At 38.8% G+C, this 263,701-nt stretch overlaps 10 protein-coding genes and 1 long non-coding RNA gene across 21 annotated transcripts in view; 6 read left to right on the plus strand and 5 right to left on the minus strand.

The window, feature by feature from the left end:
- Positions 1 to 2,133, plus strand: part of chst1 (carbohydrate (keratan sulfate Gal-6) sulfotransferase 1) — a 3,073-nt gene extending 940 nt beyond the window's left edge. For all 3 annotated transcript variants that reach the window (XM_077210512.1, XM_077210513.1, XM_077210514.1), the window contains exon 2: positions 402 to 2,133. In XM_077210512.1, the coding sequence (XP_077066627.1) occupies positions 461 to 1,723 (1,263 nt within the window). In that variant the 5' untranslated portion in view covers positions 402 to 460 and the 3' untranslated portion in view covers positions 1,724 to 2,133. The remainder of the gene's footprint in view (positions 1 to 401) is intronic.
- A 23,883-nt stretch (positions 2,134 to 26,016) lies between these two features.
- LOC143720748 (transmembrane protein 263-B) lies at positions 26,017 to 56,481 on the minus strand. Its single transcript, XM_077210515.1, has 3 exons — positions 56,301 to 56,481; positions 55,374 to 55,467; positions 26,017 to 27,905 (listed from the first exon to the last, which is right to left on the minus strand). Exons 1-3 carry the CDS (start codon positions 56,304 to 56,306, stop codon positions 27,625 to 27,627), a joined length of 381 nt encoding a protein of 126 aa, XP_077066630.1. The 5' UTR covers positions 56,307 to 56,481; the 3' UTR covers positions 26,017 to 27,624.
- Positions 56,482 to 58,212: 1,731 nt separating this feature from the next.
- Positions 58,213 to 62,978, plus strand: guca1g (guanylate cyclase activator 1g). Its single transcript, XM_077209902.1, has 4 exons — positions 58,213 to 58,530; positions 58,712 to 58,861; positions 58,939 to 59,029; positions 60,750 to 62,978. The coding sequence occupies exons 1-4, from the start codon at positions 58,333 to 58,335 to the stop codon at positions 60,869 to 60,871; spliced, it is 561 nt and encodes a 186-aa protein (XP_077066017.1). The 5' UTR covers positions 58,213 to 58,332; the 3' UTR covers positions 60,872 to 62,978.
- A 4,472-nt stretch (positions 62,979 to 67,450) lies between these two features.
- On the plus strand, positions 67,451 to 75,834 carry acte1 (actin, epsilon 1). The gene is made up of 9 exons (XM_077210517.1): positions 67,451 to 67,949; positions 69,192 to 69,334; positions 69,627 to 69,755; positions 71,078 to 71,188; positions 71,275 to 71,359; positions 71,441 to 71,602; positions 71,894 to 72,085; positions 73,713 to 73,894; positions 75,521 to 75,834. Exons 2-9 carry the CDS (start codon positions 69,206 to 69,208, stop codon positions 75,662 to 75,664), a joined length of 1,134 nt encoding a protein of 377 aa, XP_077066632.1. The 5' UTR covers positions 67,451 to 67,949; positions 69,192 to 69,205; the 3' UTR covers positions 75,665 to 75,834.
- Positions 75,835 to 77,578: 1,744 nt separating this feature from the next.
- On the plus strand, positions 77,579 to 205,097 carry shank2b (SH3 and multiple ankyrin repeat domains 2b). Of its 6 annotated transcripts, XM_077210527.1 has the most exons (25): positions 77,579 to 77,703; positions 94,084 to 94,277; positions 96,969 to 97,172; positions 103,935 to 104,006; positions 106,518 to 106,626; positions 112,222 to 112,373; positions 114,155 to 114,322; positions 114,882 to 114,998; positions 128,129 to 128,206; positions 133,627 to 133,693; positions 152,269 to 152,605; positions 159,533 to 159,690; positions 160,200 to 160,313; positions 167,831 to 167,912; positions 171,914 to 171,996; positions 174,273 to 174,397; positions 192,700 to 192,835; positions 193,183 to 193,263; positions 193,533 to 193,541; positions 194,163 to 194,183; positions 196,092 to 196,151; positions 196,447 to 196,571; positions 196,895 to 197,006; positions 197,274 to 199,626; positions 201,626 to 204,333. In XM_077210527.1, the coding sequence occupies exons 2-25, from the start codon at positions 94,092 to 94,094 to the stop codon at positions 202,161 to 202,163; spliced, it is 5,487 nt and encodes a 1,828-aa protein (XP_077066642.1). In that variant the 5' UTR covers positions 77,579 to 77,703; positions 94,084 to 94,091; the 3' UTR covers positions 202,164 to 204,333. The 6 variants fall into 6 exon arrangements, with proteins under 6 accessions (XP_077066642.1, XP_077066637.1, XP_077066638.1 ...); XM_077210522.1 differs by lacking the exons at positions 193,533 to 193,541; positions 196,092 to 196,151 and having other exon boundaries at positions 193,183 to 193,272; positions 201,626 to 205,097; XM_077210523.1 differs by lacking the exons at positions 193,533 to 193,541; positions 194,163 to 194,183; positions 196,092 to 196,151 and having other exon boundaries at positions 201,626 to 205,097.
- Positions 205,098 to 205,259: 162 nt separating this feature from the next.
- On the minus strand, positions 205,260 to 209,159 carry polr2c (RNA polymerase II subunit C). The gene is made up of 9 exons (XM_077210569.1): positions 208,915 to 209,159; positions 208,064 to 208,113; positions 207,836 to 207,904; positions 207,689 to 207,741; positions 207,465 to 207,593; positions 207,337 to 207,388; positions 207,089 to 207,257; positions 205,942 to 206,016; positions 205,260 to 205,532 (listed from the first exon to the last, which is right to left on the minus strand). The coding sequence occupies exons 1-9, from the start codon at positions 208,998 to 209,000 to the stop codon at positions 205,388 to 205,390; spliced, it is 828 nt and encodes a 275-aa protein (XP_077066684.1). The 5' UTR covers positions 209,001 to 209,159; the 3' UTR covers positions 205,260 to 205,387.
- A 269-nt stretch (positions 209,160 to 209,428) lies between these two features.
- Positions 209,429 to 213,125, minus strand: coq9 (coenzyme Q9 homolog (S. cerevisiae)). The gene is made up of 9 exons (XM_077210563.1): positions 212,963 to 213,125; positions 212,202 to 212,394; positions 211,983 to 212,118; positions 211,755 to 211,897; positions 210,919 to 211,003; positions 210,687 to 210,791; positions 210,449 to 210,604; positions 210,295 to 210,348; positions 209,429 to 209,869 (listed from the first exon to the last, which is right to left on the minus strand). Exons 1-9 carry the CDS (start codon positions 213,042 to 213,044, stop codon positions 209,834 to 209,836), a joined length of 990 nt encoding a protein of 329 aa, XP_077066678.1. The 5' UTR covers positions 213,045 to 213,125; the 3' UTR covers positions 209,429 to 209,833.
- A 462-nt stretch (positions 213,126 to 213,587) lies between these two features.
- ciapin1 (cytokine induced apoptosis inhibitor 1) lies at positions 213,588 to 216,899 on the plus strand. Of its 2 annotated transcripts, none has more exons than XM_077210565.1 (9): positions 213,588 to 213,687; positions 214,419 to 214,584; positions 214,696 to 214,839; positions 214,927 to 215,006; positions 215,363 to 215,531; positions 215,901 to 215,974; positions 216,056 to 216,174; positions 216,254 to 216,335; positions 216,413 to 216,899. In XM_077210565.1, the coding sequence occupies exons 2-9, from the start codon at positions 214,428 to 214,430 to the stop codon at positions 216,521 to 216,523; spliced, it is 936 nt and encodes a 311-aa protein (XP_077066680.1). In that variant the 5' UTR covers positions 213,588 to 213,687; positions 214,419 to 214,427; the 3' UTR covers positions 216,524 to 216,899. The 2 variants fall into 2 exon arrangements, with proteins under 2 accessions (XP_077066680.1, XP_077066681.1); XM_077210566.1 differs by having other exon boundaries at positions 213,600 to 213,687; positions 214,425 to 214,584.
- A 928-nt stretch (positions 216,900 to 217,827) lies between these two features.
- On the minus strand, positions 217,828 to 226,172 carry prmt7 (protein arginine methyltransferase 7). Of its 2 annotated transcripts, none has more exons than XM_077210545.1 (17): positions 225,935 to 226,172; positions 225,608 to 225,644; positions 225,195 to 225,344; positions 225,006 to 225,114; positions 223,660 to 223,772; positions 223,347 to 223,576; positions 223,082 to 223,262; positions 222,730 to 222,854; positions 222,487 to 222,622; positions 222,301 to 222,384; positions 221,619 to 221,666; positions 221,447 to 221,536; positions 220,805 to 220,966; positions 220,633 to 220,707; positions 220,008 to 220,168; positions 219,115 to 219,211; positions 217,828 to 218,950 (listed from the first exon to the last, which is right to left on the minus strand). In XM_077210545.1, exons 1-17 carry the CDS (start codon positions 226,033 to 226,035, stop codon positions 218,792 to 218,794), a joined length of 2,058 nt encoding a protein of 685 aa, XP_077066660.1. In that variant the 5' UTR covers positions 226,036 to 226,172; the 3' UTR covers positions 217,828 to 218,791. The 2 variants fall into 2 exon arrangements, with proteins under 2 accessions (XP_077066660.1, XP_077066659.1); XM_077210544.1 differs by having other exon boundaries at positions 222,487 to 222,634; positions 225,935 to 226,170.
- Positions 226,173 to 226,174: 2 nt separating this feature from the next.
- Positions 226,175 to 232,875, plus strand: LOC143720770 (uncharacterized). Its single transcript, XR_013196634.1, has 5 exons — positions 226,175 to 226,299; positions 227,698 to 227,750; positions 227,904 to 227,973; positions 230,388 to 231,587; positions 231,772 to 232,875. It is a non-coding gene; the product is annotated as an uncharacterized LOC143720770 (long non-coding RNA).
- Positions 226,709 to 233,754, minus strand: exoc3l1 (exocyst complex component 3-like 1). 2 transcript variants are annotated; one of them, XM_077210541.1, is made up of 13 exons: positions 233,457 to 233,754; positions 231,712 to 231,887; positions 231,386 to 231,605; positions 230,412 to 230,824; positions 229,980 to 230,269; positions 229,782 to 229,899; positions 229,569 to 229,694; positions 229,254 to 229,354; positions 229,054 to 229,170; positions 228,637 to 228,907; positions 228,381 to 228,536; positions 227,468 to 227,601; positions 226,709 to 227,353 (listed from the first exon to the last, which is right to left on the minus strand). In XM_077210541.1, the coding sequence occupies exons 1-13, from the start codon at positions 233,494 to 233,496 to the stop codon at positions 227,167 to 227,169; spliced, it is 2,349 nt and encodes a 782-aa protein (XP_077066656.1). In that variant the 5' UTR covers positions 233,497 to 233,754; the 3' UTR covers positions 226,709 to 227,166. The 2 variants fall into 2 exon arrangements, with proteins under 2 accessions (XP_077066656.1, XP_077066657.1); XM_077210542.1 differs by having other exon boundaries at positions 231,712 to 231,872; positions 233,457 to 233,674.
- Positions 233,755 to 263,701: the final 29,947 nt, after the last annotated feature.

Consider the following 263,701-nt stretch of genomic DNA (forward strand, 5'->3'; position numbering starts at 1 on the left):
CCTGTAGGAAGCAGTTTAGTTGTAGGAGTTTGGCTGCATTAAAAAGTAGCCTACTTGATCAAAGTGTCATATTGCAATAAAAGACTGCTTAAGGCTTGCATTGTGAAGCATAGTGTAGAATTTAATATAATATATTTTGAAGGCACATTTGTCTTTGAATGCTTGAAATTAAGGCTTAGCACGGAGCCTCTCAAGTTCTTTCACATCTATATTTTAAGTTGTTTTTTGCTTTTGATATTGACTTATAAATAATAATTTCTGAAGTTAAATATTCATAGATTTGATTTCTTTGTTATTTCAGACCTGGTTAGATGTTTGAATTAAATGTTATATATCTGCCTTACTTGGCATACAAAAACGTGAGTTTTCGAACTCACAGAGATATCTTTTTTCCCCCCCAGCTGCATCTTTGTTGATAGGATCAAATCGGACTGCATCATCTAAATGAAGTTACCCAGCCATGCAATGTTCCTGGAAGGCTGTGATTCTGCTTGCATTGGTGTCCATAGCGATCCAATACACAGCAATCAGGACTTTCACAGCTAAGCCTTTTCATTTGTGCCCTGTTCCTAACCCTCTGAACTGTGGTTTGGGACAGGATGTGGAGTCCTTCGATCGGATGTGTGATGAGTACCCGTATTTTAATTACAATTCCTCCAGGAAGACTCACATCCTCATCTTGGCAACCACCCGTAGCGGCTCCTCATTCGTTGGACAGTTGTTTAACCAGCACTCAGATGTGTTCTATCTTTTTGAGCCACTCTATCATGTCCAAACAACCTTAATCCCTCACCTTTCTCCCAGCAGATATACTGTTGAGCGCAGAGTGATGCTGGGAGCCAGTCGTGACCTTCTTAGAAGCTTGTACAACTGCGACTTGTATTTCTTAGAGAGTTACATCAAACCGCAGCCGGCAAACCATACCACGGATAAAATCTTTCGCCGAGGAGCCAGCAAAGCCCTTTGCTCTATGCCGGTCTGTGATGCCTTCAGCCCTAATGATGGCAATATAGAAGAGGGGGATTGTGTTCGAAAGTGTGCCTCCCTTAACTTGACCCTAGCAACCGAATCATGTCGTGAAAGACGCCACGTGGCCATTAAAACAGTGCGTATTCCAGAGGTCAATGATCTTAAGGCACTGATTGAGGACCCTCGGCTTAATCTGAAAGTTATCCAGCTGGTGAGGGACCCGCGTGGAATATTATCTTCGAGGATTGAAACCTTCCGGGACACATACCGCCTATGGCGGATCTGGAGAGCCACCGGCCGTAAACCCTACAACCTGGATTTGACTCAGCTAACAACAGTGTGTGACGACTTTCTGAACTCAGTGTCCACGGGCTTAAGCCGGCCGCCATGGCTTCGAGGACGGTACATGCTAGTGAGATACGAGGACCTAGCCAGGAATCCGCTCCAAAAAACCAAGGAGGTTTATGAATTCCTTGGTCTATCTTTGGAAAAAAGTGTGGTGGACTGGATACATAACAACACAAGAGGCAATAACGATGTGTCAGCAAAGCATAAGTACGGCACGTTGAGGGACTCGGCGGCCAACGCAGAGAGCTGGAGGTTGAAATTGTCTCATGACATAGTTGATTACACACAAACAGTTTGTCAGCACATTTTAGATGAGCTCGGCTACAAAGCTGTCAACTCCCCCGAGGAGCTGAAAAACATGTCTCTCTCTCTCATCGAGGACAAAACCTTCATACCTTTTTTGTAACAAAGGTAAACGTGCACGCACAACTATTTTTCTAGATTTATATTCTTGCCTTAATGTGATTGACATTTGCACTATGAACTTTTTTTACTTCGGAGACTCCCTTGCAGTCCCAGAATTTTCTGAACAGCACAAGAACCAAAACACTTTAGCTGTAAAGAGATCTGAACTTCACCTTGATCGCAGCCATTGCATTGAGATAGTTATGTTCATTATTTATATATTAGAGCAGAGCACCACACTACTGATAAAGAAATTCTTTATGCTGGTCATTGCTTTGAAAACAGTGAATGTGAATATTTTGTATGTCATAGAACCCAGACTATTCTCAAGAAAAACATTCTTTAATGTGAGACTGAAATGCTGTCTTGTATAATAACAGCCGTGCAATAAAATTGTGAATGTCACAGTCAGGCTATTTCTCAGGTGTGTCTCAGTGTAAAGTCTTGTCTGCCACAGAGTTTTGGGGGTTTATTTTGGTTTGCTTTATAAATTGATGCTGCATCCAGGTAAAAATAAAATAATCTAAATTAAAATAATACACTTCAGTCTGCTTGCTTTAGGTGGTCATTTTACAAATACATTGTAAAAATCAATTATTGCTGTTAATTCACAATGAAATAAGGTTTTTGTTATATTTTGCTAAATGCCATGATACTACTTCAGAAAAATCCAATGCGGTCCAAGTTTTTAGAGTGGACAGTTCGGTAGTTTAATGTAATTTAGAGATTTTCATATGAAATGATTCATTCTTTAGTGGCTATCCTCTTCATCATACCACAAATTTTCATTGATTCACTGCATATAGATTTGTATTTAGTGTCCATGGGGAAAAAAATGTTTGGCTCATTGTATGTGAAAGAGACTTTTGCTATTTTTGAAATCTTAATTAACTGTCACGATCCCGTATACGGGATATCTAACTTTACTTTGCTATATTACTATTAAATCCTAATCTAATTATGACAAACTATATATCGTTGGAAAGGTCTAAGACTCCTAAATAGATATTTTAGCGCTGTTGTTTTCTTACAAATTATGTTATAACAGTAATATATGAATTTATGAAAAGAGTGCGCCTCAAAAAATCAACGTCATTACAGGAGTTTCGGACCTTTGTCACAAAAAGTCGACGCACACACTTTTAATAATTGAAACTTGGGTTTTTAATGCTAAAAGTTCATAATAAAACATAATCTAGTATTTGTCAATAAAAAAAGATAAAAATATATTTTTAAAAGTAAAGTAAGAAGTCCTCTAAAAGTATAATATATATTATATATATATATAAATATTTTTTTTATTATTATTATATCACATATTTAGTAGTTATCATAAATTAGGTATCATTTGAAAGCTTTCGAACTCAGAATTCATCCTGTGAAAACCGTTTTGAAATTGGATGTTGCGTTACCATAGAAACGGTATTTTTTTATTAGGCCCCTCCCCTTTTGGGCATCATCTTTCATAATTTATTATCAAAACCTTTTCTAATATTGACAAAACACATATTGTCAGAAAGGTCTGAGTCTCAAGGTTCCATATTTAGTGACATAAATGATATTTGGATAGAAATTTATGAATTTGTTACAGCAGAATGCATACAATTAAATTCAATGGAATGCAATGGCACCTGGTGGCTATTTTTGGTACTACGCCTAAACAAAATCTCATGGGAACTTAAATTTTTGTGCTATCAACTTGAAATTTGGAACACAACTTGGTTAGATATATAGCTTTCATTTTATAGTAATTTAATAGTAAAAAATATTTTGTAAAATATTTGTTTTATATTAAAAAATATATTAATAAAGTATATTTGATTTACTGTAAATTATAACTTCCATTACTTTTTCATACTTTAATTTATTGAAGTGCTTTCACTTCAGTAATAATCTGCTGATTGTTTTCTTTAAAACATGACCAAACTTAGGTCTGTATTGCAAAGCATTCTTGAATTACAACCATTTAAGTTTGTATAGTGCATTTTAATGTCAATTATCAAAAAGACAGCTAAGGGGTTAATAAATGTAGAGAAGCATAAATGTTATCACTGGTGGAACCACTTTTTTCCATTTATAGATGCTTTTTTGTTGTTGCACAGCTTAAAGGACAGTTGTGTACATGTCTCCTGCTTGGTTGTCACAATGGCCTTAATTTGTTTTAATCCTTCATGGATTTTACATAATCTAGATAATCTTGATTCACGTTCAGGTTATTAAACCAGATATATCAATTTCATGATTGTCTCAGTTGCTAACCCTCATTCAGTTTTAAATGAGGAATATTAATGGTCAATCTTCAATTTTAGATTTGTGTCAGCAGCATTAGAGAGCGTGAAGAGTGGGCGAGGACGAATTCTCTTTCATTCCAAGAGATTGTCATCAGATATACATGCTTCACAGTCATGTACCATAAATTAATGTCATACAAGATACCATTGTTTAGTTTTTCCTTGTTTGATCTTTCAAGACATCCAGAAGAAATGGCCCCCCCTTGTGGTCTGAAGAAATAGCTAATCATGTCTAATTGGGCTGCATTGTCAAGTCAAGCCACTTTTTTCATTTTGAAAATGTGTTTCTCTGCTGCTAGTATACATAAGACTGATGAAGACTACAGTAAACACATCACATTGCAGGACAAAACAGCATGTCATGGAATTTCTATGCATAAGCTTAGCTATGCTGCACAGTTGCTCCCAAGCCAGTAATATCTAGTAATGGCAGAAATATAGCCATAATAGCTATATTTCACATTAAGTTGAAGCCACAACCTTGTAGCTATGAGTTCCAATCTGGGTTGTCAATTGCCAGTCCCATTTTCCCCTAATCATTTCCAGTTATCCCTGTCAATAAAAAAAAAAAAGTCCCATTAAAATAGTTTCAGTGTGGCATTTGTAATTCAGTAAAATGTGAGAATTTAAGGCACTTACACATGCACACTCTTTCTTGGCAGGTGGCTTATTTTGTGACCTGAGGTGTGTATGTATCACAATTTACTATCCACATTTAAGCCATTTGTTTGATGAACTTTTAACTTTTTTCCCCATCAACCCTACAGAAGTGCACAATTAATTGGCTTTCTGAGCCATCTCGCATTATCCTTTGCCATAAAAGCCACCAATAATTTGGCAGCACCAGTGGAAAGATCAGCTAAAAAAAATGCCAGCTATAAACTAAAGTAAAAAAAAAGGTGTTAGTGCTCCTTAAAAGCAGATATTCTTGTGTAAATTACCCACTTAAATTGGTCTGTATGCTGAGGAAGCTATTTTTTCCTCAACCCATACAGTGAAGAGAGCGAATCTGTGAAAGAATGGGAGGGATCAAAAAGGCCACAGAGATGTCCAATGGTACAAATTTCAGCCCACAACAGAGGTCTCCTGTCCTCAAATGTCAAGAAGCAGTTTCTGCTGTTCTTAGATTATATACATGAACTGTAGCAGATGGCGAGTTTTGCTTCGTTGAACTTAAAGCGCTCTTCAGAGGATAACAATTTATCATGCTCCTCACTGAAGATCTCAAACTGCTTGAGATAGCAGTCATTCATTTAATCCACTTATTGTGATTAAGAGACTCCATGATGCAAACATGTATAGAATCAAAGTAATTGCTTTTCTATAGCTGTCGTATGTGCAGGATTTAGTTGCATTGTGCAGTTTGGAAATACCTATCAGAACATTCAACTATTTAATATAGAGTTTATTATATATTAATGTAATTAATATATTTTAGATTTGATTCTTTTTAAAAAGGAAATTAAGCCTTTGTTAGGACCAATAATATTTTTTGCATCATAACAATGATTTCATTATTTTTAATTAAATAAAGAATATTTATTGTGATGAACGAAATATATTTTAATTGTAAGATAGCTTATGCAGGTTTTTATTTATTGACAGTATTTAACTGTATATACATTTTGTTGTTTATATTCAGTTGTTTTGATTCAATAATAATGATAAAATATAGCTGCAAGCAGCCATTACCGGGGCCAAGCGCAAGAAGCGGAAACAGATGCCATCATGGGTGGGATTGGCAGACCAACTGCAGCAAGGAGCAATTAAAGACATTTTAAGAGAATTTTTGCAAAATGGCTGAAAAATCATATATACAGTAACTTTTAAGATGATTTAATGGATTATCACTTTCAACCAATAGGTGGCGCAGTTACAAAATCGATGTGATGTGGTCAGAGTGAGGTGACAATGACACATACAAAGTTTGGTGTCAAAATATCAAGGCATTGCAGAGATAAAGACTTAATAGTCATTTTGGCAGCATGTCTCAACTTTGCTGCTGCGGTATACGAAAACGGTTTCGTCTATCGTCACGAAATCCATAACTTTTAGTCGGCACGGTATGGAGATGACACGATTCGATTTTGGTGAAAATCGGACGAATGGTCTAGGAGAAGTTCGAAAAAGAAGGTTTTGAAAGTAAATAAAGATGGCGGACAGGAAGTTCGTCCAAATACGTCAAACTTGGTATCTATGTTCTCGGCATGACCCAAGGAATCTATTAAGACCAGTGTCATTACAATAAGCACATTTTAAAAAAAGTTATTAGCATTTTTGGAAATGTAATTTTAACTTTTGACCAACAGGTGGCGCTGTCTTGAAATCTTTTGAGTACCTTCAAGGCAAGGTGCTGGTAACAAATTCTGAGTTTCATAATGTTACAGCAATGTGTTCATTAAGTATAGCATTTCACATCACAAAACTGCATTGAAATCAATGGGATTTTCATGTTTTGTTCTATTATAGCGCCACCAAGAGGCAAAATCTCACATTTTTTTTTCATGTGTCCTTGGAATGAGCCCATACATGTGTGTGCCAAATTTGGTGAAAATATCTCAATTCGCTTCGGAGTTTTAGACATTTATATGAAAAAAAGCATCAAAAATGACTGACACGTGACTTTGATTTGATTTTACTACCCCTTACCATCAATATTTTGGCATTTGGGCTATCACATATAGTTAACAAGCTATGGTTCCAAACTTCTGACGGTGGTTTCGTCTCGATCGGACTAGCGGTTTCGAAGATATCGGCAAATGTTTTTTAAGCGCTAAATCACAACGCTACACAAACCGTAAGTCGAAACCTAGCATGTTTGGTATCTGTGGACTCGGCAAGGATTCAGGACCTCAACGAGATGACTCCCGTGAAAATAAGTCAACCACAGCCAGAGTTATAAGCATTTGAAAAATAAATGTTACCACTAGGTGGCGCTGTTTCGAAACTTCTCAGGCTCCTTCAGGGCATCGTACCGATGACCCATACCGAGTTTCGTAACAATTCGTTCATGCGTTCAAAAAATACAGCATTTTAGCACATAATTCAAAATGGCCGACAGCCAAAATGGCCGATCTGGGAAAATTTGATATCAGTCGACTCGGCATGACGCCCTGAATCTACAGAGACCACTTTTATGATTTTTGGACAAACCGTTCAGAAGTTATGAGCAAAAATAGCCGTTTTTCATATCTCCCGACCAGTAGGTGGCGCTGCGCCGAAACGCAGCATGTAGCCTCAGGTCATGCTTGTGATGACATGTACCAAGTTTGGTCTGAATACGATTAAGCGTTGCGGAGATACAGTCTTACGTCTGTTTTCGCAAGCGCTACGTAAAATTTGTTTGCGCGTTTATCGAAAGCGGTTTGACGAATCGACTTGAATTCCATAACTTTTTGTCGCCAATGCCTGGAGATGATCTGGTGCGATTTTGGTGAGAATCGGACAAACCGTCTAGGACGAGTTCGCAAAAGTAGGTTTTTTGGACAATTCAAAATGGCGGCCATATTTTTATGACGGAAAATGACGTCATAGGGTGCGATCGAATCGTCATGAGCTCAGGAATCAGAGGAAAAAAGAATTTTGTTGATAGGCCAAACGGTTCAAAAGTTATTAGCATAATAAAAGTGAAACTTTGGACAGGTGGTGGCGCTAGAGGCAATGAGTTAGAGACACCAAAATTGGTGCAATTACTGTTGGGACTGTCCTCTATCAGAATGTCAAACCGGAACAACTTTCCCGGACACGGTTCTAGGGGCTGCCATAGACGCCCAGTCGGAAGAAGAAGAAGAAGAAGAAGAAGAATAATAATAATAAATATAGCTGCAAGCAGCCATTACCGGGGCCAAGCGCAAGAAGCGGCAACAGATGCCATCATGGGTGGGAGTGGCAGACCAACTACAGTAAGGAGCAATTAAAGACATTTAAAGATGAATTTAGGCAAATGGCTAAAAAATCATATATACAGTAACTTTTTAGATGATTTAATGGATTATCACTTTCGACAAATAGGTGGCGCAGTTACGAAATCGATGTGATGTGGTCAAAGTGAGGTGACAATGACACATACAAAGTTTGGTGTCAAAATATCAAGGCATTGCAGAGATAAAGACTTAATAGTCATTTTGGCAGCATGTCTCAACTTTGCTGCTGCGGTATACGAAAACGGTTTCGTCTATCGTCACGAAATCCATAACTTTTAGTCGGCACGGTATGGAGATGACACGATTCGATTTTGGTGAAAATCGGACGAATGGTCTAGGAGAAGTTCGAAAAAGAAGGTTTTGAAAGTAAATAAAGATGGCGGACAGGAAGTTCGTCCAAATACGTCAAACTTGGTATCTATGTTCTCGGCATGACCCAAGGAATCTATTAAGACCAGTGTCATTACAATAAGCACATTTAAAAAAAAGTTATTAGCATTTTTGGAAATGTAATTTTAACTTTTGACCAACAGGTGGCGCTGTCTTGAAATCTTTTGAGTACCTTCAAGGCAAGGTGCTGGTAACAAATTCTGAGTTTCATAATGTTACAGCAATGTGTTCATTAAGTATAGCATTTCACATCACAAAACTGCATTGAAATCAATGGGATTTTCATGTTTTGTTCTATTATAGCGCCACCAAGAGGCAAAATCCCACAATTTTTTTCTTGTGTCCTTGGAATGAGCCCATACATGTGTGTGCCAAATTTGGTGAAAATATCTCAATTCGCTTCGGAGTTTTAGACATTTATATGAAAAAAAGCATCAAAAATGACTGACACGTGACTTTGATTTGATTTTACTACCCCTTACCATCAATATTTTGGCATTTGGGCTCTCACATATAGTTAACAAGCTATGGTTTCAAACTTCTGACGGTGGTTTCGTCTCGATCGGACTAGCGGTTTCGAAGATATCGGCAAATGTTTTTTAAGCGCTAAATCACAACGCTACACAAACCGTAAGTTGAAACCTAGCATGTTTGGTATCTGTGGACTCGGCAAGGATTCAGGACCTCAACGAGATGACTCCCGTGAAAATAAGTCAACCACAGCCAGAGTTATAAGCATTTGAAAAATAAATTTTACCACTAGGTGGCGCTGTTTCGAAACTTCTCAGGCTCCTTCAGGGCATCGTACCGATGACCCATACCGAGTTTCGTAACAATTCGTTCATGCGTTCAAAAAATACAGCATTTTAGCACATAATTCAAAATGGCCGACAGCCAAAATGGCCGATCTGGGAAAATTCGATATCAGTCGACTCGGCATGACGCCCTGAATCTACAGAGACCACTTTTATGATTTTCGGACAAACCGTTCAGAAGTTATGAGCGAAAATAGCCGTTTTTCATATCTCCGGACCAGTAGGTGGCGCTGCGCCGAAACGCAGCATGTAGCCTCAGGTCATGCTTGTGATGACATGTACCAAGTTTGGTCTGAATACGATTAAGCGTTGCGGAGATACAGCCTTACGTCTGTTTTCGCAAGCGCTACGTAAAATTTGTTTGCGCGTTTATCGAAAGCGGTTTGACGAATCGACTTGAATTCCATAACTTTTTGTCAGCACTGCCTGGAGATGATCTGGTGCAATTTTGGTGAGAATCGGACAAACCGTCTAGGACGAGTTCGCAAAAGTAGGTTTTTTGGACAATTCAAAATGGCGGCCATAATTTTATGACGGAAAATGACGTCATAGGGTGCGATCAAATCGTCATGAGCTCAGGAATCAGAGGAAAAAATAATTTTGTTAATAGGCCTAACGGTTCAAACGTTATTAGCATAATAAAAGTGAAACTTTGGACAGGTGGTGGCGCTAGAGGCAATGAGTTAGAGACACCAAAATTGGTGCAATTACTGTTGGGACTGTCCTCTATCAGAATGTCAAACCGGAACAACTTTCCCGGACACGGTTCTAGGGGCTGCCATAGACGCCCAGTCGGAAGAAGAAGAAGAAGAAGAATAATAATAATAAATATAGCTGCAAGCAGCCATTCCGGGGCCAAGCGCAAACGCAGACGAAAAGACATGCCAACATGGCTGGAAGTTTCAGACAGACAGCAGCAAGGAGCAATTAAAGACATTTAAAGATGAATTTAGGCAAATGGCTAAAAAATCATATATACAGTAACTTTTAAGATGATTTAATGGATTATGACTTTCGACCAATAGGTGGTGCAGTTACGAAATCGATGTGATGTGGTCAGAGTGAGGTGACAATGACACATACAAAGTTTGGTGTCAAAATATCAAGGCATTGCAGAGTTAAAGACTTAATAGTCATTTTGGCAGCATGTCTCAACTTTGCTGCTGCGGTATACGAAAACGGTTTCGTCTATCGTCACGAAATCCATAACTTTTAGTCGGCACGGTATGGAGATGACACGATTCGATTTTGGTGAAAATCGGACGAATGGTCTAGGAGAAGTTCGAAAAAGAAGGTTTTGAAAGTAAATAAAGATGGCGGACAGGAAGTTCGTCCAAATACGTCAAACTTGGTATCTATGTTCTCGGCATGACCCAAGGAATCTATTAAGACCAGTGTCATTACAATAAGCACATTTAAAAAAAAGTTATTAGCATTTTTGGAAATGTAATTTTAACTTTTGACCAACAGGTGGCGCTGTCTTGAAATCTTTTGAGTACCTTCAAGGCAAGGTGCTGGTAACAAATTCTGAGTTTCATAATGTTACATCAATGTGTTCATTAAGTATAGCATTTCACATCACAAAACTGCATTGAAATCAATGGGATTTTCATGTTTTGTTCTATTATAGCGCCACCAAGAGGCAAAATCCCACAATTTTTTTCTTGTGTCCTTGGAATGAGCCCATACATGTGTGTGCCAAATTTGGTGAAAATATCTCAATTCGCTTCGGAGTTTTAGACATTTATATGAAAAAAAGCATCAAAAATGACTGACACGTGACTTTGATTTGATTTTACTACCCCTTACCATCAATATTTTGGCATTTGGGCTCTTACATATAGTTAACAAGCTATGGTTCCAAACTTCTGACGGTGGTTTCGTCTCGATCGGACTAGCGGTTTCGAAGATATCGGCAAATGTTTTTTAAGCGCTAAATCACAACGCTACACAAACCGTATGTCGAAACCTAGCATGTTTGGTATCTGTGGACTTGGCAAGGATTCAGGACCTCAACGAGATGACTCCCGTGAAAATAAGTCAACCACAGCCAGAGTTATAAATATTTGAAAAATAAATTTTACCACTAGGTGGCGCTGTTTCGAAACTTCTCATGCTCCTTCAGGGCATCGTACCGATGACCCATACCGAGTTTCGTAACAATTCGTTCATGCGTTCAAAAAATACAGCATTTTAGCACATAATTCAAAATGGCCGACAGCCAAAATGGCCGATCTGGGAAAATTTGATATCAGTCGACTCGGCATGACGCCCTGAATCTACAGAGACCACTTTTATGATTTTTGGACAAACCGTTCAGAAGTTATGAGCGAAAATAGCCGTTTTTCATATCTCCGGACCAGTAGGTGGCGCTGCGCCGAAACGCAGCATGTAGCCTCAGGTCATGCTTGTGATGACATGTACCAAGTTTGGTCTGAATACGATTAAGCGTTGCGGAGATACAGCCTTACGTCTGTTTTCGCAAGCGCTACGTAAAATTTGTTTGCGTGTTTATCGAAAGTGGTTTGACGAATCGACTTGAATTCCATAACTTTTTGTCGGCACTGCCTGGAGATGATCTGGTGCAATTTTGGTGAGAATCGGACAAACCGTCTAGGACGAGTTCGCAAAAGTAGGTTTTTTGGACAATTCAAAATGGCGGCCATATTTTTATGACGGAAAATGACGTCATAGGGTGCGATCGAATCGTCATGAGCTCAGGAATCAGAGGAAAAAAGAATTTTGTTGATAGGCCTAACGGTTCAAAAGTTATTAGCATAATAAAAGTGAAACTTTGGACAGGTGGTGGCGCTAGAGGCAATGAGTTAGAGACACCAAAATTGGTGCAATTACTGTTGGGACTGTCCTCTATCAGAATGTCAAACCGGAACAACTTTCCCGGACACGGTTCTAGGGGCTGCCATAGACGCCCAGTCGGAAGAAGAAGAAGAAGAAGAATAATAATAAATATAGCTGCAAGCAGCCATTACCGGGGCCAAGCGCAAGAAGCGGCAACAGATGCCATCATGGGTGGGAGTGGCAGACCAACTGCAGCAAAGAGCAATTAAAGACATTTAAAGATGAATTTAGGCAAATGGCTAAAAAATCATATATACAGTAACTTTTAAGATGATTTAATGGATTATACCTTTCGACAAATAGGTGGCGCAGTTACGAAATCGATATGATGTGGTCAGAGTGAGGTGACAATGACACATACAAAGTTTGGTGTCAAAATATCAAGGAATTGCAGAGATAAAGACTTAATAGTCATTTTGGCAGCATGTCTCAACTTTGCTGCTGCGGTATACGAAAAAAAGGGTTCGTCTATCGTCACGAAATCCATAACTTTTAGTCGGCACGGTATGGAGATGACACGATTCGATTTTGGTGAAAATCGGACGAATGGTCTAGGAGAAGTTCGAAAAAGAAGGTTTTGAAAGTAAATAAAGATGGCGGACAGGAAGTTCGTCCAAATACGTCAAACTTGGTATCTATGTTCTCGGCATGACCCAAGGAATCTATTAAGACCAGTGTCATTACAATAAGCACATTTTAAAAAGAGTTATTAGCATTTTTGAAAATTTAATTTTAACTTTTGACCAACAGGTGGCGCTGTCTTGAAATCTTTTGAGTACCTTCAAGGCAAGGTGCTGGTAACAAATTCTGAGTTTCATAATGTTACAGCAATGTGTTCATTAAGTATAGCATTTCACATCACAAAACTGCATTGAAATCAATGGGATTTTCATGTTTTGTTCTATTATAGCGCCACCAAGAGGCAAAATCTCACAATTTTTTTTCATGTGTCCTTGGAATGAGCCCATACATGTGTGTGCCAAATTTGGTGAAAATATCTCAATTCGCTTCGGAGTTTTAGACATTTATATGAAAAAAAGCATCAAAAATGACTGACACGTGACTTTGATTTGATTTTACTACCCCTTACCATCAATATTTTGGCATTTGGGCTCTCACATATAGTTAACAAGCTATGGTTCCAAACTTCTGACGGTGGTTTCGTCTCGATCGGACTAGCGGTTTCGAAGATATCGGCAAATGTTTTTTAAGCGCTAAATCACAACGCTACACAAACCGTAAGTTGAAACCTAGCATGTTTGGTATCTGTGGACTCGGCAAGGATTCAGGACCTCAACGAGATGACTCCCGTGAAAATAAGTCAACCACAGCCAGAGTTATAAGCATTTGAAAAATAAATTTTACCACTAGGTGGCGCTGTTTCGAAACTTCTCAGGCTCCTTTAGGGCATCGTACCGATGACCCATACCGAGTTTCGTAACAATTCGTTCATGCGTTCAAAAAATACAGCATTTTAGCACATATTTCAAAATGGCCGACAGCCAAAATGGCCGATCTGGGAAAATTCGATATCAGTCGACTCGGCATGACGCCCTGAATCTACAGAGACCACTTTTATGATTTTTGGACAAACCGTTCAGAAGTTATGAGCGAAAATAGCCGTTTTTCATATCTCCGGACCAGTAGGTGGCGCTGCGCCGAAACGCAGCATGTAGCCTCAGGTCATGCTTGTGATGACATGTACCAAGTTTGGTCTGAATACGATTAAGCGTTGCGGAGATACAGCCTTACGTCTGTTTTCGCAAGCGCTACGTAAAATTTGTTTGCGCGTTTATCGAAAGTGGTTTGACGAATCAACTTGAATTCCATAACTTTTTGTTGGCACTGCCTGGAGATGATCTGGTGAAATTTTGGTGAGAATCGGACAAACCGTCTAGGACGAGTTCGCAAAAGTAGGTTTTTTGGACAATTCAAAATGGCGGCCATATTTTTATGACGGAAAATGACGTCATAGGGTGCGATCGAATCGTCATGAGCTCTGGAATCAGAGGAAAAAAGAATTTTGTTGATAGGCCTAACGGTTCAAAAGTTATTAGCATAATAAAAGTGAAACTTTGGACAGGTGGTGGCGCTAGAGGCAATGAGTTAGAGACACCAAAATTGGTGCAATTGATGTTGGGACTGTCCTCTATCAGAATGTCAAACCAAAACAACTTTCCCGGACACGGTTCTATGGGCTGCCATAGACGCCCAGTCGGAAGAAGAAGAAGAAGAAGAAGAAGAAGAATAATAATAATAATAATAAGAACCGGAACAGATACAATAGGTGCCTCCGCACCTTCGGTGCTTGGCCCCTAATAAATATAGCTGCAAGCAGCCATTACCGGGGCCAAGCGCAAGAAGCGGAAACAGATGCCTTCATGGGTGGGATTGGCAGACCAACTGCAGCAAGGAGCAATTAAAGACATTTTAAGAGAATTTTTGCAAAATGGCTGAAAAATCATATATACAGTAACTTTTAAGATGATTTAATGGATTATCACTTTCAACCAATAGGTGGCGCAGTTACAAAATCGATGTGATGTGGTCAGAGTGAGGTGACAATGACACATACAAAGTTTGGTGTCAAAATATCAAGGCATTGCAGAGATAAAGACTTAATAGTCATTTTGGCAGCATGTCTCAACTTTGCTGCTGCGGTATACGAAAACGGTTTCGTCTATCGTCACGAAATCCATAACTTTTAGTCGGCACGGTATGGAGATGACACGATTCGATTTTGGTGAAAATCGGACGAATGGTCTAGGAGAAGTTCGAAAAAGAAGGTTTTGAAAGTAAATAAAGATGGCGGACAGGAAGTTCGTCCAAATACGTCAAACTTGGTATCTATGTTCTCGGCATGACCCAAGGAATCTATTAAGACCAGTGTCATTACAATAAGTACATTTAAAAAAAAGTTATTAGCATTTTTGGAAATGTAATTTTAACTTTTGACCAACAGGTGGCGCTGTCTTGAAATCTTTTGAGTACCTTCAAGGCAAGGTGCTGGTAACAAATTCTGAGTTTCATAATGTTACAGCAATGTGTTCATTAAGTATAGCATTTCACATCACAAAACTGCATTGAAATCAATGGGATTTTCATGTTTTGTTCTATTATAGCACCACCAAGAGGCAAAATCTCACAATGTTTTTTCATGTGTCCTTGGAATGAGCCCATACATGTGTGTGCCAAATTTGGTGAAAATATCTCAATTCGCTTCGGAGTTTTAGACATTTATATGAAAAAAAGCATCAAAAATGACTGACACGTGACTTTGATTTGATTTTACTACCCCTTACCATCAATATTTTGGCATTTGGGCTCTCACATTTAGTTAACAAGCTATGGTTCCAAACTTCTGACGATGGTTTCGTCTCGATCGGACTAGCGGTTTCGAAGATATCGGCAAATGTTTTTTAAGCGCTAAATCACAACGCTACACAAACCGTAAGTCGAAACCTAGCATGTTTGGTATCTGTGGACTCGGCAAGGATTCAGGACCTCAACGAGATGACTCCCGTGAAAATAAGTCAACCACAGCCAGAGTTATAAGCATTTGAAAAATAAATTTTACCACTAGGTGGCGCTGTTTCGAAACTTCTCAGGCTCCTTCAGGGCATCGTACCGATGACCCATACCGAGTTTCGTAACAATTCGTTCATGCGTTCAAAAAATACAGCATTTTAGCACATAATTCAAAATGGCCGACAGCCAAAATGGCCGATCTGGGAAAATTCGATATCAGTCGACTCGGCATGACGCCCTGAATCTACAGAGACCACTTTTATGATTTTTGGACAAACCGTTCAGAAGTTATGAGCGAAAATAGCCGTTTTTCATATCTCCGGACCAGTAGGTGGCGCTGCGCCGAAACGCAGCATGTAGCCTCAGGTCATGCTTGTGATGACATGTACCAAGTTTGGTCTGAATACGATTAAGCGTTGCGGAGATACAGCCTTACGTCTGTTTTCGCAAGCGCTACGTAAAATTTGTTTGCGCGTTTATCGAAAGTGGTTTGACGAATCAACTTGAATTCCATAACTTTTTGTCGGCACTGCCTGGAGATGATCTGGTGCAAATTTGGTAAGAATCGGACAAACCGTCTAGGACGAGTTCGCAAAAGTAGGTTTTTTGGACAATTCAAAATGGCGGCCATATTTTTATGACGGAAAATGACGTCATAGGGTGCGATCGAATCGTCATGAGCTCAGGAATCAGAGGGAAAAAGAATTTTGTTGATAGGCCTAACGGTTCAAAAGTTATTAGCATAATAAAAGTGAAACTTTGGACAGGTGGTGGCGCTAGAGGCAATGAGTTAGAGACACCAAAATTGGTGCAATTACTGTTGGGACTGTCCTCTATCAGAATGTCAAACCGGAACAACTTTCCCGGACACGGTTCTAGGGGCTGCCATAGACGCCCAGTCGGAAGAAGAAGAAGAAGAATAATAATAAATATAGCTGCAAGCAGCCATTCCGGGGCCAAGCGCAAACGCAGACGACAAGACATGCCAACATGGCTGGAAGTTTCAGACCGACAGCAGCAAGGAGCAATTAAAGACATTTAAAGATGAATTTAGGCAAATGGCTAAAAAATCATATATACAGTAACTTTTAAGATGATTTAATGGATTATGACTTTCGACCAATAGGTGGCGCAGTTACGAAATCGATGTGATGTGGTCAGAGTGAGGTGACAATGACACATACAAAGTTTGGTGTCAAAATATCAAGGCATTGCAGAGATAAAGACTTAATAGTCATTTTGGCAGCATGTCTCAACTTTGCTGCTGCGGTATACGAAAACGGTTTCGTCTATCGTCACAAAATCCATAACTTTTAGTCGGCACGGTATGGAGATGACACGATTCGATTTTGGTGAAAATCGGACGAATGGTCTAGGAGAAGTTCGAAAAAGAAGGTTTTGAAAGTAAATAAAGATGGCGGACAGGAAGTTCGTCCAAATACGTCAAACTTGGTATCTATGTTCTCGGCATGACCCAAGGAATCTATTAAGACCAGTGTCATTACAATAAGCACATTTAAAAAAAAGTTATTAGCATTTTTGGAAATGTAATTTTAACTTTTGACCAACAGGTGGCGCTGTCTTGAAATCTTTTGAGTACCTTCAAGGCAAGGTGCTGGTAACTAATTCTGAGTTTCATAATGTTACAGCAATGTGTTCATTAAGTATAGCATTTCACATCACAAAAATGCATTGAAATCAATGGGATTTTCATGTTTTGTTCTATCATAGCGCCACCAAGAGGCAAAATCTCACAATTTTTTTTCATGTGTCCTTGGAATGAGCCCATACATGTGTGTGCCAAATTTGGTGAAAATATCTCAATTCGCTTCGGAGTTTTAGACATTTATATGAAAAAAAGCATCAAAAATGACTGACACGTGACTTTGATTTGATTTTACTACCCCTTACCATCAATATTTTGGCATTTGGGCTCTCACATATAGTTAACAAGCTATGGTTCCAAACTTCTGACGGTGGTTTCGTCTCGATCGGACTAGCGGTTTCGAAGATATCGGCAAATGTTTTTTAAGCGCTAAATCACAACGTTACACAAACCGTAAGTTGAAACCTAGCATGTTTGGTATCTGTGGACTCGGCAAGGATTCAGGACCTCAACGAGATGACTCCCGTGAAAATAAGTCAACCACAGCCAGAGTTATAAGCATTTGAAAAATAAATTTTACCACTAGGTGGCGCTGTTTCGAAACTTCTCAGGCTCCTTCAGGGCATCGTACCGATGACCCATACCGAGTTTCGTAACAATTCGTTCATGCGTTCAAAAAATACAGCATTTTAGCACATAATTCAAAATGGCCGACAGCCAAAATGGCCGATCTGGGAAAATTTGATATCAGTCGACTCGGCATGACGCCCTGAATCTACAGAGACCACTTTTATGATTTTTGGACAAACCGTTCAGAAGTTATGAGCGAAAATAGCCGTTTTTCATATCTCCGGACCAGTAGGTGGCGCTGCGCCGAAACGCAGCATGTAGCCTCAGGTCATGCTTGTGATGACATGTACCAAGTTTGGTCTGAATACGATTAAGCGTTGCGGAGATACAGCCTTACGTCTGTTTTCGCAAGCGCTACGTAAAATTTGTTTGCGTGTTTATCGAAAGTGGTTTGACGAATCGACTTGAATTCCATAACTTTTTGTCGGCACTGCCTGGAGATGATCTGGTGCGATTTTGGTGAGAATCGGACAAACCGTCTAGGACGAGTTCGCAAAAGTAGGTTTTTTGGACAATTCAAAATGGCGGCCATATTTTTATGACGGAAAATGACGTCATAGGGTGCGATCGAATCTTCATGAGCTCAGGAATCAGAGGAAAAAAGAATTTTGTTGATAGGCCTAAGGGTTCAAAAGTTATTAGCATAATAAAAGTGAAACTTTGGACAGGTGGTGGCGCTAGAGGCAATGAGTTAGAGACACCAAAATTGGTGCAATTACTGTTGGGACTGTCCTCTATCAGAATGTCAAACCGGAACAACTTTCCCGGGCACGGTTCTAGGGGCTGCCATAGACGCCCAGTCGGAAGAAGAAGAAGAATAATAATAATAAATATAGCTGCAAGCAGCCATTACCGGGGCCAAGCTCAAGAAGCAGCAACAGATGCCCTCATGGGTGGGAGTGGCAGACCAATTGCAGCAAGGAGCAATTAAAGACATTTTAAGAGAATGTTGGGCAAATGGCTGAAAAATCATATATACAGTAACTTTTAAGATGATTTAATGGATAATCACTTTCGACCAATAGGTGGCGCAGTTACAAAATCGATGTGATGTGGTCAGAGTGAGGTGACAATGACACATACAAAGTTTGGTGTCAAAATATCAAGGCATTGCAGAGATAAAGACTTAATAGTCATTTTGGCAGCATGTCTCAACTTTGCTGCTGCGGTATACGAAAACGGTTTCGTCTATCGTCACGAAATCCATAACTTTTAGTCGGCACGGTATGGAGATGACACGATTCGATTTTGGTGAAAATCGGACGAATGGTCTAGGAGAAGTTCGAAAAAGAAGGTTTTGTAAGTAAATAAAGATGGCGGACAGGAAGTTCGTCCAAATACGTCAAACTTGGTATCTATGTTCTCGGCATGACCCAAGGAATCTATTAAGACCAGTGTCATTACAATAAGCACATTTAAAAAAAAAAAGTTATTAGCATTTTTGGAAATGTAATTTTAACTTTTGACCAACAGGTGGCGCTGTCTTGAAATCTTTTGAGTACCTTCAAGGCAAGGTGCTGGTAACAAATTCTGAGTTTCATAATGTTACAGCAATGTGTTCATTAAGTATAGCATTTCACATCACAAAACTGCATTGAAATCAATGGGATTTTCATGTTTTGTTCTATTATAGCGCCACCAAGAGGCAAAATCTCACAATTTTTTTTCATGTGTCCTTGGAATGAGCCCATACATGTGTGTGCCAAATTTGGTGAAAATATCTCAATTCGCTTCGGAGTTTTAGACATTTATATGAAAAAAAGCATCAAAAATGACTGACACGTGACTTTGATTTGATTTTACTACCCCTTACCATCAATATTTTGGCATTTGGGCTCTCACATATAGTTAACAAGCTATGGTTCCAAACTTCTGACGGTGGTTTCGTCTCGATCGGACTAGCGGTTTCGAAGATATCGGCAAATGTTTTTTAAGCGCTAAATCACAACGCTACACAAACCGTAAGTTGAAACCTAGCATGTTTGGTATCTGTGGACTCGGCAAGGATTCAGGACCTCAACGAGATGACTCCCGTGAAAATAAGTCAACCACAGCCAGAGTTATAAGTATTTGAAAAATAAATTTTACCACTAGGTGGCGCTGTTTCGAAACTTCTCAGGCTCCTTCAGGGCATCGTACCGATGACCCATACCAAGTTTCGTAACAATTCGTTCATGCGTTCAAAAAATACAGCATTTTAGCACATAATTCAAAATGGCCGACAGCCAAAATGGCTGATCTGGGAAAATTCGATATCAGTCGACTCGGCATGACGCCCTGAATCTACAGAGACCACTTTTATGATTTTTGGACAAACCGTTCAGAAGTTATGAGCGAAAATAGCCGTTTTTCATATCTCCGGACCAGTAGGTGGCGCTGCGCCGAAACGAGGCATGTAGCCTCAGGTCATGCTTGTAATGACATGTACCAAGTTTGGTCTGAATACGATTAAGCGTTGCGGAGATACAGCCTTACGTCTGTTTTCGCAAGCGCTACGTAAAATTTGTTTGCCTGTTTATCGAAAGCGGTTTGACGAATCGACTTGAATTCCATAACTTTTTGTCGGCACTGCCTGGAGATGATCTGGTGCAATTTTGGTGAGAATCGGACAAACCGTCTAGGACGAGTTCGCAAAAGTAGGGTTTTTGGCCAATTCAAAATGGCGGCCATATTTTTATGACGGAAAATGACGTCATAGAGTGCGATCGAATTGTCATGAGCTCAGGAATCAGAGGAAAAAAGAATTTTGTTGATAGGCCTAACGGTTCAAAAGTTATTAGCATAATAAAAGTAAACTTTGGACAGGTGGTGGCGCTAGAGGCAATGAGTTAGAGACACCAAAATTGGTGCAATTACTGTTGGGACTGTGCTCTATCAGAATGTCAAACCGGAACAACTTTCCCGGACACGGTTCTAGGGGCTGCCATAGACGCCCAGTCGGAAGAAGAAGAAGAAGAAGAAGAATAATAATAATAAATATAGCTGCAAGCAGCCATTCCGGGGCCAAGCGCAAACGCAGACGACAAGACATGCCAACATGGCTGGAAGTTTCAGACCGACAGCAGCAAGGAGCAATTAAAGACATTTAAAGATGAATTTAGGCAAATGGCTAAAAAATCATATATACAGTAACTTTTAAGATGATTTAATGGATTATGACTTTCGACCAATAGGTGGCGCAGTTACGAAATCGATGTGATGTGGTCAGAGTGAGGTGACAATGACACATACAAAGTTTGGTGTCAAAATATCAAGGCATTGCAGAGATAAAGACTTAATAGTCATTTTGGCAGCATGTCTCAACTTTGCTGCTGCGGTATACGAAAACGGTTTCGTCTATCGTCACAAAATCCATAACTTTTAGTCGGCGCGGTATGGAGATGACACGATTCGATTTTGGTGAAAATCGGACGAATGGTCTAGGAGAAGTTCGAAAAAGAAGGTTTTGAAAGTAAATAAAGATGGCGGACAGGAAGTTCGTCCAAATACGTCAAACTTGGTATCTATGTTCTCGGCATGACCCAAGGAATCTATTAAGACCAGTGTCATTACAATATGCACATTTTAAAAAAAGTTATTAGCATTTTTGGAAATGTTATTTTAACTTTTGACCAACAGGTGGCGCTGTCTTGAAATCTTTTGAGTACCTTCAAGGCAAGGTGCTGGTAACAAATTCTGAGTTTCATAATGTTACAGCAATGTGTTCATTAAGTATAGCATTTCACATCACAAAACTGCATAGAAATCAATGGGATTTTCATGTTTTGTTCTATTATAGCGCCACCAAGAGGCAAAATCTCACATTTTTTTTCATGTGTCCTTGGAATGAGCCCATACATGTGTGTGCCAAATTTGGTGAAAATATCTCAATTCGCTTCGGAGTTTTAGACATTTATATGAAAAAAAGCATCAAAAATGACTGACACGTGACTTTGATTTGATTTTACTACCCCTTACCATCAATATTTTGGCATTTGGGCTCTCACATGTAGTTAACAAGCTATGGTTCCAAACTTCTGACGGTGGTTTCGTCTCGATCGGACTAGCGGTTTCGAAGATATCGGCAAATGTTTTTTAAGCGCTAAATCACAACGCTACACAAACCGTAAGTCGAAACCTAGCATGTTTGGTATCTGTGGACTCGGCAAGGATTCAGGACCTCAACGAGATGACTCCCGTGAAAATAAGTCAACCACAGCCAGAGTTATAAGCATTTGAAAAATAAATGTTACCACTAGGTGGCGCTGTTTCGAAACTTCTCAGGCTCCTTCAGGGCATCGTACCGATGACCCATACCGAGTTTCGTAACAATTCGTTCATGCGTTCAAAAAATACAGCATTTTAGCACATAATTCAAAATGGCCGACAGCCAAAATGGCCGATCTGGGAAAATTGGATATCAGTCGACTCGGCATGACGCCCTGAATCTACAGAGACCACTTTTATGATTTTTGGACAAACCGTTCAGAAGTTATGAGCGAAAATAGCCGTTTTTCATATCTCCGGACCAGTAGGTGGCGCTGCGCCGAAACGCAGCATGTAGCCTCAGGTCATGCTTGTGATGACATGTACCAAGTTTGGTCTGAATACGATTAAGCGTTGCGGAGATACAGCCTTACGTCTGTTTTCGCAAGCGCTACGTAAAATTTGTTTGCGCGTTTATCGAAAGCGGTTTGACGAATCAACTTGAATTCCATAACTTTTTGTCGGCACTGCCTGGAGATGATCTGGTGCAATTTTGGTGAGAATCGGACAAACCGTCTAGGACGAGTTCGCAAAAGTAGGTTTTTTGGACAATTCAAAATGGCGGCCATATTTTTATGACGGAAAATGACGTCATAGGGTGCGATCGAATCGTCATGAGCTCAGGAATCAGAGGAAAAAAGAATTTTGTTGATAGGCCTAACGGTTCAAAAGTTATTAGCATAATAAAAGTGAAACTTTGGACAGGTGGTGGCGCTAGAGGCAATGAGTTAGAGACACCAAAATTGGTGCAATTACTGTTGGGACTGTCCTCTATCAGAATGTCAAACCGGAACAACTTTCCCGGACACGGTTCTAGGGGCTGTCATAGACGCCCAGTCGGAAGAAGAAGAAGAATAATAATAATAATAATAAGAACCGGAACAGATACAATAGGTGCCTCCGCACCTTCGGTGCTTGGCCCCTAATAAGAACCGGAACAGATACAATAGGTGCCTCCGCACCTTCGGTGCTTGGCCCCTAATAATAATAAGAACCGGAACAGATACAATAGGTGCCTCCGCACCTTCGGTGCTTGGCCCCTAATAATAAGAACCGGAACAGATACAATAGGTGCCTCCGCACCTTCGGTGCTTGGCCCCTAATAAGAACCGGAACAGATACAATAGGTGCCTCCGCACCTTCGGTGCTTGGCCCCTAATAATAAGAACCGGAACAGATACAATAGGTGCCTCCGCACCTTCGGTGCTTGGCCCCTAAAAATGATAATTTAATTGATCAGAAACCAGACTAATGAGATTTCACTGTGAGCGGTGCTATAGCTCGGCAGGGCAGAGATAGGCTTAACCTATGTTTTAGGAACATACATAGGCCTGCGTCCAATTTACCGGTAATAGCATACTACAAATGCAGCGGCCTTATAAATGAGACAATAGGAGAGGGGTAGAGTTATTAGATTCCACTGTTCTCTATCTTCATAATTCACAGTTCTGAATTCAAATTAGGCCTAGGCTGGTTAATTTGTCTGAATAGCCGGAATGTTACTCTTTAACGCCAGGTAATCTACATCTAAAATGTTATCAAGACATACTTTCAGATGTTATTTTCAAACTTTTATTAGCTATTGATATCACGAGAAAAAAAAAGTCTTACCTCAGAAATTCAGTTTAAGGTTGTTTTTTTCCTCATGAGTGAGAAATGTAGCCTATGACTCGTGCACCCATTCATTTTTCATTCACAAAGTTGAAATTATATGAATAAACATATCCGTAAGAACCAATGAGGTTCATTCTCGTGTTACGCAGTACGTTTGAGCTTCCGCAAGAACCAATGAGGTTCATTCTCGTGTTACGCAGCACATTTGAGCTTCCGCAAGAACCAATGAGGTTCATTCTTGTGTTACGCAGAACCAATGAGGTTAATTCTCGTGTTTTTGTCCTGATTGTCCTGTTGACTAAACCACTCTAAACAATTCATATGGATTAATTTTACAATCTCTTTATGAACTTTTTGAAGTGTCAAAGTAGTAGTTGCGCAGCTGTCAATGGAGGGACAGCAATCTCTCAGATTTCATCAAAAAGATCTTCATTTGTGTTCCAAAGATGAACGAAAGTCATACGAAAGTCACACGAGTGGGAGAAATTAATGACATCATTTTCATTTTTTGGTGAACTATCCCTTTAACACACCTGATTTAGATCATCAGCTGGTTAGCAGAGAAGTTTTTGTTTTTGTTTTTATTGAACATATAAAGATTACAGGGGATACATATATCATAAAGATAAAAGAACAGGATAAGAAACTTCAAGTGAAGCAAGACAATAGAATACATTTTCAAGCAAGAAACAACAAACAGGGATAGTCTATAGATAAAGTGATTAACAGAAACATCTAAAGCAATAAATAGCCTAATTGGCCACTTTGAGCACGACATTTTTTTCAAGGCAACGGTCGTAGGCTATACATGACGTCAAACTCTTCGTCTTTTTTTAAAAACATTCAGCGTATAATACATCCAAAATATAAAAATAGGCAGTCTACTCAACTTTACTGCAATCCTGCAGACTTGTGCAATAACTTGGATGGATTAAATGCAGAGGACAAATTCCGAGTCAAGTCAAGTCACCTTTATTTATATAGCGCTTTTACAATACAAATTGTTTCAAAGCAGCTTTACAGAGATAACAGGAAAGTAAAGTTGTAATAGTATTGTTAAATTCAAAATTAAATGTTAAATGTCCCCAACTAAGCAAGCCAGAAGCCAATGGCGAATGAAGGCGAAAAAAAAGGCGACAGTGGCAAGGAACCAAAACTCCATCAGGTGACAGAATGGAGAAAAAAACCTTGGGAGAAACCAGGCTCAGTCGGGGGGCCAGTCCTCCTTTGGCCAACAAACGAACAGTGTATGATTATGATTTAGGCGGCATAATAGGTCAGAAGTCAGATTGGATCAGAGTATTGGTTACCATACTTGGCTGTCATGTCACTTTCACTTTTTTAAAGTTTGCGTTCTTTTAATTCAGCTAAGAGGTCATGTCGTGATGCATCAATCTTCTAATTGTCACATGTCTTCATGTGAAACAAGTGCAGGGCAGAGTTCACCAAACTTACATTTTGGAATGTGGCGAAATTGGCATGAGCTTGAATTTCCTGTCTTCTGCATTTGCATGAGTGTGAATGGAAGGCAATGGAATGAAGAGTGTAGTGTGTCTGGCCCCTTAAGTGTCCAGCAGTGGTGTGGGCTGGGGGGCCCAAAGCAATATACAGTACAAGGGGCCCAAAAGCCAGACGCCACTGGCTGTGGGTTAGGACAAAAACGATTGGATTTCGTCCTTCACAGCTAGCTTTTATCGCTTTATTGCGTTTCGCCTGGTTACGACATGGTGTGAGGTTAAAAAGCCACAAAACAACTTTCCCTTTTATGGAGCATTTACTACTTGATACTAAAATCACTAATGTCCTTGGTTAATATTGTGGAACAATGATGTTGTTGAGCCATGCAATTGTTTTTGAAGATAAAACCCCTGACTGGCTCAATAAATTTTTGTGCTGATTCAGTATGCCATGAAAAGACAAAGGTTTATGCACCTGGCTCTGCCTTTACCGGACACCTGACATCTAATCTAAAGATGCTATTTATCCCCCCTTTCTGATAGAAACAAAACATGTAACCCATTTTATGATGAAAAACCCTATCATCTTATGAATACAAGTGGATGCCGTTTAAAAGTTTACCTCTCAGTCTTAATAAAACAGGGATTTTATCTTGTGATTTGAATTATGGGGTCACTTACTTTTATAAACTGCTTATGTAATCCAGATCTGGACTGTCAGTGCATATTAGTGCATTCAGTGTTACATAAATGATTAAAGCTAAAATGAATAATAGATCAATGGTATTAAAATATCTCCACCTATTCCAGCAGGGGATCATTGCAGGATAGTAATTCTTCTCTTTGCTCATATTCTTTTGATGGTAAATAAGTGAAATGCATCAAATAAAAAACAACAGCAGCAGCAACAACAACAAAATACAAAGAACTCATGCATTTCTAAAATACAGAATGCTTTATTTGTAGAATACAGCATCAATTTAGCAAAAATAGTTCTATTATAGACAAAATCTACTTGGTCTTAAAAGTCCAGTTTATAGTAACAGCATCTTCAAGACATGGGTACCTAACAGAAAGTGTTTAGATAGCAAAAACTGAAAGAAACATGAAAAAAAGTGAAATACATACACACAATTAACAGCATGTTGTACAAAGAACTAGAGCTTCAAGCATGCATTGCAGCAATATAATAATAATATGCCATATGTTGTTTTTACATAAATAAAAAAGGAGACAAACATTTAAGCAGTAGGGGAGAAAAAAGACAGAAACATGAACAAATACTCAATTTGCACATTTTCCATTGTGCTGGTTCTATGATGTAAACGGCTGTAAAACGGTCACAGGAAATACATCTGTGGTTATTTTGTATTGTTCTGAAACACTAAACACTCCACAGTGAGCTTTTAGAACTCCCAAGACATTCAGGCACATGTACAGCCATTAAAACATCATCTCAAGCGAACCACACTTGATGCTTCCCAAAGAGAAAACGAAGCGGACTTGCTAAAAAGCCTTTTTAAATGGACAGAAGACAATGTGGTGTAGTTTCCCTGCATCCTTTTTAGATGCGAATCATTTCTTTTCTTAACTCCAGGCACTGGTTTCCCGGAGACAGATTGAATTTCAACGGCTTGAACATCGTCTTACAAAATGGAGTGTTTACACTGGAGACTCACCATTAATGTAATTTACGCCAATGATGTGCGAACTGCCGTTGAGAGGATCTCTACACTTACCAGGACTGACATAAATGAGAATGTGATGATAATCAAACAGCTCACTGTGAAAACAGCAGATGTTTATATGACTCTGAAATCGGTATCAAAGAAAAGACACGATTTCTGACACTAAATCGAAGAACATTTGAGAGTATGTAGTCTAAACCCCTCATTATTGGATGTTCAGGGTCATTTAGTGTCACATTTATTCATTTAATTAAATAATACTTTCCCTGTTTTCACAAGTTCTCACATTATTTTTTCAAAGATGGCCTCGAAACAATATTCAAGGAATAATTCTGCCAAGTGTGCTTGAACTTTTTAAGGGAATTTTTAGAGAGAAATACCTCGTTAGGGCTAATTATGTGCACACAAGGACTGATATTACAAAAAATAGATTTACACCAAGTTTTCATTTTAAGTAAAACTGCTGGCATATTAGAGTTCCTTTTATGATGGAGCTATGATATTACCATTTGATCCCGACGCGAGTCTTCCCAGCATTTATAATACCGACCAACATTTCAAACAATAGTCAAAATACACAAACAAATTAGCAAACAAGAGGCATAAGATACCAATTATCTCATGTCCCTTGTAGCTCATGTAGCTTTCTAATGTTGGTAGAAGTTGTTTATATAGCGTATTGTGGTTCTTTATGTTAACTTAGGTAGGATTGTATTTGGTGAAGGTGAAACAGTAATTTTCCCATGGGCTAAATGAACAGGCCAACTGTTTTCCAACCCCATGAAAGCGAGAACACACCACCCAGACATCCACAGACACACCGAATCGAACAAAGGCTGGGAGCGAGTCAGCCAGTCTAATCTGACTTGTCTTTTTTCTTTGGTGTAACTTTACCGGCCACTGCAGACCCCACTGCCCCGACCCCTCCCGTTACCACGGAGACACCGCCTTTGACCAATCCCACTCCAGCTGCAGGAACACTCGTCACAGCCGTCTTGGTCAGCTCGAAGCTCTTGCTGCCTACCCAGGCCACCCCCCCGAGGGTGGCACCCACCGCTCCTTTGGTGAAGTTGAACAGCCCGCCGGTCACTCTCCACACCACGCCTGCTTCATTCTTAGGGTGGTCTTTCTCCAAGTCTGAAAAACAGATTTAATAAACAGAAGTGTAAACATTCAGGGACAGATTTACTTAAGAAGCCAAACTAATGTGAGCGCAATCACATAAAAGATGGGTTCTGCGCGCAAATGAAAAAACATGGATGATTTCCATAATGACCAACGCAATCTACCAAGAGCTGCGCAAATTAACATCTGTTTAAGACATGCTTTTTTTGGGCGTTAAATAATGGTACACATACCAGTAAATTATACTAGCCCAAACCTTAGTAAATCACCTTGCGTAATTAATTTAAATACTCTCCTCCCCTAAATGTTGCATCTAAAAAGGGAAACTCCCACAAATCCATAATAAGGTCAGCCGCAAAAATGTCCAAATCCTGACAGTTGTTGTTTAACGCCAGGGTTTGCACTGGCACAAGCTGTTAATAAATCCGGCCCTAAGAGTGTTAAAATTATTTGGCATTTTATGACCAATGCAGACTATTTTGATTTTTTAAATTTCATCATGAAATCACAATTGACAATTCTTCTCTGATGATGCGTTTACTGGCGCAAGATCGACCAACAGCAAACAACAACCATCCAATCAATTCTCTAAAAATAAGTCCCGCCCTACATTTTTTCTTGTTCGAGAAGCCAATTTCACTTATACGTCACAATAGGAAAGAAAAGACTAGCGCAACTTCTGTTTCATGCTAAATTTAAGTGTCCAATGATTGATTTGCAAAAACACAAGTAGTGTTAAATTATTAAACAACAACAATAAAACATAATATTCACTTTGTTAAATTATTATCATTTATACAATTCATTATGGTCACACTTTACTTTAGGGTCCAATTCTCACTATTAACTATAGCTTTTGTCTCAATTAACTACTAATTACAGCTTATTAATAGTTAGTAAGGTAGTTGTTAGGTTTAGGTATTGGGTAGGATTAAGGATGTAGAATATGGTCATGTAGTCTAAGGCATTAATAAGTGCTTATAAGTACTGATAAACAGCCAATATCCTAATATGCATGCTAATACGCAACTAATTAAAGGTGCTCTAAGCGATGTCGGGTGACATCACTTCTTGTTGACGTTTAAAGTATAGTCAAACAAAACGAAGACTAGCTAGACCCTCCCTCCTCCTCATCCGCGCACTAACCCCCCAAACCGCACCCCCAAACCCTTATTATCGGTTTTTGGCTGGAACAGTTTGTTATGTTTCGTGGTGCGGGTAAGCCCAGTTTGTTTTTGTTGCCGTTTGTGGAGCCTGGGGTGTCTGCAGAGACCGTGTTTTTTTTTTTACAGTGTGTTCAGGGGACAGGCAGCTAGCGGATAGTGAGGATATGTTTGTTGTATGTGACAAAAAATGTTTTGGCCTAAAAAACACGTGACATCGCTTTGAGCACCTTTAGTGGTGAGAATTGGACCCTAAACTAAACTGTTACCTTAATTATTATTATTATTAATAATATGGGGAAAAACTCCAGTGACTTGCATTGAAGGAGTATCCTGAGCCATACAAAGGGACCTTAACTTGGGTTTTGCTTTTTTTTACTTGAAAGACTATTATATTCAAATCCAGCTCCATTTTGCCATTCCCGGTTCATTCTTTTGCCAACAAAACACATTTTATGAATCATCAAACCATGGCAAATATAATTATTATCTACATAAAACTTTTCAGTAAAGATCACTTGATTCCTAAAGCCATGATTTCTAAATCGTGTCAGGACAATCGCCAAAAAAATAATAGTATTTATGCAAGTCTTGCTTATTTTCCTCTTTGTGATGGTTATGTGAGACTTAAAGCTTCAGGGCAGCATTGTAAAATCACCTCACATCTACAGACCTGAGTAATACACTGAGCAGATGTGGTCAAACACACACACACAGACACACCGACACACACAGACACCGACACACACAGACACAGACACACACACAGACAGACACACACACACACAGTCCAAATAGCATAATATTTACTCTTTGTTCCTTTAGCAGAATACAAGAAAAAAAGAGACTCGAGACTCTTTTCCTTCCACTGGACAACTAGCATTTACACACCCCACAATACTCTGTGGACTGTGAACAGAAATTATATCTTTTACATTCAATCAATACTGTCAAGGACCGCATGTCTGGGCTGCACGATGAGCTCCCCGGTGAATCGATGAGCCACAGAGAAAGCCGAGTGAATGACAAGCAGCGCATCTTCAGATGAGTCTCGTGGGACGGCGGAGGGAAAACTTCATGGAGCAAGGTCGGCCCATGTGTAGTTCATATACGTACGCAGATGTGCACGTGCATAAACAACAACAGACACGCTGAGATAAAACAGAACAAGTCTTGATATGAAACATTTTAAGATGCAACTAGAGAGAAGATTTAGCTTAAGCCTGCTTTCCTCGCTTAACAGCCTCTTGCGAATATCGAAATTCATTAATATGTATGAAACATGCCTACAAACCTCTTGCTTCTTTTAGCACTACTGTGAGTCTCATGTTCAGTTTAGACTAGCGATCGACTGTTGTTTATGAAAAATTTTGAGTATCCCATAACTGATATGCAGAACCAGAATTTTTATTTGATTTATTTCTGATTTTAACAAAACAACCAAATTATTAGACAAGACGGTAACCAATTAAGGAGGTCAACGATAATGGTGGTAAAACGGCGGTTAGTGACAATGTTGGTGGATACGAAACTCGTTCCTCTAGAGATTCCCATTCGCACATGCAATATAGACAAACTCGAGTCATCTGGGCCTGTGGAGATGTAATTACACTTTCCACGCTCCCAAACCTCAAAGCATTGCGGCACTTTCAGAAATCTTCCATTTTCACATGAAGCCTGAATGAGCAAAGTAGTGAGGCATGTATCAAAAAAGGAATGAGATTATTTCTGAATTTACATTTTTATACATTATTTCCAATGATAGACCAAAGATGATGGGTCGTGTTTCTCTTACAGAATCTGCATATCTGTGCCTCATGAAACTCAAACAAAATTTGTGTGAATCATTAATACATTTTTCTTGCAAAAATACATTCACATGACAAGCTATTTTAATGTAAATTGTTCATAAATCCATTCTTACGTAAACAGTTATGAATTCGATGACAAGCAATTTTAGAATAAATTGTTTGTAAAGCACTTCTAACATAAAATGCATTATTTGTATGACAAACAATTTCCATATAAATTGTTCATAACTCCATTCTTATATAAACCATCACATTCATATGACAAGCAATTTTCATGTAAATTGTTTGCAAATCCATTCTTAAGTTCAAATTTATATGAATAGCAAAAATTTTATAATTCTAAACTAAAATGTGTAGGGCTGCAACTAACGATTATTTTGATAATCGATTAATCGGACGATTATTTTTTCGATTAATCGATTAATCGGATAGAAATTAAATTAGATTTTTTTTTATTATAACTAAATAAAACCGTAAATCAGGGTATTTATGTGTAAAAGTGTACTTTAAAAAGTGCAAAAGCCACACATTGAGTTTTACTAATATCAATATTTGCATTGTTTTTAATGATAATTGCTGATGGCAAGTTGACAAACATGATTATTGTTAAAAAAATGATATCCAACATATTATGTTTTAACACAATTTTTGTTAAAACAAATTTACACAGACATGTTGTTCAGATGTGAATATCTGAACTAAAAACAAACTAAAAACATCTAAAATATATAATTCATTTAATTTTTATTTAAAATTAATTATATATAAGGAAAAAGAATATAATATATATTATATATATAATATATAAAAGAATATAATATAAGGATAAATTGATTAAATAAATATAGAAAGACTGAAAACAATTGTGTGAATGTACAGCCGCAGTAGATCGCGTTTGAAAAACAATTAAAACTTAGTAGACAAATGCTATAAAAAGAGAACGGAATGGAGGTAACGTTACCCAGCAAGCTAACAGGCTTGAGTAAAGGACAGGAGAAATTATGCATTAGTGCACAAGCATTCGCTGAAAACCATTGAGTACAGTGACTAAAAAACAATATTTTACTGCTGCTGTTATTATTTGCCTTTGTATTTAATGCTTCACTTTGTAAACACCGTTTTAATTTAACCTATTTCTGCGGTAGCGCTATTTTAATCCATCACTTACGTTGCGAGCGAACTGATTGCACAACCTGATGCTCGAGACAAAATACAGACATCCCGGAAGTCCCGGGAGTCTCCCGCATATTGATTGCGGCTTCCTGATGCCCGCGAATTAGTTCAAACTCCCGAAATCTAGAGCGCGCAAGCAAGAGCGCGCATTCGAGACAGAAGAGACTGCTCCAAACCGTGTAGCGCGCGCGCTCGGTAGAGCGCCTGAGGGAGAGAGACCTTGCGTGTGTGTGCGTACCAGTAAACGCTCCCCGTGACGTAAGCAGACCAACTAATCGATAATGACATTCGTTGACAACGATTTTCATAATCGATTATAATCGATTTTATCGATTAGTTGTTGCAGCCCTAAAAATGTGACATTCGATTTCATACAAATTGTTTCTAAATTCATTCTAAACTCATAATCATACAAATTGTTTCTAAATTCATTCTAAACTCATAATCATATGATCAAATTTAATTTTTCAAGTGCAAATTTTCTTGAACTAACTATAAATGTAAATATGCTTTTGGCTGTGGCTTAATGTGTACTTGGGTAATAAATGTGAAACAAATATTCTCCTTTGGACACTACATGCAAATAACAGTGATCAACAGCATAGCGTGACAATGTGTTGTTTGCAATTTAATTACATTTCTTTAAATGTCAATCTAACACGGCAGGGGAATAGAATATGGCAGCCAAATAATACTGCTATGATGCAAAGTCACCCACGACATGCAAACCTCTGTTATGTATTAAAAATTATATGTTGTAAATTAATCACACCGACAACAAATGAACATCATGAATGATTTCTGTTGAACACAGTGAGGAAAGACCTTGCCTCATTCATAAAACTCAAGCAAAATTCATTTTTTACGTAAATTCTTACATTTAATTTTCATATAAATTGTTTGTAAAGCCATTCCAATGGAAACTTGCATTCATATAACAAGCAATTTTCATATAAATTGTTTGCAAATCCATTCATGTAAATGGTCAAATTTCATGACAACCAATTTTTGTATAAATTGTTCGTAAAGCCATTCTAACATAAAATGTGACAACACGGCAAACAATTTTCGTAGAAACTGTTTGTTATTGTATTCTACTGTAAACTCATGTTCATACGATGTCGATGAGTATGTAAAATGAGTATGATATCATGTAAATTGTTCATAAATCCATTCTTACGTAAACGGTCACATTCATATAAGCAATTTTCATGTAAATTGCTTGTAAATTCATTCTAAACATAAACAGTCACATTCAAATGACAAGCAAAATCCATTCAAATTTTCTTAAATCCATTCAAATGCAAACTTTCTGTAAAGCTGTTTTGAAACGATATGTATCGTGAAAAGCACAATACAAATAAATGTGAATCGAATAGAACATTCGATATGACAAGCGATTTTTATGTAAATTGTTCGTAAATATTGTAACGTACAGTGTTGCATTTTACAAGCAATTATAATGTAAATTCTAAAATTGAAACGTAAATTGTTGCATTCATGACAATCAATGTGGTGTAAATTGTTCATAAAACTGTTCTTATGCATAATGCTGCACAATTTGTTTAACAAACATACTTAAAAAAAAAAGTAAGTACATGATTAATGAGTGAGGCCACAGTTTGTGAGCTTCAAGCAGGCATCTGAAAAAACCTTATTGACAGCCATTGTCATTCAGTTGAATTAAGTGCAAGAATTGCAGATAACCAATTCAAAAAACAATGCTACCATGTCATGAATTAGAAGTCCCACTGAACTAACAGGATATAAATATGGTTTTGGCTATGTGCCCATACTTGGGTAACAAATGTGAAATAAATATTAACCTACAATTTGGACACCGCATGCAAGTAACAAATAAATATTAACCTAGAATTTGGACACTGCCTGCAAATAACAGAATCATCAAATAGCATAGTGTGACAACAACACGTTATTTGCAATATAATGAATTTCTGGAAACATCAATCCAACACAGAATAAAATATATGGCAGCCAAATAATAGTGGAACTGAGTCACTCACAATATGCAAATAACGTGCAAACAATACATGTTTCAAACCTCCGTTCTGTATCGTTAAACATTATATGCACCATATTAATCACACAGACAACAACAAACACATGTGCACATCATGAATGATTTCTGTTGAGCACAGGGAGGGAAAGACCTCATCCTAATCTGGCTTAACTGACTACTGACCTAAAAGAATAGGATAATGCAGCTGGTGGGATGTGATTGAAGGGGGTGAGAGAGAGTGTTTGTGGTATTTGTATGTGCAGAGCTGTGCAGGAAGGAATAATTGATAACAATTTACAGTAAGATTCATTAGTTACCTAAATTAACATGAACTAAGAATAAACAATACTTCAGCATTTATTAATCTTAGTTAATATGAATTTCAACATTTAATAATACGTTATTAAAATCAAAGGTTGAATTGGTTAACATTAATGCACTGTGAACTAACATGATCAAACAATGAACAGCTGTATTTATTTACTAACATAATCAAAGATTAATAAATACTGTAACAAATGTATTGCTCTTTGTTGGTTCATGTTAGGAAAATAATGTTAACTAATGAACCTTTTTGTTAAGTGTTACCGAATAATTATTTATCCCTGATGTGCAGTTCGAAAAGTGCTTATAATCTTTAATATAAACGCGTTATTTGAAATGTAAAGTTTTCTGAATAGTGTTTTAAATGAGGGGTGACTAAACTAATGAATAAACTTCTAGGTATTAGAGGAGGATTACAATGGTTTAAAATCACATAATTTAAACATTCAACAAAATATTTAATATATGAATAATCTCTAAACTCTAGAAAAGTCTTGTGCAAACTTAAAAATAGTTAAAAAATAGTACAACAAACCGCATCGGAAAATGTGATCCTTCTAGCTTTTCTTTAGCGCAAGAACATGTCTGATCGGGGTCAAAGGAACACAAAAAATAATAATTTTACAGAACTTCCTTAAGACTGTAGTCTACTAGTTGTTCAGGCCACAAACCGACTAATCAATTTGGAAAATATGCAGTTTTGCATGGTTTTACACACTGTAAAACTGGTATTTTGACAAAATCATGTAACCTTTCACATAGACTGAACCGTAATCTTTTTTCCTCATCATAATCAAACATTCGCTAGAATTTGCTGAGTAAATATCCTTGAGTTATCAAATACACGGATCTTTCTAATTGTTTACCCCTTGTTTGATCAATAGAAAAAAAATGTATCACCACATCATCAAAGCATGCTGCTATAACTGCAAAACTCGAAACAGCTTTCCTTCTTTGGAAAGAATGACCAAGTTATTCTTTTTTAGACAGGAACCTTCGAGATCAGTCAAATTCTATAGCAAATAGAAAATGTCAATTTGTGTTCAGATGCAGGAAAGAGAACAGTGACATTTGAAGGCTTAGATGGAAAGGTTAAGATATTCTGAGGCGTGTTACTCTTTCGAGAGACGACCCGAGTTCTGTGGAGGGTGAGCATCAGTAGCTAAAAACCCACTCAACAAGCCCCGTACAAAGGTTACCGTGTTGGTCTCGACAGTTAAATAAACATTCACAAAGAAACTGGATGGAGTATTTCACATGTCCTTCTAAGCGCTAAAGCTTTCAAAAGAACGTAGTCTCGTTGTCCCTAACTGACAGAAAACCGAAGAAGAACACTGAATCTTGGAGAGTAGGTTGTAGAACTGAACAAGGAATCATTGACTCATATTGCTCGGATGCCTCTAAGGAAATCTAAACATCAATTGGAACAAGAAGCCTGCAGCAATCATGAATAAAGTTTTAGGTTGTGACAGAATCCAAAAGCCCCAGATAAAGCAAGATAAGTGGTCTCCTTGGTACCCAGAATGAGCTGAGAAAATGATCTGGGCACACTTGAACATTCTGGTGCCTGAACCCTGGCCTCAACTCTATAATATGTTCCTGTCGAGGAGAGCCACAAGTAAGACCTTTAGATAACACCAACAATGCTGCATTCACAAACCGAATGGAGGAGAACGGAGATAAAGTCTGAGAAAGAACAGAAGAAACAGATACAAAGCATTTTCCTCCAGGAACCCACTTGGACGGGAACATTTTGAAAAGAGAAGATGAACAAATAAGGCTAACTAAGGATGAAGGGGCCATCGGTGTCATATATAATAAGTAAAACAATCGTGGAGGAAACACTAAGTCCACATCTACTGGAAAAGATCTTGTCCAATGGTATACAAAAACAAAAGGCAACAAAAGGATCTATTTCCCATGATGCATCTTAATAATCAATTCATACATTACTACTATTCAATGATTAGCATGTTCATTTGTGAATTAAAAAGGAATTTATATTATAATTTATACATAAATATTATATATTTGTACTTGTATCAATACATAAAAAAAGTATTGAAAAAAAGTTTGGCATAGTTTCTATTATTATATTTTACAAAAAAAAATTATGAAAAAGAATAAACACATTATCCACCAAATGGATACAAGTAGAAAAATATTAAACATAGTTTTTACCTCATTTAATGACGAGACAAAGGTTCAGGTAGTAAAATGTCATAACTCCCCCCAAATGTATGATATTTATGAATTCATTTCAATTTCATTTGTTAAAAAAAATATACCTTAAAAAAAGGTGTAAGAAAAATATGTTACATTTTACTTGGCGACATGACATTTTAGAGTAATAAATTAGAAATTTGAAACATTTAAACTTAAAACAGTAGAACAGGGAGTACTAAGCAGTGAAAAGCAAAAAACAAAAATACAAATTAAGTAATTTTGTGAAGTTTGTTGTAAAAGAGGTTATGCAGAAGGACGCACATCCCAGAAGAGGAGACATACGACTATAGTATTGAGCTTACTGTATATACCAAACTGCCATCTCTATAAAAACCAGTGATATAGTCCTCTTGATTTAGACCTGCCTGACCTAAGCGGAATTAGCCAAGAATCCATTCCCAACCAATCAAAGCCGAACATGTTCCCGAACGAGAGGTAGGCTGCCAGCCTCCGGCGTAAATCTGTCGCCTCTGTAAATTTATGAGTCTATATCAATACCCACATCATCTCTCTGTAGTGCAGAGAAATAATGGTGAAAATATTGTTCTCCTCACTTGGCACTGAGATTTACAGTGTGTGAGAGAGCGAGAGAGAAATAAGAAAAGGAGTAGTAAGAGCAGGGAGGGGGTAATCGGACCTTCCCCAGTGATAAAAACCCCCAGCGGGATTCAGCTCTCCGCCGCTCCATTCTCACCAACAAGAACCATGTCAACTCCGTCCCTGCTGAGGTCTCTATTTTTAATCCCTGTGCCCGAGTTGCCTGAGGCATAACACAATAAAGGGTCAAGTTAAAATGAGGTTTCGAGAAAACGGCCTGAAAGGGAATGTACTGAATTATCGTTGGACCTTGCTGGACATGGTGTTAGTACAAGAGAAGCTAGGGGGAAAAAAAGTCTAAACAAGGACAAACTTAAAGATAAATCTTACAAACATGGACACACCTGTACGTTAGGCATTTTGAGACACAAATACGCATTTAAAAAGAATAAAAAGCCGGTAGCCAGTTTTGCAGACCATACACTTGCAAGGACATCAACACTGCTATGATTAGAAGCTCCATTCGATGACGAGGACTGGCAATTATGGGACTGACAAGAACTCTGCTGGAATAGAGTCTGAATGTGGCCTTTTTCCCCGCTGGCCTGATACAGCTGCATTAAATAAATAAATAACTACTGGTGAACCACTTATGGAAAAGGTCAATGTTTCCACTGGGTGCGCAAGCTTGCTAGCGTCTGACCTATCGGGAGAGACACGTATGACACTTGAACCTTTGTGCTTACTCATCCCAGTCCTCCCAATGTAGGTTTGTTGACTTCAATAAATAAGCAGAAAAAGACCTTTTCCCGCCAATCCCGCGGCGCCAGGATCTGATAATGTGTGCAAATGAGTCACTCGTGCCATTCGCCTTCAATATTTATATCGATGACAGGGCCCATTGTGTGATTTTAAATGCCAGCGTAGTTGCTTCACAAGCTTTCAATGGAAGCGCATGGCTACCGCCTTGAAAATCCTAACAAAGCTTTTGAAAGATGCACAAGCATGTCCTTTTCGGAAAAAACAAAAGCTGAGTTATGAAAACATGTCTTAGACATGTTCTACGATATTCACAGCCTCACTATTAGCTTATATCTTGAGTCTAAATGATTTTGTGCTGTCAAAGATAACACACACTAGAGCTGCACAATTAATCTCTATTCAAACACCCATGCGATCATATTCCTAAATGACAACGATTCGGAATTGTCGAAGCTCAATTGTCCATTATTAGCCTATAACTTGCTACTAGGGTTGTAACGATATTCGAACCGAACCGAAGAACCGCGATACAGAACCCACGAATCGAATCGCGATACACTCTCATGGCGTAGCGAACACGCCACGCCCCGCCCCCTGCTATCAAGGCCCCGCCCAGCCTGGCTCATTGGACCTGGAATGTGTACACAACGAATTCAGTTTTGTAGTCTAACCACCATTAACACCAAATAGCAAGCTCCGTGTTTTGTTACTTTCGATAATAAGCAAGGTGTAATCTTCAAATTCTGACTATTTGATCACAAAAATCAAACAATAAATGCCGTTTTGGCGATCTTTGATGTGGCGTGACAGATCAGTGTACTAGCTCCTCATTTCAGCGCGGAGCCCGAGTAAACGCGATCATCTCCTCCTCAGTTACAGAATAAACATGAATGGACACTTGAAGGCATGTTGAAAAATACAGTATACTTACTGAAAGGCATCATAACTCATGTAATTGCTCAATCAGTGTTTCAGTGTTCGTCACTAGCATTATATTTACCTCAGCAGGCAAGTGATTCAGTGTCCACAACTTGTTGGTTCCTAGAGAAATGAACTCTTGCACTAAATAAATGCTATATATTTTCCTATTAAATTTTAGCACTGAAAACATTGGGTGCTTCTCAAGCACTGAAAAATTGAAACCCACTGAAACATTGGGTGCTTCTCAATACTCAAATTGATGCTTCCTCGCTCCTCCGTCCTCCAGCCTGTGACCTGGAAACCAATCAAAGTTAGGCATCTTGAAGGACATCCAAATTCTCTAATTGCACCGCGAGGAGATGAGAAACGAGGAAGCTTTCAGAGGAGTCATGAGCGAGGATGCACAGGTGTGTCCTGTGCGGAAGTTTTTTTTGTCAAAAACCTGATGCAAGTATAAATTCTCCTCCCCCTTCACCTCTGTCACAATCATTTTAATTTATAATTTATCCTTGTAGTTTAAATAAACCATACATCTCTCATATTTCAACAGGGCATCTTGCTTTTATTATTATTTATTATGAATTTCTAAAATAACTGAACTTCAGCAACATAAGGGTAGATCCCTTGAGCGCGGCTGATGATGCTTTTAAGTGATGCTCGAGTGATCAAGAATATTCCAATATACAAATAAGCTGAGACACAAGGAAAGGAAGCGAGGATGCACACATTCAGAAATGAGAAGCACCTACAGACTTCCTAAGAAGTCCCACTACGCATTGGAGCATTGATGCTTACTATGTTCCCTTAAACGGAAGTTCTGAAGTGTGAAACAAATCGCGCAACTGAGCGAGCCAACTGACTACACATAATGACACGTGATAGGTGTTTTTTAAAATACATACCCATTATTCAATTTTATGTCAGCATAAACATACATCACTAGACAGGTAATGAACAAATTCAAGATATACTGGTTTAAGACCTAGGAAGCTAGGGAGCTGATTGAGACGCAGCCTATATCTCACATCATTTTCATTACTGTATAAACATATAGCCTACTTCATATTCATTAGCCTAGCTCACAATATATTCTATAACCTATGGCAATATCTTCAGTAGCTTATCGCAATATCTTCAATAGCTTAATAGACTTCCTTATATCGTATAGCCTATTAGCCTTACTTATATCGTATAGCCTATTAGCATTTACTGTAACTGACATCTTTAAACTTCATTAGCCTAGCTCATGTCATGTTCTATAACTTATCGCTCACAATAACTTCAACAGCTAAATTGCCTTTTTTATATCTTCCTTAGCCTATTAGCATACAGGTCCTTCTCAAAAAATTAGCATATTGTGATAAAGTTCATTATTTTCCATAATGTAATGATACAAATTAAACTTTCATATATTTTAGATTCATTGCACACCAACTGAAATATTTCAGGTCTTTTATTGTTTTAATACTGATGATTTTGGCATACAGCTCATGAAAACCCCAAATTCCTGTCTCAAAAAATTAGCATATTTCATCCGACCAATAAAAGAAGTGTTTTTAATACAAAAAAAAAAGTCAACCTTCAAATAATTATGTTCAGTTATGCACTCAAGAGTCGATACTTGGTCGGGAATCCTTTTGCAGAAATGACTGCTTCAATGCGGCGTGGCATGGAGGCAATCAGCCTGTGGCACTGCTGAGGTGTTATGGAGGCCCAGGATGCTTCGATAGCGGCCTTAAGCTCATCCAGAGTGTTGGGTCTTGCGTCTCTCAACTTTCTCTTCTCAATATCCCACAGATTCTCTATGGGGTTCAGGTCAGGAGAGTTGGCAGGCCAATTGAGGACAGTAATACCATGGCCAGTAAACCATTTACCAGTGGTTTTGGCACTGTGAGCAGGTGCCAGGTCGTGCTGAAAAATGAAATCTTCATCTCCATAAAGCTTTTCAGCAGATGGAAGCATGAAGAGCTCCAAAATCTCCTGATAGCTAGCTGCATTGACCCTGCCCTTGATAAAACACAGTGGACCAACACCAGCAGCTGACATGGCACCCCAGACCATCACTGACTGTGGGTACTTGACACTGGACTACAGGCATTTTGGCATTTCCTTCTCCCCAGTCTTCCTCCAGACTCTGGCACCTTGATTTCCGAATGACATGCAAAACTGAGCAACAGTCCAGTGCTGCTTCTCTGTAGCCCAGGTCAGGCGCTTCTGCCGCTGTTTCTGGTTCAAAAGTGGCTTGACCTGGGGAATGCGGCACCTGTAGCCCATTTCCTGCACACGCCTGTGCACGGTGGCTCTGGATGTTTCTACTCCAGACTCAGTCCACTGCTTCCGCAGGTCCCCCAAGGTCTGGAATCGGTCCTTCTCCACAATCTTCCTCAGGGTCTGGTCATCTCTTCTCGTTGTGCAGCGTTTTTTTGCCACACTTTTTCCTTCCCACAGACTTCCCACTGAGGTGCCTTGATACAGCACTCTGGGAACAGCCTATTTGTTCAGAAATTTCTTTCTGTGTCTTACCCTCTTGCTTGAGGGTGTCAATGATGGCCTTCTGGACAGCAGTCAGGTCGGCAGTCTTACCCATGATTGCGGTTTTGAGTAATGAAACAGGCTGGGAGTTTTTAAAAGCCTCAGGAATCTTTTGCAGGTGTTTAGAGTTAATTAGTTGATTCAAATGATTAGGTTAATAGCTCGTTTAGAGAACCTTTTCATGATATGCTACTAATTTTTTGAGACAGGAATTTTGGGTTTTCATGAGCTGTATGCCAAAATCATCAGTATTAAAACAATAAAAGACCTGAAATATTTCAGTTGGTGTGCAATGAATCTAAAATATATGAAAGTTTAATTTTTATCATTACATTATGGAAAATAATTAACTTTATCACAATATGCTAATTTTTTGAGAAGGACCTGTATATCCCACAACATCTTCATAATATTAACCGATAGCTAACGCCTTCTCTATAAGCCCACAGCTCACACAATCTTCATTTACATATTAGCATAGAGCTAACAAAATTGTCACTGGATATAATTCTGTTTTGTAGAATATGAAAAGTTCTGTGAAATGTCGAATTGGCCGCTGCGGATTTGGTAAAAAAAAAGAAAGAAAAAAATTCCATCTCTGTGAATGCGAGTCATAAACTCAGCTAGGAGAGGCTGTTTTGTAAATATGTTCCATCAAAGTCATTCACGACTATGACTTTTGGGACTTCCTAATGGTGCAAGAGATCCAAGTGTTTCTATAGGGAGTACGGAGGAATGCGCTTTTACTGCAACCATGAAAACTGAACCTAGAAATACATCAAATCAGTTGTAACAGAGACTAAATAAATTGCTTCAATGAGACAGGCGAAAAAGTATTAGCAAATAAACACACCAAAAATGACAAGTGAATGCAAGGACTGTCTTCAAGGATAAGCTGCTAATTCAAAAATCCAGCGAAGCTTAAGAAAGCAAATGTTATTCTTTTCCGAACAGACTGCAAGTCATTCAGCTCTAAATTACTTTCAATTCAAAACATTTAAATGTGCCAAAATCAATAAGACGTCTGAGAACATACTGTACTTCAAATCTAGAGGAACACATGGGCTGCTATTAGAAATGCCAGTAGCAGAAAAAATATTCTACATATAGATACGACACAGATATATAATAATTTAAATCAGAGAGAGAATATATATATGTACACATATACATACATAATCTAGCAAAATACTATAAATAATAAAATAATGGATTAATAAATGTAAATAAATAAATACATTACAAATAATCAGACAAATCTTCAACGTTAAACCTAGCATAACGTGTTGCTATTTCAATGCAAAAACAGAGGGGAGATTAATATTAACTTTTATTTTTTGTTCCTCAGACAAAACTATTGTATGCGTTACAACTTGAAGGAATTATTTTCGGATACTTTGTGGGGTTTTTTGTCCCTTTTGAAGTGTGACAGTATCATTTACCATAGTTGTAAAGAGCAGCTCTGACATTCTTCCAAATACCTCCTTTCGTATCCCACGAAAGAAAGAAACAATATGAATTTGGAATGACATGAGGGTGAGTAATGATGACAACCTCTTTAATGTCATCAATCCATTTTCTAAAACAGCGTTGAAAACAATCCATCTTACAGTACAACAACCTTAACTTCAGATTCCCCCTGAGAGGTTTCAATTCACAGCCTACAACAGCAGATCGAAACGAAGCAGATTCTTACTCCTAAGACAAAACCATTCGATCTTGGTTATATAACAAAAAGCCACCACAAGGCTGAAATTGTAATTCTATGATTCTCAAACCAAGGCCCACATTTTTGTCTTAGATTTGTGACACTGATCTCGAAGCAGATGTCCCTTTATCATAAGAAATTAGTGTCAGATGATTGCAAAAACAGTACTGCTCTAGATTCAGCACTCCAACACTAATAATTCAAACAGTCTCTATTTTCCCCAGATGGATTTCTCTGCTATACAGTGCGTGATTGACAGGCGGATGACACACGCTTGCACTTCAGTAGCTACAGATGGAGGGGGAAAAAAACTTGCCTGTTCCTGCTGAGCTTACTGAAGGAGAACCTGGCTTGCGGTCCCTGCCCTGTCCTGCTTTTCATGTCAGACTCAGTTGCTTTGGGGATTTAGAAAGACACGTCAATCCGCAGAAAAAGTCTCAGAGTGTGCCAAAAAAAGCAATGTAGATTGGACCTTGCTATCCTTAGATGAAACGGCAAGTGTAACTGGAATTTGCGGTACAGACTCTGAATATATACATCAAAGAGTGAAGCTTTTAAAAGTGGAGATCTCTCATATCACCCACATCAAAGAATTTAGGCTACATAATGTTTGGACCCGCAACACTGTGACCATTCAATGCAGAGCGCTTCATTCAAGGCATTCCCACCCTAAGCATGTCTCTTGAATTATACATCAAGCAGATGGTGTGCAGAATCGTCAAGGTAAAATCTTAAATAATTCAATGCAGGCAAACCCCCCAGATCACCCCCGCCGCATTTTTGTTTACTGTTGGTTTTGCCAAGCAGGGATTTGAAATGATAGCAGTGTGCAGCAATACGCCAATGAGAGATTCTGCTGACCAGGGAAGAGACGTGCACAACATAACTTTATTATACTTTCATATTTGAGGGGACAGATGTTCCGCCGCATTTTTCCTTGTGTGGCTTATGCCAGGAGTCTCAATATCAAAAGCAGCTTAGATTGAAGCGCCGACATGATTGCATGGAAATAAAGGAATTGCATTGACACAAATCTAACTCATCCTTTGCTGAATGTACATTTCGATCAATAAAGTAAAACAAATAAAATATATAATTATAAAAAATAATAAATGTATATCATATGTTTATACATAAGTGCAGTTTATTAGTTTACATTTATACATAACAAGTATTTATACATATAGCATGAGTTTAAAAAATATAATAAATTTACACTAGTAAAAAATTAAAAATAATACATGAAAAAATTATTATAAATTGATAAATGTGTGTGTGTGTGTGTGTATATATATATATATATACACACACAGTGTATATATATATATATATATATATATATATATATATATATATATATATATATACACACACAGTATATATATATATATATATATATATATATATATATATATATATATATATACACAAATAAATAAATAATTCATGGCAAGAACAGAAAAGTTGGACCTGGTGGACAATTAAATTGACCAAAAAAAAAAAAAAATATATATATATATATATATACGTAAAAACTGGGAGATACCGGGACCAGGATATCAGAGACTTGTGGATAGGCTCCTTTGGCTTAGGATGGCAACTAACAACCTAGCAATTGACACTGAACTGTACGAAACACATATTAATGAACGTGTTCTTGTCAGAAAATGGGCGCTGAATTGACCCATGAGCTTTGTGGAGTCCCAATTTACCACAAGCAACACAGGGCTGAGGATAGGTGTCAGAGAGGGACTGAGAGAGCGAAACTAGAGAGAATGAGTAAAAAACACAAAGACAGAGAGGTAGTTAGTGAGGAAAAGAACAGAGAAAGTGAGAAAGAGAAATAGAGAGAGAGAGAGGAAGAGGAAGCTGTAATGAAGTGTCATAATTTACCAGTCATACTACAGATGGCAAGTCGGCTCCTTGCTGCTTTTCATTGTTCTATGCCAAAGAGTTGGTGGAGAGCAACTGTCAGTCCTTTGAAAACAGCCATGGAGAGAGATGCATTCACTCAACCTGTCATTTCACCCACCATTATGTTCCCTTTCTAAAAAAAATTATTTCTGCTTGTCATGGCAGAGGAAATAATTGGATGTGAAAAGCATGGTCACATTCAGGTCAAAGACAGCCTTTGCCTTTCTTAAATTAAATTCAAACTGTTTGAATGTGATAAAGTTCTGCCTTTCCCTTTCTCGTTCCTTCTCTATTGTTAGATATTCACATTATTTCTCTAAACATTTTTATGATTATTATGATTTTCATAAAAGGTCTGTTCCTTCCAGCCACAATTTCAAAGGACAATATCTCAACATATCACCACTGAGAAATATACATGTATTGTATATATACACACACACACACACACTGCTGGTCAACGTTTGTTTTTGCAGTTGCTATAAATGGGCTGGTTGGACGGTGTAAATATGTTTACATAGTACTAGACTGAACTTCTATTTCAAAATAGGAAACAAAATCCTGTTTTCTCAGATTGCACTGTAAAAAAAAGAAAAAAAGAAAGAAAGAAAAGGTTTTCCTTGGAGCAGTCATAAATCCTTCAAGGCTATGGGGCAAAAAGTTCCGAGGAAAGCTCCAGGTTGGCCTGTGACAGATTTGACTGTGTCCGAAATCGTCCCCTATAACCGCATTCATGATTCTCTACATTATAGTTCACTTGAAGGAGTGAATGAATGAAAACAAGAGAGAGCAAATTTGGACACCGAGTGTACCGGAAGTATGTGCTTGAGGTTTATTAATCATTTGAAATTTATCAAACTGGCTGCTCCAGTAGTAAGATGAAAATATTTATCTTGAAATCTGTAATGGAAACTACATATAAACCTTAATTAAACAATTTAACATTCAATCAAAAAGGTATTTATACTGTATGATATTACGCTGTAGCCGTCATATCAACTGCCGTGAACGTCATTTCAATCTTCTGGCGAGACGAGGGAATTCATTCGGGCAAGTGACTCTCACAGTGCATTATGGGTATTCTAAAGCCGCTGAGCGTACATTGGTTGTACAATCGTTTTTGCGGTGCATTATGGGATTGAATGAGTATATTCGATAACGTGGTTCACTATGGTTTTGGACACTACTACAAATGGCTATCGCCTCAAATAATGCCGTGTATAAGGGTTTAGGGGGCGATTTCAGGCACAGCCAATGAAATGGACTGTAAAGCCAGCTGATGTGCATCAGTCCTGATAGCTTTTGAGTTTCGCTCTTGAGTGTGCGAGATGGCCCAGCATGAGTGTGCATTTAATGAGCAGAAAGCTTCCCTTTTGCTTTGGTTTGTGACAAAGCATTCAAGTGACAAATGTCTCTCTGTGATCAGACAAGCATGGAGAGCCGACATTCACAGATGCTGTCCACAGCCATGGTCCAAAAGTAAATTGACAATATCTATTTGCTTGTGTTGTTACCTAGTTGGTATGCATTTCTGGTTTGTTATACTGGACAGGTTCCATTCATCTCTGGCCATGGAGCTCAGAGGCTAAAGGGGAAGGAGCGTAGAGCGCATGGCAAAAAAAAGCAAAAAGCTATATAAAAACAACTAATAAGGCCACATATCTTTAAAAGTGTGTGTAATTTGACAGAATTGTTATTTTTTTGGGTAAACTATCCCTTTGATACACAAAAACAACTAAGTAAGCCATTAAGGGGTAGAGTTATGATACTGTGGTTAAAACTAAAACTAAATTTCCATTCACTAAAATAAAAACATAACTAAGGAATTTTTTAAAACTAAAATATAGATGTTCATAACCTAAACTAAAACAAAATAAAAATGATACCAAGACAAGCTAAAAATAAAATGGAAATAAATACTACATTTACATTTTTTTTAAATGATAATAAATGCCCATTCACTCAAGGACCTTAACTATGACGATAAAGACATATTGTTAACACTTTACAATAAGGTTTCATTTATCAACATTGGTTAATTACATTAGTTAACGAACAAAACATCTAGCATTTATTAATATTAGTTAATGTTATTATTATCAACATTTACAAATACATTATTAGAATCAAAAGTTGTATTTGTTAACATTAGTTAATGCACAAACATTAAACAAACACTGAACAGTTATATTTTTATAAACTAATGTTAACAAACGCATTGCTCATTGAGCACGAATGAGACCTTATTGTAGTAATACAGACAGTTTTAAAAATTATTCTAAATCTAAAACAGTTGCAAACAACTTTAACGATAACGGCACAGAGGAACGATATCATAGGAATTACTTTCTTCCCACCTCATAAACAATAAAAAACATGCCAATCAGAATCCATTCTGCATCAGAGAGCTAAAGCATTTAAAGCGGCAGACGTCAAAACTGCAGCACATGCTTAAAATAAACAGAGCGCTATAGTTATCTTTTATAGTTATCGCTCCTGTGTGAACACCAAGTTCACAGGTTTATTTCCCTGAAAACTGAGTGTGATGCTATAAAAACTTTGCCCAACATGGTAACATGGTAACAACAACACTACCTGTTGGCCAACCAGGAAGAAAACCTTACTGAAATGTCATTTCATTGAATGATAACGCTACTGGCACACAAACCACCGAGTCTAGCTTTCACCCTTTGATGGATAGCAGGTTCTCTTCCATAAATGGTCGATAGAATAAAACTTATTCAATAGAATCTGCTTTAACAATAACTAGACAGATTATACAATCTACACCCAATTACAAAGAATTTAATTTATCTTCAAAGCTAGGCTGTAATTCTTTTGCGCCATATCATCTGATAATTCTAGAGTAATCCATCTACACCACACTATTTTTAATTAAACACATTACTTAAAATGAAAAACAAGTCGTAAGAGCGAACACGAAACCACAGGCTTCTTTTCTGCACTCGAACCGATCCATCATCCCATTCAGGGCTCTTTGATCAGCGCATGTTGATCTGTGTTTTCGGCTACGGGGACCTAATGAAAACGGCGAGGCAGAACCGCAGGTGGACGATACACCGGGAGCCTCGTGCGGCTGATGGTCCATCCATCATCCTTTTACACAACATCAGATTGAGCCCCTCATGCGCACTGGATCTGTCAGGATGATGGAACAGCAGCGCAGTTCCAAGCAAACAGGACAGAAGTGCACAAACTCAATAAAACATCATTTTTAGCCATTATTAACTTGATTCTGTCTTGTCGACGTAAAGGCTCGATTGATTTAATTTCGGCTGCTCGAGTAGGTAAATGCACACCTTGAGCTGTAATTGCACAAAATGGTTTGAAAGATTGCTGGTGTGTGGTTGTGAGTTCACGGCTGATTTGAGGCGCATAGCATTAAGGCTATGTGTGGCTACACACAGCAGCAAAATACAGGTTGTCGGTTCTGGAGTGCTAAATACTGGTATGTTCTTAGACAGTTTGGTGACAACTGTGATCCATTTTCAAAGTGAGGAATCAAACCAAATTTTGAGAGCAAGCTTGGTTGATGTGTGCTGTACGAACAGAACTTCAGTCCACTAGTTGTCAGTTACATCTGTGAAATATAAGCACAGACTTTGCACATTATTATTTTCTGCTAATCCCAAACAGAAGGTCTACACAAGCACGGTGACTAATAAAAATATGTTATTCAAACTCATATTTCTCGCCACAGACAACAACAAAATGAGCTGCTAAATTGATATACAGTTTGTACTTTTTTTCTTTGTTTTAAAGGGCCTTCTTATTTGTCTGATCTGTTAAACTTGAATAAGCCAGTCAGATGTTTGCGATCCACAGATAACACTCTGTCCCATGCATTCAAGATCAAGACTGAAGTTGAGAGGTGACCGTCTTCGTAGATCTGTACCCTCTGTATATGAGTTTAAATCAAAGTTAACGTCATATCTTTTTACCCTAGCATTCAAGTCATCATAAATGTAATTATTTTATATATATATATATATATATATATATATATGATTAATCTCAACAAGGTAATGGAAATTATTGTAATTGTAAGAGAAAACAAAACAAGACTGAATTGGACCAAACTGGCCTAATGCCTCTGAGGATGAAATACAAATTAAATCCTTAAAGAAGCAATTCACGGTGTTTAGGGACATCTAATACAGTTACTGGTTGCTATGGTTACAGGTATTACAAGACAATTTGAGACTCACAATAAAAATCACTAATAAATGCAGTTGTCAATCCTCAACAGTGAACCTAACCAATAATATGCTAAAAACAGGCTATGAAAGTCCAGGTAGTGCTGTAATTACTTTGTCAAAAATGTAATTTAGCTGATATTTTACGCATTTGGGTAAACCACAGAACCAATGACATACATAAACATCACTTAGACAGGGTATTGATGTCTAAATGAATGCCTCAGCAAGTATGTGCTTCAGATATACAGTAGTAACACAAGCTCAAATTAGCTGACAGACTGAATTTCTGGCATATTGTGTTTCTCAGGTTTACGTCAGTTCCAGCCTGTTCACTCAGAAAATAAAGAGCAATCACATCGATAGGGCTTGACAATCTAACCTTGATTGAATTTCGCCGCCGCTTGCTCGCACTAAAACACACAAAGGACATAATTGTGAAACAACTACGTTTGCCAATCGTAATTTGCTCAAAACTACCATCCTGCCTTTCATTCTATCCTCACATGTGACATTTACAGACGAGGTAACAGTACAAGCTTGAGAAGAAAAATCAGGTGCAAATGTTGCATCAACAGAAGAAACGGCCTGTAAACTGTACACTGTCTGCAGCAGCGCGAGCGAACGCCTCAGGGAGGCGAGCTCCATTTTGCCTGTATTTTTCCACATGAATATTAGCATGTGGGCTAGTCTGTCTGGTTCCGCTCCAAATCCTCTGTGACTATGTCTGACCTCAGACGACCATACGCCTGAAGGTACTCAATCTGTATGTCTACAACATCAGGGACATTTCAGGAAATAAAACTTACTGGCTTGATACGACATATACCTGGTTCAGGCAGGTTTTGATATGATATCATGATGACTAGCGTGCAAGAAATGGGTTTTGACGCTTCCCACTGTCGGACTCTTTTCAAGTACTTTTGGGTCGAACCATGTTGGCAAAGAAGTCAAAAAACAGCACATTGCTTTGTCTGCTTTCATAAAACATGAATATATTGCTATGTTTCGACCAAACAAGATCTTCATCAGGCAAGCAATTATCAAGGGATTTTATTTTATATTCACAAAGTAAACACTCACACTTGAGAAAAGACATGGACAATCAACAAAATAAACAATTATCCAATAAGCAATAAGAAGAAAAACAATTGAACCACATTATCAACATGAGTATCAATGCCAGTACTAGTGGCTGTTTACCACAGCTTCACAGTTTTATTTATGTTTTATTAAAACACTGGACTTGCCACCAAAACTCTACATTCACATTAATTCATTTAGCTGACGCTTTCATCCAAAGCGACTTACAATTGCTATATATGTCAGAGGTCGCACGCCTCTGGAGCAACTAGGGGTTAAGCGTCTTGCTCAGGGACACAATGGTGTCTCACAGTGGATTCGAACCCGAGTCTCTCACACCAAAGGCATGTGTCTTATCCATTGCGCCATCACCACCATTTAGGGCGGGTCCGAATACCATATTTTGAGCTTCGAAGCTTCGGTAGGTAATGAACATCGAATATTCGAAGCTTCGGAATCTCTATAGCCTATGTCTGTCTGTCCGTTGCATTTTGATTATTTCGAGAACCGTTCATCCAAACGACTTCACAAGGGAGTGCAGTGTCGTATTTGGTGCAATATAGATAGACAGGCGAGACGCGACACGTTCAGAATTATAAACTTTTAATAAACTACAGAACAGCGCGAGCCGGATGCCTCACGCGAGCAGAGCTTATATGCTCCGAGAATGGACACTGCACTAGTGATATAAAACACACACAGGTATGTTAACTTAAGCAATATTTTTAATAAGGTAGTCTAATATTTTTCTCATTAACAAATTACTGACAAAGTAGGGTAGATTTAAATAAAGAAGGGCGCGCCTCATGCAGGGCATACAGGTATATGCTCCGAGAACGGACACTGCGCTAGTGATATAAAACACACACACACACACACACACACACACACACACACACACACACACACACACACACACACACACACACACACACACACACACACACACACGTCTTTTAACTTAAGAAATATTTTTAATAAGGTAGTCTTATAATATTTTTCTCACTGACAAAGTAGGGTAGATTTAAATAAAGAAAAACGAAATTTAAATAAAGAAAAACGAAAAAAAACGTGACGTCCCAGTAAAATCTTAAAGTCTCCTATATTTAGCTGTAGATTAATTTAGATTGATAAGGGTAAAAAGGATAATACATTTTGTTTCTATTATTCTATGTTCCACAATGTCAAAGCAACGCAGCTAACCCAAAATACAAGCTCATGCATGCACTTCTGTCCATACAAACTCCGCTGTTCTGCGCTCTAGTCAGAGAATACTCCCGTTGCAGGAACACATTTAGTGACTTAAAGCAACAGCTGCTGATGGAACGGCAACGGCAGCCGGAAGTAAACGGTTAACTGCCGTAGTTAAAGAACGCAACAATCACTAAGCAACAGTGAAGAGTACGGCGTAGGGGATAATTTAATCATTTGACAAAATACATGTAAAGAAAGTGATTTTAAAAAGCAGGAGAGGGTTGCTTTGGCCATTTAATGATATACATAAACAATTACAATGCCACATACCATAAAACATAACATTGACTTACTTAATCTTTCACGTAGTAGCGACTACGGCAAATCAGCTGTTCTCCCGTAGTAGACGGTTACAGTAGAACGTCGTGAAGTAGCAGTTAAGTCGCGCATGCGCAATAGATCGCCAGAACGTCGTTGCCGTTCCACCAGACGCCGTTGCTTAAAGTCCCTATTTAGTAGTTCAAGAAGAAGAAAATATATTTATTAAGTAGATATAACGAAGTTATATGTTAAGTATTATATTTCACCAGATTTTATAGTGTAAAACATATTCAAGCGCGAATGTGAACCGTTTCGAGGGGGATGCCAGGTGTGCAAAAAAAAAAAAGAATATTCGAATGTCACATTTTCAAATCTACCGACACACCGAACGAATATTCGAATATCCGGGTCCAGCCCTACCCATTTACACACCATTCAAACACAGACAGAAAAGCACCTGCAAAAGATGCGAAGAATGTGAGCTGCTCTCCCAAGACAATTCATTCAGAGCTATGGAAAATGAATAATAAGTGTGAACAGGAATCATACGTCATGAATATCGGTTTGCTATTGTGATTAATTTAATCTGCTCAGAGGGGTATCTGCTTGTAATGCCTAAAAAACACATCATATGAACATAATACATGTAAATAAACACTTGTTTAGTGTATCGGCTAAAAGTATGCTAAGCTAATATGCTGAGCAGTTAGCTTGCAAAAAAATAAGCTACCTAAAACAGACACATAAAAAAATAAAAAATACAAAAATAATACAAAAAAAGAAATACAAAAAAATATATATATGTATATATATAACCCCCCTGATTAACCGATTAAAAAATCAAAATTTTATCAAATGTTTTCCGATAATCTAGGACATAATCGATAGATTGATCATCAAATTGATAGTTATTTCCAGCCTTGATTAATCAGATTAAATAGTAGATTAATCAAATTGTGTATATATATATCAAGGACATAATCGATAGATTGATTATCAAAATAGCATATAAAAATACAGGCTTATAATCATTATTTGCAAACCTATTGAAGCAGTACTTTGATGTCATAAACCGATCGATCTGCGCAGCACCGCTTCAAGTCAAACACACCTATTCTTAATTTCTAAGTAGTCATTAATGTTTCTTGCCAATGGAATCACTTTGTGGTCCTAGACAGACTCGATTGAGTGAATGGACTGAATCGTTCATAACACAGGGGTTCACATGAGCAAAGTGGGTGCAGTCACACACACCAAACTCTGCCGACAAACGGATTCCAGTCTGCGCCCTGACAGAACGTGGTATTCTGGGCTTTGAAACCCTAAGCACTGACTGAGCTAGTATCATTCTGCTTGTACTTCAATCCCTTCTGCTATTTACTCAGTTATATTAAGCCTGGTTCAAACAATTCCCCTCCTTGTGAAAAGGCTCAATACACTTGTGTACTCAAGCTCAAAACTCATTTCTTATAAAACACCAGTTATCGTGATGGCCAATTTAACTAAAATAGACCGTTTGAATCACCCAAAATAGCTCTGTATAAGTCAAAATCAACACACACTAAATCAGAACAAATAGCTCAATATGCACAGCCCATATCTGAGAGAATTCTTGAATCCATGCAAGTTCTCAGCAACAAAGATAGAGAAAATCTCAGCGATATTATAAACTATTTCAGGATCCGCACCGAGGCAGCAGCCAAAAAGCCAGAGGGCAGGCATTTGCTGTTACGCAATCACCTGTGATGCACTGGTGGGCAGCCGGCACCGAGGATCCCAAAGCAATTTATAGCAACATAATGCTTCCATTTAAACTAAAGAGATTGTTTCTGGCAAAGCAGCAGCATCAGAGCCTTCACCTCGAATAGACTTTTTATAAAGAGACAAGACAAGAGAGCTTTGTTTCTTTGTGCCGTCCCTGGACGTAAAGATCAAATAGCACAGAGAACAAAGGGAGGACATTGATCACGGTGTGGGCACAAAAGCCCAATTTAACTTAAACATGTTCAGTCACTGAAAGATCTTTAGCTCTTAATGAAAGACATTAATATAGTGTACGTGCCTGTTATTAACTACAGATGCAGCCCCGTGTGTATCAGAGGGCACATGCAGGGCTTTCTGGGAAGCGGTTTGGAACGATGGATGGATTCGGGAATTAAGTTTACTTAAACCTTTGTACAATTTGACACTCCAAACAGCATTTTTTCACTGGTGAAATCTTCCTGTGTTATGTAGATCAGTGTGGCCCTCTGCAGATCACTATACTTTACTACAACATTACAAAGGTAACAGATGGCTGGAAATGCTTTGACAAAAATGAACCAGATTTCACAGAGGATTAAAAAGTGATCAGTTGACTTAACTTGAAAAAAGTTAGGAAGCCCGTCGCCTTTAAATTATTAAGTACAAAAACGTAATGCGTAATTGAACAAATTAAGTCATGTGGAAATGTCAAATTCCTTTCTCAAGTTTATTACTTAAGCATTTTAAGGCAACAGGTTTCCTCATTTCTTTTAAGTCAAGCCAATTGATCACTTTTTACAGTCTATGTGTTTTTAATCTAAATTCTGTATTCTAAAATATCTCTATTTTACTAAGTTTTCCAAAAACAAATACACTCTACCGTTCAAAACTATGGGTCAGTAAATCTTTTTTGTAATTAGTACATTTATTCAGCAAGAATGCATTAAATTGATCAAGTGACGGTATAGGACTTTTACTTTGTTACAAAAGATTTCTATTTCAAATGTTTGTTTTTCTCAACAAAAATATTAAGTAGCACAAATACAAAGTTCTGTCATAAAAACCTCTAGATTGCGCAGGCTGATCGATCCTTAACTCAATCTGTTTACAATCACATCTTTCTCTATAGGGCGCAGCTGATTGGCTGCGGATGCATCAGTAGCCAATGAGCTCGCTGCTCAACCTTTAAAAATATTCAGCTTTGCATCACATGAACAAATTAAATTTTAAAATATCCTAAAATAGAAAACAGTTATTTTACATTCTTATAATATTTTACAATATTGCTGTTTTTACTGGATTTTGATCAAATAAATGCAGTGTTGGTGGGCATAAGAAACTTCCTTCAAAAACACTGTATATCATTAATAAACTTTTGAACGGTATTGTATATAAATTTTTTTTTAGTTTTTCTTTATTGTAAATACATTTGATTTCCTTCAAAGGAAATCAAACAAAGAATGCATTTTTAGATATTTTCACTTTTGAAATGTCATTTGTTACACCACAAAGCAAAAATGAAGTCAAAAAGGTGACTAAAATTATTTAAAAAAGGAATACAATACATAATGGAAATACATTTTCAATTAGACATTCATGTGAAGTGACCTAAATAAATAAATAAATAAATGTTTTTGTTATTTTTCATTGCCATATCAGCACTAAATGCTAAATAAATAATATACAATTCTTTTTTTTAATTTTTTTACTAAAACCTTGTTTGTTGGTTAAAAAAAGTTTATGGACATGTTGCACACATAGAAATTAATTTAATTACATATATGGATTTATATTTAAGCCAAATATTATGAAATAATCAGGCTGAACATACCCTCAGGTGGTTCTTCACGCAGGTAAGGTGGAAGTTCTTCATTATTAGGGTCAGCAGGTGCTTCCTCGATCACCTCAGTCTCTGCACTCGGGCCCTTGAATTAACAAGATCATACAGTTCATACTGTTAATACAGAAATATAAACACGACAATGTAAACAACAACACAATCATCCATGTTATGCAGTACATTTTCATGTTCCCATCAAGTATAGGCTAAGTCAAGATAGAATGCAACTTCTACAATTATAATTCCATGAGAACTTTGTTCCATGAGGCAAGTTGCTAAATAAGGAAAAAATTACATCACTTTGCAGTAAGTCAATTCATCATTTCAGTAGGAAAACATCAGCACAATCAAAGTTGATTTGATGATATATGATGTTTTTTAGTATTATCTGCTTTATTTCTGAAAGTCTGCTATACACATTTATATAAATAATTCCTTAAATTATAAAGTATATTTATATCTGAAAAAATGTTGTGTGCAAAAGGTACTGCAATGACATGAATGACCCAATTACAAAAAAAATTGACATTATCATCATCGTCGTCATCATCATCATCTCATCCCTGACAACCATTTTACACCCTCTTATGCAGCTAAAATCATAAACTTTATGGTTGCAAAAATAAATAATAGTGATACTGCATAGCTTATACAATGGTTTTTGCATTATCATGCTGATGAAATATTAAATCCTATTTAGGCATCGTTTCATTGTCAGCTGCCCGTTTATCTGTTATCAGAGCAAGATAACACAACATTTATCCGACTAAATCGCATTTAATGGAAAAGTAACAAAAAAGCCCGCATGCAAATACTTCTGATTTTAAAAATTCAACAGTTTGTGCTCGTGCAGAATCAGGTAAGAACAGGTTTGGCTTTAATACTGTCACGCAAAACAAACAAAAATCCTCCACTCACCTTCATAACTGAGGCTATTAATACAGTTTTAGAAAGGACGTCTCTGCACTTCAATATTGATGGAGACGCACAAGACTATATAGAATGGAAATAGCGCTTAATACGAAATAAATACAGCGTTTGGTATGTTTTTCAATGCAAGCGGAAGTGACGTTAGGGATGTTTACGGAATTTGAAGATGCTGTTGAGCTGGTCGATAGGGGGCAGCAGCGCGTTAATTACACTCACTGACTGAAGAGCTGCGGTTTCTATGCTTTTTTGACTGAATACACCACAGTAAATGTTTGATTAGGGACTAAAACACCATTTTTATGTCTGATGTTACTCTCATAGTTAAACCACATGTGTACGATAGCCTATGTGTGCCATATTTGACATATTTGGGGTCTTTTTCTGTTTGGATGACTACAAAAAGAGCAGATACAGTGTTTAACTTAACTTAACATTACTTGTGACAAACTTTATTCGTTTTGATAGATCAAGGCTTCCTTTTTTGCCGTTTTGTCAAATGTATCCAGGCCATAACCACCATACAGTATATGCTATGGTTTACATAGTATAGCACATAGTTCAGACCCAAATTAGTTTTTTCCCCATGCCGCATATTAGCTAACGTTACACTTCTTTATTTATGTTAGCCTACATAAAAATGTTAAGAACGTGTGGGATTGTGGTGATTCAAAGCGGAGGATTACGCTGACAGTAATGACATGGCAGTTGAGAAAAGGTGAGAAACCTTCCACTCTCAGTCATGACAAACATCTCTTACATGCTGCTCAATAATATATCACCTCATCAAAAAGAAGACGAGAGGTGAAAGGGGGGTGGATTTGGGTTTTATTGACCGGAAGTGAAATTGATGTGATTCTCCATCTAGGCCAGTTCACCGGGCAAGGTAGCGTTGCAATTAAAACAGTGTTCATAATTATTGTGGAAAGAGGGCATAAATGGACTTGACCTGTTAGCAAGTACTAAATTATAATGTTACTCTTACCATAAGGGCGTATGATAATATAATACCAGTCTTTCAAAAAAAAAAATTCTTGCTTATTTCTTAATGCTGATTTAAACAAATAAACAGCCAATATAATTTCAAGAGCAACAAATACTCCAATGTATGTGTATGTATTTATTTATTTAAATTCATTCTGACACATAATTTTTCTTTTCAAGTATGCATATACTTTGTAAGTTATGCATTAAAGTAGCATAAAGTGAATTATCCTAATAATTTATTTATGATGTCAACAGTAAAGTCCTTTTCCAGTTTTAATGGCATTTTTTGCAAGGCAATGTAAAACACAAATGTCTTCACTCTCGTGAACGCAGCTTTGAACTAAACTCAGCTTAACCAGTTAAAGGCTGTATTTATATACCACTGTAATTAAAAGGTCCTGTTGGGACAGTGGCTTTAGACAGTAGAAAGGTAAGAATGGTGAGAATGGTTTGGCCCTTTAAAACCCCCAGTGAAACCATATTTTTTTACAGAAAGGCAATCTAGAAGAGTGAGGTGATAGGTCAGGGTTTAACTTTAGTCAGGCAAGGCATTTTGTGACACTGGTGTAATTGAGTATAATGGCCCTCCTATTTAATAAACCATGACTTAGTGAAAAATCAATAATTTTAAGAGAATTTATTAATCATTTAAAAAAAGACGAGAGGATGTAAAAACAAATTATGTAATGCAACAAGAATTAGAATTATATATATATATATATATATATATATATATATATATATATATATATATATATATATTAGTTTAAGACATTTAGAACTGACACCATATAATAGATTTCTCATATATTTCATAGTGAACTTTCACCCTGAGGATTCTGCATGTCAGATCAAAAAGCAAAGGGGATTTAGTCCTTCCAAAAATACCAGTACGTTTATAGTAAGACAACACGTTTCTAGTTGTAAGTGGATTATGTCAGTTTAGCTGTGAGGAGAATGCAGTGCGGAACTTTCGCTTCGGTTATCGTGGCTATTTTCAGATGATCAACATTTTGGACAAAGACTGGACTTCAGTATGGGTCAAATTCAAAGTGATGAAGATAAAGAATTGGAGCTATCAGATATCCAGCCTCTTTATACCAGATTCATGAGAGAGTGCCCAAGTGGAGCCCTGCATCTTCATGAATTCCGCAAGATCTTCGGAGTTCAGAGCACATCGGAAGATGAGGCTTTGTACATGGAGACGCTCTTCAAATCTTTTGACACAAACAGGGTAAGCGCAGGAGTTTAAAAGGTCAAGTATTTTTTACATCATTTAAAACTTTTTAAATGTAAGTGCACATTTACTTAAAAATTGAATAGTGATTGCAAAGCAGCAATTTCTATGCATAAGCTGTGATTATGTGCATATGTGATCAGCTCATCAGCCGAGAATCATTTGTGTCCATTTGCAGGATGATGTTATAGACTTTATGGAATTTGTAGCAGCTGTCCACCTGGTTCTGAGAGGAAACCTAGAGGACAGATTGAAATGGTCTTTTAAAGTCTATGACAGAGATGACAGTGGAAAGTTGGACAAACAAGAGGTCAAACGTATTATAAGGGTGAGAGTGGTATTGATTCTCACCATTGTTATCTTTGTATTTCCTTGCCTAAAAGGTGTCTCGCTTTTTCCTTCTAGATCATTTGTCAACTTAAGAAAAACAACAGCAACATGACACCCGATGAAATTTGTGACAGGATATTCGAACTTTTGGATGAAAACAAAGATGGTAAGTGGATTTTTTCCTTCCTCAAATAAATATTTAAAGACCCCCTGTGGTTAAAATCAAGTTTTTAAATGTTGGTTATATGTCTATGGTGTTTTAATATGCTTTAAAGAAATAGGTCACCCAAAAAGTTGTTCCAAACCTGTATGAGTCTCTTTCTTCTGTGGATGTGCCCCATTGACTTCCATAGTAGGAAAATAAATACTATAGAAGTCAATGGGGTCCATCAACTGTTCATCAACCAACATTATTCAAAATATCTTCTTCTAATTTCAACAGAAGAAAGAAATTCATACAGATTTGGAATAATCGTTCGTAAATATTATATGTAATTTTATACTCAAAAATACACTAACATGTCATTAAATTAGGGAATGTATATTTGAACATATTATATTTCACATTTAAATGGGAACATGTATGTGCAAATATATGTACATAATTATGAGGAAAATATGTATTTATATATATATATACTGTACATATGAAATCAATTCGCCCACCATGTTGCCATGATTCTAACAAGACATCCAATTTGTCCAAATACCCAACATTTTTAATATTTGTTTTCAGTAAATGCATATTTTCATAAATCAAATGTGTAACTGTGCAAACAATCAAGTGAGATAAAATATCTTTTTGTCAACCCATACGTTAACTCATGAAAGTGAAATCAATTGAATGTTTTAATAAAGCAATTACATGTATAGCTGTTTATAGCAGATGTAGTGCAGTTTGTCTTCATTGGATTTTTTTATATATGAAACCATAGATGGTCAATGCATATATTGCAGTATATTGAAAATAAGCACTAGTTTCCCAAGTGGAAATGTAATACATGCAATACATATCACATAATTTTTATTTTGTTAGGGTAGGCGTTCACTTTTCTGGGAAGGCTTTCCACTAGAATAGATATTGTAACATGTCTGTCGGGATTTATTTCCATTCAAGAGCATCAGTGAAGTCAGAGACTAATGTTGGGTGTTGGGGTCTGGCTCACAGTCAGCGTTCCAGTTCATCCCAAAGGTGTTTTAGTGGGATTCAGGTCTGGGCTTTTTGAAGGCCACACCAAACTCAGTAAATAATTTCCCTACGGCCATTGCTTCAAGCAAAAGTGCATTGTGATGCTAGAATAGAAAGGACCCTCCCCAAACTGACAGCAGAAAGTTGTCATTGTATATCACTGTATACGTTAAGATTTTTCTTTTTAAAGTTTCAATTATATTGTTGCTTATCAAACCAATAACCTTTAACCTTGTTATCTTAAACTATGAGTACTTTTATGTTTTATGTTACATTTACATACGGCTTTGATAAATAATTTTCTACACACTATGTATATCATTTCATATATCATATATACATATCATATATGTGTTGTTTATTTCACAGAATACACCCAATAGGACTGCATCATTTGGGTTGTAGTGGAAATGATATTTGTTGCTTGAGAAAAATGTCTGAAATCTATTTGTCTGATAATACGATTTGGACACTGATGCAACTTGATAAATTAATGAATTGTGAAAATTATGTTTACTTTCTAAAAATCCACAGGAGCACATAGATGAATAAACAGCCTTATATAATAATCCTGTGTGTGACAGCCTAAATATGTGTAGGCTTAATTGTTGCTAGAATAAGCCTGTCAGTGGACAGGGAGAGAAGGAGCGGATGATGAAAGAATGAATTAAAAACATGTCTTCCTCTTCATCCACAGGTCACATATCCCTATCAGAGTTCATGGAAGGGGCACAAAAAGAGGCATGGATTATGGACCTCCTAAAACTGGACACTAATGCACGGAGTTGGTTCAGGGAAAACTGGGGGAAAGATTCATGAGTTTTCAATCTAAGGTCAAGGCCCATGGGCCAAAACCTGCTTGCCCTTTTACAATCTTTCAAATGTTGGGGTCTGCAAATGGAAGCGACCTGATATAGGGGTCAGAAAATATTTGCCTTCTGTCACGAGTGACTACGTGCCTCATCATATAATGATCACATTGATGTTCAACCAGTCTGCATGTGTAAAAGTGGGTTCCATCACATTTTCTTCTGAATGTGGTGATGATGCCGATATGAGGGATGCAAATAATTACCCAACAATTAGTTTAAGAATGAATTATGAATAATGATGAATCGTGTGTTCATAGATGGATCTATAACTAGGTTCCATAGTCAATTTTACTATTTAAACCAAGACATTATATGTAAAAAACACACATATGTATGTATGTATATATATATATATACATACACGCAGAATTGTTGGCACCACTGGTAAATATGATCAAAGATGGCTGTAAAAATAAATCTGCATTGTTTATTCTTTTAAAAGAATGATATAATAATTGCACAAATCTGAGCCCGATCTGATGAAAGTGCGTATCTATACAATGAATGTTATTTCTCGTCCCATTTATACGCCAAAAATATTTTTTACGTGCATATGCTACGCAGTTTTCGCGTGCATATGATACGCACTTTATGGTGTGTAATACGCACGCACTCCTCACCCTAATCCTACCCAAGGGTTTTCAGTGCGTACCATATGTACGCTAAAACCATTTTTGGGGTATAATTGGCACGAGAAATAACATTTGTGGTATAGATACTTACTTTCATGAGATTGTGTTGAATAACTTTTCATTGAAGTAAAAGATTTGAAAGTGGGGTGTAAATCACATTGTGAAATAAATGCTTTTCTCCAAAACACATTGGCCATAATTATTGGCACCCTTTTATTAAATACTTTTTGCAACCTCCTTTTTCCAAGATAACAGCTCTGAGTCTTCTCCTATAATGCCTGATGAGTTTGGAGAACAACTGACAAAAGATCAGAGACCATTCCTCCATACAGAATCTCTCCAGATCCTTCAGATTCCCAGATCTATGTTGGCGCTTCTTCTCTTCAGTTCAGCCCATTCGTTTTCTATAGGGTTCAGGTCACGGACTGGGATGGCCATTGCAGATGCTTGGTTTTGTGCTCAGTGACACATTTATGTGTTGATGTTTGTTTTGGATCACTGTCCATTGGGAAGATCCAAACATGGCCCGTTATAAGATTTCTAGCAGAGGCCATCAAGTTTTGATTTTTTATCTGTAGGTATTTGCTAGAATCCATGATGCATGATGTATGTGAACAAGATGTCCTGGACCTCCAGCTAAAAAATAGGCCCACAACCTTAAGTTGTATATTTAACCGTGGCATGGGGTACTTTTTATCCCTGTGTGACCCAAACCCATCTGGTTGGTTTGCTGCCAAATAAGTTTAATCTGACCAGTCCCTGACCAGAAAACTTCCATTTCTGACAACTGAATATGCTGGAGTTTGTTTTTGGATGAGCGAGAAGGATTTTTCCTGAAACCCTCCCAAACAACATGTGGTGATGTAGGGGTTGTTTGATTTTTTTTTTTCTGGGACTTTCTGATCCCAATACTCAACTAATCTCTGCAATTGTACAGTACATCTGTGATCCTTGAAGAGTCTTTGGCCACTCAATCTTTCCTCTTCACCGTGCATTAAGACAATATAGACACATGTCCTCTTCCAGGCAGATTCGTAATATCTTTAATTGATTGGACCTTAATTATTAATGGGAATATATACTTCAGAGATATTTTACTCATAAAAATTTGTGCCAATAATTGTGGCCAACATATTTTGGAGAATGTTTTTTATTTATTATTATGAAAGATGAAAAGAATAAACAATGCAGATTTACTTTTACAGCCATATTTGATCATATTTACCAGGGTTATCAATAATTTTGACCACAACTGTACAGTGTATAAAGATTTTACAAATGAGTGTTACCTGATTGTTTGATACTTTGAACAATCTGTGCTTTTACATGCAGGATCTTTCATCGATTGCAGCGTGTAAGGTTATTGTCAATGCCTTAAAGTCTTATTTTATCAGGTACATGTAATAAACTGCTTATTCAATGTGCAAATTTCTTGTGCATATTCTGAAGAGCTTAACCTTGCAATATTGACCATTTTGGGCTGGACTATCTGTTTGAGTAAAAGATGGAACAAAATGCTTGAATGCCTAAAGCTTAATAATGACTGTTGAAGTTGTGGAAAAATCTACAGTATGTGCACCAATAAGAGCAGCATTCAAATGAATTCTGTAGGAAACCCAGCATGGAGCCAGAAGCGCATTTATCATTCTTGTCTGCATGAGCTCACATATGGTTACTTTACAGCATTTGACACACAGGACATGCATGCATGTGCATGCATCTTTTATACACATAAATAAACCTGTTTTTTCTATGATTTATTGACCTGAATTAGAAGACAGATTTCCGCCAGCATGGTGCCTCCCAGTATGCGATGTGTTCACACATGGTGCTTAGCGATGAACTATTCTTAACAGTGACATAATTCAAACCATGTAATTTTTTTTTACCCTTAAGCCTAAATGGAGCTCATCCTCTGACTGAACCACAATTAACCCCTATAAATCATCTAGGTGTGTGTGTGGGTGTGTGTGTGTGTGTGTGTGTGTGTTAGAGAGAGATTTAATATTTATTGCTAGAAAAATTACAAAAGTTTTGTATAGAATTTCCAGCCCTATTTTCTATTCAGGGAAAGTGTAATTTCAAATTGTTCAAATAGTTTTCTATTAAACTAATCATCGATATAATAAACCCATTAAATTAATTATGCTGCATATTACTTTAAGTTACTCATTTACAAGTTCAGAGGTGATTTGTTGGCGCTTCTAATAGAAATCAAGTCACTGAATTGTTGAACTTTTGTCTTGTGAATGATTCTGCAGTTCTGCATTTCACTACAAAATAACTCTAGCTTGTTTCATCTCATTTTCTGTGACTGGGGTTCGGTATTCCTGAATGATTAAAGCAATTTTAATCTAATTTCAGAAGCAGTTCGGTTGCATCGAAGAGCTTAAAACAGATCTGTTTTAGCATATCTTTTTAACAACCTTCTGAAGCAGTTCCTGGCAGTTTATTCAAAATTCATGTGGCTTTCTGGCCCACCATAACAAGCACATTAAAATTCTCTCTGACATACTGTAGTTCTCCCAGTCACAAGGAAGATGCTAAATGCTTTGAAGAGCATGGTCAGAGTATTACACACACTGTTAACTTTCCTCAGATCTTTTAGTCCATAGCATCACGCAGTTGCTGCAGATTTGTTGGCTGCACATCCATGGTGTGAATCTTCTGTTCCACCACATCCCAAAGGTGCTCTATTGGATTGAGATCTGGTGACTGTAGAGGTCATTGGTGTTTAGTGAACTCATTTTCATGTTCAAGAAACCAGTTTGAGATGATTTGAGCTGCGTTATCCTGCTGGAAGTAGCCATCAGAAGATGGGTCCACTGTGGTCATAAAGAGATGAACATGGTCAGCAACAATATTTAGGTAGGCTGTGTCATTAAAACGATGCTCAATTGGTACAAAAGGGCCCAAAGTGTGCCAAGAAAATATCAAACAAACCATTACAGAACCAGCAGCCTGAACTGTTGATACAAGGCAGAATGGCAGGATCCATGCTTTCATGCTGTTTACACCAAATTCTGATCTGACCATTCTGTTGCAGCAGAAATCGAGACTCAGCAGACCAGGCAAAGACTTCCAATCTTCCATTGTCCAATTTTGGTGAGCCCATGTGAATTGTATCCCCAGTTTCCTGTTCTTAGCTAACAGGAGTGGCACCGGTGTGTTCTTCTGCTGCTGTATCACATCTGCTTCAAGGTTTGATGTATTGTGCGTTCCGAGATGCTCTTCTGCAAACTTTGGTTGTAACGAGTGTTTATTTGAGTTACTGTTGCCTTTCTATCACCTTAAACCAGTCTAGCCGTTCTCTTATGGCATCAACAAGGCATTTTTGCCCACAGAACTGCCTCTCACTGGATATTTTCTCTTTTTCAGACAATTCTCTGTAATGGTTGTGCATGAAAAGACCAGCCATTCTTGCACCAACTACCATGCCACGTTCAAAGTCACTTAAAGAGACCAAGACTGGTCTAAACTGAAGCTAAACTGGGATGAGCCTGGTCAGGACCAGGATGGAAGACTTCCTGGGAAAACCATGTTGCTGCTGGAAAAGGTGTTATAGTGAGGCCAGCAGGGGGAGCTCACCCTAATGCCCCAGTGTAGTGATGGGGACACTGTACTGTAACAGCGCCTTCATCATTTAGGGTTAGTATAGCATGTTAATGTTACGAACTGTGCTCCATTTTGTGTGATCAAAAGTCAGCGATTTTTAAAAAGAAATGTATTTTCCCCAAAATTTACTCCATATTCTTACTGTGTTAACAATTGCATAACTGAGCAACCTTTAAACAATAAAATATTCTTCAAAGATATCATTGTGCAACTCATTCTGAACTCCGTTGCACCATTGAGAACGGATGCATCTATGTTTAGTGAGGAGGAATTTCAGCTATGAGACAAAGGCAGTGGCAGCAGAGCAGAGGACTGGTCACATGATATTACAGCGACAGAAGCTCTGAATGTGGAACCATAAAATGATGTTTATTTACTAGAGAAACCCTGGCTCGTGTGTGAGTAAACACAAGTGTGTGGCTTTACTTTGGGGTCAAATCCTCAGAAGTTAGACATGACAAAACCTTTTGTCGGAACCATGTGTGTGTGCATGTGTGAAGTATGTGTAAAGTCTGTGTTGCTAGGAAGGCTGAATCTCTAATCCAATGAAACGGCCATGTGACAGCTCTAAAGTAAAGTGTAAGTCATTTGGGAACACAGCAGTTTTATCAATAGCAGTTATTTTTTGTTGTTGAATATTGCATGCAATCCTGCAGTGAGTGTCTTTATTTAACTTGCTGTTGGCATATTTGTACATTTCTTTGCGTACAAACACATGTACCAACATTCTTGCTGTCTACTGTTGTCCCTTATGGGCCATTTGGACTTAGAGAAACAGCAACAGTTTATTTGTACAGTGACTATGTTTAGAATAGCAATACTCTTAATATTTCTGCTGTGTAATAGAATGCACATGTATTGTGGACAATATGCAAATATATATAAATATAAAATAGAGTATCTGGATGACATTTGCCAAAATGAGCAGTACGCAACCATTTATTTATTTATTTAAATCTCTATCGTGACTCAAGATTTTTGTCTATTATTTATTTATTTAGTTGTATTTATTAATTTATTCAGTCATTCATTATCTAGCTTGACTCATAATATGTTCTAACAAACAAATGTTCAGATATTCTGTTTTTTAATTCCAAAATAACTGGACTCCATTCATAAGATTAAACATGATAAACGTGAAACAATGAATACATTTTTTTAAAATAATTTATTGGTGCATAATGTGTAGTTTCGCATTCTGTTAAAAATAGCAGGGAGTACACAGTAGGCTATACAGTGCTCTATAATCATAAGCAGTCAGTATGTAAATGTATATTTCAGGTTGTAAGTGTGTGTGTGTGTGTGTGTGTGTGTGTGTGTGTGTGTGTGTGTGTGTGTGTGTGTGTGTGTGTGTGTGTGTGTGTGTGTTTGTGTGTGTGTATGTGTGTGTGTGTGTGTGTGTGTGTGTGTGTGTGTGTGTGTGTGTGTGTGTGTGTGTGTGTGTGTGTGGCTGTTTTACCATCTACAGTCAATGCTGGGGGGTCTGACAGTGTGTCACTAGCAGAATGTAAGGCCAGGTGGCAGACTGTCGCTACTGTTCTTTACTGGGTGGCCTCCAACTGACACGTGGCCAAACTTCAGGCCTCTGGAGAGTCAAACGAGAGAGACTGTGGATTATCCCAGTGTGAGCTAAAGAATGCAAATGGCCAGCTGCCCTTGAAAATGTAAACTTTGGCTAACATTTGACCTTAAGACGCAATACAAGTGATCCAATGATTGTGTTATTGTTATGACCTCAAGTAAACGCCATTTTGGCATAAGAAATATATTTACTGGTATAGGTCCATTTAGTTCAGGCCCCATATATAAATATACAGTATATATGCAAATTTGGGACCGAATGTTGGTTTGTAGTAGTTACCAATATGTATGTGTGTAATTGACAATGACATACATATTGAATATAAGTTAAAGTACAATGTATCATTTTCTAAAAATATCTTGGTTGTAAAAATAAAAGGTTGACACAAATAATGAGAAAATGGAATAAAAAACATTTGCTTTTCTTTCCACCAACTGAAGTCAATTGTTGAGTGTTTTAGTGTTAAAAAAATGAGATTTGTGGAGTTAAAAAGTCAACATACAGTGCCATTGTCAATAGCACAATACCGTTTTCTTGACACTATGCAATCAAGCCGCTTTTGTGTCCATGTAATTGTTAGACCTCCCACACAAACAACAGCCTTACAAATATCACACAGTTTGGCACGTTGACAGTTTCCTAGAGGCCATGACTTTCTTTTACGAAGAGACGCTGATAATCATTCCTCATTTGGTAGGCTTTGGTTCCCGGTGTAACGTCCACACCCATATGGGGCGACAATCCACATTTCCTTTGAAGGCCAGCTAGAAGTTCCTCACAACTGACAGATAACAGACAACAGACAAATGGCCATTCATCCATTATGACCAATGCTCGGCGTCTTATTTATAACGGCCGCTGGGATGCCATTCTCTCCCAGTGAACTGGCCACCTCTCTTTCCAACAATAGTCCACGCTGTCCTCAAGAGCCATAAATTATCTTCTAATATTAAATGCAACTGTCTGTCGACAGTATCCATTGTGAGACCCGATCCAATACCCCATCTTCACATGGGACGGCCCACCTTTGAGTGATGTAGGTTTGTAATGTGTCCTAAAAAGGCTTGAGGTTCTGAAGCCCTGGTGACACGGCTCCTATATAAATATGGGAACAGGTGAACTGGACGCTCACTCTCTTATTTTCTACCGCTCTTGAGGGAGCAAGTTTTCCAGGCCTCTTGTGCAAGCTCTCCTGGGTGAGTGTACTTCAATGGATTTTTATGTTAAATGGTTTGTTGGACAACAGCAGATAGTGTAGCGAAGCTTGGTTTTTGGATAGTTTTCTTATTTCACCCAAAACGGAACATTCTAATCATCTACCGGACTCGCAATCATGTCGTTCCAAACCGGCATGACTTTGTGGAGAACAAAAGAATACATTTTGAAGAACTGTTTTTGTCCAAACTCTATTGTTAAAAAGTTTTTAAAAAGCTTTTTTTTTTTTTTTAAGAAATTAATACTTAATAATAATAGAAATTAATACTTTTGAACTAATATTTAGCAAGGATGCATTATATCAACAGTGACAGTAAAAACATTTATAATGTTACATAAGATTTATTTTTCAAATACATGCTGTTCTTTTGCTGTTCATCAAATGAATTTGGAAAAAAAAACACTATGTTATCACTGTTTCCATGAAACTATTAAGCAGAACAACTGTTTTGAACATTGATAATAATAAGAAATGCAAATCAATATATTAGAATGATTTCTGAAGGATCACGTGACACTGGATTAATGATGCTGAAAATTCAGCTTTGCATCACAGGAATAAATTACATTTTAAAATATATTAAAATAAAAAAAGTTATTTTAAATTGTAATAATATTTCACAATATTAGTTTTTACTGTATTTTTATCTAATAAATGCAGCCATGGTGAGCATAAGAGACTTCTTTCTAAAACATTTAAAAAATCTGGCCAACCCCAAACTTTTGAACAGTAGTGTATATTGAAAGTCAGTCACTGAATGGCCCAAAAATCACTTGCATGCACTTACAAATATCTTCTTTGAGTTCTGCAGAAGAAATAAAGTCATACAGTATAATAATGAATCATTTAATTAAGTATTTGGTACATACACAGTAGAGTAGTGAACATTTTGCATCTTCGTAACAACAGACGCAGCACGATAAAAATATTACATGCATATAAACTAAAGCTTTTTATGTTCAACTCAAGATATCAAATAGTAATAAAATATATTATTTATAGCACATTGCGAGTCTGCCGAAGGGAGGGAAGGACTGAATAACATAAGTTGTCAGAAATCTCTTTTTAAGCAGAGAAGATGAATCATTTACGTTTAGCTTCAAGTGCTACATAAATTCAACAAGCGAAGAAAAGCGTTTAATAGGCAAGAGAAAATCCTTCTGCTCTTTAACGGGCGTCATGTGTTTGCTTGCTCCCTGTGCCATTGGTGTTCAAACACCAGCTGTCTAAGAAAACATGTGTGACGAGGAAGAGACAACCGCTCTGGTGTGCGACAATGGCTCAGGTCTGGTGAAGGCCGGCTTTGCCGGTGACGACGCCCCCAGGGCCGTGTTTCCCTCCATTGTGGGCCGACCCCGCCATCAGGTAAGGCCACCACGTTCACTGACGCCATCTGGGGCTTAGCCTTACTGCCTTACATTGATCCACTCAGTAAAGCACCTCTTAAGTCACAGTACTTACAATTTGACCCTTGACCTGTAAAGACGACACTCTGCTAGCATCAGTCTTTATTTCTCATGTTTATTATCAAACATGCACTCTAAAAAAGGAATGCAAGTGCTTCAGTATTTCAATCAAACGTATTTTCAAGTTGTGGCGAAAAGGTCACCCTGAATGTGTAGATTGTGACGGATTGTTTTATGGTCCTTTCCTTTAGGGTGTCATGGTCGGTATGGGTCAGAAAGACAGCTATGTAGGAGACGAGGCCCAGAGCAAGAGAGGCATCCTCACTCTTAAATACCCCATTGAGCATGGCATCATCACCAACTGGGACGACATGGAGAAGGTAGACCTTAGAATTATTCACTTTTAAGGAGTAAAAGTGCGTTAACAATAACGAATTTAGGCAAAATTAATTTTCTATTGTCAATAGCATAGAGACGTATGAAGCAAACAAAGCGGCTTTCTGTTGGTCACCACAGCAAATTTGTTAGAACAGCTTGAACCTTCACGCGAAATTCCAGAAAAGTTTTTATGCTTTATAAGTTCTAAATGAAGGTCCTGCAGGGCCTTTTAAAGATAGGCTATAAAAAATTATTTTCATGATTTATCAAAACTTTTTTTGTGTGTCAAATCAACACATAATTTATGTGGTTCAGATAACATAATATTTTGAGCTTCTGTTGATTAAACCAATCTTCTTCATTGTATTACCTAAATCTTTTAATTTCAATTAACTGAAAATTTTAAGGCAACCAGGTTACTTACTTTTTTTTAAGCAACAATATTTTTTTACAGTGTACAAATAGAATGTTTACATTTTTTCAATAATGAGTTTTTTTTATAAACTTCTATATTTTTTCTTTGTTCTATAAACAAATAAATCTATTGTCCCAAGGTATCTTTGTCATAATATTCATTAAGACTCATTATTTAAAAAAAGTTGAATGTTCTATTTGTTTACCTGTATCTATAAAATGCATTGCAGTAAGTTCACTGAGAGCAGTGCCAGGGTATGACAAATAAAACAACCGCAATAACAGTAGCAGACAAACGTAGTCTACAATATGTAAAAAAAAAAAAAAAATTAGCACAAATGGAACAACATAATTTTTGGGAGATGACAGAACAAGATGAAACAAAAAAGACCATGCCTATCAGCAAATAGACTACACTTTAAAAAATATATTTTTTGATACTGTTCAGAGTTTTTACTAAGCCAAACCATGTTCAGAAAACGTAACCAGTTTAAGTTACAGTGACATGAATGAATTGAGTTGGTTGGACATAACTATTTTACATAGATTCTTCCTCAGTCAGTTGTGTTGTCACAACACAATGATTTTGCATAGATTAAAAAGACACCTTTAATGTTAATAAAAACTATGCTTGTTGTGTGGAACTGGAACCACTGTCCAAAATTGAATTTTGTGATTTTAAAGCATCATTTTTTTAGACTTATCTTAATAAGTATGCAATAACTGTAGACATGAACAAATGTATGGTACAAAGCGGTCGATTGCTTTTTGGCACAAATCGAACCTCATAGATTTTGCCCATCAAAATCTTCAGAACAACACTAAAAGTGACTGCATCTTAAAACCGTATAAACTGAAAATATATAGTGTTTCTCCATATATAATGAAAAATAAAATACTACTGTCTTAGATCTGGCACCACACTTTCTACAATGAGCTCCGTGTGGCCCCTGAGGAACACCCCGTTCTCTTGACTGAGGCGCCTCTGAATCCTAAGGCCAACAGGGAGAAGATGACCCAGGCAAGCCCTTTTAAAGACTTTAACATGACATTAATAGTGTTATGTCTATAATACTTGGTAATAAATGGTTTCTATCTGTATTTCAGATCATGTTTGAGACCTTCAACGTTCCGGCTATGTACGTGGCCATCCAGGCTGTGCTCTCCCTATACGCCTCTGGCCGTACCACAGGTTAGCATTACATTGACTATCATAGTTGTTCTAAACTGCATGCATCTGCTTGGTTTTTCATGCTTTTTTGATTTGTTCCAGGTATTGTGCTGGATGCTGGTGATGGTGTGACCCACAATGTACCCGTGTATGAGGGTTACGCCCTTCCACATGCCATCATGAGATTGGATTTGGCCGGCAGAGACTTGACTGACTACCTGATGAAAATCCTGACTGAGAGAGGCTACTCGTTCGTCACCACTGGTAATTTAACGCTTTCTGCAGTTTTCACATATATTATAATAATTTGTGAATGGATTCATGTAATAGATAATAAAACGTATCTCAAATGGAACATTTTGCTTATTTTATACTTATCGTAAGCCTTCTTAATGTACAGTTTACGCTATGGTGATATTTTCATTAGCTTAACAGCACCACCTTATGGTCAACGCTAATTACTGCGAAAGGTGAACTGTAGGCCTACCAGCTGCTGTAGGCTACTACTTTAATACTTTAAATGCATTTTAATACCTTTCTAACTCGCTGTTACAGCCGAGAGGGAGATTGTTCGTGACATTAAGGAGAAATTGTGCTACGTGGCTCTTGATTTTGAGAATGAGATGGCCACCGCCGCCTCCTCCTCATCTCTGGAGAAGTCCTACGAGTTGCCCGACGGTCAGGTCATCACCATTGGTAACGAGAGGTTCCGCTGTCCCGAAACCCTCTTCCAGCCATCTTTCATTGGTCAGTTTCTCATTAGATTATTTGAATAATTGCTTCCATTTTGTACTTCTTGGTCCTGGATGTTTTCTTTCCCTAGTTAAAAATACTATCGGATTTTATGCTATAGGATAGGCCTATAACCTGTACAAAAATGTTTTATAACACACAGGCTAGTTCCTAATATCTCTAACAGTCAAATAAAGTAAGAGTAATTTAACTTTTCCCAGTAGTAAATATTTATATTTTTTTAGACGATTCTCATTTAATTAGATTAGATCCAAATGATAAAAAAAATATATAAAATAATATTTTAGACTGAAATTGTTACTGTTTCTAGTAGGAAATAATTCATATTTTGTTTTTCTATTTTTATCTTTAGATGATTCTTACACTGTAAAAAATATATGAGCAATAATTAGTTATGTCAACATGTGTTTTTACATTGCTTTAACTCATCAAAATAAGTTAATCAGTTATTCAAGATTTTTTATACATTTATTTCTATAAAGTCAGTTTAATATAATTTAAGTTGAAATGACTTAAACATCAAAGTTGATTGTATTACAATTTAAGGCAGCAACTTTTTTACAGTGTATTTGAAGTATAGATCTAAATTATAAAAAATATGAATTAAAATATTTTAAAATAAAAATTGCTTAATAAAGACTAACATTTTCACTGTTTCCAGAAGGAAATAATAATTATTTTATTTTATTTTATTTTTAGATGATTCTTATATGGTTTATTTAGGATTGGATCTAAACTACAATATATGTTCATATAGCAACCTACTGGTTATTTTCCCATCAGCACTTAATTTTCTCCTAAGAATTAGGAATTTAATCAGCATAATCATCTAGCTCTTGAGAAAACAACTTTTGTTATGTCAACATCACAAGAAAACGAGACAGAAAAAACTAAAATGCATGGCCTCTAAGGGCTTCCGTAGAATCATGTTCACATTCCTTTAGGATTTTTAGGTTTCTTCTTAATGATAGACAAGCTTTGAATATCCAAACATTATGCCTTAATCAATTATTCATGCAAGTTTCTAGCCATTCCAAAACAGAGCCTACAATGAACCACTAAGCCCACACTCAAAATATATTCTCCCTATTGAGCCATTGCCAAGCCTAGATTCCCATTGATGAAAAATTCATGTTATTAATAATTCTCAATCATTTGCACATGCAGCACATCGGTCTATGTGCAGCAACACAATTAAACCCACCTTCCACAGACACAGCAAAGCGGTCAAGATTCCCACAGGGAAAAATTCAAACATCTGCATTTTGAAGTGATATCTCTTACATTACAGTGCACTTTTAGGAGAGGCGACACAGTGACGGATCACCTTTTGTCAGGAACTAATTAGGAGCGTTTCAGTATATGGCCAGAGGCTGACGGGCTATTTATGGTGTACAGGGTTCTTAGTCTTGACATTGTACATCAATCACTGTTTCCTTATCCAATGGAGCTGATAGGACAGTGGCTCACCAGCAGTTCTTCCCTTAATGAAATCAAAATCAGCGCTATTATTTAATCTGCACTTGAATTAGCATGCTACTGCATATGGAATGTATTTAGATGTAAGTATGTTTCATGTATAATCCATTCCCATTCATCATCTAAATGACATTGTCTGTAGGTATGGAGTCTGCTGGTATCCATGAGACCACTTACAACGGCATTATGAAGTGTGACATTGACATTCGTAAGGATCTGTACGCCAACAATGTACTGTCCGGTGGTACCACCATGTACCCTGGTATCGGTGACAGGATGCAGAAAGAGATCACAGCTTTGGCTCCCAGCACCATGAAGATCAAGGTACAGTTTAGGACTAGTTCACTTTGGACTTTTTTTAACGACTAAAGGCCCGTTCACATCAAGAACGATAACTATTTTATCGTCCAGAGCAGCGGACAAGCAGTCTGCCACTTTAAATGCTTGAGCTCTTTACAGCAGGATGGATTCTGATTGGCTGTCATTGTTCTTTGCGTTCATCAGCTCGAACAAAACTATATTATGATTCCAACTATATTGTTCTCTGTGCTGTTGTCGTTGGTGTGGACTCTGCTATTCTCTAAAGTTTTGAACGATATTTAGAACTATAACTTTATCGTTATAATTAGGGTGAAATCAGGTTGATTGGGACAGTTTTTCCAAGTCATCTAAATGGCAAAAGTGTCCGATATGCATATGCATAAACAATGTTTAATTATTAATCTATTTCTGTTTTTGACAGAATAGTAAATAAATAATTATTTCACTACAACAATAATGAATATGATCAAATAAATATTTTAGTAATTAATATTATTATCACTTATATTTATTCATATTTATTATTAGTTGTTTTGGCAATTTAAATATTTTTCATGACAGATATAGATTATTTTTATGTTTAAGTGTCCAATAACATGCTGAACCAACCTTTAATTATAGTTCAATTTCTAGATAAAAAGTAAATAATAATCATTAGACTACAATAAAACAAAACAATATGGTCATTATGGATATTAAATTTATATATATATTAGGGATGCATGATAGATCAGCCACAATTTCGCCATCTGCCCGATAAGAAAATGTGCTCAATATATTAAAGCCGATAAATAATGGATTATTTCCTCCAGCTGACAAACTTCAGATGCATGATGCAGTTCGCCATGATGGTTTTGAATTGCTTGAAATATGATTGGAATCACTTAAAAAAAGGAAAATACAGTTAAGTACAACATGTGCAGCGCAAGTCTGTTATAAAAGCTAAATAAAATTATAATGAGAACATTACAATTGTGTGCTTGGGAATGGATTTTAATGGTGAGACTTTTGTTTTTGTAATCAGGCTCTCAAAAATCTAAATATTTGAATTTAGATTTATTGGCCAATATATATATCGGTTATCGTCTTTCAAAAGAGTTATTGGTTATCGGTATTGGACAAAATGTTCATATCGGTGCATCCCTAATGCATATATTCAAGAAAATAACGTCAATACAGGCGGACAATAATGTATTTTTTGGTTTAATTTTCCGAATTTCTGGTTTAATTCAATGTGTAACTTGCCGTTTCTTTATATTTAATTGTGAAATTTCTGAGTGAAAATTGTTTCTACACCAGATTCTTTTTTCCAGTGTATAATATGCACTATGGATGAATAATAATATTGTGATTGATAATATTATTATTATTAATTATAACTAATTATTGCAATTATGGATTTTTGTTATTTTAATAATAATAATGTAAACAATAATAATTTTTTATTATTAAAATATAAAATATGTTTTGTAATTTATACTAATCATTTGTGCTGAGCCAAGTTGAAAGTTGGTTAGGAGAACTGTGTGAAGAGTTTTGAAAAAAAGTATTGAGAAATGTGTTTCAAACTGTATTATGATTATTATTATTATTTATAATGGCAATTCAATGTTCCTTTGTCCACTACAGATGATTGCCCCTCCTGAGCGTAAATACTCTGTCTGGATCGGTGGCTCCATCCTGGCTTCCCTCTCAACCTTCCAGCAGATGTGGATCAGCAAAGACGAGTACGAGGAGGCCGGACCCTCCATTGTCCACAGGAAGTGCTTCTAAATCCCTCCTCTTCTCCTTCTCCTCTGTCCTGGACTCTCCTTGTAGTCTTTGCACCACGTCACGTCTTGTGTTTGTACTGCAGACGTTTGTTTCAAGTCCCCCTGTACAACAATTTAAGTCTACAGCCACAATAAATTGTTCAATAAATACATTTACATATTTTCAATAAATTTCTCTTTGTATATAAAGCACTTTCTTACACTAAAACTGACATTACGTTGTCTAGCTTTCAGGTTTGAGATCATTCTTCACCGAGGCCACCGGATGGCAGACTTGCTGCTGTGATATTACCCATGAAACACCCTTGAGAGCAGTGTACTAACTTGCCTAAGAATTTAGGCAAAATAACTTACGTCAAACCTGCCTAAACCACATTATAATGTCATTTGATCGCCAATAGGTGTATGAACCATAACTCCTGTTTAATCTACCTATAATGCAGACTTGAGGGTTTTTGCAGTGATCATCAATAGCCCTAAATATATGATGATGCCGATAAGAAAACAGGTCAGTTTAATGTAGGCCAGAGGCACAGCTGATGCTCTCCGGCTGAGCAACAGAACACTGTGTCTCACAGCTGAAATCCAACAATCTAGGGCAAAAAGATGTGATGTAAAGAATACTATTGCAGTTGCTTCTATTATTGACTCAGTATGAGTACAGTTTGTTTTAGAACTTTGTATAAATAACCTTGAAATCCCCCATGAAGCATCCTGTTACATATTATTCACACATTTGTAATCTGCTTTTGAGGAAAAAAAAGATTCAGACACTGTACTTAAAGGCATAGTTCAGCTTAAAAACAATTTGCTCACTCTCATGTCATTCCAAAATTGCTTTACTTTCTTTTTTCTGTGGAACCTAAAATAATATATTTTTTAAATAATATTTAAATAATATTCATAAAATAAGTAAATGGCATCCAAAACAACACTGGACCTCCAACATTCTTCAAAATATCTTCTTTTGTGCTCTGCAGAAGAAAGAAGTTCATACAGGCTTGGAATCAGTAAATGTCTTCACTCCCCAGCTTCCAATTATATCACAGAGACCCAGTTTTGTGGGTTCTGGACGACGTGGGTTGTAAAGGGTGTACAGTAGGAGAGAGTTAAGAAGCCAGACTTATTACTGCAGACGCTGCCCCACTTCTGACTGATGGAGAAATCAAAGACAAATGAAGGTGGAGACATCTAGGAGGTTACAGTGATTAATGCATCTAGACAACAAGAGAAAGAGAGAGAAAATAGAGAGATGGGGAGACAGGGAGGGGACGAAAGAGAAAAAGAGAGTAGGCTCAGATCCATTATGAAATCTATTCATGCTTATTAAAATCTGATTTTGTTGCTCCTTTATTTCGCACACAATCCAGCACGTTCATTGTTAGTGCAGAACATTGCAATCTTCTCGAGTTTGGCTCAGTTCGGATGTGGTGCTCAATAACCCACTGTATAACAGCAGCCATCTATCTGTCTATCTATCTATCTGTCTATCTATCTATCTGACTGTCTAAGTTCATTAGACTCACAGCTCTCTAGAGGGAATGTGCAAAATTACTTAAGGTCTATTTTAAGTACAATCCTGAAACATTTACACGAACCAACATGAAATAGTAATTTTAAAACAAACATATAATTTATTGAAATTATTTTTTTAACTGCTGAAAAAAACCCAATTCAAACGTGTTGGTCCTAGATGCAGGTGTGTTAGTTGGGGGACTGTGGCTCCGTCTGCATTAGTGAACCCCTCTAGTGTTAGAAGAGCCCCTGAATCCAGCGAAAATTATGTCCTGCCTCCCCTACGTGCGCGCGCGCGCGTGTGTGTGTGTGTGTGTGTCTGTGTTGCGCGCTCGGGTCGATGCTGCGCATTTAACACTTTCCACACATGCGGAATACACAGTCCTCTTCCCCTGAAGAAGTGCTAAAGGGGTCACTCCCTTCTCTGTTTGGACTACTCGACAAACCCGAGCGATTCTACAGAGAATTATATCCTTTTGGACAAAGGATAAAGAGCCAAAGAGAGGAAAAAGTGCGCCGGATGCTGTAAGTACGCACCTTTGTTTTCTCTCCAGTACGCGCGCGTCCGTTTTTGTCCCTATAGTTTCCTCATTACAAAATACAGTTTTCATTATAGGTTTTTTTACTTTAAAGGCAAAAAAGGAACTCCGAAGTTTGTATAGCCGGACAGAGCCCACACTCGACGAGCTGTGATGCTGGAGATGTGAGGCTGCTGACGGACAATCTTGGCAACTTCTCCTGTTTCTCAGTATACTGATCGGAAACGCGTCTATATGCTTGTATAGTCAAAGCTTGGGATGTATAGAATCTGAAAGGATGTTTAGACATAAATATTAATTTGGACTTGTTTTTTTTTTCTTCTTGTTTTTTCTGTGAGGTCGATCATTTAAACGTTGGCTTAATGTCTGTAGATCACTTGGAAGCACAAACGATGCCCAAAGTTAAAGAGACCTCAGTATACAAGAAGTAAGGAAATAACACCTCATTACAATTTGATATGTGTGATTTTCACACTATACAATCAGTAAAATTAGTTGAGAAATACTCATTCTTATCATTTTGTAAAAAAAAAAAAAAAAAAAAAGAAGAATAAAAAAAAAACTTTTAAACCTCAGGGTGAGATGCTGATTAGTGGTCAACCAACACGTGTTTTAAAGGGTTAAAACGAGAGCAGAGTGGCTGATATACTGTATGTGACAAGTAAAGTCAGGGATAATTAACATATTGAAGTACTATTGACTAGTACTCCTTGTTAGATAACATTTAAATACTGCAAATACTGGGATATGAAATATTGTTTTGCTTTTTTTTAATCATATTACTTAAGGAACACATGCAGCTGGAAACATACTCACTTATGCAGCGTTGCCATGGGCAACGGTTATTATTCAGAAATATATGACCACTGAACGACCAAGAATCAATTATTCAGGGGAACCAATAAAGTTATAGTAATTTAGATGTACACATATACACGGAAATCAATTTTCCCTACAAAAAAAAGTTTTTGCACAAATTATCCATTAACCATTAACATTTTTATAGGTAGATGTTGATAGTCAAAATCAAAATGGCCAAATAGTGGCTGTTTTATCAGTTTAGCGAATATATCAGTCTTTAACATAGACAAGCACATTTTAAGAAAGACTGTGATATCAAAATGGTCAAATTATTGGTTTATGCAATGTATCAGTCTATAACTAATAAAAACAAATACTTTTTAAAGAAGATAAGTGATGCAAAATGGAAAATGGGTGACTATGTATTTATCTGCATATAAGCTAGAAACATCATGTTTATTAAAGAAAACAAAACTCCCCCCTAAAATGATGTTTGTAAAATTCAAAGCTAAAGTGACTCCAGCATCCCCTGGGAACTTAAAATCCTCTAGGAGTTTTGGCAATAATTTATGTGCCTCTTAAAAGAGTTTTTAGGTCAGCATTATTCAGACACGCCACATTATGCGCAGATTCAGGTTTTCTCCCATCCACTGCTTGGATAGCGATGGTCTCATGGGCTTTCCAACCTGCGACTCCATAGCAACAGAACAGACCGATTTCACTAGTGACACTTCTCAGGGCTGCCGGAGCCACAACCCATTGTATCTTCCTTGATAAGAATCAGGAGACTTTTAAAAGACATCTTGCCCGAACCCAACCACTGCAGCGTTCAGTGGCTTTATCAGTACGTTCAGCGATTGTTCCGGTTTCAAAATGTTTTCTGCTATGTGTCCTGATTTTTTGATATGAAATTGTATCTCATGATGACAATTTCTCTTCGGTTATCTTCAGAAACTGTATAGCAAAGGCTAAGTTTAGGAGATGTCAAGAGACAGGAGATCCACCTCAGCTTTCAACATGACGTTCACTGACAGCTACGTTCAGCAAATTCTGCCTTTGCTGCTACCACTGTACTTCAGCAACATGTCAAGTTGTGTTTTTCCTGTCACAGTCCTAATAAATACATCAAAGTGCTCTTTTCATTTCAGAAGCATTTAGGGGGGGGGGGGGGCAGTGTTGACCACATGCGACATTCAAAACACAAAGCGCTTGATTGCTGTTGTGATTGTGCATAAAAGATCTCAGGCAAATTGCCTCCAGAAAACTGTAATTAGGAGACAAACAACATTATCAGTATTGTAAGGCATCTTCAGCGTGCCGATCAAGGATTTTTGCTAGTATAAAAAATAGGAGCTGCAGCTGTGAGGCTGTGGTGATCTATCCATTACGGGGATGGGGTTGGAAGCTCTCTGTTATCCTGTGTCCCACAGAGATAAGAAGCGGAGAGGAGGATTTTAGCAGACTGGATTTGCAGCCACACACTGTCCACTTCAGGCTTCTAAGCGATTTATGTACACAAGCAGGCCCAGTAGGTGATCCAGGACTCAGTTTGTCTGATTCATAGTAGCTGCAGTGTTGGTGAGGAACTAAATAAAAAGCAGTAGCTTGGTTTTCAAATACAAGCTACTTTTTCCAAGTAGCCTATGTGGAGGGAAATATCAAATGAACTTAAACAGTTCTTTCTCACTTAGCCTACCAGCTCACACTGTATTCAGCATTTGTAAGGGAAATTCATTCTAGAGAATATGTTCAAACAATTATCATATAAAGCATTTGAAAGTTCAATTTATTCTGGTTAATCAGTTCATACGCGCACCTCGTGTAGAGTTTGAAAGTCTCATTCATTCTACTGATCAATCCTTTCTATTCTTTCATGTTGCCTAGCGTTTGAAATCCAATTCATTCTATTGAATCGTCCTTACTAAATTGGATAATTCTGAATTGTCCTCATGTTGGGTTGAATAGTCTGATTCACTCAAGTGAATCGGTTCAGCGGTTCAGTGGCTATTCGTCAGAAGAGACAGTGGGAAACTGAGCAGAACCAGAAACTGATAAAGTTAACATTTTTCATCAGTTTACCAACTAAAGTGCATAACTCAGATGCATATTGTAAATGTATTTACTTTTATTTTTATTTTGCGATAGACATACATACCAAAACTGACCAATCAGAATCGATATTAAAATGACGCAGCGTCGCTACCAAAATGTGGCCGAAAAAAGTATCAACGCTAAAAGAAAGTTACCTCTTTCCGCATAAATATCAAATCAGAACCATTCAAGCCAATCAGCTTTTTGTAGTGCATCAAACATTAGGAGCAGAGAAACTTTCAAAGTTTGCCAAAATAATGAATGAAGGATCTGATTGAAGAGCATGTTCTGCGCATGGGTGAGTAGATGGCTCTACATGCATACATAAATGTTTATAGGTTACAGTATTTAAAGATATTAGTTGTTTTCCCCCGTTGATTCACTACACTGATATAAGCTTGTGTTGTGTTGGTGATCGAAGGGATTATATAACGAGACAGTGTTTACCAGTTTTTAGATATCAGAGTATTTCTTTTGTACGGTTGCATCGGAAAATTCGATTAATTCAGTTCGTAAAGACGGTCCATGAAAAGCGACGCACAGATTCCATTAGGGTGTTTGGTATATTGTCACCTTAAGTTATTCTAAAACCCTCATTGTTTTTGTGCCAGCAAAAATGTCTCTGATTAAATTTTATTTAGACATTTTTTTATATTGTTTTTAGTTTAATAACAGTCAAATAGAGAGCACTAAATAACAGTTCAGAGAATGTGAAATTAAGAAAAAACAACAATAATAATACAGAAAGTAATAAAATGTTGCTCTCTTAAAGGTACAATCTGTAATTATTTCGCCGCCAGAGGTCACATTTTCAAAACCATAACAAAGGCGAAGCTTGATGACGCTATGAAGGAGAGTGGAACGGGATGTCCCGATCCAATACTCAGTATCGGCATCGGCTCCGATACTGCCATTCTTGGCGGATCGGGTATCGGTCAGACGAGGCCGATCCAAATCAGATATTGTGCGTTTACTATTCTGTGTTATTGTTAAGCCCCACAAAAGCATAAAGCACCATAACGTTTTCGTGCACTATGTTAAAGTGTACTGAACCCATACTGTAGTATAATGTGAGATAGAAATTAATATTTAAGTCATTAAATTCAAGTTCACTTAAACTCTTCCCTCCGCTGCGGCTGTCAGTCATTCTCCATTCAGTATTCAAACAGCGCGTCACGTTCGGTTACGACAGTCAACAAGATGAAACTCTCCTAGATGATTATGTTACTATTATTATACTTGATCTGTATATGGTTTCGCATAAAATGACTATCTTGCTGGACTGTATTGCTGTACCTTAATCATGTTCCTTTCTACCATGTGTCTGTTAGATCACAACACTGGAGAGCACTTGTTCTTTAGGCGCACAGTAACTGAAATTTAAAACTGTTAAAAGAAAAGGCTGAATAAACTATTGCATAGATAGATACTGTATAATATACTATGCATCGATATGCCTTTCCTTTGTGCTGCTTTGAACTTTTCAATGCGGACTTGGAAGATCTGCGTGCTGTGACTCTGTTTTGCTTCAAGCGCATCATTCTGCGCTCGGGATGCGCATAATCGCTTTGTGCCGCACTGTATTGGAGTCTTTCATAATCATATCATAATACTTTTGCGCAATGAAAGATTATTAATAGCCTTTTTTTGTTCTGTCCTATCTATATGTTGCTGCCTCATTAAACAGCTGCGCTATACATTTAAGAATGTCTTAATTTTATAGTAGACTATATATAAAATAATTGACATTTTTGATATTTGTTATCTTGTTTTTCATGAATCTATTTTACAACAATACAAAGAGCATTTATAAAAAATTGATTTATAAAAAAAACTGCTGGTATCGGATTGGTATCGGTATCGGTCGATACTCAGAATTTTTGGTATCGGATCGGTTCAGAAAAAATGGTATCGGGAAAACTGGTGGAACTATAGGAGATGTTGTTTTCACCATCCAGAGATGTATGGATTTCACAAATCATATAAATTATATATCAGCTAATAAATTAGTTTTTGTATCACCTGTATGTTTGATCATACTATTTTATGTCATCATAATGAATTAGCTGCAAGGATCGTGAAATGTAATGCTATATTAGCCTGTTACTAATTTGACTATTTGTCATATGATTTAGTGGGTTAATGTTGTACAGGTTTATGCGTTTAACACAATTGTATTAAAAGTACATTTGAACAAACCCACAGTATTTTTTAAGTAATGACTAAATATTTTTGTACAACACATAGGCTACTGTAATTTCACTGCCATAGACCTGGTCACCAGACTTGATCAAAAGCGTTACTGAAGTACAAACCGAGTGCAATATAACTATGTGTACAATAAATCAAAGAATTTTTGCTTACCTGTCTATTAAAAGACATGTGAGAGTGGGATCTCTGTCGACATATCAAGTCCAAGTTTAAGGCAAAGCTCTCTCCATCCTGAAAACGTCACGCTGATATTGATAATTGTTTTATTGCTCCGTTTGTCCCAAAGCCTGCTTGCCTCAGTTGATCTGGATTTTCTGTACTCGCTAATCAATAATCGTGTACCATTATGACTGAACGACACAACAGCGGCTTATGAGATATTGTATCATAGATATGTAGGTATACATTGATCCCTCATTAGCAACTTAGGCCTATATAAAGCGGCTGCTAATGAGGTATCTAAGTATTATTTATATGGTTTTTACAAGCAGAAACCAAGGATAGCGTGAATATTACGTAATTGATATGTGACAGTGAGAAAGGACGAGCCATTATTTAAAACTGGAATTTCTCAGGATTTACAAATCCTTGGGAACTTTTGGGATAATGTAAGTACACAACTGCATGAAATATATCACACTGTGCAAGTGGTTTTTGAATATTTTATTACAAAAATCTTACATATTGTACCTTTAAGTAACTTTAGTGATATTTTTTTTCTGCTCTGCTGCTTGGAGAGTAGGCAAGTTCCCCAACACTGAGCATCCATTTATCAAATTAATGCACATAAGTGCATTTTATTAAGATCTGATGGCTTCATCATTATATTATATGCTCTTCAGTTAAGGACTGTGGTGTAATTGACAATTCGTGGAGTGAGGGAATCATTAAATGGAGCCTCTAAATTGATTCAATTTTCCCTAGAGAGTGAGCGGTTGGATGGATTGATGAATAAAAAGATGAAAACCTATTTGAGAAACAATATACTGCCATTGTTTGTGGTCTACTGATATGGTGTAGGCCTAAAGCTGCGGCGGTCTCCGGGGGCAATAATTGTCCCGCGTATTGACGTGCGGATTTTTCGATGAGCTTAGATTGAACGCAGGCAGCCCATGGGGAGGGGTTAGATGACATGTTGTGATAGAACTGGGCCTTGCTTCTCATTTATTTTTCATCAGCTTCACCTCGCTTGTTTATAACACTGATGTTCAGACTGATTTTTCTGCTCGTCTTGCACCAGCGTATACGCGAGCCCTAGTCTTGCCCTATTTTACAGCTGTGCGGTGTTGCTGTTAAGTCACCAGGGGTAAGGCAAGCGGACACAGATCCAGGCCAGCCCGTCCCCCTTTTCACTCTCCCTCTCTATTCGCCTCTGTATGCCACTTTCCCCTCCCTGTCTATCCCTCCGTCTCACTCTATTTCTCCTTTGAGTCCCACAGCTCTGTTTCTTTCCGCTCTTCTCTGTGGTTTACTTGTTGGCCCAGATGAAACCCATAGTTTAGTTACCCTTCTCCTTTCAGGTAGTTCACAGAAGCTTCACTTCTATTGCTCAGTCTAACAGCTATGGGCATGAATGATTGCACACCGTGTGGTTTGTTGACGAGAGCTGTCATATTTCTTTTCTAAGAGATTGGACTTAGGACCGTCGCCTGGCGGATGATAAAATGGCTGAGAAATCTCTTTGAAGGAGGGAATCAGCCATATTTGCAGGCCAGCTTGTCAAAGTCTGTAAAAAGGGGTTGTAAAGGAGCTATTTTTAATATCATAACCCTTTTGTTTAGCTGTTGTAACTTAATGTATTTAGGTTAATTCAGTGATGTTAAATAGTGTTTTGGACTTGAATAAAATCTATTTATTTACAATAACATTCATTTTTTTTTCTATTTTGAAAGAAGTCAAATAAATGCAGCTTTTGTGAGCATAAGATGATTAAATACAGTAAAAAACAACAACACAGAAATATTGTGAAATATTTTACTATTTAAAATAACCATTTTTTATTTTAATATATTTTAAAATAGAATTAATTCCTGTGATGCCAAGCTGAATTTTCAGCATCATTAATCCAGTCTTTATTGTCACATGATCCTTCAGAAATCATTTTAATATGCTGATTTGCTACTCAACAGACATTTCTTATTATTATCGTTAAAAATAGCTGTCCTGTTTCATATTTTTGTAAATAGAAAAAACATCATTTATTTGAAGTAGCAATTTATCACTTTTGATCAATTTAATGCATCCTTTCTGAATAAAAGGATGAATTTCTTAAAAAAATAAAAAATAAAATAAATTCCCACTGACCCCAAACTTTTGAATGGTATATTATGCTAGCACTTTTTTTAAGGTTAGCATATTTTTCAGTATACAGATTTGAGCATAGGCTTTTTTTATCACCTATAGCAATAATCTAAACACCCTAGCAACGCCCTAGAAACTATCTAGAACACCATAGCAACAACCATCCTCCTAGCATTATGGTGGTGAGGTTTGCTTGAGCAAGCACAACAATTTTGTTATTTAGAGTTGCTATATTGCAAAAATATAAACTCAATGATGCAACATCCACAGCAGGTTTTTGATGAAAAATAAATTGGTTGTGAAATATTAATGTTTGTGCATTGGTTTAATGAAGGGTGGAGTATTAGATGCTTCTCAAATACAGTATATATGTTTATAGGAAGGTTGAGCTCTCGGAGAGCTGTCAGTTCCTGCTACTGTCCGTGTTTCTGAAACAGCAAGTCTGAATGCCCTCAGGCAGGCTTTTGGAATTGAGCAACCCTGTGTAAAATGATACAGTGACTACGCAGAAGTGAACCAACCTTCATATGAGATGTTCCTCAACAAATCTAAGGAAGAAAAATATTACTTCTGTTGTTTTTCAGGATATTAGGGTGAGCTTAATTCCCTCCAGAATCCTTCTTATGCTCCTTGATGAGCGTAGGATATTAAGTTATGTTTTAAGCCTCCTAACACATTATGACAGTTTAGACTAAACCAGCCATTTTAAAAAAATGCTTAATGCATCACTTCCATTAACTATAACAATGCAAATGTGTTTAGTAGTCGTTGTGGCAACAGTGGCAGACATTCATAGTGAATATTTTGGCAGGCCTTTTAGTAAATAATTGTCATAATGAAAAAGCATCGGTGTGTTTTTTTAAGTTAACAGGGAAAATAAACTTTAACTTATTAAATACAGTAAATTATGCTTCTAGGTCAGTATGTGCTTGTTTTTTCTGCTTCCTGAGAAGTGCTGCCATATATTAGCATCTTGTATAATCAAGTATAATAAATAAATACCCAAAATAGTCAGAAAACACAAGTGACTCTGAACTAATAATGAATTCTGGAAATTAAATGTATGATTTTGTAATCTAATGTATAATTCTAATGCATCTGGGTATATATATCATGTCCAAAATATGAAATCTAATGTATAATGTATGAATTATGATTGCACAAGCTGCATACGAAGCCATCATAAACTGACAATAAACGCACACCCGTGACCACATAGCCAATTCTTAATGTACCAAGTTGCTACGTTTTATTTTCCCAGCATATTAGTTAATATTCTATTTTATGTAATTTCATATTATGATCATAATCATAGATTATTTTCAAATTTATACTCCAGTTATTTTATTTTTTATTGTTTTTTTATCGCTGCCTTTTTATAAAATCATTAGGCCACTCAAGGTGATTTCCCTTTCAAGGGAACTCGAGCTGCGTCAAACGCTGTGGGAACGCCCCTGCGATGTGCGTCATGAAGCACGTATGGAATCAGCCCAATGGAGAGATGGAACGTCATAGGCGGGTGACGTCATCGACCAGGAAACTATAAAGCACCCCATAAACACAAGCGCAACAGCTTTTTGTGCCTTCAGTCGCGCTATATGTGAATCTGTCCCTGTGTGAATATTGTCTGTCCTTACATACTCTGCACCACACAAACAATTTATATATATATATATATATATATATATATATATAAATATATATATTAAGAGAGATATGGCGAACGAACAGCAGTTTAGGAAGTGTGTCCCTCCCTGCTCACGTTATTTTACGAGTGGGGATACACACGTTCTTTGTGTTGCTTGTTTGGGAGTGCAGCATGCCCAGTCAGCTCTCGAGGGAGCTGATTGTGAGCATTGCGAGCGTCTGCCATTAAGGACGCTCCGCTCCCGCCGGGCGCTCTTCGAGGAGAGCGGTTCGGTGCGCGCTCCCCGCAGTTCGGGTCCCGCTCTTGCCAAGGCGACGACGCGTATCGTGGGGATCGCATATGGATCTCTCAGCGGGGTTAGAGACGGGCTCTGCCTTATCTCTCCCTTCACCTGTGAGATCCAGTGCCTCAGTCCCGTGTTCGGAAGCACTCGCTGCGGTTTCTTCCGCTCGGGCTGAGGCACCAGTTATAAATGAGGGAGATGTGGAGGATTCGCCACCTTACACTCCCGAAAGTGATGAGCTAGTGGAGGTATTAACAAGAGCTGTAGAAAAACTCAGCATTGTATGTCCAGTGACTGGACAGGAGTCTGTTTCTAAATCAAAATTAGATGAGAGATTTTTGCCGTCACGAGTGCAACCTCCACGCCGGTGCTTGCCGTTTTTTCCCGATCTCCACACTGAGGTGTCGAAATCGTGGAAAAAAAACGGTGTCATATAGAGTGTTTAGTCCCCAGACTTCAACATATTCTAATATTGTGGGGGCAAAATCATATGGTTATTCGGCTATGCAACGAAGCCTCTTAGAAATATTTCAGTATTTGTGGGTAAAGCGTATTCGGCGGCGGGTCAGGCTGCGTCATGTCTGCATACTATGTCTATTATGCAGGTACCCCAGGCTGACCTGCTGAGGGACGTGAGTGAGAGTGAGGAGGTCAGTGCTGACGTGGTTCGCGAACTGCGTCAGGCTGCTGATTTATCCCTGCGCGCAACCAGAGAGTCGGCCAAGCTAGTGGGTCGATCTATGGCAGCTCTGGTGGCCGCAGAAAGACATCTGTTGTTAAATCAGACAAATATAAAAGAAAAAGAAAAAGCTTTCCTTTTAGACACTCCTCTCCCCCCCCCCCCCTGGGTTTATTTGGCGATGCTGTAAATTCTGTCATCGATAAATTCCAGGAGAAGGAAAAGCAAACAACAGCTTTTAAGAAATTTCTCCCTTTAAAAATTCATGTCCCTGGGGCTGCTGGGCGGGAGCAGCCCCGGCCGTCTGCGAGGTCATCATATAGGGCGCTGAAGCAGAGTGTCGCGTCTCGTGCTCCCCCTGTTGGACAGTGGGCTCAGCCGCGGCACTCTCAGCCGAAATCTCCCAGTAATAGAACTGATCTGAGGACAGCTATATTAGCTAAGAAGGCTTCAGCTAAGAAGAAGTCCTGGCGCCATGGCGCATAGGACACTGAGGGTGGTCCCCACCGAGGCGGAAAGGTGTCCACCTCTTTCTACGGTGCCCATTCTTCCTCGGTGCCCTCAGGGGCTCGTTCTGCCAACCCCACCTTCATGCCGGGGCGCAGACGGTCCCATCGAGCGATTTCCCGAGGGATGCTCGCTCCCTCTGAGGAGGGTTTCAGAGCGGTTAGACCAGTTGTTCCCTGCCGGTGTGCCGTTACAGGGCGCTGCGTTTGCTCCTCAAGTTACACCAGAGGCCAGTCTCGAGAGACTGGTACCCTTAGTAGAATTTCTGGCAGAGTGGAAAAGCCTTCCAAAAATATCTCATTGGGTCCTGCAGACAATAGAAAGGGATTATGCTTTCCAATTCAGGTGTCGTCCACCAAGATTCAGAGGGGTTCTGCCTACAGTGGTGGGCCCCGAGCAGGCTCTGGTTATGGAACAAGAGGTGAAAGCACTCCTTCAAAAGGAGGCTATAGAACGGGTTCCTCCTCCCAGTGTGGAGTCAGGCTATTACAGCCGATATTTCATCGTTCCAAAATAGGATGGGGGGTTGCGTCCAATTTTAGACCTGCGCCTATTGAATCGCTCGGTAGGGAAGCCAAAATTCAAGATGCTCACTATCAAGCAGATCGTGTCACAAATCAGATCCGAGGACTGGTCTGTCACGATAGATCTAAGGGACGCGTACTTCCACATTCCATCCTTCCACAACACAGGAAGTTCCTGAGGTTCGCCTTCGGGGCCGAGGTGTACCAGCACAGGGTTCTTCCGTTTGGCCTAGCTTTATCTGGTCGTCCAGCCCAAGGGCTGTCGCAGGACCATCATCTATCACGGCTTATAAATTGTCTAGAGATGTTGGCGGTGTTCCAGGCTCTGAAACACTTCCTAGCAGACCTGAGAGGTCATCATGTGTTAGTTCAGACAGACAACACGTCGGTGGTCTCTTATATAAATCATCAGGGGGGCCTTTACAAGTTGGCCCGTCAGATCCTCCTGTGGTCCCAAGGGAGGTTACTATTTCTGAGAGCAATGTATCTTCCTGGGTATTTGAATGTGATAGCAGACTCCCTGTCGAGACAGGGGCCGAGGCCGGGGGATTGGAGACTCCATCCCGAGGTGGTGGAGCTCCTTTGGTTGAGTTTTGGTCGCGCCGAGGTGGACCTATTCGCTTCCAAGGAGACCACGCATTGTCATCTGTGGTTTTCCATCAGCCATCCAGCCCCTCTGGGGTTGGACGCTATGGTGCAGCCGTGGCCGAGGTCACGTCTGTTCGCCTTTCCCCCGATTACTCTGCTACCTGGAGTTCTGGAGAGGGTTCGCCGGGACGGGGTCAGCCTACTATTAGTAGCCCCGTTCTGGCCGGCCCGAGTATGGTTTGCGGACCTGATTTCTCTCCTGGACGGCTCTCCCTTGGAGCTCCCGGTCAGGAGGGATCTACTCTCTCAGGCGGGCAGCATGATATTTCACCCCCGCCCAGTATTGTGGGCTTGGCCTCTGAGGGGGCCCAGCTCATGAACTCTGGTCTCTCAACCGAGGTTGTTGAGACCATTCTTCACTCCAGAGCTCCATCCACGAGGAAGCTTTATGCCTAGAAGTGGAAACTCTTCACTTCTTGGTGTGGAGAGCACCTGCAGGACCCAGTTAACTGCCAAGTGGGTGCAGTGCTGGAATTCCTGCAGGAGCGCTTCTCCACAGGGCTATCCCCCTCCACACTAAAGGTGTATGTGGCGGCACTGGCTGCTTACCACGTCCCTTTCAGTGGAGTTTCTCTTGGGAGACACCCGCTTATAACTCGTTTCCTTTGTGGCACACTGAGGCTGAGGCCAGCAGTTCGTACGAGGGTGCCGGCCTGGGATCTGGCCATTGTATTAGAAGGTCTTTCCCTAGCTCCTCTTGAACCTATCGAAGAAGTTCCTGAGAAGTTTCTCACGTTTAAGACTATCTTTCGTCTTGCTATCTCCTCACTAAAGAGAATCGGAGATTTGCAGGCTCTGTCGGTTTCACCCTCGTGCCTGGAATTTTCGCCTGGCATGGTTAAGGCTTTTCTGCATCCTAGACCAGGTTACGTTCCCAAGGTCCCTACTAATGTTGTTAGACCTACAGTTCTGCAGGCCTTTTGTCCTCCTCCATTTCTGTCGTCTGACCAGGAGAAACTTAATTTACTCTGCCCTGTTTGGGCGTTAGACGCTTAAGTCCACAGAACTGCCCTGTGGAGGAAGTCAGAACAACTGTTTGTGTGCTTGGGGCCACCCAAGAAGGGGTGTCCCGCGTCTAAACAGAGAATGAGCAAGTGGGTGGTCAAGGCTATCTCACTTGCCTATGAGTCGGCTGGTCAGCCTTCACCTTTGGCTGTACGAGCCCACTCTACCAGGAGTATGGCGGCTTCTAAAGCCTTACTGTCAGGAGTTTCCCTCAGTGACGTTTGTGATGCGGCTGGATGGTCTTCACCGCATACTTTCATTAAGTTCTACGACCTAGACTTAAGTTCTACCCCTGGGGCACAGGTGCTCTCGTCTTCTGTGCGCTAGTTCTCACATGGCAGTCACTTGGTCCTATGGCGACATGGGTATTAGCGTTCCCACAGCGTTTGACGCAGCTCGAGTTCCATTGAAAGGGAACGTCTCGGTTACGTATGTAACCGTAGTTCCCTGATAGGGAACGAGACGCTGCGTCATTCCACCATACTCCCGGCATTCCCGCTAACGCTTCCTTCAGGCCTATCAGAAGCTGTTGCGCTTGTGTTTATGGGGTGCTTTATAGTTCCCTGGTCGATGACGTCACCCGCCTATGACGTTCCATCTTTCCATTGGGCCGATTCCATACGTGCTTCATGACGCACAACGCAGGGGCGTTCCCACAGCGTTTGACGCAGCGTCTCGTTCTCTATCAGGGAACTAGGGTTACATACGTAACCGAGGCGTTTTGCAGTGTTTTGAAGTGGATTTTGGGATTTAATAATTCATATGCATCAGCTTAAAGTGCTCATCTTTACATTATAAATTGTATCTATATTTGAGTTCTGCATGTATCTGCATGTAACCTCTGCAGGTTTTTTTTCACTTTCATATTTTATTTGAAATAATTTTATCACTTATCATATTCATATTATGTTTTTTACAATTAGGCTATTTTCCAGTGTTTTTTGTTTTGTTTTATCGCTGTCATTTTACAAAAAAAAAGGCCAGTCAAGGTGTTTTTTGCATTAATTTTGGGAATTAAGATGATATTAATTCAATATATATATTGCTGATTGTATCTTCATGTAACCTCTGCAAGGTTATGTTAGGCTTAGTGTTGCTTTGAACTTCTTACTAGCAAATAATATCTGATTAATTCAGCAAGATGAAAGCATGTACTGTGTAATTTATTTAAATGCCCACAACTGGATAATATTCACTTCACAGGAAACCAATATATAATCCAGCGCACAATAACACGACTGTGAAAGGACTTCAGTGGTGTCTGTGTTTATCTGCCAACACTGAAGTTGTGCTAAATCTGCTGGCAGCTTCTTAGCACTAAATTGCATGTGGGCGCAATTTCCTCTGCACACTGTAAGGTTTTAATTGGTGGTCCCATTCAAGCGATAGTCGACAAATGCTTCCTGCCTCTTGAATCCCGTCTTGGTGGCGGGCGATTGTAAAGGTCGAGCGAGAAAAGCAACACTGACAGCCCTGATGAATGACAGGGACTTTTGACTGAGCCACTGGGGAGAGAGACACAAGAACGCCTGATTTTCACCAGCGCATTTATAGCGTATGAAACCGTGGGCTCGGTTTCGCTAACAAGCATGGTCACACTCAAAGTATAATGTTTGAACATTACTTCCATACACTACATGAGCGGATTGTTAGTTTCTAGGTTGTGTAACAACATTTAATAAAAGCATATTATTAACGTTACACCGAAGCCCCTTTAATCGTCGCATAGCGTTGTTTTATTCAATAGCAGTTATTTGACCACCTACACACGGTAGATTAGCGTTATCAAGATGTGCTAGCACGGAAAGGTCAGTTTTATTATTCTCAAACCTTTCACAGGGTAAAATGCACAGGGAATGTGATGAGCGCTTCTAATTAATCTTCAGCTGTCTCGGATCGTCTCGTTTGCACATGCCGTGATGATTTAGGCTTTAGCGGAGTGCCGCTAGTCAGATATTTCACCTGACCTCTTTGCTTTAGTTACTGTCTGAGCCTCTCTCTCTCTTTCTGCGTCTCTGTCACCGTCTGGTATTGCTTGCCGTCCCCCCTGAAACACCCAGACATTTAGTTTGCCATTCAAAAGTCTTGTTGTGATTTCAAACGCGTGTGAAATATGGCGTGTGCTAACCCAAGACACAGAAAACAGCTGCATCTGTCCCTTTTTGAAAACCTTTAATCCGATGTAATGAATTACAGCCAATAAAATATACTATAAGGGTCCATATGTCTGTGAGCCCCATGATGTGAGATTTAAAATGTAGCTACAAATAAACAACGTTTTAGGATGCAAGACCTCATTAAATATGTATTTATTTATTTTTTGCAGAGTAAAAAGTACGATATTATGCTTTGGAATGTGGAGAAGTAAAAGTAAAAGTTTCCCAAAATAAAAATTCTCTAATGAAGTAAATGAAAAATGTACCTAAGTATAGTATCACTGTGTCTCTTACTCAGACACTCATGAATTCTCACATGAATACTTACACTATGTGAATTCATTTGCTTCACCCTAAAGTGTGCTAATCTTTACATAATAAATGAATGTTGATTGTATCTGTATGTAATCTTTGTATGCTACATTATGTTATAATGCTGCTTTGATCGACTTATATAATGAAATAATAAAATTAAGATTTAGCATTAGGCTACTGTACATTTTAAATGGACCATGGCTGATTTGTTAATTTATCAAAAGTTTGTGATAAACAAGGCCATTTTCATTTTCATGCGAGTGTCAGTTCAATTATCGCTGCAAGGTAGTGGAGACCCAAAAGATGTAGAAAAGAAATATTAAAATGACGTGATATACAGTCTGACATTTCAGTGAACTTGCTGTGCTCCTAAAGTCATCCACAGATGAAATATAAACACGCTCAGTCTTGGCAGATAGGGACTGTTCAGCAACATTTGGTGAACCTAGTGAATTCACAAAAGGCCACAGAGAGATAAACAAGTGGAGCTAAATGAACAGATAGCAATATAACAATTATTATGTATGGGAATAATAAGCACTCAAGTCAACAGGATATCAAAAATTTCCCCTCTTTACTTTATTAATATGTTCCTGGTCTTTGTTCTTATTGTGATTTACTGGTGCTCATTATTTTAATTCAAAATAAAAACGAAGATTGTCTTGGCAATCTTTTGTCAATAAGTTATAATAGCTTACTTCCCCCTGAAATGACTTCGCCTTGACTGGACAATAGGCTGATCCATCAAATGTTTATTTTATTTTATTTATTTTAAATTCCAGTTATTATCCAATATTTTATTTTCCAGTAATTTAAAAAAAAATGTTTTCACTGCCTTTTTATTAAGACAAATAGGTTATTTTTTGCTGTATTTTGGGAATTAGAATTATATTCGTATGCAGCAGTTTAAGTGCATGCTAATCTTTGCATTACAGATCATTGTTGATTTTATCTGCATGCAATCTTTACAAGATCATTTTTAAATATAATATTGCTATGAAATACTTATAAGCAAATGATTTTAAATTTCCAGCATTTTGGGTATTTATTTATTCATTGGTTAATATTTTTGTGTAATTACATTTAATTTAGTTAGTTTACTTAGGTTTTTTTAAAAACCTTATTTAAAATGCAAAAAAATGTATGCATTGTGCACGCTATTGAATTTATTGTAAAATTTGCTCTCTCTCTCCACAGTGTTGATCATGCCGCGGAGCCCCATGTCCAGCGAGGAGGAAATGGCTCAGAGTTTCTCGGACTCGGTCAGTTCGGAATCAGACAGTTCCCGAGATGAGCCTCCCAGGCTGGATCGACCTACCAGTTGCCGACTGGACAACAGCCTGCGAGACACAACACTCATCTGTGTGGTCATCCCTGACCTGCAGCAGTCTGTGCGTTCACACACACATGTACAAACACTCATGTTTCCCCTCAGGCTGTTGGGCCATGTGGACCTTTCGAAATTATATTATTACAGTAAATTACTTCCTTCTTACAGTTTCAGCCTACTCTTTAGAGCAGTTTGGGATTTAGTGGACTAAAAAAATGGAAACGGATGCAACTGGGAGAGGCAACAAGTTTTTGACCTATTTTACACTCGTAAAATAGAAAATTATATTGTCATGCATTAAATGAAGAAAGTTTAGAAAGGCAATATCATGTAGAGACGGGCCTTTTCCAAATGTGAAAGTAATAGTTTTATATATTTAAAATTTTACACACAAGTAAGCACAACAAATAGTTTAATATGGAAAATATAGTTTAAAATATTAACTTTTAAGTGAACTTTGAGTCCCAAAACACTTTAAAAAAAATCCATAACAATGTCACTACAATAGTTTAAAATCTACTCAAATATTAAAATTTATGACAAATGTATAGTGGGTTGCCATACTTCCTGCATTACAGCCCAATTTATGGTAATATTGCAACCAAACCAGGCTAAAAATGTTGTAGAATTTGATTTATTGTTAATGAAAATCACTAATAGAAACCATTTTTACTGCTCATGCTCCAAACAGGTTCTTTAAAATATCTATGCCTGTCATTACTGCAGAGGATTGAATTTTGCTTGCACATTGGTGATAAGGTTATGGTTAGCATATTGTGTTGTTTCCAGTGTCATATTTATTGAGCGTTACAATTATCCTGGTATCCATATTCTGCATTTACATGTCAACAATAGCATCTCATTCACAGTAACTGGATAAGAAGTAGGATAGAGTTTATTATTTCTTAACACAAAAAAGGGAAAAAAGCTATTTTTCTGATGAGTATTCTTTCAAAGTATCCCAAGAAACCAGAAGTTCAGGTAGGACATAACGTCACTTTTTGGTGCTAATAGTTTTCATTAGTTTGAAGGACATTATAGAGAGCATTTGATTAGACAACGAATCTTTGCAATGTGAGTCCTCAATTTTTATGGTTTGTTTTACCTTAATGAAAATACTATATTCAAATGCATATATCTGAATTTTGTCAATATTTAGGAGTTCATTAGCACAACAAATGGTCTCAAAACATACATGGACACAATACTAAATCTGATTGTATGTGCCTTTAAAGGTACAGTTAAGGTGCTGTCACATTTATGATTGTTTAGCGAATTTTTCGAGGATGGGCAAATCTAATTGATTCTATACGCTTATTTCACGCAGCCGTTATTTTGAAATCGAAAGCGAGGCTCTGGTGGGAAGAAAACCAGAAGTGTCGCCTTTAATCACAGGAGATTGCGAATGCGATGGTGTATTGTTGTGTTTAATGTAGAAATTAGTTATTCTAAAACTGTACATACATGTCTTTCATACTTTAGACTATATACAGTGAAATTAATTTATAAATAATTTTTTTTTTATATACAATTCAGAAAGTAAAAAAAGAAGCAGGAATGAACTATATACACATCCTATATTGGATATTAACATCCAATAGTGTAAATCGCGGCAGCAGCTTCAGGTTGGTAGTCCAAGGCATTGTTGTTTATCTTTACTTCCGGGGTTCTTCCCACCAGAGCCTCACTTTCGATTTCAAAATGGCGGCTGCGTGAAATCAGCGTATAGGAATCTTTGCATTCTAAAGGAATCGATTGCTCTGGAAAGATTTTCCACACTGATTTCGCAATGGGTTAAAAATTTGCTGCGTTTACCAACAGAAAGCGGTTTGGTTTGAAAGTGACTTCTTTGTGAGCATTTTCATACACCGCAACACTACAGACAATAGACAAATGGGATTTTTTTTGCACACAATTTTTCTGCCAAAGGTTTGCTAATGTGACTGCACGTTTACAGTTATTACCATTTAATTATTTATGCTTTCCCGCCATTGACTAAAAGTTCCAGCTTTCCGTGTTTTCACTGTTATACGGTAGGGGGCGCTATTACGCATCTTCTGAAAGAGTACTGAATCTTCTGATCAAAATACAGGCGAGGGAGAAGCAGAAATAACAAGCGATTTAATATTATGTAAGCATATGCATGCGTAAAATAATGCGATCACCAACATTAAACAGCATGTAAATCAAAACTGCCTAATGTTACTGAATGAAATGTCGACTAAGGACGAGTTATAGGACTGTGAAAGCATTAGGGGTGTTGATGAACTTAATCTACTCCCATCTGTGTTATGTTTTTCTCCACTTTTTGCTTAAAATTATGCTTTTTTTTATGAAACTTACCCACATTCAAGGAATGCATGAAGCTAGAATAAAACGTTTTTTGTTTAAAACTGTTCTTTCTTTTGATATATTGCATGTTCATGAAATGTTTGTGAAAATGATCAAAAACGTTTTTAAAAGACACTGGCGGGGAAATAGTTAAGGTTGAAGAGAGGATTGAAAATGTTCATGAAAAATGAAATTACGATCTTATGGACATACAAAATGCATTTTGTGTTATACTACTACTTATTTTTATTTATAAAATGTCATTCTGTCAGTCAACCAATACCAAATAATGTCAAAAAGCACAGTTTGTGTTTGCTTCTGTTGTTTTTTTCAGTCAGCACAGAAATGTTTTCCCCTTGTTAATCTGTACACCTGCTATAGGCTGATAGAGCATCTCTCTCTCTCTCTTTGGCTTTGCCAGAAATCCATGAGGTTCAGTCCTGATGCCACAGTATGGGTTGCTAAGCAGCAGATCCTGTGTACACTCACACAGAGTCTGAGGGATGTGCTCAACTACGGGCTCTTTCAGCCCGCCGTGGACGGGAGGGAAAGTGGTTTCCTGGAGGAAGAACGACCCCTCAGAGACTATCCGCTACCCTCCACTAAAGGCGTTCCGACCCTTGAGGTAACACGTCAACTTAAGCTCGATCCATGATGTAACTGTGGCACAATACATGCAAGGATGCCAGAAAGGGACATGGGACATCACTATCTGCAAAGTGCTTCCACAAACATCCACAGGAATTATGCTTGTAGATGCTTAACTAGAAGTTAATCTGCCTTGAACAATAGTCCTGTCCCTAAAAGGAAGATTTAGGCAACTTTAAAGCTCAAATAGCACACATCTTTGTACAAAACAATCCATTTAAGTGGTTTTCCAAAATATGAGCTCAACATTTTGTCTTTTAAAAACTCCAGTATACTTGCCCTATAGACTTTCATTGAAAGTGCGCTTTGTAAACGCAGCTATTATTGTTTTATTTATTTGGAAACACTTTACAATAAGGTTTCATTTCTACAGCATTTATAAATCTTAGTTCATTTTAATCTCAACATTTACTAATACATTTTTAAAATCAAAAGTTGTATTTGTTAATATTAGTTAATGCACTGTGAACTAACATGAACAAACAATGAACATCTGTATTTTTATAAACTAACATTAACAAAGATTAATAAATGTTGTAAAAATATATTGCTCACTTTTAGTTCATGTTAGTTAATACAATAAATAATGTTAACAAAAGACCTTACTGTGAAGTGTTACCCTTTTTTTCTAATTAAGGAACAAATCAAAAGGGTTCCCTTTCAAGGGAACTCGAGCTGCGTTGAGACGCGGTGGGAACGCTCTGCGTGATTGCGTCGTGAAGCACGTGTATAATCAGTCCAATAGAAGAGCGAGACGTCATAGGCGGGTGACGTCATAGACCAGGAAGCTATAAAGCACACCGGAAAACAGACCGGGACAGCTTCTGTGCCTTCAGCAAGCGATCTGTGTATTCTGTCCTTGTCATATTTATTGTTGTCTGTCAAGTTGCAATATATATATATATATATATATATATATTATGGTGAATGAGAGCAAACAGCTTTGTGTTGTTCTCTGCCCACGTTATATCACGGGTGGGGACACACAAATCAGCTTTTTGTTACTATTTGAGAGTGGAGCATTCCACAGTCAGTTCTCGAGGGGGCTGACTGTGAGCATTGCGAGAAGCTGTCCGTGAGGACGCTCCGCTCCCGCCGAGCGTTCTTCGAGGAGGATGGGTCGGTTCGCGCTCCCCGCGCGGGTCCCCTGTTGCCGAGGCAAGGTGGCGACTAGCATTTTGGGGTTCGCAAACCGATCTGACAGTGGGGGTTGGGACGGGCCCCGCCCTATCTCAGCTTTCACCTGCCAGTTCCAGTGCTGGCGATTTCCAGTTCCGAGGAATTGGTATCGTTAGTGTTTTGTTTAAAAAAAGAGAACAAAACAAATAAAAGATATTAAGAAAAAGGCAGATGTTTGAGTTTTCAATAAATGAATAAATAAGTCAGCTCATAACTCTGTTGAATAAAGAGGAGCTTTAAAAGGAGGTTTATCTAGTGCTGTTGCTATTTAAATATTTACTGGCCAGCTGAACATTATGAGAGTGAAAATAAAAAGAGTTTATTAGATGAAACATATCTAAAAACAGAAAAACTCTGTATCTCAGCCTCCTTGTCGGGGACTGCCGTTTTTTCCCTATCTCCACACTGAGGTGTCGAGATCGTGGAATAAGCCGGTTTATATTTTATGTGTTTAATGCCCAAACGTCTAACTATAGTAATGTTATGGGCATTAAGTATCTTGGTATGACAGTGCCTCGGGTTAAAGAGACGCTTGCGAGCTTTCTCTCCCCTGAGTCGGCGTCATCATTTTTAACCCCGACGTTACCCACCAGCCATCTTAAATAAATACATTTTTATTAGGCAGCACTGGTGGGTAAATTATAAGGACATGGATGATTGTGAGGTTGTCAGCACTGACACTATTCGAGAATTGCGTCGTGCAAAAACAGATAAAATATACTGGGGAGGGATGGTTTCGAGAAATCGTTTCTCCTCTGCGTCCTCTGGGGGGCGACCCTCGGAGGAGGGTCGCAGCACGGCCAGTTCGGTTGTTTTGCTGCTGGCTGGTGGTATATATATATATACGTTTTTCTGTTTTAAAAATAAAGAAAAATAAGATAAAATTATGTCTGTTCTTCTGAACGCTCCGCTTTCAAAAAACTAAGAAATAAACCATTTAGCGGCGTTCCAGAGGTTTCTTCCTCACCAATCTAATGTTCCTGAGACTGCTGGGCGGGAGCAGTCTCGGTCTACTAAGCTCCTCGCAGCACAGAGTGCAAAACGAGCATCGCCATTTGGGCTACTCCACAATCGAGGAGGACCTGGGTGGTGGTAGCAGTCTAGCCAGTTAGAGATATGCAAGATCTGAGGACTGTTTATCTCTAAAGAAGCTTGGACAAAGAGGAAGCCCTGACGCCGAGGCTATCAGGCTTCTAAGGGTGGTCCCTTCCGGGGTAGGGATGGTTTTGAGAAATCGTTTCTACTCGACGCCCTCTGGGGTGCAACTCTCTGAGGAGGGTCAGAGCACTGCCAGTTCGGTTTTCCTACCGGTTCGCCGTTTAGGGCACCAAGGTGTCAGTGTCCCCAAACGATCATCCAAGGGGGGTCGTAGAGCAGTCAGTTCGGTTTCCCTGCCGGTTCGCCGCTTCAGGGTGCCGAGGTGCCTGCTTTTTCCAACGATCCTCCGAGGAGGGTCGTAGGAACTAAGCTACTTAGAGGTAGGCAAGATCTGAGGACTGTCGTCATCTCTAATAAAGCTTAGACAGGAAGTCCTGTCACAAAAAAACGAGGCTATCAGGCTTCTGAGGGCTCCTCCGGGACAGGGACTGTTTTGAGAAATCGTTTCTCCTCGGCGCCCTCTCTAAGGAGGGTCGCAGCGCTGCCAGTTCGGTTGTTCCCTGCCGGTTCGCTGTTCAGGGCACCAAGGTGTCAGCGTCCCCATACTATCCTCCGAGGAGGGTCGTAGAACGGTCAGTTCGGTTGTTACCTGCCGGTTCGCCGCTTCAGGCCACCGTAGTGACTGTTCAACCAAATCCAGAGGCCAGTCTTAAGAGACTGGTTCCCCTAGTAAAATTTCTAGCAGCGTGGAAACTACTGCCACATTTTTCTCAGTGGGTCCTGCACACTACAGGAAAGGGTTCAGAATTCGGTTCTTGTCCGCCCAGATCTAGGGGTCCTCCCCACTGTGGTGGCCCCCGAGCAGGCTTTGGTTATGGAGCAGGAAGTACTGACACTTCTGCAAATGGAGGTGTAGAAGGGGTTCCTCCTCCCGGCAGACAGTCAGGGTTTTACAGCCATTACTTCATTGTTTCCGAAAGAGGATGAGGGGTTGCGTCCTACCCTAGACCTGCGTCAATTAAACATCAGGTTTCAGAATCTTAGGTTCAAATCATGCTTACGCTAAATATGATTGTGTCACAGACTCAGTCCGAGGACTGGTTTTTCACAATAGACTTAAAGGACGCTTATCTATCCATCCTCATCATAGGAGGTTCCTGAGGTTTGCTTTCAGGGGTGAAGCATACAAGTATCGGGTTCCTCCATTCGTCCTAGGTTATCACCCTGCACCTTTACAATATGCGTGGATGCAGCTCTGGCTCCTCTGAGACTCCAGGGCATTCGCGTATTAAATTTTATCGACGATTGGTTGATTTTAGCTCACTCCGAGCTTTGGCAGTTCAACATCGAGATGTCGTTCTGTCCCACATAAGGAGGTTGGGGTTGCGGGTCAACACCAAAAAGAGTGTACTCCCCCCAGCTCAGAGGACCACTTTTCTAGGTGTAATATGGGATTCGACAACAATGCAAGCACGTCTGTCTCCTGCACGTATTTCTGCGATTCTCACAGCCGTAAAGAATGTAAAACTAGGTCAGTCACTCATGGCAAAACAGTCCCTAAGACTGTTGGGGCTCTTGGTAGTTGCGTCCAACGTAGTTACTTTTGGTCTTCTGTATATGAGACCCCTGCAGTGGTGGCTCAGGACCAAGGGGTTTTCTCCGAGGGGAAATCCGTTTTCGCATGATCAAGGTCACGCAGCTATGCTTACGTGCCTCGGTCATGTGGAAGAACCTTGGTTCCTCGCCCAGGCCCAGTGTTGGGGGCTTCTTGTCGACGCATAATGCTATCGACGAATGCTTCCCTCACAAGTCGGGGGCAATCATGAGTGGTCGCTCGGCGAAGGGTCCGGACAACACACTGATGGTCTCGTATTCCAGAGCAGATATCCTGTTGAGGCAGGGGCTGTGGACCGGGGAATGGAGACTTCACCCCGAGGTGGTGGAGCTTCTTAGGGAGAACTTCGGTCAAACTCAAGTCGACCTTTCGCATCGTTTGTACAATGCATTGCCCTTTGTCGTTCTCCCTCACGCATCCAACTCTGCTTGGACTGGATGTGATGTATTAGGTGTGGTTGCCGCTACACCTGTACGCTTTCCCGATATCTTTGCTCCTGGGAGCTCTGGAGTTATGGATACTGTGGGCTCTGCCTCTGAGGGGGCCCAGCTCATAGATTCAGGTCTCTCGACCGAGGTCGTGGAGACCATAGTCCAGTCTAGAGCTCCCTCCACAAGAAGACTAAATATGCTGTTCTCTGCCTGGTGCAGAGAACACCTTCTGAATCTTGTTTCTGCCCTGTTGGTACAGTACTTGATTTCTGTAATGAATGTTTCTTTGCTGGGTTATCTCTGAGGAGAGATCCTTAATTTCGTCTTCTCCGTGGTACATGAGGCTGAGGGCTGCACGTACTTGGATTTGCACCTGGTTTGGTGGTAGTATTTCTTCACCCCAGGTCGGGTTGTATTTCTAGGTCCCTACTAAATGTGCGGGTCATTTGTGCTCAAGTCCTTCTGTCCTCCACCTTTAATACCCCAGATCAGGAAAAACTTAATCTGTTATGCCCTGTCCGGGCTTTTGGATGCGTATGTCCACAGAGCTGCTCAGTGGCGTATATCAGAACAATTATTTGTCTGCTTCGGCTAACCTAAGATAGGTTGCCCTGCATCTAAACAGATAATGAGCAAGTGGGTAGTTGAGGCTATCTCACTTGCTTATGAAGCGGCCGGACAGCCTTCACCTATGGCTGTTCAGGCCCATTCTACAAGGAGTATGGCTGCCTCTAGGCTTTAATTTCGGGTGTTTCCCTTCACGATATTTGTAATGCGGCAGGCTGGTCCTCACCACATACATTTGTCAGATTTTATGACCTAGACCGCTCCACTCCTGGGGCTAGGTTGCTTGCCTCTTAGTGTGCACAAGGACTTCACACAGAATGGGCATTTGTCTTTATGGCGTAGTGGGTATGGGGTTCCCACCGCGTCTCAACGCAGCTCGAGTTCCCTTGAAAGGGAACGTCTCAGGTTACATATGTAACCCTGGTTCCCTGAGAGGGAACGAGACGCTGGGTTCTCCTGCCATACTTCTTGCATGCCCTGATCGACTTGCTTCAGGCTTATCAGAAGCTGTCGCGGTCTATTTTCAGGTGTGCTTTATAGCTTCCTGGTCTATGACGTCACCTGCCTATGACGTCTCGCTCTTCTATTGGACTGATTATACACATGCTTCACGACGCAATCACGCAAAGCGTTCCCACCGCGTCTCAACGCAGCGTCTCTTTCTCTCTCAGGGAACCAGGGTTACATATGTAACCTGAGACGTTTTCTGTTGTAATAAACATGATCAGTAATTAATATAAGTAATCAAAATAATTGATATATAATTTATAATTGACCTTGTATATTTAATATTTATGTCAAGGAGGATAATCTTTTATAGTTTTATTATTTTATTATTTGTATTAAAGGAACATCCGAATTGCTTTCTGTGATAATCGACATAACATAATAATTAAAATCAGTAATTAAAAAGATATTGTGAATATAAATGACCATGTATTATTTATGTAAAGGATGATTTATATATATTTAAATTTTTTTAATTTTCAATTAAAAGAGCATCAGATTAGTTTTCTTTGCTAATCAACATGAACAATCATTATGATAATCAAAATATTTTGTTATATTGTGAGTTTATATACTTGCTACCTGTACATTGACTTCCATTACAAAAAGTTAAAAAAAAAAAAAGTTTTTTTAATACAATTAAAAGAACAACTCGAAAAAAGTTTTCTGTGGTAATGAACATGAAGAACAATTAATATAAGTAATATTTTATTATTGTGGGTATAAAATATCCATTCATATTATTCATGACAAGGAAGATCACAATGACAAAATGGTTTTGACATTGATGATAACTGCTCTAAATTGCTACCAACGCAGCGTTATAAGGCCGGAGTCCTCCTTAAGATGTGCTTTCTGTACAGGAGCATTCTCAGCTCGCTCTGTGAAAAGGCTGATGTCAGGCTGGTGTAACAGGAACCTTTGTTGTTCTCCTGTATGTTCGCTCAACCCCCTGGGCCTGATATAATCATATCACTATCAAGCCAGCAACCAACCAAAAAAAATCTGCAAATGGAGTATAATGAAACATATTTCTGTTTTATTATTTGTTTGAGCTAAAGATTATATAAATTATTTAAAAACATGATCAAGATTGTTTATATGCTCTCTCTTAGAAAAAACGTGAAATAAAATAAAACTCTAAATAACTATCTAATTAATGTACATGATATTTGTAATACAAAAATCTGTTTTCTATTGTACTTTTTGGTTAATGCTATATTATTTGGAGATTATTATAAGTGTATTTTCTGTCAAAATGTTTATTATATTGATGGTATTCATTTCTAAATTAAACCAATACAGCATATAAACGGTATTTTTCTCTGCTTTAATTGTGCAGTTCCGCTACAAGAGCAGAGTGTACCAGCAGCCAAACGTCAATGAAAAGCAAATCGAAAAACTCCACACACAGGTGAGACTTATTTTTTTAAATAAATATTTTGCTGTGACATATGTAGATTAGCCTACTATGCATATTTGTCTATTTTTGACATGCAGGTGGTGATTAACTTGTTTTTCGTTATGATAATTTAGTCTTTTACATACATATCAAATGGAAGCTATTTCCTTAATTGCAAGCAGAACAGGATGTCGTGGGATTCGACTGTTAAAACAGGAAAGAAACATTTGAAATCTTGCTTTTTATATTCAGTCACTAGAATTGAATATCTAACATTAAACATTCATTCTACATTCTGCTGCTAAATAATGCAGCAGTCCGGAGCATTTGCATACATTTGGACTGTCGGGTCGAGATGTTCATTGATGTTGACGTTTTAGTGTTTTGGCCAGTTTTTGCTCTGTGGTCATGAGCGGTTCTTGCAATCACCGGTGGAGGTTATTCCACGATCCTCCCCCAAAAGCAGCCCTGAAGCTCTGAACCATGTTTTAATTGCTGACTTCTTCCAGCACTGTGTGTCCTGTGCTGTGCTGTGCTCAGTGTCTTTATTTACAACCTATTTATCTCTCGTCCCCACACTGCTTCCCTCAGCATTTAAAACTCTCCCTCTCATTGCTCTGAGCTTTCAAGCTCCCTTAATAAGTTATTATATTATAGCTTCGTAAGCCGCCGGGGTTTGAAAAGGATGACATAGGAAGAGCTTTGTGTACGTCCTTGTTTCTGAGGAACAGATATTCATCCAACTTCAATGAATTATAAATGCAACAGTTGCAAATGCTTAATGGGGTTTTCTGTTAAAATCTGACTTCATTATGAAAATTTAAAAGGTGAAGATGTTACCTTAAAGGTGCAGTATGTAATATTGAGTGGTTGAAGTCCAAATTCAAAATATTTGAGGTAGTTGTTTCCCCAGCCCTCCTCAGACTTGAAGTTCTCGCAGGTTGCCAGATTGAGGACACACAAAAGGAACGAGCGCAAAGACCCGCCCCCTTTAGTTACTGTTGCTATGTCCGACAAGTCACGCCTCTCTCACGCCACACACGATGTTCTCACACAGTGAAAAATACAACGCGGAGAAGAGGATACTGACAACGCGCTGACAGACACGACATACCAGGTCACTTTTGATATGAAACAAAGTCTCAACTTTCAAATTTGTTCATTTTTTAAAGAAATTTAAACAATAAATACCGTTTTGTGGCTCTTTAATGTGTCGTGACAGATCGCTGTAGAGCCTCAGTTAAACTGCTCGTGAACCGATCATCTCTTCCTTCTAGTTAATTTATAGCATCAAATAAACATGAAAGACCAAAAGAAGGATTGTTGTTTTAACCGTGGAAATACATCAGTACACTCTGTTTTTCAAGTTCAAATCCTCCAACGTTAATCAAATAACTCTCCTGACTGCTTTTTTTCGGACAAAAATGGCGGATGACGGATTATGATTGGTCAGATCGCCTGTCACTCAAACTCCCTCAATATGACCTTCAGTTTACAACACCTTCATAAATTAAATAAAAGCATTAAAAGCAAAAACACACCTGATGCTCATTCTTTAGTCAGCATTTTGTAGTAAAGTCCTTTGAAGGCAGTCATTTAAAACGCCTTTCAGGCAGCTATTTCTGTTATGCAATTACAGATCCTATCTCTTTGAATTCTCCAAAGCTGCTCACCAATTTTATCAGAATGTATGGCTACTTTTGTATGATTATCAATGCAGAATGCCCTTTTCCACCATAAAAAAGGTGGAAACACTAGATAGTACATGCTATGCTGACTATGCTAACCACTCAGTCCTTGACCCCTTTAACCAAACACTTTCTGGTTGAATTATTCTTGAATGAATAACATTTTTGAATGAATAAAACCAGTTTTAGATTATTTTTGTTGACTAGGCTAACGCTGACAAAACACTTTTTGCAACGTAAGAGGGTGAATGTTGTTCCACTTTGTAGTTAGCCTAATGGGTTTAAAGTTGTTAGCTGGCATCAAAGTGTGAATTATTGAAACCTGGTGTTGGTAGAACGGTATCCACAAGTTAAATAATGTAAAATAATATTTTGTGCGGGTATAGCAATTACTTTCTCTTCTTGGAGGCCTTTGTGTGCGAGTTTGGTTGTGAGTTGACGCATGTTGATCTGTGTTTGTAGCATGCCGTAGCTCGCTCATATCTCTTGGCTATGCTAAATCAGCTGTGCTTCCTCTCTCTCTCTCTCTCTCTCTCTCTCTCTCTCTCTCTCGCTCTCTCTCTCTCTCTCTCTCTCTCCCTCTCTTTCTCTATCTCTCTCTCTCTGATGTCTCTGTACTGGGAGCTGCTCTCCTATCTATTTTTATCCAGCCTTGTATCGTGGCATGTGTGTCCCAGAGATCTCAACATGAGAGAGGAAGTGAGCAGAGACCTTTCACACTCTCGTCAACTGTTCATTTCCCTCACTTGTTCCTGTTCCTGTTCCTTAACTTCCTCCTCAATGTTTTTTGTTTCCCCTCACCTGCTCTCTCGTTCTCTCTCACACCTTCTGTAAGGTCAACCTGAGAAAATTTATGGAATACATCCAACATCATCAGGTGGACAAAGTTGCCAAGATGTTGGAGAGAGGGTTGGACCCCAACTATCATGACCCGGACACTGGTGGTAGGGGATGCATATCAGACAACCTCCCAAATTGCCCATAAAAGGCTATTCAGGCCCTATTTAGTTGTTCTCAAACTACTGTTTTTGATTGATTACATTCTTCTTTATCAACACAGTTTGTGTCTAACGTAACATATTTACTCACTGATTTAATACAATGGTTATGTCTTATTTTGCATGCCATGTATTGTTAGGAATGCACCAATGCCGTTAGCGATAATTATTATTTTATTATTTATTTATTATTTTTTGTTTTGTCCGATAACGGACATGATGGCTGATATCTATCTATCTATCTATCTATCTATCTATCTATCTATCTATCTATCTATCTATCTATCTATCTATCTATCTATCTATCTATCTATCTATCTATCTATCGTTCGTTTGGGGTTGGTGAGATATTTAAATGGTTTTTAAAGTCTCTATTGTTCACCAAGGCTCCATTTATTTGTCCATAAATATAGTAAATTTTTTTTTTTAAACGGTTATATTGTTGTATATTATATTATATTTTTACAATTTAAAATAACTGTTCCCTTTCGAGGGAACTCGCGCTGCATCGAGAATCGACACATTGGGGAACGCCTTCAGCGTGACACGTCTGAAGCCTGTATGGAACTAGTCCAATCTTTATTGGTGTTGCGTCATGACGTCACGGCTGACTTCGCATGTGATGGTGAGCGGAAGCTATAAAAGGGAACCGGATCATAACAATGGCAGCTTTCTGTTCTTCAGCAAGCGTTCTATGTCAAACTGTGTGTCTTATTTGGTGTTGTTTGTTCGGTAAGGTAATAATGATGGAAAAGACTAAACAAATCAGGCAGTGTGCGTCCCCTTGTCCACGCTATTTAAGCGAGGGTGTCACTCACGTGCTTTGTGTTGTTTGTCTTGGAGCGGAGCATGAACGGGCAGCGCTCGAGGGCGCTGTCTGTGCGAACTGTGAACAAATGCCCATGAGAACGCTCCGCTCCCGCCTTGGTCTGTTCGATGAATCAGGCCAGGCACGAGCACCCCATGGATAAGGTCCTACGTCTGTCAAGGCGGCGCGGCGCTTGCATTCATGGGGATCGCAAAGGGATCTGGCTGAGGATGTTGAGACGGCTTCGGCCCTTTCTCAACATTCATCAGCCAGTTCCCACGGTCTCGCTCGCGAGGTGGAAGCCCGCCCAGCGGCTTCTTCCGCCCGAGAGAGGGACCCGATGTTCGAGCTATCTGGTTCTGAGGGATCAGATAGTTTGAACATCGAGGCAGGTGGATGTGAGACTGCATCATCACATTCACCTGCCTTTGAGGAGTTGCTGGAGGTTGTGACCCGGGCTGTGGGTAAATTAAAAATCGAATGGCCCCTAGATAAGCAGGAAGCGACGAGAAAAAGCATGCTTGATGAGCGCTTCCTGCAAGCCCGGCCACAACCTTCACGTCGGAGTCTCCCATTTTTTCCCGAATTCCACACCGAGGTGTCGAGATCGTGGGACAAGCCCTTCTCCTCTCGTCTCTCTAGCCCCAATGTCCATATATTTTCTAACGTAATGGGGTCGAGGGAGAGGGGCTATGGGACGATGCCTCGGGTCGAAGAGAATTTTGCAACCCATGTCTCCCGATGCTGCATCGTCCCTGAGGGCTCCGACGCTTCCCTCCAAGCCCTGCCGTACCACCTCGGCGCTTGTTGGGAAGGCATATATGGCGGCAGGTCGGGCTGGTGCGTGCCTGCACACTATGGGGCTTCTGCAGGCGTACCAGGCCGACCTCCTTAAGGAGGTGGACGACAGCGGGGAGGTCTCGTTCGACGACATGCGAGAAATGCGTCGATCGGTCGACCTGTCTCTCCGTGCTACCAAAGAGACGGCCCGCACCATTGGCCGCTCTATCGCAGCACTGGTAGCCACGGAGAGACACCTGTGGCTGAATCTGACGGGCATCGGGGAGAAGGACAGGGCTTTCCTCCTCGATGCCCCGATTTCGTCTTCTGGCCTCTTCGGCGACGCAGTCGATACTGTCTTTGAGAGGTTTCAGGAGACAAAACGGCAGTCAGCCGCACTCAAACATTTCATCCCCCGCCGTCGTTCCAAGTCTCATGGGTCTGCTGCCAGGGGGCAGTCCCATGAGGCCACCGCCAGCTCCTCACACCAGCAGCAGCAGAAAGAGAGTGTTGCTTCTCATGCTCCCCCGAAAAAAGCCTGGAGCCAGGGGCAACACTCTCAGTCGAAGTCTTCCAGACCAAGGGCAGATCTGAGCACTGTCATCCAGGCTAGGAAGGCTTCAACAAAGAGGCCCTTACGTGTTGCGCAGGCCTCTGAGGGCGGTCCCCCCCGTGATTGAGCAACAACATCTCGCTCCTTCGCGGAGCCCTCAGGAAATCGATGTGTGCTACCCGCCGCTACGTGCGCTTCAGGACACATCGGTTTTCAACGAACGCAAATGGCAGTGTCCGCCCGAAAACATTGCGGCCCTGTCGACTGCGTTCCCTCTCACGAGGCCTGTAGAAAAATGATTATGTCGGTTAGTTCCTGCCAATCAAGTGCTTCAGGTCACCGATATCTCAAACACAACATTCGAGGTCAGTCTCGAGAGGCTTATCCCCCTAGTAGATTATCTAGACGCCTGGACGGGTCTTCGAAATATATCTCAGTGGGTCCTGCACACAGTGGAAAAGGGGTACAGAATTCAGTTCGAATATCGTCCACCAAGATTCAGTGGGGTGATTCACACACTGGTCAGTCCAGAGCAGGGTCAGGTTATGGAGCAAGAAGTTCAGTCCCTCTTGGCAAAGGAGGCCATTGAACAGGTGCCTCAACATGAAAGGGAAGCCGGGTTCTACAGTCGGTACTTCATAGTTCCCAAAAAGGATGGAGGGTTACGGCCTATAATAGATCTAAGGGTATTGAACCGGTCTCTGAGGAGATACAGGTTCAAAATGTTGACTATACCTCTTATCGTGAGTCAGATCAGGTCCGAGGACTGGTTTGTCACAATAGATCTGAAAGATGCTTACTTCCACATTCCATCCTTCCCCAACACAGGAAGTTCCTAAGATTCACATTCCCCGAGGGACAGCCTTTTTCGCACGATCAAGGTAACATGCAGATGCCTCCGTTCTTTGGTCATGTGGAAGAAACCAGGGTTCCTGTCCCTAGGCCCTGTGTTGGGGGCACGGTTTCAGAGAAGAATTCGGACCACGGATGCATCCCTCACGGGCTGGGGTGCGGTTATGGAAGGCTGCTACACCAGGGGTACTTGGAGGGACCATCACCTTTCATGGCACATCAATTGCCTGGAGATGATGGCAGTATTTCTGGCCCTCAGACATTTCCTTCCGGGCCTCAGAGGCCATCATGTTCTAGTGCGAACAGACAATACGTCGGTGGTTTCATATATAATCGACAGGGGGGCCTGAGATCGCGCCCTCTGTGCAGACTGGCGCATCAGGTTCTCCTGCGGTCCCAGGGAAAACTTCTTTCACTCAGAGCCATGTATATCCCTGGGGACAGCAATGTGGGAGCAGACATCCTGTCGAGGCAGGGGCTGAGGCCCGGGGAATGGAGACTATCGATATGGAGGGAGTTCGGTCTGGCGGAAGTGGACCTGTTTGCCTCTCAAGAGAACACCCACTGTCCGCTCTGGTACTCCCTCACGCATCCAGCTCCTCTGGGACTGGATGCTATGGTGCAGACGTGGCCGAGGCAACGTCTGTACGCATTTCCCCCGATCGCTCTGCTCCCAGGGGTTCTAGAGAGAGTTCGGCGGTACGGGATCAGCTTACTCCTAGTAGCCCCGTACTGGCCGGCCCAAGTGTGGTTTTCAGACATTATGGTTCTTCTAGCAGGCCCTCCGTGGCAAATTCCGATCAGGAGGGATCTTCTGTCTCAGGCCGAGGGCACAATATTTCACCCTCGACCAGAGCTATGGAAGCTGTGGGTTTGGCCCCTGAGGGGGACCAACTCTTAAATGCCGGTCTCTCAACTGAGGTTGTCGAGACCATTCTAAACTCTAGAGCCCCCTCCACGAGGAAACTGTATGCATTAAAATGGAATATATTCACTTTATGGTGCAGAGAACAGGTGGACCCAGTTAACTGCCCTGTGGCTTCAGTGCTGGAGTTCCTCCAGAGTCGTTTCTCTGACGGGCTCTCCCCGTCCACGCTTAAGGTCTATGTGGCGGCCTTAGCTGCCTTCCACACGCCTTTAGGGGTGGGCACCTTGGGGAGACACCCACTTATAGTACGTTTCCTTCGTGGAGTTAGGAGGATGAGGCCTGTCATCCAGTCCAGGGTCCCCAAGTGGGACCTGGCAGTGGTTCTTGAGGGGTTATCCCTGGCACCCTTCGAACCTTTGGCTGAGGTGACTGAGAAATGTATGTCTTTCAAGGTAGCGTTCCTGCTCGCCATTACGTCCCTAAAGAGAGTCGGGGACCTTCAGGCTCTATCTGTCGCTCCTTCTTGCCTCGAGTTTGCTCCCGGCAAGGTAAAGGCCATTCTCCACCCTAGACCTAGCTATGTGCCTAAGGTGCCGTCAAATGTGGCACGGTCTTTAATTCACCAGGCATTCCATCCTCCACCGCATGTGTCGGATGAGCAAGCGAAGTTACATCTACTGTGCCCGATCCGAGCCCTAGAGATCTATGTGCAAAGAACTTCGGGATGGAGGAAATCAGATCAGCTACTTGTGTGCTTTGGGTCCCCTAGGAAGGGGTCACCTGCTTCAAAACAAACTATTAGCAGATGGATAGTGGAAACAATCTCTTCAGCTTACGAGGTGCGTAATTTGCCTTCACCTCTGGCACTTAAAGCCCACTCCACTAGGGAAGTGGCCTCCTCACGGCTGACGTCATGACGCAACACCAATCAAGATTGGACTAGTTCCATACAGGCTTCAGACGCGTCACGCTGAAGGCGTTCCCCAATGTGTCAATTCTCGACGCAGCGTCTCGTTCCCTGGTTACAGTCGCAACCCGAGACGTTTTCTATTTTTAATATATTTTAAAATGTAATTTATTCCTGTGATGACAAAGCTGCATCATTACTCTTTACTGTCACACGATCCTTCAGAAATCATTCTATTATGCTGATTTGATGCTCAAGAAACATTTATTATTATTATCAATGTTGAAAACAGTTATTGTGCTTAATATTTTTGTGGAAACAAGATACATTTTCAATGTTCTTTAAAGAATAGAAAGGCTTCTACATGAACCGAATTTATTTGAAACATTTTGTTACATAAACATAAATGTCTTCACTGATTTTAATCTATTTAATGTCCTTGCTGGTTGTAAGTATATTTCATTCATTAATGAAGTAATAATAAAAGTATTCAAATCTTACTAACCCTAAACTTTTAAATGGTAACTTTATATTTACATTGTTTAAAGTCAGAAATAAAGTCACAATTGCATTCTCACAATGTGATTACATCTTACAATTGTTACTTTGTTTCTGTGATGGCAAGTATCCAGTATATAGTCCAGTATATTGCACATTTAATTATTGTTTTGATGAAACATGTAAATCCCTTGATTAATATCTTGCTTATATTTAAAAGAGGTTTACATAATTCATATTAATAAACTTGTTTTTTTTGTGCTTTTGGTCCACAGAGACGCCTCTAACCCTAGCTGCCCACCTGGACAATATGGTGGAGATTATCGTTACATTGAAAAACGGCGGGGCTCATTTAGATTTCCGCTCTCGGGATGGGATGACTGCCCTGCACAAAGCAGCCAGGGCAAAGAACCAGATAGCTCTCAAGGTAATAAATGACCTCATCCTGAACTGCGGTTTGAGGTTATGGCTGTGTTAGACCTGTTAGATCTTCTTCTTTGATTGTCATTTTGTTGTCATTGTCATCACTGTACAACAGAGCAGTACAGTGATGTCTTATGCTGTCAGTGACTCTGCTGAGTTTACACAGGGTACATGTATTACCTTGACAGTATACTTTCATTCAAAGCACACTCTGTATTGTTTTTTTTAAAGGAATCAAAAAGTGTTTTTTTTCTCCATTATTTCATTGTTACTTTTCTTCTCTTGACTTTCATTGGAAATAACATTGCTGATGTACTACTGTTTGGTGCCTTGAATATTGTTAAACAATTTTTTTCTCTGCCGTTGCACTTATTGCAGTATATTGTATATACAGTATATTGCTTGCCCGCCGTTTATTTAAAAAGGCTTCATTCAGAATCTTAGTTTATGTCACTTCAATATGTTACAGCCATAGATTTCCTATTTTCATTACTGGAGAGGCTTGGTTTCGTAATGTTAGTAGGGAAAAAGTGCTTGTAGTCATTAAGTTAGGAACTAGGAATGTACTTTTTAGTCATGCAGTTATAAATTTGCTTGGTTATATAAAATTAAATAAAAACCTAGACATTGTCATACCAATTTTTAAAAAATCAAGCGCATTTGTTAACATACATATCTATTGTTTTACATACATATTTATATTATGTTTTGCAGAGTATTTAAAGGGGAAGTTGAAATGAAAATTGTGTCCTCATTTACTCACCCTCAAGTTTGAATTTCTTTCTTCTTGTGAACACAAAATAAGATATTTTGAAGAATGTTGGTAACCAGAGAGTTGACGGTAGCTATTGATTTCCATAATAGGAAAAAAATTCTATAGAAGTCAATGGATTCTGGTTCAGACAACTATCTGGTTACCAACAATTATTTTTGGGTGAAATAATGCTTTAAATTTGTAAGTTTTACAAGTTCAGACTTGTTATATTTGGCTACTAAGATGTTAAGTGTTTATTTAATGATTGCTTATAATAGTTTAAGGCACTTTTTCTGATATACATTATTGTTCAAAAGTTTGGGGTCAGTTTTTATTTATTTAGTTAAAGAAATTATGTTTTATTCAGCAAGGATGCATTAAATATATCAAAAGTGACTGGAAAGATGTGACATTGAAGACTGGAATAATGATGCTGAAAGTTCAGCTTTGCATCACAGTAATGTGATTATTACACGGTAATAAATTACATTTTAAAAATATATTAAAATAGAAAAGTTAATAATATGTTAATAATATTTGACAATGTTCCTGTTTTTCTGTATTTTTGATCAAATAAATGTGGCCTTGGTGAGCATAAGACAATTCTTGCAAAAACATTACAAAAACTTACCGACCCCTAACTTTTGAATGTTAGTGTAAATTAATTGATTGTAATTGAAGTCAAAAATATAATTTTACATCACTGAATTAACTTAAATACATTAAGTTACAACAACAAAGCTAAAGGTTAAGATGAGAAATAGCTCCTTAACAATTGCACAAATTGTATTTTTGATTTGCCTTGTCACACGTGAAAATTAAAAAAGAAATTGAAAAAAGTCCCAGCGCACAGTCAAACCCATCACTAGCAGCTATCCTGAGCTGTGACGTAAAAGGAAGCAAATTTTTTTTTATTTCATGCTTTAAGACCCTTCCAAAAACCTTTCTCTGCTAAAACTTAATCATAATAGTGTATTTAATGTATTTTCCTCTTTATCTGGAACCTCATCCTTTGTCTCTTTCCTCCGTAGACTATGCTGGATTTGGGAGCGTCTCCAGACTATAAGGACAGTCAGGGATTGACTCCACTCTACCATACAATGACCGTAGGTGGAGACCCGAGCTGTTGCGAGGTCCTTCTTCGTGCCCATGCCAGCGTCGCATGCCATGATGAGAACGGCTGGCACGAGATCCACCAGGTGGCGCTGTCTTTCACATTGTAGTTCGCTGGTGTAATTCAATAAAAAGGGTTCTTAAAGCTTTCTTTTGGCTAAAAATGTTGAGCGTGGCTGCGTGGGGTAATATATGCATCGTGGAGTAAAACAGTGGAAGTTATACTAGAGCTGCAGATTTATTTGACAGCAGCTTTGTTCTATTAATGGACAGGTAATGAGATCAATCTAGTTTAACGTGAGCAAATCATCAAGTCTGTCTGTTGTGACGGCGTACTGACATCTAGTGTTGTGACAGGTGGACTGCAGGATGCCAGTCATTTTATTTCTGTGGTGTTTTTGATCGCACTCTACTGGGAAAATGGAAAAGCAGCATGTAGGGTTTACTTTCAGACTCTTTGAAAGATATGAGATGACAGCGTACTGAAGGCTTAATGATGTTTTTATGTTTCAAAAGACTTCTGGATCTGTCGTACTACTGTTTGAATTTTTAAGGCTCACAAATGCTTTTCTTCCAGCAGAAACTGTTACAAGATTCTTATTTTTCTCACAAAAATGATGAAAGTTGTTCTCATTTGTTCATCAGGCTTGTCGATACGGTCACGTCCAGCACCTGGAGCACCTCTTGTTCTACGGAGCGGACATGAGTGTGGAAAATGCATCTGGGAATACAGCTCTCCATATTTGCGCCCTGTACAAACAGGTATGCACTCAACAAAGTACCTTTAATGATTTGAAGTCAGCTCCATTTAACCAGTCAATAAACAGAGGTTACTGGCGTCATACAACAGAATACACTGTCAATAGGAGTATATATAAAAACCAAAACAATCAATAACGATTCGGGGGAGAAATCAATAGCACCCTAGGACTAGAGAGATGAGATTTAGTGCAGCAGGGAAACTTTCTAGGAGAATCTTTGGGACTGAACTGTAAAATATAAAGGTTGCAGGATGGGTTTTACAGCCTGATGTTAGAGGAGAACCGTTATAAGTTCTGCGTTTCTTTAGAAAACTATGCATGTTATGGATGATATCTATAACAAATAACTGGAAAACTAATAAAATAATAGGCTAATAATAATATTAATTTATACATACAATATATAAGAATATATTAAATGTATTCTATTTACATATATTTTTTAAAATTTGTATTAAATGGGATGTTATATTTTTTGTAAATTTATTATGAAAATAAACTAGAAACAAATGCAGTTTTAAGATTCTGCACTATTTCAAGGTCACTGAAAAAAAAGGTGAATTAAAAAATGTGGCATTGACCAAAGAAAACACCAAGTTCAGAAATTCATGTTATCTTTTTAATTAAAATTGTACTGAAGTATTATGCTGATGATAATTGGCAAATAATTGGGAAAGGAATTTAGCAAAATGCATATATATATATATATATATATATATATATATATATATATATATATATAATCAAAAAAATATATGTATTGTATTGTTTTTACTTTAAAAAATTTATATAAATATTATATTTTTAAATATTTGCTGTAAATATCTTGTCTTTTTTCTCATTCATCTAATGGGAAGGTTCAGGGTGGAAATGATGTCATGTTCATTTGTATAAATGCCAATGACCGATTGCCATTAATTACACTGTTCAGTATTCACCATTGTCTCCAATTCTATCCATGACAAACCCCAAACTGCACTGGAATGCTCATGACTATTAGCACCAGCATTCAGTGTTTATGAATGGACAACGGCCCATTACGTTCACGACACTAAGCAGCCAGGCATATAATCACCTTATGTTTCCTCTGTGGGAGATCTAGTCTGCTCCGTCAGCTCGGGGTCACAGCATGGGCGCCATTGTCTGCTGGAACTGCTAGCGCTAGCGGTATTAACTGTTGCTCTGTATATAACATCATATTCCTGCTGTGTCATACAGTGGGTCATATTTGTCCCATATCCACTGTGTCACTTTGGTTCACACCAAAGATGATAACTATAATGACAAGGATAAGTATATAGTTCTAAATTCTAAAATAATAGCAGAGTCCACACCACAGCTATAACAATTACAGCACAGAGAAACTATATCATTGGAGTCACATTCACAAAGATTTATTTTTCAAGCTGATGAATGATAAAAACATTGACAGCCAATCAGAATTCATTCAGCTTTAAAAAGCTTGAGCATTGATGACAAAACTGCGGTGCACGCTTATAATAAAAAGAACGTTATCGTGTGTTGGTGTGGATGCTAATATAAAATTGTAAAACATAAAGTTAACTATATATGTGGGTATTTCAACATTGACTTACTAAATCCCAACAAACATAAATCAACGGAAGAGTTTATTGAAACACTATATAGTTTGAGTCTTTTTCCAACAATCACAAAGCCTACCAGAATAACAAGTAATGGTGCCACTCTGATTGATAATATTTTTACAAACAATATGGAAATTCAATTCAATTCAATTCAAATTTATTTGTATAGCGCTTTTCACAATACACATTGTCTCAAAGCAGCTTTACAGAAAGTGCATTTCGGAAATGTACATAGAAAAATACAGTTAGTTAATCATGTATTAATTTATGGCATAACATATCGCCGGCTTTGAGTCGTCTCTTCACAGGCGTCGAGTCGTCTCTTCACAGGCGTTGGGGCATCTGAAGTCTCCGTGAGAGGCTGGATACAAACTGGAGCTGACGAACGCTATTTACCTCGGGACTAGCGTCCCGAGATAACAGCAGAAAGGCAGATGGGAAATAATTAGCATAGCTGATGTTCATAATGTTAATGCATTCGAACTGATTCAGCAGTAGTATTAAAGGTTAAGCAGTAAGTGAATGCTTGGTTAAAGAGATGCGTCTTTAATCTAGTTTTAAACTGGGACAGCGAGTCTGAGTCTCGAACAATATCAGGAAGGCTATTCCAGAGTTTAAGAGCTAAATGTGAGAACGCCCTCCCTCCTTTAGTGGACTTAGATATCCTAGGAATGACCAGAAGCCTCGAATTTAGTGATCTTAAAGAGCGCGATGGATTGTATGGTGATAGAAGGTCTGTTAAATACACAGGAGCTAAACCATTTAGGGCTTTAAAGGTCAGTAGGAATAGTTTGTAATTGATACGTAACTTAATAGGTAACCAGTGATAAAATAGGTGTTATATGATCATATTTTCTTGATCTAGTAAGAACTCTAGCGGCTGCATTTTGCACTAACTGTAGCTTGTTTATTGAGGATGCAGGACAACCAGCTAATAAAGCATTACAGTAATCTAGTCTCGAGGTCATGAATGCATGAACTAACTTTTCTGCATCAGAAACAGATAGTATGTTACGTAGCTTAGCAATGTTTCTAAGGTGGAAAAAGGCTGTTCTTGTAACATATGAAATATGATTTTCAAAAGACAAGTTGCGGTCTAGTATAACACCCAGGTCTTTTACTGTAGTGGATAAAGTAACAGGACATCCATCTAAATTAAAGTTGTATTGTAAGGGATTTTGTGGGTAGTTTTTTGGACCTCCGTTTTATCTGAATTTAATAGCAGGAAATTACACGTCATCCAGCATTTTATATCATTTAGACACTCTGTCAATTTAGATAAGTTAGTGTTTTCATCTGGTCGTGATGAGATATATAATTGAGTGTCATCAGCATAACAGTGGAAATTAATTCCATGTTTTCTTATAATATTACCAAGTGGCAGCATGTATATTGAGAATAGCAGAGGGCCTAACACCGATCCTTGCGGCACTCCATAGTCTACTGACGTTATCTTTGATTTTTCCCCATTTAAACAGACAAAATGGTAACGGTCTGATAAGTACGATCTAAACCAGCTTAATGCCTGTCCCTGAACACCAGTGTAGTTTTGTAGTCGATCCAAGAGTATTTTATGATCTATAGTGTCGAACGCAGCGCTAAGATCGAGTAGAACTAGTATTGAGATACAGCCTTGGTCAGAAGCTAAAAGTAAATCATTTGTAATTTTAACTAGCGCAGTTCCCTTTCAAGGGAACTTCGAGCTGCGTCAAACGCTGCGGGAACGCCCCTGCGTTGTGCGTCATGAAGCACGTATGGAATCAGCCCAATGGAGAGATGAAACGTCATAGGCGGGTGACGTCATCGACCAGGAAACTATAAAGCACCCCAAAAACACAAGCGCATTAGCTTCTGTGCTTTCAGTCGCGCTACATGTGAATCTGTCCCTGTGTGATATTGTCTGTCTTACATACCCTGCACCACACAAACAATTTATCCCTATATATATATATATTGAGAGATTATGGCGGACGAACAGCAGTTTAGAAAGTGTGTTCCTCCCTGCTCGCGTTATTTAACGAGCGGGGATACACATGATCTTTGTGTTGTTTGTTTGGGAGTTCAGCATGCCCAGTTTGCTCTCGAGGGAGCAGACTGTGAGCATTGCGAGCGTTTGCCGTTAAGGACGCTCCGCTCCCGCCGGTCGCTCTTTGAGGAGAGCGGTTCGGTGCGCGCTCCCCGCGGTTCGGGTCCCGCTTCTGCCGAGGCAGAGCGGCGGCGCTTATCGTGGGGATCGCAGATGGATCTCACAGCGGGGTTTGAGACGGGCTCTGCCTTATCTCTCCCTTCACCTGTGAGATCCAGTGCCTCAGTCCCGGGTTCGGAAGCACGCGCTGCGGTTTCTTCCGCTCGGGCTGAGGCACCAATGCTATCCAGTTCTGAGGAACTTGATGTTGTTAGTGTTGAGGGAGATGTGGAGGATTCGCCACCCCACACTCCTGAGAGTGATGAGCTTATGGAGGTGTTAACAAGAGCTGTTGAAAAACTTAATATTGAATGGCCAGTGACTAGACAGGAGTCTGTTTCTAAATCAAAGTTGGATGAGAGATTTTTGCCGTCACGTGTGCAGCCTCCACGCCGGTGCCTGCCGTTTTTCCATGATCTCCACACCGAGGTGTCGAAATCATGGAGAAAACCGGTGTCATATAGAGTGTTTAGTCCCCAGACTTCAACATACGCTAATATTATGGGAGCCAAGGCTCATGGTTATGGTGCGTTGCCTCGTGTGGAAGAGACGCTTGCGAGCCATCTCTCCCCCGAAGCAGCATCATCTTTTAAGGCACCGGCATTACCCACCAAGCCTTTAAGAAACACTTCGGCTTTGGTGGGTAAAGCATATTCGGCAGCAGGTCAGGCTGCGTCATGTCTGCATACTATGTCAATCTTGCAGGCATACCAGGCTGATCTGCTAAGGGACATGAGTGAGAGTGAGGAGGTCAGTACTGACGTAGTTCGCGAACTGCGTCAGGCTGCTGATTTATCCCTGCGTGCCACCAGAGAATCGGCCAAATTAATGGGTCGTTCTATGGCAGCTCTGGTGGCCGCAGAAAGACATTTGTGGTTAAATCAGACTAATATTAAAGAGAGAGAAAAAGCTTTTCTTTTAGATGCTCCTCTTTCTCCCATGGGGTTGTTTGGTGATGCTGTGAATTCAGTTATCGATAAATTCCAAGAAGAAAAGAAACAAACTGCAGCTTTTAAAAAGTTTCTTCCCCTTAAAGTTCATGTCCCTGGGGCTGCTGGGCGGGAGCAGCCCCGGCCGTCTTCGAGCTCATCACATAGAGCGCAGCAGAGGCAGAGTGTCGCGTCTCGTGCTCCCCCTGCTGGACAGTGGGCTCAGCCGCGACACTCTCAGCCGAAGCCTTCTCCCAGTAGAACTGATCTGAGGACAGTTATATTGGCTAAGAAGGCTTCGGCTAAGAAGAAGTCCTGACGCCAAGCCGTTCAGGATGCTGAGGGTGGTCCCCACCGAGGCGGAAAGGTGTTCACCTCTTTTTACGGTGCCCATTCCTCCTCGGTGCCCTCAGGGGCTCGTTCTGCCAACCCCGCCTTTATGCCGGGGCACAGACGATCCCAGCGAGCGCTTTCCCGAGGGACGCTCGCTCCCTCTGAGGAGGGTCTCAGAGCGGTCAGACCAGTTGTTCCCTGCCGGTGCGCCGTTACAGGGCGCTGCGTCTGCTGCTCAAGTTACACCAGAGGCCAGTCTCGAGAGGCTGGTACCCTTAGTAGAATTTCTGGCAGAGTGGAAAAGCCTTCCAAAAATATCTCATTGGGTCCTGCAGACAGTAGAAAAGGGTTATGCTATCCAGTTCAGGTGTCGTCCACCAAAATTCAGAGGGGTTCTGCACACAGTGGTGGGCCCCGAGCAGGCTCTGGTATTGGAACAAGAGGTGAAAACGCTCCTTCAAAAAGAGGCTATAGAACGGGTTCCTCCTCCCAGTTTGGAGTCAGGTTATTACAGCCGATATTTCATCGTTCCAAAGAAGGATGGGGGGTTGCGTCCAATTTTAGACCTGCGCATATTGAATCGCTCGGTAGGGAAGCTAAAATTCAAGATGCTCACTATCAAGCAGATCGTGTCTCAAATCAGGTCCGAGGACTGGTTTGTCACGATAGATCTGAAGGACGCATACTTCCATGTGTCCATCCTTCCACAACACAGGAAGTTCCTGAGGTTCGCCTTCGGGGGCGAGGCGTACCAGTACAGGGTTCTTCCGTTTGGCCTAGCTTTATCTCCCCGCACTTTCACGAAATGCATGGATGCAGCACTAGTGCCTCTGAGGCTTCAGGGCATTCGTATTCTCAATTACATCGACGATTGGTTGATTTTAGCTCAGACCGAGCAGATGGCGGTTCGGCATCGAGATGTCGTCCTCGCTCATATCAGAAAGTTGGGGTTGAGGCTGAACGCAAAGAAAAGTGTATTATCTCCTTCCCAGAAGACCACTTTTCTGGGTGTCGTTTGGGATTCGGTATCGATGCGGGCGCGACTCTCTCCGACCCGCATCGCTTCGATTCTCTCAGCTGTGAAACAAGTGAAGCTAGGCCAGCTACTCACTGTCAAGCAGTTTCAGAGACTGTTGGGTCTGATGGCAGCAGCGTCCAACGTTATACCTTGCGGCCTGTTGTACATGAGACCGCTACAGTGGTGGCTCAGGACCAAGGGATTCTCCCCGAGGGGAAATCCGCTCCGCACGTTCAAAGTCACGCGGCGCTGCCTTCGTGCTCTGGTCATGTGGAGAGAAACTTGGTTCCTATCCAAAGGTCCTGTGCTGGGGGCTCTTTGTCGTCGCATAACGCTAACGACGGATGCTTCCCTCACAGGGTGGGGGGCGGTCATGAGTGGTCGCCCAGCCCAAGGTCTGTGGCAGGATCATCATCTTTCGTGGCACATAAATTGTCTAGAGATGTTGGCTGTGTTTCAGGCTCTGAAACACTTCCTAACAGACCTGAGAGGCCATCATGTGTTAGTTCAATCAGACAACACGTCGGTGGTCTCTTATATAAATCATCAGGGGGGCCTGCGGTCTCGCCGGCTTTACAAGTTGGCCCGTCAGATCCTCCTGTGGTCCCAAGGGAAGCTACTATCTCTGAGAGCAATGTATCTCCCTGGGTATTTGAATGTGGTAGCAGACTCCCTGTCGAGGCAGGGGCCGAGGCCAGGGGAATGGAGACTCCACCCCGAGGTGGTGGAGCTCCTTTGGTTGAGTTTCGGTCGCGCCGAGGTGGACCTATTCGCTTCCAAGGAGACCACTCATTGTCATCGGTGGTTCTCCATCACTCTTCCAGCCCCCCTGGGGTTGGATGCTATGGTGCAGCCGTGGCCGAGGTCACGTCTGTACGCCTTTCCCCCGATTGCTCTGTTACCAGGAGTTCTGGAGAGGGTCCGCCGGGACGGGGTCAGTCTACTACTAGTAGCCCCGTTCTGGCCGGCCCGAGTATGGTTTGCGGACCTGATTTCTCTCCTGGACGGTTCTCCTTTGGAGCTCCCGGTCAGGAGGGATCTACTCTCCCAGGCGGGGGGCACGATACTTCACCCCCGCCCAGAATTGTGGAAACTGTGGGCTTGGCCTCTGAGGGGGCCCAGCTCATAGACTCCGGTCTCTCAACCGAGGTTGTTGAGACCATTCTTAACTCCAGAGCTCCATCCACGAGGAAGCTTTATGCCTTGAAGTGGAAACTTTTCACTTCTTGGTGTGGAGAACACCTGCAGGACCCAGTTAACTGCCCAGTGGGTGCAGTGCTGGAATTCCTGCAGGAGCGCTTCTCCACAGGGTTATCCCCCTCCACACTAAAGGTGTATGTGGCGGCACTAGCTGCTTACCACGTCCCTTTCAGTGGAGTTTCTCTTGGGAGACACCCGCTTATAACTCGTTTCCTCCGTGGCACTTTGAGGCTGAGGCCAGCAGTTCGTACGAGGGTGCCGACTTGGGATCTGGCCATTGTATTAGAAGGTCTTTCCCTAGCTCCTTTTGAACCTATCGAAGAAGTTCCCGAGAAGTTTCTCACTTTTAAGACTATCTTTTTGCTTGCTATCTCTTCACTAAAAAGAATCGGAGATTTGCAGGCTCTGTCGGTTTCACCCTCGTGCCTGGAATTTGCACCTGGCATGGTTAAAGCTTTTCTGCATCCTAGACCAGGTTACGTTCCTAAGGTTCCTACTAATATTGTTAGACCTACGGTTCTGCAGGCTTTCTGTCCTCCTCCATTTATGTCATCGGACCAGGAGAAACTTAATTCACTCTGCCCTGTTAGGGCATTAGACGCTTATGTCCACAGAGCTGCCCTGTGGAGGAAATCAGAACAACTTTTTGTATGTTTCGGGCCACCCAGGAAAGGGTGTCCGGCGTCTAAACAGAGAATGAGCAAGTGGGTGGTTGAGGCTATCTCACTTGCTTATGAGTCGGCTGGCCAGCCTTCACCTTTGGTTGTCCGAGCTCACTCTACCAGGAGTATGGCTGCTTCTAAAGCTCTTTTGTCGGGGGTTTCCCTGAGTGATGTTTGTGATGCGGCTGGATGGTCTTCACCGCATACTTTTATTAAGTTCTATGACCTAGACTTAAGCTCTACCCCTGGGGCACAGGTGCTCTCGTCCTCTGTGCGCTAGTCTCACATGACGGTCATTTGGTCCTATGGCGACGTGGGTATTCGCGTTCCCGCAGCGTTTGACGCAGCTCGAAGTTCCCTTGAAAGGGAACGTCTCGGTTACGTATGTAACCCTAGTTCCCTGATAGGGAACGAGACGCTGCGTCGCTCCGCCATACTCCCGGCACTCCCGTTAGCGCTTCCTTCAAGCCTATCAGAAGCTAATGCGCTTGTGTTTTTGGGGTGCTTTATAGTTTCCTGGTCGATGACGTCACCCGCCTATGACGTTTCATCTCTCCATTGGGCTGATTCCATACGTGCTTCATGACGCACAACGCAGGGGCGTTCCCGCAGCGTTTGACGCAGCGTCTCGTTCCCTATCAGGGAACTAGGGTTACATACGTAACCGAGACGTTTCTGTGCTATGATGCGGTCTGAATCCCGACTGGAATTTTTCATAGATATCATTTTCTTGCAAGAAAGAGCACAATTGAGCGGACACAACTTTTTCTAGAATTTTAGACATAAATGGAAGATTTGAGATGGGTCTGTAATTTGCTAGGTTATTTGGATCTAATTGCGGTTTCTTAATGAGAGGTTTTATTACTGCCAGCTTGAATATTTTTGGAACATGACCTAAAAATAAAGATGAGTTAATAATATTAAGAAGAGGCTCTTCTAATACAGGTAACATTTCTTTCAGTAGTTTAGTGGGTATTGGATCTAATAAACATGTTGTTGGTTTAGATGCAATGATAAGTTTATTTAGCTCTTCCTGTCCTATAGTTGTAAAGCGGTGTAGTTGTTCTAGAGGGGCCATAATTGAGGTTGAATCATATCTCTTTAAGTGGAATATTAATTAATGTCATAAGTGACCACCTACCAATCTTCGTGACTCATGACTGTAATTTTAGTGGGGGGAAAAAGGAGTGCAATGTTATAAAATTATGTAGAATAAGAACCGAATAAACTATTTCTGAATTTAGAAATGAGTTAATTAATTATAATTGGAATCAAGTAAAGAAAGAAGCTGATATTAATAAGGCATATGAATTATTCTTAGACATATTTTCAACTTTATATAATAAAAACTGTCCAATAAAACAATATTGCAATAAAAGGAAATATTCAGAAACACCTTGGACGTCGAAAGGAATTCAAAATGCCTGTAAAAAAAAGAATACCCTATATAAGAATTTCATAAAATATAGAACGAAAGAATCTGAGTTAAAATATAAGAAATATAAAAATAGATTAACTACCATAATGAGGGCACGTAAGAAGGATTATTATAATACATTATTAGAAAACAACAAAGATAATGTTAAAGGAACATGGAATATAATAAATAATGTTATTACAAAAGGTCAAAATAAATTTAATTATCCAGAAAACTTCATTAGTAATGATAAGATGTGGACAAACAAGAGCGAGGTGGTTGATAGATTCAACAATTACTTTGTTAATGTGGGCCCTAATCTGGCCAAAGACATACAGTTCACAGGGACGAATTACTCAGTGACGGACCATGTGGAAAATAATCCATATTCACTTTTTTTGGGAACCGTAGAGAGCGGGGAAATTATAGAGATTGTAAATAAATGTAATAATAAAACTTCTACAGATTGTGATGATATTGATATGTTTCTAGTAAAAAAAGTAATAGATGGGATAGTTGATCCACTTTCATATATATATAATTTATCATTTAAAAAAGGAGTATTTCCTGATAGGATGAAAATAACTAAAGTTATTCCATTGTACAAATCTGGTGACTCACATCTCTTTAATAACTATAGACCAATATCTCTGCTTTCTCAATTATCAAAAATACTTGAAAAGCTATTTGTCAAAAGGCTAGATAATTTTATTAACAGAAACAATATATTGATGAGCAGCCAGACTGGATTCAGAAGTGGGAGATCAACGTCTATGGCACAATTGTATTGAAAATAAAAACTTTGTGGTTGGGACATTCATTGACCTGAAAAAAGCCTTTAATACTGTTGACCACAAAATTCTGTTAAGGAAATTAAAAAGGTATGGCATAAGAGACGTTGCTTTCAATTGGATAAAAACCTATAATGAAAACAGGAGTCAGTTTGTGCAAATGGGTAATCACCGTTCGGTGAGCCTTAATAACTCCTGTGGTGTTCCACAGGGGTCAGTTTTAGGCCCAAAATTGTTTATCCTATACTTAAATGACTTGTGTAAAATATGAGCTATGTATGACTAAATTCATGATATTTGGAATCCATACTATTAATATTGATGTTAAAATACAGATTGATAATGAACCAATTGAAAGTCTATGAAAATAAATTTCTGGGTGTTATACTTGACCATAAACGCTGCTGGAAGCCACATGTAAAATATCTGTGCATGAAGATTGCCAGGAGTATTGTTATACTGAGCAAAACTAGATATATCTTGAACCGACATACATTACATACTATATACTGTACACTTATTTTACCTTATATGTTGTATTGTGTGGAAGTTTGGGGAAATACCTATAAAAGTAATTTAAAAAAATGTGCACATTGCAAAAAAGAGCAATTAGGATAATAAACCACACTGGGTATTATGAACATACTAATCATCTGTTTTTCAATTCACAATTGTTGAAATTTAAGGACATTGTTACATTCAAAACTGCGCAATTTATGTTTAAAGTTAAAGAAAATAACTTACCCTGTAATATACTTGTGATGTTTCAAGAAAGAGACGGGGGATATCATTTAAGAGGACATTGTGTGTTCAAACAACCTATTGTGCGAACTATTGTTAAAAGCATGTGTGTTTCGTGTTGTGGGGTTACCTTATGGAATGGACTGAACAATAATATCAAACAGAGTCATAATATCATTCAATTCAAAAATAGATTAAAGAAAACATTATTGCACCAATATAGAAATGAATAGATCTAGGAATGGAATTGTAATTTAAAAGTATTGATGTATTGTTGTAAGTCATAGACTGTAAAAAAAGATGGACGACGCCCCTTCGCTCTCTTCCATTGGCGAGAAGTGAAGCCGCCATTGTCGCGATATGGCGCTGACATCTTGGGACTTGAGTCTGCTTAGTTGCGATTTTGGGACCAGACATGCGCAGTAGTGAGCAGAAAGTAAAGCCGTGAAATCAACGTCCCACTCTGGTCCCGCCCTGACTCCCGCTGAAAACTTATTTTAAAAACAAACACTTGAAATTACATCATCGTGTTGAAAACTACAGTAAATGACAGAAACTATCTTTGTAAAAAAGATATGTGAAGTGTAATTTAATTGTTTAGTTGGTCTCACGTCCCATTGAATAACACGCTCATGGTTTATGAGCTATACTAGGACCAGTCACAGAGGGGCGATCGAGATGCTTTGGCTTCACTTTTCAGGGCTTGTCGGGCACGCTTGTTGTAAGTTATTATAAGACCTGAGAGAGTATATGTGGTAATTGAGTATATGTGGAGAGAGAGTATATGTATATTTGCACATATTGTAAGTTGTACTAATATTATTTTCTGAAAAAAGGGGCAGGATTAAATAAGCTAATTGCTTCCTCCTGCTCCTTCTCGAACTAACCCTTTTATTTTATTTATTTTTTTTATGTTTTTTTTGTTTAGTTAAATCTTGATTGTTTGTGTTGTACTTGTGGTTTTAAAATTTTGTGTTGCTGATTGTTCGAGACAAATAAATAAACAAGCAAACAAACAAATATAATTATCATTATAGTTATCTTTATAGTTACTGATCTTGGTGTGAATGGGCCTTTGTATAGAAGATTTGTAAAGGAAGATGTAAACAAAGAATTCAATATGTAGTACTGTCTTGAAGTCTAATTTTACACAACCTATGTACTTTAACATTACGAACAACGAAATCGAACAAAATGTGCGTCTCTCTCTCTCTCTATCTCTCTCTCTCTTTCTCTCTCTCTCTCGCAGCCTCGTTTTCATTTGCCATCAAAATAAAATATGCTTTTAAATACAGTTGAGACAAAATTGCACCATCCCAGGTCTTATGACTAGAAAATATAGTTTATTTTAAGGTGAGGAAATGTCCCTGCCGATGGCAAGTGTCATTTATTGATTTGTGGAGGCTCTTGAGTTCACTGGTGGCCACATATGATATAACATGTATTTCTGTGTTCATCCTGAGCCGACCAACGAGGTCGTTGTTTGAAGTGATTGGCCGCAACGAGGCGAAACCTTTGGCGAAAGATGCTTCATTTGTCTCGGCCGTCAGGTTCTCGAGCCTCGATTGTTTGCGATTAAACCCTATTGCGCCGATCCGTCACCATGTCAACGAGGAACCTGTAACCGGTGCCAAATGCAGGCCAGGGATATTTTCATGCGCAGGGAATAGAAGCAGCATCCTCACATGTGATTATGTCTCATATACAAGGGCTGGCAGCAGCTGTGAAACTAGTATTAGAAGGAAGGTAGGAGGAGAAGGCAATGGAGGTGTGTGTATGTGTTCGATTGTGTGTGTGTGTGTCGGTTTAGTGGTGAGGCATTCCGTGGGTGGGCTGTTGAATCCAGCTGGATATAGTGGGCTGGAGAGCTACATACAGAGAGCCCTGGATCTCTCTCTCTCTCTCTCTCTCTCTCTCTCTCTCTCTCTCTCTCTCTCGCTCTCTCTCTCTCTCTCTCTCTTTCTGGTTTTGGTTCTCACATACACATTCACACATGCACTTAGGCATTGCTGCAGAGACCCCCTCTCCTTTCTCTTTGGGTGTAGACTTTGCTGTAGCATCACACTTGAATTGGACTTCCCAAAGCTGAGGGAGAAGTCTGTCACTTTTTGGATCTGGGTGAGATGGGATTTACCTCTTGGCGTGTCTAATTTTGCTCTTAGAAGGTCAAGAAACACAGATAGTAGAGCATCTGTTAGAGTTGGATCATCATATTGAATTAATTTCTCTATCATCTGCTTTTCTTCTGAAGGAAAAGTGTGCCAGGGTTCTTCTGGTTCGTGGAGCCAGCAAAGACGTCAAGAACTACAGAGGACAAACGCCCTTTCAGGTATGATAACGTGTTGACTTGGCTACTTTTTAATAAGTGAATTAAACTATTTTTTTCACATAAGCGTGCGCATGGAAGTGTGTTATATTTTGTTGGTTTAGTGTTGGAAGAAATTATGAATGCAAAATGAACTTGGGTCTATTTGCAGAGTTCTTAATTAATTAGACGGAATGTCACATGAAAGCGCAGGCATTATGTAAGACAGCACTCAGAGAACAATGAGTGAGCATGAGGGTAATTAATCATTTTATTATGTTTGTTTGGTATCTTCAGATAATTAGGAGTTACATTTTGGAGAGGGGAAATAAAGAACGTCAAATCAGTTCTTATAGTTTTCTTAAATGTTTTAGCTGAAATAACCAAGTGGAGTTTTTTTTTCCCCTGGTAAAATTCTCTTGTTCTTGTGTTTGTTTTCCTAAGGAGTTTCTTTCTGAAATGTCAGATTGTGACATTCAATTGCTTGTCTGAGAGCAATGGACATGATCCAAGTCTGTGGCCATGGGCTGATGACAGTGTTCCGTTTACTGTTCAGTAGCCTTTAATAATGACTGTGACTCCAATGCCTCTAGTCATTAATTGTATTTAAAACTGAAGCCATTTTTGCACCAATAATTATTATTAGAAATATAGTTAAAACTGAAGTAATTTTATTATTAATAATCTTTGTAAAACTGCGGCAGTAGTCAGCGCGTATTCTAAGAAATATGTATTAAATCTGAAGTAATTTTGCGGCATTAAGTGTATATTATTAGAAATATAGGTTTGAATTTAATTTTTTTGCATATTGTCACAGACTTTGTCATGTTTTGACCAGAAAATTAAACACCCTGTCTGATGTTCTCACAGAAATGTATTAACTCAAACTTTTTCATACAAATAACATTAGAACAAAATCTACAGGGTGATTAAGAAAAGTGTATTTTAACTTCTACAGTCAGTACCTACAAATGTAACATATTTTTTTAATCTTCATTATGAGTCGGTTAGAGTTGCTGCGTGAGGGAAAAAATAAATTAATAAATATTTACTGCCTTGTGTTCATATCTACAAAAAATCGCGGTTGTCTTCAAATTAAATGGAGGCGGAATAAATCATTTAAATATTGAAAACTTAAAATTTAAATGTGAAAGATTTTGCAAAATTAAGCAGAACATTTATTAATTTATGAACAATTTACACACAAAAACAATCCATCTTCAATTGGCTGGATAGCCCCGCCCAATCCATACAGATAGCCACGCCCTATACTCACATCATTGGTTTAGACAACGTTGAGGTGTGAGGCTGGCCGGAATCCTTAATCAAACAGCAATGTTTTGATTGCACCTCAGAGACACAGTATACACTTTTCAGGGGAATAAAACTACAAATTATGTGTTTATTTACAGCTCGAATAAAAGTGTTTCAAGACTGATACAGGAACAAGCTTATGATATTTAATTTATATGATTGATTTTACATTGCGTTATAATATAATTGTAATATTTTAAGATCCAATCTTTTAAGTACCCACTTCTAATAATTTTTTTTGATTATTTTGAGTTCAGTTGCTATTAAATAGACATAATCCTGACCCATAATCTCCACCCCTCATATCACTATCATAATGAATTATTAAAGCTTCAAAGCAAATGCTGATAGCAAAATACCATGTACAGTAAACCCTTTAATAGCAAACACGCCAACATCAATACTGTACTAGACCACCCACATAATGAAAGCTTAACCCTTTGAAATGCAACCTCCTTGACACAAATAACTATGCTTTTTGCTCTTCGCTGCATCTTCCATTGCGTTTTTATTCATAGTTTGATTTCATAGTGCACAGACCTGTTCACCCAGCAAAAGCCTTTTACAATGTAGCATTCAGCATTTGTGCCATGTTTTTAGATTGTGGTTAAAGTTTAAACACCTTCAATGCAATATCCAGAGTGGAAAAATACTTGGTTTGTACAGTACTCAAATATATGTTGTTGTTTGTGCCTCAAGGAAAACTGTGGCTTTTATTAGCAAGATGGCACATATCGCAACAGTAATCCAATGGCAAACCTCCAAAAACATTAAAATAGAGCTGAGATCATTAGTTTTGCAGTCGGCTCTACAGTCAAACGCATTAAGTCAAACATTAGCAACACTTGCTGCTACATTTAGTGTTCATGGCTGGCCTCATTGTGATATTTGCTCAGTTTACAACCTCTAAAGCTTTGAACTGACCCTGCTCACTCCAAACCTGATGTAGGAGTGAAGTGTTTATGTAATGTACATATCAGAGCTCTCCTGATGCGTTGTTTAATGCGCTGTATTATTCATCTCATGCTGCTAAAATCATATTTCACGCCTCGGCGATCGCTCGATTACAACTCATTTAAGCAGCTCGTGAAACTTCAGGCTCTCCTCTGGCACGCTCCGATCTGCCTGGTTAAACAGAACTTCTCCCCTGCAAAATCGAAAAGTGTTCCGAGCAAATTGTATTACCGCTACCCTTTTACTCTGAGAACGATGATACTGGGTCAACTGCAAACCGAAAAGTTCCAGCTCTTACTTAATAATGTGTGTTCATACAACAGTACTGTTTGTGAGAATAATATTGAACAGTTAAACAAATTTCTTTCAATATTTGTTTCAATTCTAGGCCTTTACCGTATTGATTAACTTACTTTGCTGTTGTGTTTTTCTTCTTAACTCGCTCTATGCTGCAACCAAGCACCGTATTTCATTCGAAAAGGAATGCAGTTCCCCTCAAGCTCATTACGTAAATCTTAGCAACTTAATTTAGTGTAATGTGAATGAAGTTTGTGTTTTATCACTCTTTGGAATCTAGTACTCCAAAACCCACAAGCGTAATGCATGTTAGTCTGCCTTCGTGCACCATTTCAAACCTAGTTTTGTTCTCACGACCAGACTTGGTGACCAGACTGATGAGTAAATTATAGATCTTATAATAGACTGCGTAACTAGCTTTTTAAAGGGTGGTAAAATTAAAGCCATTAAATAGAAATGAACATCTGCTGAATGGGAAGTCGTGCTATTGAACAGGGTTTTTTTTTTGTTTCATTGCTGTGAAGGCCCTTTTGAGGTTACATTAAGCTTTGCAGGGAATAGTTCACTGAGGCTACGTTCAGACTGCAGATAAATGTGGCCCAAATCCCAAATTACTTTTGCTTACATGTGACTCAGATCTGTTTTTGTCATGACAGTGTAAACAGCACAAACCACATGGAATCTGATCTTTCAGATTCTGATTTGGGACCACTAGGACCACTTCCATATGTGTCCTAAGTCCGATACAGGTCTGGGGCCTCATTTATAACCATTGTGTACGCACAAAACAGGCCCTGATAGAGGCATATGCCACTTCTGACGCATAAGTTGTGATTTATAAAAACAAACTTGGCGGGAAAATTTGCGCACCTGCACGTAAACTCTGACCCATGCGTACAAACGTTTTGGAGATGGAGCAGTTTGGCGACACCGATGGTGAGCTGGAGTTAAATGTCTTTTTGGTCACTTTTAGACAGAAAATCTAAAGAAAATTGTACATATACAGAAAGATAATAAAAGTATAATTTCACTCAAAAAGCCTATCATTTGAAGCAAATATCCATCCCTTCTTAAATGTCCACGCCAGCGAGCGCGTTGGGGCGTTTAGTGAAACAGGCGCATATATAGCCTATCTAACGGCAGATGAAGTAAAGTGCATGTTCACAATAACAGTTTAAATAAATAAAAGAATGATTTAAACTATGATTAACTTCTGATATAAACATTTAGTTTAAATATGCCATTCTCGTTGATGGAGTTAAACACTGAAACTACATGAAATAATTACTGAGAAGTTACAACATTTTTAATATTTAATAAATAGAAATATTTTTGTGGAGGGAATGCTTTTGAACTCTTTTCCTCTGGTATGTGTTTTAACTACAGAGATAATTGCTTATCATGATAATAGCAGATTGTCTGAGAAAATAGTTTTGTGCAAATAATGCTCAACAAGGTCTATCTGTTTCCATTAAAAATATAAATCAATTAAAAATACTATTTGGCCAATGGAAAAGATTGAGAAAAACTGGTAGTCAGTGAAGGACAGTGATGTGTCAGAGCTCTCAAGCATTACTCTATATACAAGCAAAACATCATAAATGTTTTAAAACTTTGTCTTTTCATTCACTAAGGACTAGGGATGGCCCGATACCGATACTGGCATCGGGGATCGGGTCGATACTGTCCTCATATACTCGTACTCGTACTCATAAAAATTCGCCGATACCACGCCCCGATACCACGTACATTTTGCGAAACGAAACTGGCCGCCGCGAGTGCTTTGTCGAGGTGAACTGAGGCATAGGGACGTGCACTCCCAACGCAAAAGAGTGCGGCGCGGCACTAGATCTGATGGCCGAGCGCGAGCGCGGGCGCGGGCGGTAATGCACTCACTCTGTGTGTGCGGGTTCCGGGAGAATAAAACGATTCGCGGGACTCCCGCAAACTAGAAATATCTATGAATACAACATATTAAAACTAATAGATTTTCATTCATCTGTTGCAGAAAAGCAAGAAGAACAACTAAAACAAAATAGAAACGATTTACAGGCCAGAGTTTCTATTCATAACATGTTTGCAGCGTTGAGCGATGTAGCCAATCACAGACATGTGTGTTGATTTCTTGAACGCAATGGCTAATCAGAAGCATTTAAGATAGACTCCCCTCACTGCTCAAAACTTTTTTGTTCAGTGCTGAATTCTGTATGCTGGCAAATCCTCTAATTATAACAAACAAAGTGTGGATATTATGAAAGATTCATTGTGCAGTCAGCTTCATTGATAATAACAGATGTGTGAGATCGCGATGAACTGTCAGCTTTTTAGGAATTAGACTATTAAGGGAGCGCACTTTGGGCGCATTCAGTCATGTCAGACCATGCACGCAGTAACTGCTTGTTTTTATGTTAAATTAACAGTGGTTTGTGTGTTAATACATTTATTATTTTACTCATTATTATTTATTTTTAGACTTGTTAAAACAAGCAGAGAAGAAAATAAAAACAGTCTTCTAACCTGTGTTCTAAAATAGTCTTCTGTCTTCTTTTCTGGGAGCCTATAGTTACTTTGGCGGTAGAAATATCGGTATCGGTACTCGATATCGGCAAGTACACAAATGTAAAATACTCGTACTTGTATCGGTTTGAAAAAAAATGGTATCGTGCCATCCCTACTAAGGACTCATTCAACTGATAAAACGATATAATCTGCATCTAGGTGTTATGTGACTGGTCTTATTTTTAATTTAGTCAGTCTGACTGTAAGTTTTCAGACTGTTTTATGCAGCCTCAGCCAAAAAATGGAAAATGGATAGAAAAATTGTGAAAAAGCCTGTTAATGAATGAATCTATTATGTTATATATGTGTTTTTTTCAAAGGTGGCAATAATTGCTGGAAATTTTGAGCTTGCAGAGTCCATAAAGAATCACAAAGACGCTGATATTGGTAAGTTGGATTACTGCACCTTCCTTGATGTTTATGAAAACCACCTTGTAACCTGTTTTTGTTTTTCATGAATACCAGAAACGTCTCTGGTTACGTATGTAACCCTCGTTCCCTGAGTAGGGAACGGAGACGTAACGTCGGATGACGACGAATTGGGTTTCGCTTAGAAAGCCTATCAACTTCGAGTATTACAAAACGAGCCAATGGCAAAGAAATGCCATGGGTCTGCGGAATTTGCATTGCGTAACTCCGCCCCACCTCGTGGGTATAAAAGGAGGAAGCCGGCAACATGCAGATATGTTTCTTCGCTGAGGAGCCAAGACTGAGCTCAGGCGATCCCCGCGGTACAGCGGAAAGTGGCAGGCAGACGTAACGTGTAACCAGAGACGTTCCCTTTCGTTGTCACTCCGAGTTACGTCGGATGACGACGAATGGGGTTACCAGTCTAATCACGCCACCTTCTCAGCTGTCTTCCAGTGCCCTGCGTAAATAGAGATCCCTGTCATAGACTGGACGAAGGACTCCATTTAACACAGGAATACCAAGGTACACTGGGAAGCATATCCCAAGCTAAGGGGAAGTATGCAATTAAAGCCAAGCCAGAGGGGGGGAACTTAGAGAATACACATATGACCCGAAGGAAGCATATGGAAAACACTGGGGTGTCCAGCCGCAGGTGGAATATTTCAACCCCAGGGGTGGCAAGGTGGTTTGCCAAGGGAAAGACACATGCTCAAAGAGGCTTACAATGGAAATACACATGTGGGGGTCGCTCAGAGGAGGGACCATGCACACGGGAGGCACCTAGCCGACGCGCAGGCAATAGACATTGGCGCCGACGTCAGGAGTGCTGGAGGAGCTCAGGGCTTTCGGGGAAGCTCACCTGAGGAGAATATCGCACGTATCCAGTCCGTGGAGTGGAATGGCGAGCAAGCGAAGACACCTGAGCGGGTCCGGTACTAGCTGGTTGAAGCGAGTACATGAGAGGACACAGGCTCAACTCGGAGATTATAGAATCTGGCGAATGTGTTAGGTGTCGCCCAGCCTGCAGCTCTGCAGATGTCTGTTAGCGAAGCGCCATGCGCTAGAGCCCAAGAGGACGCCACACTCCGGGTGGAGTGGGCAGTCAAACCAAGGGGGCACGGTCGACCTTGCTGCTGGTAAACCAAAGCAATGGTTGCCACTTTCCAGTGGGACAACCTTTGCTTGGAGAGAGCCTTTCCCTTCAGCTTCCCACCATAACAGACAAAGAGCTGGTCTGAGGTCCTGAAACACTGCGTTCTGTCTACATAGGCGCGGAGAGCGCGTACTGGACAGAGCAGTGCCAAGGCTGGGTCTGCCTCCTCCAGGGGCAGCGCTTGCAGGTTCACCACCTGGTCCCGGAAGGGAGTGGTAGGAACCTTGGGCACGTATCCAGGCCGGGGTCTCGGGATCACGTGAGAGTAAGCCGGCCCGAATTCCAGGCACGCTTCGTCAACGGAGAATGCGTGCAGGTCCCCTACCCTCTTGATGGAGGCCAGTGCAACCAGGAGCGCTGTCTTCATAGACGGGAATTCAAGCTCGACAGATTGCAGGGGCTCAAATGGAGCACTCTTCAGGGCAGTTAGAACCACTGAGAGGTCCCAAGAGGGAACGAGAGGAGGGCGAGGAGGATTTAGTCTCCTCGCTCCTCTCAGGAACCTGATGACCAGGTCGTGCTTCCCCACCGACTTACCTTCGATGAGGTCATGGTGTGCGGCAACGGCGGCAACATAGACCTTCAGGGTGGAGGGAGACAGCCTTCGCTCCAGCCCCTGTTGAAGGAAGGAAAGCATAACGCTGATCGAGCATCTCCGGGGGTCTTCTCGGTGAGAAGAGCACCAGCTGACGAAGAGGTTCCACTTCAACGCATAGACATGTCTCGTGGACGACGCCCTAGCGGAAGTGATAGTAGCCACCACCGCTGGTGGTAGGCTACTCAAACCTGCCTCGTCCCATCCAGGAGCCACACGTGGAGGTTCCAGAGATCGGGACAAGGGTGCCATAGGGTGCCCTGTCCCTGAGAAAGAAGGTTCTTCCTCAGAGGGATCGGCCAGGGAGGTGCTGTCGCGAGGAGTACTAGTTCGGGGAACCAGGTCCGGTTGGGGCAGTAAGGGGCAACCAGGATGACGTGCTCCTCGTCCTCCCTGACCTTGCGCAAGGTCTGCGCAAGAAGGCTCACTGGGGGAAACGCATACTTGCGGCCCTGCGGCCAGCTGTGCGCCAGAGCATCTGCGCCGAGCGTGCCCTCGGTCAGGGAATAAAACTGGGCGCAATGGGTAGAGTCGTGGGAGGCAAACAGATCTATCTGTGCGTCCCCGAACTGGTCCCAAATCAGCTGAACCGACTGGGGATGGAGTTGCCATTCTCCAGGGAGTGGCTGAAGCCGTGAGAGCTCGTCGGCTGCACAGTTCAGCGCTCCGGGAATGAAAATGGCTCGAAGCGACCTCAGATGCTTCTGACTCCATAGGAGGAGGTGGCGAGCGAGTTGTGACATACGGCGGGAGCGTAGACCACCTTGATGGTTGATGTACGCTACAGTAGCGGTATTGTCTGAACGGACTATTACGTGTTGACCCCTGAGCACGGCCCGGACGCTGTGCAGGGCAAGGCGTACTGCCAACAACTCGAGGCAATTGACATGCCATAGCCGCTGGGGTCCTGTCCAGGAGCCCGCAGCAGCATGTCCATTGCACATGGCGCCCCAGCCCGTGGTGGAGGCATCTGTTGAGACAACAACATGCCGAGTCGATGTCCATACCGAGAAAAGAGATCCTTTGCACGGGGCAAAGTTTGCTCTTCTCCCAGTTGACCCGAAGGCCCAGACGAGCTAGGTGCCGAAGCACTAGGTCCCTGTGTTCGCAAACCTGATCTCGAGAGTGAGCTAGGATCAGTCAGTCGTCGATATAACTCAGGATGCGAACCCCGTGTTCCCGAAGGGGAACAAGGGCAGCCTCGACGACCTTCGTGAAGATGCGAGGAGACAGGGCTAGCCCGAAAGGGAGAACCGCGTACTGGTATGCCTGCCCCTCGAAAGCAAACCGAAGGAACGGTCTGTGTCGAGGACGAATGGAGACATGAAAGTAGGCGTCCTTCAGGTCGATCGCTGCAAACCAATCCTGGGGCCGTATGCATTTGAAAACGCGTTTGGCAGTGAGCATCTTGAACGGCATCCTGTGAAGGGAGCGGTTCAGCACGCGCAAGTCCAGGATTGGCCGTAACCCACCGGTTTTCTTGGGGACAATGAAATAGGGGCTGTAGAAGCCGGACCTCATCTCTGCTGGAGGGACAGTCTCCATTGCACCCTTCGCCAGCAGGGTGGCAATCTCTGCTCTCATGATGGGGGCATTGCCACCGACCAATGTGGAGCGGACTCCCCTGAAGCGGGGAGGAGACCGTGCAAACTGAATCGCATAGCCGAGCCTGACGGTCCACGCGATGCAGCGGGACAGACGGGGAAGCTTTAGCCAGGCTCCCAGGAACTGAACCAGCGGGATCATGGGAACCACAGGCGTCCCCCCGGAGGGGCAGTGAAGCGGAGTAACTGGCCCAGACGTGGACTGCATAGCGGCCCGGTGTGGGGGCACAGTTAGCAACCGCGCCCTGGCAGAGGGGGCCAAGGGAGGACCAGGCTGGTCGTCCCGCGGGGGCCTGCTCTCCCAGGGGTCTGGCGACAGAGGGGGACAGGGGCGAAACGGTCCGTGGTTGGGACGCCGTGTCAACCGCCTCTGGGACAGAGGGGGGCGAGGAGAGCACGGCTTGTGGGCGGCGCTCTGTGTCGCCCGAGAACTCTGTGAGCTCAGGGAAGAGGGGATTGTTTCTGTTTTTAACCACATTAGGGTGCTGCGGGGAGTGGAGAACAAAAGATTCTCCCCCGGCCCTCCACCGGGGGAAGGACTGGTCCTGCTACCACCTCCTGAGAAACAACCATCATCCCTGAGCAGCCCGTCTCAGGAGCGCCGCCTGGCCCGGCGTTTAGCGGCTTCTTACGGCTTCCTCCGTGACCGGCCCTGGGTGGAGGCTGCTGCGTGGTCCGGGCGGGAGCCGCAGGAGGGCGCCCTCGGCAGGAAACAGGTTGAGGCGTCTGCCCGGCCGGCTGGGTGGAGGCAGCAGCGGGCTGGCGGGGCAGAATGTGTCTGATGGCCTCGGTCTGTTTCTGGGCAGTTTAAAACTGTTGGGCAAAATCTTCAACTGCACCGCCGAAGAGGCCGGCCTGGGACAAGGGGGCGTTAAGCAGATGGGTCCGCTCGGCGTCCCGCATGTCAGCCAGGTTCAGCCACAGATGTGTCTCCTGGACCACAGCTGTGGACATCACCAAACCCAGGGAGCGCACGGTAACCTTCGTCGCCCGGAGAGCAAGGTCGGTCGTGGCGCGCAGCTCATCAAAGAGCCCTGGGTTTGTCCTACCCTCTTGCATGTCTCTGAGCATCTGGGCCTGGTAGACTGCAGAGTGGCCATAGCATGCAGTGAAGCAGCTGCCTGTCCCGCCGCTCTGTAAGACTTCGCCACCAGGGTCAATGAAAATCTACAGGCTTTGGATGGGTGCTTAGGCTCGCCCCGAGAAGAAGCACTCTGAGGACATAGTTGCATTGCAACAGAGCGTTCAACCGGGGGAAGCCCAGTGTACCCACGGGCAGCTGCCTCATTGAGGGGAGGAAAGGCGGATGAGACCAGCAAGCGGTCCCGAGAAGACAGGGGGGTCTTCCAGGACTTCGAGATCTCATCATGCACATCCGGGAAGAAAGGTATTGGGGTTTGCCGAGGACGAGGGTCAGCGGCCTTACCCAAACACCAATCGTCCAGCCGCGAGCGCTCCGGACAGGGTGGAGGCCTCCACTCAAGTTCGATGCTCGTGGCTGCCCGGGAAAGAATGGCCGTCATCTCCGGATTAGACTCGAGCACAGCCGTATGCACACCGGAAGGTGGCAGTGGTGACGAGCCTTCACTTCCAGAAGACTCAAACCCACCTAGTGATGCTGCAACAGACATGGCATCTTCCTCTGTAGCTTCAACTGAAACACGCGGGCCACCATAGGGTAGACCCGCGGGAATCAGCAGTTCACTAGCGGGCACCGTCATTGAAGAGGGGGGCTGGGGTCGCGGACACATAGTCGGCGCCTTGTTCCAGACCGTAATCCTCAGGTCACCCAGGCCACCAGCCGCAGGACGGGGGGTGGATGAGGGGACTCTCACTCTTGCGAGTTCACGGAGTCTCGACCGTAATGACGCGATAGTCATGTTCCCACAGAGAGAACATGAGTCATCCACGAGCGCTGCTCTAGCATGATAAATGCCCAAACATACTATGCAACGCTCGTGCCCATCAGAGTCCGATACCAATTTGCCGCAACCAGAAGTACACGGGCGAGACATCTTTAAAAAGACGTGCCACGTTTAAGCTCTTTTAGTGAGAGAAAACTCAAGTGTTGAAGCACCCGGGGAGAACGCACCGACTGGCAGACCACTGCAACAGATCAGCAGGAAGCACGCTCTCGCCGTAGATCGCCGTCACACCAACACTCGAGGTACTCGTTTGTGAAGCTGACAATTCAGAGATGGCTTGTGGAAAGAAGAATACACTTGGCTCCGAAGCGAAAACATATCTGCATGTTGCTGGCTTCCTCCTTTTATACCCACGAGGTGTGGCGGAGTTACGCCATGCAAATTCCGCAGACCCATGGCATTTCTTTGCCATTGGCTCGTTTTGTAATACTCGAAGTTGATAGGCTTTCTAAGCGAAACCCCATTCGTCGTCATCCAACGTAACTCGGAGTGACAACGAAAGGGAACTTTTCTTACCTAGATACACATGCAATGTAAAAGGGACAAATATTAAACGAAATTTGTATCCATGTACTGTATGTACATGTATCTGATTTCAGACTAACCAGTCCCATTGGCAATAAGCAACAAAATATAATGATAATGTGTGCACACTAAATTCCAGGCGGAATTTTTGAATACTGAATTGTGATACACTGTTGGACATTTTGGGCCTGTTCCACCTGGTCACATGTGTTTTTACTGATCGGATAGCTATCTGATTTTGTTAAAACGTTTCCATTTACCCTTGGCCACATAAATGTTTCTCTGCAAAACGAATATAAAATCGATCTTCAATTCCAAGATTTAACGGAATTGACGTCAGTGAAAGCAACAGATATGAGCTGCATTTTATTTATCATACCGCAATAAGAGAGAGCGCCATCAGCACTGGCAAGATTATAATTTAGTGTTGCTATTTTTAATATAGATGATTGTGTGTTGCGTGTCTGCGACTTACTTGTTTCATTTGTGTCAGTTTGCGTATTGGCTTGATGAAGAGATACTCAGCTACTCATCTGCGGCTATGCATGTTGCAGTAGCACTGTCATATCTTGCTATAACATGTTATAACATGCTCTCACACTTTATTTTTTAATTTTTTTGGGAGGAGTAAAATTGTCATATGTGGTTTCAACAACCAGATCCATTTACACTTGTCCAGTTTTGTCTGGAATGCATCTCAAACCACCTCTTGAAGTTGAATGATCGAATTTAAATCCAGTTTTGAAAGCATTTCGGAGGGCATTTACACCTGGTCTTTTTACGATCGGATGGCTATCGGATCAGAGAAAACGCACAAACTGACCGGGTGTAAACAGGCCCTTTGATTGCTTAAAGGGTTAGTTTACCCAAAAATGGTCATTGGATTCACATGGACAATTCACATCGAATGGATTACTTTAATGATATCTTTAATATCTTTCTAGGGCTTGGAAATGCAGTTACGTAGGTTGTCAATAAAGGGACAGAAAGCTCTCCGATTTCATTAAAAAGATCTTCATTTGTGTTCTGAAGATGAACAAATGTCTTACGGGTTTGGAACGACATGAGGATCAGTAATTAATAACAGAATATTAATTTTTTGGTGAACTAACCCTTTCAAATTCTATCAGTGCAGGCCAAATGCTAATAGTAGTTTGTAGAACAAATATAGACTTTTGGTCAACTGAAATTGCTTGATTTCAAGCGATTGCGCAATGCATGCACGCTTGCACTCAGAAAGGCTAAAGCTGAGCATTTCCTTATACACACATCTCACAATCTAAACAATTCATAAAAATTTTGGAAAAGTGTTTAATCATTAACTGAAAATAATAAAGGTATAGAACTTCCATCATGTATTAATAAGGGCTTTCATTCAATCATTGATAAAATACATTTTTTTAATTGTTCATAGCTTCAAAAAACTTCATAGCTTCTGTTTTTTTGTTTGATTCAATTAATGGTGCTCATGTGAACCCTTCGATTGTTCAGTCAGAGAGCTTTGTGTCTATTCAGTCAGAGAGCTTTGTGTCTAGTCAATCATTCAACTTTTCACCAACTGCAATCTCTGAGGTGTGAAAAGCCCTTAAATCTTTAGATGTTTAAAAATCGGCAGGTTCTGATAAATTGGAATCTTACTTTTTAAAGCTAGCTGCTGATTTTATTGCCCCACCTCTGACTCATATTTTTAACCTTTCTCTTGTCTTAAATGAAATTCCACTTATGGAATCAGCTTTTGTTCTTCCCCTGTTTAAAGGTGGAGTTCCCACACACCCAAATAAATACCGTCCCATTTCCAAGCTGTCAGTCTTGGCCAAAGTACTTGAAACATTTGTCAACAATGAATTAAAGGACTTTCTGTCTGATAATAGTACCCTGTCTGATTTTCAATTTAGTTTTAGAAAACAACATAGCACAACTACGGCAACCTTAAAAGTACTAAATGATTTTATTGAATCTGTTGATAACAAGAAACACTGTGCAGCCTTATTCATCGATTATTCAAAAGCATTTGATACTGTTGATCATACCTTACTGATACAACGACTGTCAGTATTGGATTATCTAAACATACAATTGGTTGGTTGTGGTTACACGTGGTCTGCGGTTGTGAGGCCGGTTGGATTTACTGCCAAATTCTCTGAAACGCCTTTGAAGACGGCTTATGGTTGAGAAATGAACATTCAATTCACGGGCAACAGCTCTGGTGGACATTTCTGCAGTCAGCATGCCAATTGCACGCTCCCTCAAAATCTGTGGCATTGTGCTGTGTGATAAAACTGCACATTTTAGAGTGGCCTTTAATTGTGGCCAGCCTAAGGCACACCTGTCCAATAATCATGTTGTCTAATCAGCATCTTAATATGCCACACCTGTGAGGTGAATGGATTATCTCGGCAAAGGAGAAGTGCTCACTAACACAGATTTAGACAGATTTGTGAACAATATTTGAGATAAATAGGCCTTTTGTGTACATAGAAAAAGTCGAAGATCTTTGAGTTCAGCTCGTGAAAAATGGGGGCAAAAACAAAAGTGTTGCCTTTATAATTTTGTTCAGTATATACATGAATCTTCACAGTGTTTACATGGTTCACTGAGGTTCATAACAAATCTTAAAACCCTCTCTCATCATTGTGTGTTGTATGCTCGGGTTGGATGGTCTGCTTTTTCCATCCGAAGACAAAAACACTGGCATGTTTTTATTTATAAATCTATCCTGGGTCTACTTCCTTCATATCTTTATACCTACATCTATAAAAAGTATGTTTGTAGCTATAGCCTACGGTCCCAGGAATTATTCTTCCTGTCTGTTCCAGTGGTAGGTACTGAATTAGGGAAAAAGGAATTTAAATTTAGCTGCTCCCTCTGCCTGGAATAATTGGCAAAGTACGTTGAAACTTAGGGAGCTGGTTTCATTGGACATTTTCAAAGTAGTTTTTATCGATTTGGAGAAAGAAACATCGGGCTATAGATGTTTTAACTAGTTATGTATTGAAATTTGATTGGATTTGATTTGCTTGTGTGTGTATAAGTGTATGCATTGATGGATGTTATCTGTTAAACTCACACGGCCAGGACGCTCTTGTAAAAGAGATTCTTAATCTCAATGTGCTTCTTTTTCTGGTAAAATAAAGGTTATAATAAAATGATAAAAATTATCTTCAAAACAAAGTTTGATTCAAGTCAATCATGTGTGGTTCATATTGGATTAATTGCTGAGGAATTATGTTTGATTAATATTAATACAGTGCTGCCTTGTTCTGTAGATGTTTTGAGTGGCTGTGATTGTGTTGTGTCATGCAGCAGTTTAGCTTTAAATTTGGATGGCTAAATTACACGTCGCTGTTAGGCCACAGGAACACCTATAAAGTCTTCATTGAAAATGAGCATGACCAAATAATGGAATTAATTTAAAATGCTATTCCTCAGCAAACTGCACAACAGAGTATCATATTTATTAAGGTGTAAGATATGAACCAGTTGTCAGGCAGGCAGCTGATGCTGCAGGTGCAAAAGTTGTACTATGTGCTAAAGGCTAACATAAGCTAAAATGGGCTTCCTCTATTGTTGCTACTGAGACAGCAGACGTCATCTCCAGCGGCTCCTGTAATTATGCAGTGTTATAATGCTGGGCCTCAGCAATTTGCGTCTCTAGGGCTCCTGAAGTGGTTTACTTTAACTTACTTGTGCGTCTGAACCTTTAGTGAACATGCATGCTCTCTTTATTGTTTTTAGGGTCATTCAAAGTTATTTAGCATATGAGCAAATGTAGTTTTAATACAGCAGCTATAAATATATAATTGCAACTGTGTATATAACTTCCTATAGCTTTATATAGTCAAGAAAAAGTCATGATTATGCATATTCGGCAGAATATTTTGGACATAAACAGATGATAAATTATTTTATTTTCTACCTCACACGGCACTCTCTGCTCCCACAGCTCTAACACGTGTAGAAGATGTCAGTGTTAATTTACCAAAAGTAAAATGCATCTGTATATTTTTCTGACACTCTCAGCCACACTCTGAGGAATCCAGTGATTGAATGTGCTCGTTTCAATTAACGGACCGCATAATCATCTGCCCCATTAAAGGCAGGGAAGGCACAACAGATTTAATTAATCATTAGACATCATTAAACTAAAGGATTTAGATAAAATGAAGTCTGCTCTGGGTAAATCCGACTTTGAAGGACTTCACACACCACGGATATGTCCGTGTATAATGTAGAGTGGAGATAAAACAAAATAACTCATTTACATGTTAATTATTCATAACAGGCATTTTGCATGTACATTTTCACCGACTTTCACATATAACACGTGTTCCATGTGCATTATGCTTTTTTAAATTATGATATTAGTGATGATATTAGTATGATACTTTGGCCCTGAATGTTGTATGCACAGGCATTGCTGGTTGTCGTTGCACCCTATAGATGGCTTCATGCACCAAACCCAAGCATGCATCTAGAGAGAGCGTTGCTCAGTGGGGCTGACCTACATAAGCTACAGACCTTACAGGAAGAGGAGACTCATCCACATACACGCACTTGCACACCAGCAGAATTCCTACCATTTCCTGTTCTGAATATAGGCCATTATCAAGTACGTTTTTTTTTCTGATTGGAATTGTCACGTTCAAGTTTTTTGTCACATTTGTCCTGGTTTTTCAGACCTGCAATGCTAATCTTCATCTCACCGACGTGCCATAAAATTGTTAACCTGCTTACTGAATGACATTGAGTGACTTTGATTGCTTTGTCAGTTAATTTTCTGTCTATATTGATGTAAAATGGAAATGTGGGATAATGATTCTGGGACTACACTCTAAAAAAAAAGAAAGGTTCTTTATTTGTGTCAATGGTTCCACAAAGAACCTTTAACATTCACAGAACCTTTCCATTGCACAAAATTTTCTTTATAGTGGAAAATGTTCTTCAGATGTTCTGTACACTAAGGCCCTGTTTACATCTGTTATTAAGATGCGTTGGCGTTTTAGATAATTGGATCACAAGTAGACGAGGCAGACACATACCAGTTTACACCTGGTGTTTTAATCTGTCTCTTTTGTCCACTTTCAAACACTTCTGTCCTGATTTCTTCGAGGGGAGGTTCTATGGGTGGGTAAATGCATGAGTTTTTTCAGCTCTTTCGATCTAATGGACAAAATAAACTTGCACAATTTACATTTGAACACGCTGGGAGACCACGGAAAAACATACGGAGAGCAGCAGCTTTCATTTTTGCTCTGATAGCCGCAAGACCACACCGAACGCGGTGAGTACTTGTTAGAATTCAGGAATGACGAGAGAACATTGTACTTGGTGCATTTTTCGTCTTTAACCAAACTTGGGTCTCCAGCCAACAGAGTTTAAATCCTGTCTGGCTAGCACGCTTCCCACAATGTTTGCGCGTTATGTCAGTAGGCCGAGAGTAGGCGGTCTTTTGCGGCTGTTTGAACGCATTCGACCACATGAGCGTTTATACAACGAAAGCAATCCGGTCAAATACGTTTTCGACTACCTCTGGAAGTGGTCGTAAGTGGACAAGCTCAAAATGTTTTAAAGCTGTATTTAGCGTCATCCACTTTTGATCCGATCAACCAAAACACATCTTAACACCAGGTGTAAACAGGGCCTAAGATATAATGGTTCTTTTGAGAACTGTTCACTTAATGGATCTTATGGAATTGCTGTAAAAACCTCCATTTGGAACCTTTATTTTAATAGTGTAGCTATTCAGAGAATAGCACTGACCTGAAGTCTAGATGTAGCATTATGCATCCTCTTTGCTACAGCTGTCAGGTTTTCCTTATACCTTTGGGTAACAGCTCTGACATAAACACAGAGATTCCATCAGCGGAATATGGGAATCAGCAGGCTTCTGGATGTATCAATATGAGGCGAAAGGAACCTTTGACGGAATGAACTGTCTGGCCAGCTGTGCACTGATATTGTTTTTATAAGGTTTTGATTGAACAATCTTCAATAGTTGCACAGTTTGCCGTTGTGTCTAATGCGTCACTCAGAGAGGAAACAGGAATGGCTTGTTATCTTCATGCGCATAGTGGCAGGGGATCCGGTAATTACGTGTCACATGTTAGACCACAGCAGAGGGCACAGTACTGGAGCTTTGATCTTCACAAATTCAAACCATTTGGGAAGGCTTTGCATTTCCAAAATCCATTGGGTTTTGTTTGTTTATGTGTGCCAGCCACCGAGCCTATATGTTTAAAATGAGCACTGTAGTTATGTATGTAAATGTACATCCCATTTAATGCCACTCGATGGTTGCCATGGTTCCCGAATCTGCACAATAATTGGGTTAAGGGATGTGAGTTTGCCTTGTGTGCACTTGTCGCGGTTGAGAAGCCAAGAAGGTCTTGGATCCTGGCTTATTATCGACTTACTTGATAAAGTATTTGAAATGGCGCAGATTTCAAAGCGCACTCAAATATTGTGTGAATTATGGGAAGATATGCATATGCACACATGCAAATGTACACACACACAGGCTCATATTGCATTCCGCCAGTCTATATTAGATATTGGGGCCGCTGGGAAATATAATACACCATCTTGAGTTTTAATCATGGCTTATAAACAAGACCAAATTCAAAGCATGACAGAGTGATGGATTTCAGTTCACCACCCAAGTTCAAACCCACGCCAGCTTCGATCGAATAGGTTGAGCTCTTTAGTTTGAGGTACACTTTCAAGTGCAATTTAATGACTATTGATTTAATGAGACTGTGGATACCAGCTGCCTTGACCAGCCCCTCGGAGGCTCGACGGAATTCTTTGTTACGTATAGAGTCCTTAATTGGGTGAAAATGTCTATTCATCTTTTGCTCCGCTCTGGATGTGCAGAGGATTTAGAAATTGCTGACACATATGAAAGGATGTTTTCTTTATCAGGAAAGATTAATCAAAGCAACCGAAGCAAGAGCGATCGGCACTGGGTTTGTTAATGGCGTGAAGGAAGAGAAGAAGAACGAGAAGAAGAAAGAGGAGGTCGTCCGCAGAGAGTTAACTCACAGGGTTTGCGTTGGGTTATTTAAAGTGGAGCTTGTTTTATTTTGAATCATGGCCATATCACAACTGGTCCCTTAAAGCACATTTACAGCTCCCCCTGGGAACCAGTTTCCAACAATTTTGTAGTACTTGTGTATGAGTTGAGTTAGATATAAGAAGCTGTCAGTTTTGTCATTTTGCTAGCTCATTAGAGCACAGAGATGGGATTTAGATTTCTAATGAAGCACAAATGGTGTTGGATTTACTGTTCCACTCTGTCCATCACTGCTATATACAAGTCAGCTAACATTGGGAGATATACAGTGGGGTCCAAAAGTTCGACACCATGTTGAAAATTTGGGATTTGTTTTATTTCTTTTGGTTTTTATTAAGATTTGGATTTTTTTTTAAACAAATTAAATTTAAATCCTCTGGTTTCACAGACAAGGGTTAAGCCTAGTCCTAGTCTGAAACGTGTGTTTGAGCTTTTTTAACTGAAAGCAACTAGGATATCTAGAAATATGTCTGTGCCATTGTTTTGTCTCAAGATGTCGCCAGTAATGTTTTTTTTTCTAAGGCACGTTAATAAAAGCTATTAAATGTTGTAATTAAACTAAGGCCTAATCCTGGCTTAATCAAGCCTTATCTGTGAAACCAGACCTAAAAGATAATTGTGCACTATTTTTAGGCCAGTAATCAAATTTAGTTTTAAATATTTAATTCATTTTAATTATTTTAAATTTTATTATACTTTTTTGTTATTTCATGGAATAATGCAATAATAATAAAAATTAATCAAATTATGTAAACAATAAGTTAGTTAGTTTTCCTATGAACACTCATAGTTCCTCTTGAACACACAGTATGAAATGACATTTTTGAGTGATATTCTTTGGAAAAGTACCAAATGGCAGTGATTATCAGTAGATCCAATATATTAAAGAATCGATTACCGATTATGTATAAAGGTTTGAATATCGGTAGCAAATATCTGTCAAACATTGTTATTTATATAATATTTAATATTTATTAAAGCTGCAGTCCGTAACTTTTTTGGGTTAAAAATGATCCAAAATACATTTTTGAGCAAGTTCCTAACCAGCCAGTGTTCAAAACTATCTGCTTGCCTTAGCTCGATTCAAAACGGTAAGCTTGTAATAATGGTTTGAATTTCAGTGGTACTGGTGGATTTCTGCGGGAAATTCGAGCATGTCTTTGCGTCATTACGTCACATCTGTATTATGACACATATTGCGTGTGAGGATGTTGGACGTAGAGATTTATAGCCTTTTCTCACAGCACTTGATATAATTAAACGTATCAATTTGATGGCGGATCCAGAAAGGTTCAAACGACAATCACCAGTGACAACTGGAGATTCACCCGTTGTAAAATGCAAAAGACTGTGGACTTCGGAGTGGTTGCAGAAAAAAAGAGACTGCAACCGGTCCCATGCGAAAACAAGGATACATTCCGGAAGGGCTTTTGAAAGGTGGCATGAACCGTTTTTTGTGGGGGTTCAAAACAGACGCAGAGACGACTTTTTTTCTGCTCATGTTAAGTTGATAATTCACTAATAACTGCAATTGCAGATTTCAAACAGAGAGGGCGACAAAGAAGAAAAACTACGGACTGCAGCTTTAATATTTAGAATGATTTTTTTAATATGTTCAGTTTGGAGTTTAAGTTTTAGTCATGTTTTTGTTTTTTTAATTATTTTTTGTTATTAATTTTAGTACTTCAACTTTTTTCATCTAATATATTAATATTTTAAATAATTCAGATTTATTTGAATTAATGAAAACATTTAAAAGTTTTAGTTAACTAATCTAAACAAATTTGGGACATTCACCATGTCAACTCCTTTGTTCAAACAGTCAGATGTTCTTGTTTTCATGGATCATTCAGTTTTGCACAACTTGTGAAGTTCATGTCAGCTTGATACTGCAAATTTTGAAGTTCATGTTAATTTTACATGTCATGCAAAATTTAAGGATTTTCACTATTGGTTTCAGACTTTGGGATCTCACTGTATGTATCAACTCTATATCCATCTATATGCTGATTACATTATACCCTGACACAGATATTAATATGCAAGAATTCCTTCCTCCTTGTTTCCTCAAATATCTTTTTTCATCTCATTCCAGAAAAAGGGGGGGTGGGGGTGGGGGGGGGTGGGTAGACAGAGACAGAGTGAGAGAGGCAATTGTGAATTTCTAGTGTGAAAGGAAGGACAGCCCACATACATGGGTAACGGGAGAATTCACAACCCGACAACTTGCACTGACTAATTTAGACATCCATCCCTTGGTTGCTTAGCAACACTCGGGGGCTTAATTCCCATACAGCTGTTTTGGTTAGCCAACAAGGGTTAAAATCCCTAATCAATAACATCATCTCAAGTTAATTCAAACATCTTGATTGCGCCGTTCGGTGGGCGGTCGCCAGCGATTTTTAAAAACACTTCTGATGGTATCGCGAACCACTGATGGCCTGAACTTGAAGGATTTTGGGCAATTGTGTTTATCTCAGTACTCTGTCTCATAATAGTGGTGTTTTGAATCAAATTATCTCAGCATGGTCCTGTCAATCAGCTGATTCAACAACATACTCCAATCAGTCTTTTGCCTTGTCAACTTAGAGGAATCCAGATGGGGGAGGCTTCAACTGATAGTACAGTCAATGATTTGGTGAGGGGAAAGAGTGATGTGGAGAGAGAGGAAGGGGGGCGGGACGAAAAGGAAAGAAACGGAGCCTGAGCAAGAGAGTTAGTGTGCACGTATGTGTGTCAGCGAGAGAGAGAGAGAGAGAGTACCGAGTGATGAAAAGTGCGAGGCTTGTGCGCTCTGCCGATTCCTCTCGCAGTCACAGACGGCATGATGTGGAGCGGGCACCGTCACCACAGTGCTTGCCTTCTCCGTAACCCTATCCGTTGTGCTTCAGTGATCGAGGAACCCAGGTCCAGGAGAACCTGACCTTCTGTTTCCTTCAAGTTCCTCACGGACATTTCAAGGGAGTTATTGAGCAATAAACTCAGAGGAGATATGAAGTCTTTACTGAATGCCTTCAAGAAAGAAGGTAAGAGGTGATCTTTTGGTCGGAGGGTTTTAGAGCAGGGGTCTCCTGACCTTTGGTGACTTCTGTTCCATGGGATTCATGCTTAAAAGGTGTTTGGACTTTTCTTAGGTGAGGAAAAAGTGTGTTTGAGCTCTATTATATATAATGACAGGTTACAAAAAGGAAACCAAAGTTGAATCTCGTAAGGCCAAGAGTGAATTATTCTGAGGTGGAAAGAACATCACTGTGAGAGAGTCATTTCTGTCTTCAAGGAATTCAATCAACTTCATGCTGTGAAATTCCATGGATTTTCCTTCCTGAAGAGTTCCTCAACATGTTTGTTATACCTTTCCTACAGTTTTGTTGAGTGGAATTGGTACATTTTATAATAAGAATGCTGCAATTGGAATGTTGCCACTTTGATTTCACTTGTTTGAAGGAAATGACTGTTTCATCAACATTCCAAAACCAGCGTGTTCCGGCAGCCAATGTGCTTGTGATGTCACCGGCTTCAGTTGGTGCCAAAAAAACCCTGTTTGTTGTGCTCTGTGGGGCTGTCCATATAAACCATCTAGTTTATCAATGCTGGTTTCTTTTTATTGGCAGGTTTCCTGTGGCATCACCTGCCACATCAGCGGGGGGGCTGGGTGGATTTCTTCCCTGCTTGTGGGGGTTGGGTTTAAACATTAGTGCTGTAATGATCTCTCTATAGTAGCCTTTTAAATAATGAACGGGAGCATATGTACCTCTGAGACCATTTGTCATGAACATCATCCAATGAAAACCCTCCCAAGACAGCGAAGGTGATCTAATGCTCCAAGTTGCCATTACATCAGCACATTAAGGAACAGGGAGGACTGTGTGTTTAGCGGCGTAATTCTCCTCTATGCTTCTCCTGGGTTCTTTTTCAGAATATATTTATAGTGTTTGTCTCACCCAGCCAGTGATATCTAGTTCATGCGTGAACTGTGTCTTTCAGTGGCCTAGTGTTTCCGAGAAACAAGCTTCTTTGGATAAACGTCTTCCTGGACCACCTTTAACATGTCAGCGGATGAATAAATATAGGCATTCATCATGCATACAGTGCAAACAGAGAACTCAGAGGAATATCCTAGACCTGAAAAGGGGGTTTTGTGGAGATAAGGCTTCATCTGGCCTTCAAATTTGTGTATAACACCTTGGAACCACAGAAGTTGGTTACTGTGGGTGTACTGTATGTCTCTGGAGACATTGTGACCAGCATATTCTTGTTGTTGAAGAAACCAAAAACACGTTGTTACTCTATTAAAGGAATATTAAGCTGTAACTTTAATGTATTTGACTCATCTCTTAGTTTGAAAAAAAAAAGAGAGACCCAAACAGTAAAGCCTTTACAAGGTCAATGAGGTGATGAAGTAAAAGTTATAGCTGAAGTGTGTAGTTTTTGCACCAATAGCAACACCAAACTGAGTGTTTAGAGTTTTGAGGGGACCTACAAAAAGCTTAGTTATAGTTGTCTCTGCATATTATCCTGTTATTTCATTACATTTTATTAAAGAAATAATACTTTTATTCAACAAGCATGTATTACATTTATAGTATTGACAGTAAAGATAAAAAATAATATTACAAAAGATTTGTACTTTCAGCAAATTATGTTCTTTTGACATTTCTATTCATAAATCAAAAAAATTCACACTTTCCAGAAAAGTATCAAGCAGCACAACTGTTTTTTTTAACACTGATAATAATAATAAATAGTTGTTCATCATCAAATCAGCATATTAGAAGCATTTCTGATACCAACATTTTATATATCTGTTTACGTGGTGCAATCTTCACCCAGAGGAATACATTAGTAAATGATAAAATCCATTGACCTAGAAAAGTAAGCCTACCTCAAAAAGACTATTTTTACATATCAACAAACTAATAACCATTTTATATTGAAACATTACTGAATATATCAGTATTATTGTCCCTAATGCTTCCAGTTTGTAAATATGTATTTTGTTTACAGTTTACATTTTTGTTTACAGGATTTATTAACCTTGGATAATGTTAATGTATCAATATATTTATAGAAAAAAAACATTCTTTCATAATACAGCGAATAATGTTATTTTATGCCACTTTAAATTTTCAAATATATTCGTATATTAAGAAATGAACACTTATTAATAAATACCGGGAAAGTATTTGTTTATTGTTAGTTCAAGTTAGCTGTTGCAATAATTAAAAGTGAGCGTTTTGAACCTTATGGTAAAGTGTTAACAATTTATTGAGCACAATTAACCAGGAATATTACTTTAACTAGAATTTGACCATGTATTTAGTTGTGCAATAATGACGTGATAAAAAAATAATTTGAACACCAGCAAGTTTATTCATTATTCAATAAATGAGCATCAAACTGGGTGATTGTGAACTTGATGAGCAAACATCTTTCGGTCTATTAAGGTGACTAAGTTCTTTATATGAGTAAGAAAGCAAAGCACAATCTAGCAGCTTGTACTTGAACACTCGTTACAGTGCTCTAATTCTTGCCACTTACAATGGAATGAAGGACACCTAAAAAAGCTGAACTACTTTGATGTCGGCAGAGTACTTGAAAGTCCACTTCACACTTTAAATAAACAGTCTATTCCATTCTTTTCATTTAATCACTCTCTTTCTTTCCATCTCTCTCCCAGTGCCTTTCCGGGAGGCACCGGCAGGCACGGGTCGGAGCAGGCCGCCGCATCACCAGGGTAGGAGCACACTTGCCGCCCCACGCGTGCTGCTCCGCTCCAACAGCGACAACAACCTTAACGTCAACAAGCTACCGCTGGAACGCTCTCGCTCGCCCTCTCCTGTCGCCTCCCCCCTGCGCAGCCTCTTGCCCCGCCACCCCCAGCAGATGCAGAACAGCCCCAATGGCACGGTGAAGACCATGGCTCGGGGGGGACGCTCTGCCCGAAGCCGTTCCCCTTCCCTGGGCCGACTGGGGGAGGGAGACACCCGGAGACAGACCCCGCAGCGCCACAGCAGGTCAGTGGCCATCCCAAAAGGAAGCAATAAGGGTTCTTTTTTAGGACAACTGTCAATATGCCCATGTCTGACTGTGTGTCCACTTTTGTGTGGGTCCCTCATGTCCAGGCTTAGAGTGTGTCCCTTTCAGTGAGGACAAGGTTGTTTTTAACTATTGCCACCAGAGGCCCTATTTATGGCAAATCTGTGTTGTTTTTAAAAGTGAATGCAAATAGGTCAAGTGTTGGGAATTGGTGTATGGGAAGTGGACTGGACTGCAGAGATGCCCTCTGTCTGGATTTTTCGTAAAATGTACTTTTTTGGAGTCTTTAGGATATTAGATCGGTATTTGGTAAATAAAAAAATATTTAATTTCCTCACAATTGTGAGTTTATATCTCGCAATTCTGTAGTTTACACCTCGCAATCCAGACTTTTTTGTCGCACAAAAAAATGCAATCCTTTAATTATTTAATTCATTTCAATAAAAAGACCAATCCCCCCTCCCAAAAAAAACTTTGGTCCCCCAATGTTTAAGACATGGTTAAGTCCTTGCATGAGATGCACAATAGAGTGGTGCAGGTATGACATCAGAACCTGGAAGACTAATTCGGCGCTGGCTCCTTTGAGATTTTCCTATGGGTTTTTATAATGGGTTTTTTCGATTTATGTGTAAAATAAAGCCTGTGGTAAACATAACTTTGCGATACTTTGACGTTTTGTTCTACAACATAAATTACACACTCATAGCGAAAACACACATTTTGAAGCAGTTATGTTCATTTTTGAAATTTGAAACGTTTTTAATAAGTAACTAGATAAGACAGCTTGGGATGTGAGTGTGCGCAGCTTACGTTGTAGAACAAAACGTCAAAGTGTCATCAAATTATATTTACCACAGGCTTTATTTTACACATAAAAAAAAAAACCCATTATAAAACCCTGTAGGAAAATCTCAAAGGAACCAACGGCGAATTAGACTTCTGGGTTCTGACGTCATTCCTGCACCACTCTATTAGATGTGTATCTTTGTGTCTATCAGAGATGGAAACTCGAGTAGCGAAAACGTGCTTAACTTGTTCCAAACTTGTATGACTTTCTTTCTTGTGTGAAACACATAAGATATTCTGAAGAATGATTAAAAAAATGTAAAAAAAAACATTGGACCCCACTGACTTTAATTGTATGAACCAAAAAAAAGAGACATTTTCCAAAATACCATCTTTTGTGTTATGAATGAAAAAGAAATTCTTACAGGTTTGGAATTAGATGATGGTGATTAAATGATGAACAATTTTAATTTTGGGGTGAATTATTGCTTTAAATGTTTTAATACAGGTGTTAGATACAGTCTGCAACAAATCATATTCTGGGGATGTAGCTTAGTTTATACAACAAGAAACATAATATTGAGTGAATATTTAAAGGGTTTTGTGTGGGGTTTTTTAACAAACAGTCCTTCCCGTGGCAACTTATTGAATAATGAATAAACTATTAATTTTTAAAGTGCATTGAATTTAAGATAAAAGGATATTTCTTCTTATCTTTATGTTATTTTAAAAGTTTGAAAAGGGTAATTCTAAGAAATAATACATATTGAAAAATATTTGAAATTAATTTACTTGCACCAGTGAGTTTTTATAAAAATAAAGGGATAGTTCACGCAAAGCTATTGTGTGGCTTCAGAACAGTTGGTATGGACTATTTTATGCTGCGGTTTCAAAGTAACATAAAGAGTCCTCTTTGAACCTTGGAAGCTTCAGTTCCTATTTAATGTAATTGTAAGAAAAAGAGCAACTGAGACATTCTTCAAAATTTCTCCTAGTTTGTTTCACAAAAGAAAAAGTCACACAGGTTTGGAACTAAACGGTGTTCAATAAATTATGCCAATTGCAGCATATAGTAAACTATTACTGTACGTTTACAGTAAGCTTGTGACAAAAGACTAGACTTTATCTGGCACATCTGTGTGCAACGGTGAAACCAGTGAGATTTGCTTATGGCCTTGAAAAGAAAATAATACAAATATGACAAATATTTGAAGATCTGTCTGTAAAATATCCCGATCAGCCAAGGTTTGGTTGCTTTTCCAATGTGTCCTGCACCTGACAATGCACCTGATCCAGGATGGGATTGGACAGGCGCCCAGGTTGTTGTTTTTTTTAGCTTTGTGACTTTGGGTACAGCAGCGCATAATACAAAAATGCAATATGGAGACTTGGCAAACAATAAGGCCACAGAGATAGGCGAGAATCTGCTCGGAAAGATAGAGAGCATGTGTGTGTGTGGCCATGCATATATATATATATATATATATATTCCCTGTGAGTGAATGCTTGCGTGGGTGCTCGTCGTGTAGTGAAAGTTCAGCATGCATGTGTATATGTGTGTGTGCGCTTGTGTGCGTCTGCTCGCATGCATGTGTGTCGGTGGGTGTGCGAATCTTGTCACTCAACAGGGGTTCTAGCGCGAGAGCAGGCTCTGTACAGTAAGTGGGCCAGGCCAATTACTCACTTCCACTGCAAAAAACTCTAATTAGATGTCATTTTAAAAAGGAAGAATTAACTCCTCTGGTATTTGACCCTGTTCTCCTCTCGTTTCTCACGCTCCAGCCTATATAGATCCGTTTGTTGTGCTAGACGTGTTTTACGATGGCATTTACGAATAAAAAATGCACAACAACCGAAAACAAAGACTAAACAGCTGGTCTTTCGGATCCAAACCCAGGGACTTGGATTCCAGTGCCAGTGTCAAACCCGTGGAAATATCATTGGCTCTCGTGCCTGCATGTGCTGCTCAAATGGAACGCCATCCCTTAGTTACAGCAGCAGTTGCTATGGCTATGTCCGTATGGTGTGTGTACATGTGTGAGCGTGTCACTTTCAGTCTGTGTCTATGTGTCTTCTATGTGGCTTCTACTCCATGGTGTATTAGATAATGTGGCTGCTCTTCAGAGGCTCAGAATGGAACCGAAGCAGATGTAGTCAGTTGTAGCGTCATATTGCCATTTGTCAACCGCTATAAACAAGGGAAATACGCTCCGTCTCGTGCCAGTAAAGGTCATGTTGTAGATACAACATGCTGCTTGTTCAGAGTTATATATATATATATGTGTGTGTGTATATAGTAAATTTAAATATTTCAATGATTATGTATGTGTGTATGTATACACACACACACACACACACATATGTATATATATATATATATATATATATATATATATATATATATATATATATATATATGTCTATATATATGTCTATATATTAGGGGTGTAACGGTTCTTGGTAAATCAAACTGTACCGTTGTCCACCCTTGGTTTGGCACGCACTTGCACTGCAGTTTCATCTTAATTCTGAGGATGCATCTATAATATAGTTTGTTGAAAGCAACAATGCGTAAAACAGACAGACAGAGTTCGGCTGATGTATGTTTCTGTTGATGGATCTGCATTCTGGCTTCCCAGTTACAACAGCGATGATCAAAAAACAAAAAACTTTGTTCAGTGCGAGTGCCGAATGCTGTAATATGACCAGTCATATACACCGTCATCACCCGGGTGTTGATAGCACGCAAGTGCAGGTGAGACCTGAAAAGTTAAACTAAACTCATTTAAGCCTTACCAATTTGAACATTCAAACGCAAGAAGACACGAAAGAGAACTCGGGCACGCTGTAAGAAGACGCTCCGACACTGAAAGCCGCGTCACAGAAAGCACACAAATATTGAGTTCTCAAGTCAAGTCTTGCACTTGAACGGTCAAATTCACACAAAATGTCAACATGCCCGTCTTGGCAAGTATCCTAGCAAACATAGTAGGTTATGTCTTACTTGTATGTAAACAGTTGAGAAAAACAACACATGTGGTCAGTATCAGTCTACTGGATCCGTGCATTTTGTCTTAAAGGGACAGCAGCCTAATATTTCTGCTGTCTGTGTTTTTATTGTTAATCAAACAAAAATCATTCTCTCTGCTCTTGATTGAATAGCTTTTGTAACTTTAATAAAGATTAATCTTTATTTAATTTATACAGTGAAGATTATATGCAATTTTATTTTATGCAATTATTTTATGCAATTATATGCAATTTTATTTTAAATGTAATTACTTTTGAAACTACTGTTAGATACCTGAAAAGCACTGTTTATGTTATTTGTATCTTTGCTCCATTGTATTTATTTGTGCTGTTGCTTGTAGTTTGATTATTTGTATGTATGTATATATATATATATATATATTCATTTAATATTTTCACATTAAAAGTATTATATAATTAATTTTATGAATGGATGAATAGCTAGATAGATGTTATATATTAATATTAATGTATTATGTATTCTACCAGCGGGGCAATGATTGTCAATTGTATTAATTATTAAAATTGTTAATTACATTAAGAAGATGTAATTATTAAACAGGCTATTATGGATTAGCTACTGTGTATTACATAAATTGTTTTGTTTTTTGTCCAAAAAAACATATTTTAGCTAAGCATAATGGATTTCACATCAGCAATTTTTACTCAAGAAGTTTTAAAAATTGGTATTTTAAAGTACCTTTTTTGCAAATAATTTCTTTTCATTCTTTGTCATTAAAAGTAGAACAACTCATAAAGTCTTGGCGTAAGGTCTCGGACAAGTTGAATAACACTATTGTTGAATATGCATCCTGTAGCTTGAACCCTATAGTCTGGAACATACTAATCAAATAAACAATACTCACAGCCAGACCCCGGTAAAATTACCAGTGTTTAATGAACTCCTACAGAGTTAAATGAAGCCCGATTTAGCTTAAACTAAGTTGAACTCTATAGCTGTCAATATAAACATGATTTGCTATGTGCTAGCCAAGTGTTTGCCATAGCAGCTATTCTGCGTCTGTGGTCATATTTTGATTGCTGTGTCAAAATCTGAGGTGTGATGTTGAGACCTTATTTCCTTCAAGCTTGATTAAAAATAGACCTGTGGATGTGAATATATGTGCAGCGCTTGAACCGATTTCTAACACTTACTGGCCTTGTTTCCTTCCTCCCTGTTTTGCATAAATACCTCAGCCCACATTAACTCTTTTTTTCTTTTTTTCTCCAAAAATAAGATGCGAAGCGCAGCTTATGTAATTGTCTTTGGATGAAGCTGGATAAGAAAGCTTTGCTGCTCGCTTGACAGCTAGTTGCATTGGCAGACCGGTTGGCTTCCATAGGCGGTGCTCTAAATGAGTAAGCCAGTCATTTATGGTTTGCTGAAATATGCTTGTTTTTCTTCCAGCTGGTATAGATTCTGTGCGTGAGGCCATTTGAAAGTTGATTATTAGATATCGGCAAGCAATTGACGCAAATTAGGATTTCCGTTGCTGAGTGTTTTGCACTTATTCATGTAACTACAGTTGGTGGCAAGGAGGGATAGTGATAGTGCTGGTATTTTTGATGCTTAAAAGATAGTTGGGGTCATTTTTGTGATTTTCAGCACTTGAATCTGATTGGCTGAACAGATTTGCAGCTGGGAGTAAATTTTGTGGTGCCATGCACCCTATTTAGTTTGCTCTTAAAATGTGGCACAGTGTGCTTTTTGCATCATATTTCATGTTTTTTTCTTTCTCACAGGTGTTGCAGGTTGTTTCTACCACTTTTTGGTACTCTCCATTTATCATTTCATTTTAAAATAATAAACCAGGTGTATCTGTTTAGAGCTGTTTAGCTTGTGAACACTTTTTTGGGTTCCAAAAAAAATCATATCACATCTGTATCATCTTCGTCAAGCTTTCTTATGTAAGAAGGCTGATTTAGGTGTGTTGACTTTGGGCACTGACATTGAGAGGGTCTCAGTGGAGGCTTAAAAAAGCAGGAGGCACATAGAGGGCATATGTAGGTGCAATGTCCCAATTTCATCTGCTCCTATATGCTGAAGCCGCCAGATGCCACTGGGACTTTGAGAGGTTGATAGGTAGGGCATGTCATATGTGGACATGAAGTTGCTTGTATGACACCATATGATTTTTATACATACAGGATGGATAGCTATGTTTCATGATACCAGAATTCAGGTTTGTGAATAGACTAAATATATTTATACTTGTGTCCAGTTTTAGGGTCTTTTTACCCTCTGTATGTTAAAATAATTTTATTTATAAAAACAATTTGAAATTGACTTGAAATCAGCCATCCTCTGGCCTCCTTGTGAAGCCAGGCCTGCATTTATAAGTTAAAGTGAAAGCATGGAAAAGAACAATATGTGCATCCAAGATTATGCATGTCATCATCATCGAAAACTAGATGTTCTTGTGCAGTGAGAGTTACAATGTTATTTTTAGTTCCATCGCTCTCTCATTAACACCTTCATTAACAACATCGTCAGGACTGTTTTTGTCGAGTCTTTAATGTCAGCACTTTTCTGGAGAACAAGTTTTTTTTTTTTTGGATGGGAGCCGTCTGCTCCTTCTGAGCGGATAGAGTCATCTCAGGACAGGGCTCAGCTGCGTTTAGAGGTAATGTTTCCTGTGAGCCGTCACTGGATAAGTTAATGATTCAGCCTGGCCCAGGGCAAGAATAAAAATCTCTGCTTGTTGGAGACATGTCTAGGAGAACCTATTTATGATGTCTATCCAGCAGAGGGAGCCCTTATACTTTTTATAGCTGTGTACTAGCATCCTAGTGCGCCTCGATGCTTACCACAGACATTGCTAGACCCTGTTTAGGGGTCTTCATCCTCCACGTCTTCATCTCTTAAAATCAGCTATTAAACTGTCATGCCCTTAGAAATGTATTATCTCTCTTCATGTATGTTGTAGTAAAGCATCTTAGATTACTTATTATTGCCATAATTACTGTAACTTTAGCGCTAGATTTCTTTTTTAAATGTTCATTTTAATATTTATCTATATATATATATATATATATATATATATATATCATTTATAATAATATTCAGATAATGTTGCTTGTATTCCCAGTCCCCGTGCCAATAGGGATGGCTTTTCCGGCATGGACACCCCAGGGTCCAAACGTAAGCTGTACAGTGCTGTACCAGGAAGACATTATGTGGTGGTCAAAACTTACCAACCACAGGCTGAGGGCGAAATAGCTTTGTACAAGAACGACAGGGTTAAAGGTAAATGTCTCTCTAAAATTGCATGTCAGTTAAACTTTGCTCAATTAAACCATATGTTATTGACAGTAAATATGCACAATTTTTTAAGAGTGTGTGCACAAAATGAAGGGAAAAGCTGGTTTGTAACAGGGAGTGCAGTTTCTCCTGCCATATGGAGAACAAGAAGTCACAGATTCTGCCCTTCGGCACCAGGCGATGCCTGGCCGCAGCTAGCAACGCCTCACAAACAGAAAAAGATGAACTAGAGAGATTTCAGTGGATAAAAGTAAAGACGTCACTGGATAAATTCATCATAGGCCTAATATATTAAATTGGCATGTGTATTTACACATCGGTACTGAAGTGGTTATAATGTCAGTCGGAGAATGAGCAAAATAATCTTGAATAGTAAAAGAGCTGCATGTATTAGTCATTTTTCCTGGTGTCATATTTAGGACTGCACAATATATGCAGTATGTAAATAGTGTGAACGGTGTTTTATATATATTTTTTATTGACTTTTTCTATAGTTCTCAGTATTGGAGAAGGAGGATTCTGGGAAGGCAGTGCCCGAGGGAATGTAGGCTGGTTCCCAGCAGAATGTGTGGAAGAGATCCCAAGCAAACCCAACGAGGACAGGCCATGTGAGTGTGTACACACAAATAAACACCGGGGTCCGGCACACACATTCAACATGTTCTCATTCACTGACATTGCAACTTAAAGGAATATTACACCCAAAACTGACACTTCTGTCATCATTTAAGGGCCGTTTACACAACACTGTTTTCAACTCAAAATGCGCAAACATTTGAAAACGGGATTCAAAGTGCAAGTTTTTAAAGATAACATTGTTAATGTCTCTGTGTATTTAAAAACACAAATTCGTGAAAACGGTGACGTAATGCGCATGTGTATTACGCGTTCGGTCTGTGTGACATCGCCAACTACTGGCCTGGCATGAATAATATAGCATCCTTAGTCGTTTTGGTGGATCCGTGTGAACGGGGATCGTTTTGACTACGTTGTGGTCTGTACGCGAAAAATGCAAAGGAAAAACTTTTCCGTTTTTAGTACATTGTTGTTGTGTAAACATATTTTATGAAAAATAATTGTCATGTTTACACTGCCCCAACAGACACTGACAAACACGTTCAGTCGGGTGAAAACCAACCCCAACTAATAGTTTTTAATAGTTTTAGTTTTATTTAACAATAACAACACTTTTCATAACCCATGCGACTTTCTTTCTTTAGTGGAAAACCGAATCACACTGTTCAACAAACAGTTTACACTGCTCTGTTTCATACAACGAAAGTAGTCCATACCGCTTGTGCACTATATTCAAGATCTCCTAAAGCAGTACAATATTTTCGTATACAAAAGAAATGAGAGAACCAATGGTGGCATCAGTGACGTCAAACTTTGCATGAAGTGTTTTCGCACAGCATATATTTCAATACCTCAGAGCTGAAATAGAGGTTAATAATCTGTGATTGATTCAATTTTTGGTCTTTTCAGAAATTCTTATGGCTTCGATTTGGCTTCACATAAATCAAATGGACTACTTTATGATACTTTTACTGTCTTTTTCTAATTTTTGGAGCTTGACAGCCCCTCATCACCATTTACTTTCATTGTATGAAAAGAAGCAGAATGAACATTCTGCTAAACTACTTATTTTGTGTTCTACTGAAAAAAGAAATTCATATGCATTTAGAACAACATGAAGGTGAGTAAATGATGATAGAATCTTCATTTTGGGTGAACTATCACAAATAAAGTGTAAGCTTCAGATTACATGATTGTTTGTTTCTCCACATATTACACAGTGAGGGGAAAACAACTTTCCCCTTCCTCTTATTGTCTTTTTTTACTCTATTCTTCTCCAGTGCTCTGATAACCCACAGAATATGTGAGAAGCCTTGCGGCGATAGCAGGCTGTTAATTCAGTTAGTGTTCATTTGCAACTAGGCCACAAAGCGTGTCCACCTCTCAGATCAAATGCTCAAGTTCATCCGTCAACCATAGCTGTGAATGAGCACCTAAAAATTGTGCATTATATCTAAATTGGACAGAGCGCAGAAATGCTATTCACAGCAATCATAGCACTACTCTAGTCCAAATGTTTGATAAATTAAGATGATATTTTTTGTTGTGAGTACAATCATTGGCTGTTGTGTAGCTGTGGTGTGCGCACTCAACATTCACTGTGCAAATTGGCAGAAGGGGCCAGGGGCAACATTCTGTTGAGAGTTGTTATTTTGGGCCAAATGAATGCCTTCCACATCAGTGCAGCTACTGTGCGTTTTTCAGCCCTGTATGTGTGTGTGGTGCAAGTGTCATAGAGGCGTTTAGATGTTTTCTTCATTGAAACCCATCCGAACCTTTACAGTGCACGCATAATTATTATGCAAGTCTGATCATATTTTTTTTTCTTGCGTATTACCAATTCCAAACCACATCAGTCTTAAAGTCCCCCTGTAGTCAATAATTTTATCACTTAAAACTCATCTTTGATCAGAAAAATTACACATTTAAACGTTTCTTCTTGCCTTAAAATAGCTTGAATGTCTCTACACCCTTTTCTCATTTAGTATACGTGGTTATATGAATATGTAAATTATCCCAGCCTCCACTCACTCACACCAGCTCAGAGAACCACTCGTTGATGATCACACTTTGACCTGATTGGCTACAAGTTTGTGACGTCAGAAACACCAGCGGTTTTAAATGTTTTTGAGACTGTCTTTGATTCACTGCATTTTTAAGGAGAAATACTCAGCCATGGTGTTGACTTATGAATTTGTACATGGTTTGTCTTAAAGCATATTTTTTAAAAAAACAGACATATAAACAACATTAAAACTTGATTTTCACCACAAGGAGTCTTTAATAACTACTATTAATTTTGTACATAATCATTTATAAGTGATATATAATACTATACTATATATATAAGACTGCAATTCTATAGAAATTTCTCAATGGAGGCATGATCATTGGACAATAAATGCTCAGGTAGAGAAGAAAAGATATTAACTGCAAAAGTTTTCAAATATTAAAGTGAAGAATTCTGTGTTAGACCAAGAATTAAACCACAGTGTCGCAAAGTCTCCAGTGCCACCATTTTCCAGAACTGTCTGCAGCCAAGAGTCTCCAGAAGTACAAGGTGTCTGGTTCTCAGAGACTTTGCTAAGGTAAAAAATATTGAAACATGACCCCCTCTTAATAAGAATCACATTGATGTGGTTTGGACTTAGTAAACTGTGCTAGAAATATAATCAGAAGAATATTGGCTTGCATAATAATTATGCATGCACTGTATAACACTAACAGTAAAAGGCTTTGCATTGCATCGCACTTGACATAATTACACACAACGTAATTATCCGAATCCTGTTGTTAATCTACAGTCACACTTTAGTCTAAAATCTCAATAATAATTCTCTGCTGTGGTCCAGATTGTTGGCTATGACCATGTACAGTAAGACAGCTATTGGCAGCTACATGAAACAAATGGAGAGCTGTTCACGACAGCATGTGGTGAGCAGAATGGAGGTATGGTGAACGACAGCTGTCATTGGCCAAGAGGCTTTGGCCCATGTGACTTGGGGAGAGAGTCTGGCTGACTCAGCTCTCAGACTGTAAGATCTAAGTTCACCCGTCATCTGATGGAACATGACATTTGCCTTGAAGTTGTCCTGCTGTAAGTTCTTCTGCATCTGGCTAACTGTTTTTGTTTTTAACATCATAAAATGACACAAATCACCATTAAAACATATGAAACGTATGTTTCAATAATTCTTGCATAGTTGATGAGTAAATTGGTTCAATGGCAATAAGAACGTCTACGATAAAGTCTAGTTTTAAAGTCTGTGCAAAAACATTTTTTTGCTTTTTACCATTTTCAAGAAAGCTTTCAATTTAATGCATCTAATAATGTCATGTGGTGTCACCATCAAGTAAAATTCTATAATTATTAAAAGGTTAAAGTTTTAAAATATATCGTCCAAGGTAAGATGCAATTCATTAATAATTAATTCTTAAATATTATGTTTTTGTGAGGTTGTAACATGACATTGTAGAATGTCCCAACTTATCTTATATTTTAATAAACTTGTTGACCTTTACAAACAGTTATAAGGGTCTGCAGGGGTCCTTGCTATGATATCATTTACTTTTATTTTTTATTTTTTGCCCCTTGTCTCTGTATATTGGTTGCATCACATGCCTTTGTTGGTCATACATTAAAAACATGCTCATCATTAAAAGAAAACATTTTCATCTTAGAGGAGGTGTGTTTAAGCTATTGTATGTGTGAATTGCATTTATATATATATTTGAATAAAATAAGAGATGAAAAAATGCATGTCACACCATTGACCCAAATACGTTTTTCTGTTGCGAAACTGGGTCTTTTGCCTGTATCATTTTATTCCTCATGCTATGGCCAATAATTCAGTTGTTGCAACACATTTGATCAATTCGCACACATTTTAGCAGTAATCTGATGTGAAAATGCTTGCTATCTTTAGTGTAAGTGTCATCTGAGGCGTTTTGAACCTCATCCATGTTTGCTAGTGTTGCAAAAGGAGCAGGATGGCAGTGCGAAAAGGTGAGAAATGCTCCGTTGTGATGGGAGGCGTTTGGTAGCCTTGAAATCCATGGCTACTACAATGCATGCTATGAGTGAAGAGCTCACTTAGAGTTGCAAGAAAAGCTTATTTCTTACATCGATTTACGGAATAGTCATTCAGTTCCTATGGCGATGCTCTCTGTTTTATTTTATTCACATCTTTTAAAGAATGTTGCCCAAAACTCTCTTATTTTTAGGCAAAATCCAACATTTAGCTAAAATGCATCACATACCCATCCATACGCTGCTGGATAGCCTTGAAAGTTGACGATCTAGTGCAGTGTTCAAAATCGGATATGGTTAAATCCAGCATCGGCTGGTTAGCAACCGCACAAGTATTCTGCTGAAGTCTCTTGAACCTTTCCGAGCAACACTCATGCACATTCCTGATTGATATATTTCCATGGAAACATGCTCTACACTGTACAAACCCTGTTGCTAAGGAGTGGGCCTTGGTAAGATTTTTTTCTCATTTTGTGGCATCTTTTTTTTCCTCTCTCATACACTCTCTCTCCCTCTCACGGCACTGAGAACAGAGCTTACATACCATCTTTTCCAATGCCACGATTCTCTTCTCCATGTGTGTGGTGCTGATGGTCAGCTCTCACCCGAGCATTCGAGGAGACGCGGGAGTTTTTGGAGATGGGAAGTTAGGCATCAGGGCCTGTGGGATTGAGAAAAGTGGTATTCCCCCCTCAGGCAAGGAGAATTGAGTGTTTCTCGGATTGACTGTAAAGGGGTTGAACTAAAGGGGACCAATGGACGAAACTAGCAGATCCAGGAAGAAGGTTCATTTTGGAGGTATGTTGATTTGAGGATGTGGCAAACTCAGGAGGTTTGTGATGAATTACGGATTTGCTCGACTAATAATTGTATGTTTTGCTCTGCGCTGATGTTTGCATTGTGGACAGTTGTGTAGGAATAAGTCGTAGTCTGTGGTCAATCAAATTTCAGTTGCAGTTGTTTGTGGTTTTTGCAGCACAAATGAGTTTTTTTCTGAAACACTTTTTGTTTTTAGTCTTTTCAGTTGCGTTTTAAGATAATTGTGCATGCCAATGACTTGTATTGACGCTTTGTGTGTGTTTCAGAGGCACTGAACAGTTATTGTTGCAAACAAATTGTATAAAATGACTATCCAAAAGGTAATTTTATGACCTAATTCAGTTCTCAAACATTTTTTAGCTTTGTCAAAGACAACAAATCAGGTAAACTTGTTTTCTTCGTCGGACTCTGAGTGAGAAACTGTGGTCAAGTTGTAGTTTTAAAACTTCAGAGTGACAGTCAGAATATTACAGCTATTACTTTTTTCCAGTGGTGTGCTTCACGCTGCTGTGAAAGTTTTGCATCCTTCAAGTCTTACTTGCTTACTATCTTTATGAATTTTATCAAGTAAGCCACACAGCAAGTTACCCCTGGTGATTTGAAATCCGGTGTTGTAGCAACTGTCATCGCTGCTCGCCCTCACGTCAAATAGACTTTTTTTCCTCACTCTGTCCACTGAGGAACAACACTCATGTCAAGTACGTGTGGCTCTGTGTGTACATGCCAGAACTCTTTTTGTTGGAAAGACGACATAGCTGCTAAAGGAGAAACTGACAGGGTGTTCCATTAAGATGTGAGAAAGAGAACGAAAAAGAGATGGCACTTAACACAGTGGACATTTTATTCATCCTAATAATTATAACGTCAGTATCGCTTTGGTATTAAATTCCTCTGCTCAGTTACAGTATATGCATGTAAAATCAGGTATTGCTCAACTGCACAATGCACAATCTGACAAAACACATCTATAAATGGTAATGTCAAGGCTCAGAGTGTGATGATTCACTTGCACACTCAAATGATTCAGTTTTGGTTTATTAATTTCACGGGATGCATCATAGCACGTCCAGTCTGACCTCATTAGTATTTGATTCGTTTTTATATAAATGGCAAAAATGAAAGCAAAATATAAGTTGTAGAGTGCCAAAAGCTTACTTTTCAGAAATTGCCATGATTCATATTTAAAGCTGCATTTTAATGCTGTGAGTTTTTTTTCCTTTGGTAATGAACATATGAATTTTAACCTCTCTATATGGACACATTTTTATGAAATGTTTTGATTAACCAAAATATTCATAAAACTGCATTTTTATATATTTGAAAAATCTGACATATGGGAAGGACATCTTACATTAGCAGTCACAGGATAGAGCGGATCTCTCTGAAGAATTGTGCTGAATCTAAACCTCCTTTTGTTTGAACATCAAAACGTTTCAGCTCAACAAAGAATTGAGCGTCTGTAACTTTAACAGCTAACCAGTGAGTAGGTTGGAAGGGGAAAGTGTTGAATCCCACGCAGCCTCCTGACTACTGATATCATCGTGTATCAACAGAACCGCAGAGGACAATACAAATGGTGCAGTTTTCTGAAGCTGCAGCCTGCAGAACAAACTCCTTGAGAATCTCATTAATGGATGAATATGTGTGTACAGTTGCTCAGGATCTTTATTATCATCATTTGTGCCCCCTTTAACGTCTGTACTTTCTCCCTAGATACAATCTTTTTTAAGTGCACTTTTGGGGCCGTGCTTAACGTCAAGGTGATTTGATTGGATTTGGATATTAATCGACTCTTTGTGTTTGATCCATTTGTACGAGTCCTCTGCGGACAGTTGTTTTAATGTCGTACAAACATGATGCCATAATGCCGCGTAGACATTTAATCTTTGCGACATAAAAAAATTATCTTCATTAGCTTTGTTGGCTCTTATCCTGGTTCCTTTCATAAAACACAGTCAATATTTGGCCTATGAGCTCTCTCGGAGGACTAGTCTAGTTTGGCTCCATTATGGGCCAAATGGTCCCTGTCTTCCAAAGGGCTTTTTATTGGTTGCAATTAAATGTGTAATGTGGTATAGTTAGTTTAGTGCAGATTTTGAATTCACTGTTATAATTTGTGGATTCATTGTGAGCTCATGGCGTGTGATCAATAAATTAGATGTTTTTTTGTTTTTTTTAACGTCATGCTGGTATTTATTTTCAGTGACTATCTGTATGTCAAGGTGAAAAGGTAAGCACCTTTTGTGATTTATTTCATTATTTTCTAGAGCACAGTTGGTACCGTCGCATTGGCTAAACGACTAAATGTTTAAAAAATGGCACCTGGGTCTGTGTGACATATGGCACATAGTAAGGCCAATTTGTGACTAGACGGCTTTTTCAGTGCAATTATGTAACCAAACCTTTACACTGAACATTTTCACTTTATCACATCTGCTGTACTTCTCAAAAATGCTGGTGCTTATTTTGATTCTTTTTGCACATTTTATATTCGGTGTGAAAGTAGTGATAATGATGTTGTGAAGTGTTCAAAGTTCGGTGGGTTAGTGCTTGAACACAGTCACACTAGAATATTGGTGGAAACTTTTTGTTTATGTGTGAAAATAATAAGTAAAAAAGGAATTTTATGGCTCTTTCACAGTGGAACTCAGTGGCTCTCGGAGTTATCTAAAGAAAATCTCTGTGAATATGTCTTCACAGATGCCCGGGCGGACCGTTCAGAGAGAAGGAAGCTCTTCCGACACTACACTGTGGGATCTTATGACAGTTTTGATGCATCAAGGTATGATCAAACATTTTTCTAATCCATCTGACCATTGTTTAAAGTGTGTCGGGTTCAATATATGACGGTGGTTTTAAATGAGTTCTCTATTGGAATAAACATTGCAATGTGGTCGTCATCATCAGGCCCACACGGGATTTGCACTGGTGGAATTCTAAAGGAATGTCACTCACAACATTATACAGATTTTGCTAAACAGATGTTTGTTAATTAAAGGAATAGTTCACCCAAAAATGAAAATGATCTCATAATTTACTCACTCAAGCCATCCTAGGAGTATATGACTTTCTTCTTTCAGCCGAACACAATTAGAGTTATATTTATTAATAGCCTGGCTCTTCCCAGCTTTGTAATGGCATTGAATAGTGCCCGAGTTTTTGAAGCTCCAAAAAGTGCATCCATCATCATAAAAGTAATCCATACTACTTCAGTGGGTTAATAAAGTTACGTGGTTTTTAAGAGTTTTTTTAAGAGGTATCTATTCTCACCTAATCTTACACTACGCCTACGTCACACTTTCACCGGACCTCGACTCTCTCATGAATGCGTGTACAGCCGTTGCCGGAAGCCAATGATTATAGTATAGTAAAGTTTTAAATGTGGATATTTTTCTTATAAAAATAATAAATATATTATTTAATATATCTCCAGCTGAAAGTGGAAAATCATATACACCTAGGATGGCTTGAGGATGCCTAAATTATGGGATAATTAAAATGTTTTGGTGAACTATTCCTTTAAGCAGATTGATACTTACCATGTTTAACACATTTTGCAGATTTTCCACCAGAATCACAGAAAATGTCAGAAAAAATCTGCAGGCTCTGTGTGGGCCTGATAAGACTATGATGGCCTAATTTTAATAGTTTGACGCTAGATTTACTGCGTTTTAAGCGTTTTATTACTAGATTTAAGCCTTTCAAAATTGGCCAGTCTGTTTTCAAATTCCAAAAAAGACACAAAAAAATAAATAATATAAAAATTATATATATATATATATATATATATATATATATATATATATATATATATATTTTGGATTTTGAAAACAGACTGGCCAATTTTGTATATATTTATTTATTTTTTTGCATTTTATTTACTCCAAAACAGATCATTTTCTGGATTATTAATCTACAAAGTATTATCAAAGAATAATAAAAAAAAGATCATTAATCAATTAATCAAAAATCAAAATAAGTCATCCATTTACCTGCGCATCCATTATGCAAAAAACATAATTTCCCCAAACTTCGCCACCTTACTATCATTTAACACAAAGCGCCGCACAAGCACATTGTTATTCACAGGAGAAAAATGGTTTGAAGAGTGTGAAAACTCTTTAAATGGCCGGTTATGTAAGCAACGGCTGAGCTTGGGGTCATCGCTGCGTAATGCAGACACTCTGATGGCATTTTAAAAAAATCTGCCTTTTGACATTATGATGTCATAATATGTGGCTGTGAATCTGCACATTTGAAATAAACTGGCTGTCTTTGACAATTTGATTTTAGCTACAAACCATTGGTTTACTGTGGAGTCCAGTAAGGCAATAAAATAATGATTTCAAATCATATTTTTATTTTAAATAAAAACATTATTTTAAGCAATTGAACTCTAATAACCCTGCAATTTAAGTGTAATATTATTTTATTTTGCTGTACTATGAACTTTACACATTTGGCACAGGGTGTTAAAAGACAAAAAAAGAGACAGATCCTCTCGCATCCGGCTACCATACTCCTACCCAGCTGACACACCCCTCGCTCGGAGCTGGTTGTCATGGAGACAGAGAATCCATGGCAATGCAGTGCAGGCTACTTCCTGCTGCAGGGAGCTTGAGTGACAGGCGTACAGAAGGACGTAGGTGCTTTTAGGTGAACTTGACACAGATACACGTATGATACCTGTTAAATGTGTCAGTCTTTTCCAGACACACAGATTTTATTCACCAGATATTATATATTTGCAATGGATTCCAGTGTAAACTTTTCAGCGGATAAGACTGAATGGATTTGCGATTTAAATAGCTAATCCACATTGGTGTATAAATATTGGTCCGTGATGGACAGCGGTCTGAATGTGTTGTGTAGGAGTCAACAAAAGGTGTTTGGAATGAAATCACCTCACAGGTATAAATACAATTATGAGCAAATAATATTTCCAAGCTATTGAGCCTCTTCTAACAGGCCAGGATATTAATGACCTTGTTGCTCTGTGACATCGCCACAGTGTCCCCTTCAAAGCAGATTATGTTTCCATGACAACCATGCATCATTCCTCAGGAGTCAGCACTCTACCTTTTGAGCTCGGAGCGCCTTCAATATTTCAGTGAGACTTTATCTTATAGTTTTAAGACTGTGATGCAAGTCGGTCAATCTTGCGATCAAAGCTTAAGCCCATTTTGTTAATATGCCAGCTAAAGTTTTTATGGGATTATAAACACTTCAAGACCTTTATGGGCGCATTAATCAAACTAGAGCTGCTGACCTTTAGTGATTATTTTAGGGTCCAATTCATTCTATGGACACAGTCAAGATACAAGGTTCAGTCAAATGAAATGGCGCAGATCATGATCCCATGCCTGATTTGAATAAAGTTCATGTACCAGATGGAAATGAGACTCCAGCTCTTTGTGAGAGATGTCTGTGACGTTGCAGTTTGAGCGATTCTGTACCTATTCAGGCTTGATTTCCAGGACTGGATTTAATACTCCATCTAAAAGATGGCAAGCCCTCTTGTCCTTCAGGGAGAAGAGAGAACATTTGCTTTTCATTGCTGTCATTTTCAAACTGCTTATCTATCTCTAGATATCTCTGGTGCCTTCTAACACCTTCAGTAATTGATCTGCTGGTGCAAGGCAGGAGGAAACACTTACACACACTTATAACAGACAAATACATCAATTTTCAGTCAAAAATGTGATTAATAAATAATATAGCGTTCAAAAGATTTTTGAAATTATGTCTTTGACCAGAATGTTAGATTCTGCGGCTTTGTGTTAAAGGAATAGTTCTAAATGCGTGAATCAGAATGAATGAATGTTTAATTTTTAGTCGTTAGGACCAAATTTTAGATTGCATTTATACGCCTCTAAAAAGCCTATGAAAAGTCATTAAAAAGTCTGTGTAAACACTTTTGGTTACACTTTATTTTAAGTTGATGTAATTACATTGTACTCACTCAAATAAGTACTGAGTAATATTAATTAACTACATGTATTTACTAGAGTTAGGGTTAGGTTTTGGTTTAGTTTCTTGTAATTATGCATAACGTGTTACTACGTCACCTTAAAATAAAGTGTTACCACACTTTTTGAAACAATTACATTTTTATTGACTGATTATTTTTTAAATTTGTGATGTTGAACTCTGGCATTATCTTAATTTGGTGACAGACTGCTGAGGGCATTCAATGCGATAAGATTCTGATTTAAACACCAGAAATCAGGATCGTTAAATTCTTCACAATTCCAATCTACAATGGGCACATAAGGCTACAATTATTTTTAGTCGTGCGTTCAGTTAAGGCCAGTGCACGCGCACACATGGATACATTCTTCGTCACTCTTTCGCGCGCTCTCTCTTTCTCTGTGTCACTGTAAACCGTCTCTCTATCTCTTTCCCCCCTCTCTCTCCCTCTCCCTCTCCCTCTCTCTCTCTCTCATGCCCATTTCTCCAAGATTACCGCTCATGTTTTCCTCTGGTGATTTTCATCCTTCATCTGGCGGTTATGTCTCGCGCTTACGACACGCTATCTCGCCGGCGACCGGGCCCTGCCTTTCTTAACCGGTGTCACAGCTCCTTCTTCGACAGATAAAGCCGGCGGTGAGCTTTTTTCAACGGTTACAACTCTCGTCACATCGCTCTCTTCGTCGCAAAAATGATTAATTCCGCTCAGCCGACGCCTGTCAGGATGAAGCATCACTCCGCGCGCGCGGCGGTTGCGATGATGAGGATGATAGGCTGTAATAACGGTCGTTATGCGCGGAATTTTCTCCACAGCGACTGCGTTATCAACGAAAAGACGGTCGTGCTGCAGAAGAAGGATAACGAGGGATTCGGGTTCGTTTTGAGAGGGGCGAAAGGTAGGAAAAAAGACGGACCCCTCGTCGTCTCTGCCGCCTCATCATAACTGTGTATCACTTCATGCTTTCTACCCTCGTGAATCAAACGGTGTTGGTCCTTCATTTCACACTATTTCTTATCCCTCGCGCGTGTTGTCTTTTTTTGTACCCCCTCATTTAACGTCATTTCTGTTGATTTCGATGCGCGTCATCGCGCGCGCACTTGATTTGATGTGTCTGCTTGGCTTGAGCTGCATGAATTGCATCCATGTCAAGAACTTCTGAATTAATGCATCTCTTGGTGTCAGCGTGTCCATCACTTGACTGCGATGAATTTAAGTGGGCTTGTCAAATCTGTGAAGTGTAAACACAGACCCCCCCCCACCCACTCCTTGCTCCATGTGCTTGGCTTATTGTGTTGGACTGCTTTAGGACTCTCCTGGCACTTTGTCTCCAGGGCTTCCTGACACTCCAGCTTTGTGGTGAAAGTATTTAATTCACTTGCAAATCCTTCATAAAAATGTATGTAACTCTGACAAATCTTTATCTATCAGTGTATTAACTACTTGTGCAAGAATTCATTTACACTAAAAGTGCCCCCACCCCCATCCACACCTGCAATGCTTTTAGTTTCTACAGATCTAGTGCACTACAGATCCCTTGAAGTTGCGAGTGGTGCACTGTGGCTTTTTTCCGCATCAGCTCATGTGATGCCACTCGTTCTGTCAGGCTCCAGACCAGTGCCCGGTTGCATAAAGCACCTTAAGTTTTTCCCTTACGTATGATACTTAAGGGGCGATTTCCCTTCTTAGCTAAGAGAATAACTTAAGGGTGTTGCATATAATCTCTTAAACAGTTCTCTTAGGTAAGGGAAACATTTAAGTGTTTCACGACAGCCATCCTGGATTGACGTTATAAACGTCTGTTGTTGCCATAACGTTAGATACGCAAAACACTAACACTAGCAATTTCGCAGTTTCATCAAATAAAGTAGGCTAGGATATCGGAATGGATAAACGATAAAAGAAAAACAAGTTTGGAAAGCAAACTAAATCCCAATGTAACTGCAGAAAAAAACAGTGGGAAGAAATAATAACGGAAAAAATCAATGCAATGAATATTGACGCGAAGAGGACGGTTCAGGAAGTCCTTAAAAAATATGAAAACATCTCTTTGGTCGCAAAAAAAGAGCTGAGCGCTTATAAGAAAGAAGCCAACAAAACAGGTAAGATTAAGAAAGACTACGCTTTTAAGACTGTATGCACCGCACCGTGGTGAAGAGTTCGCTTTATTGCTGTACAGTGTTAAGACCTAACGATTACAAAACTGACCAACAGCTTGACCGTTGCGTTTAAATGACGGGAAAGAGCCCCCGCAACCCGGTGAACCACTCTGCTGACAGACGAAAATCACATAAATTCAGCCATGTCGTCTTATTTTTGTCCTCGTTACTCTTAAGGTTACGATTTCCAAACCTTAAGTTATACTTAGGGAAATGACCGTTAAGGGGTTTTATGCAACACTTAACGCTTTTTAAGGGATTACTTAAGTGAAAAAACAGCATTTAAGGGAAATTCTAAGTGTTTATGACGCTTCACTTAAAGAAACCCTTAAGTAACACTTAAGGTTTTTTTTCTGCAACACCCTTAGGTTTAAGGGAAACATAAGGGCGAACTTAAGGGAAAATTACACTTAAGGTGCTTTATGCAACCGGGCACAGTGCTTCTCCCCACACTGTCAGCGGTGACATCCATGCATGCGTTTTCTCTGGTTATATAAACGTCCCAACTCCTGCATTCATTTTTGATTTGGTTGGATGGATGCATTGCAGCTTGCATCATGTATCATCAGACCAGATGCTCTTTTTTAGCCACACTCATTATCCATAGGGCTACCAGATACTCATTTTCATAGGAATTAAACTTTTCACATCTTTCTATGTAAAAATTTTCAGCATGTTTTTGAGTAATATCAAGCTTAATCATGGACTATTAATAAATCACACTCTCTCTCTCTCTCTCTCTCTCTCTCTCTCTCTCTCTCTCTCTCTCTCTCTCTCTCTCTCTCTCTATATATATATATATATATATATATATATATATATATGATGAAACATCTCAAATAAATTAAACCCTAGTCCTAACTTTATATATTTATAAGATGTTTTATCTTTATTTAAATGTAATGTAGTCCAATATTAGGTTTAATCTGGGTCCAGTAAACTACCACAATGTCTTTTGATCTTTACAATGACTTTCCTTTGGTTCTGTCTCATCTGGCTTGGCCTGGACTTTTAGCGGATACCCCCATCGAGGAGTTTACTCCAACCCCGGCGTTCCCTGCTTTGCAGTATCTGGAGTCAGTGGATGAGGGAGGGGTGGCCTGGAAAGCTGGCCTGAGGACTGGCGACTTCCTCATCGAGGTAAGAAAATGATTGGGTTTCCATAAGCTTACAGTTGTTGTTGTTTTTTTTGGAATGATGCGAAAGCCATTGCTTGCTGAAGGGACGGGAAGGTCCCTGATGAGCTGGAATGAGTGATGTCCAACCCATGCAGGGGACTTCATCTTGAGCTTGCTGCTGAATCATTCACACGTTAGTGCAAACAGGATAATGTTTATGCACAGTCTGGGCTTGTGAATATGAGGAAAGGTCATGGTTACATCTTTAATGAGACAGAGGAGCTTAGAGATGCAGGAGATGAGCACTCCTGGAAAAAGCTGTGAACGCATAGAGGTCTGTCCTGTGCAGAAACTCAGTTACCTGATGTCTCCAGAGCTCTTTGGTCTGGGTTAGATTTAAAAGGCTAACCTTTGCATAGGCAATCTTGCTTATCTTTTTTTCATTCTTATTTTAATGAATGAGGCTGTAAGGTTGACACTCTGAATTCATTCGAAAGTTGAAAATGTCAGGGCGGTAATCACCCATCATTTTTAGAAGTTGGGCTTTGAATTTGATAGTTGTCTGAGAGTGATCTTGCATTTATTGGATGTTGTAAATTTTTAATGCCTCTGAGGTACTCTGGATTTATAACCTGCCAAGTCAAAAAGCAGCTAAAACAGCTATGAAGTATCATGATGAGGGCTCAAATGGACCATTTCAGTTCTTAACCACCCTGTGGTTATTACTAGATTACATTTTGTTTTGGTTAGTGAAGTGATATTATCTTATTGGTATGGCTCTATAAAGTACATATTTTAAAAACGACTTGTCGATGGTGGTCATAAGTAAGCGCTAGCCTATACCTTAATCAGGTTGGGTTTATTCTCAGAACATGTTCTTGTGATCAGAAATACCTTGATAAAATGTCTTGAGGTGTATGCAATCCTTTGAGAGACTGATATTGCACAAATACTTCTTAACAATTTTCTTTATGTGATGTTGAAGGCAATGAATTTGTTGAAAAAGTGCTGCTTTGATGGTTTAAAAAAAGTTTTTTATGCTTGACGAGGCTAAATACCATAAAAACAGTAATATTGTGAAATATTATTAGTTTAAATATTTTTTTTCACTTGGGGGGGATTTCTTTTATTTATTTCAATGGTATCAGATTGTGATATAAAAACTTTATTTAAAACAAAAATAACTATTTCTTTGTATATATCGTTATCGTGAAATAACATTACTCATATGGTGATATACAATTTTGGTCATATCGCCCACCCCTACTTGGAATCACTTTCAGAATTGCTTATGATTGATAAAAACATTGGCAGCCAATCAGAATCCATCCTGCTTTAAAGAGCTCAAGAATTTAAAGCAGCAGACCACTGAACTGCATCTCATGCTTATAATAAACAGAATGATATAGTCATGTTTATAGTTATCTTTTTTGGCATGAACAGGCCAATATTCCAGTCTTCAGTGTCACATGATCCTTCATAAATCATTCTAATTTAATGATTTGCTGTTCAAGAAACATTTATTTTATTATCAATGTTGAAAACAGTTGTCCTGCTTAATACTTTTTGTGGAAACCATGATACCATGTTTTTTTCAGTGTTCTTTGATTAATAGAACAACATTATTTGTAACATTATAAATGTATTTACTGTCAACTTTGATCTATTTAATGCATCCTTGCTGAATAAAAAAATATATATGGATGACTAGTCGACCATCCAGTCCATCCCATTATAAATATGTAACGATGATAGAAGTTTTTCTGTGAAACACCTGTCTTGCCTCCTCCGTTCTGGCTGAACTGACACTTCAGCAAAGACTGACCACGAGACATGAAAAGCATTGGGAATATCGTCCTTTTTTCTACATCAGCGAAATAAGTTCATTTGCATGCACAATTCAAGTGAACACTCAGTTTGTGTTTAAGCACAGAGAACAGATCCAAGATCTCAGCACCGCATGGAAGGGCAGAGAAAGGAAGAATATGATTGGCTCTCATGAGCGGCAAAGATTTCATGAATTATTAGTTTGTTACGGTAATCCAAGTCTTAAAGTATCTAAGACAGAATGTTTCTATGATAGACCAATGGGAGCTGGATTTTAATGATGTCATTTTGCAGGAAGTTTAACGTGCGTTATCACTATGTTGAACTAATGACAGTTTCTGTATCACAAAACAATGTATTTGTGTATGTACAAATACGCAAAGGTTAGAATAACATCTCGAGAGCAAGTGTTTGTTTATATACATTCATTCATCGTCTCTTCCCCCCGAATACAGCGGAAACAATAAACACGTTTTAATCGTCCAGTCGATGATATTGACCGTCAGTCCCTCAGGAGCCAAGCAAGCTTCACTGCCTACATCAGGTTAAGACGCTGCCTTTTTGCTCTCTCACACTTTGGTGTGCGGATGTGTCAGGGCCCTGGGATAATCAAGCCTTATATAGTAAGCAAGGCAAAGCTCTTCCAGAGAAATCAACCTCGTTTTACTTCAAGGTTATGACGAAAGGATGAAATCCATTTCATTAATTTAACATATTTAATACTGGGAGCATCCAAGTTATTTGACTTAGCCCTATTTGAATTTTTTTTTAAAAAGTAACGCAATAGTTACTTTCTCTGGTAATTAGTTACTTTTATAAGGATGTAACTCAGTTACTAACTCAGTTACTATTTGTGAGAAGTAAATAGTAACTATAACTAATTACTTTTTTTAAGTAACATGCCCAACACTGAATACTCCTACATTTCCCGAAGCTTCAGAGAGTCAATGAATTAATCTTATTTCCTAAAAGAAACTCTGTAAGAAAACTGAAGCTTATGAAGAGAGCTAGTGATCAACCAGGAAGCTACAAAATAGAATGGATTTACTGAAAATACATCTACACCCACTTGCCCTCGGTGTGTGGGCATGAGTATCTCTCTCTCTCTCTTCACTCTCATCTGATCGCATTTGTGCATCTTACCCCTCTTCTTTTTTCTGTATATAAGATCGAATACTGTATTACCAGGGCATGAGTTATCAATTCCATAAAATAATCGATGTTTACTGACCCATAATGCATTTGCAGGGTTCACCAACTTCTATAAAAAAAGGAGTGCAAGCTGCTGGAATATCATGTATGTGGCGTGTAATGGCATGTTTTTAATAATTATATCAGCTCAAACAGGCTATTTCATGGACGTAGAATGTTTGTTGATACGATTTGCACATGCATTGCATTTTGGGCTGGGCGATATATCGAATATTAGCGATAATATGGCAATAATTTTGACGACGGCGTAAAATTTTAAAATATGGTGAATATCGAATATTTCAAATTCAAGCATACTTTCCCAAAGAACACGCCGAACATCCAATATTATGTCCCCTTTTCGTCTTGTGACGTGACTTTTTTTTTTTTTACACATTAGCAAAATGGAGACAACAAACAACAAGGGTGTGGAAAGAGACACGGGAAGAGACACACATGGAAATGCAAGGTGTGCAAGAAGATAATTGCTACAAATGGTGGTAGCACCACTAATCTCTTTCATCACCTCAAGCAGCATCCTGTGCAGTATGAGCAATGCATGAAACTCCGCTAGCCATCATCACTAGCCTCGGCCTCTTCATCTGATGAAAAATTTGGTAGGCCTGTCGTCCCTAAACAAATAAAGCTGGTCGATTCATTCTCTTGCGGTGTGCCATATGCGAGAAATAGTAAAAAGTGGGAAGAAAGACAATCGACCCCTGATACAATTTTCCTTGCGTAAATACTTTGCCCAGGATGCTCCTGAAATTGTATTTTAAAGTTCGCGAACAGCTGTCACCGAAGCTTTCTCGGAAAACGCACTTCGCGAAAACTTCCGATCTATGGATGAGCCGAACTTGCGAACCCTACATCAGTCTACAATTCATCAGTCTACCATTGATGGACACACCGGGGAGATCTTCACTCTCTGTACTTGTTTTGCACTACTTCAGTTACAGTTACATGTGTTCATTTAAAAAAAAGCAGCAAGTGATCATTTGGTCTAGAATTTTTTTTTACTACTTAAATTTGCACTTAACATTTTGTATTTCCTTGGTAACAATAGCTGTTCTATCTAAATTGTTTTTGTTGTTTTTTAATGGGAGCAAAAGAAAATCATGTTTTTTTTTTTTATTTAAAAGCAAATGCAAACATATCGAGATATAATTTTAGTATCGTAAAATTTTTGACAATATCGAGATATCACATTTTTTTATATATCGCCCAGCCGTAATTGGATTTACATAACGCCTAATCTAACACAAAATGCGTCTCCTGCTTTAAAACTATTTTAGTGTTTTAAACAAGCAGCAGCACTGAAGTATTTCTGGTCCTTGTGAATATTTCGCACTGTCATGCTGACGGGGTAAAAAGAATGTCATGAAAATATGTAATTGTGGTTATGTATCTCAAAAAATTGCTAGCGTTGAATGTGATGGCCGGTTGATGTGTTTGTTGATGGTTGGACATCTCTCCTCGGCAGTAATGCTCTCTCTCCAGAATGTTCTGTGTGCACAGAGAGAACCAGCAGGGAGGAAGTCTGTGGACTGTAGGAGATGCCTGCAAGCGTCCTCATGGCCTGATAACCGTACAACCTGTCACCAAAACCTGCTCCTCACCAAGTATAGCGAAGTACATTGTGTTTGCTCTGTGACACTAAATGAAAAAGTTAGCTGCCGCAACGTTGCACGATTTCCATTTTTAAGCGACATGTTATGTTTTTCATCTTGGAATAGATCTTCCTATTTTTAATATTTCCAAAAATAACGGAATCTAGTAATGTTACTGACCTTCATCATGTGTGTGTGTGATGATCCTGGTCTCATGTTGTAACACAGAGCAACGGTCGCCTAGCAACGACACCAGCATTGTGTCTGAGCACAGTGATGAAAGCGAGGTTTGAGGTTTTTTTTTTTTTGTCATTGGAGTGCAGCACTGGGCCGCATGTAAACATTTCTTTTCCTGTTTGTATTGATACAAAAATGCACCTCCATGATGGATTCCAATACCTGAGTGCTTGGATTTCAGCGGCAAATGACTCTACATGCTTGAAATTAGCTTTCATGGTTGTTTAGGCATGTATTTAACTGCAATATGCTATATGACGGTTTCCTCCTGAGAGGCTGGCTTTCGTCATTCCGTCTCTTCAAGCCTGTTTTAGGAATTCCTAAGCTGTGAGATGATTTTTTGACGATGTTGATGCTCACAGGACTGATTTCTGAAGACAATGCAGCTGTCGCTTACACATTGTGTCAGTTTCAATTATGGTATTTAATAGTAAAATCATGATACTTTTTTCTTTTGAATGATTTCATCAAAAAAATCCTTTAAAAAATGTATCACGTTTTCCACACAAATATTAAGCAGCACATCTGTTTTCAAAATGAATAATAAAAGAAATGTTACTTGAGCAGCAAAGCAGCATATTAGAATGATGTCTGTAGGGTCATGTGACACTAAAGTAATACACTGGAATAATGATGCTGAAAATTCAGCTTTGATCACAGGAATAAATTATATTTAAAATTATATTAAAATAGAAAGCAATTATTTTAAATTGTAATATTTCATTCACAGTATTACTGTAATTTTGATCAAGAAACTTACTGTGTATGCTAGTGTATGCAAGTAGATGACTACTTTTAGGAAGTTGGCATGTCCTCCCCAGTGGCGTAGCGTAAATCCCCCCACGAACCACAAGTCCGAGGCCCCCCTCGGTGGGTTGTGGGGGGATTTAGCGTTCTTGTTCATTTACTCATTTATTTTATAATTGACTTGATTTTATCCCGGGAAATGACGCATGCAAACTTTACTCTAGAGTTATGGCTGTGAAGAAGTCTCAAACTCCAGTCAATTATTCACCACAGAAAGTGAAAGTAAAAATCTGTCGCTGCATTAACGGTGCATTCTCTCAGAGACGAGTAGAGCTGAATCTATGTCAGCGTGCTGATAACGGTATATAATTGTCTTCATTTATTTTCTTAATATTTCTCTTGTGACCCTATGAGTAGTGAAAAAATAAAAAGAGAAGTATTTCATGTTAAACAAGTTGTTTTCGAAAAGAGTAAGCTATTTTATTTTCCTCGCAACACGTCGGTTTTAGGGTGATTAATTGTAATATTAATTTAATGATAAATGTAGTAGGCTAGTAATAATTTAACACATTAATTGGAAATCCTAAATCATCTTGATAAGGCCGATAGCTGATAGCTATGTCCTGTGTGCCCGTCCACTACGCCACTGGTCCTGCTGTGTGTCATGCTTCATCTTAAACCATTTTAAACAACAAATATATAACTCTTGTATAATTATTATAAATGCAGCTATTCTAATCTCATATTAATTGATATATAACATGCATGGACTATTTGTACTTTTAACATTATTTTGTTGTTTATTAATAGTACATAAACTAGCAAATAAGGCTAAGTATGCCTTTATGGTCAAATTTATACATTCATATAAACCTTATATCGTGACATTATTAAAAAATAAGTTAATGGATCCACCCAAGTACAATTTGTACTATTTGATTCAAGAAATACTGTGGTATGGTGTCCACAAAATATGTTTTTTTTACGGTAAAACTGGCATATTTTTGTAAGGCTTGCACTATGGATAAGAGACCTGCGCGGGACTGTTTTCTTCATCCCGCACCCCCCGAATTTCTGACCATTATCGCCCGCTCCCGCAACGTATGTGTTACACTCCCGCCCGCTCCCGCAATATGTATGTCCACTCCCGCCCGCACCCGCAAAACTGGTTAGAATTTATTCCCGCACAATAATAGAGATGCATTGATTTTGTGTCTTCTCCCGTCCCGCAGGAAAAAACACGTAAATGTATTGCTATTATTAAAGAGCTTCATGGGGTTGTTTGTTTCGTTTCCCTGGCCTGCATCTGACGCACTGATCATTAAAAAATAGTCGTATCTTAGGATCAAATACAATCATGTATTTGTATTTATTTAAATGTATTTATCTAAATGTATTTTTATTTAATTGATTTTTTTATTTAAATGTATTTATTTTTTTATTTTTTTTTTGCTGTTTTTCTAGCTATTCTTCTACATCTTCTAATACATTTAGATAAATAGATATAAATAAATACATAGATCTTTTGAGGGTCCCTCTTCAACTTCTTTCTTAAATGAATGAGCCGTCGTTTTCTGGGAAAATCTCAACAACAGTGAAGTTAATGCAGGCGTACCACTGTCTACATCTTTCTACAATAATTTAAATAATGAAAAGGACAGGTAAAATGCACTGTTGTGGACCTATACCAGCAAATATGATACCGCAATGCAAAACAACACCCCGAGAGGGAAACAAATATAGCCTACCACAAGAAAATACAGTATACAAAACATTCAAAAACATCGCTGTAATTGACAAGTCGGAATCGGTGATAATACATCAATTGTCAATGTCAATATATACATCTTATGTACATTTGTCACAATGAACAAAGTCCAGTTCCTTTCCATCTTTGACACAAACAATTGAGAAACTTCTCCAAATGTCAGACTTGCCTTGCTTACGTTTTGTGCTGTAAATACCTCGTTTGAGGTTCTTTTCCAAATCATTTATTGACATCTCATTCTCCACTAGGCTACCTCCCGATCCCGCAGGGTTTTTTTTTAGCCGCCCATTCCCGCCCGCAGCAAAGTTCAAAACGCCCGCTCCCGCGAGATTTGCGTTGGGTCCCGCGGGACCCGGCGGGACTCAATCCCAATGCAGCCCTCTACTATGGATGTTACAATGCGTAAATGCATCAGGCATCCATCTACTTCCTGTGTGGATAAGGGGACAAGGATTTAAAAAATAATAATAATTGCAGGCAGTCGTAGCGATAAGAAAATTGACATTAAACCAAATTTTGACAAATTTTTAATTATTGTCAGATCAAATACTTTCTAGCCCTGAAAATATTTGACAAACTTGTATTCAGAAGTGTCATGGTAATACAATCGCAATTTAATACAAGTTGTAAAGTTCCATTAAACTCTCTCTATTTGTGTCAGGACATAGCTGGCATCCAGAAATGTTATTTACAGCATTTTTATTTTTATTTTTTATTATTCCGAGTGCTGTTTAGGCGGCCTCTATATCTTTAATGGAAATTCTATAAACTCTCAGTGAGTCTTTCACACTATCTTGTGTTTAATCTCCTCAATAGAGGACTTGACCACAGAGGTCTTATCATGTAACCTTTCTTTAAGTGCAGGCCAGGCCAAGCCGATAGCTGTGCTGCTATCGTAGAGCAATGCAGACAGGAAAATGGATGAGGCTTTAGTGCGTGTGTGTTTCAGATCCCATACAGATCCCCTGTACTCTTCGTAATTATCCCCACTCAAGACAAAAGAGCGCCCTCTTTTCTGGAAAGTACCAAGAAGAGGGAGATTTCATTTGACGGCATGGAGTTTCATCTGGGCTGGATGATTGCCCTCTGACAATCTTCTGTAAATCTCTAAATCAGGCCAGAGATGCAGAGATTGCAATCGCTCTAGTTTGTATTAGAGAGTGTGATGTTGGCGCTGGGTCATGTTTAGTAATGATAGTGGATTTGACGTGGGGATTAAGAGATGGGAGCCGTGTGGATTTGTTGAGTTGTATGATGTTTTATTAAGGATGTGTGATTTTTTTTTCCATTTCTTTTTTTAATTATCATCAGCATTGGACTGGTTAGGCTGATTTTGGAAGCACATAATGTAAGGGCTTATTTTTTTCTCCAATCCGAACAGTAGGCCTATATTTTTTACATTTATTTATATATTCTATGTTTATGCCATCTTACAAAAGTATTAAATGGTTATGCATATTTTTCAACTGAACATATCTAATGCCTGATTTTGATTGAAGCATATTTGGAGAGGTGTTCTCTTTACGGATGAATCCCGGTTTTCACTGTACAGGGCAGATGGCAGACAGCGTGCATGGCGTTGTGTGGGTGAGCGGTTCGCTGATTTCAACGTTGTGGATCGAGTGGCCCATGGTGGCGGTGGGGTTATGGTATGGGCAGGCGTATGTTATGGACAACAAACACAGGTAGATTTTATTGATGGCATTTTGAATGCCCAGAAATACCGTGACGAGATGCAGAGGTTGTGCCATTCATCGACCATTACCTCATGTCGCAGCATGATAATGCACGGCCCCATGTTGCAAGGATCTGTACACAATTCCCGGAAGCTGAAAACATCCCAGTTCTTTTATGGCCAGCATAATCACCGGACATGTCACCGATTGAGCATGTTTGGGATGCTCTGGATCGGCGTATACAACAGTGTGTTCCAGGTCCTGCCAATATCCAGCAACTTCGCACAGGCATTGAAGAGGAGTGGACCAACATTCCACAGGCCACAATCAACAACCTGATCAACTCTATGCGAAGGAGATGTGTTGCACTGCGTGAGGCAAATGGTGGTCACACGAGATACTGACTGGTTTTCGGCCTAAGGCACACCTGTACGATAATCCTGCTATCTAATCAGCATCTTGATATGCCACACCTGTGAGGTGGATACATTATCTCGGCAAAGTAGAAGTGCTAACCAACACAGATTTAGACAGATTTGTGAACAATATTTGAGAGAAATAGGCCTTTTGTGTACATAGAAAAAGTCTTAGATCTGAGTTCAGCTCGTGAAAAACAGGGGCAAAAACAAAAGTGTTGCATTAATAATTTTGTTCAGTGTATATATATATATATATATATATATATATATATATATATATAAAATATAAGATAATATATATAAAATTAACTTATCTAGTCATAATATAAGACAAACGTTTTCCAATTTTATGATGTCCCTGTATTAAATATATTGGATATCTGATCTTTTTAAAAATATTTATTACCTGGGCCTAAAATTAACACTCGCCAATCACCAAATGTGAGTACAAATGGATGTTGGCGAGAATATGAAACTGTCAATCGCTAGTTGGCCGGTAAAATTTTTATGAATTCTTTATGCAATGTATTGAGAACATGAATGAGAACAAACGTGAAAGAAGCTCAAGATTGACGTTTTTGCATCGTCATGAAAGTTTAAGCCTTGCGAATTTAAATGTTCAACTTGCGCACTGTGTGGGAAGTTTTGTGTGCACACACATCCAAAGCTGCACCCAGAATGCCACATCCCTCAGACAGCACGCGTATGAAATGAGCTTTGTTTCACGTTTTCTTGAGCTTGAACGGACATTCTAGTAAACACAGTCGGTTTTTGCTTGAGTAACGTAAACAGTCGTGTACAGTATGTGCATATTGGATTCATGCATTTGGTCTTAAAGTGACAGCAGGCTAATATTTCTGCTGTTGTTGGTGTTTTTAATGTTAATCAAACAAAAAAGGACAGAAAGAATTCACTCACTGCTCTTGATTGAATAGCTTTGAAACTTCAATAAAGATTAAGCTATGCTTAATTTATAAAGTGAAGACTATCCAGTGTTATTTAACATTTTATTACTTTATTCAATGTCTCTACCTGAAAAATACTGTTACTTGTATTTAATTATGTTTTAAATTTATATTAGTTATGCTAGTAGTTTTATTGAAATTGGAATTGAGAATTGTAAATTTTCACTGGTATCTAAAATTTTGGTGTCATAACTGGCTGTTTTTGCAAAAGTAGTTTAATGGCTGGTAAAAAAATCGTCATCGGCCATTGGCAGGTGTGGCAAAAAGTTAGTTTTAGGCCCTATATATTACATTTATCATATATTATAAATATAAATTAGTTTAAAATGTAAATTAAAATTTTCATTCGTAATACACAATACACAAGCTGTCCCAAATTTGCTGATGTTTCTAGATTATTAAGATTCGATTTTAGATATGTGACGGCAGTTTGCCAGAGCTGGATGTTTGCATCTCCTTTTTTATTTTGGGGCTTTTAATTCACCAGACAGGAAAGTCTGGGTAAGATAGAAGGTATTGGATTGGGACATGAGACATGCCAGGCTTAAACCCAGGTCCCTGTGGGCCAACACCTCCAAATTGCATCCTTTTCAAAACCTGCTTCAAAAACCCTCATAAATAATGTTTTCCAGTCTTCTTGTATTATATATAACATTAGTTCAGATGGTTTTTGCTGGTCTGTAGATGATTGGTTCCTGTTTTTTATGGTCTAAATAAAATAGTAAGAGCCTTCCCTTGTCCATGCATCCACACTGTTCTGTTACTACTAGTTAGTGTTTCTGTCTATGTGGAGATACCTGGAGGGGGTCTCCTAGTTCACGGAGTGGCATTATGTAACCACAAGGGTGAACATGGATAGACTGTTACATAATGGCTTAGTGAGCAAGTGTGTGTGTGTGTGTGTGTGTGTGTGTGTGTGTGTGTGTGTGTGTGTGTGTGTGTGTGTGTGTGTGTGTGTGTGTGTGTGTGTGTGTGTGTGTGTGTGTGTGTGTGTGTGTCTGTGTGTGTGTGTGTGCACGTCTCCTTTGTGTCAGTAAGTGCATGTGTAAAAAGAGTGTGTGTGTGTGTAGTGCAGTACACATCTTTATTCTTCTGGAAGTGACCAGATGTGACACAAAATCATCCTTCATGAAATATGGAGGTCCCTGTAGATTCCTGTCACACAGACACACACTCTCAAGTTGGATGAACAGCACGTGAACACACACACACACACACACACACACACACACACACACACACACACACACACACACACACACACACACACACACACACTTGATCCTTGAATAGAACAGCAAGCATAAATTGTGTAGTGCATCTGGGGACTGCAGAGAAGCAATGAAATTCATTTGGTTTACGAGTTCATTTTTTTTTTTTTTTTTTTACGTGTGTTTTGAGACTGTGACCAGAACGACCCTGAGCACAACTGATCTGATTAGCCAAATGGAAGGCTTATCGTTTTATGGTTTATTTCCTGTGTGCTGACTCTGTGCAGAGGATAACCGCCTGCTAATTTCATCAGATTTTAATCAAGTGTGGGATGCTCACCACATGTCACACACATCCATCAGTCAAGATCTGTGTGTGCGCGTGTTGTTTTTTTATGCCTGTTATTGCACCATTAAATCACAAACTGTTATAATCAATGAAAATTTTATAATTGCAAATTGCCATTTTGTGTGTTGAGATGTGTATATATAAAAAGTGCACCTCCCAAATTCCAGTTTTTGCATCCTAAGCTGTCTTTAACCTGATTTCAGTTTCGTGACACAGAGACTCGGGTCATCATGTTTAACTCTTAAAGGAATAGTTCACCAGAAAATAAATATTCTATCATTATTTACTCAACCTCATGAAACATATGCTGTTATTTTTCTATATATTTATCTATAGATCTAAGACAATATAAACAATTGTAAATGAATGTGTACTATTCCTCTGCTCCTTTATTATGGCAAATTATTTATGGCAAGGAGTTCCTTCAGTAATTAGAAAATTTCTAGAAAGTGTCTATCCATCTGTTATGAATTAATTTTCCAGTTTATTTATATATGTTTTATCTCCCTCCACCTTTTGCGTTAACCTCAAGCAGGCTTTATAATGCACTAAATAGATATTGAACCAAATGGATCTGAAAGGTTACTGGCTAATGACCTTTCTTATCCTAATGTGTTTTTTTATGTTAAGTTTTTTTGTACAAAGATGTTACTCTATTTGCATATCCATTTTGATTGGTCAGTTTACACATTCTCCCCTGACATTGATGTGAACTGCAGGAAAAATTACTTCATAACATAAAAGTTGAAATAATATATATCATTATACAGTATATGCATCTGTAATTTAAAAATATTACATGTTATTGCTTTAGTGGCTTTTTTTTTAAGGTAGTTAAGCCTTCTATAGCTAATTCCTGCTCAGGTGGACAATCTTCAAAATTTCTACCTCTGCATCAGGGTGAATAAATTCATGTAATTCCTTCATGCTGTACCAAACCAGTATACCTGCAATGATAATTTATAGACTGTCAAAAAAAAACTAAAAACAATTCATATGATGCTATAGGTTCCTTTTTAGAGTTTTGCAGCCTGTGGTCACTATTAACAAATCTGTAAGAAGTTTCTTCAAAATGATCCTTTTATATCTTAAGGGGGAAAAAAGAGCATACATGTTCGGAACGACATGAGGGTAAGTAAATAATGACCTATATTCCATGTCCTCCACAAAAATCAGATTCCTGTGCTCAGGCTCAGTTTGGTTGGATTTAGCTCTGCTCCGGGATAATGAGATTATCAAGATGAAGTGGCCATGGTGAGATTGTGCTGTTTTGTGAGCTTTATCTACATCTGGTCCCAGCACTTCCTAAATGAGCCCAAATCTCATTACCAGTGTGTGACATGCCGAGAGACTAAAGGTCAGTGAGAATGCTAGGAAATTTGTGCCCATCCTCCTCCTTCAGCACTCACCAAAAACCAGAGCACTGCTCAAATCTGCACAGAGTTGCGATTACAGCTCTTGATTCACAGAGCTTTCTCTCTCTCCTTCTCAATCTCTCTAAACTTACATCATCTGTCATAAGGTCAAGCTCTAAGATGCTACTTTGTCTTCTGGTGCCTTTGGAATGTACCGTATGAAAATCACAGTAGGGATGTATAAAAGATAACTGTAACATTAATGGCTGTTACTTTTTTTAACATTCCTGGCTCTCCATGTGGGCCTTTCACTCCTGATCCCACATTGATTACGGCTTGCTAACTTGTGTAGAGCTAATTTTATTTAATTGGAACAATGGCAATCTCTCTCTCGCATATGCTCACATACGTAGTCCCTTGCTCTCCATTACGCTCGCAGCATTTATGAATCACACAAAACACACACGATGGAATATAAGGAGCAGCAAAGCTCTCTTCGTCATGAAGACGACTTCGGCTCTCTCGGCTGTTTCCTAGGTTACCCAAGCTTATTCACGTAACCTTTTCTTCGGTAAAAGGCATACTCTAAGATCTCTCCCAAACCTGTCTCTCTCATTTTCTCTCTGCTGATCTGTTTCGTAGTCACGGTGTTTCTCGTTTTGCTAGAGAAATGCCATAGGAGCAGGGGTGTTTCTCTAATTTGCCTGCAGTCCCTTTTATGAGACGATTTATCAAAGCATATCAACATCTTTATCGTAGTCATTAGTGCTACTTGCTAAGGCAACTATCACTATTGCTATTTCTCCTACTTGAGGTCAGGGTTTGATAGGGAATGACAATCGTGATTGTCAAATCATGTGGCATGTTGAGGTTTGGTGTAATATTGCTTTTCTACTCATTCAGATTTTTGCCTGTCAGAATTATATATATAATTTTTTAGGTTTTTTTTTATGCCTCTTTTGCCTCGGATCAGTAAGCTACCACCTAGCAACCACCCAGTACACCCTAGCAACCTTTCTAAACACCATAGCAATGCCCTTTCAAGATCCTGGCATGAGTTTTGCACAAGCAGGTGCTCCTCAATTTTCTTCATAAAATAAAAAAATCTAGTGTTGTTTCCAAACTGTGGTCCATTCTGTGGTCTAAAGTTGTGAGCTGGTAACTCGTGTCAAATAGTTTTTAGAGCCTCTTCAAATAGTTTTGGGAGAATGTGCTTCACTTTCATGCAGTACGAATAAATAAAAATGTTTAATGTAAATTGTTTCTCCCTGAATTTAAGTCCAGTTCGAGAATTGGAGTCATTGGACTTTACACCTCTGTTGAAAAGCGATGATAAAAAAATATCTGGTGATGAATGTTGCCCATATATCAACGATTATAACCATTGGCAAATCGTCTCTGCTGTAGCTAAATGCAATAGAGCTCACCAGTACCGGCTCAGTGGCAGATTGAATGACCCACTTAACCGTTTAAACCCTAGTTTGATTTACTACCTTCTGATGCCTTTTCCAATGACAGCTCCCTCTGGAATTGTGACCATTGAAGTGAAGAAAATTTATAAAGACAAAAGGTAATTTTAAAACATTGTGGATAAAATAATGTCTTTGTATATCTGGTTTAAATAGGGCAATTGGAAGATAAATGATGTACTTTGGTGTTGATGCTTGTTCTGTGTCAGTGCCAGGAACCATTACAAACCTGCAAGATTTTATAACCCTTCGGGTGGCTGAACGCTCAAGATCAATTTACTTAACTGTGATGTAGTAAACCGAAGTTTATGCCTATCAAGATTGGAGGTTTATTGGCTTTTAGTCTGTTTGTTTGAGTCCGTATTTATTGTAGTGTACTCCTAAAATTTGAGTAAATGAAATACGCTCCTTCACGGTTCAGCTTTTGTCTTCTGATAAAAAATGTGCCCAGAATTTGATGACAACGTCTTTGTACTTACTTTTGTACAATGTTTTCTAGAATGAGAATGTATCCTTCCCTTAATATCAAGCAACTAATCTTTCACTGTCTCTTGTGCTCACCAAGGCTACATGTATTTGATTAAAAAATAAATAAAGTAAAAACAAGAATATCATGAAATAAAATTAAGTAATTTTTTTTCTATTTTCATGTATTTAAAAAATACTCCAGTCCCCAGTGTCTCATGATTCTTTAGAAACTAATTTGGTGCTAAGGTAACATTTCCTATTATTATCAATGTTGAAAAATGAAAATTTAAAAGAACAGCATTTATTTGAAAGTGATTTTTTGGGTAACATTATACAGTAAATGTCTTTACGGTCACTTTTAATAACTTTCATGCATTTAATTAAATGTAAATTTATTTATTAAAAAAAATCTTACTGACCCCAAACTTTATATTATATAAGTATGTATGCACTAAAGGTACTGTACGCTAGTATCCAATTCTGAACATAGCAGAAAATCACTCACCTTTCGGCGAAATTCGCCGTTTTGAAACCAAAATAGGTGACCTGCGTGAATCGTGTAGATTCGATGAGAAAATGTTTAGAGAGGGGGGGGGGTACTATATGAAGTCATACTATATTATGATGTGAGAGAGAAATTTAAGTCATTAAATTCAAAATTCAATGTTAATATTAGTATACTTGATCTGTAGATAAAGCTCTATGGTTTCGCATAAAATGACTATCTTGCTGGATTTTATTGCTGTATCGTAATCATGTTCCTTTCTACCGTGTGTCTGTTAGATCACAACACTGGAGAGCACTATAATTGTTCTTCACGCGCACAGTAACTGAAATTTAAAACCGTTAAAAGAAAAGGCTCAATAAACTATTGCATAGATAGATACTGTATAATACACTACGTATCAATATGTGTTTCCTTTGTGCTTTGAACTTTTCAATGCGGACTCGGCGCGCTGTGACTCTGTGTTGTTTCAAGCGCATCATTCTGCGCTCGGGATGCGCATAAGCGCTTTTTGCCGCACTGTGTTGGATCCTTTCATAATCATATAATACTTTTGCGCAATGAAAGATTATTAACAGCCTTTTTTGTCCTGTCCTATCTATCATATTTTGCTGCCTCGTTAAACAGCTGTGATATACATTTAAACAAAATTCTTCATTTTATAGTAGCCTAGACTATATATAAAATAATTGATCTTTCTGATTTTTATCTTGTTTTTCATTAATGTATTTTACAACAATACAAAGAGCAAAGTGTAACGTTTTACCAGATTTAGTGCTACACTTATTGTGTCTTATTTGTTCCCCACTAAATAATGTTTTTTTCACTAAATGTTCAGATTTTATAAAATTATTGTACACTTGTGATTTTTCTAGACTAAATTTTACGGCTGAGTTATCCACTAATGTAGTTTATAATAGAATTTTTGTCATAGGTTATGATCATATTTTTTTTTGACTTGTTGTTTTTCTTTATAATGAAGTTGTCTGTATTAAGTAGATTGTGTTTAACACACAAAAGAGTGATTATCAGTTCAACACAGAGTTATAGAAATTCTATTCGATTTTTTTTTTTATTATTGCACTGGTATGCAAAAAATGCATCTAAAAATGCATCAGATTGATGCTTTAAATATGGAATATATACAATTTTCTTACGGGGGAGCATGCCCCCGAACCCCTCTAGATGGGTAATATCCTTCTAACCTTTTTCACCCCTGAACCGTTTTCATGCCTGGAACATAGCTATGTTTTGGCTGTGTATCTTTAAAAAAAGAACAAATGGTATATCCAGCCCAGTAAGATTTACATCAACACAATAATTTGTCTGCTGTTTTTTATTTAATTTTTTATCCCTTTGTAATATTAGATCAACTACCGGCAGTGGTGTGGTTGGGGGTTTGTTTTGAAATACATTTTTTTTATAATAAACTAGCCTCAAACCATCCGTTTCGTAACAGACATGCGTGTTGTGCAATTCCGTCAAAGAAACAACACACTTAAGCCTGTAAAGCATTAAATAATTATCAGCAAATAATGGTAACTTAAATAATATAATAAAGTTAAATATAAAAAAAAAACATTCGATTTTCACACAAAGACGTGTCATATAAGCCTACTGCTCTGCGCTTTGAGAGGGATGTGGGACACGAGCAGGAAAGAGACCATCTCTTTTCTTATATCTTCATGTTTTCTACTTGTAAAATGTCTGCAGAGCGAATTTTATCTTCCACAAGGGCAAGGCATTTAGGCTATGTTTTATTTTGCGCTGCCAGTAGAAAGCAAAACTAAAATCACCGGCACATGTGGAACGCGCTTTACAAATAAACTTGACGTGCCTTACCAAGTCTAATAACACAAACTGTGTTAAAAAGAATTTGACATGCAAGTAAAAAGGTAGGCTATTTTTCTACCTTACCACAGTAAAGAATGTGAATATAATATGCCTAATTAAAAGCGAACCAAGGAAGAAACGTTTAAAATCCCCTTCGAAAATGGCTGAGACATGAGTGAAGATTTGGGAAAAGAAACAAGAGATTCCATGTCCAGTGGAATAACTAATGGAATACTGTTAAATTCACTGATAATTGGGTGAACAGATCGCAAACCAGAATAAAAAGCCGACAAAGCTTAAATTTATGGGCTCACGGGCAACTCTCATTCGTCATGAATCCAAATGTTTCCATGGCTGCGATGTAAGACGCAATTTCTATTGTAAACTATTATTCAATTCTAATTTAAATCATTTGATCTAATTCAAAAGAATTGATTATTCAAATCAATTCTAAACTATTTCTATTGTAAACGAAGCTTTGTGCTTCACTCGTGTCATAATATTCATGTAAAACACCATTCACATTCAAAAAAATTCGTTTTGGCGGACAACCGCCGGTGCTACTCAGCCACCGCGGTGGTGCGGTTTCAAGTTTACCGGCTCAGCCCTACTGAACATGCCTAAAAGGCATTTTCATTGTAAAGGAAATAATTTGTAAACCTCTGCTGATGCTTAATTGTTCCTCTTTTTATAGGTGAACCAGGACAATGTCGTCAAAGTGGGCCACAAACAAGTGGTCAACATGATTCGTCACGGCGGCAACCACTTAATCATCAAAGTGGTGACGGTCAGTCGAAATCTAGACCCTGATGACACGGCTCGAAAGAAAGGTAAACGTCTTGATTTGTTCAGGGTTTCCCGACTTACTGGATCATGAAGGAACATGTTTAGTCATACGTATGAAAATTAAGCTCACAAAACTCCTTTCATGTGATTCTAACCATTGCTTTTCCATAATGCTAATGTTAGTTTTACAAATCACTGATTTTAATAACACTATTAATTTGTGTTTTTAATGCTTTTTGCATTCATTATTTAAAATGTGAATCGGCAAACCTTGAATGCATGAGTTGTTGTTGTATACAATGCCTCCCCATGGGAATGCTACAGCCCATGGCTAAAGCATCTACTGTACCTGCTCTATTTTTTTTATTTTTTTTTTGGTTTGTTGCTATAGCACCACCACCACCACGGAGGGCTCCCTCCACAGCCTTGTCCATGCGTTCAAAATCTATGACCTCAGAGTTAGAAGACCTAGGTAAGCCCAGTCTAGCCAAGCAGAAGCATCTCATTTAATGTCTAGTTTCTCTTAATACTATTTAACAAGATAAGGCACCATTCACACAGGTTACATTGCATTGTGTTGTGTTTTTGGTGTGTCATGACATGAGAGTCTAGCTGTTTTTAAGCGCAAAAATGTTTTGTGAATGCATTTTAACCTGTGACACTTTTTGTTGTTCTACAGCTACCGTTCATTATGAAATGAACTTTGATGTTGTTTTGTTTTCCTGCATGCTGACCTAAAAGTGGATAAAGGTATTATACGATTATTTAAAATAATATTTTTTACAAATTGTACTGCTGTGCTTCCCTGGCATGCATGTGACTTTGTTGTATGTATTTTTTTGAGACAAAGATTTTTGATTATATGGACATTGTGTCCATACACAGTTTTTGTGTAGTCCCTACTAAAGAAAACAAAAGCACTACCTTCACATTCACTGTAAAAGCATTACACATTTCACCTGAGCGGATCGTTGTTGGATTTTGAAGGATTTTTTCTGGTGACCACAGCTAAATCTAGGGTTTGATGGGTCATGCTGTCTTAATGATTAGTAATTAAACAATGGCACAAATGGTAAGCAGTATTACATGCGTATTAAATCCTTATTTATATTGTGTAATCAGGAATTAATTGTCTTTTTCGTCACTTTGTTATATTGGATACTAATCTACTTGTCTTGTGTAGTGTTGAAAAGTTAACTGCATGGATTTGTTGTTGCTTTTCGTCTAAAATGGCATTACATTATGCACAGGTCAATGCCATGTGGAGGAATACTGTGTATTCCAAACGTTGGTTCTCCTCGTCATGTTTTCTGGAAATTATCTCTGAATTTTAATACTTGAATAAAGCTGAATTGTTCTTTTATGTTAAAGCCACTTTGAGGAAAAAGAAGGGTGAGTTTTCCCTAAGCACTCTTTAAATATGTGTCACCTCAGCTTAGCAACAGTAATTATTTTTCTAACACAATTTAGCTTTTTTGATATGATTCAGTGAAAGAAATGTGCAAATAATTTGAATTCTCTCTCCAATAATCAAAATTTACCAGTTGAATGGAAGAATGCTTACTGTGAAAACAGACCAAATGTGTTTACACTGCAAAATGCTCCATAAGCCTTTAGCTTCACTTATTGACCCCCTAGATCTTCAAAAGTGCTATGTAAGAATATATTATTCAACAGCCTGACTTCTATTATAAAAAGGATACACTTGAGAAAACAAGAGCCATGATTTTCCCATGCCAAAACTGGCATCATCAGATACATGTCCTTGTTCCTACTGATATAATAGATCCTGCCTACAATTCACTCCTCAAACAGAAGATACAATCCTAAAGCTGGACATTTTAAGATAATTTCTTCCTTTAAAGAACTACATTTGAACTATTATCATACAATGGACCGCTCCAGCTTTAAATCACTCTGAAACAAGACATTGCCATGGAAATAATGCTGCATATGTTTAATATAGAAACATTCCACCTGCAAAATGTAATGCCATATTTTTATTGTAAAGCTATCACCACTGTTATCAATGATCAGGAATATTATGACCTGTGACTGATACACAGATATGATACAACATCTTTAGGCTGCTGTATGGACTCCTTTGTCTTCTTGAAGACGATATTTTCTGAACCGTTGTAAGCATTAGTTTTATGTTTACATGATATGGCTGGCTGCATACTGTAGTACTCCTGCTGTGTCCTTAAAACAGCCTTGTACGTATTGAGTTCATCAAAGAAAGTCATTTTAAATCCACATTTAAATATTATCAAGATACATAAATATTACCTTGTTTATCAAAACAAAAAACAAACAAATGCATACTTTCTGCAGTCAGATATGCTTTCTGTTAAGAATATTAACTAGACAGATTCTTCTGAATGGGCAGTTTTGGTAGTATTCTTTTTAAAATAAGCTTCGCCTCAGGGCTATGATGGGATTTTAAATTTAAAACTTGAGTGTATATATCCATATAATGCCGAATGAAGAGGTGTAACTGTGGCCCCCTTTAGTCCTGGCATTGACAAGCATTTCCAGATTTGTATGGTCAGCACTTGACCACATAAATAGCACCCAAGTGTAAAACGTATTGTAACTGAACCACTGAAACCCCGTGCTGAGGTGGTCAGGCACAAAGTCTGACCACATTCGACAAAGTTGTGAATGATAATGCGCATTTCATTATCTGCTTAAAAATGCAGATAGTGAAATTATAATGATAATGCAGCACTACAATAATTATCTGACACAAATTATACTGCAGTCATGCGCTTGGGTCACCTGATTTAATTAACAAATCTGTCAGCATCTCTCCTGATTTTTTTATCTTAGGTGCTTTAAAGTTTATTTTCTTCTATTTTCTCTTTTAATCCTTATTAGCATATATTACTGTGGGAATGCGTCGAATTTAGGGAAACACAATACCTTAATTTTGTCTGTCAACATGACAGAAATCGTTTTGAGTTGTCATCGCTGATTTTAAAGTTTGATAAATGATGCAAGGAAGTGTGATTTTAAGGAATAATTAAATCTAATTAAAGAATATCCAGGTACGAAACATTTTAATGCCAGGTGTACAGGGGGTTGTGTGTGTTTGTGTGGTTGTGTGTGTGTGTGTGTGTGTGTGTGTGTGTGTGTGTGTGTGTGTGTGTGTGTGTGTGTGTGTGTGTGTGTGTGTGTGTGTGTGTGTGTGTGTGTGTGTGTGTGTGTGTGTGTGTGTGTGGTCTTATCAGATTCAGTCTTTGACTTTTATGCTAGTAAATCAGACTCTGAATTTCCCTTTCCTCCATTTCTGTGTAGATGATCAGCTTTCAGATAATGAGGGTCTGAAGAAGAGGATTGTATTTCAAGTCACACTAAGTAATCATCCCATGCATGGGAGCTGTAAAAAAAAAATACTAGCATGTTGCGCAGTGGCCGTTGAAAGAAGTGCTAAGATTTCTCCAACGGAATCAGGAAGCGCTTGCACGGCTTTGACCTTGACCATTGTCGTTGTATCTATTTCTGTCGCCTTTTTTGCTCGGTTTTGGATCCTTGCTTGGTTTCGGATCCTTGCTTTTGAGGATCATGTTAGAGGAAATTAGCAATATTTGATACTGAGTTTATTTTAAATGTAGCTTCCTGCTTTCTAATTTAAGATGCTGTTGTCTTACAGATAAAGTGGATGAGGTCGTACCCCCCCAGAAACCAATGTGGGACAATTCAAACACAGATTTGAGGGTGGCGGCGGTCAAACCACGCCCAACTAGCAAGTGTTTTGCTGTCAGCCCTGAAATGAATGTAAGCGTGCCTTGTCTAATGTCCCCTTAAGTTCTGGACTCACGTGGCATTGTTAAGAATTGTATTGTAGCCATAACCATTTTTCATAAGTCTGGTAAGACCGTTGCCCATGCATGCATCCAGGCATGCCTAACTTAGAGTGTAGTTATGTACAGGCTTGTGAGTATGCTTCACTGCTTGAAATTTTTTTTTCTTCATTTTAGTCTCTTTTAATGGAATAATTTCAACATATTATGTGAAGCCTAGTTAGAAAAGATGCTCTGCAAAAGTGCTGCATTATGCTTGTCCTTATTATCATGTTAGCCTTATTCTGTCTTTTGTAGTCTCTCTGCAATAGTCAGGATGCAGCAGTAGACTCACCACAACAGCCAGGGAGTCCTAGAGGTCCTTTCCTGGGTATACCAAGGGGAACCATACGGCGGCAAACATCTATAGGTGTGTGGTTGTTCAATTTTGTTTTGTTGCTGAAGTAAATCAGTCCTTTTTTTTTGACAAATTGCACAAAAAAATATTTCAGCTCTTTTTAAATTATACAAATATTTTGGTTTACACTCGGTGGTCAGCCCACTCTTGCTGGGTGTTTTTTCACTGATGTGACATATTTGTCATGTAAAAGTTGTTTTTTTTGTTTCATATTTATTGTTTTCAGATGGTGATTGCACCCAAAGGCTTGTTGATTTTTCCTCTTTTATTCCTTTACAGGAGTAACCGAAGAAGAGAAGCAGTTCCTTACTCCGCCAATGTTGAAATTTACAAGAAGCCTTTCAATGCCTGACACATCAGAGGATATTCCACCCCCACCAGCCATCTCCCCTCCATCTCCACCTCATAATAATGCTCCCGTCCCAGCTGGTCGAGGATACGGCACCGTCAGACCAGGCTTTACTTCACAGAGTCCTAATGCAAACAGCACAGCCCCAGACAGAGGTGAAGGTGCTGGGTGGAGAGATCAGGGCGTGTTTTACAGAGACAGTCCTGAGCAGTATGAATCCGAGGGGTACAATCATAGCCCAACAGCCCAACAGAGTCTTCATATGCGCCGTGCCCTAATCCCTGAGAACCCTTACTCAGATGTGGGCAAGATGGGTCAAGCTGGACTGTTTGTGCCCAACAAGCCTGCCAGAAGGAAGGGAATGCTTGTCAAACAATCCAATGTAGAAGACAGTCCTGAGAAAACCTGCTCCATTCCAATTCCGACAATAATAATCAAAGAGCCCTCCACCAGCAGCAGTGGTAAGAGCAGTCAAGGGAGTAGCATGGAAATTGAAACGACCACACCGGATCACCCAGGGCAACTGCGTCCTGAAGATGGCTTAAACACAGGCAGTCCCTTTGCAGCTGCCATTGCCGGTGCTGTCAGAGACAGGGAGAAGAGGCTTGATTCTCATCGTAACTCCCCATCTTTTAAGTCCACAGATGCAGGTGATGAGGATGTGGCACCTAGACCGGCTCCACGTCTCAGACACTCCAAATCAATAGATGAGGGCATGTTTAGCAGCGATGAGCGACTGCGTAGGCTTATGGCACCTCCCTCATCACTACTTAGCATCCCTAGAGGTGGAGGGAATGTGACAGACTTCAACAGCCCTGAGCCCACCATGGTAAGGGAACTGTTGAGTACTCGTACAGGGCACAGCCCGATCAGTCTACCTGCTCATAAGACCTACAGCTCAGGAAGTGGGAATTACGTTCACCCGGTAACAGGCAAACCACTTGACCCCAATTCACCATTAGCTTTAGCGTTAGCTGCCAGAGACCGAGCCATGAGGGAGCAATCACAGCCTCTTCCACTAAAGAGTGACCTATCCAAACTTGATCTCAATAAACCGCTTTTCATCGACACCAAGCTTAGACCAAATTTGGATGTTGGCTTCTCAAGTACCGCTACCATGGGCCGTCCCCGTGGGGGTCTGCGGAGGCAGATGACAGAGTCCAAATATGAGACAGAGTCCAAGTATCAGCTCGATCTGGGCAAGCCTGAGAAGAGGCCTGAGGAGAAGAAGAACATGCTGATTGACATTGTGGACACTTCTCAGCAAAAGTCAGCTGGTCTGCTGATGGTACACACCACAGATGGGGCAAAATCGGAGGATAACAGCTTGTCAGAGGGCGACAGGGACGAGGCAGTGAGTCCCGACAACACCCCTGGGGAGCTTCGCGACCCCAACCAGCCAGCTCCCACCAACCCCCCAGCTCTCAAGGCGCTATCAGCTGCTCCACATGGCAAGACCATCATAACTGTTAGCTCAGTGGATGAGCCTGTCAAGTTGCCCTTCGGCATCCCTCCACCTCCCTTGGCCTCTGTCGACATTGATGAAGAGTTTGTGTTTGCTGAGCCCCTCCCACCCCCTCTCGAGTTTGCCAACAGTTTTGACATTCCTGAAGACCAGGCAGGGACTATAGCTGAACTGCTCAAACAGAAAGCAAATGGTACAAAAGGGCCCTCTCTTGCTCCCTACTATCCCCCATTAGGTGGTGGAATTTCTGAAATCAAAAGACCAACGGTCCTTACAAACTGCACACCTCCTAGCTTCCCTCCTGGGCCACTAGAGCCCTACGAACAAATCACTGACTCGGGCATCGAGGTTGACAGCCGGAGCAGCGGTGACCCCCAACTGGAGACTACCAGCACCATCTCTACTGTGTCCAGCATCTCCACCTTGTCTTCTGAAGGAGGTGAGACCCTGGACACGTGCACCGTCTATGCAGATGGACAAGCCTTTCTGGTGGACAGGGCTCAGATCCTGTCCAAACCAAAACCTAAACCTGCCATCAAGAGCAATGCACTTTACAAGGATGCTTTGCCAGAGGAGAACGTGAGCTCTTTCAGAATGCCCTCCTCTGTCCCACCTCCGCCCCCTGGATCTATTCCACCAGAACCCTTGAAAACCCCAACGCAACGAACCTCAAAGTTGTGGGGTGACCCTCCGGAGATGAAAGGCCCCCATGGTCCTGAAGCCAATTCAGTTCTGCAGCATGTTAACAAGGACAAAGCACCAAAGTCAGGGGAAGCATTAGACTCTCCAATGGGATCCAGGACTCACTTCGGAACAAGGTATGCCCTCTTTCCTTCCTGTATTATAGGCTTACATTTAGGCTCTCAGAATAGTGTGTGTGCTCTGCTGGAGAACGAAAGAGTTGCCTAGCAACCCAATAATGAGAACAGCCTTGAGGACGAGATGAGCAACGTCAGTGTGATGATGAACACAGACCGTACCACAGAGGAAGGAGGTATGTGTGTGTTGTTAAAGCATGGACCATTTGTTACTTAGTTGTCACATCACCCAAACTGCTCCCATAACATATCTCTAGATTCTCTTATGCAATCTCTTAAAGGCTTTTATATTTCATTAAAAAAAAACAGCGTTTAGGGTTATAAGGGGTTTCGACTTAAATCTAAAAAACCTACTGAACTGCCTTCCTGTCTGCTGCCAACATAGGCAGCTTTTTTTTATGGCTGCATCATAACTGAAATGAAACCTCATAAGTGTCTCATTTGGAATTTCGACTCCCAACTGATTTCAGTACAGGTGATGCGAGAAGAGTGGCACAATACATTAATAAGCATATGTATAATTTGCACGCCCAAGGTTTGGATAAAATTTAAACATTAAACAATTTGATGTGTCATTTATTTTACGAAACATTTGCACATTTGCAAAGGTTGAGTACACCAATGGCTGCCACATTGCACAGGCAGTGGGTTTGCCATCGACATGGAGTTTCAAGTCTCACTCAATGATGTTGTTATTTACAGACCAGAGAACAGACCCTAAAATGATGCACTTGTAGCCCAGGCTATGTTTAGCACACTGAGCAAAGATTTTTTTTTTTTTTTCACTATGAATAGAAATAGATTTTTTAGTACGGTAGATTAGCATGTTTATCTGTATCATTGAACTGAGGTTAATCTTAAACTATGGGCTGGACGTGTAATTTGCATACTGTACAGTGAATTGATACAATGAAAATACATCAATAACAATATAGAGTAGTTCAAGTACTCTTTACATGAGTCTGTCTTTGGTTTTATTTGCTGTGCTACATCAAATGCAAATGTAAAAGTTTACTTCAACAAATGTAGGCCAACACACCTTGGGTATTAGAAGAAACCTGGGGCAAGGACATTGCATTGTTAAAGAGCATCACATTCACTGCCTCCTTAAAGCTAAACCACCTACAGTACATGCATACTGTCAATATTGCTGTTTAAATAAAGTCCAAGTCATATTTTGCTCCCCCCCCTCCCCCCCCAAAAAAATAAAAGTAAAACTTTGTATAAAAAAATTATGCTGTTTTCTATTTTTGCATTATTTTAATGATAAATAAAGCAGATTTTCCAATAATTGTCATTTATGTAACAGTAAATGCTGTCTGGACACTTTTTTTAATTAAAATCAGCAAAAAACAATTTTTTACTGTATATATATTTCAATTAAAAAATAATAGGCTTAGTTTTTTTTAGGAGTGAGACATTGTTTGTGTGAATCACTTAAAAAAAGATGTACAGATCTGTCTTGTGTCTCATCCTTAAAGCCATCTTTCCAGGGGAAGTTTTTGATTTAGATCCACTTGAGTCTGTAAGGTTTTGGAAAAATGGGACACCACAAATGTAAATTAAAAAATGTGTGGTTGTATCAGATTTTATAGAATAAAATGTGACGAAGTAAAATTTTGTACAGTAATGTTTTTTTTTTGTAATGTTTTTTCACCCAGGCTTTATTACTCATAAGTTTCACTCATATTATCACTCATATTTATAATTTATATATATGGTGTGGTATTAGTTTTCTATGTCATTTGACTTCCGATTTAAATCTGGCGGACAATAAAACAGACAAAACATGAGCCCCCAGAGTAAGCACCCAGAAAGCACCCAGAACACCATAGCAACATGTAAAACTTAAGAACTGCCAACCACTTTCAACACCTTAGCATCCTTTGCAGGAATATAGTTTTACATTCTCCCTCAAGTGTAATATGTTTTCCATCTCAATACATATTCCTTTATTTTCTTACATTTTTCATTTACTTTTATCTTTCTGTCTTTGCAGAAATCAGGATGGTGTATCCCTCATCTCAGGTACACAGCAGAACACCACCGTTACCTTCACTGCCCAGCCTGGCCCCAATGTGCCTGTCCCGTCACCGTGCCGACAGGCCGACAGCCTGCCTTCCCACCACCACACCCCGAGCCCTATCATGTCCCCACCAGACTCTGGTCTCAGCTGTGCCTCTTCCCTCCCGACCTCGGTCACTTCCCCCACCATGACGGATGTCTTTGGCCTGCCCACACCACCCCTCAGCCTAGGCACGGGGCGTAGCCGCTCCCCTTCCCCGCTCACCCTCATCCAGGCAGCGTCAAACAAGCCCTTCGCCACCAAACCCGTCCTCATGTGGAGCAAGCAGGACGTGGCTGACTGGCTTGAGAGCCTGAATCTGGGCGAGCACAGGGATGCCTTTATGGACAACGATATCGAGGGAAGCCACCTGCCCAACCTGCAAAAGGAGGATCTGATCGATTTGGGTGTGACCCGTGTGGGTCACAGAATGAACATTGAGCGGGCGCTGAAAGTCCTCTTAGACAGATGAGACTGGGCGAGACGTCCTCATCAGGACTCTACGCATCTTGTTCATAAGCTTCGTTTTCCCTCTACCCTTATTTCAGTTCACTAATTTGAACACTATGTTGTCCTATCATGCTTTTTGGTGGATTTTAGGAACTGACACATCCTGAAGAAACTCAAGCATTCAAAATATCCACGTAAGCACAAACGGTTCCCTGCGTTTCCGTTCCAAGAGCTCCGGCACCAGAGAGGACATTGAAGCCAACACACTGTATGGAAACTACAAACATGAGCTGACTATCCTTTGGCTTTTAAGGACTTTGGCCTCCTTTGAATGCACTGAAACCAGCAGAGCTGGGGATCCATTTTCTATATTTGCTAAGACAATTCTACAGAGAATATTTCTTCAGGAAAAAAGGGAACCTTTGTCTATGTATCAGCTGCCTATGAAATAAATATCTTGCTTTTTTCCCTCCTAAACCTCTGACCAAGAGGTACATGAATCTCTGAAATGTGATCGGTGGGCATTTAGATGTCCCTCAGTTCATTTGCGGACAGTCCTAGAAGGGCCTTGGTCACTTGAAAACAGAGTTCAAATCTCCCTACGTGCGAATAAATGCAACCGTAGCAAGCAGCAGGTCTCTCCACCATCTTGAATCTTCAAGTCTTGTAATATGCTAACATTGGATGTTTGTCTGAATGATCAACAATTCTCTTTGGTCTTTCTGAATTGTGGTTTACTATTAGGTGTCTTCCATGCAGTAAGAAAGTCTGCGGCATTCCCACCAACATTTTATTTGTACCTTCAGTCGACTCTAGGGTGCCCTGTTGCTAGTTAGTATTAATTTCCAGTGAGTTTTATTTGAAACAATGGATCTTCACAGGAACACACAAGATCTATACACTGAAATACCTAGATTAAGTTTCATGGATGAATGGAAATGAACCAAATTAAAGTAGAATTTGACAATTATTTTTTGTCAAATTTGACAGCTTTGAGTTGAACACTGACACAAACACTCTGAAAGGGCCAGTATGTATCTGTCTTTCACTTTAAGTGGTGAATTTTTCATTTATTTATTTTTATGTATTTATGTATTTATTTATTTTTGAGTGTAATGAGAATCATTTGATTGTTGGGGGGTAAAAAGGAACGTCAAACAAAACTACAGGAAACCTCCTTAATCTATACATATCAATGTCGTCAATTGTAACTGATACAGGACTTCATATCGATAAATTGTTATATTTATTGAAATTGTTATTGAAATTTGATTTGGACTTTTTTTTTAATTTTTGCAGCTAAACCTACAACCATCTACAACAAATTTTAAGTGGTTTCACAAGGTGGTAATTCTCATTGTCCTGTTTAACCAAAACTTTTCATTTTATGTCCTGCAATCATTTTGCTTTGCTCAACAACTGGGAGAAGTTATGATTTGTTTATTATGTTATTTATTTAAACATGTAACTGCAATGTGTGCCTATCTGTGTTACAATTTGACACACCACAACATCCCTAGATCATCTAAGATTTAGTTGTGATTTTCCCATTGTTAGAGTCTCGTTTCTCAGAGATGCATCAATTTTATCGGACTTAAAACGCCATAAACCCCACAGGTATGGAATCAGAATGGAGATCAGAATGTTCATATTTGAGATTAAAACATCACAGAGACATGAAGGGACAGCCAGCATTATTACATATTTCACCTTCAAAGCACTGTGGGTAACGTCAGAACTGAGGGAAAGACGACAGATTTTGAGAGTGGCTGCGAATGAAATAAAGTTATGAACGTTAAAGTATGCAGTGAAGAGATTCAGAAATAAATTATATATGTTTGCTTATCTCTCGACCTTAGAGGAGTTAGAGTAATCATCTCTATATATCTTATTTTAGGAAACAGCACAGTATTTTAAAGATTTATAGAAATATTTATGAAATTTTTATGACATTTAACTCTGATATGTGGTGTGCCAAAAATCTATGTGGTATCAGTTAAGAAGCAATACACAAATTTAAAGAACACTGTTTGGTCTTTCTTTGCCAGTATTCCACAGTACAGTATATAATATTATGAAATGAAATTGACATATACATAGGTCTCAGTGAATTAGAAGATATGAAAAATAACGAGATAATGGCTGTCACCTGCTTCTTTTAGACAATGTAATTAAAGAAAGAAGTAAAAATGTAGATTTGTGTGGTGTGTATACTTGACGAAAAACAAAACGAGCACATATTTCAGGCCACTTACAATGCGGTCACATTTACCATTGATCCGCGAAATTTCCCCCGTTCTGGAGTTTCGCGTGATGGCGAAAAAGTTCGTGTTCAAGTTCGTCACGCGAATTCGCCGTGCTTACCAACAGAAAGCTTGTGTATGGCCAGTGCTTCATATTCATACACTGCTACTGATGGTATTTTTTGCCCGCTGAATTATGCTGAAATATCACCAATGTGACCGCACATTCACACTTTACGATATCAGAAAATAGACATTTTATATTTATGGCAAAAATGACAGCACTGAATGGTTGTCTACGCAGAAACCAATTTTAAAAATGCATTTTATATGAAGCCACGCAGAAGTTACTGCCTAATTACAGCTGTACTACGATTTCGGTTTCTTCATATTTGTCTCACACACTTGTGAGGAATGCATTCACTTGATCTATGTTGCTGTAATTTTGTGCTAATTTAGAATTCATGGTTAAAATCAAAGAGATTTTTTTTGTGTGTATGACTGCACTTTCCTCGAAATCCCTCGACACTCATGTATTTGAAACAACCAAAATTTACGGGACGAATAAATATGATTGCACAATCTGTTGTCAATCTGTCTCACGTAGCCATGTGTTTTGTTTACATAGTTTGTCTCTGGGAGGCTGTATGTAAATTTGTTACATCCATTTCAGGGCTTGTTTTGCTTGAAATAAAATCTTCCCATTATCAGCATGCTGTTCTATGCTTTGTCATGACCATACACACTGTCTTTTTATGTTTCAATCATGTATTAATGAACAGAATGGCCTCTTTATATATTTTTCACACAAACCCTGCTCTCTGGTGTTCATAGTGTTTTCCCCCACATTGTACTAGTTATGGAATTAAACCACAATGTTTTAATGTGTTTATTATTAATAGAATTCTCCATCATAACAGGTTTCATGCAAAGAAACAAAAAAACAGCTGCAAAAATATATTTTTAGCAAAAACGTGAACCAAAAAAGCAGTATTTTATCAGTTTAGTTAATGGTGAGCACATCGCTTTGAATTTCGTGGCTGAGCTGAGTCTGCAGATCACTCAGTTTCTTCTTAAGGACAGCAAAAGCCGACATGACGATGGTCTCTGGCCGAAGTGAACCGCAGGACTCCACGTTGTAATAGAACCTTAATGGAAAAATAAATGTATTTGTATAGACATGCTTTTTTAATTAACAATTTCACAATGTTTTTCAATTTGCAAGCACATGAAGTATATACAATGTCAATTAAATAACAGATATTATTTTGAATAAAAGCAAATTGTTTGTATATGATGAGGAATTTCTTAAATGTGGTGCCTTTAATTTGTATTTATGTAAAATTAATAAAAATATCAAATCACAATATTGCTTGGAGGCAACAAACACATTTAAGCAATTCCTCATAATATAAAACAGAATACAGAAGTTATTTAGTCTTTTTGTGCATTATTAACTTGTCTAGATTTAAACACACTTTCAAATTATGTGCAACAGGGACAATGATTCCACTGCATATATCCTTTGTAAGCATGTGTGAGTTTAAACTCCCTTACCTTTCTGGCTTGCCATTAGGATCATATGGAGCTTGAACTCCATCCTCCTCAATTTCTGAATATTCACTTTTAGGCCTGACAATCAAGGAAAGGTACAGAATTATACATAACATTTTTGACAGAAACTTTTTTGCTCACCGTCCACTGTGGCTAGTGGTTTTCCAAAGTTACTAGCCACTCTGCATTTTCACTGGCCACAATTTTGACATCAATACAATGGGCGAAAAATTCCATATATATATATATTTTAATATTATCTCATATTAAATTATCTCATATCTCATAATTTGGCAGCAGGTATATTATGCTGCTGTCACTTTAAGACCTGACACACAGGTCTATTATACTGTTACACATGCGTTTTCTTTCTCAACCGTTTACGTTCACTTTGAACATAACTGACAGTGTGTTTGCATGAATAATTGCCAAGACCGGCATTTTGAAATTATAAATACACACACTGCCTTCCCAACTACATTTTTTATTTATTTATTAATAATAAAAATAATAAAAAAAAGACTGGTAGGAAACATTTGTGGCTGATAGATTTTCCCAGTTTGTTCATTTATGTACCAATGTGTCATCAGGTACATAATAATAAATAAATCACGTTATCTGCCCTCGCTCGAACTGATCTGCTGAGGGACGGTAATAGGTGAGTGCATGCGCATTAGTTCCGCCCACTTCTGAAGAATCCGGCAGTGGCTTCTGCTTGTTCTTTAAGGCTGAATAATTCCAAATGAACTGTGTTTTGACCGAAAAATACAGCAGAGAATATCATTTGCATGTAGCGGGTCAATTCTACGTGGTATGTTAGACTCTCCCTCTCTCTTTGCATGTGTGAGAGAAACCGAGTGTGCTCTCAGCTAAGCGACGGCGTGTTGGGCGCATTCACACTACAGTTTCACGGTGCGTCAGATACGAGATAAACTGCAATAGTGTGCTTTAAAGACGAAGAGCGAAACTCTCTTAAGTGCTCAGTCAGAGTGTTCAATATATCTGTGCTAAACTCATACTTAGCCTCTAACTCAAACACTGGCGAGTGAAATCGAACTATTTATTAGCCAGTGGCTAACGCTAGCCATTATTTAGTCGACTAGCATGAAGATTTACATTTACATTTTAGAGGCTTGCGTAAGAAGCATACCATTCCTGTGGAAGTGGGTACACCGTGTGTCTCAGCGCATTGTCTGGGTCATACTCAAACGCCACCCCTGCGGTGGGATTCCATTTGGCGTGTTCCTTGCCAAACCCCTTTTTAGCGTACGCTCTGAGACGCAGCTCCTGACCCTTCCGCAGCTTCACCAACAAGATGTCTGTGGAAAAAACCCAAATGATGAATGCAAATACATCCGAGTGATTATACAGAAAGTTATACAGAGGAACTGGACCCACCATCCTGCTCTACGTAGTCATTGGGGTCGTTGTCTCGACTTCTGGATGTTACCTGAAGAACAAGATACAGCGGCACATCAGAAATCGCAGTGTCGGTATTTGAGTTTGTGAGGAGAATATATACATACAGGGATGACTCGGGGGTTATTGGACAGAAGATCTCGTGAGGTCACGTGTCGCGTCTGATCTTCTGTACATCTTACGTCAAGCGTGAGCTCAACCGAACACTCCGGACAGAAATCATCACATGTGCAATCCTAATGGGAAACCAAAGAAAGCAAAGTGTTACGTTCCACTTCTCTACAATTAATGAAATGATTCATATTAATGCATTTAAGAGTTTAATACTAACACGCGAGTACTGCATCTTGTCAACAATGTCATCACTTGTGAGTGGAATTAACCCTATAAAAGACGAGCATGATAATTTTGAGATGCCGCACTTTGCATTATAAGAAGAATGAAATGAAAGATTTGGAAAGATTTTATACAAACGCACCAACTCTGTGTGCAATAAACTCATCATGGAGCACAGAGGAGTTGGCATCGATCTGAACCCAATCGATAGCTGGCAAACAAGCACATTACATCAGATTAACAGATCTAAAAGACAAAGCGCATAATTTAATCATGTAAACACATTATTACATGAACATATTTGTATAAAAACTATCTAGAACGGCTATATATAAAAACATCTAGAAGACTGAGATGGTTTGATCCTTACCGATAGTTGGAACTTCTGACATGAACACACGACGAATAGAGTTCGCCACCCTGAATAAAAAACAATATACAGAAATATTATAAAAACATTTAATAGTAACAGGTACTTCCTATGAACAGGGTACAAATAGAGCCTGAAACTATCCTTTTTCAATTAGTGAGTGAAAAGTTGTGAAAAAGGTCAATGAAAGGTGCTTAAAAATGTTGATCATTGGCCTCAGCAGGTCAAACACAGTTTAAACCTTGTTTTTAGTGATTTTGAAATTGTCTAGCATTAAGCATATTTAATATTATAATACTTGATTTTAAAAAAGTTTTAAATAAATAAAATTATTTTAATGGTTTTAATTTACAATATACAATATGTTATATTCAATATTTTATCTTTATGGTTTTAGTTTGTCATATATATATAAGTTATATACGGATATTTTAAGACTTAATTTATCATTTATAAAAAAATATTTAATAATAATGATAAAAATATTTATCATATTGAAATGCAAAAAGAAAGAGTGTGTGTGTATATATATATAAAGCCGCACAAATCCCGATATATATATATATATATATATATATATATATATATATACATATCGGGATTTGTGCGGCTTTAATGCTTTAAAATCATGTGACAGCAAAGTATACTATGGTGGTACCATGGTAAAGTGATGATATCAATAATATCATGGTTTTTATGGTTCTTGCCAGATGCATATACTATAGTTTTTACATGTTGTTCCGCGGTATTTAAAAATATAATATTTTTGTTGGTAATAACAATAAACATATATTTCAATGACATTAATATAACACACTTGCTTTAAAACGCTAAATGATCACTTCACTCACGCGAGATCCGTGTTCTCAATCACAAACTTCACACTCTCGTCCGTCAGCTCCGTGATCTTCACTGTGGGCTGGTTGGCATACGGCATAGTGAAATTTAGCTCAAGATTAAGACGACAATAAATAAACTATATGTGCGGTCTGTTTTTCATTCACTCCAGCATCGAGCGCTTCTTCAGCACAACTAACAAACGACAGCAGCTCATTGGTCACTGGCGGCCTCGTTCCGTTAGCATCCGGATCACTGTAGTATCACTTCCGGTTAGACATACTAAAGGTCCTCAGAAACTGTTATGCGTCAACCTAGAATAAAAGTCATTTATGTCTTTTTGTGGACTTGGAACAATACACATTATTAAAACAATGCATTGTTAAACCCACCAACTCATTAAGTCATTGTAATATCTTAACACGTTCACTACAGTTGCAACTGTAAAATCAAAATATTTATTAATATGAAAGTTTTTACAGAGTTGGTCGAATCTGCAACATCAACAATAACAGACTGAGACTGTTCTGTAAATAGGTTACCCTTTATTTTATTTTAATGAGGGACTAGCCAATGTCAGACACAAACTGCACTAACATTGGACTCTCAAATACAATTCACATTCATATTCTTTCTTTTTTCTTTTTACAAATGCAAAGAGTGTGGCAGCAGACTGCAATGCCTGAAAGGAAAACTGGCTCCTCATTGGGCTTGGGTTACACACAGAGGTATAAATGGCACAGCTGACCCATTTAAAAGTGCTAAGGGTGTGATTATCGACCCTCTATTGTAGCACAAACACTTTCTTTGAGATCATTTTATCATGTTTAGTTGGTTTAGAGCGGGTGAGTGAGCTGTCAGACATTTGCGCTGCTCGGCAGAGGGGTCGAGTAGAAGACAAGACAAAATGAAGCCAGGAACATCAGAAGAAACTCATCGTCTCTGGTTCATGCCTGTTAGGTTCTTCAGCTGTAAGAAAAGAAAGCTTACTATTAAAAATGAAACAAAATATTATGGCTTCAGTGATTTTGTAATGTTCTAGCATTAAACATTTAATAACAACAAAATATTTGTAATATTTAAATAAATATTTACCAAATTAAAATTCAAACCATTTTCAACTAAAAACTGAAAACTTGTAATGCATTTTTGCCTTTCATTTACACAACAACGGCGTTTCGGGGGCTTTTAAAAGGGGTTTCAAAGTGAAGGTTTTTGAAAACTATAACGTTATTGTCTCGGTGTAAACGACACAAATGCGAATTTGTGAAAAACGGTAGTGATTCTTTACAAGGTGACCGCCAACTATACTAAAATACCAACCACTTGAAACAGCAGACTTGGTATTAGGTTTAATATATTTCTATCTGGAAATTGTATTTTAGCATGGTTACCGTAATTGCGGCTCCCATGAGTCCCTGAACCACGGCTTCTCCTGTGGCTTGCACCTAAACCAAACAAAGATTACCCAGTATATTAGTAATAATATTTGCTGATCACATTTTGGGAGTGAAATAGCACAAAAATGGCTGTCTTTCATCAGTTAACCTGTTTAGCGGTATTCGCCATGTTAACTACATCCTTTATGCGATTGTCGAGGAAGGCCCATGTCTCTTCAAAGTCAGGAGACGAGTCCTGCACCATCACCAGCTCTGTCGTGTTAAAGATCCCCGTCAGTGCCGCCCGCCGCGTGTACCAGTTCATCTAAGACAGAGAAGAAATACAGGTGAATGAGCAGACCAAAGAAAGGAGGACGGTAGCGAGTGAGATCAGAGAAGCCACTCACGTCTGTTGAGCGATCGCCTGCGTAGTACCAGATGTCATCCACCATCGTGGACAGGTGCTTCAGGCTGTCGGGGATGTTGTGTGGCAGTAGTAGGATGCTCATGGCCTGCAAAGGCAGAGGAGACATAAATAACACAGTGTTTCTTTCTTACTTTCATAATTTTTTATAACTTATAGCCTATTAAAGATTGACCATTTGAAGTTTAGGTTTTGAGAGAGGAGTCTGCGCGTACCTGAGGCCACGTGTCAATATAAGGAATCAACATCCTCAGTCTCATCTCTACTGTGTCTCTCAGAAACTCTGCCATTTCCTTTGATCTAACACATACAAAAAAAACATGTAAGTTTTAATTACAACACCTAAACAATTGAATTCACAATTGATTATATTTATAAGTATTTATCCGCACTATGATATAATATATTAAAATAAGCATTCAAGCATGATTAATTCCTGTAATTTCAATTACAACAAAAGAACTGAAACCATTGATATTATTATTTTCCCTAAAATAATCATAAATAAATAAATCCATTATAATATAATATAATATATGTAGGGGGACAAATTTACATAAAAAACTCCACAATAATATAGTTATGTAACATAAATTTTTTTACATAAAAACTTATGTAACTGTTATTATCATTTACCCAAAATAATCATAAATAAACCACTGACATGATCATTTACCCAAAATAATCATAAATAATTAATTAATAAATCCACAATAATATAATATGTAGCTATAATATGTACAATATAATATTGAATGTTATATAACAAAATTCTAAATAAATCTATATAAAAATTCTAAATAAACACATCTATTAAAACAATTCATCACAAGGAGATTTAAGTCACATGAGACTAGAGTCATTGAGAAGTCGGAACAGGGCTGCACGATGAAATCCACTTCTCACATCCATAAAAATTTCCATTTAAAAAATCGATATGAAATGCAGTTTTTAGGGGTGGCTTCTTAACCCCTGTCACACCTTAACAATGACACAAATCTTGTTTCTTGAGTATACTAGCATATTAAATAATGAATTATATTAAACTCACTCTGCCTGGCCAAGCTGGACCAGGTTATGTTGCTCTGCCAATGTCTCGGAAAATTGAGCATTGCACTGTGCAACGAAATGCAGGACCAAGTCTCCGGCTCCATTGTTGAACATCCCAGTGGAAGCTGATGACAGGCCAAGAGTCTGAATCACAAAGCATATAATTACAGTTATATTGTCTTATAATATTTACAATACTTGAGGTTTTCTTTAGCTTTAAGAAACGAACCTCTGCTCCAGCTGCGATGGCCTCCACAGTCCAGCCGTGCTCCGGAACGAACTCCAGAGCCGAGGTCAGGATGCGAACCTGGAGCTGCTCTTCCGTCTCATAGTCTTCCCCGTGTTCGCCACTCTGATCTTGATAACTGAGATGCCAAATGGACTAGGTTAGATTAAATGAAATCAGGGTTCATCCATGGATGACGGATTTGACTCTTGGGGCTCTAACCTGGTGTTCGGCTGGCCATCTTCTGAAGGTTCTGAAGAAGATGAGCTCTCTCCAGCTGTGGGAACCTCATGGAAGGATGGAGGTGGTACAGATGTGCCACTTTTAGAGTCATCGGCCAATCGTAACAGGGTGGCACAATGGAATCCACGTCTCAAATTTCTGCACTGGGGACTGACTGTGCCTTGAACGCCGACTGTCATAAAATAAAATAATTACCATGCAAAAAAAAAACACACTCCATAATTAGATCATAAAACTAGCTCTATAGTAATAAAAGCATTGCAATTCAACATTTAAAAAAATCTGCACCGCTGAGCCTTCAGTTTCTTTACTTATTCATAAAAGTGAAACAATCTCAAACAAGGGTTAATATGTTAGCATTCAGTTGTATTCCCTGCATTGCAAATAATTTACTATTAAAAAACATTTGGAAAAGCTTCTCTCTATGTAATGCAATTGCACACGATTCAGTTGATGTTCAAAATTATTTCAATATGCATTTGCCATCAAGCTTAATTGCACAACATTCAATGTTATGGATTGTCATGTGCACTTTTTGTTTGCACACGCAATCCTGCCCTTCATGGTCACCTTCTCTAGTCGCCCAGCTGACTTACATTTGCCTTACTTAGAAGCAGGCAGACTTATTTACAAGATACACCATCGGCAGCAGTTACGAGTGACTACTGTCAACTTTTTAAACATAACGATTGTGGACTAAATCGCTAATGCCCGAAGCACTGTCACTGTCCCCCGCTTACCACTGCCGAGACCCCGCAAGGCCCTTCCAGCTCTCAGTCCTCTAACCAGCGCCGCCATATCCAACCCCAGCGGAATGCGCATGCATGCTATATGATAACAAATGCATAGACTCTAAAAAACAAAATATGTCGCCATTAACTGTTGCTAATATTATTCTTCCTCTAGGGGGCTCTTGGTGGCCCAAATAGGTCAATTCGCCGTTGATCCGCATTCAAACCTTAATAAAATTATGTCGTACTGTCGGTACTTACATACTATGAGGCACATCATATTAAACATCTATTCATTAAAATGTAATACAAACTGATACACAAAAAAATATATCCGCCTAAGTAGTCTTTGTAAATGTATTTCGCAGGTAATTACAAACGACGATGATTGGCCAACTGTAGTCAGCGCGGAGAAAAGCAACATGTACCACGTAACAAAGCCGTCAACTGGGCAATAATAAATACCTCAACAATGACACAACGAAATTTTAATATCCATTAAATTGATAATTCACAGTAAATAGTTGAGACATGAAAACCGTTTGTACTATCCATTGTACTAATCAATCAGAGAACGTTTATGGCCAAGACGTGGATAGCCATTCTACTGGTTTGGTTTATTCTAACAGCAGATGTCATCATCATCATCATCATCCTAGCGCGACGCATACATAACAACTTGCGACGTTCATCGTGACCGGTGTTGGAAAAACGTTTTTTGACGCGATAAACAGGTGGGATAGCTGTTTATTATTGTTCAGAAAACGTACCTTTGTAAACAGTCTGTTGTGTGGATGGGTTTCCCGATATTTGGCTAAACTTGGCACTGTTTTTTTTTTTTTGGCAATTTGGTGATCTCACTGCCTCAGATGCACAATGGTGTCTGTTTACGTTGTGTTGTAATCTATGGTTGTAACTGCATCGTCATCATGCAGCAGATCTTACTGTAAATGGTCATTTGTAATGGTTAGTGTATCTAGGACAGAATCGGGCAAAGAGATACAACTCAATACATGCGTCTGATTATGAGCAAGTCTGTTAAAGGAACCCTAGTAAGTTACATTTTATATATATTATATATATATTTATATATGGCATATATATATATACAGTACCTGTCAAAAGTGTGGAAACAGTAATATTGGAAAAACATACTTAAAATATAATTTATTTCTGTGATGAAAAGCTGAATTTTCATCTGCCATTACTCCAGTCTTCAGTGTCACATGATCCTTCAGAAATAATTCTAATATACTGATTTATTATCAAGGCTGGAAACAGTGGTGCTGTTTAATATTTTTTCTATTGTGCTGCTTAAAAGATTGTCAAAAAATATTAAGCAGCACAATGCTTAATATTACTTCTGTATCTTTTGATCAAATAAACGCAGGCTTGATGAGCATAAGAAACTTATTTTAAAATCATTAAAATAGTAATGTTTATATATTTATTTATTTATTACCAGTAACAGGTGATGGCAGACCTTGGCCTGAAGGAGGGGGATAGGGTGCTGCTGACATGGACTCAGCCGTCATCTCCCTCTGCACTCAAGGAGTTTGCTGAAACTATTGGCTCTATTGTTGGTAACCAGAGTCTGGTGTCTTTGGAGAACATGGAGAGACTACAACTTTGTAAGTACACAGACTGAGACTTGCAAGTAATAAACTCTTATGCCTGAGTTAAAGAATTGAACGAATCATTCTCCCAAAAATGTTAACATACCTCATATCTTTCTGCTTTAGCTTCTAATGCAGCTTCAAGTTATGACTGGGTTCTCTCAGGCCTTCTGGCTGATAGCTCACCAATCCACAGTTCTGAAATGCTGGCTGAGATCGCAAGAGTGATGAAACCTGGAGGGAAACTTGTGCTAGAAGAGCCAGTAACAGGTATCGAATTCAGAACGCCAGCCTGTACAACATCCTCAAGTGTAACGAATCAGTGCTGACGGTTCGCCTTGTGACGTTTCTTCTCAGGAGCTGAAGCCGGTAGTGTGAGAACCGCTGGGAAACTGATGTCAGCTCTTAAACTGTGTGGATTAATGTCTGTCACACAGGTCAGAATTCAGTGATTTTATTAAGTTGATTCAGTGTAGGACTGGGATAGAATATAATGTATAAAAGCATATATTTACCATTTTATTATTATTTATATTTTATTTACATATTATTTAACTAATAATAAAAGTTATTATTAGTAGTTACTGTAGTAGTAGTAATAATAATAATCATGTTTATTATTGTAATTAAAACAATTTCAAAAAGGCCACATAAGCACTTTTGACCAGTTTTGAACTGGCCTACTGAAACTGTCTTTTTGTAAAATACAATGAGCAAATAAAAAGTGCATTAAATTCAGATGGTCCTAAAGTCTGCATGTCAGCTGAAATGAAAGTGTGTTTAATTTTCACAGGTGAAGATGGAGCCGCTGAGCCCCGAAGCAGCCGCAGCTCTGAGAGAGCGCTCAGGGTTCCAAGGAAACACGCTTTCAAGGGTGCGAATGTCAGCATCTAAACCTAACTTTGAGGTCGGATCCTCGACGCAACTGAAACTTTCCTTTGGCAAGAAAACAACTACGGCAGGTCTGTGGTTTTTAAGCACTTCCACATTAAATGCAACACAAGGTCAAAATTGATCCTATGAACGTATTCTGGTCTTATTGTGCATGATTCCTCACACCGTTATTCAAAGATAGATAGTTTTTGCAGTGGACAATTTAAATCTTTCCCTGCCAGCGTTTATTTTAAAAAGTTGCTAGCCACCGCCAGCTTTTTTGATAATTTCCACAAAAATCTTCACTTGGAGAATTTTGTCAATGGTGGGGAAGCGTTGTTATAATAGCGGGAAATTCAGTCAAAAGCCTCATGTTTTACTTCATACAAGGTTTTGAATGATGTTTCATGTTGATGTATCAATCAATTAAAAAGGGGCAATGCACTTGATTTCTGCAGAGAAACCCGCTCTTGATCCAAGCACTGCACAAAAGTGGACTCTATCAGCCAATGATATTGATGACGATGATGTGGTACGTAATTATCTATTCAGTCTTTTTCCTTTTGTGAAGTACCCATACCCAGCATGTTGTTTTGCGACTTCACTTCTCTAGGATTTGGTGGATTCAGATGCACTTTTAGATGCTGATGATCTGATGAAGCCTGACCCGTCTTCCCTCAAGGCTTCCTGTGGCGATGACTCCAAAAAGAAGAAAAAAGCCTGCAAAAACTGGTGATTATCTCAAATTAAACGACATATAAAGCTGTAAACATTGTATCCATCTACTAACAGGACCGTTCTTGGTTTGTAGCACTTGTGGTCTTGCTGATGAATTGGAACAGGAGAGTAAAGCGGCTCAGAAACCCAGCCAGCCCAAATCAGCCTGTGGAAGTGTATGTATTTCTATCATTAAATCATTTCTTTGTACTTAGAAATTTTGTATAAATTATGACTTATTTTTCCTCTCTAGTGTTATCTGGGCGATGCCTTCCGATGTGCCAGCTGTCCATATCTAGGCATGCCTGCCTTCAAACCTGGAGAGAAGGTTCTGCTGGCCAACACTGATATAGCTGATGCATAGACACTCAGTTTTGAGACATTATTACATTCCGTTATGATTCTGCAACATCAAGGCCAGATTACATTTCCATCCGTGTAATCAACAGGGACACAGTTCACAGTGTCATTTCTGTCATTTGAATGGTTTGGTTGTAAACATCTCTTACCATCAGATTTGTAGTCTTTAAATATGTCAAATAGTATTCAGAGAGATCACCGACTGTTGAAAATATTAATCTCTGGATTATATCAGTCTCATCTTCATGTATAAGCAAGGAAAGTCTGTTTTGAGTGAAATTTGTTTTATTTGAAAATCCAAAGCAGTTTGCCTTCTGTATAGTGTAATGTGATTATGTTAAGCTAAAATGAAATGCTTAATAAAATTTGTTTAAATAATACATGGCCTTTTGCCTTATATTCATATACACTGATGAGCCAGAGCATTATGCCCAGTCACAGGTGGAACGAATATTGTTGATCATCTCCTAAAAAGGGCACATATTAAGGTCTAGGTAGATTAGAGGGTAAGCAAACAATCAGTTCTTTTAATCAATGTGTTGGACGCAGGAGAAATGGGCAGGAATAAAGATCTGAGGGACTTTGACTAGGGCCAAATTTTTATGGCAAGGTGACTGGTTCGGAGTATCTCTGAAATGGCAAGGCTTGTGGGTTGCTCCGGGTCAGTGGTGGTGAGTATTTACCAACAGAGGTCTGAGGAGGGACACACCACAAACCGGCGACAGGGTGTCGGACGCCCAAGGCTCATCAATGCACAAGTGCAATCGAAGGCTATCCCGTCTTGTCCGAGCCAATTTAAGGTCTACTGTGGCACACAGTCACACTTATTATTAATGATTGTTTGATCGAAAGTGCCAACAATGGGAAGCGAGCGTCGGCACTAGACCTTAGAGCAGCGCAAGAAGGTCGCCTGGTCCGATGAGTTCCGTTTTCATTTACATCAAATGGACACCCCTTCATGACAATGGTGTTCCCTGGTGGAAGTGGCCTCTTTCAGCACGATAATGCACACATAAAGGTCTGGAATGGATTGAGGAACATGATGAAGAGTTTAAGGTGTTGCCTTGGCCTACAAATTTCCCAAATCTCAATCCAACTGAGCATTTGTGGGATGTGCTGAACCAACAAGTTTGAATCCACTGCGACTCCGCCTCGTAGCCTACAGATCTTTTGCTAAGGGTCTTGGTACCAGATACAGCACGTGGAGGATGAACAGCATATTAGGCAGGTGGTCATGTTTTGGCTCATCGGTGTATATTCAATCTATTTCATATTATCATCACCACTTTAAACACTGAAGACTAAAAATTTACTGTTTAATGTTAATTTTTCTTTATTCATTTTCAAAATAATTTCATAATGTATTTTGTGAAGTCAGTATGTTTGTACATGTGCGCTGATGAGAGATATGGAATGAGTTATATATGTTGCCTAGAGGTGTGTGCGCATTGCAACGTTCACTGAGCAGAGATGTTCCACTAATGATGATACATCAAATGTGTACAGTTAGCATGTTCTTTACAAGGAAAGGAATGTTTGAACTGATGCAAATGTACCACTAATGTATACAGTGGTATAATGTGGAAAGTGGATTGTAACGTGTATATATTCCATTGTAAACATAAGCAACATGTTTTGCTATCTTACAAGGAAGTTTTAAGTCCCAGAGTGGTATATATAAGCTCAATCCTTACTGTACTGACTCAGAGAAACAAAGGCATGAGAGGAAGGAGAAACGGAGGCATGACGGGGTAAGGGAGGAGAAACAGAGAAACCATTTACAGCTGGCATGATGGGGTGAGGGGATAGAGAAATGGGGAACAGAGAAATTTGGAATGAAGACCACCTTGCCTGTAGCCTTATTCTTATATGCTTGTTTCTCTCGTATGGCTGATACATGTATACAAATAATAAATAATAAATTTCTTGGCAAAAGTAACTGGTTTAGCTTCCAAGATTCAACAATAATGGGGAAAAGCATGATTTTCAAATCTACAAGCATCATGGGACTTGTGTAGTGCCATACAGTTTGAACTGTTACCATAGTATGCAATCAGAATGAATCTTCAAACGACACAAAGTAATATCTCTGATCTGATGTATTAAAAAGCATTAATACACATCAGATTGTATAGATAAATTACAAAATCGTCACTACTTTGTATCTAGAAGTTCACAGTCATTAAAACTCTATGGATAAGCAATGTCTTTGAAAAAAAAAACATTAAGAACTGATGACCTAGTTCATTTGAGTCTTAAATATTGTCATTGATCAAGGTTCGGTGACGGAGAAGTCCATTTTAATGTCACCAGTGTGAGGTTCAAAGGTTAAATTGTAGGAAAGATCTTCCCTTCCATTCCCAGAAGTTTCCCTCACAGATCTGAAAAAGAACACTCCTTGTTTCCGGTGTGGGTTCCATACACAAGCTCCCTGTTAAATGAGGGAAAAAACTATTAAGGTGAATAGGTCAGGAGAGAGACACCTGATTATTACAGTCCGATTTCAACTTCATTGAGGAATATTTACGAAGACTGGCATTTCATCTGAATGCAGATATTGTTTGTACAATAAACAAGATAACATTTAGCAAATACCTCTTCACTAACTGGCTTTGTTAGGCCCATGCTTACGGTGATGTCCTCAGTCAGCTGATACTCCATCCAGAGAACAACACCCTGACAGCGTCCTCTCCTGAAACATCAGTATCAGTCAAGAGCACTGCTGTTCTAGCTACAGTAAGTATCAGTCAGTAAGATTAAAAATAATGAATATGTCCGATTCAGTAAGGATGCATTGAATTAATCAGAAATGACAGTAAAGACATTTATAATGGTAGAAGAGAATGAATAAGGGAAGAATAAATGCTGGTATTTAAAAATATTTTAATCAAAGAATCCTAAAGAAATGTTTTGCAGTTTTACTCTTTTTTTTCAACATTCATAATAAGAAATGCTTTACCAAATCAACATATTAAAATGATTTCTGAAGGATCATGTGGAGTAATGACTCCTGAAAATCCAGCTTTGCCATCATAGAATTAAATTACATTTTAACATATTCATATACATTAAAACAGAAAAGTTTTTTAAATTGTAATAATATTTCACAATATTACTCTTTTTACTGTATTTTTTGATCAAATAAATCCAGCCTTGGTTAGCAGAAGAGACTTCAACCCCAACTTTTGAATGGTAATGTATTTCAATAATAATATATATATATTATTTTATACAGTAATATAAACATTATTTGTATTAACATAATAAAACATTACATAAACAGCTATATTAATTTGAATTTTAGCATTTAAAATAAATTCATGCTAAAACACAATGGATTACATTTATGTCTATGTTATAAATAAATGCATATTTATAATAATTTAATATCATAATTATGTTATAAATATACATATTTTTATTATCTGATATAATAATTATATTATGTATAATGCAATATTATAATAGTAATAATATGTTCGTTTTACCCTGTAAATGGCACAGTTCCATCACTGTTGATTGGTTGCTCAGGAACACATTGTGTGAAGTCAAACTTCATGACTGGATGTGGTTTTGTTAGGGCACGACAAGGGTATTCCCAGAGTGGGTGTGGCTCTGCCTCCCAGGATTCACGGAAATCCAAAGATCGCTGTGGGTGGAGATAATCGCAAAAGTATGTCAATCAACTACATTAATCAGTCATGGTTTGGATCAGTCATGGTTTGAGGATCAGTCATGGCCTAATGGTAACAGAGTTGGACTGGTGACCCAAAGGTTGCTGGTTCGATTCCAGTACCGGCAGGAATATGACTGAGGTGTCCTTGAGCAAGGCACCTAACCCCCAATCGCTCCCCGGGCGCCACTTAAGGCTGCCCGCTGCTCCGGGTGTGTGTATCCACGTTTGCAGTGTGTGTGTCTTCACTACTCACTACTCTGCTCCTAATGTGTGTGCACTTACTTGGATGGGTTAAATGCAGAGGTCAAATTCCAAGTATGGGTTACCATACTTGGCCATCATGTGTCACTTTCACTTTCACTTTCACTTTAAAATTTCATGTTAATTGTTAAATTCAAGACTGAGTTCAGACAAAAAACCTGTAACTAGTACTTTACCTGAATCATCTCATCCATAGGACTGACGTCAAAGCCCTCGCAAGTACCGCACGGAACTCGGATTCGCCACAGATCCTGATTCAAAATTAAAAAATGTATCATGTCATTTAGTCAGCAAATGTATAATACAGAAGTTAGTATATCCGACATGTATCCAAAAGAAATAATTGACCTGAAATTCAACAGCGGTTATGTAAAGTGTGGCAGCACGAGGCAGGATGGCAGCGTTGGGCAGGAGCAGCTGGGCAACAGCGGTGCGACAATACCAGAAGAACAGAGAGTGCCACGGCAGAAGACTGGTGCTGAAGTAGGGCTCTCCCATCAATACTGAAATCTGAAGGGAGATTTCAAGCTGCATTTATTTGATTAAAAAAGTCAAAACAGTAATATTGTATTACAAATTTAAAATAACGTTTCTATTTTAATATATTTTAAAATATAATGAATTCCTATGATGCAAAGCTGAAAATTCAGCAACATAACTCCAGTCTTCAGTGTCACATGATCCTTCAGAAATCATTCAAATATGTTGATTTGCTGCTCAAGAAACATTTCTTACTATTATCAATGCTAAAATTAAATTGCGCTGCTTAATATTGTTTTGGAAAGTTGATGCATTTGTTTGAATTCACAATCTCTAGTAACATTATAAATGCCTTTACTGTCACAATTGAATGTATCCTTGCTAAAATATGTGAATAAGTCAGATCCTGCAAAGCCTTCAAATCAACAAATCAAGTCAACAAATGCATGTAAAGTACACATACAGTATAGTGGGTATCATGATGTATACACAGATTCATTAGGTTCGTACCTGATTTCCTTCTAAATCAGCTAATGAGAGCTGCTCAGGTCGTATTCCCAGCAGCTGTACAGCATGCTTCAGTGAGTTAGTATGCAGCACCTGTGAGCAGGAGATCCAATGTTTCAGTACCAATCCTGTCTGAACTCATGTAGGCAATTATTTTAAAGCTTCAAAATCTCACCTGTTCAATCACTTGCTTTGCCATTCCAGAGTTTTCCAAACTGAACACCTGAAAAGACAGAAAGAAAGAAAGATTCATATACAGTATGTTCTGTCTGCCTACCTAGACAGTATTTTAAGGTGTCATAGGTATGCTTTCAATGCTACATTTTAAGGCAGCACTATTTGTCCTTCACAGAAAACGCAATCCCAAAATACAGAGATTATTTCTGTAGTTAGCTTAGCAACATGCTAACATCAAACTGTAGTGCATAGTTGCACTATAATTTACTTGTTATATGTAGTTCATTATTACTTAAAAACAAATACCCAATATTGCATTGTAGATACAAGCTAACATCCAACTCTACTGAAATCACCTGCAAGTCATGTAGTGCATAGAGTTGCTTATAGTTTTCCTTAAAAATTTATAATTGACTTACTAAAAATAATCCATTTTCATTGAAAACAGATTATTTACCCAATATTGAATTGTTAGCTTAATATCATGCTATCATCAAACACTGTCGGTCAATTGCAAGGCATGGGATGTATAGAGTTGCTTAGAATTTCCTTGATTTAATTATGAGTTTCCAAGAGGCTGCCTCAGAAGGCATTTGTAGGGAGAAGGCAGATCACCAGGTTTTGAAGCAGACCTAAATTTGTGAATCTTAAGACTCAAGCTACTCACATGGGCTACTCACCTTTTTAGATCCAAGCAGATGAGCAAAAATAGGTAACAGGCTCCCATCACTGACAGATAAACACACACTGTCTGGTTTCAGAATCTGCAAGCATACATGCAAACACACTAAATTATGAGCCATCGCCAGAAAGCAGCACTTCAAGCTCACATATAAATCAACAGTGAATGTAGAAGTATAACTTACACTGCGTAATGCGCTCACATAACTCTCAGTCCTCTGTTCGTCGTTTAGTTCCCCGAAGCGAGGCCTCGTCCAGACCAGGTGGGCCTGACAGCTGCAGGATGGCCGAAACTGCGGCTCTCTGACAACATTTTGTTCACTAAAAGACAGACTGTCAAAAATATAATACCGTCTTCCTCATAGACAGTTCCGTTTAAAACCGAGGGCATGTTATATGTCTAAAACACTGATCGAAAGCATCTTTACCTGTTCGTAAGGTTGTACCACAGACTGTAGTCATCATGGGAGACGATTAAGCTCAGCTCTTCTCCTTCTGAAACATTCTTCTCTGCAGGGAGGAAGTAGACACTCTGCATCCAGTGATCCCTCCACTGTACATCACATGATGCAAGATATTATCAAATATATTTATACCAAGTTAAAATAATACAGTGTTGGTATTAGAGGGGCCTCTTCCAAAGACATTCCACCCCAAATGTTTATATTATTGTAAATTAATACTGTAATTTTTTGTATTGTGACATTCAAAAACTAATGTCAAGTAAGATGATTCTTGATATTCGCTCATTAATATTAGCAGCTAAGCACCAGTACTTACAGGGTAAGTTTGAGGTTCTGAATAGGTCCAACTAGGGGCCATAGTGCACACAATGTTGCCATCAGGGTCCATGTCGATGTCCCACCAGGATAAGACTACCTGTGCTCTCCCGCTAGTCTGGGCCTTGAACTGTGCCGTGTAGGATTGAGCAGCACTGCTAACCGGCTTGCTGAAATCAACACTAGAGTGGGAAAATAGATCAGTAAATTATGCAAAAAATGGCCCATTTTAATTTAGAGAGCTGAACTACCATCCAAACTTGTACCTGAACATGGTGCAGATGGGCCCGAGGGGAGTGAAAGATTCTGGAGACACCTGGCTAAGCTGGATGTCACAGACAGAGGGCGCTCCTGTACACTCCACTACAGCAGAAGAGGGCAGCAGTTTGTTCCCATCCACCTCTATGGGTTGGATCTGTGACCATTTCCACAGCATATCCGACTCCACCAGCTGGGAATAGACCGTGGCACGGTGTGGCACAGCTTCACAACCTGCCTGTGGCAGTGAGAGCAGCAGCATTAAACACTTAAAAGACACAGCAAAATGTATAACTGCAATTTACAACTGTATTTATGTACCTTCACAAGGTTTGTGTGTGCATGTTCATAGCTGGGTAACGCGCCTTCTCCGATCAGCTCTGTATCAAACAGCTCCGTGACAAGGACGTTTGCTCGTTCTTGCATGTCTCCATCTGCAGATACAAACTCAATTATATATGCAAGGCAATCAAGGTGATACAAATGAGGTTGTCCATTACAATATTTACAATATGACTCTCAAGTCGCTTATGTATTCATATATATATATATATATATATTAGGGCTGGGAAAAGATTAATCGTGATTAATCGCATCCAAAATAAAAGTTTGTGTTTACATAATATATGTGTGTGCACTGTGTATAATTATTTTGTATATATATAAATACACACACATGCATGTATATATTTAAGAAATATTTGCATGCATATACTGTATATATTTATTTATAATTAATATTATATATAAATATACATTTTTTATATATAAATATAATTTTTTTAAATATGTATACATGCATGTGTGTGCATTTATATATACAAAATAATTATAAACAGTGCACACACATATATTATGTAAACACAAACTTTTATTTTGGATGTGGTTAATCATGATGAATCTTTTCCCAGCCCTAATACATATATATATATATTTATTTTTTTATTGTCTAATTAATTTATTACATATATATATATATATATATATATATATATTCTAATATAATTTTAATATTTCATAATTAAAAAAAAAAATATATATATATATATATAAAAAAAATATATATATATATACACACACACACACACACACATTTATATAAAATATAATATAACATTTATATGACACATATATAAAATATAACAAATGTAATGCAATTTTACAATCATATATTAAAAGTATAATTTATTATTTATGGAAAGTATTTAATATATAAAATTACAGAGCCCCGCACGTGACATGGGGTGGATTTCGTATACATATATATTTGTCCACATGTCATGCGCTGGGCTCCATACAAAATATGTATTCAAAAATATACAATATACAGTATATACAAATGATGGGTATATAATTTTAACAGTTTCATAAATATTTATCATAGAAATAAATATTATTTTTCAATACATTTAATAATCCTTAAGTACCTATTGGTTCTGCACAGTGATACATTATATTCAATAGGTAGTTATACTATACATTTTATCATATATTTAATACTGCTTGAATGCTGTTGCAACCAATCAACATTCATGACTGTAATTATCAGTTTTATAATCACTACTATAGAACACTAATTATCAGTTTTATAATCACTACTATAGAACACTAATGCACAGTACTTGTTGGATCCACCTGGATAATAAATATAACGGTTGTTATCTAACCTGGTCCAACCGTAACTTCTGTGGAGTGTTTGTTGATGATCTTGATTTTGTCTGAGAAGCCGTTCCTCTCCGTGATGGAAGTGGCAGCCAGTGCCATGGGCTTAAACACCTGTGTGGTATTCACATTTTTGTCTTCAGCCAAATTCCATCTGATTAATCAACATTTAATACATCAGCATTAGTAAGTACCTCTATGGCATAGCAGTAGTCGGCTCCAGCCGTCACAGCCATCATGGATAGCAGACCTGTCCCGGTGCCGATGTCCAGGACCACCACCCGTTCACCACGGGCCTTCACTCTGCTCACCGCTGCCCGAATGCCTTGGTAGTATTTCTCATTCTTAGGAACACAAGGCAGAATGGTTTATCTATGTTTAAAACCAGATCATTATCAGAAAATGTCAAATTAAGCTAATCTTGATTGTGCATCCAAAAAATTAAAATTCTGTCATGTCATTCTTATTTTCTTTTTTACGTGGAACATGAATTCAATGCAAAATGCCCTTCATTATAGGAGCTAAACCTTTTTTGAAACATCTTTTTGATTTACAGTATTTCTTTATGTAATTGTATTATGTGTATGTGTCCAACAATAAAACTCACTCTGTCTTTATCATGGAGCATATCTGCATAGCAGGACCTAGGTAGGACACACACAAACCATTATCAAGCGATGTCCAAATAATTTACCCCTGTCCCATGACAAGATAGCACATGACTACAATTCGATTAAGTGTAATTGACATTCTGGCACAGTTACCGACACGTCCACGTGTTAGAACAACAATAGCAGTAGACCACTGTCTAGAATTTTCACGTAATTTTGTAAAGTTGAATTTTTGGAAAAGTATAATAGATTACTTCTACAAAAAGAGGCAAGTATCAGTTGTTGTGAAAGTATGGTTATGTTACATGAGATGGATTACACACCTCGCAATCTCCTGATGGTAATCATACTCCTCGCTTTCCTCAACCCAGTCAAGCGCTCCGGTTGTTGGATTTGCACGACCGCAAAAGGTCTTCATTGTCATTTCAGTCTTAATTAAACACACTAAAGTATGAATGTTTTTGTACTATAAATGTCTAGATCGTTCACAAATAGATTAATACAACATGATCTATCAGGGCGCGGCCATGTTTTTTCAAGAAGTCACGCCCCTACGATCACGTGACCACATAAAGCTTCTTCCCTTCAGCCGTTGCCAAAATTGCTTTCAGGTTTTAAATTTGATATTTTGTGTTTAATAACGAAGAAACCGCTAACATTTTAGTCAAAGTTGCGCTTTTAAATCAAGGTAAGTGATTGGCTGTCCTTGTCTTTGAAATGTTGGACCCAGAAAGCACTTTAAAAGCTTGTCTTGTTGTTGAACATATTTAGCTCTCAATCAGTTTTGTAGTGCGAATCCCTTCTTAGTCATTGGTGGCCTGGGTTTTTTTTTTTTTTTTTTTTTTTTGTAGATTGTAAATCAAATGTTTGTGCATTAACGCTAAATGTAAATTTATCCTATAAATGAAAACGTATCCACAGGTCCAATAATACCCTTGCAAATCGGCCTACTAATATGGCTGAAATAATGTCATAACCAAATAATGTGTCATGGTACAGTGTTATCAGATTGTTAATGGTACACTATATTCATCATGTGCCATTGTATTTACATTGTTGGTTGTTAGCGTAATAACCTTGAAACAATTTTATATAAATGTTGTTTTAAAATTCATTACTTTATTGACTGTCAACCACAATATACATAGTGAACCACAATATACAAGTTTTAAAGCAAATTATTTGATATCTTTGGGAACGCTATGTTTGGTAATGTTAACATTTTTATAAATTTACATTAAAAAATGATCACCCCCAAGTATTTAAAAATGCAATTAACAAGATTGCGCAGTGATTTCTCTTGTAATTACCATACATGTTTCATTTTGTTTTTAAATGTCTTCTACATTTTGTTTCTGCACTTTTTTTGTAAGTAAGCATTCGGTGAGATCATAAATGTAAATATTTGTAGGCACATTATAATTTACTAATATAACAGTGCATTGTTCAGACAAGACAAAGCAGAAAACGAATAGACGAGTCTTATTGAATACTAATGAATTAAAAATGAATTTCCCATTCACTAGGCTGGATAGGTAGTTTATCTGAATGCTTCTCAAGTACACTTTGCAGTAGGCAGACAAAAATGCATGCTCGAAGAGGGCACAAGGATTTCTGTGAATATAGGGCGGTATCCTGGTGGTAAAGGTGGGGTGCTCTGCTCCAGAAAATCTAGTATTGACTTCCGCACATCTTTGGGCACATCCCCTCTTACATCCAACAGGGCAGAGACATGCTCCTCACTGAAAAGACACACTTCGTAAATTCATATAATCTCTTGGCATTGATTAATCTCTGTATTAGAATTAATTTTAGAATATTAAGATCTATTGGGTATGCTTGGTTTGAAATCTCACTTAATATCAGGGTACTTGGCTACCAGTCCAGAAATCTCCAGTATTAGCATGACTGGGTCTTTCACATTGATTATGTCAGCCAGTGCAAGTATCAAAGCTGTGGGATTCACCTCGCCTATTGTCCCATCAATCTCCTTTAAATGTAAAAACAGCATTACAGCAGTGAAATAGTCAAAGTCATTTAATTTCCACAAACATACAGTACTAACACGTTCTTGTATTGTTCCTAGAGGTCTGCTACCTGACCAGAAACTGATGAGATCCAATGAATTGTCGAGTTCAGGTCTGTTTCTCATGAATAACTTAGGATTGTGTCAGATTTGGTTCTGCAATTAATTCATATTGGGTTATGTTTTAAATAATCTGACTTTTTGTAAGCATTTATGTTTCCTCTTTGAGTCAAAGCTGAATCTGTGTGTCTGGGTCTACTTGCTAGGAGAAGAAATATAAACAGAAGAGCTTTTCACACTTTAAAATAGTTAACCCTGGACCATTCTAAATCCCAGGTAAATGGAATCCTGATGTTATCTTGTTTTATGTTTTACACTGCTCATACTTTACCTGGGGTTAACAATAATCCTGGGTATTCATTAACTGAAATTTCACACTGTACGCCTACATTCCTAAACCCTGGGTTAACGTTCTTATTTGCCAGGTATTTGTGGTCAGATTGGACAAATATAGTATATGACCTGTTTACATGCTCTAGCATTGCATGTTCTCATATTATATATTGCCATCTGAAAAAAAGCAAATTTGGGTCAGGTTCTGCCAAATTTGCCAATTCTTGCTGTCTTGGGCCAGATCAGGTCATACAGTCCAGATTACGAGGTTGAGTTTAAAACCATTGCAGACTTTAAATGCTCCTAAAGCACAAAAATACCCATATAAATGAATGTAAATGTGATTTCACCATGGTTTGAAGCTGGTCCCTCAGCTGCTGAGCATCCTGTGACATTCGCTGGGCCAATTGATTTCGCTCCTCAATACTTTTGCAGACTAGTCTCTTCTGCATCAGTGCTCGGACATACTCAACAACAGTTAGCCATTGACATTCCTCCTTTAGCCTCTGTAGATGATGGATGACCACAAAATGTTAATTGGTAAAAATATACACTCATTTTATTGTGTGGTCAATTTAATTTCTGATGCCTGGTGTAAACACTAACCTGGCGACAAGGTTGCCGCACTCTGTTGTAGAGTTCACAGTGACGTTCTAGAACCCCACACAAATTTGAGGTCACATCTCCCTGGTCCAGCCAGGTACGAGACAGGAGCTCTTGTAGATGAGGTTGCAGTTCAAACAAGAGATGGTCCATGACTAAGCGACATGCCTTTCTCACAGCATGGTCCAGGGCAGCCAGAGGTCCAAGTGGAATGCGAGAATACCGGTTTGAGTGGAAGGAGCACAATTGCTGCTGCAGACTTTCTGTGGAGGTTCTAGATGCGCATTTAAATAAAATATTTAAATATACTGTTTATAAGCACCTATAACACACACAAAACTATTTGAAACACACACATTTTCAATCAAACATCACACAAATACAGACATACTGTAAAAAGATTCTTGTACATCATCTCACTTGAGGATGATGCAGTTGCTGATGCAGGCCAGCAGATAATGGAGGTAGAACTTGTTACTGTTTATGGTTTGATCCCTGCGATGCTCCTTCCCAAATTCTATGATTGCATCTCGAAATCTGTTACAATATAGTGAGAAGAAAATACAAAAATATGAATTATCAATTATAATTATGATACCAGTATTGCTAAACATACACACCGGCTGAGGAGATTCTCCATCTCATAAAGACCCATTTGGATTGTCTGGTCGCGCAAAGCTTCACTTATCATCAAGGCCACCCGTGCATTTTCTTCTAGCATCTGATAACCCAGACAGCAGTTCATATATATCAGTGCTGATATCAGATAAAATCTTTCTCATTAGCTAAGTTTCTATCCACATATTTTATGCACATTTTGAGATATTGTAAAGGACCGCTGGGTGGAAACGCTAAGATGCACATACATTAGGCGCACAAGTTAAATTCACAACTTTGGATGGCAACATCTGTAGATCTAGCCATTGCTGAAGTACCTGAGCGATGATGGTTGGAAGGCTGGTGTGATAGCAGCCCTCATGGTCAATATCTGGTTCCTGATCTCTCTGCCAGTCTGTCAGCTCTACCTCTAGAGCCTTGTGCATCCACTCTGAGACACTTTTCTGCAAACAATTACAGTAAAACTTCTCAAGAACATGTGGCCTGTTAATCCAGACAAGACAAGATAAAAAAGCAACCCTGGCTCTTACCCGAACTTTTTGGACATATTTGTTCTGCAGCTGTTCAAGACCTTCCTGAGATATGAGAGGTCCCATGTCCTCAATATCTAGCTCAGCTACAAGGGCTGGCTCACCCATCATCTCTGAGCTTAAAGAACACATTCTAATGTGTACGACTTTTCGGTTACTAATTGACCAAATTCACATATAATCAAAAGCTTTACCTACCTGTTGTATATGTGCAGAACCCAGTTAAGAACAGCAAAGATTTCCCCACCCTCTAGCTCCCATCCACTAACCAGTCCAAGATGTGTCTGCAAGAACTGGTGGCAGGAGCGCAGGTAAGCTCTTGTTAAATGATAGTGAGTTGGAACACACTGTTCCAGAAAATGCCGCACTGTTGAAAGATCTCCCATGATGCAGTGCTGTAGTGCAGACAAGTGACTTGCAAGCCCTGGTCCTTGAGTGTGCAAGTAGGACACACTACGGAAACGTGCTGACACTGCCTCCTCTATCACCTAACCAAATAGTTTGAACAGGTTCATATTAAGTCAATTTAAAACACAAGCCTTTTTTACACTTTAACTTTAGTCATGTCATCATACAAACAACTTTTCCCTTTACTTTTACCAATAGGAAACTGAGTGCTTATCATCAAACCTTGAAGAAACGGTCCCTCCAAAAACGTGGTCTCCCAGGGGGCATGGGTGTGTTGTGTCCTAATGTTGACCTCCGCTCCTCCAGAAAGATCTGATCTAGTGCTTCTTCACGCTCCACTATCCGTACAGCTGACACAAAAGGTGTGGGGTTCTGATGAGAAAGCGTCAACCCACTCCCCACCACTGCCCAGAGCTCCTTGGCAAGGGCATCCACCAGGCATCCAACGCCTGAGAAATAATTCTGCACCAACTCCTCATCCTCAGATGTTAATCCTGTTCCAGATGATCCCCTGGGTCCCTGGAGCTGCAGCAGTACCTCATCCTGCCAGCGCTCTAGTTCCATTAGCCGAGCATGAGCTTCCAATAGTCTCCGAGACTCCACTAGCCTCTCTGTCTCTAGCACCATACTCCGCACTGACATTGAAAGAGGAGACAACAAATTTTGTATTACTTTGGCATTAACAAACCTCAGTACTTAAGTGGGTGATAGAGCTGTATTATTATTTAGATAGCTATAAACTTGTCCTCTTTAATAGAGACTTTCTTGCTTTGCAAGATTCTTGCTCTGCTTTAACAGTAGTGGACCTAAAAACTGGAGACAAAGACATTTTATACTATACCCGCTATAGTGTCTGCAATTCAGTCTGTCCTTCATTGACTTATAAAAGCAAATTTGCTTGGCAAGAATTGCTTGCTTTCACATACTTTGTTTTTGAGAATATTTGGCTTTTAGGCAAGTTGTCCAATCCTAGTCTTGGAGGTCCACTGTCTTGAAGAGTTTAGCTCCAACCACAATCAAGGTAATCAAGGACTTCAGGAATACTGGAAACTTCCAGGCAGTTATGTTGTAGAATCTCCTAGACCAGGATTGGACACCCTTGCTCTGACATTCAATATTTAACCAAAATATCCATAGAGGGCATGCAAAAAAAATGAGGACATGCAGTTCACTGAGAAGGGCAGGGAATCACTAACCTTTATAGAGGCGTGGAAGGTTGCTAACTGCAGCAAAGAGCTGGCGGTGATTGACAGAAATATCCAGAAGTGTCTCCAGTGTAGTTACTTCTTCAGAATTTTTTCTGGACTCCAAATTGACCTTGTGCATGTCATGAGACACTTCTCTGAGCTCAGCTCGTGCTTCTCGCAGTTGACCGAGACCCCAGTCAACACCTTCCAGGTAGGACTGTACAACTGACTAAAAAATGCAAATGAGCAGATTACTTTTCTTGCAGACATTTTTAGATCATTTAGATTTAGATTGGGTTTTCAGAGGTTTTCTAATTGAAATTATCACTACTTACCTTTAACCTTGAATGAATCGAAGCAGTTCGTTGACTCTCTCTTTTCCTGTATTGTCCAAGCCTCTCCAGATGCTCTGGACGACAAAAGACACCCGAGGCCCATTTCAGCGCAGCGCCCCGAGCCAAACACTCGGCTCTCTCCAGCTCTGGCCACACCTCAACTGGGACAAGGGCATCTTTCAGTCAAAATGGGGGAAAAAATACTTAGCCCATGTGATACAGAACCGAAATAACTATGCCCACAGCAGAGAAAATCCAATGTGAATTGTACAGTTGTTCAGGTTCAATGTTATGAAGTTTTTGCTGATTGTGTAAGAGAATGCATACTTTTTTTTTTTAAGCCTTGTTTGACTTGCACAGTGAAAGACTTTAACAGTCTCTGTGTTCAGGAGACAGATTATTTAAACCAGCATAAGGCTACATCTAAAAAGATACTTTTGAGCAAACTTTGAAACTTCAGCAGATAAATCGATCTCTTCTCCTAAGAATGACTCAGGGGTGTTCTGATCGTTTTGTAAGCCTCAATCCCATGGGTGCTCAAGAGCTGAAACACCCACGGGAAAGTATGCAAGAATCCAATTACTAAAACACTTTCAGGGCAGAAACTGCATGTTTTTCCCCTTTCCATGATAAATGACTGAATCATGCAAAATAGAGGTTCATAATTCAGTGACCAGTTGTAAGTGCTTGCCAGTTTACAGCTGTGGTCTATGTACAACTGACCATACACTTTTTCTCCAGCCTTTAGGCAGGTGACGTATCTTTTATTCACAACATTACAGTTTGATTTAAAGTTTGATTTGGAGCAAAAAGGCATTTGAAAATTAGAAATAAAGATATATTTGTAAGACTTTTAATCCTTTATTAGAAAATGAACAACCCATAAAGCACTAAAAATTATGTAATCTATTCAGCCATCATTTAATTACTTCATTAAGCTGTGCTGTCATTCACATTACCATGGTTACAGTGACTTCTCTAATTGGTGTCCCTTCTTCAGGATTGTGGATAATGTATTACTTCACCAGGAATTTGGCCAAAACCACAATGATTCATGACTTGTACAAGAACCATATACAATCACTTAAAGACCTCAGAGGTTATTGTTGGTATGTACTGAATGTTTTATACATTACTACTAAAACTAAATGTATTTATGGAGAACTGATCTTTGCTATTGTGCTTTATTTGGATATAAACTCTGTGTTCAGGTTTATTCCCTTTTTGACAGGCACAATGTACATTTCGTATATGTTAAGTACAGTGTGCATTATGAATAGGTCTTATTAATTTACTGTGGTGCTGAAATGCATCCATTTGACCAAATTCAAGTCCTTTAACCCATAGTTTTTTATACACACACACACACACACATATATATATATATATGTGTGTATATATATATATATATATAGGTGTATGTATATATATATATATATATATATATATAGGTGTGTATATATATATATATATATATATATGTGTGTGTGTGTGTGTGTATATATGGACAAAAAGTCAAGCAGGCTATTATGGCTGGACGTTATGGGGGTAGGTGGAACCCTACATAATTCCCCTGGCAGAAACATATGCTGCTTATTTTTTATTTATATTATGACTTGTCTTTCTTTCTCTTTTATGTATATATACACACTCTAGATCTCTCTACTAGTGCAACATTATGATTATATAAACAAACACTTGAATAATGCATATCATCATATCAAACAAACAGAAAGGATGTGTACCTTCATGATTGTCTCGGCCATTCGTGTCTCCGTCTGACATTTAGGCTTGTTGTTCCACCGTCCAACCTTCTGCCACTAAGAGACTGCCCTGCCCAGAGGGCCTGCTCAGTGTCGCCAGATAGAGCAATCAGCAGAGAGTAACAAGGGGGAAGAAGAGAGAGGGTACATACCCACTTCACCGCCAGCCTTGCTCTCTCACACTCCCAGACACATCCTCTGCTCAGAGGCCGGCAGGAAGGGAAGGGAGGAAGCGAGAGAGCGCAAGAGGGACGGAGGGAAAGCGGGCACTCCGCCCTCTAAATGATCCAGATGGTGAGTGTGGGGGTGGCCTTCATGTGCAACAGTGCCTCTCTTTGTCTGAGGTAGTTATAATCAAATATGTTTTAGAGGAAGTGTTTGGGATAATCAAACAAAGGTTGTATGTGGTTTGACATAATCATTGGCGATCATTTGTATTGTTCCTTAAAGTTCTTACCAGTGTCTTGTGATCGCTCACAGCTGCTGGTTGTAGAGCAAACATGAGAGGAATCTTAAGTTCAGAGGCCCCTTAATGAATTTGTTTATTTGGTTAAGTGTCGTGGCCTGTGACTTACCCCATGACTGTGTTTACATCTCTCTCTGGATCCCCAGAACAGTCTCTACCAAACACAAACCCACACAAATATCACTAACTTAAGTATTAGTACACACAGCTGTTGATGAAGATGTCTTGAAATGGTTTTTGACAATTTTTATTCAAAAATAGTTTATTCAAAAATAGGCTATAATCACTCAGCTCTCTGAAATGCTTTATTTTAATTGTGGCTCTTCACTCTAAATTGTATAATTGACCGTAGTCCAAGGTAAACTGTTTCCTACACAATATAGTTTAAAAGAATAGTTCACTTAAAAATGAAAATTCTGTCATCATCTACTGTCCCTCAAGTTGTTTTAAACCTGTATGAATTTCTTTTTTCTGCTGAACACCATTGACTTCCATAGTATTTTTTTTCCTACTATGGAAGTCAATGGGGTACTTCAACCGTTTGGTTACCAACATTCTTCAAAATATCTTCCTTTGTGTTCAGCAGAAGAAAGAAATTCATACAGGTTTGAAACAACTTGAGAGCTTTTTGCATTAGCCGATTTAGATTGTTCTGTGCTTTTTGATAGTTTGCAAGCCTTCTAATATAAGATTCGAAGGCTACGTCTTTTGTCGTTCTTCCTTAGTAGCAGTATGTGCTAAAAATAGCTGTGACTAGACTTTGTCTTTGCAGAGCACCAATAACCAGAAGTCCGAGACAGACTAACAGAGCTTTTCCGCTGTGGCTAATAGTTCCCTTTGGACTGAAATAAGGGGTGACGTAGCTTCTCGTAGAAGGTTGGAGATGCATATAACTACAGAGCAAATATACTGTATAGGCTATACAGAAGGGTCGCCTCTGGCAGTTTATCTACTTTGCCGCCCCCTTTATTTACAAATGTATTATCAGCTAAGGGCTATGCAGCTGTGCGTTTTGTGGTCACCCTCCCCTATCACCACTTTAAATAAAATAAAAACACCACCCTACCGATCGCAGGGAATAGGAAGTCTATTTCAGAAGTAGTCATCCAAACACGGGGAGGACTTCCTGTCTGACATTCCTGACCTGGGCTGACTTCCTGCTTCTCCTCGGCTCTCCCAGACATGGACAGACAAATGTCTTAATTTCAGTCTTAATTTTTTTAATTAGGTTTAATAAGCTTGAATTGTTCGATCTAATCAACAAGGCAAGTTTGTGAGCCTTGCAGCTGCATGAAAACAAGGGATCTTAGTTGTAAATTGTGGCCTAAGGGCATTCGAAAAAAAGCCTGTCTTTAAGAACAATTAACAATGTTCGACGCACATCCACTACTTTGGAGCAAATGACTTACATTCCAGCATAGCAAAATCTGTGGTGTGGTCAGTGTTGGGGTGGTGGCCAATGGCTTTGGTTAGGATTTTATCTAAGCATGAGGTTAGTTTTTGGGAAGACAATTTTGGGGAGCATTTGAGAGTATTCATGTAATGACTTTGGCTTAAGATTTGGCAAATGGACTTTTAAAAGTTAAGATTCCTTTTACAATGCATTATTAAGTTTTAATATTTAGTGAAACATTTTAGACATTGAATGTAGAGTGCAAACAAAAGGAAGAAGAGATAAAAGTTTATAGTGAAGAAAAAAATCTTTATTAGAAGCCGACAAAACTTCTACCATATGAATAAAAGATTTTGTTTCTCTTTTTGTTTTTGTTTTGTGAATCGTGTCCTACAAACAAAAATTCCAGTGTTATCATATTTTTGCTCTGTCTGTTGAGTAAAAAAGGAAATACTATAAGCATACCTTCACTATACCTCGTATAGTGTGTCATAGTGGGCGACAACCTACGTCGCGTCTGCGATGCTTCACGACATCACGACAAAAAGACTAGCATGTTTAATTTTTTAAACGGTCGTCCACGACGGGTTCCGTCACATGTATGAGGTTGACCAATAGGAGCACAGAAGCTTTTCCGTACACAACTTTCAAAAATGGCGAAACGGAAGAGAGACGATGGTGCTTCTAGGTGATGTTATAACATGGAGGAAAGGTTCGTAAGAAAACAATATTTTACCTCAAGTTCTCTTTGGAGGATTGACAGCCCATACTGTCCTATTCGAGCAATCCAGGAACGTGTCCATTGTCGGGTTTTCTTTCTTTTTTAAAAGTTTTTCTGAACACAGGACAGCCGATACAACACTCACCGCTTCATCCATCGTTTGTTTACGTTCGTTTCCGGAAGTCACTCGCTACTAGTTTCGCCTTCTCAATGACATCGACGTTAAAGATGGCACGCGATGACTGGTCAGGAAGCAACGTGTAGTCTGACATGTTTCGTGTCCACGACACGACAAGATTTTAGGAGACGAAATCGCGTAATCTGACACAGTGACTATCGTAACAGACAAAAAAAATTTGTAATCTGAACCAGGCATTAAATCTTGTCGTGTCGTGGACAAGAAACATGTCAGACTACACGTTGCTTCCTGACCAGTCATCGCGTGCCGTCTTTAACGATGATGTCATTGAGAAGGCGAAACTAGTAGCGAGTGACTTCCGGAAACGAATGTAAACAAACAATGGATGAAGCGGTGAGTGTTGTATTGGCTGTCCTGTGTTCAGAAAAACTTTTAAAAAAGAAAGAAAACCCGACAATGGACATGTTCCTGGATTGCTCGAAGAGGACAGTATGGGCTGTCAATCCTCCAAAGAGAACTTGAGGTAAAATATTGTTTTCTTACGAACCTTTCCTCCATTTCATAACTCCACCTAGCAGCACCATCGTCTCTCTTTCGTTTCGCCATTTTTGAAAGTTGTGTACGGAAAAGCTTCTGTGCTCCTATTGGTCAACCACGCGGCAGACGCGACGTAGGTTGTCGCCCACTATGACACATATACGAGATGATACGATCGAATGTTGCGTCCCGACGCCCGTTGACGTTTACCAATCCCCACGACACCCTTCGTCAAACGGATCGTGCCAAAATCGGGCTAAAATCGTGTAATCTGAACCAGGCATAATCCAATAAAAACTCAAAATGTAATATTTGTCATTGGATAATTCTTAAAATTCAGTTTGAATTACAGTTGAGATGGTCTAGATGGTCTTAAATGTTTAACATGACATAATAAGCTTGTCTGAATTATTCACTGCTGTGGTTGTTGACACCCAAAGCTATGATGGATTCTATGAACAAACCTCTGCTTTCAAAGTCCAGGCTTTGATTGGCCCATTTAAAGTTGGGGAACACATTTGACTGCCAACAGCAAGCGTTGCCATATTTTAATGTCATTCAAGGGTGTTAGAATGAGCAGGAGATTAGATGGGGGGCCCCTAATTATTTTGGCTTTAGTTCTGGATTAACCCTCTGTTCTGTCGACTTCAATTCACACTTGCCGTTTGATGAAATGTGAACTGACATAAATTCCGCGGCTCACTTTCAATCCGATTATGCAGTTAAATCACCGCAGTTCGAACCCAAGCAAGAGACTTTGGTTGGTCCCTATTCTCCGTGTCCTCCGAAGCCCTGACAGCTCCTCCCCGAAACACAGGGACCCACGCTACCTCCTCACAGGACCCACGCTACACTCTTAACCCCACATGAATAGGGCCTATTCAGCGAGGTAACGCTCAAGCACAACCTAAATATTGTTTTTATGAGCCGCAAATAGGTGGCACCTCCAAAATAAAGCTTGTTTTTTGAATTCCCATCGTTCTTGGTCTTTTTGAGGGAGGAATAGCGTCATGTCACAATGAGCGGGCTTGTGTTGTTGGCCACATTTGGAACAAGAGGAACACAAGAAGCCGACATACCGCTAAAAACGTTTAAATGCATAGCGTTAATTCGCCTAAGGTCGCGGAACACAATAAATTTTAAAACGGTGCAATAGAGCTAAAATTACATGGTGTTTAGCTATTTTCTCAAGGGAACAGCTTTGTTTTGGCAACGCGCGAGAGACAATTTATTTACAAAGCAGACTCTAGCGCCTTCACGCAGTTTAAATCTCAATATTATGTGGGTAAATGAGAAGATGGATGATAAAAGGTAGAAAGGTTTTAAATCATATATGCCAAGTTTGTAGTGATGTAATCTTTATCGGCTATTCTGGTTTGTTTCAGTATTTTTAAATAAGATGCATTTTCCCTTCCCCACAAAAAAAATAACTTTAATCAGGATTACAACATGAACAAAATATGTATTTTTTTATTTATATGAATGAAAAAAAGAGATATCACTGGACTTGTTTTGAAGAGGACACACACACACACACAGAGAGAGTGAGAGAGAGAGAGAGATATTGCATTATATATATATATATATATATATATATATATATATATATATATATATATATATAGTTCAATAAATTGCAATATATATATATATATATATATATATTGCAATTTATTGAACTACCTAAAGTATTTGAACTCATTTTAACATTAAAATAAACATTTTTTTTAATGATAGTCTTTAACTATTTTTTTCCAAATAAACCTTACAATTTAAAACATAGGCCTACTTTTGTGTGCAATTTATTGAATTCTTTGAAATCATTTGAACATTAAGAATAAATAATTAGAAACCATTGGAAAACGTTTTTTTTTTTTTTCAAATAAACCTTAAAATATAAAACAATCCCCATCCAGTCTTAAAACGGGAATAGACTTCATGTCCTTATTTTGGGCTGATTTGAAAACTTTCGCATGATACGTACACAATAGTATTTTGTTAGGGCACCAGCAGAGGGCGATGTCAGCGAGGATCCTGCAGAGAAAGTGTTTTGAATTCATAATTCTAAAGCCATCTAACACTATTTAAGTAGGGTTTCCCATGAATTTGCAATGTATTTCTACACTAATTACGATCACACTGTTCTAAATAATTAATAATTTATTATCTCTCACAGCTGTCTTTATGTTGACAGTCCTACTGACATGTAAATGTAAATGACATGTCCCCATTAGGAAACAAGATTATAAATCATACTAAGTGATGTTTTTGGAAAAAGAAAAAATGCAGAAAGTTTTCTGTGATGGGTAGATTTAGGGGTAGGATAAGTGTAAAGGGAGAGGATATAGCCTACAGTTTGTACAGTACATTACGTCTATGGAGAGTCCCCACAAAGATAGTTAACCAGACAAGTGTGTGTGTATGAAGTGTTTATGTGAAATATGTATATATGGAAAAGTGATAATGTGACTAGTATTATCTATAATAATTCTAATTCATACTTGAAATATACTTATACTTTATTATAGCATTTCTTTGTTTAAAAAATACAATTATATATATATATATATATATATATATATATATATATATATATATATATATTGTTAATATTATTATTAATCGAACATGTGTTGCTTTATATAACAGTCATAAACTGAGATATTGAAAATAATTAAATTCTTAATTCCCTGAAAAATAGGTTTAATTCATTCTAGTTTTTGGTTAATGGCCTAGTTACAATACTTAATTTAATTGTAATTGTATTATGTTTTGTAGTACAATTAAGAGATTTTTATTTAAAAAAAAACTTAATTTTAACCCTTTGGTAAAAACTGTTTTCTATAAAATATAAAAGTTTCTTTTTCTTTCACCAAATACTTTTGTACAATTGTAACTATTATTGTTCAATTAAGAGTGGGAACTCTTGAAGAAAGATTTGCTGGTTAGTAATTTGCTCAGTAATTTGGCTGAACTTTCCAACCCACGACAAGCAAATGTTGGACTTTTGTTCAGTCCAGGCGAAGGACATTGCAGTGAGCAAAGGGATTTTACTTGAGTTTCTGCAGTACATGTGGTTTTATTGTCTTAAATTGATTGGCTCACATGGTCATGACAACTGTTGATCCAGACAGGGAAATCTGACTGTAGTTGAGTTGGTTTAGAGAAATAAAAAATGGTGTTTTACTAATGTATATGAAGCATTAGTTTGGTTTCAGTTCAAACAAGAGTGAAGAGTTCCTTTGCAAACCCAGCTGCTTTCTGTTAAAAACTCTCAAACTATAGTGAGTTTCACGTTGTTGCACATAAACATTTAGCAAGTTTCAGCATTCCGCTTTGTGGAATGTTTTGCTGAATCTCATATAATGTTCTGGAGTTGTTCTCTTCATATTTAACGCTTTTGTCCTCTTCCAACAAGTCCAGTGATTTTCCCAGGAGTAAGAAAGAGAGCATTGAAATCTCCAAATTGGTATGGACCTCACCAACTCGCTAAAGCCTCTTTGGCAAATCTCTGTTTGATTTGACACTCTTGTTTGCCATTGCAAAATCTTTCTTTTGTAGTGTCTGGATAAGCTTAATGACTTCTTTAACTCGCAAGCGCCTTCCAATGCAAGGAAATATAAGAAGGATACTTTCACAGAAGAACTGCGAGGTATTGCATCTGGAAAAGCATCAAATCTATGCAATAGAATTCATCTTAGTGAATATTTCCAGGCATGTTATCACGTCACTGTGTTCAGAGGCCAGAGAAATGGAAAGAAAAGTTGGAAACTGAGAGGAACTTTGTGTGAGTATTGAGTACACAGTGTGGACCCACCACAGCACAATTCAGGGCAAACATGGCCACAAACGCCTGTATTAAGGGATCAATCAGGGTTTGAATGGACCAGCATTAACTGGTTTACTAACACCTGTAATAACTATCAAACAAGTGGTAATCTCATAAGCCCCCACAGCATTTACATATTCCCCATTAGCTTGTTCAAACCTGAAGGATGCACTTTCTCTCTGTTGGCGGTCTCAACTCCTGCACTCTGACTGCTTGGGTGGCTCGGTGGCTAAGTGACCGGTCTGAATGTGATATGTATATGTATGTAAGGGATTATCTGTATTAGCATCCGCGTTTACCGATGAGGCCATATTATTAACATGGCTCTGGATAATTGGAATGGGAGGAGAAGATGCCTGATCCATTAGTTCATTCTGTTTGCTTAGTGGATGGGTCGCCCGTTCTTCAATTTCACCACTGGGGAACGTTTTTGTGGAAAGGGTGCGTACGTGTGTGCGAGGACTTCTTGATGCTTACTAAACCTAAGCAGATTCCACGACAAAGCAAATGCCTTGAAGTCTTAGCATTGCTTGCACATAGTATCGAGAGTTAGACCAAATACACCGTGGATTTTTCAAGTGACTCTTGAGGGAGTGACCCAATCAGACCACACAATCTGTGCTCTACAAGAGAGAGATCTTTGAAATTTATAAACAGCTTGAAAAGACTCATTATTGCGCCGATAATGCTGTGCTTTCGAAGCTCGCCATCAAATGTGCCGAAAACTACTTCAAAGAAAATTGAAATGTAACAAATTCTGTCAGGGTAGAAAAGGATTATTGTAAGGCTCTAAATGCCTGCATTGTGTTTTTTGGTTTGGTTGGTTGGTTGGTTTCCTTGAACAGCTGATTGAACATCTGTACTGGAATTCTGATTGCATCAATTAAATCTATACAGTCTGGTTCATTTGAAATATAAATTAAAGCAGAGTTAAAGCAATGTAAAAAATATATGTTGCCATAACCTATTGATCATAGTGATGTAAAATATGACAAATATGTATTAAATATTTATAAATATTTTAAGTAACATATAGTTTTGATATTTATATTAAAATATGTATGTATTGAAATAACAGCTAGTATTCAGTTGTTTAACATAATTTAATATAACATAATATTAAGTCTATGTACAAAAAATACATATATTAAATATTTTAATGGATCATTGTTTTAATATGAAAGTGTTTTACACATAATAAATGTACAATTGTTGGTGCGTTTCTTTAAAGCATAGTAATGTCTATTTTTTCCCCCATAATATTTCTCCAAATGACACCAAGTTAATAACTTCTTCCTAACTAATCAGTACTGCTCTCTGTGTTTTCTAGTCTAAATATCTGCATTGTTTTGATCACTTCATCTCGAGATCCCCCTGGATTTTGGCCCACTTAACCCGTCAGGTTCTTTCTCTTTAGCCGTACAGGGATGGAAGCCTCCGGCTTCTGGTCGTGACAGGGGGCAGCTCAACCAGTGAAGAATGGTCCAGGCAGCTGGTGTGACTAAGCCATGCCTTGTAAGGACGGGGCGGAGTGGCGTAGACTGAAGGCAGGGAGGGTGGTGAGGCGGATGGGGAGGGGGGACCATCAGGCTCTCCGCAGAAAACACTGTCTTTTACATCGCACCAACTGTTCACATTTTCAACGCCGACCCCCTTTTTTTATTCTTCCTGCCAGAGCTTTGTTAACAAAACAGTTTACTAAGTGCTGGTAAGACATGTGGTTAATAAAGTGCAGAGGGTGCCGTCAAAGACCTATGCCGTCCATATGGACCACGCCAAGCATCCGCATTGTCCTCCTGTCATTCCACTAACAGGACCTAACTGCATTAGATCACTAGAAAATAACAGCACATGCCCAACCTGATGCTTCTGTTGCTAGAATGCCATAATACCCCAAAAAGCCAAACTTTAAGTAGTCGTTTTACTTAGGCAGTAGACATTTTTGTAGTTAAAAAATGTTTAAAGGCATTTTTCGGCATCACAAGCATCTACATTTCCAACTTAATCTTTGCGAATATTTGTTGAGTGTCAAAATGGCTGAACAAGATGTTACGATCTCTTAAAGGTATAGTTCACCCAACAATGAAAATTCTCTCCTTATGAGTAAATGAAGAGAGATCGCTTCAAACCTGTCTGAGTTTCTTTCCTCTGCAGAAAACAAAAGAAGATAATCTGAAGAATGGTAAAGTCCAAACAACTTTGGACTCCATTGCCTTTCATTGTGCAGACAAAAATGGCATTTGTTATGATACTTCCTTCTGTGGAGCACAAAAAAAGTCATACAATTTTAACAACATGAAGGTGAGTAAACGATGAGAGTATTTTCATTTTTGTAACAGAAAATGAACCGTTTGAAACACAATCTGCACACTCTGTTTGCCAATGAAGTGTTCTGCTCCACTTCTGATCATGATGATATGACTAGTGATATAATGTGACTTTAACTAGATCATCTTTTCCTTATTCACACAGTAAGATACCCTGGTGAGCTGACAATGGATCCTTTGAGAGAGGAAGGGAGGTCTGCACTGGCCAAAGGTTAAACAGGGCTTTTGGCTGGTGATAAATCACTATTAAATGAGGCCTGCATTGCGGCGTATTGTCGTTGCTCACTTTCAAACCCATTACCTTCTGGTTGTAAAGCTGACACAGCTAATGAACTGACTGCTTTGAACTGGGGCCACAATATTGACTGGTTGCTTGGGGCAGATGTCTCAAGTCAAGCGACTAGTAAATGTACATTTGATTAAGAAAGACTCTTCGGGTCTTTGGGGGTGGAGATATTCTGAGGGGGTGAGGCTGCTTGGATAGCAGGAGGCTAGTCTATACTAAATGAAAACACTTGAGGAAGTTCATATTAAAACAATTGGACTGACTGAATCAGGCTGATGAAAGTGTAAGGCATTCTGTTTGATTTTGCCAAAAGACAAAAGAGTGCTAATGATTAGCCGAGACGTGGTCAACTCACTTCCTCTAGGATACTGATGCTTTTCTGGTGCTGATGCTGGGTTTGACTGGGTTGATTGACATTTGTGAAAAGTGAAAGCATTTTGTGTTTAAAGTATATGTTGGGACATATACACTAATATAAAACTTAAAATAGTCCAAAATACTTATTTTTTTAAATCTATTGTTTTATAATTAAAAAATACAGGTTTTTTTGTAAAGTGTTTTTGCTTGAGATGCTTTTGCCTTAAAAAATAAATTTAATGCAATGACATACCTACAGTTTCTATGTTATTTAAAATACTTATATGTCCAAAGGTAGTATAAAGTGGCAATAAAAGTAATTAATATATTGCTAATTTTCACCATTCACAATAAATTCATTTTCCACCTCTATAGCAAATTTCAGCTTATAGAGATAGTTATCTTTAACAACTGAACCCAGTTGGAGGAAAGGCCCTAAAAGAAGCATGACTAACCGTTATCTTGTGTTGCCGGTGAAGGATGGGGAGCTGAAGCAGTGTTGAGATGTGCTGATTAGCATATAATTGGTCCTTTTGTATTAAACACAAGGAATTAGCCTCCTGTTCAGCGTGCTGTTAGCAGCCTGGTTTCCCATTCATTTCAAGAGAGAGCGAACAAACGGCCTGCTGGGAACTGCAACTGACAGAAATGGAAAATCATCAAAATTTAAAAAAACATCTATCTAATTTTCTTATCTAATCTATCTATATCTACCCATCTATCTAATCTAAATCTATCTATATGATCTAAATCTATCTATTATCTACTCTGTCTATCTACCATCTATCTATCTAATCTAAATCTATCTATCTAATCTAAATCTATCTATCTATCTATTATCTCTTTATCTACACACAACTATCTATAAATATTATCTAAATCCATCCAATTAAATCTATCATCTCTATTATCTAAAACGATCTATCTATATTATCTAAAATCGATATCTATATAATCTAAATCTATCTATCTATCATTGCACTTTTACGATTTATGATCTTCCATAATCAATTTCCTGATGTTTTGTTCCATTATTTTTGCCCAGTAAATGGTCTTTCATCTCTTGATGATTCTCCGATCTCTAAAGCTAAACATGTAATCTGGTCATTTCACACTCATCCGTTATCCACAGTTACACCATTAGTCATCATATTGACCCAGACATTTTCATGGTGCACCCGTAAATTTGTTGTTACATGGTGTGTCTGCCACGGTCCCCGCAGCATATTTGTTTGGGTCGCTCGCATGTGTGTGTGTGTTTGTGTGAGAGTGTGTACAATGCTTATGCAGGGGAGTGTGTGTAGGGCCTGCCAAGCTGCCCCCCCCCCCCCCCCCCCCCCCCCCCATCTCTGATAAATGGACTGTGGTCAGTCTGGGGGTGGTGGGGGGTTCACGAGGCCCCACGGGGCCAACACTACTCTCGGATGCAAGGATGAGGTGGACCCACGCCAATTATGGGCTTTTGTGTGTGCTAACTTTGTGATTGACATCGGCTCTACCCTCTCCCCATGGACCCCATTTACACATACTGGCCAGTAACTGACCTGCACAGGGGAGGCAGCGCATTTACCGAATTCTCAACTGGCTTGGCCTATGGTCGCTTGCTGAGTTTTTAAGCAGAGATTAACTTATGACTTCAGGTGAGACGTTTGTTATTTTCTTATAACTACAGCCACTTTGTTGGATTAGCGAAACAAGCTTAAAAACGACACATTTGCGAAGCAAGATCAAGTGTGTTGGGTAAACGTTTTTGCTGCTTTATATGTGTAAAAATCGGGCATAAGTTAGAGGTCATTAAGGCATCATCTGTAAATCCCACACATTCCTGCTCATGAAGACACAAGCGTCAGCAGCGAAATGATCTCATTGTGACTTTCTCTTTAATTTTCAATCAATTTATAAGGGTTTGCCTTTTCCTGCCTCTATCAATGAGCTCTCTTTCTCTGTCTTTTATTTTCTCCCTAAAGACAGCTGAATGAGCATGCAAGAAGATGTGAGCATAATGACCCCGGCAATGGTGACAAAGCCTAATTGGTCACGGAGGCCAGTGGCTAATGAGCTGAAAAAATGAGCCCATGGGTGTGTAATAACTGTATTTTCCTCCATTTCTTCTCCTTTCGTCACAGTCCTGTGTGGCATTTTTAACCAACTAAAATGGCACCAGATGCAACAGGGCTCAGACATTTTGACTTGAATTGGGAAACCATATGTTCAGATAAGTCATGGTTTCCCTTTTCCCACAGGCAGGGGCCAGTGCATCTGTGAGGAAAAGCACTGGTGGCCAGGAAGCCTTGCTTTACGACATTACACAAGAGCTTACGGTCTTGGACAGCATTACTTATAGGCATAAGAGGGTTTTTGCTTAAAAAAAAAGGGTGAAGAAAGGGAGAGAAACGAGGATGTAATGGTGAATGATTGAGATGTGATTCTTTTCGCCTTACTCAAAAGGAAAAAGCCTAAAAATTGACAGTAATTTAATTTTAAAATAAAATAAGTTTACTAAGTTCATCCGAATATGAAAATGATGTCATCATTTTCTGATAGCTTTTTAAAACCGAACTTTTTTTTGTGGAGTTAAAGAAGAACCCCTAAGCTGCTCTTTTCTATACAAAGCACAATTTCAGTCTTTACATCAAGCTATCATATGGCTTCTGAAGACTTTGAATTTATCACACACGATGTATGGACCGCTTTTATGATGTTTTTTCTCCTTTTTGAAGCTTGACAGTCCCCTTCCACTTTTATTATGAAAATCTCTTTGTGTTTCACAGATGAAAGTGTGAGTAAATGAAGACAGAAATCATGTTTGAGTGAGTTATCCTTTACAAAAAAAAAAAATATTTTTTAAATTAATAAATTGTTAAATGCATAATTTTTTTACATCAAACTCTAAAATATATAAATATTTTAAATTAGTGAGCATATTTCTGCTTGTTTTGTTTATGTGCTGTGGGAAACCCTTTGGCACTGAAACCTTAAACACAGGCTTTATTTCACCAGCTCTTGCTGCTCACTGCAGATTCTCCGTGACTTCAGTCAAGTGAAGTTACTACGTCAGTTTTTTTTTTTAATATACTGCACTTCTTGCCCTTATGAACCTGTTGAGAGCCTCTGAAAGGGACAAGAGGAGTGCTACTGGTCCCTAAAAATAGTGCTGACTGTCGGGCCGAAAGGGGGAGAGTCTGCTTTTATTCAGTGCCTAAGATAACAGCATACAGAATGATAGACTTCTCTGAATTGTTTGTTCCTCTCGTCCATTGTTCTTCCCTCCATTCAATGAGTCTCTTAGCCGCACTTGAGGGGGGCCGTCACAGGTAGGAAGGCAACTGAGCTTATTCCCAGCACATGCTTGATTGCCCCCTTATAGACTCTCACTCTCAAGGCTCTGAAAGGCCTTGGCGGCCTGGTGAATAAACTACTGCTCGCTTCCATAAACTTTTTCTCCTCCCGAATTTTCCGAGGATGTGAGCAGAGGAGCTCAGAGCCAGGCTCGGGGGAAGCGTCTGAAAGGGAGTCTGTTTGAGAATCAAAGCCCACTGGGTCCGCCCTCTCTGCACACACACAAAGAACAGGGTGCAACAGACCCTGCCCACCGAAGAGCAAACTTCTTATTTTCACCAATGCAGGTACGGCCTGTTAAACCACGTAGAGAAACTACTTTTTCTTTAACGAACAAAATATCTAAACGTGCTTCATTTCTTGAAGACATTGGTTCTATTGGTTGCCAACCATTGTGCTTCTGTTGGGAATCTGATAGTGAATGAAGAACTCATTTTAAAATAATTTAGCTCAGACTAGACTTGCACATAGTAGCTGTACTATGAGAGTTTGTTGAAATCAGTCTGACTTGTCTTGTCTCTTTCCTGTGGATTGTTCTTCTCTTGTTAATGGGGGTAGACTGACAGTGGAACATGCTGAGCTTTGGTACCAGATCTTTAACTACTTTAAAGACGTTAACTATTACCACCAACGTCAAAGGGTGTTAAGCCAACAAGACAATGCGGATGCTGACAAACGCGCTTTTACAAATCACATGAAAGGGATTGAGAGAGTTAGACAAAGAAATCACATCAGATCTTATGTAAAAAGAACAACACTTGCAAAATAGTAGTTTTGAACCCTAAACTGATTGATTTAACAAAAGACATCAGGGATAAAGCAATCCTCAATTTTTTTACTAAGAACATAGAATGACATCTCTTTGAAATCGTAAAATATTGTTGCCAATCAGACTTGGCGCCTTCATTGCTTTATGAACTTCTTTTGGCTTAATCGCATAATGAATGAAATCTTAGTGTTTGAGAGACTGAACGCAGTAGTTCGAGGACCTTTTTTAATGTTTCCACATATAGGATATTGCTTTCTTGCATGTTCTCCACGTGTTTATGGAATGTTGTAAAGATGTCCATCAGAAAATGTTTAAGTGGGTTTGATTGACCTTGTCTTTGAGAGGGAATAGACTCTGCTTAAACATTGTCTTTATATGCTCTGTGTTTAGCTGTTGGACTGTGACCCCTCCATCTGTTCAGGCTAATCTGCCCATTATTTGGACAGTAACTTCTTTCTCATGCAGGATACACTCAGTCCTCCATCAACAGAGAATTTGAGTTTAACACTGTAGGGATGATGTTAAATTACAACAGATGTGTAAATCAATTGAACTGACTTTGTACAACATATATAGGGTATACTTATTACTAGCTTGACATTTATTAAATGTTGAGAAACTGTACTTGTTTCTGATTTGTCAATGACACTGTGCGTTCAATCACTGAATAATCACCACTATACTGTATTATTCTCTATTGTTCCCCGCAGCTGTGCTAGTTTCACATATCACTCCGCTGCCTTTTTCTTTCTGCATAATAAAATGAAAGGTTTAATAATGAAATTCAAATAATATAATTGGTAGTCCTAACTGTAAATCTGAATGAGATATATCTGAAGAAAAATGACCAGTTATTGCACACGTCAGTTCTATATGAGGCCATTTTTTATTTTGCTTGACATACAAAAACAGCTAGATAGATAGTTATATATAGATAACACACACACACACACACACACACACACACACACACACACACACACACACACACACACACACACACACACACACGCGCTTCGGATAGGCCTATGTGCCCGTGCAGAACTTTCCACATAGCGTGCGAGTAACGCAATGCGCTTTTGTATATTCTTGCACTTGAATATTTAAATTGTCAAGACTTAAACTTTCAAGCTGATGAAGCGCTGGCTGGTCAATGAGCATCGTTCACGTTTGTTCACGTTCATGCATTGTTAGAATTCATAAAAATGGTACCAGCCGACTGGCAAGTGACACAATTTCCACATACACACCAACACCGATTTTTACTTTTGGCGCTTGGCGAGTGTGAATTTTAGGCCCTGTTTATATGAATTAATGTAGCTTAATTTAATGGCTTCAAGTGGTGTATTGCTTTAATTGGACACACACACACTCACACCTTAATGAAATATCTCCTTGTTAAAGCATTTTCAACATGATTCATTGCTAAATGACACCGAAGACCACACCGCACCACACACGCCATGGTGTACAATGACTGACAGCCTGAGGAGTGACATCATGAACCTGGACACCCCAAGCAGTGGCCAAATCCCCTCAAGATCACAGGATCTCTCTGTTTTAAAGCCACTGTTTATAATCTGACTTATCACTGAGTCACTCAGGGTTGATGCCGAAGATTAGAAAAAATCTCAAAGAAATATGAGAGAACAGCTTTTCGTGCCTTTTGTTGCCAGCCTTGACCCCATGTGTCTTCCCAGTCGAGAGAAACTTTAAGCTTAGATGAAGGAAAACATTAAAGGGAGAGAGAGAGAATAAGAAGTAAATGTATTCATAAAATCAGTAGGCCCCTGGGAATGGGATTTATGTAGAGCAAGCTGTTACCTTTCATATGGGAACCTGTTTAAGTTTACTGACTGAATTTTGACAGAATTGTTTTTGTGTTGTTGCCGAACGTAAATCTCAAAGTAACGCATAAAACGCAAAAAGAGAAGTTTCTTAAGGAATTCTTTTCTGTCCCATCTGGAGCGACGCTTAATGGATAGCGGATCCCCCCACATACACCCCCGAACCCCATCTCATTCAAGTGAAGTTGTCCATTAATTAATCTCTATGTTTTTCTCTCCAAACACTTCTTCTGTGGCTCCTCTCTCCTTTCATGGTCGTTTTACACACACACTCGTGAGCAGCACTATGGGAAAGAAAGCCCTATAGTCAGCCACAAGTGTCTTAATTAAGGCAGAGAATTGCAAGCAGGCTCAGCTTATTTGGGATTCCTTTCTTGCATGCCGAAAGAAGCCAGGGAGAAGTGTGAAGTTGCACTTTAAGTTCAGCTTGTTTGCCGCTGCCAGTATAAGGTCTTAATAGATACAATGACTTGGAGAGGTTTTCAAATTAAAACTGGCAAGACCCCTCCACTGCCCACGCCATTCACTCTCATTCTTTCCAATATGAGGAGCTGAAAGGGAGAAGAATACAGCATCTTCAAAGTCCCCCTTCAAATAACCCTTGTTGGTAATTAACAGTGTGGATAGGTATCGTCTTAGTTTGTCATGGAGAGACGAGGGTGAAGGTTCTGGGTGTCCGAGTCTCTCATTTCAATTGCTGTGAATTAAATACTGTTTCATTTCTCAAGGAAGCTTTCCAGCCTTTCTAGAAATGTGGCGATTGTTGTGGAATTAATGAGCAGAACTCAGGAAGACTGACAACACTGCCTCTGAATATGCTCAGAGGACAATCTTATTGCTCAGAGGTTGCTCTTGAGATCTGAAATCATCTGTTATGTTTTATTTTGGTGTATTTTATTATATTTAAACAGTTAGTTCACCCAAAGATTCATTCTGTCATTACTCACCCTCAAATCGTTCCAAGCCTGTAAGACTTTCGTCCATCTTCACAACTCAAATGAAGACATTTTACTGAAATCTGAGACCTTTCTGTCTCTCCATTAACAACAGCGCAACCACTTTTTACCACAGCACTCGTTTTGCTTCATAAAGTTGAGTTGAAACCACTGGAGTCACATGGATTACTTTAATGATGTCTTTAACTTTCTGGAGTTAGTAGTTGTGTCGCTCCCAATGGAGGAACAGAAAGCTCTCAGATTTCATTAAAAAAAAACATAATTTGTGTTCCAAAGATGTACAAATGCCTTACGGGTTTGGAACGACATGAGGGCGAGTAATTAATGACACAATTTACATTTTTGGGTGAACTAACACTTTAAAGATATTCAAGTATATTTCTCAGAAGATTAAGAACAGATACAAATGAGACATTTTTGAGTATAGATTTATAAAATTATCGAGAAGTTGATGGATTAGATCATTTGGAAATCTTGGAAGAGTTTGACAAGAAATGTTTCAATTCATACAAATTTTTCGACTAGTTTAAGGTTTGTTATCTCTGTGAATCTGAGCACAGTTTTAGATGTAGATGAAATCTGTATTAAAACTCTGGAGAAGTCACATGTGAGAATAGGGAATTTTTCTCAGGAGAAAGTGAAACAGGAGACCTAATATAAAGTTATTTATTTTAATATAAAGTTCTTTACCATGGTTGATATGTTTATATTCAGTACACTGCCGGTCAAAAGTTCGGAAAAATTACGATTTTTTTAATGTTTTGGAAAGAAGACTCTTATGTTACATTTATTTGATCAAAATACAGCAAAACCCGTTATATTGTGGAATATCATTACAGTTTAAAATAAAAGTTTCCTATTTAAATATTTTTAAAATTATTTTATTACTGTGATAGCATTTCCAGTAGCCATTACTCCAGTCTTTAGTGTCACATGAAATGTAAAAACAGTCCAATAGTCTTGTGGCCAAGTCCTTGGACGTGACTTGGCTCAATGTCTATTAAGAATACTGTTCTCTTTGAGACGACGGTCCTGAATTCATCCTCATTTTCACTCATCTTTTCAAACTGCCTCTTTTGTTCAAATCAAGAGATGGGAGAAACTATCAGTATGTAAATTGCATGCTCATATGAGACTTGCTCATGTTGCTCTATCTATTGAGCCACCCTTTCTATTCCCAGATTTATCCCTAAAAAAAGAGAAACAATTATTTGGATGACAAAAGAGTGTGGGGTAACGACTAGTAACGCACGCAAGAGAAATCACATTGGTGGGGGAATTACAGAATAATTACACATATGCCCGGATTGCCAGCATTCATGGACTCTGACAATATTTTAAGGATTAGAGATGTTAGTGGCGCGGCCCTCTGCTAGAGAAGGAGCTCGCAGATGCATTCAAATGCAAAAGCATACCGTAAGGAGGGGGTAATGCCGTCTGTCTGTCCTGCTCGATGCACTTTCGTGAAGGGCGTCCCATCCAACAGATTCGGCCACTTGATGCCCAGATCTGCTCTCAGGGAAGAAGTAGTTAACAAAGACGGACAGCCTCTTTAGGATAAAAGTAATTATCTTGAAGCTGATAAAAGTACTGCTTGACTGAAGCCTTCTGAAAACTATAACAGATAGCATATTTTTGTCTTGAACGTAATCCGAAGAGTTGAATGCATGACATGGAACAGTTTGATTTGGAGTGGGGAAAAAAATAATTGAAAAGATGCGTTTTTGCTGATTTCTTACATTGTCCTAGATCAACGGAAAGTCCGAAGAAGTATATTCTTTTAAAATAAATATTCCAGTATCAACACAAGTTCAGCTTGATTGACCTCATTTGTGGCGTAATATTAATCACCACACAAAATAATCTTGACCTGACGCTTATTTTCTTGTAAAAAGACAAAAATGGAAGTTACATTGATGTACTTACAAAAGAAGTGAATGAGTTCAATTTATGGGGGATTTAAAAGCAGAAATGTGAGACTTATTTTATAAAGCGAATTATTATTTTCTGTATTATTTGAGCTGTAGAATGGTTTAAATAATTTCTACAGTCATTTTAAGAGTTTTAGTGTTTATGAAATTAAGTTATCATGACAACAGAGTTATAAAATTGGAAATAACTTCACACAGAGAAGGTTTTTAGGTTTTTAAGTGATTTTATCACACTTACATCATGTTAAATTGCAGATAGGTCTTCTGGCTCTACAATTAGAAAGGGAGTATTTTAACGTTTACGGATTGGCTCCATTCATTTCCATTGTACGTGCCTCATTGTAACCCAGATTTTTGCTTTTCCTTTCTTTTTTTAAGAAAAGGAGCAGCAAGTGGCAAATCCTCAAATGCCCAACTTGTATTAATACCTGAATATTCCTTTAATGCTGATAATAATCACTATTTACATTTACACGCCCAACCCAACCACCGCCCCCTCTCAAAAGTTTATTTTTTAAATTAGCCTATATATGATTTTTCTACATTTTTTAAAGCTGCAAGCAGCAGTATCTTGTCTGTACGGTCCATGAAATTCCCTCATTGTTGATGTTTAGACATGGAAATGTAAGGCATTCATGGGAACTAAAGCCATGAAAAATGGATGAAATTACAGTCTGTTCGGGTGAAAGGGCCAGAGCAGGCGAAGCACAAAGGCAGATGTTGTGGTGTTAAAAGTCTAGTGGCTCTCTAACAGGTGAAGGCTTCCAGTGTGTGGCGACGGCACGTGAATGTGACCGGACAACAGGCGTCCTGCTGGGAAACCACAAAGAGGGAGCAAACACCATAACCACCAAGACACTGAGCGCATCAAGTGCCTGCTTTCACCCTCGCCTAACCTTTGGACTTCTTCAAGTGTTACAGATATGGCACATTTTGGCAAACCAGTAGCAGCCAATGGGAGATGAATGACCAGTGAACGCTTTCATTTGCAGAGACCCCTTTTCAACAGGGGCTAATATGCGGAGAGCAGGCGTTGCTTGGGAATAGCCGCAAGTTCCTCTTTGCTTTTTATCTCTCTGTGTGTGCATGTGTGTGTGACGGCAACCCTTGAGAAATCTGATTTGGGGCCCTGACTGAAAGGAAGGCAGGTTGAGCGTGTGTTATAATCTTAGAGAAGGTATGGTGAACATGACACGGCTCTCAAACTGAGAGCAAAATATGCAAGTCATTGCTTTCTGAAGAGGAATGCATTTGTTTTTTGTCTTATTTGTTGTCCGTAGTACTTTCGTCTCAGATCTACAATTATAAATATATAGATATATGTTTATATTTAATATAATTATATAATCTAAGAAGAAGTTCTTAGAAACTTAATCTATGTATTCATGTTGATTTCATAAAATAAAATACAACATATAAAAAACATACCATTTTCTATAACAAATTTAATTTCATGACTTCAAAAATGTGGTGTAACTATCATGTTAAAGAATATTTTATGTTTTCTTTTTTAATACATGTGTTTTAAATAATTATTTTCAAACGTATTTTTTTACAATATTGCAAATTTTTTTGTCGTTTTTTAAAACCTGAATGTTTAAATGATTTAAATGTTGTTATTTTTTTATGTTTTTATGTCTGTCACAACAACAAAACGGCTTACTGTGTGTGTTGGTTAGACCAACCTGACAAAAGTTGTCTTTACATTTCAAATTAATTTAATATATTTCACATACTGCAACTAATTATAGCCTGATCTAACTACTTTTTAAATTAATTTAATTCATTACTTTAATTAGACTTTTTTTACTTTTAATTAATTAGACTTTTTTCTTTTTTACAGTCTCTAGACCGTTATACCACCTAGACATTTATTAATTCATGCCCCATGTAAAATATTTAAATACATTTTAATTCAGAAATTGAAAACATGTTCATTACAAGACATGTAAAAAAAAGAAAAGAAAAACCGGATGATACTGGCAATGAAAGTATGTCAGTATATCTATAATGTTTTTTTTAAAAATATAACTTGACTGTACCATCAAACTTTGTGTTACTGTTCTCTGATATTGTAAATAACTTGCTCTTCTTGTCTTCTAACAGAGTGTGTATCTAACATAGACATGTTTCTACTGACGGCTCGAGCTCGACATCACAGACAGCAGCACAAAAAGTCTCTCCATACGAACTCAAAACATCAGTGGGAAGGCGAAGAGACTTTCTGGCCTCTTAGAGGCAGCCTCTTGAAGTCGGGTCCGACAGTCAACTTGGGGCGTTGATTAGTAACCCCCTGCCAGAGGACGAGCTCGCGTGCCTGCACCATTCGCCACCTCCGGTCGAGGTCTCCAGCATGCCACTCTTTTGAGAGCAAGTCAAACTGCGGCCTGAAATGCTGCGGAGAATAAAAGTCCCCTGCGTAGAGGTAGACATCCAGCAGACTCCCATTCAAGCCCTCGACCTCCATGAAAACGGCAAAATCAGAAACGAAACCTTCGATCTCCGCATCCCATTCGACTGCGCGAGAATGGTGGGCTTCCATTTTCACAACTCCCCCCACCAATCCTTTTGTTCTCACTGTGGTCCTAATAGTCTTTAGATTTCGCTTTGACCCAGCGAGGGTTATAGACTGCTGAAAGAATCCCTTTTGTCCCTAGTCTTGAGAATGATAAGGAAAAAGGGAAAAATAGTCAATAAAATTCAAAAATAAAATTCAAAAAAGAACAAAATGACATCCTTTAATATGAAGGCACAAAAAGGGTCTTTATGATTATTACCATCCTTGAGTTTGCTAATGAATACACATTTCCTAGATTACAAGTTATCGGCTTAATGAATGTCCTCAGCATATAAAATTTACAGGAGGATCTATGTTTTATTCAAAATCAGATTTATTATCTGGATAAGAAAGGGTCCCATAAAAATGTTAGGACGGCCATTGAGAGTCCCCTGGCCCTTTGTGAGTGAGACCCCTCCTCATCTGAAGAAGGAAAGATTTCATGACTGACTGAGAATGAAGAACAGCCTCAGTTCTCAAGTGACTATTTTCCTGACTCTCTCTCTCACTCTCTCTCTAAGCAGTAACACCTACATTGTATGCAGAGAGACAGAAAGCATTGAATGGCCTCAAAAAGAAACCCCATTCACTTCAAGGCAGCTGGGCAGGCCAAGTGTTCAGCCGGCCTTTTTACTCATGGATGGGTTTTTGTGCAAAGCTTGAGGAGAGGCCTCAAGCGCGCTTTCTTTAAGGAAAAGACAATAAATTTGTCTTGTGAGCATTACTACTGCTCAGTTATTCCACATAGCATTACACTGTAGCCAATATACAGTTTTATACTTTTCCTGAACAGTTTTGTGGCCTTTCTGGTTGATTTGATCTACATTTTCAGCAATTCACTGCCAGGGGCTTGAATGAGTGCCAGTCTTAAAAGAGGGTCTTTAGAATGTATAGGGGGTCAAAGGTCTTGCAAGAATGTATAGATCCTTACAGCCATCAGTCTTGACCATCAGTGGACAGCAGAAAATAACACTGAGTCTAGAGTGGCTGTTCACTTTATGAAGTCCCCTCAGAAAAGAAGAATTGACGTCCCTCTTTGGCCTTTTTTCCTGTTCTTTTCTTTCTCTACCTCTACTTTTAAAGCATTGTGCTTCTCTTGGCTTCTGTCTTCTTTCACCTATGGAATCGTGTTTCCGCCTCAATTACAAAAGGTAATTGTGAGATAAAGTTTAAAATAAGAACTAAAGTCACACAGTGAGATATAAAGTCAATGTTACGATAAATTGCAATTGCTTTTGGGAAAGTCAAATTGCAAAATGTAACGCTATATTATGAGGCATAAAGATGCAATCATTAAACACGAGTTATTGGAAAATATAAAGTCAAAATTGGAAGATATAAAGTCACAATTACAAAAAAATAAAATTGCTATTGCTATATATAATATCATTTTTATGATATGAAGTTGAAATTATGAGAGAAAAAAAATCACAATTGCAACATACAAATTTACACATAAAATATTGCAAGTTGCTCAATTGGAAGATGTAAAGTCGCAATAGGTAGATAAAAAGTCAAATTGTGATGTCACAATTGCAATTACGAGAAAAAATGCCGTAATTGTGAGGTATAAAGTCACAAACATAATTATCACAAACAAAGTGTCAATTGAGAGTTACAAAATTAAAACTGGAGGAAAAAAAGTCAAAAATGTAAGTTACAAAGTTACAATTGGAAGACAAAAAGTTGCAATTGTGAGATATAAAGTCACAATTATAAGAAATTCTCGCAAGTACCTTTTATTAAAGCCGGAAATAGGCTTTAATATTTACAGCATTTGGAGGGAGAGATTAAGGCCACATTTACAAATAGCCGGGTATTTAGAGAAACAAATATTTCCCCCCCCTCCGTTTTCAATAATAACATCGTGCACACAACATCGTTTTCAAAAAAGTTGTTATTTACATCAACCTGCATAAATATGCCATCGAGCGCCATTATATATGCCAAACTGGGCGTTCACATGACGTTAAGGATTTTCTGGCGCATAATGTGACGTTTGAGAACCTAAAACCCCGTTTCTCCCAGTTGACACGACAACACATAACCGGCGTTATCAGAAATCTCCACTTTGGCCTGGAGTTTTAGAAATAATCAAAACGGGGTTTCTGTGTAAATGAGAGACCAAACTGCAGGGAAATATCTGCGTCTTCACTTCGAAGTGATTTGAAAACAGGGAAGAATGTCTCATTGTAGACATCTTTAAAGACTGAAAGTAAATGATCAACTCTGATTAGTACCATCAAATAGTGATTTTTGATTCTACAAACCAGTTCTGTAATATAATTTCCTCTTGTACACTTAACTAGGATCCAGCGACGGGAGTGATTTGAGTCAAGTGTGCACCTGTTGCTGCCATATTCTCTCTCAATAAGGAATTATTACTTGTGGAGATTAACATTAATCTGTCCTGCACACATCTCCACACTTTCTGAAGAATTGGCTTTAACTTTGATGTGTGCCAGACACACAGCTTTCGGGGTACAGAAACCGTTTGTTAGCCTGAGCTTTCTTTGGGCCTGAGAGGTGGGAGGCCAATATCACGCACCTCTTCAGGAAGTGTGCAATGAAAGCATACAGCAGTGGGGATTCCGTCTGGATTCCATAGGACCAGCAGGCTCCTCCGCAGGCATTATCTTCTCCGGGCAGGAGATCCCAGGCCAGAGCACCCCCACTGGTACTTCCCCATGCCTTTCAACCCCACGGCCTGCAGCACACAGAGAGGAGATTAGGATTAATCTAAGGTCCGACATGCTGATATTAACACCACCTCTCCCACCCTTCACTCTCCGTCAGAAGAAGGGATGCCGTTGCATCTGTTTTTGGAAGTTTAGGTTGGTGAACACATGAAAGTCTAGGACATGGATTATGGCATGTTCTAGAAAATATAGAGAGGATCAAAGGTCTGCCTTTTTCCAGGAATTAGGATGAGGAATCCTTCTTACAGCAGACAAGGTGGTGTCTAGTTCATGGTGAATATTTAAACTTGGGGTTGTTTTTTTTTAAAGCACTATGATCCAGTAAATTGCATGTTTTCCTCAAGACTTTTTTGTCCCACCTGTCAATTTAAGTTTTCTTACTCTCAAAGACGACATGTCTCTTCCTTCTCTGTGTCTTTAGACCTTAGAAGCCTGAAATTATTTTACTTGCCACATTCTTGAGGATTGAAATATTGGTGCTTCAGCGTCATCCACTATTGAAGATGTTTGGCCTTTTTGTGATACCTGGTACTACACAAAATAAAGGTTATTCAGCGGTTCTTTGGAGCAACTTATCGAGAGCCGTTTTAGTTTGTATATAGTTTTTAAATGTGGCTGTATTCTTTGGAGATTATAATTGTTACGTTATACTACAACATTAAAATATTATAATGTAACAATATTATACTTTCGTAAGAGGGATTTCATATGCATGTTGGTTACTTGGATAAAAAGGGTTTTTTTTTTGTGGAACAAAAAATGGTTCTCCTTTGGCAATAGACAGAGGTGTAATGTCCAGGTTCAGAAAGTAAAACTCCTCCACAGTATTTTGTTCCAATCACCTGGATTTGCTAATTAGCACAGTTTTGCAGCCAGGAGATAGAACTAATTAGTGAAATCAGCTGGCTGAATTCATTGGTGGAATAAACATATGGCAGGACTTTTACTTTCTGACCCCTGGACTTTACACCTCTGGCAATAGACTCCCTTTTGGTTCTTGTTTTTGGTTCTATTTTTTAAGAGTCTTGTTGTTCATAAAAAAGTGGGGGTTATTTAAAATGATTATTATAATTTCATGTTTTAGAAAAATAAATTCAAATATAATCCAAAGAATACATAATTACAATTAAAATGAGGGCTCAACAAAAGAGAGATTTTAAAAAACCTGAAACGTAAAAAAAAAGTCTACAACGAAATTCCATTCAAAATCACCACTGTGTGAGAGTGCACGTCATTTAAGGTGAATTACACCACTGTAGCACATTTGCTTTGTTGTCCGACTCGACATATTGCTCCAGCAGTGGGAAAAAAGCTAAATGTCATAGTCTAACTTTTTCTCACCCATACCCCTGTTTGCTTATCCCTGTGAGAAAACCCACTCCTTCACAATGTACACGTTTATTTCGCACATTTGCGTACATTTCCCCCCTTTTAAGGCCTGGCCAAGGAGAAGCGCAGGAGAAGGACCCACACACACACCCGCATAGGCATTGAAAAGGCAAAAGTTCTTTGCTGTTATGCAAATATAGCAATCTGTAAATGGTTGAGTGAGAGTTATATTTGAATTAAATGAGGCTTTCCCTTTTCATAACACTGAATTGCAAGCCAAAGTCTCAATACAGAATCCCCACACCAAGGCCATGCATATTATGCATTTGACGAAATGTGAACTGACACAAATACCATGGCTCACTTTCAATCCGATTACTCGGCTAAACCACATCAATACGAGCCAGCCAACGGGCGCTGGCGTCCCCCATTCAAGTGGCCAGCGAACAACCCCGGCTCCTCCTCAGTACACAAGCGCCTCGGCTACGTCTGCTTTGCCCCATGTTCAACTTATCAGCCGTGCTCAATAGGACCCTTTCGACAAGGTTCTCTCCCCTGCTCTCTGAGTTCAGGTCTAAAACAAAGCTAAAGATTGTGCTGATGGGCTCAAACTCTCAACACCACCCTATACAAGCGTTTAGCGTTAAATAGGGAGTCCTCCCTCCAAGCACTGAATTTTTTTGTCCAATTTTAAGCTCATTTAGTGGCTTTTACCATTATGAGCATGCTTCAGCAAGATAAATGGCACAGGTTAGCATGACCAAGGGTCATTTTGATTGCAGCATTGATTGCTTGTTAGCAACAAGCCTTTAATTTAAAGTGGTCTTGACAACCACAAGGATTGTTCCTTTTTACAGGCTGCATAGCAACGCTTGGGCTTCACTAGAAACACAATTTAACTAGGGCCATTTACAAGCTTTATTTCAAAACAACCTGCCAGGTGCTGAGGACTCTGAAGATATTTGCCGTAACTGTGAAACTTTATGCGATTAAAATGAGAAAGAAAATACATTTACTACATTGATGTAGCCTGAGCTCCCATGACCAATTTAAATCTAATGAACAGATTCTGTGAGATTTTCTATTCATCTCAAAAGCTTGTTGTTTTCTTTTAAATGCATGGTCAATTATATTGATAGTTATTGTATTGTAATGCATTTAAATAAAGTCTTATCTTTAAGAGAACAAAGGATGATGAGAAATATATTATCCATGGGAAACTGATTTTTCATTTTGTTTCATCTAAGCTAATCAACCATCACAAAAAGCTGAAGTACACACAAATCCACCCATTATTTTAAACATTTTCATCATGCTTGTGTCAAAGCATTTAATGCAAACAATTTGCAACATGTTCTGAAATTAAGAATAAATTTCCTTAATTTAAACGAAGGAACTGTGTAAAAGGTTGAAATTAATTTTACATCACTTGTTTTAATTTATATAATCATTTGGATTTGGTGCAGCACTGCAAGTTTTCTTACCCTGTCTATCAAAGACATATAATTTAGGTATTTGAGATGGTAATATCTTAAAGAGCCTTTGGGTGAAGGTTTTTGCTCTTAAAGTTTTCTTAGTGCTCACATTCAAATTGTCTAATCCTCCTGCATAAGCCAAACTTTTGATCGCAATTTCATTTTCATGTCATATAAGCCTTTTATTTATTTATATGGTAGGTAACCCACTCAAAACTATTTTCATTATGTAAACAAACATTACCATTTAGCTTTTTGTACTTCATATATCTAAACAACCACAACTGCATAAAAAAACATTCGGAGTCACAATGAGGTTTTAGTATATATCGACTTAAATTAATCAATTCTGTATAATGTTAAGTTTAAGGTAAGTAATGACGACAAGGAAGCAGTTTAACAGAGATTGCAATCGTCAAGATCTCTCATGCATCAGCACCAGCTATACGCTACAGGCAGGCACCCTGTAGGGTGAATTAGGCAGTGTTTTAGGGACACTGTAGCGTAGCCTATATCACTTTAAATGAATACCAAAATATGGATTGAACTAAAGATGATTCAGAAAGAAAACGCTACTGGGAGTCTACTGCTGCTATAGTAAAGAAAACAACACGCGCATCTGATTGAGATAAACCGCACGCACTTATTTCAGAGTTGTTTTTACTGTTGTGGATATTTGAACAGTTTGCTTCGTATGTTCAGATCGACAACAACATTAAGCTGAAGTTAAAAACTTCATAATTCAACTGAACTGTGCAGGTATGTTTAAACACTAAGCATACATGTTCTTAATCCGTCCAATAAATACACGCGTCCATGAAAGAGCGCAGTTTATAGGCTACTTTAACAGTGTTATGACAAGTTTATGACCCATTTCATATGCTGCCAACATTACAAGCGTATTTTAATTGTTTGATCAAAATTATTGCTTTATAACTATAAAATGAATCATTATTTAACCCAAAACACGCTTTAAACCCAAATTAACCCTAAATCCTAACAATGTCCTTCAAGTGAATAGACAAAGGTTTCTCCTGTTGCTGATTTGTGAGGGTGCAGAGCCATGTTGCGCTGTCTAACCGACAGAACAGGTGCATGTCTGTCGCAAATCAAAACGCTTTGTGCTGAGACTTGAGTTTGCTGCGGCGTTATGTTTAATGCAGAGTTAATATCAATTTAATGCTTGTCAATGCTTTTCTGTATTTTGGCTCTTGGTTAATCTCCTGTGTTCTGCCGTGCTCGGAAACAGATGCTGGGCAGTCTTAAAAGGGTTTGCACTAAGCGAAGGGGTGGATTAAGGTGTTAAAACAAGACGCAAATAGGCTATAGTGTTAATCATGTAGGCTATACGTAAAAATTATGAATTTAATAAAAAAAGTAATCATAATTTGGACTAGGTTATTATTACTCAGTAAAAAATACATCTACGATAAATAGCCCAATAAAATTGGTAGATGGGGTTTGAAATGTAGAAATACAATGAAAAAATACTTGTTGGACTATCTATAGGCAAAACTGGATTTGATTTTTGTGACTAAACTGTTCCTGTCCTACATGTCATTTAATTATATGTCATTAATATACCAAACTATTTAATCTATTATAATATTTTCGTTAATTTCCATCAACCAAAATAATTTTAACAATATTTAGGCTACTTCGAATTTTCGAAAGTCTATGAAGGCTGTTAGCACACGTTTTGTGTTAAAATGACTAACAGTTTTTTAAAGTTTTGTATTCATTTCATTGTCATTTCACTAAGTTGCTAAGAGTCCAATAATAAAGAACTCTGATAATAAAATGAAACCAAATCATTTTCGATTTATGGCTCACCACATATAAGGAGAAATGATCTCGGCACAATCTATTATGCAAAAGCGCGCGCGTTGGTGTGTGTCAGGAGGAGGGAAAGCACATTTATGTGGATATAATATCTTAGAAATGTGTCTTTAATGGGTTTAATTCAGTGCCCGACCAGCTGCACTCCCTCTATTTGGTAAAGAGAAAACAATCGTGCCATGGCTTGGAAAGCAAGCAGAAATTAGTTTCGGTCACCGAGGCTAAGCTATATTTCCTGCTAACCATCTGCTTGATAGGTACAATAGAAGGATTTTCAAGTGCAAGAAAAAGAATAAAGTGCTTTGAACGTGCAGAAGTCCTCTTGGGTTTTCTGAAGGTGATGAGGTGTCTTAATAGACTGCCCCGGGCGGTGCTAAAAACAACTGATGCAAATCTAACGGTCGTAGTAGGCTATTATTTGGTAAAAAATAGGAATAATTACATGTTAATCAGTTATGTTCCTGTTATTTGCATGTTGATAGATTTTAAATAGGCACATGCACTAATGTGAATCAAGATAGTGATTGATAGATTGAAAATAATAATAATTATAAAGCTACAAATAAGTTCCGGCTTTATTTTGGCCAGCCTTGCAAAGCTCGCAAAGCAGGGATACGGGGCGTAATGGGGAATTACAGTTGTCCCAAAATTACTTGCGCTATGCCACTCTACACACACAGCGATGCTCCCCCACAAAGACCTCTCTTCTTTTACTAAGATGGTTGCTAAGACTTCTTAAGATGGACTAAGAAGGCTGTCGAACTGATCCCGTTTGAAAAAGTTCTGAAATATTGTCTAAAGACCCAGTATTACAATCCATTTGTGCGAAAGAGCAACGCCTGGCGCATAATTTCATGGAGATTTACTCGCCGTGCCATCGTTCAGGGCTCACGCGGACTATATTTCCCCCCCGTCTTTTTCCCTGTCCAAATCAAAGTGCACGAGTTGACTCCGCGGAGATAAATGTGAAGGTAGATGCAAGAAAATGAATGGTTAGTGGGACAAATCCTGACAGAGAAGCGGTCAAACGCCATTAGTCACAGGTCTTAGCCCACAGGCCTCGGGATTCACCTCTTTTGGTGCATCTGACAGAAGAGAGCGTCTGTCCTGAAAGCCTCCTAGGATCAAACCTTTTGTTCGCACTTTTTCTCGTTTTATAATAGGCCTACTACATTTTATCGGTAGGCGTTGGCCATTTCCCCCCGTGGTTCAGCAGCAAAACTTGAAAGGTTGTGCTTTGCCATAGCACATTAAACCTTATCCACGTGTGGCACAGCATGTGCCCTGACCCAGCTCCTCACACAATTAAATTCCTCTTTTACTCTCGGTATCTCAATGGAAGAAAATATGAGAGTGACCTATGAAACCTTCAACTATGGGTGAAAGTAATGTTTTCTAGTTTTGTTATTCAGTATGTAGGCCTATCTATCT

This window comes from Siphateles boraxobius, unplaced genomic scaffold, assembly GCF_051911475.1.
Source record: "Siphateles boraxobius isolate OS27281-9 unplaced genomic scaffold, OSU_SipBor_1 65, whole genome shotgun sequence".
Lineage (NCBI taxonomy): Eukaryota > Metazoa > Chordata > Actinopteri > Cypriniformes > Leuciscidae > Siphateles > Siphateles boraxobius.

Excerpts from the sequence above, each read along its gene's own strand:
- LOC143720748 (XM_077210515.1), bottom strand. Across the intron at positions 27,906-55,373 it reads GCGTGAAGAACCACCTGAGG|ACTTGGAGAAAGACCACCCT; the intron begins GTATGTTCAGCC and ends TCTGTTTTTCAG.
- guca1g (XM_077209902.1), top strand. The coding sequence starts at position 58,333 with ATGGGTCAAATTCAAAGTGATGAAGATAAAGAATTGGAGCTATCAGAT. Across the intron at positions 58,862-58,938 it reads AGGTCAAACGTATTATAAGG|ATCATTTGTCAACTTAAGAA; the intron begins GTGAGAGTGGTA and ends TTTTCCTTCTAG. Across the intron at positions 59,030-60,749 it reads TTTGGATGAAAACAAAGATG|GTCACATATCCCTATCAGAG; the intron begins GTAAGTGGATTT and ends CTTCATCCACAG.
- acte1 (XM_077210517.1), top strand. The coding sequence starts at position 69,206 with ATGTGTGACGAGGAAGAGACAACCGCTCTGGTGTGCGACAATGGCTCA. Across the intron at positions 69,756-71,077 it reads ACTGGGACGACATGGAGAAG|ATCTGGCACCACACTTTCTA; the intron begins GTAGACCTTAGA and ends CTACTGTCTTAG. Across the intron at positions 71,189-71,274 it reads ACAGGGAGAAGATGACCCAG|ATCATGTTTGAGACCTTCAA; the intron begins GCAAGCCCTTTT and ends TCTGTATTTCAG.
- shank2b (XM_077210527.1), top strand. The coding sequence starts at position 94,092 with ATGCCGCGGAGCCCCATGTCCAGCGAGGAGGAAATGGCTCAGAGTTTC. Across the intron at positions 114,323-114,881 it reads GCTGGCACGAGATCCACCAG|GCTTGTCGATACGGTCACGT; the intron begins GTGGCGCTGTCT and ends TTTGTTCATCAG. Across the intron at positions 128,207-133,626 it reads GAGGACAAACGCCCTTTCAG|GTGGCAATAATTGCTGGAAA; the intron begins GTATGATAACGT and ends TTTTTTTCAAAG.
- polr2c (XM_077210569.1), bottom strand. The coding sequence starts at position 209,000 with ATGCCGTATGCCAACCAGCCCACAGTGAAGATCACGGAGCTGACGGAC. Across the intron at positions 207,742-207,835 it reads GTTTATTGCACACAGAGTTG|GGTTAATTCCACTCACAAGT; the intron begins GTGCGTTTGTAT and ends CGTCTTTTATAG. Across the intron at positions 207,389-207,464 it reads ATAACCCCCGAGTCATCCCT|GTAACATCCAGAAGTCGAGA; the intron begins GTATGTATATAT and ends CTTGTTCTTCAG.
- coq9 (XM_077210563.1), bottom strand. The coding sequence starts at position 213,044 with ATGCGCATTCCGCTGGGGTTGGATATGGCGGCGCTGGTTAGAGGACTG. Across the intron at positions 210,792-210,918 it reads ATATTGACACGTGGCCTCAG|GCCATGAGCATCCTACTACT; the intron begins GTACGCGCAGAC and ends CTGCCTTTGCAG. Across the intron at positions 209,870-210,294 it reads TCATGGGAGCCGCAATTACG|CTGAAGAACCTAACAGGCAT; the intron begins GTAACCATGCTA and ends CTTTTCTTACAG.
- ciapin1 (XM_077210565.1), top strand. The coding sequence starts at position 214,428 with ATGGCAGACCTTGGCCTGAAGGAGGGGGATAGGGTGCTGCTGACATGG. Across the intron at positions 214,585-214,695 it reads CATGGAGAGACTACAACTTT|CTTCTAATGCAGCTTCAAGT; the intron begins GTAAGTACACAG and ends TTTCTGCTTTAG. Across the intron at positions 214,840-214,926 it reads GCTAGAAGAGCCAGTAACAG|GAGCTGAAGCCGGTAGTGTG; the intron begins GTATCGAATTCA and ends GTTTCTTCTCAG.
- prmt7 (XM_077210544.1), bottom strand. The coding sequence starts at position 226,035 with ATGACAATGAAGACCTTTTGCGGTCGTGCAAATCCAACAACCGGAGCG. Across the intron at positions 223,577-223,659 it reads CACACACAAACCTTGTGAAG|GCAGGTTGTGAAGCTGTGCC; the intron begins GTACATAAATAC and ends TCACTGCCACAG. Across the intron at positions 220,169-220,632 it reads CTATGGATGAGATGATTCAG|CGATCTTTGGATTTCCGTGA; the intron begins GTAAAGTACTAG and ends CTCCACCCACAG.
- exoc3l1 (XM_077210541.1), bottom strand. The coding sequence starts at position 233,496 with ATGTCAGACGGAGACACGAATGGCCGAGACAATCATGAAG. Across the intron at positions 229,695-229,781 it reads AATATGTCCAAAAAGTTCGG|AAAAGTGTCTCAGAGTGGAT; the intron begins GTAAGAGCCAGG and ends AATTGTTTGCAG. Across the intron at positions 228,908-229,053 it reads AGCAACTGCATCATCCTCAA|AACCTCCACAGAAAGTCTGC; the intron begins GTGAGATGATGT and ends ATGCGCATCTAG.